Consider the following 288358-nt stretch of genomic DNA (forward strand, 5'->3'; position numbering starts at 1 on the left):
ACCTCTTTAAGAAAGGTGAGTCAAAAAGCACGTATTAGTCACCTACGATGTGCTAGGCTTTGTGCAAAGAGCTGGAGGGACAAAGAAACAAAACAAAGTGTGATATTTTAACTCTAAGACCATAAGTGAAAAAGAGTTGCCAATCTGCATTGATTCAGGGAGTTCCTACATGTGTAGTTCACATCACCAAAGAAATCACAGGAATGTAATGTATGCGTTACTGACAAATTTCAGCTAGGATTGGGCGGCAGAAGATGAAAAGTATTGTAACACAGTCATATAATCGGCTTAGAAATACCCAGGCACAATGGAGGAGAGCAAACGGGGTGTGTGTGTGTGTGTGTGTGTGTGTGTTGTGTGTGTGTGTGTGTGTGTGTGTTGGTTGACGGAGTCCGTTATTGAGATTTCCGAGGTTGGAGTGGGAGGGGAGGAGGAGGAGGAGGAGGAGGAGGAGAAAACATCTGGGAGGATAATCCAATCTTGTGTGGCTGGGATTTCAAGCAAGTAAGGGTCCCCAGCACCGGTGGATGTGCCCTAGCTGAGCGCGGGAGATCTCCAGCCTGACTCAGCCAGAGGTGGGTGGGAGAGGCTGTCCTCAAGCAGCCTAGGTGAACCCAAAGAGAGAGGGTGGGGCTTGGGGAGGATTCAGGCGAAGGAGGCTGCCGCAGGGGTTGCCCTGCTCTTTTATCTGGGCTCCTGCGCTAGCCGCATAGAAGGCACAGTAGCGGAGGGAGGTCCAGCCGGGAAGATCTGACCTCGCTGTGCTGGGAGTAGGAAGAGCTGCGGCTGGACTCCTCGACTCGAGGTAGCTGGTGTTCTTCATCCCTTTCCCTGCCTGCCGCTGTCTCTGCATCTGCAGCCGCTGCCTCTCCCCAGCGTGCCCTTCTGCCGCTCCAGCAGGTACGGTGCCCAGGTGAGCGCAGTGAGCCGCGCGCAGATAGAGCAGAGGTTGGGAGCATTGGCAGAAGTCCTGGGCATCCTATAGGGCTGGAAGGGAACTTAAAGGTCATCGAATCCAACTCCCTCATTTCCAGATGAAGAAACTGAGGCATCAAGAGATTAAATGACTTGTCCAGTTTCATACAGGTAGTAAGTAATAGAATGAAAATTCGAACACAGATCAGTTGCTTCCAAATCCACCGGGCTGTTATGAATATAATTTTTAATTGTATAATACCACCTTGGGGACGTATAGTGTTATAGAAGGATTCTGGTTCACGTTATAAGCTAGATCTGGGATTCTTAACTTGGAGTCTATTAACTTTTTTTTTCTTAATATTTTGATAATTGCATTTCAATATCTTTGGTTTCCTTTGTAATCCTATGTATATTAGTTTGTGTATTTAAAAATATTATTCTGAACCGGGTCCATAGGCTTCTCTAGACTGCCGGAGGAGTCCATGACACAAAAAAAGGCTAAGATCTCCTGGGAACAACGGTTCTGAGGTGCCTTCCAATGGTGATCACAGGAGAAGAGACACTTTAGCCCCAACTAAACTGGATTCTGCTTTTTCCTTTCCAGAGCATGGAATTTCTCTGCTTGGGTCCTGAGATTTTCTTGAGAGAACAGGGGGGAAATTGCTTTCAGTAGCATTATCTCCACCCTGGTAATACCAGAATTGGAACCTGGCAGCATACATACCAATTTGAGTATTCTGCAAAATTCTGGACAGTGTGAGATCCTAAACTGAAATTTATTTGAGGAGGAATGAGATCTGTAGCCTTTTCTCTCCAGAGGTAGATGTGGGTGTGTGTTCTATGCTTTTGTTCCAGAATTCCTTCTCTTTACACAGGCTTTGAAGATTTCAGTCACTCTGCCATCCAATTTATCTTGGGACATCATGAACATTTCCGGTTTTCTAAGCTGATATTGGGAGCATGTATAGGCTAGTGGTTTTACTGATTTTTTAATCTTTAGAGTCTGACTGGGATTTCTCTGTGCTTCAGACTGATTTAGAGATATTCTGAAATAGATCAATTGTCAAAGAAAAGAGGGCAAAGAAACATTTTTAAGTTTTAAAGTCATGGGGTATTGGTGATGTGTCCAACACTATAATGTATTTCTTTATAGATCACCTTAGAATTGTTCTCATTTCATTTATATGTGCCCCAACTAGAATGAAAATTCCTCCAAGTCAAAGACTATGTTTTCTACTCAGGTAGCAGATACTTTCCAAGTTCTTATTGAATGAATAAGGGAAGGAAAGAGCTTAGAAAGTTTGGAAACTAGAGCTTAAAAATGATTTAGGGATCCTATTCCTTTCCATGTTACTGAGTTTGTGACATCTTACCCTTTCCTTCTGAAATTTATGACACTATTTTATCCTATAAGAATATTGCTCCAATTGAAATGAATGCTTCCTAAAGGAAAAACACAACAAAGAACCTTAATCTGTTGGACTTCAATGAGTCTATAATAGTATTTATAAATTTAATAGTTGGAATAAAGTTCCAATAAAGTTGGAATTCTATTTCCATTTCCATAGAAATTTTGAGACTAGACAATTTCGCAGAGGCAACTGCAAGAAATTATGTAGGATGTAAATTTGGTCCAATTTTTAAAGAAATCAACCTGTGTGATATATTGATAATAAATTTTGCAACAATATTCTTAATTAGACCATGCATACAATTGTACATTAGAATTAGGCACAGCATTCATATTTTAAAAATCATAAATCTTAGAATGGGGGAATAATTTTCATGTCATACTTCATTATAAAAGTAATAAATTATGTTTCTCTGTAGGTACCTTGCTTTTGCAACATGGGCTGTGTCTATAGAAGATGGTGGTACCTACAGCTGAGCTGCATACTAATGATGAACCTGGTTACTGCCAATTTTGAAATCCAAAAGCAAGCTCTTGCAAGTATCAGTTCAGGGAACCTGGAAGAAATTGATCATGAGTGTTGGGAGCTTTGCTCCATGATGTTGATAGAAATGAAGAAACTGAAGGTAGCAAATACCGTTCCTGGATTCTGGAACTTTATGATGCTCTTGAAGAAATCCAAAAGGCCCCGCCATTATAATATCTTCATCAACTTAGCCCAGGATTTCTGGAGTATGTATGTAGACTGTGCACTGTCAAGGGCTCATGGAATGGGAAGAAGACAACTCACAACTCCGCAGGTTTATTTCGACATTTCCATGGAAGATAGCAGGAAGTAATTTCGATGTGTTGAATAGTATTCATTTTCAGTAAAAATATTTTCTCCATTTGATGCCCCCCCAGTTTATCCATCGAATTAAAAAATGTTTCCATATATAGTAATTTGCCATGGCTTTGTTCTTTACATGTTTAAATTTATATCCTTGAGATGTAAGTATAAGTATATAAGATATATTGATATATTATTATACTTATAGGATTTGGTTTTAACTGATATTGGTATGTATCTTGATAGCTTATTCCAATGGTTCACTTATTTTCTCTAACAAGCACTGTATGAGAAAATTCTGTTACACTGTTAGCATTTTTTATCCCATTACATCTTTACAAATGAATCTTTTTTTTTTTAATCCAAAAGGAAATATGTTTAGGTTTGGGGGATTAACTCAGGAATCTAATGAGGGGTGGTCTAACATCCTTCACATTGGCAAGGATCACTGAACTTTTCCCTCTTTCCTTTCACAGGGTTGGATTGTACAAAGCATTGGTGCTAGAAGCGTGGGGAAGAAGACTATTAAAACATCAAACAGGGTGATAGCCACAGCGAGATGAAAGCCTGCTTCCTAACAGACAACTCTGAGCTATGTTCCTCAGCATCTTTTCATGAGGCCCATGTTTTCTGACAGTACTGATATGTGAAAAAGTATCCCAGAAACCATGAATTCCCCCCACTCCTGCCCTTTTTTCAAATACAGGCCACGGGCACTTCCCCCCCCCAAAAAAAAACCTCTCTGTGTTGATTTAGCTCTTTGAATTTATTATTTGTGTTGTGTCAGGTAACTCCTTAGTGTTAAGTATCTTTATTTTTGTCATGGCCTTCTTTTAAATGGCACCCTTTTGTTGCATAGAGAACCTTATCTGCAATGGAAATTTGATGTATTTTTATATATTCACCAATGAGGCAAAATGGCAATGGTTCCTTTATAAAATATTGTGTTTGAACATTTGTTTTAAAAGGAAGGCCAGTATTAAATTTAAAAAAGAGTTGTTTAAGCTTAGTGTAATTTAAGTTTCATGGGCCATGTGGTTACTGAAGCTTGTATTGTATCAACTGTTTAGTCTCATGTATTAAAGTACTTTTCTATGCAATGAATACCATGACTCTTTATGTTCTTCTTTAGGGCTGTGGTTCAACTCTTTATTGAGGAAGTGTGTGTGGGAGGGGGAGAAGGCATATGAAGGAAGGGAAGGGGGAAGGCGGTAGAACTCTATTTTACTGGCACGATAACATTCATGAACCATTCACAAGCTGGCCCCAAGCTGCCTTTCCAACTTTCTCTCTCTCTCTCTCTCTGTCTCTCTCTCTCTCTCTGTCTCTCTCTCTCTGTCTGTCTGTCTGTCTGTCTCTCTCTCTCTCTCTCTCTCTCCCTCTGTCTCTCCCCCTCCCCCTGTCTATCTCTCTTCCTCCCTCCCTCCTTTTCTTTCTCCCACACAGCTCTTCACACAGCTAGTAAGTGTCTAAAGATAGATTTGAACTCAGGTCCTCACAACTCCAGGGCCAGTGCTCTATCCACTGTACTACCTAACTGTCCTTTTAGTTTTTTTCCTCCCACTACGCACACTTCAGCCTGGCCAAACTGGCTTTCTTATTGTTTCTCATATGTGGTACCCTATCTCCCCCATTTGTATCTTTGCACCAGCTGTCTCCCATGTCTGGATCAGTTTCCCTCACCTGATCTCTGAGAATCCTGAGATTCATTCAAGGTTCTATGCCTTACCACCTTCTACAAGATGTTTGTCCCACCAGGTGCTAACACTTTCTTCCCAAAACCAACCTGCAAGTTTCTTGAGCACAGAGATAGTTTTCAATTTTGTCTTCATATACCCAGAACAGTGACTACCACCTGGTAAGTGCTTGAGTAAATGCTCATTGATTGGTTAGCTATATCAGTTAAGCTTCCTTCTTGTTTTTATGCACAAAAGACAAGAAATAATTGGTATTTGTATTCTTCTAGGTGGCAAAGATTTTACACTTTTTTATTGCAAGAAGGGGAAGCCATCACATTATACCCATTCACGTCCTTTGCAGGTTACCTAATGAGGCATTTTGGCCTTGGGACAAATTCATGGTGGGGAAAATGGTGGGGGTGAGTGAGGAAGGGTGGGACTAGCAAAGGGTTGACATATGTGGTGGTGAGTTGAAAAGATTGGGGAACTAAAATCCAAGGAGGTAGAAAAGGGTCCTGATATGGTATTGGGATGAAGAACACTGAGTCAGGTAGTGAATTTAATGGGTAGGTGGGAGCATAATGACAACAACCAGGATTTAGACAGGATGGAGTGAACTTTGAAAGTGGTGGTGAGGATTAAGGAGCATTCTTCTTCTGGTCTTGTGTGTCTGGTGTATAAGAGAAGGAGCAGCCAGCACTGGAGAGAATACCAAGAGATATGATGTTTTGAGGAAGAAGCTAGGTTTCAGAGAGCACTCAAATATGTAAGGAATTTTATAAGAGAGAACTCTAGGGTCATAGAGTTAACAGGAATCTCAGAATTCATCAAGTCTCCATTTTCCATAAAAGGAAACTGAGGCCCAGGGAAATGAAGTTATTTGCCTAAGGTCATGCAACTAGTAAGTGTCAGAGCTGGGATTCAAACCCAGCTCTTCTGACTCTTCCCACCTACTATAATAGAGGAAAGATCCACAAAATAAAATGGAAATGAAGCAAGAAGGAGGAGAGGGCCTAGAAACTACAAGAGTTGAGTTTAGGTAAAGGGATTGTGGGAGAAGGGCAGGAGAGGACTAAAGGACCCAGAGCCTTTGGTGCTGACTTCTCCCCTCAAGGATCTGTGCTATTCCTGGGTGTCCCAAGTGATTTAAGTTCTTAGGGCAGATGGGGACCGAAAGACCAATCTTCCCTACCTCCAAAACAAATCTAGATTGGCAGAGGGGTGCGATGGCTATAGGACCATTGGAGTAGTGGCCTCTAAAATGGGAACCCCTTTGTCACATTAGCCAATGTAACCACTAATCATGATAACTTACATTTTATAGGCTTTAAGGTTTACAAAGCATTGCATTATCATATTCGACAGGTAGAATGAAGTCCCTGTGACAGATGAGGAAATTGAAGTTCAGAGACGTAACTGCTTTTCTCAAAGCTAAGTGTCAGGGGTAGCACTAAGGACAAGGTCTCTCTTCTGACTCCTGCTCTTTGCATTAACCTACCTCTCATGAAGGTAGAAGAGATACTGTCTTGGCATATTAAAAATATATATATATATATATATATATTTTATGTTTCTTTTTTTCCTGGAAATTGGAGTTGCTTTCTTATTCTATTAGCTGATGTACAAAGCTATGTCCTGTTCCGAGAAAAACATTTCCTCCTAAATTGGGCCAAAGGCACAGAGTAGGGGTTGAGTTGAAGCGTAGAATATGGAATCATTTTTGTTTTTTTAATACTGTGTGGTTGTGACTTCAGTGGCTGTTAGGGGATGCATAAAGTACATCTCGTGCTTTGCTACATCCTACCAAAAGGCAGGTTATTTTTAGACTGAATAACTCTGGTTGCTTTTTTCCAATTATCAGAGATGAGATTGATTAATAGTAGTCCATCAATTGAAAGGTTATGATGAAATCAGATTTGGAACTTCTGGGTAATAGAAATTCAATATAGGGTATTTCATTAGGCGATTGGAGTTTAGATTTTGTCCCTGACACTGTTTTGACCACCCTGCCCTTTAATGCTCATTGAAGGCAGTTAGAAGTCCAACTGTTTGGCTCCAATATAAAAATCTTTCTTTTCGTCTGGACCTATGGTTCTATTTTACTGGTGTAGGAACACTTTCTATCAATAAGAGACTAAGTGAATTGCTCAGGGTCACACAGGTGCTATGTCTACAAGACTGGACTTGAACCCAGCTCTTCCTGACTGTGAGGCTAGCTTGCTATCTACTATACCACATTGTCCCGCATAATGTGCTATATTCAAATGTATCTGTAATTCCAATAACTTGGATGTTCCCTCCAATGTTTCAGGCTATGACCTATTCATGCCCACTCATCTTGTGAAACTCACTCATTTCCTTCCATGAGTCTACCATAGTCTGTAATGTGCAGAAAGCCTTTTTTTTGCATGATTTATAGTTCTTGCTGAGGGTGGAAGTGAAAAGGGAATATATGGTGTCTACTATGCGCCAGGTACTGTGCTAAGCACTGCTTACAAATGTTATCTCATTTGCTTCATAAATAGCTGTAGGATAACTGCTGACATTCATATAGAACTTTAACATTTGCCAAACCTTTTGCATACATTTTTTTCACTTGAGTCTCATGACAAACCTGTAAAGTAGTATCATTGCTATTTTGCACATGAAGAAACTGGGGCCCAGAGAAATTGAATGACTGGCACGGGTTTACACTGGCTAACACTGTCATTACTATGCTTGTAGGAGAGGCAGCATCTACTATAAGAGGAAATGTGGTATAGTGGGGTAGAATGCTAGGCTTGGAATCTGGAGAGACCTGGGGTTGAATCCTACTTCTGACACTTGAACGTCTCTATATGACCTCCCTGACGTTCACTTTCCTCATTTCTAAAAAGGGGACGATAATATCTGTCCTCCCAGAGTCATTGTGAGGTTCCAATAGGATAATGTATTTTGAGTGCTTTGTAAGTTTCAGGGTGCTATGTAACCCTAAGATATTCTTATGCCGTGAAATGTCTTCCCTAGAGAACTCAATTTATTTAAATGCATACGCAGAATACAGAAATTCGAAACATTGTAGAGGAAGCCCAGGTGTATGAGGGAGGACTGTAAGGTGAGGAAATGAGTCGTAGCTCTGACTGAGTGCTGAGGCTGTACAGAACCAGGCTGATCTCTTTTTTACAGGATGGTTCTTCAAAGGCATGAAGGCAGCTAGCACTTCTAAGTTTCTGTCTGTTAGGCTAAAGCTCAAAGATGACCAAAATGGTACCAGGATCACACCTGCAAAGTCTTCTCTGTGCCTTCAGATGGAATGCAAAAGAATGTTATGCATCCTCTTCTGAGTACCATCTGGGACACTGATGGGAGTGTTAAGAGCAAGACACTGATTGTTGCTTCATTGCTTACTCAATATGACATAGTTTCTGGACCTTCCATCCTAGACACCCTCTTTTGTTCATGGCTTCCAGGGGCAGCTAGATAGTGTGGTGTTTAGAGCACCAGCCCTGGAATCAAGCAGACTTGAGTTCAAATCTGGCCTCAGATACTTGACACTTACTAGCTGTGTGACCCTAGGCAAGTCACTTAACTCCATTGCCTAGCAAAAAACCAAACAAAAACCAAACATGGCTTCCAGGACTAAGCTTAATCAATCAGTCTAACCAACAAGTGTTTCTCTAGTGCCTCCTCTATAATAAGATCTGCTTTAGGGGCTGGGGATACAGATACATAGGATGAAACAATCTCTTTTCTTTTTAGACAGAATGTGAGAGCTGGAAGGCACGGGAGAGACTTTTGAGACCAAATTCTCCATTTTTCTAATAAAAAACTGAGGCCCAGAGAAAGAGGTGACTTGCCAAAATCACACAAGTAGAGGAGATGAGATTCGAACCCATGTTTCCTGACTCCGAAGAACAGAGCACATTCCAATGTATCAGCTGGCCTCTGAATTTCCAATGTTCATGCTTACTGGCTGTAGAAAGCTGGGCAAATCACTTCAGCTCTCAGGTGTCTGTTTCTTTTGTAAAATAGAGTTATTGCTGACATAGAGATTTTTATACTTATACTCTCTACCTCACAGGGTCAATTGTGTGGAAACTCCTATAAGAATGTGAGTTACTACTAGTGAACAAGGTCTCAAAGCTACTCAGAGGGCTTATCAAAACAAAATTTAAATTCCTTATCCTGAAATTCAAGACCTTGTATGGTTGGGCCATGACCTCCACTACTAGTTGAGAAATGAAGGCCCTTCTCTACTATAGAGACCTTCAGAACATTTGGTGGGCCCCCAAACTACTCCTATCTTGTAGCACACTTAGAAGTATGTGGATAAGAGCTATGAAAGATGGGTACAGATGGGGTATAATTTGATGTATTAGAGAGAAGTTCTAAATACATGAGACCATAGATTCATTTGAGTATAGATCATTAGGAAAGCAGCATAGTATTAGAGGGGTGAAGGTCCTAAGGTTGAAGACTGGGATGTGATGGGTGGTTCAAGAAGGTTTGTAGGCTTTCAAGCTAAAAGAAATTAGAGTGAAGGTAAGGAAAAGGGAAGGTGGTGGTTATGTTACACCTATTTAAGGATGTTTAAAGTAACTGATCTGAAACAGACAAGCTCTAGGGAAGATGGTTCCTACTGTTGAGGTCCTGAGGCATCGTAAGATTAGGTCAAGATGCTGCTCAGGACAAGAAGCCCAGTTTCACCAAAGCTTTAGAATTGGACCCACCTGGAAAATGTGCTTTCAGAAAAACAGATGGTATAGACTAGAGAAAAGTAAATCAAGGGCAAAGGAAAGACTTCCAGAGATTGATTCTTTAATATGACCAGGAAAGAAACCAAGGAGACGATTTCCATGGTCAATGTAGGATGGATGGTCAGAAACCAGAGAATAAATCTTTGGGGTTGAAGGAGGAAAATGCTTCCTCATCCATGAGGCCAAAGACCAGAGAAGGAATCATAGGTAACCTGTGTGGATGTGGAATGGAAGTGTGCTGTAGCCAAGGTCATATCTAGAGAAGAGGAGCAGATAAGCTCTGGGAGAATTTTGCCAGACCTGGCAATATTGACAGCCCAAATCTACCTCAGGTCAGCAATCTGAGTAACTGTAAAACCAAATATTTTGTAGTTTGTATCCTGACCCTTTCAATTATAGTGTATCTGTACCCTCTCAATTCTAATGTTTTCCCTCTATTGATTATTTCCTATTTATGCTTATTTGTACATAGTTATTTGCATATTGTCTACCACCATTACACTGTAAGATCTTCAAGGGCAAATATTGTCTTTTGCCTCTCTCTGTGTCTCCAGAGATTAGCACGGTGCCTGGCACTTAATAAATTGTTGTTGATATGGGTCAATATAGTAAACAAGGAACATGGATGCCCCGTGGACAAATTTCTCAACTTCTCCAATGCTCAACTTTCTTACCTGTGAAATATGAATATCTGTAGTACCTATGTTGCATGGTTGTTATAAAGATCAAAAGAGGTATATAAATGTCAATTCACTACATAAATTATTATTATTATTACTATTATTTTTGTTGATGCTGTTGTTGTGAATGACCAAGCACGGTAGTGGCAAAAACCACTCAACCAGGGCTTCAGACACCATGCCTAGAGCCAGAAAGACCAGTACCTTAGAAAAAGGACTAATGCTAGCATTATCAGGCTAGGCCAGGAGAGGCCACATGTGGCCATCTAGATCCTCAAGTGTAGCCTTTTAACTGACTCCAAACTTCATTGAACACATCCCCTTAATAAAAGGATTTGTTCTGTAAAACTTGGACTCAATCAAAGGGCCGCACCCAAGGACCTAGAAGGCTACATGTGGCCTCGAGGCCACAGGTTCCCCACCCCTGGGCTAGGCTCAAATACCAGACTCAAAAGAATGAGACTTTAGGCAAAGGCCTCAGGGCCTTCAGTGTCAGACTGAATGTCAAAAGGACCAGGTCAAAAAGACCAGTGTCAAAAGACACCAGGCCTCCTAGTGGCTCAGAATCACTATACCTCTGAGAAAATTCTCATTTCTTTACTATATCTCCCTATACTTTTGTCCCCATGTTGCTCAATGCTGCTGTTCTTCAATATCTTTCCTCCTTTGCCCCACCATTCAATTGGGCTCTCTGGAACTTCTGCTCAACCCTGAACAAACTTCTTTTCATTCTTAATCTCACCTTTTCGGAATCCCCTGCACCCATGACCACTTATTCCTGTACCTGACTGCTTATTCTTTGATGTCACCTGACATATGGGATCAGGATGAGCACTTAGCACACCCCTTGCTTTCCATTGTCATCTCCAGGCCCTTTACAACTTTCACGATGGCTCAGCAGCTTCTCCTCCTCTGAATTTCACTCTATCCATCTGTTTCATCCATTCACTTCTTTACCGCTGTGATTTCCCTTCCTCTAGGTAATTCTCTTTCCTGTCTTGAGGAGTTGGGCACCTGGTTTATGGTCTTTCCATTAAAGATGAAGAAATTGGGGACCAAAGTGTTGACTTCGTTTACACAGTATTATACAGACAGTTAGGGCACTAGACTAGATTCAGGACAGTTCCAGAACTGGCATCTGGCATTCCCCAAATGGAATTCCTCATCAGATCCCCATCTCAGACTGCCTTCTCCTTGGGTGGTTTCTATGCCAGCTGTTTCCTTTGCTGAATTGTAAGGAGCAGAGCATGTTCTAGATAACCTAGAAATATTTGTTGGATGAATGAAAATGGACAAATGATCACCTACTGTGCAGATTATTCCTTATTTCTTACAGTGTTTGTAAAGGATGTCAAGTAAAGAATCTAATCCCATCATTATCAGCAGAGAAGCTAAAGTTGACAAGTTCATAGACAAGTGACTAGTCCTAAACATCCATTGTAATACAGCAAAGAATGGACCTGATGACTCCTTACTGAGTTTCTTGGGCAGATAATCCAAAAACACTGTCATTTAGAAGGGGGCTGCAATCTCAGTTTTAGAGAGGCTGAGAGCCTCCTTTAATCTAACTCTGTTTCTTGCGTTGTCATCATTTCAGCATGCTTAAAATTGAGTTAATCATTGAGGCACTAAGAGACATGGGAGCAGAAAATTACATCTATACCAATGAATAATAGGAAATGGTGATGGGTTTATTAGAAAGAATTATTTACTTCAATACTCCAAGAGTCTGTAATTTTTCCCAATGAGGGAGCTCTCTCGGTTGACTTATCAAAACCTCTCTGCAACTGATTGTATGCTCTTTGAGAGTTATTGTGGCCAAAATAATTTATCATCCTGTCATCTTGTATGTAGGCTGGTGATGAGTCTCTCTGTACTTAGTGAAGGGTGGTTCTAGACAACAGATACATAGACCCTCAGTGAGTGGCTACAGGAAAGTTCTTCTCCAATACTTCATCATAGGGTCAAAGAGAGCCTGGGCTCTTAGAGGCTTTGCCAGCAGAGAGTTAATCAATCAACAGGTAATTGTTAAGTTTGTCGTTTGTCGGACTGTGACATTAAGGCCTTCCCCATGCCATGAATTGAGAGTGAATTGGATTTAAGTGAGGGAGAATTGTACAAAGTCACCAGCCTCACTCTCCCCTCTGGAGCCATCTAGGTCTGGTGGCAAGATATAGATCAGGACAACTGGAGATGACCCCAGAGCAGTGGGAGACCTTGGCCTTTTAAAGTTAACGTCTTTCTCAGGTCTCAGTTTGACTGAGGCAATGCCCATTCAGTGACTAAGACTAGGTAAGAAATGAGGTCAAGAATGGCCTCTTTTAGCCAGTCAAAAAAAAAATCAATCTGGGAGGGGAAGACCCTCAGCATTTCCCCACCAAAAAAGAAACAATTACTATTTATACTTACTTTGAGCCATCGGAATCTAAACAATGACAAACTGAGGCTTGGGCTGGGACCTATTCTTGGCCAATCAATGACAGCCAGAATGATTTGGGTCTAAGGCATGGTCCTTAAGAAAGAAATCTAGCCCGTAAACACATAAAAGATATCTTGCTAAGTTTCAGCAATCAAAATGGGTATTCCTTTAGCATCCATCTCCTGTCCCCTTAATATGGTGCTAGCTTAGGGCTCTGTCCTTAATGCCCTTCTCTTTTCTCCCCAGACCAGAAGTGCTTCACATGGTTTTATGTAATGAACTCCTTTGGCAATCTGATGAAGCCCAATACTGCTGTGGTTTGTTGCCTATATTCATAATTAAGGAAATGCCAAATTTAAGTCTTGTCAGTGCTGTTCAGTTATGTCCAATTCTTTGCGACCCAATGGACCAGACAGTTCTATGGGGTTTTCTGGGCAAAGATTCTGGAATGGTTTGCCTTTTTCTTCTCCAGTGGATTAAGGCAAACAGGAATTTACAGGCTCATACACCTAGTAATTGTCTGAGGCCAGATTTGAATTCAAGTCATCCTGACTCCAGGCCCAGAGCTCTACCCACTGAGCCACCTAGGTTAGTAAAAATAAAGATGTAATATTTTTCCCCATTCAGATTCATGGAGCCCCTAAAATGTATCCACATACCTTTTGTGTATCCTAGGTTAAGACTCTGTGCTCTAAGGGGAATCTATATTTTATAATTTGGTTTGTAGACTCCAGCTTATGAACTCTTCTTTTTGATTTTCTTCCTTTGTGATCTTACCTGTTTTCATGAGTTTAAATATCATCTCTATGTAGATGACTCCTAAATTCAACTATAGTGGCTCTTTTGAACTCTAGTCCCAAATCTTCAGCTAGCTCTCCTGGATGTCGCATAGATAGCTCCAACTGAACATGTCCAAAATTCTTGGACTCTACTCTAACCTTCTACACTTCTGTTGAGGGTCTTAACCATCTTCTCATTCAGGTTCATAACCCTGGAGCTATCCTGGACTCTTCCTTTCTCCTCAACCCCTTACAGCCAATCAGTTGCCAAATTTTGTTGATTCTACCTCCAGAAAAAGGCAGGCAAGTCAATCTAGTTGAAGCAGCAAAATGACCTGAGGGAGAGGCAGGAAGCAGCAGGAGAATCAACTCTCCCCTTCCCTCCCATACTCCTGACCACCATCTCTCCTCATACCCTGAAGGGAACAGCTGAGAAACCTGAACCCAAGAGCCCTGAGGATAGTGACATTAAATGAAGACATTAAGAAAGAGGCTTCAACATCTACTTTGCTGCTGCACCATGAGACTTTTCCAGCTTCCTTGCAATTGAAACCTTACGTACATGTTGTCTTCCCTGTTAGAACATGAGCTCCTTGAGAGCAGAGACTTTCTTACTTTTCTTTTTGTATTCCCAGCACTTAGCACAGAGTTTTGCACACAGTAAGCACTTAATAAATGCTCTGTTTAAAGTGACTAATATGGAAATGTTTTACTTGATTGCATATAGATAACCTATATTGCATTGCATACTGTCTCAGGAAGGGGGAAGGGGACAGTGGAAAGGAGGATTATAATTTGGAACTCAAAACTTGAAACATGTAAAAAAATTGTTTTAACATGTAATCGGGGGATAAAAAACCAAAATGTTAAATTAAAAATGCTCTGTTTATTCATTCACAACATCTCTTGTGTATATACCTTTCTCTCCAATAACATGGCCCTCACCCTGACTCCAAGTTCAGGCCTACAACCCCTCTTACCTAGCATACTATAATTGTTTTTCTTTTTTTTAATTGATATTTTCTGTTTCTTACATTACCATGGCATCCCCTAACTCCTCCCTGAGGGCCATCCCATATCACAAATAGTATTTTTCTTTTAGACAGTTGGGGTTAAGTGATTTGCCCAGGGTCACACAGCTAGTAAGTGTCAAGTGTTTGGTCTGAGGCCGGTTTTGAACTCAGGTCCTCCTGACTTCAGAGCCGGTGCTCTATCCACTGCGCCACCTAGCTATCCCAATATTTTTTTAAAAAAGAGGAAAAAAATGTCAGCGCAACTTAAGTTGAGAAAGTCCAAAAATGTGTGCGATGCGTAACCAGTGGACCACCCCCCTCCACCACAGAGTGGATAGGGAGAGGGTTCTCATGCATATTTACTTCAGTCTCACTTGATCTTTATACGTTCTGTGACACTGATTTGATTTTTTTGGTGTGTGATTGTTCTTTCCATTTAAATTGTAGCTACTGTGTGTACTGTTTTCTTGGTTCTGCTTATTGTAATTGTCTCCTAATAGTTTTCCTGCTTCCAATATCTTTTCTTCCAGTTCAACTTACACATTATCTGTCAAAATAATTTTTCTAAGGCACAGCTTTTACCACAATACATCCTCGTTCATAAACTTGCAACGGCTTCCTATTAGCTATAGGCACTATATACTCCTAAACTTGGCATTTAAAACCCTCCTCAATATAGATTAAGGGAAGCTAGGTGGTACAGTGGAGAGAGTGTTGGGCCTGGACTCATGAAGACCCAAGTTCAAATCTGACCCCAGAAACTTACTAGCTGTGTGATCCTGGACAAGTCACTTAACTCTGTTTGCCTCAGTTTCCTCAAGTGAGGCAAATAATCTGGAGAAGGAAATGGCAAACCACTCCAGTATCTTTGCCATGAAAATCCCAAATGGGGTCAAGAAGAGTCAGACATGACTGAACAATATAGATCCAATTTACCTTTCCAGCCTCATTCATATGAATCCTATTCATAAACTCAATGTTCCAGCTAAACTGGACGACTAGCTATTTCCCTTTCCCACTGTTATACACTAGTCATTCTCCACGTTTGGGTTATGCTCTCTTTTCATGTTTTTCTTTTTTAAGTCTCAACTCAGACATCGCTTTCTTCATGAAACCTCTCCCCTATCCTCTCTTTAGTGAATAGTCTCTCTTTTCTCAATTCTTCTTATATTATACTTTTACTACCTGTGTTGCATTCCCCTGGTAGAACATGAGCTCTTCAGGGGCAGGGGCAGGGGCCGTTTTGGTTTTGTCTTTGCACCTTGCTCAGTTAGTGAAATTCTTTGCACATGGTAGGTATATAGAGGCAGCTAGACGATGCAATAGATAGAGCGCTGGGTCTGGCGTCAGGAAAACCTGAGTAGAAATCCAACCTCAGACACTAGCTCTGTGACTCTTGGTAGGTCACTTAACCTCTGTGTGCCTCAGTTTCCTTATCTGTAAAATGAAAATAATAATAGCACCTATCTCCCCGAGTTGCCGTAAGATCAAATGAGGTAATATTGGTAAAATGTTTATCACAGTGCCTGGCACATAAGAGGTGCTTAATAAATGTTCCCTTCCTCTCTCCCTCTTTCTTTCCATCCTTCTTCTTCAGTGTGTTATGAATTGAATGATTGAATCCCAGCTTGGACTCAGTGGAGCTGAGGCCAAGAAAAAAAGGTGAATCCTAGAATATGAGGGTCTCAGAGTTGGAAGTGACTTCAGAATTCATCTGGTCCAACTTGTTGTTCATCTTTCATTTTCGAAGCAGACCAATGACATCATGGATGTCTTGACTTGCTTGTGAATTGGATTTAAGTGAGGCAGGGTTGTGAGGTCAGCTTCACTATCTCTTCCTGAGTCACTGAAGGCTAGTGGCAGGACAAAAGTCAAGACAACTGGCAATGGTCCAGGATGCAGTGGATGACTCTGATGTCTCCGATGTCTGACCGAGCCCAACTGGTACCTGGATAGGTCTTTCCTCGACAACACACCTAATAAGTGGTCATACAGCTTTTACTTTATTTGAAAGTAAGCCTTTACTTACTTACCTCCACATCCTCCTCAGACAACCCATTCCAATTTTGGGACAACTCTAATTTTTAGAAAATTTTCTTTTATGTTTAATTGAAATCAGCCTCTTTGCAATTTCTGCTTATTGACTCAAATTCTACCCTGTGGAGCCAAACAGAACAAGTCAAATATCTCTTCAATATGACAATCTTTCACATTCTTGAAGACAGTAATCATGAGTACCTCTGCACTTCCTTGCCCAAATCTTTTCTCCTCCATGCTAAACAACTTTCATTCCTTCCACTGAGCCTCACGTGGCCCTACTTCCAGTCTCCGCATCATCCTGGCCATTCTTAGGTCGTTTCCCATTGTCTTTAGAATGCAGATCCCAGAACTAAACACAGTACCCCAGATGTGGTTGGAAGAGGGTATTCTCAATTTGGGTTCCTTGTCATTCCCCAGTTATCCCTAGAATGCAGATCCCAGAACTAAACACAGTACTCCAGATGCAGTTGGAAGAGAGTATTCTTAATTTGGGGTTCCTGCTCCCAGGAGGAGCAGGCCTGATAATATCACAAGTAACCAAGATGTGGATATGTCATGTCCTTGAATATTCCCTTACTATGGCTAAAGTAAGCATTCATTTTTATAAAATACTGACAGTTCCCAATTTGTGTCATTCTTTCACTGGAATTCTATTGACCCAATCGGTTATTAATAAAGCATTAGCTTCATATACCTTTAGTACTCAGAATTTTCACCGGCTAAATCAGACTGTCCTCCCCACTCAGTTTGTTTCAGAGAAGTTGGCCCCCCAGATCCGCAGTGACTCAGATAGTTTCTGAGGTCATTAGATCAGCGTAAAATAAATGCTAAAAGAAAACCACCACCACCCTGGGAGGCATCCACTCCCTCAAACAATACTGAGTGACTCAGAGGCTTTCTCTCTGTCAATCAAGAGGATTTTGTACCTCTCAAGGTCTAGGTCAAAAAGGACACAGAACTAGGCTTTTTTCACTGAGGCTGAGTCTCAAATTGTGGCCATATAGAACTGAGCTCATGACCCAGCATTAGGGGCATTATCATTGTTTCAAGATGAAGTTCTTCCTATCTGACTTTAAACAAAGGCTATAGATAGGGTTTGAAATTTAATTTGAATAGAAAACTCTCAGGTGAGGAAACTCCTTCTGTCAATGCATTTCTCTAATTATTAGTGATTTAAAAAACTTGTTTTTTTAGGTGAGGCAATTGGGGTTAAGTGACTTGCTTAAGTTAAGTGACAGCTAGTAAGTGTTATGTGTCTGAGGTTAAATTTGAACTCAGGTTCTCCTGACTCCAAGGCTGGAGCTCTATCCACTGTGCCACCTAGCTGCCCCTAGGGCACTTTTTTCATAAGGCTATTGATAGCTTGGATTTCTTCCTTTGAAAACTGCCCATCAAATGCTTGACACTTGCTAGCCGTGTGACCCTGGGCAAGTCACTTAACCCCAATTGCCTAAAAAAAAAAAACACGAAAAAAACCCCCCTGCCCATTCACATCCTTTGCTGGTTATAAATTTCTAATGACATCCTTTAAGCTACTTTTTTTCCTGGACAATTCTTCATCAATACTTCTTCATCATCATCCCCCCTCCCTATCAGCCTCTTAACTCTTTTTAAAAATTGTATTTTATTTTTAATATTCTCTTTTTTTTAAATTTTAGGATACAAATTCTGTTCCTCCCTCCCACCTCCTTCTCTACTCACTGAGAAGGCAAGCAATATGATATCAATTATACATGTGAAATCATACAAATATATTTCCAGAATTAAAAAAAAGCATGAAAAATAAAGTCAGAAAAGCATTCTTCAATCTGTACAGAGAGTTCATCAATTCTCTATCTGGAGATGGATAGCATTTTTTTTCATCACGAGTCCTTTGGAATTGTCTTGGATCATTGTATTGATCAGAGTAACCAAGTCTGTCATAGCTGATCATCATTATAACATTGCTGTTACTGTGCACAATGATGCCCAGGTTCTTTTCACTTCATTTGCATCAGTTCATATAGGTCTTGCCATGTTTTTTCTGAGACTACCCCTCCCTTGTCATTTCCCACAGCACAATAGTATTTTTCCCCTTGTCTGAACTCTGGTCTTTACCAAGAAAAGGTCCCTGGTCCCCTGCAGCCACAAGTGTTAGTGTTCATCTTTGCCTTGGAACTGCACCTTGTGACTGATCCCTAGTGCTTCTCTCCAGCCTGGAACTGTGATCCAGAACTACCTATGGGCAATAGAATTGTCAATCAGTGCCCACTGTACCCAGTACCGGCAAAGGGCCCCCTATAACCCGTTTATGACCAGACCAGTTGTCTGACCTCCTTACCATCTGTGGGCTGAGAGCTCTAGAGGCTGCTTCTGCTGTGCGGGTGGGCTCCACCCTGGTATCATAGACACAGACCTCTTAAGTTTTCTTAGGCTGAAAAAAATACCTCAACCTGACATTTTATTGGTTCCACTGCTCCAAAATTCGATTTGAGGCATTGTTTCAAAGGTTTTTTTGGAGGGAGATGATGAGACTCTTCAGATGGGTTGTCTTTAATCTCCCATCTTGGCTCCTTCTGTTAACGCTTTCAAGATGAAAGGTACAACACTAGAAGGGACCTTAAGGCTTATCTAATCCAACCTTCCCACCTCCATTTTACAGGTCAGAAAACTGAGGCACAGTGATATTGCTCAAAGTCACATAGTTACAAGTAACAGAGCTCAGTTCCTGGGATTTAAAATCAAATTCTCTTACTGCCTTTGATGCTCACTTTAAACATTTTGTGATACCTCCTTTCTTTCTTGTCTTCAGGCCATCTACTCTCAATGTTCATTTTTACCCGATTTCCCATATACCAGTATCTGGGTAGCACAAGGCACCCCATTGTGAATTGTCCTGGCTCTTACATCCTTTGGGCAGGCCAGCCCTAGATGCTGTTAAAAGATTCTTTGCACCTACTGCTTCATTTTCTAGTTGAGATGCAAAGCTCAATACCTTTTATATATTCTTAAAAGAACTAAATGACATTTGAAGTAAAAATAATATAAGACAGGCAGTCTGCTTATTGATTTGCCTTCAGTATAGTACTAGATCAACATCGCCTTTCCTTCCTCCAAACTGCAAGTGAATAATGCAGTAAAGAATAAAAAGACCCCTCTAAATTCCTTGTCCTTTTAATCTGTGGTCTTTTCTGCTTAACTGCCTCTGCTTCTCCGCTCAAGCCTTTACAATATGGCTTCCATACACACCATTCTGTTGAAATAGCTATTTCCATGGTCACTAATAGCCTCTTTATTAGAAAATCCACTGGTCTTTTTTTTCCTATCCTCATCCTCCTAGATTTCTCCATAGTGTTTGAGAACATGGAATATTACTGCCTTATGAATACTCTCTCCTTTGACTTTCATGACACTGCAATCTCACAGTCTCCTACTTTTCTGATTTTTCTTTGTCTTCTTTGCTGAGTCCTATCATTCTTCCAGTCCCTTAAACTTAGGTGTCCCCCAAGGTTCTGTCCTAAATCATCATATGAGGATTATTTGGAGGTGCTGGAGATGTGTAGCCTGGAGAAAATGCAAGGGGACACGATAATTTTCTTTTGGTATTGGATGGGCTGACATGGGGAAGAGGGATGTGGTCTGTTCTGTCTGGCTCCAGAAGGCAAAAAAAAATCGATGGTTGCTAGGAGGCCGATTTCATCTTAATGTGAGGAAAAAAAACTTCCTGAAAATTGGAGCTGCCCCAAAGGGGGAAGGAACCCTCTCCAGGGTTGCCTGGAGAGATGGTGGGGGTCCCCCTCCTTAGAGGTTGTCAAGCACGGGATAGATGACATTTGCCATGTTGGTAAGGGGAATTAAGGATGTGAGCGCTAGAGATCATAAGATGCAGAAGCTGTCCTGGTGGCAGAGGGAGGAAGCCTGGGGACTCTGAAGCCCTAGGGTACCAGGCCAGGGGTCAGTGCATTGTGAGGGAAGGGCACTGCTTCCTTGAACTGAACACAGTAATGAGCTGTTAGAGCCTTGTTTGGCCTTGTTTGGCTCACTAACCAGCCTAATGATCTGGTCAGAATTTGCTTCTGCATTAAGATCTGGTAATTTACCCCTCCTCCACTCACCTCCCACCTCCACCACCCATTCCCCATCATGCCCCTGGCTTCTGCCTCATCAATGCCTGGCAAACTGGCCTCACTTACCTTTGGGAGTTTCCTGCTCTTTAAATCTTGCTTATTTACTGTTTGAACTTTTATAATAGCGTTTGTTTCCAGATAAAGATAAGATGATTTTTACTGCACTCTGAGTGTTTGTTATAAATGAATGGACCACACTGTGTAGATATGTGGATTCTCTGAGCCTGTCTCTGTCTCTGAAATATATGTAAAGGTATGGTGTGTGCTTATATATACACATATATATGCACACATATAGGCTATACACGCATATATGTGTATGCATATATATGCATATTATATATATACAGACACACATATATGCATACACACAAATATACATGCATATGTAGTATGTGTATGCATGTTTATATATATTGTCCATACACATATGTGTACACACATACACACATGCATATTATAATACTCACAGACACACACACATATGCACAAAAATGCATATGTAGTTGTATGTATGTGTATGTAGTCTGTTCAATACAAAATCATGAAATAGGGAAAGTGTCTTTGGAGGCTTCCACCTCTGTTTCTTCCATTCCTTCTCCCTGCCCCACCCATGTTTTTCATGTTGGCAAGATGTAAATCTATGAATCTCTACCTCACTGGATAACTTTTATCTCTTTCAAATCTCAACATTGTGATTCTATGTACCTTTACAAATGTGTACCAAATGAAGGTAGTAATATTCCCTCTGTATTTTGACCTGTTTTGACCATATCAGGAGTATTATATTCATTTTTTGGGTAGCATATTTTAGGGAGGATGTTGACAAGCCAGTGCATGTTCAAAACAGCTAAATTAAAGGGACTTGGGATGTTAAGTCTGAAGTTTATTTAAAGAAGCAGGGGCATACTAATTTTCTTCACATATTTGAAAGGCTATCATGGAAGAGAGATTAGATTTTAGATGCATTAGATTAATTTTTCTTCAGAGGGAAGAACTAATAGCATTATGGAAGTTACTGAAAGCAGATTTTTGGCTTGGTATAAGGAAAACTTTCTAATAGAGATGTCCAGAAGTAGAGTGGGCCTTCTCATAAGGTAGTTAAATCACCATCATTGGAGGCCATAAAACCATTGGGTAACCATTTTGGTGGGATGTTGTAAAAGGGTTCTGCTTGGTCATAGGTTGGACAATATTGTCTTATTTTCTTAACTTTTCCATATCATCAGAAAGCAAAAGTCTTCAGGAAAAGGATGTCAAGTCTTCTTGCTCCAAAGGAATTCTACAGTTCACATGATGGCTATGACCTCCCATGGTGTGGTCTGAACCACCCTCTGAGAAACTCCACCTTAGTTTTAGCATATTAAAAGAAGGTGGGTAGAGACATAGCTTGAATGTGTTGTGGCATTAGAAATACATTTTTCTTGTAGTAGTTCTCATTAAACTCAATATCAACGTGGATGAACTGCTGACCTTATTCCCTGCTACACAGACCCACAGGTGCAGCTCAAGGAGATTGCTAGGATCCATACGGGATATCATCACCTTGCTTGCACCAAGAAAGGGGAGAGGAGGAAGAGGAAAGATGTCAGATGTATCTCACTCTGATTCTTTTTTTTTAAGGCAATTAAGGTTAAGTGACTTGCCCAAGGTCACACAGCTAGTAAGTGTCAAGTGTTTGATCTGAGGCCAGATTTGAACTCAGGTCCTCCTGACTTCAGGGCCAGTGCTCTTTCCACTGTGCCACTTAGCTGCCCCTTCTCACTCTGATTCTAAGGGTGAATGCCCTGGATGTAGTTGGCAGAAAACTTGTGTTACTATGTAGCTGGCAACCTCATCTGGTCACAGCCCTATCATATCCCTTCTTTTGACCATTTGATTCATGGCTGCATGAATGTTGCGTTTGGTGCTTTCCATAGAAGGGGAAATGTGAGTCTACGAGCCCTACCCCAGGAAAATCAGGCTTATATGTAGTTTAAGACGACAAACAAATCATTTTTAAAATAATTTCTTTATTTTAAATTGTTTAGCTAATGACAAATATTTCTTTGTTATGGCAAGAATAATTAACTACCATATTTCTGTCATTTAGTTTTAGAGAACATAAAAATTTATTCAGCTAGAACTTTTAAAAGACTGCCAATAAATTCCTTATGTTTTCTGATGCTACATGTTACTGAAACGTTCAATCACAAAATACACTCATGGAACATGGTTAATTACACATTTTCCCCCAAGCCCCATACAGTACTTTGTCAAAGACATAATAATATATTCTAAATGTCTGCCATTAACATTTTGCATAAAAATATATTTCTTCACTAGAAAACTAGAAGCAGTATTTTTTTTAAGTGAGTATGATGCTAGAGACAGTGATAATTTTTTGTCTTATCTTCTATTTTAATTTCTTTGACTCTTTGTAAAGCTCCTCCTTGAATAGGCAGTCTTTTCAGGGCAATGTCTGTGTCTGCTAGTGGTCCCCCTATTAAGTATACAGGAGTACTTTCCACAGTTATCACTTGACCAGTGGGAACCTAGAAAAAGGAAATTCATTTTAATCTTTCAAAATTATAGGATAAAGCCCAGCATCCTTCAGTCCAATTCTGAAGATTATCCCCAAAATATATGTATTCAGACTTTCTTCAAGATTCCCCAGTTAGCTACCTGATGTCATAGTGTATAATGGAAGGTCCAATGGGGACATACCAATTAAATGTTTAATGTGTGAGGCATCTCATCATGGGAGGTCTGGCAGGCTGGATGTGTGAGTGGGATGGGAAGGAGTTTTGGTGTCTAGAAAGATATGGTAGATGAAGAGACAATGCAAGTATCAATGAGGACAGCACTGCTCGAGCTCCAGGCCCCACGAAAAGTGGGGCCCAGCACTAGTTTATATTCAATGAAGTTAGAGTTTTGTTAGTCAGAGGTAAAGAAAGAGGATCAACTTCAGTCGGAAGCAACTCTCAGTTCAGATGGGTCATAATTCTTTTAATCTAATAACAGATTTTGGAGTTGGAGAAGAATTTAGTATTTCTTAAAAGTATGCAATATAGGCTACTAACATTGTTTTGAATGTCGTATTTCTTTGTGGACCTAAGGTGGTTCCCCATTCTTACTGTTTTCAGCATTGTTCACATTGGGGGTTGCTAGTATTAGCCCTAATTTACAGATGAAGTATATGAAGTGACTTGTACAGAGTCATTGTGTAAATAGGTCAACAGGCACCAGAAACCCTTCTCACTATGTTTAGTGCACACTGATGGGATAGGAGAAGAAATACCTCTATGTTCCACAGGGTATTGTAAACACAACAGAAAAATGGTTATGGAAAAGAAAGGAAGTAAAAGAAAATAATATGAGAAAAATAAAGAGACTAGTAAAAGGAAAGGAAAAGAAAGAAAGATGTATACATATGGTAGGGAGTCATAGTGGATGGCAACCACTGTCCATAGATTTTTTTTTTAATATTTTAAAAAATATTTTCCTCAGGGAACAATTTCTACCCAGTTTCCTTTGAAGAAGCACAGGTGACTCAGCTAGAGATGAGAGATAGGTTAACATTTTTTATCTGTAGACCTCAGCCAATAATCCTTGTGTATTCATTAATCCACTAAACATTTATTGGGTTTTTATTGTGTCTGTGGGCAACCAATAAATAAAACACACATAAAGGGTGATTAAAAAGTAGAACACTCAGTGAATGCCTCCAGGAATGATTTCTTATTTTGCCCATGTTCCCTTGAATCACTTGGTTTCCATCTGATGATTGTCTGTGTGAGGGGGTGGTTTTGTTTTTTCTTCAATGTATTTACTTCAAATGTATTTATTACTTCCATGTAAGAACTACCGCCTTATTATGAATGAATATGTTAGAGTGCTTTCCTTCCTCAAAGATGGAAAGGGGCGGCATGGGAGCACTGGCCAGAGTAGAGGCAGGGTTTGAGGAACCAGAAGCTAGAGGCTTCTCCCGTTTACCACTTTGTGTGGAGTCTCTTGCTGACTGCCTTGGCCTCTTGAATACGGGCTGACCCTCACTTCTGACAAGCTGGACATAAGTTGGCCTTGGTGCTCCATGGTGAGGTGCTTACATGACTAACTATAAATTGATGCATCGTTTCATGGTTTACAAAGCACTTTTCTCACAATAACCCAGCCAGGCCTGGAGAACAGTGCATCTGGTGTTTAGGGAGGGTGTTATTGGCCACAGTCACTCTATCAGCCAGCATTTACTGAGCATGCAGTTCCTGCATAGTACTTTCCTGGCTACCATTTCAGGATGGATGCCTTTGCCCTTGTGTTTTATGATTTCATAATCCTGAGGCTGTTTCTTTTACTATTTTGTGTGGGGCAGATTCTACTCATAGACTTTTTTTTTTTAAAAGGACTGAGTTTCCCCATCTTGCCCAGGCTAGAAGTACAGGGGTTATTCTGGGCCTGGTCCCACTACTAATCTACAGGGGAGTTTTGATTCCCTCCATTTTTAACCTGGGCCAGTTTCTTTCCTCCCTAGGTACCCTGGTGGTCCCCTGTTCCTAGCAGCTCACCAAATTGATGCCAGAGTTCCTGAAACACCTGACTGGTCAGAACTCCTGAGATGGAAAGATTCACCTGCTTTGGCTTCTCTGGCACTTGGGGCTACAGGTGTGCACCACTACACCCCCACCATCTGGGCCTCTTTTTCCTGGCAAGGCACTGTGTGAGGAGTTGGGCATATGAAGATGAATAAGGATAATCCTTGTCCTCAAGGAACTTAGAATCTAATAGTAAAGTGGTGACAATATGATTAAGTGGGACCCAGAGTAGATAAAGGCAAAGAAAATATTCAGATAGAACATTCTATGAAAAGTCTGAGGAATGAGGGAATGATGTCAGCTGAGGTTGAGTGGACCCTCAGCTGGGCCTTGGGGGAAGAAGAACATTTCAACACACAGAGCCAGCACTTGAACCTGGCTTCCCTGACTCTGGACGGGGCACCTCATCTACTTTACCAGCCACAGCACTTTCCTAGCACTCTGCCCGCAGTCACTCTGTTCACTCAATTCATCATGGAAGAGAAGGCTGTGTCTTCCCACAAAACATGAGGTATCCTAACTTCTGCATCACTCTGGGGCTGTCATTCAGGACTTAATTTATTTAGTGGGTTTTTGATGCTAAATATATATGGCTCAGGAATTTCATTTGTGAAACTGGTCAAAAATTAAATATGATAGCCCCAGAGAACACAAGGCTTGTAGCCATAAGATTATGGCCATCTTGTGACTTAGTTTAGGTTTTTGTTTCCAGCCATTCTACAGCCTAAAACTCTTCTGTGTGTTCTAAGTCAACTCCGTTAACAGAAGAAGGCGATAGAGCAAAGTTCTGAGAAGGATGGGTCTTGGAAATGGTGTGTTCATAATAAAGGGATTCAGAGAACCCGGGCAAGATCCATACTAATGAAGAATGAGGTGAGCAGAACCACAATTTACATATTGACCACAAGAGTGCAAAGGAAAAACATCTAAAAGACCTCAGTACTTAGATCAATGCAGTGGCCAGTCATGACTTCAGAAGACCGAGGAGAAGCATGCTTCTCATTTCTCTGCAGAGGACAGACAAAAGGTGAGGAATGAGGCATACGTTTTTTAGATCGAGCCAAAGTGTGATTTGTTTTGTTGGCTTCTAGTTCTTTGTTACGAGGGTGGGATTCTTTTTGAGGTGAAGGATTGGTGAGTAGTAAGAGGAGTACAAGAAAGAAAACAGTATCAATCAAACATTACAAAAACACACAGGAAAGAAAAAACGTAAATGAAATTCAGAAGGGGTAAGACATCAAAAAACCCCCCAAATTTATGTAACTTAAGTTCCCAGGTCCATATATAATCCTCTTTTCTGTTCTTTGTTTAAATATTGTTTGTTAAGTTCATAATGAGAAGGGAAATTAAAATAAAGGGAATATTGATTGAAAAGATAAAAAGAAACAGGGTGACCATAGGGGAAAATGGGGGAGAAAGATAATGAATTCAGTTTTGAATACAGTGAATTTGAAGTGCAGGTGAGATATCTAGAGATGCTCTCTGGGTGGTTGGAGATGACCACAGACATGAGGTCAAGACAGAAATAATGAGTTGGGATCATTTATATATGTGATAGCTGGGACTGTGGGAATGGATGAAGTTGACAAGGGATAGAATGAAGTCTACACTGGACTGGGAACTCCATAAGGGCAGGGATTGGGGTCATTTTTATTTATACCTCCCCCAAGGTCTAGTACAATCTTTAAATATAGTAGGTGATCAATTAAGGTATACTGAATTTCTAAATCTGAAATCAGGACACATGGTGTCATAAGGGATCTTTGTTAAAAGAACATTTTGTTTTGTTTTTAGGCAATTGGGGTTAAGTGAGTTGCCCAGGTCACACAGCTAATAGGTGTCAAGTGTTTGGTCTGAGGCTGGATTTGAACTCAGGTCCTCCTGATTTCAAGGCTGGTGCTCTATCCACTGCACCACCTAACTGCCCCAAAAGAACATTTTCTTAAGATAGGAACTATTCTGTATAAACAATGCCCATATTGTTCTTCTTACCTCTCTGAAATATCATTTTCCTCTGGGTCTGGGGTGAGGTTTTGGGGAGAGAGAGAGACTGGCAAAATGGTGTTGGTTGATCCAAGCATACACAAGAGGCTGACTGCCCTTCTTCCCTCATCATAGGCATTAGGGCCATACTTGCTATGGGTAGGAGGCCACAATACAGTAAAGAGAGGAATGAGATCTCTTTGCCGGGAGGGTGACCAGGAATGAACCGCCACTGGATTGGGATTGAAACCACTGGGCCTCCATGATGTAGACAAGAGGAGCTGGGATGTTGTAGAGGCCACTGCTGCTGTGTCTAGAATGACCATTGACTGAGATTGCCGGGGACTGGTGGTGAGAAGGAGATTCTGGTCCTGGTGCAGTGGTCAGAACCACAACAAAAGGAGATCCAAAGTGCTGAGACTGCCAGCTATTGTGAACAGAGTCGGGCTGGTGAGCTGAGAAGGGAAGGCTGATTTCCAAAGATGTTTTCCCTGTTAGATGCAGAGAGAGGGTCCTGAATTCACACACCTCCTTCACATCTTTCCATGAGCTAAGAACACAGGTGTTTCAGAGCTTCCTCCCATTGCCCTAGAAGACTTAAGAGGGCAAGCAGGGGCAGGGTTTCGAGAAGGCCAGAGGCAGATGGATCCACAGAAGTGCTTGACTTCTTTTCATTTTTTCACAATGTCCAATCACAGTGCATCAAGCCTCCGGGATATGGGTGAGTCCTGATGACAGGAGATCCCCAAGAGATGGCCTGGGAGTACACAGTCACAGTACACAGAAGCTGGGGGCACAGAGCTGTTTTGTATTTTGAGTAATGTTCTATTTCATCTTTTAGTTGAATTCCAAACCTGACCAGATCCACCACTTGAAGACACAGACTATTGAGGAAAGCAGCCTAGATGTCTATGTGCTAATTGCTCCCTGGAAGCCAGTGGGAATACTGCTTTCCTGAAAGTCTGCCTCACCCTTGTGACAGAGAGTTTCTGAACAGACCACTGGGCTAGTGACTGAAACAGAGTACTTCTTGGTGGGCAGCTCCGATGAAGTACTCCTGTATTACATAAAACACTGACTTTCTGTAGGCTTAACAAAGGCAGTGCTTGAACCACACGATCAAGGGGCACCAGGGAAGGCAGTATAATGATACAGACATCACACCTAGAGGGTCCAGAAGGTTTGGTGGCACACACATTGGTATTAGTGAATCCTGGACTTTCTCAGGACTGTTTGCCTAGGTTTTTATGCTTCACTGACATATGTGTGGAAAGAAATCAAGTTCCTGTCTCAATGGAGGTGCTATGAAACATTCTGTTCTTTTGGAGGCCTTTAATTTGGTTTAGAGCTGAATGGTATGTTGACTCCACATTTTGTCTGTTAGTATCCCAGGGCCTCAGTGGGCCTTTAAACAATTCCCTACTAGATATCTAGAGCAGTCACTGAAAAATCAGTATTGTCAAGTATCTGACCACCTGCTTGTTACTATTTATGATGTTTGATTACTTGTCTATGTAAAATACATGCAGGGGAAGAAATTTTGTCTTTCCTCATCTGACACCAATGGTCACCTTAGTTCTCTCTCCCCAGGAAACCCCTTATTACATTCCCACTGTTCACATACACAGTCCTTGTCTGGGTGTAGTACTGGTACTTTAAGCTCTATCCTCTCACTTCCTAATTGGTCTTCTAATTAGTTCGCTTTCCCGATCTACCAAAAAGACAAGATCAAGGGACTGATTCTCTCTATCTGAGCCTCATTCTACCTGCCTGATTACCTTTACTACGCAATGCCTACTCCTCAAGATGCTCTTCGTTTTCTAGATTTATGATGCTCTGGGCTCTTCTATGCTTGTATCTTTTGGCAGCCCCTTGGGGTGGCCCTTCCACTTTACTTCCCCCTTCATTGCAGGGCTGGCCACTTTTCCCACTCCTCTTCTGCATCAACTATTACTTCCATATAGGTGATCCTCAAATCTCCTCTAGTTTTTTCTTTTCCAAGGCTGCCTCAGGCTGGCATTGTTTTGGGATGCTTCACCGCATCATAACTCATGAGGAGAAAAGACAGAAATCCTGATGTTTCCCTAACTTCTCTGTTATTATTGATGCAATTGTGTTTCTGGCTGCTGAAAGTAATATTTTAAGCTCCTTTTAGACTCACTGACCAAGTCAAATGACTTCTCTGTTTTAAATCAAGCTCATCAATTTGCCTGTATGTTTGTCCCATAATAACTTCTGAAGGAATGAAGTGATTTTGACAAAAATTGTTTCATTATTAAGGATATAAATGTATACCTTTGGTTCAATGTGTGCTATCCTGAAATAAAAGGACGGTAGATGAGATTTTCACATAAACATAGCTTTCATAATTTTTCATGGATTTCAGTTGAAAATTGGCGAGTACTGGTTATAAAGACATGTGACTATACTCAATGATTTTTTTCCAGACAATTGCCAAACTCTGCTTCTTCTGTGTGGCTCAGTTTCTGCTAAGTACAGCAATGCTCTCTTTTAGTGTTCACATTCAATCAACACCATTCTTCCTTGTGGATAATAATAGCTGGCACTCATAAAGCGCTTTACAAATATTGTCTCATTTTATCTTTACAACAAACCTGGGAGTGAGATGCTATTATTAATTCTATTTTATACATAAGGAAACTTGAGGCAAACAGAGGTTAAGTGACTTGTCCAGGGTCACACAACCAGTGAGTATCTGGAGCTGGATTTGAATTTGGGTCTTCCTGACTCCAAGCTCAGTGAACCATCCACTGTGACAACTAGCCATTATACTGGTTCTGATACTGACTGTTGCTGAGCATCACTTTTCAGTGACATACCCAGAGATGAGTCTTTGATGCCAATGGCCTGGGTACTGCTTCCACTGCTGCACAACCTAATCGCTCCACGGCTTGTGCTTCTTGCCTGTGCTCTTCATGTACATGCTCCATACAGGAGGTAGCTGGTGTTTTGGATCTTTTAATATAGCAAACGTACAAATGCAGCACACTTTGATTGCTGATCTATTGTTTCATATTCTTACTCTTTGGTTCGCCCTTCCTCTTCGCATATGTGAACTTGATGGCGCCTATTCTGTCGCTCCCTGGGTGCGAGTCAGAAGCACCCCTTTCAACCTTTCCTGCTGTTTTGTTTGTCACAGTCATAAAGAGTCACTGGAAGAATACTGTTAAACAGCCAGGCTTTTTTGGGAAGTAAGCATCTTAGGGTCACTGAAAAGCATTTTGCAATTTTCCAAACATGATGTAACTCAAAGGTGCGCATATGTGTGCGCGCGCGTGTGTGTGTGTGTGTGTGTGTGTGTGTGTGTGTAGGGGAAGTTTCATGGCAGTGTCCTTAATTAGCATATGAAACTATAAAAGGAAATGAGATTAACATCTGCATTCTTTTCTTTTCTAACTTTGATTCAAAACGAAGAAGGTGAAAGCTATATTGAAGAGGCAAGTCTTTTTACTTTAAAAAAATGTTGTGAAGTGCTGGGGAGTACAATGAAAGAAGTGGAATGAATTGTTTGACTCCTCGAAGAAGGAAAATCCTTTGTTAGCACAAGAGACAGAATGGGATCCATCATGCTACGATGTTGTATAATGGTCCTGAAATATCTGGAATGATTTGGACACAGTCTCATTTAGTGGTAGGGGAATAAACTGATCACTGATGGAGGGCTCTTCTACTTTTATTAATCTATAATAAATATCTTTATGCCAAATATTATTGCTACTAGTAACTTTTTGGATGAGTGTTTTCTCAAATATTATTAAGAAAACAATATCTACTGATGCCTATCCCTATTTTTCATTTCTTCAATATCTTTGAAAGGATTGTTCTACAAATACTGAGCTATCCTTGATAAAAAATATGAGATGATAGAATTTTGCAAATAATTTTCTATAACAGACTATCCCGTCATAAATTTCCAGAAAAGTGTAGGTAATATTGTTTTTTGAATATTAAAAATTATTTGATATATTAGATACATTGACACATTTGATACATTAGAGCAAAATGTAGCTAGCCACATGTAGTCTTCCTACAACACCCATGCATAGGTTAAGAGGAGACCAGATTCCTTGATAGACACATGGATACAAATATGATCCACAATTCTCTAATTATTAACATGAAGCAATGCACAAAAAAGTGAGTTACATGCTTGCCAATGTGTTTGCTTCTATCATGGAGGATGTTTGGTTCTGAATCCAAACAAGGAGTCCATATGCGTATGTGTCTGCAAATGCTACTGCACATAAATGAGATTTATTACCATTCAAATGAGTTTGAGCTAAAAAATCTATGTAGAAAACACCAAGTAGATGACGAACGCTTATTTGTCCAGACAACAGTTGGATGGACAGTTCATGGAGCTGGTTCATCAGCACAAGTATTTGAACAGGGCCCCATACTGAACAGAGGAAAGAAAGCAAATGAACTTCACTTGGGAAAAACTGCACTGTGTTTTAATAAGCCCAAGCTTTTTCCTAAAACAAAAACCCAAATTCTTCTAGTTAAGGTAATTTTGCAAGACTAAGTTTGAGAAAAGTTGCTGATCTGTGTTGGTAAGTGGGATTTACTTCCTGTGAGCTCCCTATAATGATTCAATCATAGCACTAGACAAAAAAAAATCTCCTGGGGTCCCTGCTCTCTGGCTATCAGTCACAGAATGCTGCAATCTCCAAAGAATCCAAATTTCAGGTCAAACAAAAGGCAATAGAGAGATATATGTCAGTATAAACACGCTGCATAATATTACCAAGGAGGAATTATCTGCAAATATTATAAAAGATATTATTTGAGATATATGATCAGAAAATGAGGTGAACCACTCATGTAATGAGTCAAAGATAAAATAAGGAGGGCTGGTGGGCTGCATTTGTACCCAGGTAATATTAAAGGACCAAGAAAAAGTTTCTTGGCACACTGGGTTATATTATTCTCCCTATGAAGGAAGGATATGGATAAGAGTCAGACAAGATAAGAAATCAAGAATGGGTTGAAATCTGAACTCCTCGCAATAAAATGCCTATAGATCCATTTAAATACCAAGCAAAAACAACTTCCCTTATAGTGATTCTGATCACAGGCTTGGAGAGAAGCCTTTGTGTACTTAACAATCGGGAGAAGAGGGATGTTGGGAAATGTAGCTTGGAAGACTTACATATTATCATAGTAATGGCAAACAGCTAGGAATCCCTTAATGGGATCCTGAGAAGTACAGGCCAAAGCTGGAGAGGCAGGAAGTACACTGGGGGAAGTCAAAGTCTTGAAGAAAACTTGAATCACTTTATGCCAGAGGAAATGGGAGACAGGGGTCTGGGTCTGGATGAGATCAAAGAATTGGCATTTGTAGGATAAATTGGGAAGAGAAGTCATGCCAAAAATGATACCTCGTTGAGGCCAATGGCAGGTAGGGTTAAAGTATGTGTGGAGTGAAGGGGAAGGTAGGTTGTGCAGACTGATAAAATCTAGCATCCACCCACACTAGATCAGCTGAGTAGTCTTCCCAAATAGGTATGTTTTGCTCTGTGCACAATATACATACATACATACATATATACATACATACACACACACACACACACACACACATATGTATATGCAGGCCCCATTTCTGATGGCAAGTATTCAGCTGTACTTCAGCAACAGAATGCTTTTCCAACTTGGATTCAATATGAAGAAGGTGTGAATATGAAGATGAATCTCTGGATATGACCCATTCTACTGATAGCTTAAAGCTGGGATTTAAAAAACTGAAAGTTGCATATTTTATGCTTTTAAAAAATTTCAAATGCTTTTAAAGAGTCCTTGATGGTAGTGGGGATGTCTGCTAACCTACATATTCTTCTGTGGGGACCTAGGCAATGACCCAGGTTCTTAAAGACCATGCCAGCATTATATGCTTTGGTAGGGCCTATCAAGCTAGAAAGGCTTTGAGGAAGGGCCTGGTGATGGACTACATGTCTGCTGGCAGAGGATTCACCTAGTTTGGGTTTATCAGGCTGGCTGTAAGATGATGAAATTTTTTTGACCACAGCAATTCTTGAAGACTTGTTTCGAATTACAAAGCGTTTAAATTGATGTTGGTGGAAGAAGAACCCATAATAAGGAAACCACAGATCTTTGAAGTGTTGGGGGTAACTGCTGATGTGTGAAAGCCTGGAAGACAAAAGCTTTACTGGGACTAAATCCAGAGTACTATTCCTAAAGTTTTGTATCTGTTAAACCTTGTCTTGTCATGTGATAATTAGACTACACAAGATTCTTCTTGCATTGATTATATGATTCTTCTTATACTGAACTCTTTCCCTGTAGATATGAATGTATGTATATACACACACACATATATACTAATATGTACACATGCATTGCTCTGGGTATTACTTTGTAGATCCATGCATCAGTAGTAGCTTTTGTTTCTACCTATGACAGAATTGTTCAATTTTAAGTGGTTGTGGTTTTAAGTGCTCTTAGCATTTTTTGTTGTGATTTGATTATCTTTGGTGTCTTTTTTTTTAGTTTTTTGGTCTGAGCTTCTGATGTATCTGGGAGAGAATTCTGTGTCAAGTTTTCCTGGTTGACATGTTTCACAGAAATATCCTGCTGAGGAGGTGGGTCTTTCAAGGCCTTCTTTAGAGTGCTTCGCCCATTTGGTTTTTGTTCTATCTTTGTTGCAAAGAGTTTCCCATCACTGTTTTCCTGTTTTAAAATGTGTACACAAGGTTTTAGGCATAAAGTTTTTGGTTTTGCAACTTTCTACTGTCCTACAAGCATGGGTATTTTTCTAAATGCTTTCCTGCTTATACTTCTAAATTTTTAAAAAAAATGTATTTAGTTCAGTACTTTAAACAGTCACAAGTATTTTAAATACTCTAGCACAGTTTGAGGTAGAAAGGATAAAAAATGCAATGAAAAAGAAAACATCAAGCACTAAATAAATACTTTGCTGAATCTTGAGTTGCAAAGATCAGCTGACATTTTAAGTATCTCACAATTACTAATAGGAAACACTGGATGAAGGCAGGAACCCCAGGAAAGGGTGCTAGAGTGGAGATTGGGGCTCTAGCTCTGAGAAACACTTTAAAGGCCAAACAGTGGAGCATGTTTTTCGTGTGAGAGGCAAGAAGGAAGGCCTGGAGCTGATGGGTGGTCATACCTGGGCTTTAGGAATCTCAATTTGGCAGCAGTGAGACTGATGCATCGGATAGGATTGAGATGGGGATAAAATCAGCTAGTGAACGCAAAGCATCACATAAGTACAAGCTATCGAGGTTATTATTATTACAGCACATGACAGTTGTGTTTTCAAAAGAAAATGTCACGGCCTAAGAAGGGATTATTTGGGGGAATAGTATTGCTAACATCATTGTTAGGATGATGTGCTGATTGAAACTTTTGCTTCTGTATCATCAAGAAGGATTCATGTTTTCATGTGCCTACGTATGATATTAACAGATGTGTGATAATAGAAGAAAAAAAGAGTCATACAGACGGATTCCACTTCACTTCTGTGAGACCACTACTAGCTACTCTTGTAATCTGAATTTGGGGTGGTGCTCCAGAGATGAACAAATCTGACCCTTTCTAAGATTAAAAGAGAAACATTGGCAAAGTTTGAAGCTGTTCGGAAGTAACTGCTAACTTGTTTGCCTATGTAAGAAGAGAGTTTCTTTGCATTAAGGGAGAAAAACCTTACTGTTATATTCAGGCCTTTGATGTCTGTTGAATGAATTATGGCATTCTGTAGGTATTCGTTGGGTCTGGAAGACTCAATAGCCTTTTCCTGAAGCTTCTTTGCTTTCTGAAGATATGGAAAAGTTAAAAAAGAAAGTAAGACAACTTACTACGACAGCAATCACTTTAGCATGTGTTCAGAATAACAAACTATATTTTATATATGTCAAATTTATGCTCTGGCTATTCATTAGGCACATCTGGAAGTTTTATTTACTTTCTAAAGGCATTAGGATTTTATTAGAAAGTTTTATCTTCAGTGCATCAAATAAAGATGCAGCAACGTGGAAAAGTTAATGCTATTTGTAAAGATAATCGACTTAAAAATCAAGGAGTAAGCTAGGCCAAGGGTAATCTGGCTTGATTCATGAAATATGGCTGTGGGAGGTTTTGGATTAAATCTTTTAGTGTAGATTTTTATGCTATTTTGCATAAATTTAGCTAATTTGCCTAAAGTTAACTAAACAGTAAAAAGTCACTATAATTTGCTGAGGTCATATTAGAACTCAACATTCACTGGAGGAAGTGGGGGAGGGGGAAATTAAAGACTGACCTGCAGAGCTGAGGACCAGCTCCTCTAGATTGTTTGTCAAAACTGAAAGAACAGCTGGGGATGATTTGCAGCTAAGGCTGGAAGGGCTGCTCCCCAAAACAGGTACACCTGGTAGCTCTGTGTTACCTTATTACCTTCTTATAAAATGCCAGAATCTGGGCTAGGCCTGTTGCTTTGAGGCAGGGATTTGATGCTTGCAATCTCATATGAGCTTGCAATGCTTAATAAAATTAAATAAAAATAAAATAAAAAATAAAATTAAATAAAAATTGAATGGAAAAGGTGTAAAAGAAAAGAAAGAATTCACATTTCTGAAATTGGGATTTCTGCCTCCCTAACTGAAAAAACATAAGCCATTTGTCTGAGTTGTCCCGCTTGGGCTTAGTTTTCAAATAGCAGAAGGGAAGCAAAGCTTTGCCAGTCTTATACAGCATATGCATCAGCTTTTCTCCTAGCTCTCTTTACTATGTTTCACTGAACACCTTCTTTTTTTGATCACAGAAGTCACCAACAGTTGAAGAGGCAGGGTAAGATGGAAGAACTACTCCCTAATCTCTATCCCTCACCTCAATGTTTTTTGCAGAAAAACCAGCCCACTGATGATCGATGCAGGAGCATGACAAGGCTGAAACAGAAATACACTCTTTCTATCCCTCACACCCTCTCACTTAATGCTTTTACCATGTCCTGCCTTCTGGGTCTCTCGGGGCCACTCAGGCCATCTGTATTTCCCTCTGATAAATACATTCCATGAAACTCATGGAACTTTCTGGTTAAAGAGGAAAATTACATTTTGTAAGCCATTGCTATAAACCTGTTATGTTCTGGCTATACTGTTATTGTATACAAATACTAACCGCAATATGAACAAAAACTGCTTTTGAAGTCTAATTAGTCTTCAAATGAACATAATTGCATGTTAGCCTCGCATAATTCTTTCAAAACCTTACCTTTAAAGCTTTAGCATTTGATGTTCTACTCAAGAATTTTGCCCAAGATTTATTAGCCATGTCCTTTTGCTTATTACTGGCATGTATCTGTAATGAGAAATATTTTTAAAAGATTAAAAATGTATGCATACTTTTTTATTTTAAAAGATTTCTGTATGTGGTAAAGGAATATGGTTCTTGGTATCTAAATGGTGATGTGGTATTTATTTAGAAAGCCCTAGATTTTGAAGCATGCAATTCTTTTTCACCAAAGTGAATTTTCAGGCAGTTCATAAACTGGCTAAAGAACTATAAAGCTCAACATAAAAGATAGAATTAAGTTTGCCATGAAAAAATTCCTTTGTTTTCTGTATGGCCAAGCTTTGAGCAGTTCACTATCTGAATCACCAATTAAAGGAATAGTGATATAAAATGACATTATTATTTTCATAACAACTACGATCTTCTAAAGCAAGTCTGATTACTCAGGATGGAATTTTTTTTTTCCTTCCACTTTTGTCTTTGTACTCCCAGGGCCTGTCACATTGTCTATGTGCTCAACAAATTCTTATTGAATGAAGATAATAATAACATCACTTTTATGTGACACTTTCAGGCTTTCAAGCACTTTCCTCATAACAACATTGTGAGCCACGTAGTACAATTATTATCCCCACTGCATAGAAGAAACTCAAAGGGAAAAATGGCTTTCCTAGGGCCACCAAGTGTTGGGGTCAGGATTTGAACCTAGTTCTCCTGATTCCAAATCATGTGCTCTTTCTAGTGTGCCACATCACCACCTTTTGAATTTCTCACAGCACTCTGGACATACACTTTAATTTGTATTATAACTGTTTATACATATACAACTGATTCCCTTCTTATAACTCCACTCCTTAAAGACAGTTCTGGATACCCACTATTCAGGGGCATGGAAATTCATTCATTCATGCAATATTTATTAAACTAAAGGACATCCAAGCAAAACCAATGAGCATAGCTAAAGACTCGCCAGTTGGACAATTCATAAAACTAGTGGTAGTATAATTACAGAAGACCCATTTGACTAGTTTCATCTTAGAATGAAAGTGTTCCTTAACTACTCAGTTAAAGTGTTTTACATATTTCTCTGATTCTTATATCTCTGGGACTGTTGGTACATGACAAACATTGTTATCCTCATTGTACAAAAGAATCAAAGTGTATGAAGTTAAAGGGATTTTCAGGTCATGCAGTAACACATTTTATAAAAGAACCCAAAGCATATGAATCTTAGGCAAATCCAGTGAAATCCGGAATGTCAGTATATGTGGCCTTGTTGCCAATGTGGCCCGTCATTCATTTATAGTAGGTCCTGACACATGTATATTCTCCAATCTTGTCTCTTTAGTTTATGAAAAACAGAAGCTCCTTTGAGTTCTGAGCTAATACGGCACTCATTAATTCTACTTCTTTTTATAAATAAAGAAGATGGAAAGTTGAAGAGCTTAATATAGGTTATGGTTTCATCAGAAAATGAAATTGATTTGAAACATTGAAACTAGAGTTTTAAACTCCAAATCTTTACCTTAAAACCTAAGAGATGACTTAGAAAAAAGTAAGAAAAGAGAATCTTCTTATACATCTTAAATAAAGCAGCTCTATATTACCCACATCCTTTCTAGCTCACCTTTATATATGCTTTCTGTTCACTGTGCATGTCTTGGTTCCGCTGGCTTTCAACCATCTCGTTCTGTAGTGCAGCCACCATTTTCCCAATGTTTTCTGATGCTACCATAACAGCTTCCAGTATTTCTTTATCGGCACTGATGGGTCTGAATCGTTCAGCTTTTACTTCTTCATTTATTTCATTCCAAATTTCTCCAGTCTTTTATAAGAAATTAAACCTTATGATGAGTACAAATAAATGTTGGATTTTATCCCATTTGATTCCAGTCTTTGTTAGGGAATCGACTCCTCAGCAGTACTACGTTCTTAGTCAGATTTTCTTCTATTACCTCTTGGGAACGTTAAGTACTTTTTATGGCAGTTATGGGTTAAGAGGAATATATTTGCAACAGAAGGGGATGCTACATATTAAACAGTTTGCATAAGGTCAAGTGAATAAGCCAATTTAACCACAGCCACATAACTCTTACTCCAATGTTTCTGCCATTGTCTTCTGGTTCGTGACCCCACTGTTTTCCAGTCATAGTAGCAACGAAACATTGACTTGGCTTCTGTTACCTTGCTTCTACTTCCCAAGTCACAGGTGAGACCAGGACCTTAAAATGACCATTAGAGGGTGCTCAGCACTTGCTTCCTTCTGTGCTATGGAGAAATGTGCTTGTGCTGGGTGGGAGAGTAAATGGTTCATAAAAAGGTTTAAATCCCTTACATTGCACTTGTTGAGTATTAGGAAATTTCCTTAAATTAAGATAAAGTCACATTAATTCAGGAAAGAAATCTAATTTTAATTTTTCTAAAATTGATGGGGAATGGATAGGGAAGAAGCTGCTTAGATTTGCCTAGGAAAGAAATAGAATATTTACAGGAACTAAACAACTTTCTAGTACCTTAGGGGTACTTACTTTACAAAAACTACATAGTAAGAAAGGGGAAAAAATAAGGAAGAGAAGGCAAAGTTTCTAGTTGGTGCTCTGAAGTGATAGTAAAATAACGAAATATATTATTTTTATCTATTCATAAAATAATGAATGCATAATTGTAGAAAACTTTTTAGAGCTTAATTCCAACTACTGACTGATTAAAAGCATTAAAAAGAAAAAAAAACACCCAAGTACAGGGATATATGACCAAAAGCCACTTTTCAACATATATGTTAAAAGATTAGAACAAACAGTTCCCAAAAGAAAAACTGTGAACTAATAACAGTCACTTGAAAGAATGCTCTAAATCACTACCTGTCACTAAACAAAATCATGCCCCATTTCTCCTCCTCCTTTTTTTCCCCCTCCTGCTCCAAATCCAAATAGGTGTGGTGGATAGAGTGCCAAACCTGGAGTCAGGAAGACCCGAGTTCAAATTTGGTCTCAGACACTTGCTGTGTGACCCTGGGCAAGTCACTCAATCCTGTTTGCCTCAGTTTCCTCATCTGCAAAATGAGCTGGAGAAGGAAATGGCAAACCACTCCAATATTCTGCCAAGAAAATCCCAAATGGGGTCATGAAGAGTTAGACATGACTGAAAATGACTGAATAACAAACAACACTGAGGATGCACCTCACACCCTGCAGATTGGCAAAGATGACAAAAGATGGGAATAATCAATGTTGGAGGGGTTGAGGGAAGACAAGAACCACATACAGTATTTTATTATTAGAGCTGTCAATCAGGACAACCATGTCAGAAATAAACCTGGGAATTATTTGAAATTGGAATCAAATAAAGTGACTAAAAGATATATACTCTTTGACCTAACTATTCCATATTTTGGTTGTTGTTCGGTCATTTCAATTGTGTCCAATTCTTCATGACCCCATTTAGGGTCTTCTTGGCAGAGATACTAGAGTGCTTTGTCATTTCCTGCTCCAGCTCATTTTACAGATGAGGAACTGAGGCTAACTGGGAGAAGTGATTTGCCCGGGGTCACGTGGCTAGTAAGCAACTGAGGCCAGATTTGAACTCAGGAAGATGAGTCTTTCTAACTCCAGGCCTGGCACTCTATCCACTGTGCCATATACCTGCCTCTAAATATTCCATCACTAGTCTTATACCCCAGGGTGGCCACTGACAACAGCAAAGTCCCCATGGATATACCAAAATATTTGGAGCCACATTTTTTTGTGATAGCAAAGAATTGGAAACAGATGCCCAGCAATTAGGGAATGGCTAAACAAACTGCGGTATATGAATGTAAGGAGATATCACTATGCTGTAAGAAATAATGACAGTGATGAACACAGAAAAGCATAGAAAGATCTCTATGAACGGACCCAGTGTAATGTAAGCAGAACCAAGAAAACAATATATTCAAGGACTACAACAACAGAAACAGTAAGAACCACCAGAAAAAAAAAAGCCCAAAGTGAACATTGCAAAATTACTCATAACAAGCCAGCCTGGCTTGGAAGAAGGGGTAGCAAGTCCGTAAGTGCTACAAACTGCAAACATTCAGACTTCTCTGACGTACTGATCAGACAGGCTGACTTGTTCCCTCTTTGTTCTCTTTTATTTTCATCATTAAAAACATTACTTGTTTTATGAGATGGCTCTCTGGGAGGGGTGGGGAGGGATATTTTAGGAAATTATGGTGATATAAAAAACCCAGCATATCAATAAAAAACTAATTAAAAAAACTTAACTAAGCCCAGTCTATAATTGTTATTTGACTTTTTATATGTTAATTCTCTACATCCTTACGTAAACCATTAATCTGAATGAAAAAGAACTAAGGTTGTCCTGTGAAGAGGATGTAAATAAGTATAGATGTACTTCTATAACAATATCAAATATTTTATGGAAGCTAATAATTATGTGGTGCACCCACATTGCCAGCACCTAGCACTCACAGCTACCAGTAGGTTTCTTATAGTGTTGGTTTTTATGCAGCATATCAATTGAGGATCATTTAAGAGGATACTCACTTTAAAATCAAGATATCTATGTATGATACAGAGTGTGACAAAATCTTCAGCGGACAAGCCTGGTAGATTTTCAAAATCTAAATGAAGTGTATAAAACAAGAATTACTTTAATAGCATGAGAGACATTAGAAAATACATACTTTTCACTGAAATTAATGCTAGTAGCTAGCCACTTTTGGCCTCAACTCAATATAACACCTCACTTCTGTGACTGATTGCTTTCTGCCCATGAATCTATGCTGATTAACTACCCATAATTCCTTATTATACAGTGGCTGTGGAGAGAAGTGTTCCTTCTGCTCAGTGGTTCAATTTTGAAAATAAGAGAATATTTCTGGGCTATTTTAGAAAAGGAAGAGGGTATAATGGCTTTGCTGCAGCCTCCCAGTACAAAAAAGACTTTGTTGACCCATATATTAGTTAGTTCAAGACTCTAGGAGTGCTGACTTTGGGATCAGAAAAGCTGGATTGGAATAGCTGTTCTGTAACTTAATACCTGTGTGACCCTAGGGCTCTTACTTAGCCACTCTGGGTCTCAGCTTCTTCATAGAAAAAATGAAGGAGTTGGATCAGATGACCTCTCATGTTCCTTCCATCTCTAAGTTCATACACTTAGTCCATGACTGTGATTCCAAACAGGACTAACAAGCTCCGTAGGAATCTTCAGTGGCATGGTACTACTATTCCCTATTATTATGACTGCTAAGTTGATCCTCACTATTATTTTTTCAGGATTGAAAAATTCTCCCTAATAGAATGGGAGATCCTTGAGCCTATTCTGGGGAATTCCCCCACAGAAGAAGGCTGCCCCAGTTTGGCTTCTGTAACTCAATACAATGAATTAAATGTGCATCATTGATTTATTCACATATTCACAATGGATTAGAATATCGAGGTTAGAGAAACAATGGTGAAGGTAAAGAGCCTATTTCATAGATATTGTAGAATGGGAGTAAAGATAAGAAGAGGATGTGAGAAATAAACTTGACATCTAGGAGAGAGAGTAACATTGTAAGCAGCAGGTGTACCCAGGCAGGCTCAGGGAAGAGTCCTTTCTCCCTTATCCTGTTCCCTGAAAAAAAAAGATGAATCAGAAATCCTACCATAAGGAGACAGATTTGATCTCCTATATATCACTGAGACTCGGGATGAGACTCATGCTTCTCACAAGACTTGGAAAACATCCTGTTTATTTAAAAAAAGCAAAACCGTTCCCAGTTGTGATAGGATAAAGTATTCTAGATTAAGAAGAAACCTTGGTGTAGTTTCTCCTCCACTGTTTGCTAAGGGCATGTGTGACTAGCTGGTCCCTTGGTTCTCATGTATGGGGGGCTGTGCAAAGAGGATGGCCCCCGAGCCAGGAGTTGCCCACTCAGAGGAATGTTAGGAACCAGAGGGGACAAGCATGGTAAAAATCAGTGGGAGGAAAACAAGAAACAGTACTGTGTGGAGAGTAAAACACAGATCACCTGCACAAAAAAGAGGAGCTAAATGAAGAGTTTGGGAAGGAGACCACAGTCCTGGCACAGAGATTTATAGAGTTGTGAGGTGGCCTTCAAGTGTCTGGACATCTGCTGAAGCTTCCTTGCTGCCAAAGGCAAAACAGCTAACAATTTTCTGAACTAGCCTTACTGTTAGTTTCTTTCCTTTTTCTTTTTTAATATGACCCCCCCACCCCCGGTCATTGACATACCCTAGTTTGGGCCCTCATTTTTATTTATTTATTTTTATTTTTGGTGAGGCCATTGGGGTTAAGTGACTTGCCCAGGGTCACACAGCTGGTAAGTGTTATGTGTCTGAGGCTGTATTTGAACTCAGGTCCTCCTGACTCTGAGGCCAGAGCTCTATTCACTGCACCACCTAGCCGCCCCCTTACTGTCAGTTTCAAAAGGTGCAGGAACCAAGAAGGAGAAATTCTATTCTGGATCTGGTTTTCCAACAAGGAGGAACTATTGCTGGGATGAGAACAGTGGTTAACTTTGGGGGGCAGAGACCACTGTACATTACAATTTGCTATAGAGATGAAAAAGAAACTCAAGAAGAGTTTGGCAGGCATTTTAGATTTTGGGAGAGCAAATTTCAAAGGGTTCAGAGAAAAGACAGGTAGAATTCCACAGATAAAAAGTCTATAGAGAAAGTTAGCCCAGGAAGCTCTCATAACTGAAAATCCCAAGAAGCAAGGAGAAACAATTCTGATGAGAAGGAAAAGGGAGAGTTGTCTAAAGAGACCATTACGGATGGTCCACACAAGTGGGCCACTCACTCAGAAATTTAGATCTAAAAAAATGTACAGAAGATGGAAACAATGATAAGCATGGCATGGTCCTGTAAGCATAGTGACAAAAGTGTTAAAGCTCATAATTATCTGAAGCTGGTGAAGAAAAGGAGGGGAGAACAAAAAAGTGGTTGTGGTGGTGGTGGTGCAATTTTCTCATAGGAATGGAAGAAGATAATGAATAACCCTGCTGATCTGGGTAGATGGAATAGTTACACAAACTGACGTTAGAAAGAAGGCAGAGCTGTTCCACTCTAACTTTACTTCTGTTTTCTCTACCAAGGAGGATGATGTTTGAACTGGCAAGGTCCAAAACGGCTAAAATAGAGTTGATATCCAAGATAAGCGAGAAAAAAGTAAAAGGGAACCTAGATGCTCTTGACAAATTCAAGTCACCTCGCACAGATGTATCCTAGACTACTGAAAGAAGTGGCAGGTGTTTGCTGATCTATTATTAGTAATCTTTGAAGGGGGGGGGAGAGAGAGAGAGAGAAAGACAGACAGACAGACAGACAGACTCCAGGAATGGAGAAGGGCAAATATGCTGAATTTCATAAAAGGGAAGAGAAAATGGAGTTACAAACTATATGTTAGTGAGCCTGATTTTGGTTCCTGGCAAAATTTTAACGGGTATCACTAAACGAATGGTTAACAAACATCTAGAAAAGGAAGCAATGATCACAAAACAAACCTGTAAAACTTTGAAGAAAAGCAGATCTACAGAATAATCTCATTTTTCTTTATTTTAACCATATTTGGCAGATTGACACAGTGAAGAATGTTGCAGACAGTATTATCAAAGCATGTGACAATATCTCAAAAGCTGCTCACTGGAAAAGAGGCAGAGATGTGGGCTAGATGACAGTATGATTAGATAGAAGGGGATGGGATGGAAAAGCACTTAACAAAAACTTACAATTTTCCAAGCACTGTGCTAAGGGTAAAGTGAAACAGTCCTTGCTTTCAAAGAGTTTGCATTCTAATTGGGGGAGATAAATCAGAATAGATGGAAATTAGTTGGGAGGGCCACATTCACCCCAACAGGAACTTAAAGGGGCCTAGGCTTATAACTGTTGGGTGAGATCTTGGTGGGATGTGAGTAGGAGGTAGGAGAATGGAGAGAGGGAAAGGAGGAAGAAAGAGAAAAGGGAGAAAGAAAGAGACAGAAAGAGAGAGACAGACAGACAGAAACAGAGACATATAGAAGCAAAAGTAAGTGATTACACAAATGTGAGGAACCATGTAGCTGTGCGGATGGCAGTAGACAGAGGCAAAGGTAGAACAGTAACAAGTTACTGGGCCAAGATATGAGTTCCAAGGATTGTGATCTTATGCAATGTCTTTCATCACTTGGTCATTTCAATAAGTCTGGCTAACTTCTTACCTAGTTTGCCTAATACAGCATAAATTTTTGCTCTGATATTCTCAGAGACCTCCATGATTGAAGTAGTAGGACAGCTGGCAGGCATTGGAATGACTTTTTGGTCTTCTTGAAACTTAGTAATTAGAGGTTTCTTTGCATCTAATTGTTGAAATAATGGAAAATAAAACAAGAGAAAGAGTTATAGTTATTAGAGTAATTATCTTCTTTTTTATGAAATGTATTAACAGATTAATAATATACACCATGAAGAAAAGAAAATTTTAAATCTATATTCTTGGTTTTTTTTCATTCAGGAGAAAATCTGAGAATTTTCATTTTCATTCTTTAAAACATGAAATTGATTTCAAAATCATTTTATTTAAAAGGCCTCTTCTATAGAACTATCCATTCTAATTTTGATACTTATTAAATAATGTCAGGTTAAGAATGATATCTCTTCCTTTGTTTATTGTGTGCTATAATAATAAATGAAAATTATTTTATGATTCAATAATGAGCACTAATAAAGTTAACTAACTTGCTATTTTTAAAATTTATTTTGATTTATCAACAATCACTTCCATATGCTTTTGAGTTGAAAATTTTTCTCCCCCTTCCTCCCCCCCACCCTCCCCAAGACGGCTCACAATCTGATATAGGCTTTACATTTACATACCCATTAAACATATTTTCACATTAGTGAAGTTGTAAGTAAAAATTAAAACCTATAGGAGGAACCATCAGAAAGATGAAACAAAACTCAACAGAAGGTAAAAATAAGTGATAGCGATTCGACTTCCATAGTTCTTTCTTTGGATGTGGACAGCATTTTCCATCCCGAGGCCTCTGGAGATGTCTTAGATCCTCGTAATGCTGAGAAGGATTCAGTTTAACAATCTTAGTCATTGCATAACGTGGCTGTTGTTGTGTACAAAGTCCTCTTGGTTCTGCTCACTTCACTCAGCATCAGACCATATAAGTCTTTCCAGGTTTTTCTGAAGTCAGCCTGTTCATCATTTCTTATAGCACAATAGTATTCCATTACATTCATATACCACAACTTGCTCAGCCATTCCCCAATTGATGGGCATCCTCTCAATTTCCAATTCTTTGCCACCACAAAAAGAGCTGCTATGAATATTTTTGTACATGTGGGTCCTTTTCCCATTTGTTTGATCTCTTTGGGATATAGCCCTAGAAGTGCTATTGCTGGATCAAAGGGTATGCACATTTTTGTAGCCCTTTGGGCATAGTTCCAAATTGTTCTCCAAAATGGTTGGATCATTTCACAACTCCACCAACAATGTATTAGTGTTCCAATTTTCCCACATCTTCTCCAACATTTATCATTTTCCTGTTTTGTCATGTTGGCCAATCTGATAGGTGTGATGTGGTACCTCAGAGTTGTTTTGATTTGCATTTCTCTAATCAATAACGATTTAGAGCATTTTTTCATATGACTATAGATGGCTTTAATTTCTTCATCTGAGAACTGTCTGTTCATATCCTTTGACCATTTATCAATTGGGGAATGGCTTGTGTTCTTATAAATTTGTCTTAATTCTCTACATATTTTAGAAATGAGGCCTTTATCAGAAGACTGGTTGTAAAAATTCTTTCCCAATTTTCTACCTTCCTTCTAATCTTAGTTGCATTGGCTTTGTTTGTGCAAAAACTTTTCAATTTAATGTAATCAAAATGATCCATTTTGCTTTTCATAATGTTCTCTATCTCCTGTTTGGTCATGAATTCTTCTGTTCTCCATAGATCTGATAGGTAAACTATTCCTTGTTCTCCCAGTTTACTTATGGTATCAGCCTTTATATCTAAGTCATGAACCATTTTGACTTTATTTTGGTATATGGTGTGAGATTTGGGTCTATGCCTAGTTTCTGCCATATTCTTTTCCAGTTTTCCCAGCAGTTTTTTTCAAAGAGTGGGTTCTTATCCCAGAAGCTGGGGTCTTTGGGTTTATCAAATAATAGATTACTATAGTCATTGACTACTGTGTCTTGTATATTTAACCTATTCCACTGATCCACCTCCCTATTTCTTAGCCAGTACCAAGCAGTTTTGATGACTGCTGCTTTATAATACAATTTAAGATCTGGAATTGCTAGGCCACCTTCCCCTGCATTTCTTTTCATTAGTTCCTTTGATATTCTGGACCTTTTTTTTTTCCAAATTAATCTTGTTATTATTTTTTCTAACTCTATAAAATAGTTTTTTGGTAGTTTGATTGGTATGGCACTGAATAAGTAAATTAGCTTAGGTAGGATTGTCATTTTATTATATTAGCTCGGCCTACCCATGAGCAACTGATGTTTTTCCAAGTATTTAAATCTGATTTTATTTGTGCGAAAAATGTTTTGTAATTGTGTTCATAGAGTTCCTGGGTTTGTTTCGGGAGGTAGACTCCTAAATATTTTATAATGTCTACAGTAAGTTTAAATGGGATTTCTCTTTCTATCTCTTGCTGTTGGGCTTTGGACTAACTTGCTATTTTAAGAGGAGGAACTCAAAAGTTTGTTAAAGGGAAATAATTTCCACTTAAAAATGAATAAGCAGAGTAATTAGGGTTTAAACAAAAGTACAATAAGAATAATCCTCCAATTGTTAGAAAGTGTTTCTTCCATTAGGTTGGAATTTACTGCTGTGTAGCTTTCACTCAGTGCTCCCAAATCTCTTCTCCAATTCCAGGCCAAGAAAGTTTACTCTCTTTCCCCATTGGCAGCCCTTCATACTTTGAAGATGGCTGTCATCTCCTTCCCATGTTTTTTTTTTCTCTCTCTAAACATCCCCAGTTCCTTCCACAGATCCCTAAAAACAGCCCCTAGTCCTGTATTACCTCAGGACCCCTGGTCCTTACCACCTACCCAACACTGAACCCGCTGGGTTTCTGGGCCTTTCCATCTGCCCTGTAGCTGAACTCTCTGTTTTGTGTTGTCCACCCCATTCAAATGTGAGCTTCTTGAGAACAAGGGATTCTCCAGATTTTTATTTTTGTATTTCCAGTACTTAGCACAGCCAGCAGGGAACACAGTAAGCAGTTGATGGGTACCTTCTCACCCATCTGTCCATTAATTCCTGTCACTATCTACGCTGTCCCTCCTTGGGTGAATTCACACTTTGCAAAGCAAACTATACTTTGCCCCCATATCTCAAATCCCACAAATCCCACATTAATAAAGTACAGATTAGTGACATGTAATATTGATAAAATTCATTAATGATATCTCACTATATATGTAAATTTTTGCTACAGCTGTATCCCAAAGACATAAAAAAAGGAAAATAACCTATTTGTGCAAAAATGTTTATAGCAGCTCTTTTTGTGGTAGCTAAGAATTGGAAATTGAGGGGATGCCCATCAATTGGGTAACGGCTGAACAAGCTGTGGTATTCAATTGTAATGGAATATGATTGTGCTATAAGAAAAGACAAGCAGGCTAATTTCTGAAAAACCTGGAAAGACTTACATGAACTGATGCATGGTGAAGTGAACAAAATCAGAAGAACACTGTACAGAGTAACAGTAATACTGTAGGATGAAGAACTATGAATGACTTAGCTATTCTTAGCAATACAATGATCTAAGACAATCCCAAAGGACTAATGATGAAGCATACTATCTGCCTCCAGAGAAGGAAATGATGTTATTTGAATACAGACTGAAGCATGCTGTTTTTCACTTTATTTCATTCTTTTTCTTTTGAGTCTTCTTGTACAAAATGACTAATTTGACTAAAACTAAATGTTTTACTTGATTGTACATACACAACCTATATCTGATTACTTACTGTCTCAGGGAGGGAGCATGGTGGGAAGGGACAGTACTTGGAACTCAAAACTTTTTAAAAATGTTAACAATTGTTTTAACACGTAATTGGGGAAAAATAAAATATGAATATTTTAAAAATGTGCTTATATTTACCAATTATCTTCCCATCTGTATCACGTTTTACTCCTAAGTCTTTTTCTTCTTCTCTCCACAACTTAATTAAGAGATTGGCAGCTGTCTGGTCTTTCTTCCCTCGCCAAGTGTTGACATGAACAGAGGTTTTGGGATTGTCACAGAATTCAACCATTATTCCAAGAATTAGATTACAGAAGTTTTTTTGGTTTAACTTTATAAAGAAAAAGAGAGAAGGAAAAAGTTGAAAGAAATTCAAAGAAATACTATCTTTAGAACCAAAGTGAAATGTTTCTGCATGTTTTTTCTAAATGATTTTCTTACAGATAGAAGAATCCAATTAAATAATATTTGGGAAAATCTGTTTAAATGGAAAGAAATCACGTATGTAGTGCAATGGGAAATATCTCTGAACATGTAAAAATTGGAGAGAACAAATCATAATTCAAATAAAGCTTTTGGACTGTCTCGCGTGGTTCTGGGCAAGGCATTTCACTTCTGGGATTTCAATTTTCTCGTCTCTAAAGTAAAAAAGGGTTGCATTAGGTGATCTCTAAGGTCCCTTCTACTTTTAAATCCTATGATCCTATGATAAATGTCACAGGAGCAAAAATTAGGTACTTTGACTATTGTTGGAATATACCTACCTACTGAAACTCTGTTCATTAGAAAACTTAAGACTATTAATTTGGTTTCTAAGTAGATTTTCTTACTGAGAAGAGATGACTAGCCAATGTGAAAATTCAATTGCCTTTGATGTATCTATAGATATATGTATGTACATATATGCATACCCCATGAATTATACTTTTTGAGAACATCTAGACACATTTTTCTGTTTTGTCTTTCTCACAGTTGGGAGGTACAATAGGTAGAGCCAGGTGTGCAGTCAGGAAGATCAGAGTACAAATCTGACCTCACACACTTACTATCTGGGATCCTGGGCAAATCACTTACCCTCCGTTTGCCGGATGGGGATAATAACAGTAACTACCTCCCAGGGCTGCTGTGAGGATCCAATGAGATAATTAGAAAGCCCTTAGCACAGTGCCTGACACACAGTAAGGACCATACGAATGTTAGTTATTGTTACTGGAATTATTATTGTTGTAATACTCACAGCTAGCAGATCCAAAAGCAGAAAAACACCTTCTTTCTCAAGAAAGTAGTCTTCTAAGGAATAACATCCCAAAATACAGCACCTAAAAAGACATGAGCATGATTTACGGCATATTTTGTTCATTTAATAGGCATTCCAAAAGAAATGTAAGTCATTCCCTTAAGCCAAAGAATTGTTGCTCTCAAGATACAAAAATAAAATTTGGATGCAGGTGATGCAAAGGGTGTTTTTAATTTATTAAAAATGACAAGTATATTTATCTTTTTAAAAATCAATATTTACCTTCTCAAGATATGTTAACCACAATGAATGTAGGCACATAAAGGGTGAACCCAGGCTCACTGTCACAGCTTATTGGAAAGAGAACATAATTATGTACCTATTAGTTTTTAAGAAAATGCTTGTCCTTGTTTCAAAAGGTTTTAAAAGAGATATTTTAGAGTGAATCCGTGGGCTAAGTACTTAGTCTGATAGAGTCAGGGACTTTTACATGCCACCAGGGAGTCAACTGGCAGGGAAGGGCACCCCACCTTTGTCAGCGGAGCTAACCTTTACCCCTAAGAGAGGACTGTAGAATCTATGCATTCTATATTAACAGGCCATAAGACATACTGTCCTTCATACAGAGGATGAAAACACTGTGTAAGCCACAAAGATGTGGTTTGTACTCTCTTCTAAATCTAATGGGAATCCTATGGAGACTCATTTCACCAACACGATATAACACTCACAAAGCCCAGTCCTGCTCAGAGCACTATGACAGGCACTAGGTTACAGCCAAAATTTAGGGGAACAAGAGTCTGCTGTCAAGGAACTCGTGCTCTCTCTTCTCTACAATGGAGGGACTGCTGGCAGGCCTGCCCCTTGCTCCTGGATGTTTGTGAATGAGTTCGGCACTCCTACAAACCACTGCTTACAGTGTATTTGAAAGGGTATGACGAGAACCAGTTTGCCACGTGCAGTTTACTGCCATGTAGCTCGTGTGAATTTACTACGCCGAAGAAAGAATCAAAAAGGAGAGGTGAAATCTTACATAATAAGTGTTAAGTCATTTTCTCCATCTAGAAAATGACTGTTTAGAGAAGTGATGGGTGAGGTTGTTTAAGAACAAAAATATCATCAAAATGTTTGAGAAACAGCACTTATGAAGAGAGGTTAAAGGAATTATTTTAGTCTGCTGAAGAGAAGATTGGTAATGGACTTAACAGACATCGAGTACATGAAGTATGAGTAATGCTAAATAGCTTGGTTTCTCTTGGGATGTGAGGGGGAGTTAGGCTAGATATGGAAAGAATTTTCTGAAACTAAGATCAAGAGAGACTAAAGTGCTTTACCACAGACATGAGGAAGAAGCTCTCGGTTCTTTGGGATTTAAAAAAAAAAAGCGGTAGAGTCATCTTTCTGGCATGGTTTAAATAGTGAAGAACTGACCAGGGATCATTTCCACCTCCATTATTCTACAGGACCAAGCCATAGTTACTGCAAAATACTTACCACAAGCAATCCAATGTACTGAAAAGAAGTCGGTTATGCCCTAATCCACTCTGAAACTTTTTAGGGTCCACTCTCATTAGATGAAGAATTATATCCACTCCTTCAGTTCCAAACATTTCCTATTTATGAAAGGTTTATTAAAATCACTTCTTGAAATTAACATATATTTTGTTCATTATTTTTCCTCATCCTGCTTTCCTACCCTCAACAAAATGTGGTTGAGAAAATAACACATTTTTAATGTTGATTTTTTTTTATTTGTACCTATTCCATCTTAGATATTATACTTAGTTCATTCAAATGAACAGCTTAAAGGGATGGGATTAAACTCCATGACAGTGTTTCTGGAATAAAACATTTAATTCCTGTTTGTCCCTGTTTCTTTCCCTCTCTTCCCATTACAGACAAAAGGCCTTATGACTATTCCTTGGCTGGGTACAACTGACTTCTAAGATTACAATTCTACAATCTCGGGAGGCTTTTTTGTTTTTATTTTTTAATAACTGTTAAATACAAATCTGATGACAGAAACAATCTTTGATCACTGAAACAGGGATTTTCTGTGGCACGGATTATCTGCTTGCCACAGGGCTGCTTCTCCCTGTACCACTCATTTTACAACCTGTCACCTTCTACTATTTTGTGCTTCCATGGTTTCTACTATTGTTGCTAACTGATTAAAACCGTATTTTTTATCTGAGAAAAAGACTTTCTGTCAGAGTTCTCTGCCCCTTTCATACACCAGACTTTGGGATTCAAACTTCTTCAGAAGCAAGAGTGAGCAAACTCCTGAATGACCTGTACTAATACTGACCTCCGTTATTTTAGATAATTAAGAGTCATATAACATAGTTTATTAATTCAGGTGAATACATACCTTCCTTTGATTATGATTTTCACAAATACAAGACAAGATAAGTAATATATCTGACTTAATTTCCAAAACAATGGCCTCTTCTTTAAGCTTGCTTACTGTGATTTTTAAGATTCCTAGTAGGATAAAATGTAAAAGGTTGAAACTTTTAGATGTTACTTGAATTAGCACAGAATTAACAACACTGTTACTTGATTAACACATTTCCTGAGACTGAAGCTCTTTTATATGATGCTATCCAAAGCAAAGAACAAAATGAACAATCCATCCTTTCTAAATCCTTTGAAGCAGAGCTGCTGACTTTGGGAGCTATGAAGCAACAGTACCTCAGTGCATAGTTTCTTTTTGTCTCTTCCAGTTGAAAGTTCTCCATAAAATGATTCCAACTCTTATCTCTGACTATTCCCTTACCCTGCTGGGGTCCAAGTAGTCCATTCATGGAATTATACAAATGAAAGGGACTTTGGGCTTCAGCTAGTACCACTTCTTCCTGAACAGGAATGCTTTCTATAAACTTCCAGGTAAGTAGTGATAGAGCATCTCTATGAAATTTTCCTGATGTAGCCCATTTAGATCAGGGCTCCTTAGTCAGATGAGACAAGACAGCTAGTGTGACTGAAAAGCAAGCAAGAGTTCAATCCCTTACTCCAAAGGAGTTCTAACCATCTCGTGTGGTTAGCTTCATCTGACCTTATTGTTGGCGTATTCAAAAGTGGCTGGAACTTGCTTCCCTTAGAGGGAAGGAGCCAGTTCCCTTTGTTTGCCTCAGGATAAAACTGCACAGTTTAATCTGAAACTAACTCACATAAGGAGGAAGACATTCCCCTCCTAAGTCATCCCATTACACTTCTGGATAGTCCTAATTGTTGGGGAATTCTTTCTTCTGTCCAATCCACATCAGCAGCTTTTGCCCTCCACCCCTAGCTCTGTCCTCTGGAATGAGCAAAATGATTCTGACTCTGTCTCCAGCACATGTGAATGCAGCTTTCTCTCTTCCAGGCTAAACATTTCCAGTAGTTACTTAATAAAAAGTTGGTGACTGAGTTACTAATTGAACTGATCCTCACGCAGCAGGGGTTCAGCCTCACCAGTCAATACCTGTTGTTCTCTTTGCTCTAACTCAGGGATTCTTCAATCTTTTTGTGTTTGTATGGACCCCTTCTGGCAGGCTGGTCAAGCCTGTGGACCTCTTTTCAGAATAATGTTTTTAAATGCATAAAATAAATTATAGGAACACAAGTGAGACCAATTATATTAAGAAAGTTAGCAAAATATTTTAAAAAATAGTTCATGAATCCCAGATTAAAAACACTTGCTCTAGCTTATCAACAATATCCTTCCTACAATGTGCTCCTCAGAAGTGAAAACAGTACTTTAAATATAATCGGACATGGTCAAGGTAGAATTGGACTTCGATCTCCCATATTTTGAACTCTCTGTTTAAAAAAATGAGCATTTTGGGGGCTGCCACATCACAGGATTGACTCACATTGAAGTTAACATTTATTAAGTTAGTTTTTTCTCCCAACTTGAATTGTGAGGCAATGTGAGTCAGCAGAATGAGAGAAATATTTAACAACCAATGATTTGCGGAGATCCAGAGTTCTCCCCCTTTTTCTAAAGTCCTCTTTTTTTTTTTGCTTTTGTTTTTTCAATGGTTACCAAAATGAGATTTATTTAGTTATAACAGGAGAAAGATATTAAACAAGGATAAGCAATGAGAATACTCCAACTTGATTCAGCTGAGCAATGCTACCTTGCCTGAGTTTCCAGTCATGGTCTGCCAAACATCAGAGAGAGTAGATGGAGTGCCTGCCTTGGGGTTGTTTTATACTCAGGTGATATGCAGATGTTGTTAACAGCCTCTGCCTGTAGTCTCTGGAGCCAGTGAAGGCTGGAGGACAGTCTCAGTAACCTTTTTTTTTTTTTAATGGCTCTTCTCAAGTTTATTACATAGATGAGTTACCCTAGTCCAAATTAAACAGCAGATCCTAGTAGTTACATTATACAAGCTGAGGTTTTTAAACTTGTGACTTAAAGTACTCATTTCATGGCTCAGCCTCTGAAAGACAGGACTGATGATAGCGGATAGGATTAACATTCTCCTTAATCTAGGTATAGCTACCCCACTCAGTCCTACAAGGAATTTAATCTAAGGCCCATTGTGTTCTACTCAGGCCTGGGTGGGGGATATAGAGTCTTTGTCTAGATTTCCCCAAGGCTGATTTGGAAGTAAATGACATGATCACAGTTACAAATCTTAAGTCAGAACATGGTGTCCAAAACAGAACAAGTAATAGGTTAAACAAACAATCCAGGGACACTCTAATAGAGACGTTGACTCATACTGACATTAATCCATTAATTGTCATTCTTGGGTACATTTAATCTGTTCTGGATTCACCTAATGCTAACAGTCTAACTATCTGGGATGCCCTATGTCTCAAGAAAACATACATTTTTTCAATTAGTAAAAAAAAAAATCTAAATAGCATAGTTAGAGGTGGCAGTCATATTGTTAGAAAAATGGGACTTAACTAGAGTAGACACTAAAAATATCAACAAACAAATGAGATAAAGGAACCTAAATTTATATATATATATATATATATATATATATATATACACATATACATAGATATATAAATATATTATGACTTGAAATAATTTAGAAGACTGAGAGTTATCAGCTTCTATAACCTAGTATAGTCAATAGTTACCTATTATTCCTGAAGAAATACCAAATATTGCAAAAACTGTACAAGTTTTCTAGCTATCAAAGCAAAAATATCAGATGGATATATATGTGTGTAGGAAAAAAATATGTTTGTGTGTGTATGGGTGTATGTATACATATACATATATAGCAGTATGCATGGTACTACATTTTAAAAAATAATCTTCACTATTATACCTTACCTATCAGTTGCTTAATTGCTCCATGACTGCAGAGATCCTGGTTTACGGTATCGTTACCAAGGGAGACCATGGCTCTCAAAAGCCTCACAGTATAGCGCATCTGTGCAAATTTGTTGCCACGGCCACCTGTGCCATGGAAACTGTTACCTTGACTAAAGAAGGTCTCTGAGAAGACATAAAAAACAGAAATTTTATTTTGTTATATATCATGCGTTCTCTGAAAAGCTGTTATTGGAAAGAAGCTGTGTGTTTAAAAATTAAAAAAAATTAAATTAAATTAAAAAAAAACCCTAAAAATCAATACTTTAAGCATAGAGAATTTTATAATGCCAGTGATTTCCAAATTGAAGAGTGCACGGAATTTTAATGAGATTTCGTTAGGCAGCCTAGCAGCATAGTAACCAGCAGCCTATAAATGGAAACAGACTGTGATTTGACTGCTTTCAATTTCAATGCTTATGGCCTGTCATTTCATCACTGGGAGGCACCCACGCAGAGGACAATGGCTTAACCATAGGATCATAGATTTGGTGCTAGAATGAACTAGGACATTAACCCCCACCTCCCCCACTTTACAGAAAAGGAAACTGAGGCCCAGAGGGATTGAGTGATTTGCCCAAGAAAGGCAGTAAGTGGCAGAGCTAGGATTTGAACCCAGGTCCTTTGATTCCAGATCCCACATTCCATCTACTTGCAGCTTATCACCATGGTGGATAAAAAAGTATTAACTTCTCTAGGAAGGGCCTTGAACGGCTGACACATTACCTGGTCTATGCTTAAAGCCTTTCTGGCTGGCTGGCGTCTGGGAGGACATATGCTCTACTAACATGAGCACTAGAGATGCAAAGGTCACCTCCCTTCACGTCAATATGAAGAATCAAGGTAAGCCCTGAGTCCTCAATGAGAAGAATCTCACTTGTAAAACCACACTGGCCCAAAGAAAAAGGTCAGTACAAGTCTAGAATACATGTAGATGTCTTCAGTTCACCAGGCCATAATTTAGAACAATAGCCAGTACCTAGTATTGTTTCTGGATAAGGTGTGATACGATAATTAAATTAGATGATATGTTTAATATTTAAAAATGATTGAGCTATTATTGCAAACTTTAATTCACTTGTACCACCTGCAGTTATGGCCCAATATTTGTCAATCTCTGGTCCAATCTGAATCATTTAAAAAGATTTTTAAAAAGATAAAGCCAAAGGAAAACAAACTGGTTGTTTGCCCACTAAAGAGATAGTGTGGTAGTATGGGAAAAGCACTGACCTGCCCATTAAGGGCCCTGGATTCTAGTTCCAGATGGGTCACTAACTTGCTATGTGACACAGAGTAACTGACTTCATCTGTCTCTGGGTCTCAGGATCCTCATCTTTAAAGGTGGGAAGCTTGCACTAGAGACCTGGAAACTATTCCCAGCTCTAAGCTGATATATTATCTATAGTCAACAATGCATTCGTTTGATCAAACCTCTTCCATTTTCTATCTTGCACGTGAGAAGGTCAGTCCTATGCTCTCTATTAGAACATCAAACCACAGTAGGCTTTTCAAAGTCCACTCACCTTCATTTACACACCATTCTAAAAACATCAGAATCCGAGCATTTCCATTGCAAGCCAGGTAATCATCTATCAACAAAGGGGCCACCGATGCTAAGGTCGCAATTGCGTGGAGCTGTAATTCTTCATGCTGAGCTGCAGACCATTCAATCACTTTGTGTCTTTCAGTTTTTTTAACATAGGTAAACAAAGCTTCCACTGTTTTGCCTTCAATTAATATCTACAATTAAAAAAAAGTGAGGTACATGTAAGTTTAAAGGCATTATCTTTGGAGAAAGATTAACCTTTTTTCTTTCATCTTCCCATTAATTTTTATTTGTGTTTTTTGAGAAGACTGTTTACAAAAACCTCCAGGTATAGCTATGCAAAGTAAATTGACTACAAACCATTTAGTTTGTCCTGAAATGAAAACAGTACCTAATAAACAAATATCAAAGAGATTTTGGTACAGTCTGTCCCCATACATTAGGTCTATCCTTTAATAACAAATCAATAGGAAGAAGAAATTCCAGGGAATCAAATAAATATTTATCAAAATGAATAACCAACCTAAGAACTTTTCTGGTACTGTGTGCTCTGAACAAATTATGAAAATCATAGCACTCTATGAAGTGTAACTATAAAGTAATGTGATATTTGAGATAAACAGACCAGAGTGGCTATACTCATTTCAATGCCACTGCCTTCAGAGGCAGTTTCTGTGCCACGAAACCCAGTCTTATTACTTTATGGAACTTTTTCAAGGGAAATTTAAGGGAGATAAGAATGTCCAGATAAGCTGCAAAACTTGATACTGGGGAAGAGAACAGGCATGACATAGAAAAAAAGAATAATAATAGAGCAGGTTTGATGTCCTCATCAGGGATGAAACTAGTAACGGATAAGAAAAAAAAGAACTTGCAACAGAGATGGGAACATTATATAGATGCAGTATCATTTTATATATATATATATATATATATATGTATATATATATATATATATATATAAATGTGTAAATATATATATATACACACATATACACACACTTTATATACTCATTACTATATATAGTAATGACTATATAAAATCTATACACACACCACACACACATATACACATATATGTACTTTATATATTTACTTGTTGACCCTAGAGTTTAATTATGAATATAACAGACTGCTCTGAATGTCTTTTGGCTACTTTAGAAATTCAAATCTACCTTTAGGGGATAATCATTTACCATTTCTCAGGATATTTAAGATTATATGATGCAGTTTCAAATAGGAACTCTAAAAACATTTCAAGTAATTGTTGGAATTGTTGGCATATTTACATTGCCTCCCACGGTAACCGTTTTGGAGGAGATGCTCATTTAAATATGTAAATTTTGATGCATCAGTTAAAAATATTATTCTAAACATGACCATACATATATAATTCAAATTTACATATGGAGACCATATTTTCTTAATCAAAATTGGGACAAATTGTCTGATAAAAAATATTCATTTTGCAAAGTCTTCTTAAAAGTATACTTCCCCCCCTTGAAATGGAAGTGTCCTAGAAAATTATAGTTGCTTATTTGTTATACCTCATATACAATAAAGAAGTTTAGTATATAAAGGATGGCCAAAATTTGTTTTAATATGTTGTATTTCACTGTTATTAACTCTGTATGTGTGTGTAAAGGGTGTACTGGGTACTGGGGGATGTCTTAGATGTGGAGCACGTACGATTCACAGTTTACATGATTTAGGTACCATCATGAAAATTTGTAGACAAGTTTTAAAAATTTTTTATCCTAGTATTTTCATATAAGAATTTGAAAATATGCAGGGGAAAAGCTGCTGTCTTGCCAAATGATTATTAGTCTGCCATTAAGAATAATATCTGAAACAAAACAGAAAACATGGTCCAAGGTTTGTAAGAAAAATAGGAAGCATTTTTCACTTGAAATACCATGGGTATTCATAGGAAATAGCTGAGATAGATTCTTCAGTGTGGAAATATGGAGCCCAAGAGGTAGCTTGATGGAAGTTTACAAGAGTCATTAAGAATGTGGATAGGGTAAACACAGACTTACAGTTCCTGAGTATTAGAACTAGGAAGTAGCTCATAAAACTTGAAAGAGGAGCCTTTAGGACAAATAAAAAGAATAAAGAAGTTGTAAAAATAAATTTGTTGGCCCATGAGGTTGCAAATTCATAATGGCTTTCAAGACAGTGGTCATGTCATATAACCAAGCCTTCCTACAAAGCACTGTCTGTTCCCAGTGTCAGAGGATGAGTAAGCTGAATTGACCACTCGTCTAAACGGAACACCTAGAATTATTATCAACCCATCAGGGTCTTGGTTTTCCCTTTTCTTTGGTCTATGCTACTTAACATTTCTTATTCAGCAGTTACACTGAGAAAATTTTAAAAAGGAGAAGTTTACATCAGTTAATTTTTCTACTTACTATGGTAAAAACCAATCCATCAAGAAGCATTTATTAAGCACCTACTACTACTCCAGGATAGAAAGACAGAAAATTGAGAATGGGACAAAGTCTATAGCTCTAGACTTCAAAGAAAGTTCAACAATTTTCGTGAATATTTTACTTATTTGCTTGCTCACTCCTCACCTGTACAGTTGGCAAATCTCTACACAAAACCACAATGATATTAAACAGCAATTTCTTCAGCTCAAAATCTTCATAGCTATTAGAAAGTTTAAGTCCTTTTACCAAAGGATCTTGACTTTTAACTGAAAACAAAATTATAACAACATTACAACCAAATCTTATCAAAATAATCATGATCAGGTTAAAGAACTAGGCACAGATACAAAGCACTGACATTACAATAAATAACTGAAAATAATTCAAGGTCTTACCTTCATTAAATGTTGCAAATAGTATCAAATCTCGGGTAAATCCACTTTCCTAACAAATCGATAAGACATATAGAATATTAAATCATAAATATGGAGATAAATACCTGAGAAATAAACCCCTGGCATACTCTCTTAAATGTACCTATAGTTTGTCCATTTACAAGCAGGAAATATACGGCAAGTGGTCAAATATGCTTGTGATTTTTTTCTGAAACTATGACTTTTGATCATTTTCAAAATTTCACTTCTTACTTTTCAGAGGATATGAGTGTTTTATGAGCTATTTTTCAAAATTTACCGACTATCCAAAATGTGTTTGACTTAGAGGGTACTGACTTATCTTCTACTTTATCATATCTGTATTATCAAAGGGGAACAAGAAGGAAGAAAAGCATCTTAGTTTCAAGCTGGTTCTATTCTTGCTGGTTATTATTATTATCATTATTATTATCATCATCATCATCATCATCATCATCATCATCATCATCATTATTATTATTATTGTTTTTTGCCATTGAAAGAACTATTCCCATTACTGGTGCTTTTTCCACTACCAAATTCTTCAATAAGAAAGCCCCAGAAATTGACTACTAACATGCAAATACTTGACGAATGGAAGAAGATATGAAATAGTACTTTAGTCCTGGGGTAACGAACACTTGCCTAGTTTTTTCTAGTAGCACTTTGTGAGTTCTCTCAACTCTAATTTGAATGAGGGCTGTGGAAGCATGACAAAGCCAGAATCAGTCCATGCTCACCCTGGAGCCTCTATAAGTCTATGGAGTATGAACCACTTTAGGAGACTGTCGTTCCAAGTATTAAGATTGTCTTTCCTTATCTCAAACACCTATGGAAAACCACTGAGGCCCTGGCTAAAAGACGCAACCAATCAATCAAGAAGCATTTATTAAACACCTATTGGGTATGCAGTAGGCACTCTGCCAGGCACTAGGGACACAAATATAAAAATGAATAGTCCCTGACCTCAACGCTGGGGGCTAGAGATTCCTCAGTTGGCTCAGGGCTTCCAGTCACATAAAGAATTTACATAGAATACTGTTGTTGTTTTTGAGTCTTTACAGTAGCATCCAATTCTTCATGACCCCATTTTGAGGTTTTCTCGGAAAAGACACTGGAGTAGTTTGTCATTTCCTTCTCCAGCTCATTTTACAGATGATAAATCTAAGGCAAATAGGATTAAGTGACTTGCTCAGGGTCACACAGCTAGGATTTGAACTCACAAAGATGAGTCTTCCTGATTCTAAGCCCAATGCTTGATCCACTGGACCACTCAGCCCCCCAGAAGTGTAAGCCTGAGGCAGGATAGATAGAATGCTAGACCTGGTAGTTAGAAAAACGAGTTCAAATGCTGTGCCAGATACTTACTGGTTATGTGACTCTGGGCCAGTCATTTCATTTTTATCAGTCTCAGTTTCCTCAGTGGGAATAAGACTAGAACCTACCTCCCCAGAGGATTCTTGTAAGTTTAAAATCAGATAAGTACTTTGTACAGTGAAGTACTTTGCAAACCTTAAAAGCACTATGAAAATGCTAGGCTATTATACTCTTTTTTTGAAGTAATTATTAAACTCATGGATTAAATTTAATTCAACAACTATGTGTTGAAATGACTACAGCTGCACATCTAAGAAACTTCTCCCAGGGCTGCAAGTAATATAAAGATGCATAAAGGGATAGTTCCTACTCTCAAGGAGCTTACAGTCTAAAAGGGAGATATCCCAATCAAACAAATAATCACATTAGATTGTGGAGTGTGTTGATTGACAAAAAGAGGTAGAAACTAAGAGCTATGTGGATTTCTGAAGGAGGAGATCACATGCTATCACAAGCAGTCTTTGAAGAAGGACCATCTGAAGGATGGATAGAATGTCACAGAAGACATTCAGGAGAGGAGGAAACAAGAGAGCAAAGAGAGAGAGGCTGGAAAGCTGTCAGAATCTTGGTTCTAGGACATAACTGCTAAACACTGTGTCACCTACGGTAAATCTAACAAGATGATTTCATTGTACAATCTATGGAAGAGTGCAAAAACGTTAGGTGGAAGACAAAAAAGTGGACTGACCGGCATACTGACAACTCTACCACAAGCTCTATGGAAGCAAAACAAAGGGCATTAGACTCATTAATACTTACAATCATTGGTGCTCCAGGGTTTTGTGCTATAATTGTAGTGATTACTAAGATGTCATTCCTAAGCTGACGATCATAATGACGATAGCCTTTAGTAAACAGATTCTTAAATACTTCCTTCAAAGCCCTAGGGGGAAAAAAGTATTTTTATATTCTACAAAAGTATCACTTTTGTGGTATGAACTGATTCAAAGTGAAGTGAGCAGAACCAGGAGAACACTGTACACAGTAACAGCACTACTGTACGATGATCAACCATGAGTGATTTAGCTATTCTCAGCAATACAAAGATCCCGGACAATTCTGAAGGACTCATGATGAAAAATGCTACCCATCTCCTGAGAAAGAACTGGAGTCTAAATGCAGGTGGCAACATACTGTTTTTCACTTTATGTATTTTTTGTGTGTGTGTGTGTTTTTCCCTTTGGGTCTATGTCTTCTTTCATAACACGACTAATATAGTAATATGTTTTACATGATTGAAAGTGTATAACCTATATCAGATTGCTTACCATCTCAGGGAGGGAGGAGTGGAGGGAGGGAGGTATAGAATTTGGAATTAAAACTTAAAAAGAGCATTAAAATTGTTTTTACATGTAATTAGGAAAAATAAAATATTATTTAAATTAATGTTAAATATTATATTTACATATACCTGGGAAAATAAAATGTTATTTAATTTAAAAATATCATTTTAGTAACAATTTCCTTTTCAATAGCATATTTTTCAACTCCAAAGTCTAATTAATCACCAGGGTTGAACTTATAATGGATGAAGAGCTGGCCTTGGTAGGAAGACCTGGGTGCAAGTCCTGCCTCTGTGAGGCCTCAGGCAAGACCCTTAACCCTTTGTGCACCAGTCTCTTTTAGCTCCAATTCTATGATCTTATGAAATCAGAGCTAAGAGCTGAGGAGGCAGATATGGGTTGGGTAAGTTAGATTTTGGAGCAAAAGGACTTCACAGGTCTTGTTCTTCAAAGTTCCAACCGGGAAACAAGGATTAGTTTTGATAAGGTCAAATGGCTAAAGTAGGCCTGGGAGGGATCCTCATGAATTTTCAGGGGCTGTGGGATTATTTTTCAAAGTCTGAATATTCCAGAAGGAATTCTAATTTGGCCAGAAAGGACAATAAAATTAAATAATAACAAAAACTAGTGTTAAGTTATCAGGTTATCAAGGCTAAGCAATCCTTTGTCTTTAAGTACTATTTTATCAGGGTAACTATTTAAATTCAAGAACTTAAGTGTTTCATAAATATTCACGCTGTTACATAACAACAGATTTTTTTAATATACAAAGGTAGATGGAGAGACTGATAGGTGGCTGGTAGACTGAGCTCCTCTAGTCAGGCCAGGAGAGACTCTTTGTGAGCCTTACACTACCCGTGCTTCTACCGCCACCTGTTGACATCAAATAGCAAATAAAAATCTCACGGAATAACCAGCGTTTAAAATGCACACCAAGAAAAGTCCAACCTATTTTAGTGACCTCACCACGAAGTTCATTTACCTCTCTTCAAAGTTAAAATAATGTACCCGATTTTTTTAAAATGGCAAAGAATGAAAATCCCTCCATTACCATTTGGGTTATTTTCTTTCATTCTAAGCAGTCTGTTTGGAGATGGGTTGATGACCAGAACAGGCCATCAGGAGTAGCTGGTATCTCTGCCAAGGCAATGGCTCTGCCTCCCAGATTGCGGTAACAATAGCAAAGTAACACAGGAAATCTAATAATTTTGGGGTCATTTTATGACTCTTTCATTTATATTTTGAACAATATCAATTTTTACTTCAATAGATACTTTTCTTAAGTAGCTCTTGCCCTTATGACATAGAATCATTAAATTCTACTACTACTACTACTACTACTACTACTACTACTACTACTACTACTATATATGTTCATAGGGTGATGTATTTAGAACTGAAAAGTACACTAGAAGTCATCTTATAGATGAGGAAACTGAGGCCCCTTATGGCATTTTAATTTATGTGTTAACCATTTAATTCTACTTTCAGCCAACCTCCTCATCCTACATGTCCCCTTTTCCAAATAGCTCAGCATGACTTAGATGTTTATTCCAAATTTAGTCTCTTTTACCCCCTACAGGCACCTTTTTCATGTTACCTTGGGCCCACTGCATATTTCTCTTTTTCACTGTCAGTTATGTGGTTGGATGCCATCCTTACAGAGAGATGGTGAAAGCAGAGGGAAGGCACAACAAGGATGGGGGGCAGCCATTGAAAAGCCAAGGGTTAAAGCCACACAAATCATCAGCATTTCTGTATATTTCACACACAAAAAAGCAGGAAGAGGTAGGAAAAGCCACTCCATTCTATATAACGTACAAAATACTTGAGTCTAACTACCTATACACATACATATATACATATGAACTATATGAATAAATAACATTACCCAAATTAATTTGCTTATTTAGTGTCACAACACCTCCATTTTGAAGAATTCCCAAACCACCTTCTCTGACCATAACCTGTTGGCTTTACACCTCTCCCTCTGTCTCCCCTTACCAAGCTCTCTTCTTTGTCTGCACTGTGACCTCCAATTCCTTAACCTCTCAATCTCTCCAAGGCCATCTCCGCTAGACTAGCCAGTCTCTCCTCTTTTCTTCATCTTGACCCCTGAGTAAACCAATTCAACTCCACACTGTCCTCCTCTCTTGAATTCCTAGTCCTCCTACGATATCATCACTTCCACCCTGCATTCTAGCTCTTTTTGCAGTGACAAAGAACTGGAAACGAAGGGGAAGCCATCAATTATGGAATGGTTGAACAAACTGTGATACATGAATGTAACAACATTATTGAGCTGCAAGAAAGGATGAAAGAGATTATTTCAGAGAAACCTGGGAAGAACTGTATGAACTAATGCAGGGTGAAGTAAGTAGAGCCAGGAGAACAACTTATACTATAACAACACTGTAAAAATGCATAATTTTTAGGGACTTAAGAACTCTGATCAATACAATGATCAACCATGATTCCAGAGGTCTGATGATGAAGAATGCTGCCCACCTACTGACAGAGAGGTGGTGGATTAGATATGCAGAATGAGATGCATGTTTTCAGATATGAGAATTTGTTTTGCCTGGTTATGTAAATTTGTTACAAATTCCTTTTTATTTTTATTTTTTTCTGGGTGGGAGGAGGTGGGTAGGAAAGGAAAAAAAGAGTTTGTTAGTTGAAAGAAAGGAGAAGTCAAAGAGATGAGTGATGGAGTTCTCATATGTGAGGAATTGCAAGTAAGCTGGTATTGCCAGATCACAGAGTACATAAAGGTGTGAGAAGATGTTTGTGAAAAATCTTAAATGCCAAGCAGAGGACTTTCTGTTTGATCCTGGAGATAAAACGGAGTTTACTGAGTAAGGTAAGGGAGTGAACTACATTTTAGGAAAATCATTTTGGCAACTGAAAGGATGCTGGATTGGAGTAGGGAGATGAGGTAAGGAGACCCCTTAGAAGGTTACTGCATTAGTCCAGGCAAGGGATGATAAGGGTCTGAACTAGATTGGTAGCAGTGTGAGTAGTGAGGAGAGAAATGTTGTGAAAGTAGGACCAGACTCCCTTATTCGGCCAAATAAATCTCATAAACTAAAGCAAGATCTGATAACAGATGAGAGAATGTGGAGAAAAGTGCCTGCAAGAGTTGTGTTGCCTTTAACAGTAATAGGGAAGTTTGGAAGAGGGGAGGGTTGGGGAGAGAGACCAGGAGTTGTTTTGTACATGGTAAGTCTCAGATACCTACTGGACAGCTGGGGATAGCTGGAAATGGAAGACTGGAGGTCCAGAGGGAGGTTAAGGCTAGATATAGAGATCTGGAAGTCACTTGCATGGAATTGATACCTGAAACCATGGGCAAGGATGAGGTCGCCGAGAGACAGGCCAGAGAAAAGAAATGAGAGCAAAGTACAGAGCCTTGGGGGCCACTTACCAGAGGATGACAGGGATGGAGATCTAGCAAAGGACACAGAGAAAGAGTGGTCAGATAGGTAGAAGGAGAAGCAGGAGTGAGCAGTGTGTGAAGATTCAGAGAGGAGAGAAAATCAAAAAAGAGAGAGATTAGGGCTAGAAATGGAGACAAGAATTACCTGCGTTAAAGATGGGAACAGATGAAATACACTGAAACCAAGTGCAGAGAGAAAAGAGAAGAGGGCCCACCTCTTGGGGTATATGTGTGGTTTGGTGGAGGAACATGGATGATGGTCTAGCAGAATTAGAGAGATTTTTAACTCTCTAACTGCACTCTAGGCATTCTGGGCCTCAGTGACCTTATCTGTAAAATGAGGACATTCAATGACCTCTAAGGTTATTTCTAGCTCTAAAATCAATGGGCCTATCAAATATATATAAAAATGGTAACTGGCATATATAGATACATACATATAGAATATAGATAGCTAGATGGATAGACAATGCTTTAAGGTTGACAGTGTTTTCCTCATATTTCTTCCAGTTTTATAGCTGAGGAAGGTGAGGCTGAGAAAGGTCATCTGGCCTCACTGAGTGGTAGAGCCTTGACTACAACTTTGGTCTTCTTACTCTAAGTCCAGCGGTCTTCCCACTATGCTGTACTACCTCTGAGATCTCTAGGCCTTCTTATGTTATCACAAAAGACTTACAATAAACATTCCAAGTTACTAAGCTGTTTGATGATTTCCTCTTTTGAAGACTTTTCTAATAAGTTCCATAGGATTTCTGATGAACGGAACAGAAGCTGTCCAGAAGGATCTGGGTTATTTAGGCAGGAGCAGATTTTGTTGGCTGCTTGTGCTTTTATCATTAAATTACAATTAACTTCTGAAAACATACGAAACACACACACAAAAACTGCATGAATTATTTATATTGTAAAATCTTCGCTTGTTAGTTAGAAACACTGAAAGTGATGCATGAAAGTTGGTTATTTTTAATGATAAATACAAACCAGAAGTAGAGAGATGCTGCAAAGTTTTAAGTAACCATAACTTTTCAAGAAGTTCAGCTTGAAGGAGGTCCCACGAAAGAACTAAAGTTTCTGCCAAAGCCCCTGATTCAATCATCTGGATCTTGTAAGCTGAAGTGACTTGCTGATAACCTATAAAAGTGAGGAAATGGGCAGTTACTGTATTTAACAGCAGCAGTGTGTGTATATACACACACACACACACACACACACACACACACACACACACACACATATATGTATACAGACACACACACAGACACACATATATACATATACATATGGGTATGTACACAGAAACACACACATATGTGCACATACATACGCATATATGTACGCGCACACACATATGCATACATACATACACATACACACATATACATACACACATACATACATACACACAGAATTGCAGGCAGTTGGTCAATAAATAAAGCCTTTTTTTAAAAAGGGAAAATAATAAAATTTAAAAATCAGCAAATCTTATTCTAACAGGTAATTTCCAAATTTCCTAAAACTTTAGGAATAAAAAGAAAAAAAATCCTTTTGCTGATCCTCAGTTTGCACTTCAAATAGAGCTTAGCAGTTTTCCTACGGAGCTAGATGTGTGACTGGAAAGCATCCAAGGTCCGACACTTGTGTGGAGGCGGCAGGGTATCATCTAGAATGCATGATCCTACATCGAGACAAATCCAATGCAGAGACTCTTCCTGGTTTGGGTGTCAGACATCTTCAGCACAGCACCCCCCTCATGGAAACTGATGAGGAATTACTGCATCGTCCCAAAGTGCAAGTCCACAGGAACCAATGAGGGAGGGTTTCATCTGGCTTGTGGAAGATGCCCCATTCTAGTGAATCGAGGGGACTCTTCTGATCCCCTGCTTACACAAGAACAATCATTCAATTTGTCTCAAAGTAGGATCTTGGAGATGATGACCTGGAGGCATGAATGGCTGGCTCACCAGACAATATGGAGCTTGAGTCATTGATGAGACAGTACAGGTCTGGGGTGAATATAAAATGTGTTCAGCAGGTGCCTAAATTCCTAGGAGTCTTTCTTACCTCACAGGAGATACCTTATGTTGTGACCATGTGTTAATGCATGCCAATGAGCTTTTGTGTTTTAAACATTTACTGTATGTTGGAGGAAATAAAATAGCTCTCCTACATGTTTTCACTTTGTGCTCTGAGAACACTTTTAGAAGAGACCCTCTTTTCCTTTTTGGGGAGGCCCTGGGAATGAGCCATAAGTAAGTATTTGTAAGAGATGTTCCCTGGGATACCAGGGTGAGGCCATAATAAGAAAGAGAGTATGGGTGAGGGGAGGAAAAGGGCGGGTAGTAAATCCAGATCCTTTCTCTTTGAGGTTAGATTCTCCCATGCCTGAACCCAGGTCAATTTGAACCCAGAACAGGGATATTTTTCTGGGAAAGCCCCATCCCAGGCTGCAGACGACAATGCTAAGCAGATTTTTAAATGGAAATTTAATCTAGATTTCAAATTTATACTTTTATAAGGGCCTCTAGAGAATTTTGTCTACTCTTACTTTGAGCCAGAATCAGAGAGTACCTGAAAGACTCAATCTCTGATGGTCACTGCCTCTTGTGAACACTAGTAGGTCTAAAACTCATGATGCTCAGCAGGAAGCACTCAGGGTCCAGAGAGAAATCCCTACCACTCCCCTATTGTCTTCTTTCTCTAATCTTTAACCTTACCTTAACTCCTTACTCCTTCCCTAATACTCACAAACATGCCCATCTCTACTCCCTTACTTCATCCATCCCCACTAGCCATGGTCCTAAATCTCTTCTTCCTTTCATGGTTTAACTCTTTGAGGAAGTTATCTCTTGTAGCTGCCTCTACTTCCTCTCCACTACTCTCTCCTAAGCCCTTTGCTATCTGGCTTCCAACCTCACCACTCAACTGAAACTGCCTTCTTCAAAGCTACCAGTAATCTCTTAAATGCCTCATCAAACAGCTTTTTCTTGGTCTTCACCTTTCCTGACCTCTGCAGCATCAGATAATTCTTATTTTCTTTCACTAGATTTCCACACCCCTTAACTGTGGGCATTCTATAAGCCTGTCCTGAGCCATGTTCTCTTTTCCACCTATCCTTTCTCACTTTCCCATGGATTAATGATCATATTGATGACAATCATTCTCAGATCTACCATCCTAATTCCTCTCCTGAGGTCAGTCCTATTTTGGCAATTGTCTTTTGGTCACCTCAAACTGGATTTCCTACAGACTGCATAGACGACATGTACAAAACTCATCTTTCCCCAGTAGAACCCTTCTCTTTTCTAATCTTCTCTATTACTGTTGAACTATCCTTTTAGTCATCTAGAACTTTTGCACTCTTGATGTCATTTTCCACACCTCACGCTCACTTACCTCACATATCCAAACAGCCGCCAAATCTTGACAGTATCTACCTTCGCAACCTCTCCTCTGTACTTAGAAAGATGCTCTCTTGGCCCAGGACTTGATCATTTTCCACTTAGACTATCATAACAGCCTTCTACTTGGTCTCTGGGCCTCAAGGCTCTCCCCACTCCAATCTATCTTCCATTAAGCCCCTACAGGATTCTCCTAAGGGGTGTTTCTGACCATATCATTTCCTTACTCAATAAATCCCAGTGGCTGTACGCCAAGATCAAATACACGTTCCTGTCTGGCATTTAAAGCCCTGGACTAACTGGCCCCTTCCCACCCTTCTGGTCTTCTCAAATGCCCTCTATGCTCCAGCAACATGGCCCTACCGACAATTCTCCTTGCCTTTTCACTGGCTCTCGTTCCCATACTTGGAATCTTTTCCTTCCCGACTTCTCCCCCTTCCTTCAAGACTCAGCTCAAATCTCATTTTCTGTAGGAGTCCCTTCCTAGTGCTTCTACTGCTAGTACTTTCCTCTCTGGGATAACCTTCTATCTACTTGGGGTCTGTCTTGTGTATGTATCCTGTTATTTGTATATGTGTCTCACATTAGGATATGGGGTCCTTAAGGGTAGGGATGGTTTTTTCCTTTGTTTTATTTTAGTCCCTCCCAGTGCTTAGTACAGCCTGGCATACAGAAAGTGCTCAATAAATGCTTGTTGATTGACCTACTGACTTTGAGGCCTGCCAGATCCCACAAGGTTTTACCAGGTTTTAAGCTTTGCCTAGGTTACCAGTCCTGCTTTTACATAATGATCCCTGTTCTGCTTGCCACACATAACCTGGTGTAACCCATCCCATCTTCTTCTATTCATCTCCTCCCAAAAGAGCATAAAGAATTATTTCTATTCTAAAAATACCTGAGAATAAGGCTTGAATTAGATAATGTGAACACATTACCCAAAAAAGTGATAAAAATATTATGGATGATTGTAAAGTGCCTTATATGATAAAAAACCAAACCAAACAAAACATACCCCACATACTCGGATACTATCAATTGTAAGGAGATGTACAAATGGCAGACCATTTTGTGTTAAGCACCTAAAATATTTTAAAATAAAAGGCACATAGAAAATCAGTTTTTGTTTAGAATCAGAAAAGATCTCAAGGCTCTAGAAAATGACCTGATTTGTATATACCATAATGATAAGCCTTCCTCCACTCAAATGGACTGCAGTGGATAGAGAGTGCCATATGGTAAATATAAATGACATACTTCACCTGCAATTTGCTTTTTCAGTGGTTCTGCGTGGTAAAAGTCAACAATACACTTACAAAGTTGTATCCTCAACTCAGAATTTGGTACCTTTATTAAGTCACCTGTCAGAAAGTAGCATTTAAAAATGTAATCGTTACAAATCTTAAATAATATTTAGCCTCCAGTGATACGATCAACCATCCCAGTTACCATTTTTGTGATCATCACAAGTGCAAATTCAATCACTTTCAATAATCAAGCATTTCTTAAGTGTCTACTATGTGTCAGGCATTGGGGATAGAAATACCCAAGTGAGATAGCCTCTGTCCTCAGGGAGCTTACATTCTACTGGGGGTGGGGGTGATGGTGGGGTAGGATCCAGCATATTCTTAGAGCAGCAGATTCAGACTATATACAGGGTGCCCCAACAGTCTCTGTGCAATTTTAAAGTTTAGTTAACTTAAAACTGAACTAAGGCTTTTAGAATACTATGTGTGTATATGTGTGTGAGTGCCCATATGCATGTTTATCTAGATGCACACACATACATATGTATACTATATACATATGTGTCTTTATATGTATTTTTTATGTGTAAATTAACACATGCAAATATATACACATATGTAAATACATGCATACATAAATATAAAGTATTTGGTGGGGTACTGGCCACTGGAAGACTTGTGAAGGAGGTAGTGTTTGACCTTCACCTTGGAGGTGGATAAACCAAAGGTTTTAAGAAATAGAGGTAAGGAGGGATAACATTCCAGGCAAGAGGGTCAGCCTGTGCAAAGATCTGATGGCAGGAAACAGACTGGTCATATATGGGGAAGAGCAAGTGGGCCAGTTTGCTTGGAAGGTAGAATGCATGACAAGAAGGAGTGTGAAACCAGCCTGGAAAGCTAATTTGGACTTAGACTTTTACACTGCGAAGGGCTTTCAATGACCAAAGAGGAGCTTCTGCTTTATCTTAGCAACAAAGAAAAGCTACTGAAGCTTTGTGAGCAGGAGAGTAACTTACTCAAGGCTGGCTGGACAAAGAGGAGGTAATTGCAACATTCCAGGTGAAAGGCAAGTAGGAGGAGGAGGATGGTTGTGGGAGTAGAGCAAAGGGGATAGATCTGAGAGAGGCTGTAGAGGCAGAATGAAGCAGACCAGGCCGGTGACTGGCTATGGAGCTATAAGTGAGTGTGAAGATTTATGAAACAGGTGTCTGAAAAAATGATGGTGCTCTGCACAGAAACAGGGACGTTAGGAAGTACACCTGGTAGGAAAGGAGGTGCTGTTTGATTTTGGACACGTTGAGTTTTGCATGCCTGTGGGACATCTATTTGGAAGGATCCAGCAGATGTGAGACTGAAGGCCCAGAGAGAAATGAGGGCTGGTCATGTGGGTTTGGGGGCCATCAATATACAGATGAGGATTGGATCCTTGGGAGCTAATGAAATTACCAAGAGAGTATATAGAGAGAAGAAGAGCCTAGATCAGAGACCTTGGGAACAAAGAGAAATTATGAAAAGGTATTTTGTGTTCTCCAGGGCCTCAGCATGCACTGGTCTATCCTAATGGATATCCTAATGGGCTAAAACAAGAAGGCCTCAGTATCATTTCAGTCTTTTAATTCTAAGAGTCTTCATGCTAGGTCTGATGGAATCTGTCTCTGAGGCCTGTCTCAAATCTGCTCCCTTCCACCCACTTCTCTTAACCACCTTCCCCTTCTCTCTCCTCCTCCTCACTTCTCACTTGAGTTACTGCAATAACCTACTTGTCCTTTCTGCCTCTAACGTTTCCCCTTTCCAACATATCTTCCACACAGCTGCCAAATGGTTATTCCTAAAGCCCTGGTTGGACTAGGCCTCTTCCCTGCTTGAGAAGCTTTAGCAGCATTTCCTTGACCCCAGGATCAATAGGAATTCCTCTATTTGGCATTTAAAGCCCTTCACAAAGTAAGTCCATGTTATCCCTTCTGTCTTAAATCATCTGAAGTAGCCTAATGTCGGGGCCAGAACAAAGGGTTGGGGGTCAGAGGAATCTGTCGAACCTTGAGCAAGTACCTTCACTCCCTATGAATCAGAGCTTCCTCATCTGAACAATCAGAGTGTTGGACTATAGCCTCAAAGCTCTCGCTGAGCTCTAAATCCTATAAAAACTTCATCTCTGGAGTCAGGTCTCATCTTGATAATGTCCAATATTTGCAAATTTGTTTGCATTTTGGCAAATGAAAAGTATCAGGAACGTTTTCAATAAAATAAACAAATATGGAAGTTGAAGGAAACTCTTATTTTCCTTTTAGTTCCCCTAAAGTTTAAGCTATTCTTATCACAGATGAGACACTCTGTAGGCCCACCATTTATTGCATTTAATACCCACTATATGCAATATGAGGAGTTGGCTCCACAATTAGAAGTATCCTTTCTTGATCTTGAGGAAGTCTATTTAATTAATTCTTTAGGCTAAGACCAATTCACACTGAAGAACTGGAAATTATTAGTCAGCAAAGAATTAGTATCACCTCTACATCTCACACTGTGATTGTTTTAGTTTGATTGTACATCTCTGGCACTTGAAATCAATAAGGCATGGCCACTGACTACTTGGGAGCAAGGAAAGAAATATTCAGTCTTCAGTGAGGTTAGTCTGAGCAAGGAGGCTCCTGTCACCCATGACAGAAGACTGTAACATGTATCACAGCTGCTAACCACAGCTCTTAACTGAAGAATAAGCTGGCTATATGCTCAACAGATCAAGGCATTTAATGTTCCTAATAAATGACCAGCTATACCATCACAAGCAATATTTCTAGAAAGGGGCAATGAGCATTTCCAGAATTTTACTGAAAAAGAAAATCTATGCTCCTTAGATTGTTCAAGACCCTTTCTGGCTTCCCTTCGTAAGCTCATACACGTGACAGAGCCAGTTCCGTTGAACCACATCAAAAACAAGGTCCAAATCATTCCTAGATTCTGCCCTTCAAGCTACCTCATCCTTCCTCTACCACTGAGTGTTAATTAAGAGGTTTGGAGAATGTTTTCTTTCTGACCAAAGGACTACTTTTCTTCTAATCCTAACATTTTCTCCCCTATAAGTCCTGCAATTTCTTCTTTTGAATGTCTGCAGGGTTTGTACCATAATGACAGGATCATAGCTTTCAATGCGGATAGGTCACCACACTCATTTTGAAGATGAAAAAACTGAGGCCAAGAGGGGTTTAGTGACAACACATGTCATCCAGGGAGTAAGGGGCATTCCCCTAGCTCCCACTTGAGATGCACTTCCTATTAGAGACAGGAAGGAGGTGCTCCAGAGTCACACTTTCCTTTCAGAGCCTAATAATTAGCCTACTTTAAAAGGCAGTTCTCACCCACTGGCACTCCGATGCCAATGGCCCGCCCAGAGACACAGACTATTTCCTGCAGTCTTAGAGGACACAAGAACAAGACCTTCTTTCCCTATTTTCTCTCCTTTATCCTCTCTTCTCCAAAAGGGGACATGGAAGATAGGACAAGAACAGAAACACAAACATTCCCCCCCAACACCTGGGGGCATAGTTCTCCTCTACCCCTGTGGCCCCTGGGAAGAGTGGGCTCAAACTGTAAGCAGTTGCCAGCCACGAAGCATTCTCCCCTCCCTACCAAGTTCACCTCTGAAACTGGCCACACAGATAGGCCTTAGCTCCATTTGGTCCGCTGAGGTTAAGCAAGAGACTCGAGGCTTGGCCCCCCACTAGCTCAGCGGCACACACACTCTAGAATGGACACCCATCAACGGATCTTTGGCAGTCTACTCTTCCAACCTTTCCAAGCTCACCAAGTCTCAGCCTAGTCCATTCCACAAGACAGAGCTCAAGCTACTGCCTGAGTCTCTGAATCAGAAGGAGTCAATTACACTCTTGCACCCTGGTCAGTGGAAGGAGTCTCAGGCCCTGGGGGGACAGAGCTTCTGAGAGGACAAGGACTTTGTCAAATGTCCTTGTTGGGAAGCCAGAGAATTCCCTTACTGTGGCTCTAGCCAGTTTCAGGAGAGGGAATGCAATCCTCCTGTACACTGCACATAACAGCTGCAACTAGCCTCTCATATATACCTGTATCCTGGCTTCCTCGAGGGAGTCTTAGCTGAGGTAATAAAGCCTAGCGACAGCTGCTGACATTTTTGTCTTTCTTTGTATCCTCCAGAGCTCAGCACACAGTAAACACTTGATAAATACTGACTGGTAACACAGATAAAATCTCAGATCCATCAGAGTTCTGCTGGATTTATCCATTCACTCATCAAATATTTCTTAAGCATCTGTTATAATTAATTATAACAGATACTGGTGAAGATATAAAGTGCTTGCCCTCAGGGAGTTTATAGTCTAGAAGGAAACTGTTCACTCACTTAAGTATTTTAAGGACTGGTAATCTGTTAGGTATGGGCTGTCCCTCTCTATGGCTCTGTAGACAGTCTTTGAGAATTTTTATGGCTGAAAAATTCCTTACCATGTGGGCAACCTGGCAATGAGCCTCTCTGAACTTAGCTAGCTTAGGCCTGAGAAAATGGACAGAGTCCATCACCGGGATCACACTCAAAGCCTTCCCAATTTGGTAGGAACTGCTTTCATTCTGCTGACGCTGCAGAATCCTAGCCTCATCTCTATGCCACAATGAGGCACTGGAGTAGGACGTTAGTGGAGGAAGCCATGCACACAAATAATTATAATACGAATTAGAGAATGACAAGTTAAGCAGAAAGGCATGAAATGTCATCATAAGTCCAGATGAGAAACAGATTATTACAGACTAGCAGAGGGGCAGAGATCAAAGAACTCTTTATGGAAGGGTTTGGCATTCCACTGACCTCCTAGGCTAATCCAAAAAGGAAATGAAACTATTCTGGCATGATGTTTTTAGTAAACATATACTTGTCATCACTTTTTCCTTTTCTAACGGTTCATAAATTAATTTTCTTAATAACATGTCCTGGACTTACATCGGAGATACTGACATCAAACTCACCAGCTTTATAGTTTTTGGACCTCTCTCTCTCTCTCTCTCTCTCTCTTCTCTAGATTTCAAAATGGCTCTCCTTTCATGTGCCCCCTTGGCTCTGGCATGTCTCTATCCTCATTTTCTACTTTTCACACATGACTGCAGCAGCAAGCCACTAACCTGTCATTCTCTTACTGTATGTCAGAATGAGTTTAAGGGCTGAAGTTCTTTATCAATAATTATCTTCCTTTTCTGTGATTTATATCGAGAACTCATCATCCATGTCCTCCATGGGGGTCATGTTGTCTAGTTACATAATGATCTCATTTCCCCTTGCCTTTTCTTTTATTCTCACCCAAAGTTTCTCTACCATGATTTCTTAGGTTCTTAGATTTTCACAAAGGTGCAGAGCTTCTTGATACAAAGTGCTATGACTAGACCTCTTCCAAGAGCTCAATGTCTGTTTCCTCAGTTAGACTTCTGGCTCTGAGAGCACAGGCCATATTGCTTTATTAGTATGTCTGGTAAGAATGAATGTCCTATGAATAATAAGGCTGATTGTACAAAATATATGTGAACTTTTATATTCAAATTATCCCTTAGAGTAGTCACTTCAGAAGGCTTTGAATACATTTATTTTAGTGATGCTGTCATTATTTAACTATTATTGGAATTATCAGCAAAGAGAGTTGAGGAGCACAAAAAAAGTAAGTTTCAGTACTGTATAATTACACTGAAAACCAAACCAAACCAAATACAAACAACGCCAATACTACTCTTCTGCTAGCATCTGCCTATTTCATCATATTTGGTTCGAAAAACTTTTGGCTGTTTGAAAAAACCAAATCTCTCCTCAGAATACAAAACTGTGAGGATACTGTAATGTTGGGGATCTCAAATATGCTCCTGATTGGGAAAGGTTCAAGTCTCAGCTCCCTTTATCATCCAAGCAGGCAAGGCTACATCATAATGACCATCTCTTCACAGACTGGTTAGTACATCTGGCATGGGAGGTGGCACCCAGATACCTCATCATTGTTGGCCCCTACCCCAGTGGGTCTGCATGCCAGCTGTGTTTTTCCCCATACAGCAAAGATTTACTAGGGTCACTTTCTCTCTTGCTACTAGGCTAATCTTGACTAAAGGCAAAAAGGTTATACATCTGGTGTTATGGTTGCCTGCGATGGTAATTGTCCTCTCTTCCTTTTTTTTATTTATTTTTAATTTTTTAAATTTTTTTTCCTCTCTTCTTAAATAACTTAGTTAAACGTTACATAAAAAAAACCAAGCATGATTTATCAGTGTTTTTTGTTCGTATAACACAGATCTATCAGGGTATATGCACCTCCGCCTTATAACAAAGAAAACTAGCTAACAAAAACAATTACTATAATGACTGCACTTGACAATGTATGAAACCAAATGTTCTGTCCCTTTGGCCCCCTTCTCTCTGCTAGGATAATCTCTAAGAGTTCTGAATGAGGAATTTGTGCCTTGGAATGGTAGCACAATTACCACTACTGTTGCTTTAACAGATATTCAAAAGAATTGTGACTTATTTTCAGAAGGCCTCCAAAAGAGAAGTTCAAAATATATTTTTAGCAACAGCACCATTGTTGGACCAACCAAAAGTCCCAGGTGGCTAGTTTAAAAAGGATAAAGCACTTTTGCACATATAAATTCTGTATGTTTATTGTTATTATTATTATTATTATTATTTTAAAGAACAGTCACATTACTTATTTGTTATAGTCTATATAGCATTCATAGGGCAGCTAGGTGGCACAATGCACAGAGTGCTGGGCCTGGATTCAGGAAAACCTGAGTTCAAATATTACCTCAGACACTAGCCATCCCTGTTGGCCTCAAATTCCCCATCTGTAAAATGAGCTGGAAAAGGAAATGGCAAACCACTCCAGTATCTTTACCAAGAAAACCCCCAAATGGGGTCATGGAGAGTCAGACACAACTGAAAACTGCTAAACAATAAATATAGCATTCATATGTACAATGCTAAGGAGAAAGGCACTTAGCCTTATTGATTCACCACTTTTCTGTTTAGTGGGGCAGATGCTTCTTAATTTCTCTATTATAGGTAAAATTCTTGGAAGAAATATATTTTATGGAAGGCTCCAGTCCCAGGGATTGGGTCACTGCTTCAAAAACCCTGCCAATCAGATGAGCTGACAAGTTTCCTGTCCACAATCACTCTACTTAGCAAACATTTTATTGATTTAGTTCAGTGTGTGTTTTCTGTTGTAGCTATATTTATGTCAGCATCCCTGTAGAACACAGAGTGAAGGAGATTAGGCAGTATTATTAGAGCTGCGTAGGGACAATGAGAAGCAGAAAGCAGCTAAGGGTCATCTGAGGGCCTGGGCTGGGAGTGGAGGGCAGATTAGAAAAGATGAGGAGAAAGAAGGCCTTCTCTAGTCTTCCTTTGCCCACACCAACCCACACTGAGTAAGAGCCACTAGCAAAGTAATCTTAAACATCACCTCCACCCCCCCTCCCACCCCCCGGATTATTCACTATCTTGCCCAAATTTTTTTGGTTTTTTGCTAGGCAATGGGCTTAAGTGACTTGCCCAGGGTCACACAGCTAGTAAGTGTTATGTGTCTGAGGCCACATTTGAACTCAAGTCCTCCTGACTCCAGGGCCGGTGTTCTATCCACTGCACCATTTAGCTGCCGCCCAGACTTCTTAAATGGCTTCCTAATACCTATTAAACAACTCAACACCAATGTGGGTCAGAACCTTGTAAACAACTTATAGTCTTAGAATTGCTCAGCGTACTAAGCTATTAAGTGACTTGCCCAGGGACACAGAGCCAGTATATGTCAGACGCAGAATCTGAACCCAGGTCTGCTGGACTTTGAGGCTGGCTCTCTATCCTCTCCTCAACATTGCCCCTTAACAAAATATACACAGAATCAGCATAGGAGGATTTCGGGAGGAAGGCACTAGCAGCTAGGGGTTTGGGTAAAGGCTTCATGTAGATTGTGGGGCTTGTGCTGAGATTCAAAGGAAGCAAAGGATTTTAAGAGTCAGAAGTGAGGAGACAGTGGATCCTAGACATGGAGGAGGGCCAGGACGAAGGCAAGGAGGTGGGAGGTGGAGGGTTGTGTGTAAGGAACAGCAAGGCCAGGTTGACGGGACTGTGGGGTGGGGGAAAGGAAATAACCTACATTGAGGTTGAGACCAGGTTGTGAAGGGCTTTTCAGATGCTAACCAGAGGAGTTTATATTTGATCCTAGAGGGAATGGGGAAGTCTGAAGCTTGTTGGGAAGAGGAGTGACATGGTCAGACCAGGGCTGGCTGAAGGTAGTGGGAACGGTTAGCCTGGAGAAGAGAAGATGTGGGGTGCCGGGAGGAAGACACTCTGGTCAAATTCCAGTATTTGAAGGGATGTCACAGGTAGGAGAGATTCAATTTGTTCTGTCTGGCCCTAGAGGAAAGAACTAGCAACAAGGCTTGGATCATGCAAACAAGCAATTTAGGACCGAAATAAGGAAAATCTCTTTAACAAACAGAGAGGAATGGGCTGCTCGCTGCAAGGGGGCGTGGATTCCCCATCACTGGAGCCCTCCAGAGAATGCTGGATGACCACTTCTTGGAGACGTTGCAAACGGAATTCCTCAGGTGTTCTTTGGTTCAGAGAATTTGGATACCTGAGGCCAACCCTTCCGGCTCTGAAACTCTACACTTCTACGATGGCACAGCGTCAGTTAATAAGAGGCGTGATTAAGTGCAGACATGAGATTTCCCCCCACCATAACTGTGCCTGGCCATACTAGCTTAGCTTCCTGCTTCATCATTTTTAGTGTGTGACTATTCTCCTAATACCATTCTCAATCTTTCCAATGTTTGACAAACTCTACACTTACATTCTTGAGTCTATAGTCTAATAGGTCATTGATAATGTTTTTGAATTTAAAAAGGTCCCTTAACCCATGCCTTTAGTAAACTGTTATCAAAGCTTTTGCTCATTACTTTAAAAGTTCAACCTTCCAGCATGTTATTTGCCCAGCTACTTGCATGTGTTCTCCTAAACTGCCAAAGAGGGCATCTTGTGAGGCTGCATCAAAAGCCAGAGGAAAATCAAGCTACGTTATATTTATTATTTCCTTTTTGTGCGGCCTATTCCATGGATTACACATCACAGCCTCAAGGAAACTTAAGACTTACCTAGAAGTGCAACTGCCTCTGAGATTTCTTTAGCGTAGATGTTTTCATCTGATGTTTTTTTTTTCAGAAATGGTAAACTGAAATACAAAATGAAGAACATAAGAGCAAGTTTTTAATCTATATCTTGATCTTAGGAATATTTGTAAAGTAGGAAAAAAAATCTTTCCTTTTCAATAAGTAGGAAATGAGCTCTGTATACTATTCTTTGGCACCAGAATTTTGAAAACAATTATATAATCCCATAAACTGGGGTTATGCCAACTTTACTGTAGGGATGTTAACTAGGTTTATTTAAAAGAATTAAGATATATAAATGGAAGGCACAGGCTGGGAAAAAAAGCATTTTACTTAACACATTATGGAATATGCTTAGGCAGATGAATGTTAAAAAGGCTATAACTGTAATTCTACCAAGGTCAGGGAGACCTTGGGTTATCTGATATGAAACAGATTCTGGATTATTTATAACTTAAAAGCTCATCAAAAGCTTTTTCCTCAAAGTATTGCATACTTTGGTGAATGGATCAATGCCTTGTTTGTTCTTGAAAGGTCAGTATCCTTTCCTTCATGATTTGGACAAGTCATACATCCCTACATTGGATGGATGAATGAATGTCTTTTGCAACTCCAAGTTAACAAACAAATATCAAAGTCACATGGCATAGCCTGTCTACCTAAAGTTCTTAGTACATGGGTCTTTGAAAACAGTCCAGTTTCAAGTCTTAGAAGAAAAAAAAACATTTTAGGCTGTGGTTAAAAAAAGGGATTACTAAATAGCACTTAACAAATAAATCTATTAGAGAAAAACAAAAAATATATATAACTTAATATGCCATATGAGCTAGCTAAAATGAATACTTATTAATCAAGAAAAGGAAAATCCTGCAAATTTTATGATATATTTACTAGCATTTATTATTTGAGAAGTTTATAATATTTATATCCAGTTCAACTCATAAAAAGCACAAGGAACACTTTCTTGTCCCAACTTTTCATCTTTTTTTTTTTTTACTGGAAGACAAAGTTGCAAAACAGACTTGGTATGAAATAGTTTGCAACTAAACAGGAAAATAGAAAAAAAGTCAGTATTATAGTGTGGACAAAGTGGGACAAGCTCACTGCTCCAGAGTCATAATTAAAATTTTTAAAAATAGTTTATCTGTGACCAAAATGACCTGGAAGAAGAGACTCTTATGGGGCAAATGCCACACATCAGCAGAAATTAAGAAAAAGAAATAAAAGGGATAAAAGTGATTACTGTGATGGAATACTACTATGCTGTAAGGAATGATGAGCTGATTGCTTTTAGAAAAGCATGAAACAATGAGGAGTGAAATGAGCAGAACCAAGAGAATGTCATACACAGTAACAGCAATATTGTTCAAAGAACAACTGTGAATGGCTAAGTTATTCTGTGTATTAAAAATATTCAAATCTCTTCTAAAGGACTTTATGAAGGAAGGTGTTATACACCTCCAGAGAAAGAACTGGTAAACAGAAGTACGCATGGTATAGTTTTACAAATGTATGAATATATATATGTATTTATCTATCTGTTGGTCTATCTATGTATCCATCTGTGTCAAATGATGGCCTTTTGTATGTAGTGCACGGTAGAGGGAGGGAGGATGGAGGGAGAAAAGGACAAAAAAAAATAAATATTAAAAAAATAAATTGATGTAACATCTGAAAAAAATAAAAGTGCCTAGAAGATTTATATGTAAGAATGAGGAAAATGAAAACCAAAAGCATCAGTTAGATCAATGTATTAGGTTGGTAGGATGTTATACCAACATCAGTGTGGAAAAAATACCCCATTTTCATGGTCTTCCTAAAACTTGGACAACCTCACAAATACAAAGGATTTTAGAATGGAGGGGATTCTACTAAATAAACTGTAAATTATTTTGTCGAACAATCCTCAACCAGATTGTAAAGTCCTTGAGGGGGCCATGTCATATATTTCTTCATTTCTCAAATGTGGTGCTCAGTCAATCATTGTTGCTTTCTTAACTATATCAAAGAAAGTATTAAATGTATAGATTGCATAAAGTTTTAGAGTAAGCATCAAATAGTGAAATGAATCTATACTTCTGATTCTAAATGAATATTTAAAGATTTATTCTAACTTCAAGAATATTATTTTATACTGTATTATGGAACAAAGGAGAATGAACTTTGAAACATAGGCTTTCATTTGCCACTATGTGGCAGCAAGGAAGCACAATCGGTTCCCAGCTATCTATTGAGAAATCAGTGAAGAAACTCATTCTTTTGGCTAAAGAGTCTTGTTAACAAGAAAAAATATGCATGTCAAGTTCAACTGGTAATTCAACTTGAATTTTTCAAGATATATGCCAACTTAATTTTACTCTGAAAAAAAGCAAACAAAATTACATGAATTATTTTTATTGTAATAAGAATGATAAGAATTATAAATTTAAACAAAATTTAAGATAACAAAAAACCTTATTAAATTCCTGAATTAATTTTTCTTTTTCTAAATGAAGAGAAAAAAAGCCATCCTTCAAAAATACTATCCTTAAAATTACATACTAAATTTTGCCAATCAATTTGCCCACATATGTTGTCCCACAAAAATTCTCCAAGGATATCGTGCTTCCTTGGCTTCATCCAAAGTTTATGCCTCACCTGAGAGCCATTGGTAACGAGAAAACACACCTTAACAATACTTATTGTTTAATCCCTTGGTGCTGGAAGTCTCAGACCAATCCACCTCAGGTAACTGCCTGCCCCTGAGAATCCCAGCTGCTGGAATCAAGGGATCAATTAGAGTTTTCTCAGTGTTGTAGCAAGCTGCTCCTTACTTCGTCAAAGCACCAGGATGCACAGTCTGTTTGCCACAGCAAAAAATCAGATGTGATCAAATACCTGCTAACGTGAAATAAAACTCAGGAAAAAGAACTTACCGGCACAGTTTCAGAATTTCACATACAGTATCCAAAAAACTGGGCTGTTCTTCAATCTTTTCTGTACACAGACTCATGATCTTAAATATTTGCACCAAATCCCTGAGAGGCTTTTATTATTTTTCATTAAGAAAATACACATTCTTAGAATGACAATGACAGCGATTCCTGTTCTAACAGCACTTTCGTTGAAGGAAGAAGATAAGAAATCCTTAAACATGCTACACATTTATAACGTGATTCTTTTTACCTTTACCTTGGTTACTGCTCTGAAAATATCAATCAATGTAGCTACTGCTAAAGTAACATTTTTACAACACCAGTGACTGTTTCACTCCCCTGTCCAGGAAGCTCCCTACCTAGTCTCTGTTGGGAACTCAGAGCTCTTCACTCCCTCACTCCTGGCTCCCCTTCCCAGCCTTTGTTCTCCCACCTCCATGCCTCTGCCCAGACTGTACCTCGTGCCTGGGAAGCTCTCTCTCTCCTCATGTCCATTTCTGAGTATTCAAAGATCAGTTCACTAACACCTCCAACCATAAGGCCTTTCTTTATCCCCCTGGGTTGCCTCTCCTTGATTTTCAAATTAGATCAAATTAGATGCAATAATTTCATTGGAGGAATAACTATAAAAACCTTGCATTTGCTTGGTCTATATTTGATAATTATTTATGCACATGTTGCTTCCCTCAATAGTATACAAGCTCTTTGAGGGCAGGGACTGTTTCAGGTTATCTCTGCATCCCCAGTGCCTAGCACAGTGCTCTGCACACAGTAGGTGCTTAAATATGCTTGCAGATTTGACCGAATGAAGACAGACGAAAAGTATATTTCCAAATAACTACTGTGATTCTTACATTTACTGTGTAGCCATTATAGGAGAAAGAATACACACTTCTGGAGAGTAGGGCTGTTTTCATTTTTGTCTTTGCATCCTCAATGCCTAGCATAGTACCGGGAACACAGTAGATGCTTAATGAATGCTTGTTGAATTGAATAGGAGAAATTGAAAATATATACCTATATTTGCATGATACGTAATTTTTTTTCAAATTTCTTATTCAAATTGAGAATTGTTCATATCTGCTCCAGAGCACCTATACTCTGCAGCTAGATTATTTACTGCTTTACTAATTTAATTTTTCATAGAACCATAGCTGTAAAGGGACCTCAGAGGCCATTGGTTCAATCCTTAATAGATGTATGAACCTCTTCTGTTTTTTTTTTTTTTTTAGGCAATTGGAGTTAAGTGACTTGCCCAAGATCACACAGCTAGTAGGTATCGAGTGTTTAGTCTGAGACTGGATTTGAACTCAGGTCCTCCTGACTTCAGGGCTGGTGCTCTATCCACTGCTCCACCTAGCTGCCCCTGTATGAACCTCTTCTCCAATATCCCCAAGAAATGAGTCTCTGGCATCCACTGAACACCTACAGTGACAGAACACCCTGGGAGTCACCTGTGATGTTCATGGGTCTAATTGTTAGAAAGGCCACCCTCCCAGATGCCTAGTATGATATCAGGCCTTTGGCATGAATGAAGTAAGGTAAGTTCTAAACTGTCTTATTAAAATATATTTGGTGTATTAAAATTAATTTTAGATGACTTTACCTTACAGTCAAGGCTTAAACTAATTGTGATATTACACCTTTTTTTCATTCATTCACCTAACAAGCACTTATTATGCACCTATGTGCTAGGCATGAGAGACAGGAAGATAAAACAAAAGCCAGTTCCTGCTGTCAAGGAGTTGATATTTTTGCAGATAAAATAGAGAGACGTGTAACTATGTACAAGATAACAAGGAAGGAGAGAGTACATCTAGGGGGATGAGGAAAGGCTTCTCCTGCAGTGGCACCAGAGCTGAGCTCTGAGGTATAAGCTAAGGTGAGGAGGGAGTGCACTCCAGCCATGAGGGCTGGCCACAGAGTGAGAAAAGGAATGCCATGACTGAAAACCAGCAAGGAGGCCCTTAACCTACAACGCATGAAAGCGAAGGATGCGAAATCAGTCTGTGAAGGCAGGCTGGAAACAGAAGGAAAATCTTATACCTTATAAAAGTATTTGGGAAATGCAGCTTTAAGTGGCCTTGAATAAAAAAAGAACCCTGTCATTTTGTTGTAAAAGCTGTGCTTGTATATAAACTAATATCCTTAAATTTTATTCCCTTTTAAGAGGTGAAGAGAGTTTAAAAATGACTTAGGTCGATGTCCCCATTTCACAAACAAGAAAACTGAGGCCCCCTGAGGATTGACCTATCAACCATGACTGAACTAGTTGACAGAGAACGGGCTAGAACCGAGGTCTTCTGATTTCCACTTTTCGTTACAAAGAGGACGTGTCTGGTCACTTTGACCGTCCCCTCATCTGCTGCCAAGTCTGGTCAATTTTACCTTCATGACAGGTCTCTTACGTATGCCCTTCCTTTCTCTCCACTGACACTGCCGCCACTGTGTGCATACCCTCAGCCCCTAGTGCTTGGATTACTGCAACAGCTGGCTGGTTGGCCACCCTGCCTCCAGTCTCTCCTCTCTCAGATTCACTTTCCAATCAGCTATTAAATGATCTTCCTAAACTGCAGGTCTGACCACATCACTCCTCTACTGGATAAATTCCAGTGACTTCCTATACACCTCCAGCATCAAACATAAAATATTGCTTTGGAACTCAGAGCCCCTCCTGGTCTGGCCCCCTCCCACCTGTCCAGTTATCTCACACCTCACTCCCCTACACAAAATCTGTAATCCAGAAGGGACACTTGCCTCCTTGCTGTTCCTCCATCACCCAGTTCTGGGCCCTCTCACTGGCTGTCTGCCATAAATGTGATGCTCTTCCTCCCCATCTCTATCTCCTGGCACCCCAGCTTCCCTTAAGTCCCAGCTAAAGCCTGAACTCATGCAAGCCGTCTTTCCTGACCCTGCTTAATACTAGTCCTTTCCCTGCGATGATGATCTCCAATTTATCTTGCATACATCTTGTTCATGCAGTTGTTTGCAGGCTGTCTCTCAAGTTAAACCATGAGCTCCTTGAGAATAGGGACTACTTTTTGCCCATTTCCAGTTCTTATAGCAGAGTGCTTAGCACACAGTAAGTGCTTAATAAATGCCTGTTGGACCAACCGACTGACTCTAGACTAAGGAAGATACCTTAGATCCTTTTGATTACATGGAAATTGGTAGGACTTGTTTTTAAATGTATCACAGTTTAACTTAGGCTCTTTATTTGGAGAACAAAAATATAAACATTGTGTAAAAGTACATAATGTAAATTATTTTATGATTATCATTGATCCATCTTAGGATAAGGAAATTAACAATTAATTTGTAAAGGATACAAATCCATTCTGATAACACTGCACCATCCTCTGAATAGACTGTAGTTGCTTTTCTTCTAAGCCATCCTACAACAAATAATAAGGGGTAATTCTTTTGTGCTGATAAGATATTGGAAATGTTCTTTTGTTACTTAAGGTTAAAAAAACTACAATCATTTATAAATCATGGCGTCAAATATACCGTGCTGCTAAACAAAACGCTTTTCACAACTTTTGAAATAGTCTATTCATGTTGTTTTATGAAATCAGTGACAGAAACCATGCTAAAAAGAAATGCAACTTAATGTAACATATTAAAACCATATTACATTAAAAATATAATCCTCCTTACATAAAGCAAACTCAGCATTTCTATACACTAAAACTTGATTGAGACAGTCTGCAGTACAGTTTTAATGACCAAATTATCTTTTCCTAACACTGCCTGAAAAGTGATTCTCTTCCCCTCACATGTACCATTTTACTAGTATAACTATAATCTCTGAAAGAGGGGCCCACAATGAGGCCATCATTTAAAAAAGCAATTAGAATCTTCTTCTGGAAGGGAACCTGGAGTCAGGCTGTCACTGTCCACACTCATCCAGCCTTTGTTTTAATTTTTTTCCTGTAGGCATATTTCTTTAAATTTGAAAATGCAACACAATTTGATCACTAAAATTAGGGCTAGTAATAATAAAGCTCACTTATGTAATGCTTTAAAGTTTGTAGAGCTTAAGGTCAACAGCTAAGTAAATAGTCCCTAAATGGCATTTTAAAAAATGACTTTATTTTAAAGATTTTTTCACATTAAATTCTATGATAAATTAGTTGCTAAAATTATTATGATAAAGCATAGCCAAAAGAGAGTAAAAGACTGTTGGTCTGGACTATAGACTATGCTGATAATATAGTTAATTTTTTTAAAAGAAGAAATTATTTAACACATATAAATTTTACTTTTTATTTAATTTAGATATAAAATATATACTTCAATTTATATATAATTTAATTTTAATATCATACTAATATGTGAACCATTTCATTGGAAATAAGAGTTATGTGTTCATCTCAAACAATTTCCTCTGTTAAGTGTAATTGCTTCCTTATTAAGCAAACCATTTTGGTCCCATGAGACCTCCAGAGCTTTAAGGGTCTTCCTTCCCCTAATACAAATGTCTGATGCTATCTTAGTAAGTGATTGTAAGTCTCTCTTTTGAAATTTATACACTAAGGAATTTTAGTACCCTGATTATATTCTCTACTTACACATTTCTAAAAGATATTCCAGGTTATTCATGAGTTTTGGCAAAAACGCCCCAGTTATATCTAAATTATTTTTTCACTGAGAGACTGATCACTGTTTTACAATACACTATGCCCAGTGTATAAGATGATACTGACCAATGGCCACAATATGTATTGTATATTGTTGCCATGAAACTTTATGTAAAGGGTTATCTAAAAGAATTCTTCTGTTAACATAGTTTGCATCTTGCTTCTGAAGCAGGAAAATCTAAAAGGAATCATTTGTCTAATATTTGCTCTTTATCTGGGGGCAGCAAACTCATCCAGCGAGTAGGTTTTCCTTTTAGAAGCTGATTCTTTCCAATTATGTTACTTTACTTACTTTCTCCCTCCAGCCCTTTCCCACTTTAATCTGATTCCCAACCCTATACCACCCCTCTTTCATTTAGCATTTGGCTGCATATATGCTTATATTATATTTAATGTGTCCTTGGATTTAGAATAAAATTCTTGCCCTTTAAATAAAAAGGGAAAAATCTGACTTATATTTGGTAAAATACAACATAACCCTCCAGGACTACACAATTTTATGATGTGATGGAATATTTTTTTTTCTCAGGGAATACTTACTTCGGGTTGGTCCTGAAGTAGTTGGATTATGCTGTTAAGATCCATGGTCTTGAACTGCACACCCTACAAAAATACCAACTTTAGTTTCCCACAATTCTAAAATTTATTAAATGCCATGTTTCAGTAGATCACATTAGATGCATTAATTTCACTAGAAAAGTTTATGTTTGGTTTATGAAAATCTGTAATAGAAAGTTACTTAAGGACAGTTGCCATATTTTCTTTATCTTTGATGAGACATTTAGCATAATCCTTCACATATGGATGTTCAATAAATATTTGTTGTTCAGGGTAATTTTTAAAAAATGTGTTTATAACTAAGTGATATCATGAGAGGATGGAAAGCAGATGTGATACAAACTGTAGGTTCAATGTATGATGGAGTTAGAAACTCCTTAATTGTTCAAAGTAGCTGTTTTTTTTTTAAAGTCTTAAAAACGTCATTAGCTCTGTCCTCCCTCTCTGGGTACGGTACAAAGATGCAGTTTTTGAAATTAATGTGCTGATTGAACCCTTCCTCCCCAGTCTGATGAAGAGAGGAAGGAAGAACTAAGCAGTTCAAATGAAGGCAGGAGTCAGGAGTCAGGAGTGCAGAGCAAACACGTAAACACGAATGAGGTAAAGCACCTGAACAGGTAGAATAGCCAGAAATGGGAAGTGGTATCTGAATTGAAATAGGATGAGAACCAGGAATTCCAGGAGGCCCAAGATAGGGTTAGTGGGGTGGACAATGTCCGTGGCCGAGATTTAGGTTTGGTCAGGTGAGGGAGGATGGTTATATTTCCTACTGATACTCTTATGTGTCTTGACACATGTCACTCTTATGTAACACTGACACATCCTCAGTCAGTTTCACATTCATCTCTTTACCTTTGTTCTAATTCCTAAGTTTTTAGATTTAAAAAATTTTTGTTAAGTACTTAGATGTGGAAATATAATTTAAGCTCCTTAAAATTTTTGTAACTTTGAAAATAAACACTTAATTTGGCCTTATTATTGAGTTAACTTTAGTCTCCAGTTAGGTTTAGGCTGCAATGGTTCAGTGTCAGGCATGGCAAAGAACTGGTGATCTCAGTTTGTCCCAAGGGCCCAGTTCAATGAGCATATCTTAGGCTGGACTCACAAATTTCCGTCAGGTGGAGAGTTTCCGTGGCCATTACCTGCTTGCATGAAATCTCTGTGGTGAAGGACAAGAACCTTATATTTAGCACTTCCTTTAGGATAGGAAGCTGAACTATCCTACATTTATGGTAACCCACCATGAAAATGTGCATCTGTATGTTTATAATAGCCTAAAGGTTGAAAAAGATGACATCATATAGATATCTGGGCTCAAGCTAGGTGGAAGCAAAACAGACTCTCCTTTAGAGCGTAAGGACATGATGGCGATTCAGAAGCTCCAAAATTCTGTGTCTAATTTTTATTTTATTTGGTCAGTAGTCACAGTACTAACTGGTGCTCCAGAATGTGACATGATAGGGTTAACACAGCCAATCCATTCAATTTTCAGGCACCTGTATATCAAAATGCTCATTTGAGGGGAGGGGTGATGTTTGGTAAATTTAGAATTTTTTAAAAATTTCAATTTAAAAAAATGGAAAGAAAATATTCAGGTACTTGGACAAAAGCAATCTGTCAGTGCCCTAGGGTCACTGAGATGAGCAGCTCTGAAGAGTCAGCAAGTGTTATTATTTCACTAGTTTAACCTTTGGAGAAGAAGATGCTGGGTGAGCAGGTTAAGGGTATGTTTTTGTAGAATCTGACTCATGGAGGCATCTTGTTCTTGTAGCAACTGGTTCTCTGCTGTTTCATTTCTGGAGTGAGCTGTGAGTGTCTTGGCCTTAGCAATGGTCTTGGGGAGGCAAGTGAGCAGGGTGAAGCCTGCTGGTTAATGTGCCTAGGACATAGTAAGCATTTAAAGATAAATGCTTATTGATGAAGTGGTTGTGTCTGGGGCCAGGTGCTGGGTAAGCTGAGCTACTCCCGTCTGGCAAGAGAACTGTCTTCTAGGTGTCACCTTTCCTGTTTCACTCCTTTTACTACTGGGTCTCAGAGTACTGTGTATCAGACAGGAACCTACAAACGGTATGGCCTAGGAGCAAACTCTCAGCCCAGCACCTTGATTGTTCTGCTAGCCCAGATGAAGCTTCAATTTCCTCAAGCCCCCAATAGAACACACAGACAAAGAGGGTGCCATACACGGATCTATGGAAATTACGATATGCTTACCCTAGACCAGAGCTTCTTAAACTTTTTCCACTTGCGACCCCTTCAGCACGTCTGAAACTGTGGTTCATGATCTAGATCAGCAGTTCTCAAACCTTTTGGTGTCAGGACCCAATTACACACTTAAAAAGTACTAAGAACCCTTCTTCCCCAAAGAGCTTTTGTTTATATGGATTATACCTATTGATATTTACCACATCAGAAATTACAATGCCTTAGTATGAAAACAGTTTTGACCCGGCAGACTCTCTGAAAGGGTTTCAAGCACCTTCACAGGCTCCCGGACTACACTTCTGAGAACCACTGCCCTAAACCCTTCCTAGGGCTCAGACACACACACCTCTCACACTAGAAATGAGGACCTGTGAACCAGACGCTGCAGAAGGGACGCTCCTTGGTAAACTGCATTCTCCACTCGGCTTCCACAACACTGGCATCTAAAATCCACGCTCTCCGTAAAGTCAAGCACTTGCTTCCGTTTAAAGGTGTACACACCTCTTCTTGTCTCTTTCTAAACTGTGCCAGTGGTTCCCGTCACACTGCCTGAGCTGTCTTTCGCACAATAAAATCTCTTTGACTTTCTGTGTATGAAGGGTATCAGCAGCCACCTGGTCCTACACACACTTGAAAAAGACATTCTCTTCGGTATTCCTGATTGTCTCTTTGGCTCTTCTCACTACTCTCAGTCTGACTCCCTAATCTATTAGGATGGAAATTTTTCTTATTTCTTATCTATCAAGTGACATTCTTAACATCTGTCAACATCCTGATATAAGTATCACGTAAAAGAATTTTGTTTAAAAATAGCCATCAAGACAAGAGGCATCAGTGTACCAAGATTTGGTTACTTTTACAGATACCAGCCATCCAAAAGCCATATAAAAAGGAAAAATGTTCTTTGAGAAACCTTAACTTATAAATCATCACACCACCTATATAACTGAGTAAGACTGTAGGCATAATAATCATTTAATAGGTGGAAAAGGAAGCTCAAGCAGACTTTCTTTCCATGAATCATTAGTTGTGATATAACAAGAGATGGAACAAAAGACTTCAGATTCCCAGGATACTGCTTTTTGAAAAATACTTTTTTGGGAGGCTATTCTTAGATACATGCCAGTAACCATTCCATAAGCATAAACCCTATAAATAATGCTTGCATTTTTTATAATTCCATATAAAAACACAATTATAAAGTCTACAGCTATAAAAAAATTTCTGAAACTTGATTACTCAATATGTTAGAAAAGTCTTACAGTATTTATTTCCCTTATCAGTTCTATTTTTAAAAGATAATAGAACCTTTATTTGAAAACTCACAAAATGAACAGCACCAGCTATCGTGGGAGAAGAGGAGCGGCAAAACAGAAGAAAATGGCACTACTTGTTTACTTACTGCTTCACACTCGCATCCGGTCACATTCACCAGCCTTGGAGTTTCTCTTCAAATCTCCTAACTCAAGGCAGGCTCCTGATGGCACAGGTTTTAACACAGATAACAACAACAACAACAATAATAGTATTCTTATGGTGCTTACTATGTGCCAGGAACCATGCTACACATTTTACAATTACCATCTCATTTGATCCTTAAAACAACCCTTTGAGAAAGGTGCTATTATTAAACCCATTTTACAGATGAAGAAACTGAAGCAAACTAGCTCTCTCAACTGCAGATCTGAGATATATATATATATATATATATGTATATATATATATATATGTATATGTATATATATGCATATATAACCAAATAAGGACAGCAATAACAGAAACAACATTGGAGGACCATGTAAAACGCCATCCAGCCAGAGATCACACTCCCAGTAACTGGGCTGAGTGCCGGCCCAGCTCAAGGACCTCTGCTGACTCCAGAGGCTTTGGGTGTGCTAATTCAAACCGTAATCCAAGGATTGTTCTGTCAAATGCACCCACACTTTGGAGTGATACAGGGATGCTTTCAGGAATCTTATAAATTGCCCTAATTTTAGGACCCAATTTATGTCAGGAAGCTGTACAGAATTTCCAATAACTCCCTAGAATCAGGACTGGCCAGCAGCAGAGGCTGAGCAGGCTCAGGAGTCTGTGATTGGATATGCCCCAAGGTAAAAAATGTCCCCCTCTCTGGCTTCTCATCAGATTCTCTCACTTGAGAAACAACACCCCAGAGCGACTCCTCTCTGTGTCACTATCACCTCCTTCCTGCAGTCATTCTCCACTTCCACTTAGGCAGACCCCACCCGGTAGTATGAGGAGGAAGCACATTGGGAATGGAAAATTCTGGGCCATTAAAGGTTCTGTCCCCATTGGGTTGGAATATCTCTACAATCTAGGCCAAATTCCCACGATGCTTACTCCTCCACACTTAAAAAAAGTACAAGCTACTGGGTAAATTCCTGATTGCTCTATGGCATACAGTAAACTCCTCTCCGAAACACAAGGATGTCCCTCATCTACCTTCAGACCTCCCTGGGGCTTTATGATGCGGACACAGAATACCGAGCTCCTGACGCATCTTGAGACTGAAGAAGCCTCAGAGGGAATTCTCCCAGTAGCTCCAGGGCGCTAGGGTAAGCGTGCAGGGCATGGATCCCCCAAAGAATTCTGGGTTTGGGGATACGTGACAAGGATCATTTGAGAAGCTGAGACGCCTGCACTTTCAGGGAAAAAAAAAGTTCAAACCAGGGATAGTGGAAGGTTCTAAAGTGAAATGACTCTCACATATCAGTTTGAAGCAATTAGCTGAATTTATAGATGAAGAAAAAAAACTGCTTTATGCTCCATGCTTCATGCTTCATGCTCGGTTAAGAATCAATGTAAAAGTATTAAGAAATATTAAGATGCGAACTCTCCAAGGTTTTAATGCTATTTCTCAGCTCCCTAACTCCTAGCAGTCAAAAGTTTAGTCACAGGGAGATCAAAGGATAAAAAACACAATTTCAAAACAGAGATCTGTATGTAAATGTCCAACATAACCAAAGCATCTCACTGATCAGTTCAACCTAATCATGTCAGCTTTTCCTCTGAAAAGATTTCTCCTGGATCAACTTAGTGGCTGGCCTCCTACCTTTATCTCTTTCTTTCATCCTCTTCTTCGTCTTAGAGCCCTTTTCAAGTTCAAGACTTAGGATGAATGCAATATTCCTCCTTCTTGATGTGTTTGCTTTTTATCTCTTTTGCAAACCAGGGACAAAAACAAGGAAGCAAATGAACAGCAGCACCCAGGTAAAGATTTTAACCCTACTGAATAATCATTAAAGATCAGAAGAGGGGGCAGCTAGGTGGCAAAATGGATACAGCACCGACCCTGAAGTCAGAAAGACCTGAGTACACTTACTAGCTGTGTGACCCGGGCAAGTCACTTAACTTCAACTGCCTTAAAAAAAAAAAGACCAGAAGGGCATTATCCCAGGTCTAGTTGGATGGAAGCTATTCTCTCTTTGCCCTCCCTACACCAAAGCAGTAAGTATTGAATTTGGCTGCATTTTCCTAAGATCTTGGTAGTGGGCTGTGATTTTATCAGTGAAGGGTAACTCCTGGTAAGGAAAATCCCTCCTCCAAAGCTTATCAGGTTCTCTCCCTTGTATTTTAGAGTCTTAGGTGAAATGGACAGTAATGCTAGGAGCAACTAGTATTTGTATAGCACTTTGCAATGTGTTTTACATGTATTATTTCATGAAGTAGGTGCTACTATTATCCTCATTTTCAAATACGGAAACTGAGGCTGAGTGAGGTTTTTCCTTGCCCCTCACTCCCAAAGCATATAGGCTCCAATGCTGATCCTCTCCCCCAAGCATTTTTAACCTGGGGTCCACAGAACCCTTGTGGGGATCGGGCTCCTTGGACAGATTTCAAGGAGTCTATGACCTTGAAGAGGAAAAAAAACCCCTACATCCTTAATTTTAACTTAACTTTAAATGAAATGCTGCATTTCCTTTAATTATGAATATAGACAATGAAACTTTATTCTGATAAGGGGGTACTAAACTGTCAAGGTGTGTGTGTGTGCGTACGCCTACGACACACAAAAAACTTAAGAACTTAACAGTTATTCCCCTCTGAAACATGATTGTGAGAAAGGTGCCAAAGGGTCCCCAGCCGGCCAGAAGGGTCTATGAAGCACTTATAATTAAGAACACTGGCTCTACTCACAACCACATGCTGACCGAAAAGGATGAAGACTTGGGTTCAAATCCACCACAAGCCCTTACTACCCGTATGCAGATAATCTTTTCATCTATTTTAAAAGTTTTTTCTTTTGGGGGGGGTGGCGAGGCAATTGGGGTTAAGTGACTTGCCCAGGGCCACAGAGCTAGTAAGTGTCTGAGGCTGAATTTTGAACTCAGGTCCTTCTGACTCCAGGGCTGGTGCTCTATCCACTGCGCCACCTAGCTGCCCCTGTCTATTTTTTTAAATCTGTAAAATGGGGGTGAAAATAGCTCCGAGTTCCCTGGGTTAAGGTTCAAAGTGGAAGTTAAAATAATAATAAAAAAAATAATAATAATAATAGTTGTTGTTGTTGTTGTGCCGCACAGCCTCTCACTGCAGACCCCCGCACGCTCCACACTGGCCGGGACCCCGGCCTCCCCTGCCCCCCGGTCCCGGCCCGGCCGAGCCTCGGCCTCACCTGGGCTAACCCCAAGTCGGTGTCGGTGACCACCTTGAGCCTGACCACGGGGATGTGGGAGGGGCCGGCGTCGGACTTGGGCCTGCCGCTGGCCTCGGGGCTCAGGACGGGAAGGGTGCCCTCCGACGAGGACATGCCCAGGCTGGATCTCAGCCGGGCTCGGCTGTGGCTGCCGCTGCTGCTCGGGGTCTTCGACTCCCTCCTGCGCTGGGCAGCACCGAATGTGAACGCGTTGGGATGCATCGTGGCCGAGCTCACGGGGCCCCCGGGGGGCGGGGACCGGGCCGCGGCCATCGGGGCAGCAGGGGCTCCTCCATAGGGTGGCCGCCTCCACCTCCGCCTCCGCCGCAGCCGTCCACAGCCAAGCCGCGGCTGCCGGGGAGCCCCGCGTTGCCAACACAAGCCGCCGCGTTGCTAGGGGGCGGGACGGGAAGGGGCGGGGCCAGAGGGAAGCGAGGCTCCTACGGAAGTCCGAGAGACCCCCGCAATCAAACGGGCGCGTGTCTGGGCTGCGCGCGCAGCAAGGACGGGCCCCCCCCCCCGGCGGGGGTGACGCACGCGCAGCTGTCCCTGCGCATGCCCGGCCCGCGCCGAGGGGTGGGGGCTGCCCTGGCGGGGAGGGGGACGTCTCCTTCTGGCACATAGTAGGCACTTCATAAATGTCTCTTGATTGATAGAGAGGCCCCAAATTTTAAATCCTCTCCTAATAATCAGAAGGAATATGATAGGGCACCAAGCCTAAATTGAAATCCAGCCTCACCCACTTTTTATTCAAATCTGGGCAAGTCACTTAACCTGTTTGCCTCAGTTTCCCCTCTGTAAAATGAGGATAATTACAGCACCTACCCCCAAGGGTTGTTGTGAGGATCAAATAATTGTACACTACTTAGCACAGTACCTGGCACTGTTATATATATAGTAACCACTATGTAAATGTTACCTATTATTGTTATCTGAGGGAGGGCTGTCTTGATTACCCAGGAAGATTACAAGTCTTGCTTTTGACACATCCTAGCAGTGAAATCACGGGCAAGTCACTTAAATTGCCCCAGACAGCTCTCTAAAATAAGTGAAGGACAACTTTTTTTTTTTTGGTGAGGCAATTGGGTTTAAGTGACTTGCCCAGGGTCACACAGCTAGTATATGTGAAGTGTCTGGAGACTGGATTTGAACTCAGACCCTCCTGACTCCAGGAAGGGTGCTGTATCCAACTGCACCACCTAGCTACCCTGACAACTCTCTAAAATGATATTATAGATGAGTTTCTGCAGTACACTGGTGGAAGGAATTTCACACCAAGAGGTCTTCCCTGAAAACATTTTGTCTGGACCCCTCACAATCCTAGGTCTCATCCCCCTGGGGACCTTCTTTGTGGCAGAGAGACAGGAAAGAAACATAGAAAGACTTCATGATACTGAGGGCTGGAAGGTGCCTCATCTACCATCTTGTTTATTTGTTCCTTTTCAGATGATGTAACTGAGGACGACAGATGAAGGGACTAAGGTCACCTCAACAGGGGCAGAACCAGGATTCAAATGTAAGGGCTCTTTCCACTATATTTGCTGCATCCTTGTCCTATCCATTCCAACTCTTAAGGTTTCTCGTGCCTCCTTTCTCCCTTTTCAATGGCAGTATTGATGTCCTGGTTCCCACTGTCTTTACCACTTCCTGGGACTACTGCAGTAAGATTTTTAACTAGTCTCTTTGTAACCAAATTTCCTCCCTTCAATCTGTTGTTCCTACTACTGCCTGATTAATCTTTGTAAAGCAAATCTCTCATCACGGAACTCCCTGTTCCCAGAATCTTCAGGGACTCCACAAGGTCTTACAGAATAAAGACAAATTCCCTAAGCCCAGTTGTGAAGGAGGGATTCTTAGCTCCCTCTAAGAATGTTGGATTTGGCATCATGTACAAGTCACAACTTGAACATTACTTCTGGAAGGAATAAGGAAGTCCTGTGTCTGACCCAGCCTGGCCCTTTGACCTATACAAGTCACTTATAATCTCTCCGTGCCTTGGGTAAATCAGGTTGCAGAGAAGTTGGCAGAGAGGGTTACTTACTGGGAACTTCTTACACTAATGAACCGAAGGTACAATCCAAAAAAAAGGTGCTGCAGATAATATTTACTAAACAACCAAAAAAGTGAAATTGGCTTTTATCACATCAGATAGGAAATGACTGGTTACTGATGAAGTCCTGCCTGCTGTTGAACTGTTGACTAGTTAAAGCAAAGGCCAAAATCAACAGTGAACTTTTAAAAAAGAACAGAAGTGAGAAGATGTTCACTGTATAATGATGACTTCAGTCTATTTAAATAAACTATTGATACTGAAAAGTAGGAAATGGATAAAGGAAAAGAGTTTGACTCTGTTTCATCCCTTGTTTCCATTTCTACCAAGTAGGAGTTAGTGGAAGCATTCCCTATCCCTGGGAACATCTTCCCCATAAACCTGTTTGAGGAGCACATTGTGCTGATTGCATTCAGACCCAAAATACTCAGTTGAGATTCACGATAACACAAAAAAATAGACAAAATAACCTATCCAGGAACAATCAATAACTATAGAATTCCTATTGCCTATACGATGATTTACCCTTGGCTGAGCAGCCCACGAGTGGGGAACCCATGGCCTCAAGGCCTCATGTGGCCCTCTAGGTCCTCAAGTGCAGTACTTTGACTGAATCCAAAGTTCATAGAACAAATCCACCTAATAAAAGGATTTGTTTTGTAAAACTTGGACTTAGTCAAAAGGCCGCACCCAAGGACCTAGAAGGCCACAGGTGGCCTCAAGGCTACAAGTTCCCCACCCCTAATAGCCCATTAGAACATATTATATCTAGGTACTGATAGGCCGAGAATTGAACAGGAGTATAAGAGAGTAAGCTGCGTGGTGTGCGGTACTTTCAGTAATTTCCAAGCTGCTCTAAACACAAAGAAAACCCTTTAATTCTCTTGTTGATGCTTCTTGGCTGGCAATTATGGAGTATCACTGTCTCCAAAGAATCAAAATTACAGGAAGGCCAAAGAGCAGTGGAAGTACACAGTGGGGGTAGATAGGTTATAGCTTGTTACCAATGATGACAGGCACTCGAGACATAGTGTACAAGATACCATGCAACAAATGTATGGTTAGAAAAAGATGGGCCAGGAGAGCAAGGGATAACATGCTATTTCAGTGTTGCATTAGAACCCACAGTGTTTAAAACATCGAGGCTTCCAACACGTTGAGTAAATCATCTTTGGAGGACTTGATTTGAGGAAGAATTGAATAGAATGGGAAAGCATGGATGTGTTGTGATCTGTACCTACATCAGTGAGATAACAAATCCACTGAAATAGGAAGGACATAATGGCCTCACAGAGAAGGAAGAATGTAAAGGATGGTCTGGATTAAACCTCTTTCTAAAGAAGCAGAGGTGGATATGAGAAGGAGATAGTATAACTTTAAAAAAGTATTACTTTCTAATATCTAAGATTTGGTTAGAAATTTTAAGGGATCTTTAATAAATTAGACAAGACTTTAAGAACAAAACATAGAATTGTCTCAAAAGCCAAAGTTGGGTGTTTGGTTCAAACATATTACTTTGTCAGGGTATCCGCAGCACCATATCATTTAGCCAAGGGTGAGGCCCAGAGAGCACAAATGATTTTACTACAATGGCACATGAAGAGTAAGTGCAGGTTCTAGGATTTGAACCTAGATTCCTGAGCTTTTTCTACTGGACCACCCTGGCTCGTTACTTAAATTCTTGTCTTCAAGTCACATTTAGGTAGTGCATAAGTGAGCTGGAGTTCGTGACGGGATTCAATTTTTAAGTGGTATGTGGGTGTATGCTTTGAAGTTTTGACAACCCTATAAACCTAGTTTACTACTACTGAGGATTACTCTTCCCATTTATGGATTTTCTGTCCCTCTTGATTTGTTACAGGGGTTGGTTTTTTGGCATATCCATTCAAAGAGGTGGGAAGAGAATGAAAATGTTTCATGTTCCCTGTTTGCAGTATCTATTGCTGTGGATACCTGAAAGTTCACTTTTGGATATCATCATTATGCATTTTTTTCTAAGAGTTTAAATATTACCCATTTTATGCAAAATGCTGCTAGCACAATTTAATAAGTACACAGTTACCAGTTACTTTCAAAGTGTGGCAGTCAGGTGTTTATAATTTCAAAAAAAATTTTAGGGAGTTTTATGTTTGAGATATAAATATATAAACCATACAGGTCCAAGTATACTAAAGAACACAGGAAATGTTTTATAAGGGGGTGGAACAAAATGGAATATAATTTTTGTTGGTGTGATAAAGGAACAGCTATTAGGAAAAAAAGTATTAACAATAAATGAATAAATGAATCCCACTTACCACACTGAAATGTTTCTGACAGTACTGCATAATTTATCATCATCGTCAATTCATCAACTTTACATGTCAAAAGTATTTGCATTTTAATTTTAACAAATAAATGACAGTTTTAGTGAAATTTTTGTTAACGACCACCCTGTTGTAGAAAATACCTATATTAGTATGTAGTGTAGTGCAGTGGAAGCTTTTAGATCCAAAGAAATCAGAAAAAAATATGTGAAATCTTTCAAATTGGTTAGAATTATTGTAAAGAGAAAAAGGAATAGGGAAGTACTTCAAATGAAAAGTCAAAATATTTGGTTTGTTACTTTTTATTTAGTTTCATGTAAGGCAGATCTATGGAAATGACATAAAAGCACTACTTTTAATTTGATATCCCTATTTAGAGAGATGACAAGAGGAACGGGCTAATGTCATGTACATAGTTACATACAGAAGAAATAAGTAATACATCCATGGTAGACAAACTGCCCAGCGTCAGACTACATGAGGCAAGGAAACAGTATATAATTAACTAAAAAGTCAATTCTTTTGCAAATCACCCCTTACCTCTTCAAAGTATTGGCTTTTAAAGGTAAGAATTATCCTAGTCCAGTTCATTCTTGCAGCGTCATGTTATGACACAGTACTGCTGGTTGTCTGCAGCGTTAACTCATCACAGTTAAAGAGAATTTTACAAAAGGAACAGACTTCTTTGAAGATAACATCTTTGAGAAAATATTTTATAAAACAACACAACTTGTCTGCTTCTGCAGCGCACAGCTATGAAAATTCCCTTTGGAGGATTTATAGATGGGGCATTCATTTTGGCTTTGTGTAAACAATGCATACACATAGAGCTGGAAAGTGAAAAAATAAATGTCAGCCTTTTTGTTCATAGGACTCTTAAACAAACTGGTCTGACTCTTTATATTATATAGTAGGTGCTCAACAAATAAAATTTGATTAACTCGACTGGTGGTTTTTACTGTTATATAGACGTAGCCTTTGTTTAAGATGTCTATTTTCATTTTCTTATTAATATATATTCAAAAGTACTCTTATTTTTAAGAAGAGATCTCAGTACTTAGTTACTTGTCCTATGTATATCACTATTCCAGCATGCAGACAAAATATCTCCATCGAAAATTATTGTTCTATTTATAACCATTAAGCTTATATCAGGTTTCTTTTTGAACAGATGAAACTGGCTTTAAAATTTCATGTTGCAACAGCATGTCACAAATACAAATGTTAAACTGAATTTTGTAACATTATACTGTATACTGATGAACACTGTTACAAACTACGACATTTACAAGTTTTAAAATTCACATTTCAAAAGTAGAGATTTTAGTCTGGATACAGATGTAATGAACTCAATGTTTATTCTTAAACATGTATGGATTACATTTATGGCACTTTAGTTAAAATGCCATAAGAAAAACAATACTTTCAGTGCCTTAACAAAAAACAAAAACATATTTTTCTACTTAGTTGGGAGAGGAGAGAAGTTGTGTGTTTGTGGGGAATCCAGACTGTGATTTCATCAGTATGAGGCACACTCTCTCCCAACGCCCATCTACAACTGTTCCTGAGCTCACAGCCTTAAAGAGCTAGGTTTCTGAGGCCTTGAGAGGTGATCACTTCTCAGGGTTCCACAGCCAGTATGTGTGAGAGGTCAGGCTTGAATCCAAGTCTTTTACACTCTGAGTTTGGCCCTGTCTTTCCACTAGGCCACACAGCCTCTTTTTAAATGGACAAATGCATAGAAATATGTATTGTCTGATATGATGTTTGCAGTATTGCGTTATACAGGCAATTCATTATTTTCATGGAAAAATGCAATATAAAGGGGAAGGCAGTCTTTGTATTACATAAAATATAACTGATAAAAAGCATGACTATGATGCATAAAACAATATATGGCCCACATTCCTGCAGCCCTTGTGTACAAAGAATTTCAGTAACTTGATTATAGTGAAAGTAATATTTTACTTTAGGCATTAAGTGAATATTATTAAATATAATCTTTAACATAAAAAATTTAAGTTGATATGTTAATTTGTAAGAAGTTAATCATGTATTTTAACAATGGAACTCATTACAAAATCCCATATGTAGCACAAAATAATTATATCTGATAAATACCTACAAATATAATCTATTCCTATTTTAAATAAAAATTTTACATTTAATCAAAGGACTTAATTTACACACATACTCTGAAAAATATATGATAGCATATTAATATATTCCTATTCAGCATGGTTCTAAATATTGAAAGAATTAAGAAATCTTCATATATAGAGGTTAAAGCAGCATGATATATCATGGTTATTTTCCTTTTAGAATAAAATTACTTATTGCATAGGAATAAGAATTGATAGATTTCTCAGTGTTCTATTTTGGTTCAGGTTTAGGGACATACTACAAAGTACAGATTCACAGACAAAGTCTCCAATGCTCACTTTTCATTACCATATATCCTCTTAGTCCAAACACAGGCTACCCCCAAATATGGACTACATGCATGCCTGAAATGATAGCTTTTTGAACAGAAAACAAGTATTGATGTTCACTGAAAAAATACTTAGGCAAAATTATTATTATAGGTCTGAAAAAATTTTAAACTTTCAAAAACTGAAATAAAGATGTCTTATTTTTATTATCAGTACTTTCGTCTTCATCACTTGCACTGCCATCCTTTTGTTGATAGAGCATTTTCATGCTTAGGGACTTTGCTCAAGTCTTATGTCAGCCAGATCAGGAAAAAAAAAAGTATCACCCATATTCAATCCAACATCATAATTTTGTCATAACAAATAGCTGTATTTCTTTTACATGTGGCAAGATGGTAATGAAAGAATTTAGTATAATTTTTGAGAGCAGTGCAAATCATGACATCAATCTAGTTAGTAAGAAATATTAAAGCATTCTATAAAATTAGTTTTAGATATAATTCATAATATTGTATTGTGAATAATACACTTACATTGTAATATCAAACTATTTTTGCTTTGTGATACTCAACAATATATTAACAGATGTACTGTGCAAACTCAGATTTATTAGCATCTGAAACACTATTTCAACATTCATTCTTTTGTATTTTTCCCCCTGAATAGCTTAAAAAACCCTCAAAGACTTCATTAGTATATTTTAGTGATGAGTCTATCTGTTCTATTAGCCACTTGGTATTTTAACATTCCATTAAGAACCGCAGGATTTGGGTTCTGAGGGAGGGAAAGTTCCTCATATTAGGATTCTAATGATAAAGACCAAAGGGGTCTAGTGCATGGAATGAACAAGTATAATTATTTAAAATTTTTGTTATTCTAAAGTAATTCTTAAGGTTTTATCTTCAGGATTTTTCACACAACTACCAAGTAATACATAACTACCAAGAGGGGAGAATAAAATAACTTAAAAATAAAATGAAGATCTATTAGAAAACACTGAAAGTCATCAAGGATAGATGGATGGACGTGATAGATGGATATGATAAATGAATGAAAAGGCATTGATAATAAGCCATTTATCACTTGCAAAGTACTACATTAAGCAGTCCAGCCCTTGCTCTGTAGGAGCTCACATTATAACAGGGTGGGACAAAGCTGAAGGAGGAAGAAAAGGTAATATAGTGATAATTTACCCAATATGCATACAAGCAGTAGTTGGGAAAGTGGCATGAGGAAAAGTTATCCCAAAGGGGGGGAAAACCTCTTTTTGTATGAAGCCTACACTAAGCAAGAATTCCTCAGTGAGCAATTATAGGACCTTATTTTGAAAATCCACAAAGGGTCTACTAGCAGTAACCTTAACCTACCTTTTCAACAGGAATAGAGGAAATGTACAAATAAGACATTAATCAAGTTTTGAAATAAGTAAGTGTAATGGAAAGTCAAAACTGCAAAAAAATCTGGAAACAATTTACAGAACATAAATAATTGTTTATATACATCTTTTACATGCAGGTAAACTTCATGGATGAATGCCTGGGAAGGAAATAGATGGCCCAGCCTTGTAATGATTTTCAAAGGCTTGAAAAAAGAGAGAAAAAATACATCTTGGGCTATCTTCTTAACATAGAGCCTTCTGGAAGAGACTGTTAATGGGCAGGCCCTGTCCTTGGTCCACAGGCTTATGACCTTGATTAAACTGGGGGGAGTTACCATGAGTTGTTCAACTTCCTGGTCTAATGTCATCCCTTGTCAGGCAGACTTTCTCCACAAATTAATATAAAAAAACCCTCCCATGATGGCAGGCTACCAAGCAGAGTACAATAGGATTCTGCTGCTTCTTCCTCACTCAAAAATGTAAAAAACAGATGGGCTACTGCCAAAGCTATTGTAGAGCTGGCCTCTAGGATTTAGGCCTGTAACTACTATACCTCTTAGAGTTAAGGTGAGAAGAAAAAGGGGGTTTGTGTTGATGTTGATGGTGGGATAGAGGTAATGGTTTTATGACAAGACTTTCTGTGGAATACTATTATTTATTTTATGTTAGGTCAAGCCCATATGTTAGAGTGAACAAAGGGGACATGATGTTCAAACCTTGCCTACAGCCTCATCCTGGCTTTGTTAGAGATGTTCAGTTGTGGAGGTAGAATATTGCTGAGACATCTGTCTAGTCTATTAATGTGCCAAAGTAATTGTTATATTTTGAACTGAATATAATTATGAAGTGAACATTTTAGTTTATTACATGACTGTAGTACTTAAATCCATATATAAATATTTTATTAATCCACATCCTTAATATGTTTTAATGTAATTACTTGTTTAATTTTTCTTTTAGAAGGAATTATTATATCCATATATGTATGTTTCCTAAATGTTCTAGTCTGGTGTTGTGAGCATTGGAGGGTAATGACCACTCAACTGTGTCCAGTTTCCCATGCAATGTTTCTTTTTTAAGCCAATTAAGTTTTGTTACTCTATGTAATTTGAAATTATCACAGAAGTTTTATAATGAACAATTTTTGTTAAGTGTTGCAAATGTAATGTCCATATATGATGAGTTATGTTAAAAATTTAATATGCCAGTTGCTTGAAAAAAGATTTTTTTAAACACTGATAAATATGTTGGCATTACTAAATGTAAATAGCACATACCTTGGATCGATTACAAAATAGAGCTTTGACAAAATAACAGTAATAGTGATTACAGCTGTGCAAAAGAGAACTTAAAATTCCAACAAATATAGTTGGCTCTCTAAAAAATTCCAAATTGCCTAACATGACTTTATGAAAATTAATTAAAAAAAAAAAAGAATACCAATTGGGCTTTGACCTTCTTGATTAGATCTCAACCTTAACAAGTTTTATAGCCCAGTTAGATAAACTTCTGAAAACAGAGGTTATAATAGAAATGATAACTCAAGTATAATTCCTTATGACACTATTTTGTACCATTTAACATCACATTACTGTAACCCTTTCTGGTGAAAGGTGTGGAATGATTCCACTGGCTACTTCGATAAACTGACTCTTTTCCCAGCCTTTTTTAATTCTTTTCAGTTTCCTGCTTACACATGGAAAGAGTAAAATGATTTTTCCCAGAATGACAACAGAGGGTAAAACAAGGGCAAGAACAAAATTTGGTGGCGTATAAAACCGGTAGTACTCTTCTTCAAAAGCTCTTTTCCACCCGTAAATTAGAACATGGAAAGTACTTATGAGCAGGGCCACATATCCGAGTGTAGACTTTGGGAGGGAAAAAAAGACAAAGAAATTAACCTTCTTGATTCTCTTATAGGGACTATCAGTTGTGCTGCCTCTAACTTCTTGTTTAATTCAACTATATTGAAATTGTACTTTATTTAAAACTTCATTTTGAAAGCCTTGCATCATTTAAGATTATAAAGTATACAAATAAATCTACATTGTGATGATTGCTTTGGCTGTTTACAATTTCAAAATCTACAAGTAAGACTTCTTAAGTCTCTATGATTAGGATTACTATACTAAGTCGTTACATTTATCATCTAAAAAGTAGTATTACATCAAGATGTTGATGTAACGACTAACTCTGACTGACAAAAGCTATGCTAGCCCCTTAAGCAGAACAGACTCTCTTGTTTTCAATTATTTATCTAAATTTAAAATATTTTGCACCTGTCTGCCACCTTTTATTCAAAGGCCTCCAACACTTTCCAGGTGTGATGAAAATCTCAGCTGAGAAAATATTTCTGTTTCCCTACCCTCAGCTAGAAAATTAATTTGGACAAGGACCATGCCTCCAATTTGGCTAGAATTACAAGAGGGTATGCAGACACAAATGAATTTGGTGCTATGCAAAAGGATTAGTCACAACTTTTTACACCCTCTTGTAAAAATACATTTGGCCTCATCTAATTCAGAATTTGTGCAAATTTAAATAGGATACAAGCTAATGTCTACTTTTCACTCTCCATACTAAATCCAAAGATGCCCTACCATATTAATCTATTTCTAAGATTCTAATTGGTGGCAGCAGTATTGTAGAGTGGAATGAACACTGGATTTAAAGTCAGATGAACCAGGTTTGAGTCTTAGCTCTGATGCTCATTACGTATTTGATTCTTAACCTTCTTGAGACTCAGCTTCCTCATTTGTAAAACGAAGGGTTAAGTGGATTGGCCTCTGAGGTCCTGTTCAGCTCAAAATCTAAGATTCCATGTATATAACTGATAAGTGAATTACATATGCTAATAATCCAGATTCTTAAGGATAGCTACTTGTGAACACTTTAGAGAATATTCGAGTTGGAAGTAATTTTAGATCACATTTTTACAGAAGAGGTGGCAGGCCTAAGGAAATGAAATTACAGAGCTAGTAAGAAAGTAAGAAAAAGGAGGTTTATGTTGATAAGTGGTGATCAATTTTTGTTGTTGTTCAGTTATTTTTCAGTCATGTCAGATTCTCCATGACCTCATTTTGGGGGTTTTCTTGGAGTGGTTTGCCATTTCCTTCTCCTGCTCATTTTACAGATGAAGAATGGAGGCAGAGTTAAGTGACTTGTTCAGGGTCACACAGCTAGCAAGTGTCTGAGGCCAGATTTGAACTCACAAAGGTAAGTGTCTTCCTGACTCCAGGCCGAGCACTCTATCCACTGTGCACCCACCTGCCCAAAATCAACCAATTACTAGGTATTAAATGCTAGTTATGTGCCAGGGTCAATGCTAGCTGGAGATATAAACACAAAAGCAAAATAGTTTCCTACCCTCAAAGTACTTATATTGTAACAGGGAAGACAACATATATATGTACAAAGACAGACATAATAACATAAATGTAAGGTGGCTACAGGAAGGAAGGGGGGGATGTTCACAAAAAGTGTTATGTACAAGTGGCCCTTGAGTTGTCTTGGAGGAAACCCAGGGATTCCCAGAGGTCGAGGTGAGGAGGGAAAGCACAGGGGATCATCAGTGTAATGTCACCGAGCTGGGAGATGGAGTTTTGTAAGTGAGGTGCATCTAGTAAGGCTAGGAAGGTAGGAAGGGAGCATGTCGTAAAGAGCTTCCGTGCCAAGGGAGAGTTTCTGTTTGATCCTAGCAGCAACAGGGAGCACTGCAGTTGGTCGGGGACAAGGGACACTGATCAGACCTGGGCTGTGTAGAGAGCAGATCGGAGCTGGGAGAGAGTTGAGGCAGGGAGACCAATCCAGATGGCAGATGGCAGTGAAGGCCTAAACAAGGAAGTTGGCTTTGTGAGTGGAGACCAATTGGATACGTGTGGACGCGAAGAGCCAAGGACAACACTGAGGGTTGTGAGTAGGGGGTGCTGATTGTGTAGTGGCTCCCTTGACAGGAATGGGAAGCTTGAAAAAGGAACGGGTTTGAGGGAAAAGATAATGGAATTCTGTTCTGGCATGTTGAGTTGGGACAGAGAGTGCTCAAACTTTTGACTCCAAATCCAGGATTCTTTCCACTATATTATGCTTACTCCTTTTAAAGCACTATATAGATGTCAGCTAGTAGTATAATTGTCACCAGAAGCTCAATATTCTGATCCCCTCTCTTCATTTCATTTCACTTAAGGTGGTGTTGAGCTGATCTAGATTTAACAACTCACGAAACAGAAAGAAGCTGTGTATCATAGCTCAAGAGGAACTTATTTTTAACAAAGAGTATCCTTTAAAAAGTGGAAATACAATGAGGGGCAGCTAGGTGGTGCAATGGATAGAGCACCAGCCCTGGATTCAGGAGGACCTGAGTTCAAATCCAGTTTCAGACCAGACACTTGACACTTACTAGCTATGTGACCTTGGGCAAGTCACTTAACCCTAACTGCCTCACCAAAAAAATAAAAAAAAGTAAACACAGTGATTGATGAATTAAATTTTTTTCTCCTTTCCCCACAACATACCTGGATAAAGCTGAACTCTCTCCAGTTTAAGGAATTGCTCACTGAAGGGATAGAAGTTATTGCTAATAAGGAAAGCAAGCCAAGGCTCATTATTCCAAAAGAGATATACATTTCAATTCTCCACACTTCTTCTTCATTCCAGGAGTTTTCAATATTTGCATGAACCTGACAAGAAAGTAAATTTGAATCTCCTTTATTTGGTAGAACATTTACTGAATCAGCAATGCATTCTCTGTATAATAAGAGGCAGTATATATAAGAACATAATTTTAGAAAAAATGTCTAACTTGCATCTGATATTTATTGTAAAATAACTCACTGGATGACTGTTTTAGTGTATTATTTTGTAAGTACTATAGTTCAAGAGACAGGATCCATGATCAATCCTTCATTGCTTCCCAATTTTTTTAACAACCAGAACATTAATTCTGTAATGACAGTCTCCTTTTGATCTGCTCTTTGATGTAGGTTTTTTTTTTGTCAAAGAATATGGTATATTAAAGGCTTTCATCATGTAGGGAGCTTTAGCTCTGGAGACTCCCTTCACCAATTAATATTGGCAATTCATGTGTATTTTATAGTTTTAGAGAGTACCCTGGGATTCTAAGCCATTAAGTAACCTGCCCACGGTCATACTGAAAGTTTGCATTAAGGGCAAGCCTTGTCGCCCAGTACCCCCAATTCCAATGCTGGCCCCTTTATCCACTATTCTCATGTTGCTTCTCTTAATGCTTATAAATGACTAAATTAATTGAAATTAATTAATTAAATTAAATTAATCATTACTGTGACATATATTTATTAGCTTCAGGCTATTTATATATTAACATAGTAAAGATATCCCCTACAAAAGTAATGGTAAAAAAAAGTCTCTTATTGATAAAGAGTATTATTTTCACACAACACTGATGATATTTGGGAGGTTTCTTGGGGGGGGTGCTGACTAACTGTAATCAATTGCTCCATTGCTTGTGGTTACTGCTAAAGTAGTGATACTCAAACTTTGGATGTTGAGTAATGTTTGCTTTTCTTGTTTAATAATGTTGCTCATTAATTAAATGTATTAAGATATTAGGCCAGAATTTAAAAACAGATGACCTTGAGATCATTTGAGATCTGCTTTTACATAAGTAACCGGGACACAGCATTTCGCTTAAATCAGACGAAAATAAAAAGCACGTTCCTTACCTGCTGATAAGCCATGTTGAGAAGCAAGTAACGCTCCGATCTTCTCATTGGTAAGCAAAGGCTGTAAGCAACATGGACTGTAGCAAAGAAAAAGCTTAGTAATCCGAGCTGTTTTCTACACTGTAACCAAGTCTCTAGCCATGGAGGAAATCGTCTATACTTGGTGCCGTAATATAACTGATAAGCAGCAGCCAGAGTCCTGCGAGGTAAACCAGAGAGAGCAGCGTGATGGCGACAACGGGTAATGTCTTGTTCACCATTTCAATGGGAATCTTGTAAAAGTCACTCTGTTGGTTTCTCGCATACGGATGTATCACATCTCTGACAAAGGAATAGAGGAAGAAAAAAGTGGCCAGGCTTACTGCTACCACAACTGGCCCTCTCCACAGGGTGAACAGTCGCAAGGGTAAGTTCTCAATCTCCCTGGCTGACGATAATGATCCCAAGTCAACAGGAATGAAGTTCAGTTGACGAGCAAGTTCAATAACTTGATGTCGAGCTTGAATATTGTTGCTACATATATAGACCTGTTTTTTTTTTGTAAAAAAAGACAATACAAAATTCTGTAAAGATAATTTGTCCCAGAGTATTCACACTACAGAGCAGCACTGCTAGTTTTAGAAGATGTGAATTACAAAAGAAGCTAATGCTGGAGAGTGATGGGCAAAGGCATTTATTATATGTGTCATACAGGAAGGAAGGAAGGAAAGAAAGAAAAGAAAGAGTGCCTCCTCTGCTTATGCAGATCACACCTTCACATCCCGTGTGATTCATATCCATTTCCTTCCATAAATCCTACAAAGAATCTATCCAATATTCTTTCCTCTGATTCTTCTAATACTTTGCGCCTTCTTGCTACATGACTGACCCATCCTGTTTTCCAGGTACTTCTGTTTTTGGTCAAGTCTTTTATGCCACTTTTTGCACACAAGTCATCACTGGCAGTATGTATCCCCCCATGCACCTCTCCATTGCCTTTTGGGTCACCTGCCATTTTTATTCAGTGTATTCCATAATTCAGGCGGCTAGGTGGCGCCAAAGGGCACAAAGCCCCTGTTCTGGAGTCAGGAAGCCTCATCTTATTGAGTTTAAATCTGGCCACAGATGCTTACTAGGTGTGTGACCCTGGGCAAGTTCCTTAACCAGTTTGCCTCAGTTTCTCATATATAAAATGAGCTGGAGAAGGAAATGGCAAACCACTCCAGCATCTCTGCCAAGACAACCCCAAATGGGTCATGAGGAGTTGGAACCGACTGAAATGAATTAATAAAACAACAAAATCCATAATTCACTGCCATATAGCTTTACTGGAGAAATACTGATATCAAAAAAACCAAGGTCTGCAGTTGGAGGCAAGTTGGTAATCAATGAGAAAGTCACTTTACAATTTGTGGAAAATGTGAATCTGCCTGTTCTCCTGCTAGTCCCTTGTGGCCCAGCTCATTGTCTATAGGCAATGCCTATTCACGAGAGCAGACTGATGGATTCACTCAGTGAATTGCCCATCTAACCACACAGAAAAGTCTAAAGATTGAAGAATAAGAATTGAAGGGACCTTAGGGGCCATCTAGTATGCCCCCCCTTTCTGCCCCGCCCCCATTCCCTCCTTCATTTTAGAAGGAAATGAGGCTAAGTTAAATGACTTGTCTAGGTTCACACAGCTAGGACTTATTGAAAGTTGGATTTGAATCCAGGGCTTCCTCACTCATCTGCTACTCTGTGCTGCCTTTATAACCTCTCCAACTACTTGTTTTTTTCTTGTGTGGATTATAAGGTCATTTTCTGTTAAGTAGTTGAAAATTTCATTGGAAATGCCCTGTGATAGTAGTTAAGAGTGTATGCCCTCCTCAAACAGGAACATTTGGAGAACCTAGACCTGGTAGGGAAATCCCTCCTCTCTTTGGATTTGCATAAGACATTGTCCAGGACAGAATGTAAAACATGTCTCAATATTTTATTCCTTGATGCTGATAATCAGAATCACCAAGTCAACAGCATGTCTACTTTTATGATTGTACCTATCAAGAAATTCTGTGTGATTGTAACCTACTGAAAGAGAACTCTTTAGAGTGTGTGTTGCTCTACCAAGTCAAATGCTTCTTTGTACTTAATGAACAGTTACCACAACAAAACCTTGTATTCTCTACATCTCTTAATCAACTGTGTGACTAACCTATGAAAGCCAATGTTTTTGCTTTATCCATTCCCTAGTCACCAGCTTACTTATGGTCAGGTTGGAACTGTTGTAATCACCTAGTCTCCTCTCATTTGGCCAGGGATTATTTCATATTTTCTTTGTATGGCATGATGCCTGGTACATAGTAGGCACTTTTTTTTATAGTTTGCTCAACATATCCAGTGACATTAATCTATATTAGCCTGAGTTTTTCAAATATTCTATGCAGCTTTATCCTGTTTAATTTCTAATTATATTTTCCAAACCATCTTTTTTTCCCCCAGTCTGCCTATGCTTATCTTTGCATCCAAGTCACCAAATATTAGTATAGATTTTTACTTGGTTTGAGGATCTTGTTAGCTGTTCTGTAAAATTTCTCCATTTCTTCATATTCTTCAACAGGTGTTGGAGTATATGTTAGAGCAACCTTCATGATGGTCCTCTTTCCTTATATTCACTGTGAACACTGGGAGGTTCCATAAAACTGTTTTATCTTTGGGCACATGAAACCAGTTCCACAAACTCCTGAAGGCATTTCTCCAAGGAGTTACTGTAAGTCATTCTGCCATTTAATGCCAATATGGATGTGATCCAAGAACATATCAAATCATTAGAGGCTGAGACAGTGGTCTCACACATTATACCGAGAGTTAAATTAATGTTTATGGACTGTTTGAAATCCTTAATACCCTCTTCCCCCTTTTCTATTAAGTCATCATGGTCACTGAAAGGTGAAGAATGCACAGAACTGAGGGTCATTTTTAATTTTTAAAGTATCTTCATGACCAGTGAGTTAATTAACTGATGACCACCTTGCTTTCAGAAGGCTATCTTTAAATTTGTTGGGCTGGTCCTTGGACAGTAGGCATAGCTTGGAAGAGCCTGGTAGTGGACCTTGTACTCTGTTGGCATAGCTTTGACGAACCCAAGGCCACCTATCTACTAGAAAGAGGCACTAGTGTGAGACTTTTATGGAAGTTAAAATATCATACAAACAACAAAGACAAAGTCAGTGATAATATATGTAGATTAGTCAGAGGGAAGAGGATTACAGGGAGAAATCTGTGCTGCCCCCTAAGAATGAAGTGGCAAAGGAAAATCTCCTTAAATCTAGTGCATGTTGAATCTGAACTGGTGAGAGAAGATAAGGAAGGGGTTACCTTTCTTGTATCCCCAGCACTTCCCACAGTGTCTGGCACATAGCAGGCACTTATTAATGTTTCTTGACTTCTACTTTTTATATCAGTGTTGCTGAAGACTGATTGATCAAAATGAGTGTTTCTGAAATTCTTTGGATGGCCTTTGGCATGATCATTCAGTGTCTTCATTTCTCTTATCTCTTAACGGTGATATCTCACATGATATTTTAAATTTAGCTAATAAAGACAGTAGAGCCATTTTTATGTTCAGTACTGTGCAAGTGCTTAGTAGTAGAATTAATCTAATGTGAAAAAAGAAAAGTAACTGCAAGTCAACAAAAAGATATTAAAGATCCTAGACTCCTCAAATCTAGGAGATTAAAAACACAACATGCTCCCTAAACATCCCTTGCAGATACTATTGATACTAATGAAATAAGTGCTCTGAAATAGTATGCCTTTCAAAATTCTTATCTAATTAACAGTATATAAAGTGAGGTTCCTAGAACGCTTCTCTTTCTACAATTTGTAGTACTTTTTATACCAAAGAAGCCAGGAAAATATCTTTGATGATTTAATCTATTACAGTCTAATTGTGACAGGAGTAGAATCTTGATTTATTTGAAGAAAGGAAAATGCTTTTCCTGGTTGATGACCACTGAGATCTATCACATCAGTGGCAATACCTTTGCCAGTTACTCAGAAGTTCTCTCATAATCCCTGTTTTGTAATAGTTAATTGTGTGTATTTAATAATGATTTCAAAGGAACAGACCAACTCAGATAGTCATCTAGAATAACTATCATAAAATCATTACAGGTGAGACCATTTCTGTAGTTCACAGTAAATGACTATAATCATTGGTTTTACCGCTTTATTTTCCACTTTAAAAAATTATGAGCAATGGCAAAATGTTAAATGAGGACTTAATTTAGGTAGATTCTCACAGGTTCCCAGATCTGGTACCTTCAGTTCTCAGCTACTACTTAATCTCTTTTGCAGTCACACACCGAGAATAAGAAATGAGAGGCAATGGAATGGGAAGAACGGTTGTACACATGGGGTGGGGATGAGAGGGAGAGAATGAATGCGCATTTATATAATGCCCGCTGTATGCCAGACACTGTGCCCTTCTTACAGATATTTTCTTCTTTGATTCTCACAATCATCCTGGGAGGTAGATGCTATTATTATCCCCATTTTTACATAGAGGGAAATTTAGGCAAACAGAATTTAAGTGACTTGCCCAAGGTCACACAGCTAGGAAGTGTCTGAGGCCACAGAACTTTGTAGTGGTACCTGATGCCTGAGTGTGTCTCTGAAGAGCTATTTTCTTAGTAACTGGTTTCCTCATCAGATATTTGGTATACATTTGCATATAGTGGTCAAACAGATAGATACTGTTATGAGTAGTAAAAAAATTTATCTATGAATAGAACTAAATTCATAACTTTATCATTAATATTTTTATAAACATACTGTCTTAACTTCTAGACAAATGAAAACCTATACTTTAAAAAATTGTGTATACACAATCCTATTGCAAATGAAAAGGTACTTGCTAAGTAAACTGTGTGGATTTTGAAAAATTTTATTAAGCACCCTATCACCTAAAGGTAAAATGCTAGTATTAAATGTCTGCCTGCCAAATGCTTATTCAGGAGACACATTTCTTACCAAATGAATTTATTAATAGCCAAAGATTGTTGTTTTTGAAAAAAACAAAGAGAAGCTATTTTCTGCCCACTTTTGTTATTTATTTTTATTATATCTAGAATAAGCATAGAAATTCTTTTTCTAGTAAATTTAGAAAAATAAATATACTGTATGATAATAGTGTCTAAGATAGTTTTCAAGTAAGTTAATTTTTTTTCTCGTTTTTTGGCTAGGCAACAGGGTTAAGTGACTTGCTTACGGTCACACAGGTAGGCTAGTAAGTGCTATATGTCTGAGGCTGGATTTGAACTCAGGTCCTTCTCACTCCAGGGTCGGTACTCTCTCCACTGCACCACCTAGCTGCCCCTCAAGTAAGTTAATTTTGAAATGAAGTATGGGAAAACACTATGTTAAACATACATTAAAGACCTATTATGCACGATATTGTGCCAGATACTTTGCGACTGTATTCAAATATGGTCTTAAGTGTTTTGTTCTATGGAAAGGAATGTGGTCTCTTTAAAAGAGGTCACTGACAGCAGCCAGACTATACTACCACAGGGCTGAGAGAAATATTTAACGAGTGAATTTAAACAATACACATAAATTTATAGCAGATACCCATGGGGAAACAATTACTGTCAAACAGTCCACAGGGAGACTCAAACAAACCTAACATCATACAATTCTTTCTTCTGTCAGCCCCATGATGAAGGAAGATGCAAAGCAACCAAACAAAAGCTAATAAATAACTGATCAGGAATGCTAGGAGTAATAAAGCTGCCCCTCCCATTAGTTAATGGCCTAAAATGAGTGAATGGAGGTTGGAGAGGTCAGAGGCTAAAGAAATATTACTTTAACAGCTTTTGACACCAAGTTTCCCTGAAGCATGGACTCACTCAAATAATATGACTCAAAAAGGCTTTGACTTGACCAAGGATTAGCTAAAAAAAAAAATGCTTTGTTTAAACACTGGAGAGGAAAAGCTTGCTCAAGTTAACAGTGACTGATAACCAGTTAAGGACCCTGTGACACCTATTCATACTTAAGTATCTGAAGTCCATTAGATCTTTTATTATATCGTAGAACATCTTTTTAAATATGGAATTCTTTAAAGTTTATTCTTAGCTAATTTTAATTTTTAAAAAATTATATATTATCTGAATAAAAAAGCCCTGAATAAAAACGCATGCTATTCCTTTCACTCAATTAACCATTCCTATGGTGCCTGGCTGTCCTGACGACAAACCTATAATTAATGCATCACTGTCTAGTTTGTGGCAACTTCACCTAATTGTAGGCCAAGAATCTACAAGGAAATTTATAGCTACGTGTCTAGCATATGGTAAGTGCTTAATAAATGCTTAAAGAAACTTACAAATACAAACCTACAAAGCACTTGCAACTCCTCATATAATGAGTGGTCTGACCCTAGATTTGGACTAAGATGGCTTTGGATTTAAATTCTAAGGACTTTTGTGGCTGAGCAAATCAATTATTCTCTTTGCTTCAATTTCCTCATCTGTAAAATTAGGTGTTCCACTAGTGGGTCTCAACCCCACATGGAGTCGCAAACCCACAGTTTAAGAAGTACTGAAGGGGTCATGAGTAGAAAAAGTTTAGGAAGCCCTAGACTAGATGATTGAAAAGGGTCCCTAAAGCTCTAAATCTTATGAACTCCTAAATAGCAATATTAAAACTTTATTTTAATCCTTCGAAAGATCCTTGATTTTATAGTTGTGAATACCTCTGCCCCTTATGTAGATCACAATTCCTGCAATCCTTATCCTTTGCAACTCATGCTTAATGGACGCCCCCCTCCCCACCGCTGGGTGGGGTTGAGGTCAGGCCCTGTCTTGGGCTGCTGCTGAACTGGTTCCGTATATCTAACAAAGCCTTCTCAGTTTGGGGAATGTTGATTGATATGTGGCAGTATGGCTGGCAGCACAGGATGGATGGGGGCCGTGTTATTGTGTGACTGAGACAAGGTCAGTAACGAGGAATAGAGGTTGTAGACGTGGGGGACCAGAAGCAGTAAAGAGATTGCCTGTGCAGCAGAAGCAGGCTTGGGAAGGTACCCATACTGGGTCTTAGTGGTTATGTACCCCGGGAAGCAAGCGATGAGCTGCTGAACCTGACAGAGTTCTCGTCATTCGTTCAGGGGCGTGTGCATGTTTTTTATTCCTGGCCCTGCCCTTCATGTTCTTCTGAATTCTCTTCAGTTGAAGAGCCCCTGCAACTGTTACCCTCATGCTTTGACATGTCAACAGCTGACTCTTAAGTGACATCAGAAAATATTCCCCTCTCAGTCCATCCCCTCCTCCCCTCAGGGGCCAATGGTGGAACACCACAAAGGGCAGGAACTGATGGTACTTCTGGACTACATCCATTCCAAACCCACCAATGCTACATGAAATGGAATGGCTTGGACAGTGAAGGACAGAATTCTTTATTTAATCTTATAATTCAAGAATAATTTTTCCTGCTTCTCTCCGAAAGCCAGGAAAGGGGAGAAGTATGATTCTGGCCTATGCTGATCCAGGTCTGTGTGTGCTGGGCCCAACAAAAAGTCTGGCACACTGATGTGGGTTAGTTGCGGGACAAAGTGCTCACTGGCTTCCTGTCTGGATAGTAGACAAGGTGCTGAAGCCGAATCTTCTCGCTTTGATGACTTGCCCACAAGATCCCAGCTATTCAGCCAAACTTAGACTCCTGTTTGTGAGGCCTATCCTGAGATCTGGTGATTGATTATTTCACCTTTTTATATACTTTTCTTGCTATTTTTTTTTAATAAGGCAATTGGGGTTAAGTGACTTGCCCAGAGTCACACAGCTAGGAAGTATTATGTATCTGAGGCCAGATTTGAACTCAGGTCCTCCTGACTCCAGGGCCGGCGCTCTATCCACTGCGCCATCTAGCTGCCCCCCTTTTCTTGTTATTTTTAATATATCTTGTGGCTTGTCCTCACTGTCTTCAGCTCCCCTCAGGTGATATCTACAGTTGGTATTATGGTGTGGGGAGACAGCTTAGGAAAAATGAAAAGTGGAAACCAAAATTTGAGTGCAAGACATTGTTCATCACTGTAAAAGAGTCTGATGAACTGACTATTTAGGAGACAGAAGTCTAAGAGTAGAAGTACTGTTGTAGTGGTCATCTGATTCTTTCTGCCAGGCAACTAGATTTTGAATGAAGGGCAGTGGAGAGACAAGCCTCAACCCAAGGAACAGTAAACAAAGCAGGCTTAAAAGGCATAAATCTGGGGTTCTCACATGACGTGATGTGGTAGAGGAGACCATGTAGCCAGAATAGCTTAGTGAGGAATAGTCGTGCTGCTTCAGGTGCTAGCAAAGTTGGAACAGAGGCTGAAGTAAGCCAGTTCTGTGAGCTCATCTACCGCTATCATATTACAATTAATTAAACCCTTGGGATGATAGTGGCTGTGTGATGAAGGGTAGTCCAACTGCAATCCAGGATTGCTGAGCATAGTTTTAAGAGTTGGGAGGGGGGAGGGTATTTTCTACGGGGTCCTCCATTGGTCTTAGGCCTTTCAAGCCTGAACATACTAGATGATATCATGCTAGAGGTTAGACCACCAGAATTATCATGCTATGGTACAAAGAAACTGTGTACTCCAGTACTGACCTGTTATGGTATAACTGATGCAGAACCGTCCGTAAAGCCCCTCAACATGGGATGTCAATCCTTGTCCAAAGACGGAGGGTCCCTCTGACACAGATGGTAGGTATACTGGCCCAGAATTACACATATTCTTTTCTGCATTACACTATATTATGAGAGCCAATAGATGAAGCACATAGAGAGCTGGTCCAACGTCTGGAAGGCCTATGTTTAAAGCCTGCCTCCTACATATTCTCGTGTGTGACCCTGCGCAAATCACTTACCTTCTCAGTACCCCCTAGACAGCTAACTGCACTGGTAAAAGGAATTTCCTCTCTGGGAACTGTCTACACCAGTGGCATCAAATTCAAACAGAAGATCCCTGCACATGTACTGACTCAGAAAACTACAAGTTAACATTATCTATGCTGTATTTTTATTTATTTTGTTAAACATCTGCCAATTACATTTTAATCTGGGTCAGAGTACTGTGGAATTTTGGTAGCACATGGGCAGGGGCTGAGAGTTTGACACTTCCGGTCTATACTAATGAAATCATGGGTTCAGACAAAACCAAATCATTGCATTATGTGTTGATTCTTTTCTCCTTATTTGTCTGTGCTCCACAGTATGCCCTGCATCCAGAACATCACATTTACTAAACAGATCTACTGACTACATCTAGAACTGGGAATAAAAACTCCCTGAAGTGTATGGAGCTGGGGCATAGGCACAGGCTCCTCAATGATAACAATAATAATAATAATACCAATAGCCTCAAAGGAGCATAGGAGGCTTAATTGGCTTTAGGCAGGTTCCTATCATCTGCAGTTTCCAGTTTGGGCACTTTAAAATATGTAAAGTGGGTTGTACACACTTATGTTTTATAGGCCCACTGAACTCTCATAAACAATGTAATGAGTGATGCACTGTGAAACTAATTTATCTCTATCAAAGTGAAATGGAGAACTCAAGCAACTGGTTGAGGAACTGAGACCCCAAAACTTGCCTTTTCTTGAATTGCCTGGACGCCTCAAGCAAAAGGCAAGTAATTACCTCAGCTCTTTGCTTGCAGAGTTTGTCTTTATACAGTCAAGAAGCTGATAGTTAAAAGCTTATGGTAGCCATTTTGGGTTCAGCAGAGTCTCAGCACTTGGTAGGAATCTGTCTGAAAATTAGTACACCTATGTCCACACACCCACATGTTACATCTCTCCTCCAAAAAGACAAACCAAAAAAACCATACCTGCCTGCTGGCATCCTTGGGTCCTAACTGGAGTGCCCACGCTGAGACCACGTTAAATCCTTTCACAATGAAGGAATCCGGGAACAATGAAGCCAAATATTCTGCATTGGACTCTGGGTACTGGTTTACTCTCATGTTATTGCTAACATCAATCAGGATTTTACCAACAAGAAGATGTCGGAGATCCCACAAAGAGGTATAATGTTCTCTATGTATTGCGACAAAAATTATATTTGTTTTTGTGAGGGCATCTTCATGATGGGTGACATCAACAACATGCGGAAAGAATTCTGAAGCAAATTTGGGGTTTCTGCTTCCTATAACCACGTGATACCCACATCTGATAAGTCTAATAGTCAGAGATTTGGCAAAATCTCCACTTCCAATTATGCCTATGGTAACCTTACTTGCGTCTTTGATACCATTTATCCCATTAGGTAAAAATGTTTCATTAAGACTCTTAGGGCTTCCCATCATCGATATGGATTCCATGATTTGAAGACTTGCACAGTGCTAACCTAGAAAAGAAAAGGAAACATTTTAAAGTCACTCAAAGCCAAACCTTAAAGCAGTGCCACACAGAGTAAGATTAGATGTAGGCCACGCTAAATCAGCTGGGAACAAAGTCAAGATCCTAGAAATAAAATAGGCCTTTGGATATCTGAAATAGCTGTCACAACGCTGATGCACTGAAACCCACAGACTTTGTGACTGCAGGAGATGCCATGAGCCTACTGACTTATTTTTATACGGTTGTGACAAGCACAATCATCTGATTTCCCAGACAACAAAAGATCCTATCAGTGTATGAGAAGGCCTAGGAGAAACAGGCAAACTAACAGAAAGAAGAATTAGCAGCTGACATCAAGAAAGGAGCCGGTGGAAAAATAACCACTATAAAATGCAGATACAAGAGTCATGAGAAGTGTGCAGACTAGAGCTATTTATAATATGATCTGATATACTTTGGTAGCTACTATATGTACTCCACTGGCCGTGTCAAGCTCAAATGGAAGCAGGGGTCACTAAACTATACTTAAAGATCCCTCCAAGCTGCATATTGATTGACTGAACATTTATCTATGTCATATTTTCATTTTGTTAAATATTTCCCAATTACATTTTAATGTGGTTTGAGCCATACTGGGGAATGTTGTGGGCCACATGTGGTCCATGGGCAGTGTGACACCTCTCTATTACAATATGTATTATAGAGCACTGCAATAATTGGTTGTAACAAGAATCACTCTGCATCATCAAGGAAATATTAAATTATGGCCTGTATACTCTGTTTAAGATGGCAGAGAAAAAGGAAATAAATTTCAGAAAGATTTCCTTTAAAATGATTATGGATGAAAGGTTTTACTCTTGAATGGGTAAACTTAATATCTATGTCAAATTCACTTCTATTGAACATCTGTTGGTATGGAATAAATCGCTATTTTAACAGAAAGTTATCTGCTTCAAGCTCTTTTAAAAATATGGTTTCATTATAGACTACATCACACAATAATTGGGTTTTTCCCCCTTTTCTTGATCATCCCATTCTTCCAACATTTACCAGTAGTGTACTATATACAAAATGCCATTCTAGAAACTGGAGATAAACAGAAACAATAAAAGTCTCTGCTCTCGAGAGGTGTATAAACACATACTGGGTATGAGATACTGACAGAAAAGTATAATACAAGACAGGGTGTTATGAGGGCAAAGAAGAGGTGAGAAAGTGCTATGGCAAGTTTTAGGATGGAGAGATCACTTCCACCTGGGGGAGGAGATCCTGTGAAACTTCTTGGAGAAGGTAGCACCTGAGCTAGAAGAGAAAGATTTCAGCATGGGAAACTGAGGGAGGAGGGGAAAGCATGAGAAATGGCATGCACTGAGGGGAGGATGAGAGAGGAAAGGAGGGCTGGGAGAGGGGAACTTTGGAGAAGGTCCATGTTCAGACATATAAAATTCAAGAGAGCTTTCCCACCTTTCTTTATATAGCATGTTCACATTTTACCCATCTGCCTGTTTAGCTTCTAAACATATGGGGATAGTGGTATGACAAATCCTGGTTCTTGGATGGTGACTAGGGTTAAAAATTGTAACTAAATAACTGGCTTTGTAGATAGGCTAATAAACCTCACAAGTGTCAAAAATGTTTTACTTGCATGCATAATATTCACTAATCTCCACATTTTTGCCAGTGTAATGTTCATCTGTGTCACTCAATAACAAGCATTTATTAAGCACCTACTATATACCAAATACTGTGCTAAGCACCAGGGAAACATACAAAGAATGAAAATTCCAATTCACAGGGAAATTATATTCTATCAGGGAAGACATGTACATTTTAAAATAGATGCAAAATATGTCTAAAGAGAATAAATTAAAAAATAACGCAAGGTAATTAGAGAGAGAGGGGGGACTAGCAGTTGGGATCAGGAAAGACTTGTTAGGCAGTGTGATAAAATGGAGCAGTTGGAACTGAGCTATAGTACTGGCTTTGCTGGTAAGTGGCCAACTTCAACTATACAGTCTCCCCTACTTTTTTGCCCCCTAGTCCTGTTACTATTGGTGCCTTACAAAACCCCAACCTCAGATTATCTTAACCACCCATCACCTCTGCTTCTCTTCCCTTGATGCTACACAGTAGTGGAGAGTTACAAAACTTTCTTGATTCTACTGCAAACATGCTATTTACTCTCAAATGGACTCTCCTAGCAATAAGACTACCATTATTTTCTTCTTTCCTACCTATATTTCATTCCCCACAGGGTTTGTTCCAAACCTTGTCTGTCTTCAAATATCCCAGACCACTCTTACTGAAGCTTAAGATTACATTAGCTTTTTAGGGGTGCTAAATCATACAGGTGCCTCATTGAATTGTGTGACTCCGGGCAAGTCACTTCACCATTTGTCTCAGTTTCCTCATGTGTAAAATAAGGTGGAGAAGGAAATGGCAAATCACTCCAGTATACTCTGCCAAGAAAACCCCAAATGGAGTCATAAAGCATTGGACACAACTAAAAACAACAAAATCTAATACAAATCCCTGACTTTACTCATTTCTTTCTAAAATATCCCCATCTAAGATTTTGAATGAAATGCTGCTAGCTACAATTTGGACCTTTCTTATTTTCTGGCTTTAGTGACAGATCTCTAATAATCACCAACAGCAAGGAACATCGTAGAATCTCAAAATGTGAAAGGAACTCAGAGACTATATAGTTGTTCATAAGAATCTCTTCTACATCATCTACAAATCATCAACCAACCTATGCCTAATGACCTCCAGTGAGAAGGAACCTACCTGTAAAGTCCTAATTCTTAGGAAGGTTTTCTTTGTATCAATTCCAAATCTGCCTCTCTGTAAATTCCAAATGTTAACTCTAGTTTAATATAACAAATATTTATTAAGGGCCTATTGTGTGTGTGAAGCTAACCATAAACTGCTGGAGATAAAGGCAAAAGTGAAAATACACCCTGTCCTCAAGGAGCTTACATTCTACTAGGGGCAGGAGTGGGGCATTCATTACACAGAGAAATAAGTATAATGTAGGCAAAATGAATACGAAGGTCTTTTTTGGAAGGGGAGTGCTAATAACTGGAAGGAGTCAGGAAAGGTTCTGGGTAGAAAGTAGCACTTGAGATGAGCCTGAAATGGAACCAGGTGTATGTAAGGAAGGGGATGTTCCCAAATCAGGGACAGTATGTCTAAAAGAACAGAGATGATAGTACCAACACTGAAGAGGAGGCTATGTATGGATGATGTCAAATAGGAATGGGTGAGGAAGAAGATGGAAAGACAGTTTCAACTAGACTGTGGAGAGCTTTAAATACTACTAATAGAAGAGTTTGTATTTTATACCTGAGGCAGTAGGGAGCTACTGAGACTTCTTGAGGAGGGGGGTGACACGGCCAGCCACAGGATTTCTGGGGACAAGTAGAACAAATCTAATTTCTCTTTTCCCAATTCCACATGAGAGTCTCCCAAATAACATGGTTTCCCTTTGAGCTAAATGTACCTAATTCTTTGAAATGATCCTTATAAGGCACGAATGAAGTCCTCTCACCATCACAGGACTCTTTTCACTCAATATAACTACCCTAGACACATGTACACATATAAACACACAACAAAATAGTTTTTTTAAAACTGTATTAACATTTATCATCAGTCTCATATCACTCTGGGCTTTAGAGCTCCTGAAAATATTTTCCCCTATTTTACACATATCTTTAAAAAAGAAATCTGAGTTTCATTGATGAGTTCCCTATGTATCCACATTAGTCTTTAGGCAGCAACTCCCCCTTTTCCTTCTCATTAGGGGAAAGGAAAAAATATTTACATAGTGCCTACCATGTGCCAGGTACTGTGCTGAATGCTTTATAAATATTACATTCGTTTGTTTGCATCTTCAGAATTTCATTCTTGAGAACTTCCCATTCCTTTTCGGCCAACTTCTCTGAAGACTCTCAGGCCAGTCGATCCTACCTATCACTTCTTTGAATGCTCTCAAATCTGTTCTTGGATAATCAAGGGCATATACCAGACTTTTAGTTCTCATTTTCTTTTTTTTCACAAATCAATCAATAAACATTTATTAAGCACTTACTATGTGTCAGGCATTTGTGTTAACATAAAGGTACAATCATTTACCCTAAAGCTTCCATCACCTCCTTGTTTGTCAGAATCAGGTCTTTGAAAAAAGAAAAAATACATCTTTAAGTATCACAAATGTCCTATTTGGCAGAGAGCTTCAGCAGATGTCCAGATAGCGGAAATCACTCATCACTTCAATATTATCCCTCCACGACAGTTTTGTGATGTTTCCTTAGTTCCTTGTCAATTTCCTTCCTTTGCACAGGTGGTGACCAATATCACTTCTGTTTTCTCCTCCAATGATCCTTACGTAACATGTTCTGGCAAGAACGTGGGTTCAGGGACTTTATCATATTAGCCTATCTTGACAAAGGAATTCAGAGAACATGAACCCCCACTCAATGCATGACTCTGAATCTTAACATATGATGCTACTCCACCACCTATATTTTGTTCCTTCTGAATATTCCTTTCTCCTGAGTCTCAGTGACAGTATGATATTTGCCTCCTTGCTTTAGGATCTCTGGTTCACCCTGTTAATTCAGCATACTTTATGCACTTGTAAAAGATACCTACTGCCATGCTCTCTTCTATGAAATTACCCACCATAAATTGCCAGGCCTTTTCTCCTGTTCATTGTTATTCTTCACATGTTGTACTTGCTACTTGCTTATGTTACCAAACTTGGCAGACCTACACAGGTATTTTTCAGCCTCTCTCTTCCTTTCCCTTTTTGGTTTAAACTCTTTTTGACTTACTAGATTCTGGGAAAATTATATATGCTTATATGTACAGATGTGTATATGTATATACTCATATGTATGCATGTATGTACATAGGTTTTTTTTAACGAGCCCTACCAAGACATTATCTCTGGCTGGGAGCCCAACATCTATATTCTAGGCCATGGTCCAGAAATCCAATCCCCTTGTCTGACAATTTCTTCTTAACCAGCTGACTTCCAAAATCAGCTTTATGCTTCTGAATCCCCTATCTATCGTCAGTAGTGATGAAAATGCCACCTGTTCCATTAAGGTCCTCATTTTTTTTGCCCATGGCCTAGCAATATTTTCTGAGTTCTTTTTCATGGTATTATTTGTCCCCACCTGAATAAACAGGGGTGGGTAGTAGTAATCGGGTTTGATAAGTCTTGGGAAGACACCTGTGGTTTGGGTCAGGGCAATGAATAGCTATCACGGTGTTCCTCAGTATCAGTGCTCCCAATGAGCTGTCTATTATAAGCGTATTTTCCCTGATGAGACCTATGAATTCACATCATCATTCGTTTTAACACAAGAAGTTTCTTCTTGAGACAGCCCTTCTCCCGTATACATAGAGAGGGTCTTATACGTAACTATTACTTAGTTCCAAACGTTCGGTTGTAAGGCCTTCCCTCTCTGTCACATTCTTCTCTCCTTCTGATAACAAGTTACAATTCCCCCACCTCTCTGCTTTTCCTTTGTTTTTCCCTGCTTTGGAACACCTCTTACATTCTTTCTTGGAATACTTCATTCTCTGGGATAAGCTGAGAAGCAGAAATGCATCTCCCCAGCTTGGGCTTTTGTCATACACTTGCTACTTCCAGAAACATCAGACTACAATCTCTGCCATTTCTTCCTTGTCCTCCCCAGTTGCTTGGAGTGAGTTCCTCAGGCCTGTCTTCTTTCTGGTAGCTCTCTGACCTAACCCTTGCGATTATCACTGTGGCAAATGGCCAGTTCAATACGTGCACAGAGGAGCTCTGGAGTGAGGCTTTATTTATGGCACTGTTTTCTGACAGTAGGGCTATAATATTGGCAATATTGCCAACTGCAATAAAATTGGCAATTAACACATTCCTTTCATGCCCTAAGACAGAACCAGAGGTGGAAGCCTCTGGGAGGAGCTAAGGTCACTGGGCTCTGCACTCCTGAGACTGTTCTCATCCCCACCATTTTCTGCTTTCATGCTAAGCTGATGCTCTTACTCATTAAGCCTCTTGGTCTGAGAACTGTAATCATCACTACCACAGCCTCTGGAAATGGTATGCTAATGGACTACTTTGTTGTTCCACTCACCATCTTTGTGATTTCCCACACCGTAATTCCCTTCCCTGACCACCACTCCTCATTAGAATGTATGCTTCTTTTTTATTAATTTATTTTGATTTATCAACAATCACTTCCATAAGCTTTTGAGTTTTAAATTTTTCTCCCTCTCCTTCCACTCCTCCCTTCCCAAGACGGCTTGCAATCTGATATAGGCTACACATATATGTTCCTATTAAACATATTTTCACATTAGTGATGTTGTAAGGAAGAATTAGAACCAATAAGAGGAACCATCAGAAAGATGAAACAAAACAAAATAGAAGAAAAAAATAGCAAATAGTATGCTTCGATCTGCATTCAAACTCCATACTTCTTTCTTTGGATGTGGATAGCATTTTCCGTCATGAGACCTTTGTTGATGTCTTAGATCCTTGCATTGCTGAGAAGGGCTAAGTCTATCAAAATCAGTCATTGCACAACATGGCTGTTACCATGTACAACGTTCTCCTGGTTCTGCTAACTTCACTCAGCATCAGTCCATATAAGTCTTTTCAGGTTTTTCTGAAGTCTGCCTGCTCATCATTTCTTATAGCACAATAGTATTCCATTACATTCATACACCACAACTTGTTCAGCCATTCCCTAGTTGATGGGCATCCTCTCAATTTCCAATTCTTTGCCACCATAAAAAGAACTGCTATAAATATTTTTGGCCAGGTGGGCCATTTCCATTTTTCCATTTGCATGATCTCTTTGGGATACAGCCCTAGAAATGCTATTGTTGGGTCAAAGGGTATGCACATTTTTATAGCCCTTTGGGCATAGTTTCAAATTGTTCTCCAAAATGGTTGGATCATTTCACAACTCCACCAACAATGCATTAGTGTTCCAATTTTCCCATATCTTCTCCAACATTTATCATTTTCCTGTTTTGTCATGTTGGCCAATGTGATAGGTTTGATGTGGTACCTCAGAGTTGTTTTGATTTGCATTTCTCTAATCAATAATGATTTAGAGCATTTTTCATATGACTATAGATGGCTTTAATTTCATCATCTGAGAACTGCCTGTTCATATCTTTTGACCATTTCTCAATTGGGGAATGACTTGCATTCTTATAAATTTGACTTAATTCTCTATATATTTTAGAAATGGAGCCTTGATCAGAGATACTGGTTGTAAAAATCCTTTCCCAATTTTCTACTTTCCTTCTAATCTTGGTTGCATTGGGTTGCATTGGCTTTGTCTGTGCAAAAACTTTTCAATTTAATATAATCAAAATTATCCATTTTGCATTTTGTAATGTTCTCTATCTCTTGTTTGGTCATGAATTCTTCTGTTTTCCATAAATCTGATAGGTAAACTATTCCTTGCTCTCCCAGTTTGCTTACAGTATCAGCCTTTAAACTTAAATTATGGACCCATTTTTACTTTATTTTGGTGTATGTAATATACCAAATGTAATGTAAGAATGTAAGCTTCTTGAGAGAAAGGCTTGGCTTTTTCATTTGTATCCCTAGTGCTTAGCAAAATGCTAGGCACAAAGTAAGCAGTTAATAAATTCTATTCACTCATTTCTTCATTTAATTACCTAAAGTAATTGTTGTTGTTATTATGATAATTTCTTTTTGCAGTTGAGAAACACCTATCTCCTTGTATCTCTCTAATTGCTTAGCTTCTAAGGGCCCTAAGAATTGGAATATGAAGGATGGGGAGATATATGTTTTCATAGCTGAAAAATTCTAGAGAAAGCCAAGGCTTCCAGAACACATCACTAAATAATTTAGTTAATAAATTAACCTATTTTCTTAAAAAATAAAGAGGCATCTATACTGCAGCATTCTTCAGATGTCTACTTGGTGTCCTGTCGCTGCTAAGAAGACATCTCACAGTTCTATCAGGGAAGGTAATTGCAATGATACATTAAAATATACCCAAAGAATTTTTTCTTTCTGAGTGATGATCTGAATGCGCAAGTTTGCTCTTTTTAATCATTCAACTTAAGAAAATAAGCCAGGCTGCCCAGAAGGAACACCTGTGTTTTCAAATGAAAATCCCCATTGCCTTCCTTGTTACATAATTTCTTGTAATGCTAACAGCTGATGTATTCCACTCCAAAGGATGCAACACAGTAATGGATTATGCGGCCAGAGTTTGAGTATTGTGAATCATTAGGAAATGTGTCCTTCTTTTGGCTTTGAGAAACCAAACCCAGGAATTGTCTATTTCTGTATGCTTGAAATTGACCTTCTAGAATTAATCTAGTACATTGGTAAATGCACCTTTAAGAAGTAATTTTTTCCCTAATGTCAAAGTTACTCTTTGATATTAAGTGCGAGGCTTGAGAAGGCAACCTGTTCTAATGATAAGGATACCTATAGTCTTGTTATTAAGACTAGTTAAAATTAAGCTGTAAAGTCTTTAAAGTCATCTATTTCCTCACAACACCACTGTGAGGTAAATTATCATTATCCCCATTTTAAAGGTGAGGAAACAGCCTGAAAAAAGTTAAGGAAGTGACTTGCTCCGGGACACAAAGTGAATAAGGGTCTGAGGCAGGCTTACTGTTGGCTCTGCCCCTTTCAAATTTCCACAGGTTCAGTTAGCACCTTGTGAGCTGAATGAAACAAACCAAGATCCTACTTTAGGGATATAACTCACTGCAAGCTGAGTTGTGAAGGAGAGAGGGGAAGGGCTTGGATATTACACAGGATAAAGCCTATGACTACTGTCTTATCTCCTGGCATAAATTTCATTTTACAAAGCAATTTTCATAGTATCTATGCCAAGAGGATTGGCAATGATCAGATTTACAGGTACCATCAGAAGCCTAAGCTGAGGAACACAGGCACCATTCAGGTTAGGAAAATCCTTCTTCATCCCCTTGGCCACCCCTCAGGGCTTCAAAAACTGGTTATTCCTTTTTTTTTTTTCTGAGGACAGATTTTAGGACACAGGACAAACTGTTTCTGGCAGAGTGAGACTGAAGGACTCACACTGAGAACCCCAGGCCCAGTCCTGAGTGTTCTTTTGATGAATTCATGCAGCGTCCTTTATGTTAGAGGAGTTTAAAAAATGGAAAAATAATAATGATGACAATGATAATAACAGCTAGCATTTATATAGCATTTCCTATGTTCCAGGCACTGTGCTAAGTGCTTTACAAATATTTCATCTGATCCCCACAACAACCCTAGGAGGTAGGTGCCATTATTATCACCATTTTACATTTGAGGAAACTGAGGCAAACAGAGGGTAAGTGACTTGCCAGAGTTACACAGCTAGTGAGTGTTTGAGGCCAAATTTTAACTCAGGTCTTCTTGACTCCAAGCTCAGCACTCTATCCACTGTATTGCCCAGCTGCCTCAGAAAAATGCTTTTCTGTGTTATATAATAGTCGTGTGAGGAGTCTGAATATTTCACAAAGCAAGTTCAAATGCAAGTGGAATAGTGAATCAGAAAGACATGAGTTCAGATTTCACCATACTTATTTATTTAGCAATGTGTCCCTGGGCAAGTTACCTTATTTCTTTCCGCTTCAATTCCTCATCTATAAAATGGGGCTAATGATAGCACCTTCCTCAAAGGGCTATTATTTCTAAAAATTCATTTATTTAGTTTTAGTTTTCAACATTCACTTCCATAACCTTTTGATCCTCATAGGGTTTTTATAAAGATCAAATAATAAAAAATATATAAAGCACTTTGTAAACCTTAAAGTATTATACGTACAAATGCTAGCAATTATTACATAAGCAGACTACATTATATTAGGACCAACTAATAGTCATCCACTGGCATATTATAGTATATGTTATACTATAATATGCATAAGTATTAATGAGTGACTATGGTCTAACTTGTTTGGGCTCTGTTTACATTGTTTCTTATAGCAAATTCTAATTGAATCTTTTAACCATGTTAATAACTATGTGGTTGTAGCTAATGACAGAAAGTAAATCCCTTTCTTTGTTAAAGTTATCAAAAAGGTGCTCTATCTATGCTAGGAGGAGAGAACCACCATATATCTGGGAGACACAGTATTCGTGCAGAACTTAACTGCCCTCCTCTCCGACTACCGACCTCCCGGGCTTCCTTTAAGTCCCAACTAAAATCCCACCTTCTACAGGAAGCTTTCTGCAACCTCTCTTAATTCCAGTGCTTTCCCTCTGTTAACTTTTTCCTATTTATTATAAGTATACAGCTTGCTTTGTAACTAATTTTTTGTATGTTGTTTCCCCATTAGACCATAAGCTTCTTGAGGGCAGGGACTCTCTTTTGTTTCTTTTTGTATTCCCAAGGCATGGAACAGTGCCTGGAACATAGCAGGCTTTTAATAAATGCTTACTGATTGATTGATTGATTGAAGGCAGCCTTAATGTAATTCATCTTTAAATGTTAATCATTATCATGTTTTAAAAAATGATATTAACCTCATGTATCTAAAATTTCAATCTTGACTCAGGATATTTTAGTTCAATCCAAAAAAAGATTAGCTTAGAAACTACAGCTACAATATAAGTAAATTAATTTTCAATTTTAAAACCGACATATATACTAAATTGAGTAATACTACAAGAGGAAAGCACAATTAATTGCCTTGTTTATCTCCAACAACTGTCTGGAGATATCTGAAGAAGCCTTTAAAAACTTTTCATATTTCTAAAAAAACCTGTATATACTATCCAGTTATTCTTGGTTTTGTCTGGGATTGGGGTTTGAAGTGAAGGGGCAGAGAAATGGATTATAGGCATCTACTTCCTTGACTTTTCCAAACACATCTAATGGGGACCTTGTCTTTGATAAGATAAGGGAGACTCAGGTATGTGCAGTGTGTGATCCTTCCTGCCCTATAGCAGTAGACACCTGCTTTCTCCTGCACCTGCCTCATGAGACTGGTCTCTTGGTTTTCCTCCTACCTTTTCACTTTTTCTCTATCACCTTCAGTGGCTCCTCTTCTTCCTCTCTGCCTCCAGCTCTGACCTCTCCCCTTAGCCCTGGTGTTCCATCTCTATCTGCTGACCTTTCAAAATCATCGCCTTCTCCCTGGAAACCAGCCCTCCTCCTAATTGTCTTCTATGGTGTTTCCAGATTATGGCATTACACCACTCTTCCAGTCAGTTAAACCTGTAACCTGAGTCATCTTTCATCTTTCCCTGTTACTTATTACCAATAAACCAGTTGCCAAATCCTAGTAACCGACTTCTGGAATACAGCTTACTGCCAATCCCTTCCCTTCTCACTTCCTGCCCTTCTAGCTCCGGTCTTCATTACCTCTCACCTAGATTTTTTTAACAGCCTCCTAACTGAGCTCCCTAACTCTGCATTTCCCCTCCACAATCTCTCCTTCACCTACTGCCATTACAGCCACTGTAGTGTATGTTTTATTATAGGTGATTTCTCCTCATCAAAAATCCTCAGTGGCTCTCCACTGCCTACAATATAAAATATAAAAGTCCTTCATTTGGCACTTAAGGCCCTCTAAAACCTTGTTCTGACCCACCTTTTCATTCTTATTTCATACTACTCCCTTCTTTGTTTTAGCCAAACTGGATTACTCACCATCCCTGATCTTGTTTTCTCCTGATAATGCATAAGGCCAAATGGAGGTAATTGAGAACATCTGACTTCTAGTTAGGAGACCTGGCTTCAAATCTGGTCTCACGGACTTAATAGCTGTGTGCTTTTGGGCAAGCCATCCAATCTCCCAAGACCTTTAGTAACATGAGGATAATCATGTCACACTTCTTCCTTCACAATTCTCATGACGAGAGCGTTTTATAAATTGTGCCACAGAAATATGTATTGTCCTGCCACTCTTGCCTTTGGGCATTTCTACATGTCATTTCCCAAGCCTGGGGTGGGCTCTCAATCATACCACTCACTATTCATTAAAATCTTATTTCAAGATCCAACTCAGGAGAGTGAGTTTTAGCTATTGTTAGCCTCAGCTAAATATGCCTTAGACCTTGGAAAAGGCTTTCAATGTGCTCCAATGTTTTCCTACACTTGCTCTAACGAAAGCCTCTAATTAAGAAGGAAGAATAACCTTTTGACTCAGGGTTCTGAACGCTCTCCCTCAAGTAATTAGGGGAGATTGAGGGGGCATGTTACTCTGGGATTTTCTAGTGAAGGTTGATGCATCCCAAACTGACAGAATCATTTTCTGATACAGTTCCCTATGGGTAGATGGTGATTTGGGGCACTGTAATTTTGGGGCTATGCTGGAGCTGAATGCCTTTTTATACCCATCACATGAAGTGAGTTTTTACACCTGTGACATTAAACTAATTTAAAATTAACTTAATGTCTTAGTAAAGGATTTGCAGACCTTTGAGAATAAGTCTGTTAACAAATAAGACACTTTCCATAAAACAAGAACAACAGTGAATTTCATTTGGGGAAATAAGAAATGAGATATGCTGAAGCAAGATTCTATTTCTTGGCTTTTTATTTACAGTTTCAAGTCTATGAAAGTCCTATTATGAAATGCTCTCTGTTTTTGTTTTTTTGCTGAGGCATTTGGGGTTAAGTGACTTGCCCAGAATCACAGGGCTAGGGAGTGTTACTAGCTGTGGTAATTTACAACACATATCCTCACTTTAAGTATTTTCCCTTAAATTTAAGTTTTAAAATTCCTCTACTCAAGTCCTACTCTGATGTCTTCCCACAGCTTCTCTGTGACTGGAGTACAAACTTTGGTGGGTCCTACACCATGTGGAAAGGTTTCTTTCTAGTCAGTTAATAAGCATTTATTAAACACTTACCAAGGGCTGGGTGCTGGGTTAAGCAATAGAGACACCAAAAAAAAAAAAGGGCAAAAAACAGTCCCTGACCTCAGGGATCTCACAGTCTAATGAGGGAGACAACATGAAAACAAATACGTACAAACAAGCTATATGTGGGATAAATTGGAGATAATTATCAAAGGAAGGCACTAGAATTACAGGGGATCTGCAGAAGGCAGGATTTTAGCCGGATATGAAGAAGCCAGGAAGGCTAAGTGGTGGAGATGGAGAGGGAGCATTCAATTTCAATGAAGGTTCAGTGATTATTGGCAGTATGTTTGTCACGTGAGGTTCAGAAAAGGGTTGTGATCTGCACCACAGACACGGATACCCAGCCACACAGACAAAATCATTAATAATCTGAACTAGTGAAGCATTTATAAATTATAAGAATAACATTAAAATACATTATCATAAGAATATCAATTTCTAAAATTTTATAATTGCAAACTATTATAAGAATTTTTCTTTGGTGCAAGATGAAAGGGTTGGACTAGATTGGACTAGAGGACCTCTAAGATCCCTTCTAGCTATAAATCTGTGGTTCTACGAAAATTTCTTAATGGTTCATATACACATACCTAAACTCCTTTTAAAAATTACTTTGGCTCGTTCTATACATAATCTCAAGGGAAGAATAAAATTATACTATAGTTATACTCCACTTAACTGAACCTGACTGGAGGGCTCAATTATCAAATATTCTTTTTTTTTTTTAAAGCAGTCATCTTTTAGGAGAAAAAAAGTCAAATGACCGGAAAACAATATTAGATCTGTCCAAGAGAAGCCACTTTTAGTGTATTTCCTGGGGTTGGTATACATACATTCAGACCAATTTGTTTGTGGAAAGTTCCCCTTCCCCTCCAGGTTAACTGACTTGTCAAAAGTTACAGATATAATAAATAGCAAAGCTGGGATCTGAAATCTTTTCATTCTAAATCTAGTGCTGTGAAAGCATTCCAATACAGGTATAGCTTGCCTAATGTCATTAGTTGATGCTACAAAAGCATGATATTAGGTGAAACAATGTTATGTGGGCCAGTAGGTTTCATAAGAACTGAGAACTTTGGAGATGAGAATGGGGGTGGGAGAATTAGGGACAAAGAAAATAAGAGCTACCTTTTCCATTTTCCAGTAGAGATTAAAGTTGGGAGGAAATAAGGGTGTCAGATGTCAGATGGAGACAGTTCTGAGCTGGCAGGGATAGCTGAATAGGAAAGAGTAGAGAGAAAACTAGGAACCATCCTGTCTGTACTGGCTGAGCAACTAGGGATGCGTGAGGGAAGCCGGCAGGGCTTAATCCATCTTAGATGGAGGCTACATCTGGCAGTGTATAGCAGGTAAGCGGCACGGAGAAGCAGAAAGTAGGTCCCCAAGTTGAGCCTAGGGGGTGACTGGCACCTCTCACACTGGTGAGTATCTCAGATTCCTCACCTGTAAAATGAGGTCCAGCTCTAAACCTTCCAATCCATGATCCTAACCTTGTCTGACGGGGCTGGGATGGGATGAGGCAGGAAGCACGTTAGGATAGAATGTGGTTATTATGACAAAGCTGAAAGACATTGCAAGATCTAATGGAAAGCAAGCTGGACTTGGGTTCTACTGGAGACCTGAGTTTAAATCGTGCCTCCTATGCTTACTAGTTTTATAAGCTTCATGCAAGTCATACTACCTCCACAATATTCTGTTTTCTTATCTGCAAAATGGGGATAATAATCCTTATACTATCCATCTCCCAGGATTATTGTGGAGGAAGTTCTATGTAGATCTGCGTTATTATTATGACACCGATTGGAATAACACTCTAATAATAATGATGATAGTTAACATTTATATAGTACTTCAAGGTTTTCAAAGTGCTTTATGTGTAATAATTCCTTGGATCTTCACAACAACCCAGTAAAGGGAGGTATTATTATTTTCTCTACCTTCCAGTTGTAGAAATTGAGGCTGAGGTTAAGTGACTCAACCAAACTCCTCCCCCCCCCGCCCCGCCCCAGCTACTGTTTGAATCAGGATTCTAACTCAGCTTTTTCTGACTGCAAGTCTAATGCTCTATTCACTCTGGCACCTGACACTTTATGCACAGTACATCTGTATATTTTAAAGAGACTCTCGTTATGAAGCAGAGTTACACAGAAAGCTCTCTGGCTAAGCTAGACTTAACCAGAAAAGTTAACACTGTTCCCCAAGAGCTCCAGTTAAAGGCTTTATTGTACTTTCAACAGATTAAAAAAATCAAAACCAAAACAACTCATTCTCCTTTCGTGTGTATGCAAGATTACCCAGAATTGCTTTTTGCCCCTCATGAAGCGGGGAGAAGCAGAGGATCATTCCCTCTCCTATTCCACAGGGTCTGAGATAAAGCAATGGGTGCTGGATCCCCACATAGACAGAAGTGCTGCAGACAGCTTCTCTGAAGAGGAGAAACTGGCATCGGCAGCTAGGGAAGCATGAGTTTTTCCTCTGTGGCAGAAGCCTGCCTTCTCCTAGGCCATTCTTCCCAGGCCTCGCCTGTTAGCTGCTCAGCGTCTGGGCGACTCTCTGAGTCTATAGGGTGCAGAGAGAAGTCCAACTGCACTGGTAAAGGGAGCTTCCCCATATGGGAATTCCCAATACCAATTAAACCAGAGGTCCAGTCTCTCCCCCTTATTTATATAACACTTTATTGGTTAACACACAGCATCCTATTTGATCCTCACAGGGCTGCTGTGAGTTGAGTATTTCAAGTATTACTGGCTCCATTTCATGGATGAGTAAATGAAGCTTGGAGGGGATAAGTGACTTGCCCAGGTGACACATATAAATAATGAATTGGCAAGATTCACATTAAGGTACTGACTGCAGTTCCAATACTTTTTACGACTGCACAGCCTACTTAGATCTCTGCACCTATCATGTTTTACAAGCGCCCACTAAGTGAGCCAGATTAAGCTTGTAATGAGCTTTAGAATAAGCCTTTGTCTCACCAGCTAAGTCCTGCCTCTGTCTAGACTTTGCTGCTTTACATTCCAACATGGCATTACTGAATACTCTTGGACACAGAGATGGTGTACTAGCATCAGTGTTTTCAGAAACTACAGTCAGACTTCAGAACTTACACTACCTAGGACATTACTTAGTAGGTGACATTCCACCTCCACTGCTATATAGACAATTTTATCTTCTTTTGCTATTTTACAAAGGTCAGCATTCAAACAGGTCCTTATGGAATTTCTTCAATCAATGTCTTTTGGTCTCCAATTAACCACGCGCAAGTGTCAGCTTATGCAGAGTTGGCTTGCATGAAACATAACCTCAATGCTCCAGGGAATACTAAAAATATAATTCCTAGGTAATGCTGATGGTTATTACCTTCACATCCCATCTACAGTAAATCTCAAATCCCATACCATATGTTAGATGTGACCACTGATCTATAGAGATGAGCTCTCTCTAAAAAGAAAATACAAAGTTGATGTCACATGATCTGATGGCTACTCCAGTGTCTTCTAGGTTTTCTAAAATTGGTGTTTGACTCATTATCTATCTAGATAACTGAGAATGAATTAAGAAGATTAAATAATTCAATTAAGTTTCAACTCTATGTCATTTATTTTGAATTTAATTATCTATAGTCATGTGTTATCTCCCCGCTCCAGAAGAATGTAAGTTCTTTGAGGATAGGAACTGCCATTTTTAGTTTTGCTCCCCTAGTGCCTAGCACAATGCCTTACTCGTAGCAGAAGCTGAATGTATGCTTGTTAAATGGAAATGATTGCCCCATAAAGGTCTATGGTTTCTTGAAGAGTTCCATATCTGTTGGTTCCTGTCCATGGTTGGGTTTCCTCCATTTGTACACCCCCCTCATTGCATCCTCCCAACTCTCAATTTATTAGACTATGTTTTTTTCCTTTTACAGCTAAACACCCAGGAAAAAAATAACTACTCTTATTGCCTCTACTTTCACACTTTCCACTCAATTCTCAACCCCTAGTGATCTGACTTCACTCCTTACCATCCAATTGAAACTACTTCAGCCAAGGTTACTAGTGATCTCTTAACTGCTAAACCAAAGGGCCTTTCGGCTCAACTGATCACTGTCTTGTCTCAGACACTTCCTCTTTCCTCCACTTTTGAGACACTTACTTTTTGGTTCTCTTTCAGTATGATTACTCCCTGGTCTCCTTTGCTGGGCAGCTAGGTGGGGCAGTGGATGGAGCGCGGGTCTGGAGTCAGGAAGACTTGAGTTCAAATCCAACCCAGGGTTGTCATCAGAATCAAATGAGATAATATTTGTAAAGCACTTAGCAAAGTACTTGGCACACTGTTGTTATTCAGTCATGTCCGACTCTTCATGACCCCATGTACCATACTGTCTATGGGGTTTTCTTGGCAAAGACACTGGAATAGTTTGCCTTCATCTTCTCCAGGGGGTTAAGGCAAATGGAGGTTAAATGGTTTGCCCAAGATCACACAGCTAGCTCTAAGGCAGGATTTGAACTCAGGTCTTCCTCCAAACCCAGCATTCTCTCCACTAAGTCATCTAGCTGCCCCTCCTAGCACACAGCAGGTGCTTAATAAATGCTCATTCCCTTTCTCCTTCTTCTTCATGATACATGTCTCACCATCCAAGCAGGGGAGTGTCCTGGGCTCTTTTTCCTCTTTATATTCTTTCTCTTGGTGATCTTATCAGTTTCTACACATTCAGTTATCACCTCTATGGAAACAACTCCTACCTCAATATATCCAGCACCAATCCCTCTTGAGTTCCAGCCCACTTCACCAGCTGTCTGCTGGATATCTCCACGTGGATGTCTTAGACCTGTCTTAAACAAAACATATTTGACATTAACTCATCTTCTCTACTTCTCCCTCCAAAGCTTTCCCTCCTCCAAATTCCTCTATTTATGTCGACTAAGTTTGCAATCTCATTGTCATCCTTAACTTTTCATTCCACATCCAATCAGTTGTCATGTTTTGTTAATTCACCTTTTATGACATATCTCCCATTCAACGTCTTCCTCACGCTCACGTAGTTCCTACTTTAGTCCCCATCCTCATTACCTCTAACATGAATAACTGTGGTAGTCTCCTGTCCAGACTCTAGACTTATAGTCTCTCCCCTCTCCAAATATATCTTCTCCAGAGCTAGCAAAATAATCTTGCTAAAGTGCTGGTCTGACAACATCATTCCCCTGCTCAAGAATAATTAGGGATTCCTTACTGCATTAGATACAGACTCCTCCATTTGGCATTTGAAGTTCCTCACAGTTTGTCTTCAGCCTACCTTTCTATACTTAGTCCATACTCTTCCCTCTCCCAGTCTCCTCTCTAGCCAAAGAGCTTGTTATCCTTCTCCTAACTCAGCATTTCATCTGAGGCAGTATGGTACAGTGGCTGGAGAACTGGGCACATAGTTAGGAAGACCTGGCCTCAAATACCATCTCTACTTCTTTCTGCCTCTGTGACCTCGGGCAAGTCACTTTCCTCCACTGTTAAATGAAAGGGTTGTACTAGATGCCTTAAGCACCTGGCTCGAATATATGATCCTGAGTGATTTCCTACCTCTGCACCTTTTACAAGCTCAAATGTTACTTCCTCTTTACCTCTATTATAGCTGCTATTTCAAGTCTTTTCTGATGCCCCTCATTGTTAGTGTGCTATACCTCCTCAAATGATACTTTATTTACCTATCTGTTTAAATGTTATATTCCCCAAGTAGAATGTAAGCTCCGTGAGGGCAGGACCCAGGGACCACTGTTTTGGTTTTGTATCCCCAGGGCCCAGCATGGTGCCTTATACATAGAGGTACCTTAGTGAGTGCTTGCCAAATTGAACTGAATTCTGTTTGGGGGTTCTTTTTCACTTTCTAAGGGTAGCTTGTCAGTTTGTAGCGTTTCAAAAGGTGATCTATAATTTTTCCCTTGCATGTGAGCTTCTAGGACAGCAAATAATTGGCTCTTTTTGGACCAGACCTTGTGGTTTTTTTCTGTATAAGGAATGCCTGGTCAGGAAATTCCTCAACCAATACAGACAGGCCTCTTCTCTGCACCTTGTAGAGTGGCCAAGGAATTGGCTAGTCTGAAGAGGTGAGTGATTGAAGAGCTTTTATGCATGTGAGAATTTTAGATTTGTAAATAATCCTGGAGATTATCCAGCAGAATCCTTTCATTTTACAGATGACATGTGAAGGCCTCAGCAGGTACTGAAGAGTACACAACTAATGGCTGAGTCGGGTCTTGAACCCAGGACTCCTGACTCCCAGGCTAGGCCTCTTTCCACTCTTTCCACACCAAGTTACCTCCCAGGACACACAGAAAATGTGTCAGAGCTCACTCTTCCATGTTCTTTGTCTTATCCCACCCCCCATCTCTCCAGCTTCTCCCGAGTTCTCCTATTACTTACTTTTATTTTATCTGAGCCAAAGGACTTTCAGTATTAACAAACAAGGCAACTCAGTCAATCATTTGCCACAAGGGCATTTCCTATGCTATAAGACCCTCCTGTGCCATTATCCATCCATTCCCAAGATTATAACATTGTTCCTACAGTGCTAACTGCCCTATGTAATATTATTTTGCCTAACCATGAGTTTTCAAAGAACAAATTGACATCCTAAGTGAGGGTATGTCTGTGGCATGTTGAAATCCTCATTTCTGAGTTGAAACGACTTTTTAAAAACTGGACCTGTGACATCATCACTGTGGGGAGCTGCTTCTACCAATGGAGAATGGCATGAGCTCTTCCATTTAGAGCCTGAGAATTCCCCAGGGCAACCCAAGTCTTCATCACTCTAAGGCTAGCTCTCCACCCACTACCCCAGTGATCTATACAGATAAAAAGCAAAGAGCAAATAAACTTTCCCATTTATTTCCATCCAGCCCACCTGTAACATTTACATTGCATAAACTTATCATGGCTCGATTATAATTCTCTCTCCTTCCTCCCTTTTAGGAATTAGATATCGCCTTTGGCTAAAAGGTGGGAGAAACATGTAGAAACACAAATAGTGTCTGATTTGGAACATCTTAAATTGCTAAAGAGTCTGCAAAATAATAACAATAGCTAACATTTATAAAGGTTTGCAAAACATTTTAAATATATTATTTCATTTAATGCTCATAACCACCCTGTGAGGTGGGTGGTATTATTATCCCCATTTCGCAAACGAGAAAACGTAGTTACTTGCCCAGGGTCACACAAACCAGCAAGCCCTCTGAGGGATGATTCTGATTCAAGTCCTTTACTAGACTTCAAGTCTACAGCTTCTAGCCACGAGGTCACAAAGCAGCAAAAGACTTATGCTGGTTACTCCTCTTTGGATTATAGGGCCTAGGACTGGAAGGGACCTCAAAGACCGTTTAGTCCAACCCCCTCATCTGAAAGATGAAGACGCTGATGATAAGAGAACTGAAGTGACTTGCCTAAAATCACATAGCTAACCGGTGCCTCCGGTAGGCTTTGAATGCAGGGCCTCTGACTGACTCCAGGTGCAGTGTTCTTTCCACAGTTATGGTCAGAGACCACAAATAGAGGTTTGGGGGAAGTATACACATAACCAATGGAGGAAGAAAAAATGAAGGAAGATGAAGGTCAATAGAATGAAATGGAAAGAAGGGTGGGGAAAAAACCTCACAAAGTTGACTTGTTCCTAAAAGTTGAATTCAACCATTTATTCAGTTTTTTTCACATAGAGGGATATTAAAGAATTATTCTCTAGCACATTTTCCCCATTCTTCAGAGTTCTTTAGCATCGTTCTTAACCATGTCCTAGAAGTTTTCCAAACAGGAACTAAGGAGCCAAGGGAGTAAAAACTGCCCCCAATTTCTATTTCCCCATGGAATCCGAAGAGATAATAAGGAGCGGCCTCCAGAAAAGACTTTCTTTTTCTGCTCTATTTTAAGGGCATAATTTGCAAGAAGCCCAGGATTAGCCTGAATACAGAGCTCAAAGATAATTTAGGGCAGTCAGGGCAGAGGCTGGCCATTGATTTCATAACACAAGACGGCATAAAGGCCATTCTCACATTACCGGATAAACAGACAAAATATTTACTAGAATACTTACTTGTTTTCAAAGCACTTCCAGTGATCTCCCGAAGAACGGAGCTTTACCCAAAAAGTAGTACAGTATTTATCATGCAGGCGAATGAAACCTGTACGTCCGGGACGGTGGGGGTGCACTTCACTGGGTGATTTCTCTCCGGGGGTCCTCTAGGTCGGAGAGGAGTAGGATGGGAACTCCCTCCTCCCCTCCCGCAAATGAACCAGGAAATCAGTGTCCCCGCTCCTTCCCCAGGAGTGGAAGCAAGGACAGGGTAGGTGTACTCTCTTCCCCCAGGCGCAGTGGCAGCGGCGGAGGCGGGAGGTCGTGCTGCATCTCACTCCTCCTCCTCTTCCTCCTCCTCCTCCTCTTCTTCCTCCTCCCCCTCTGCTGCTGCTGCTGCTACTGCAGCTCAGGCTCCTCCCCCGGGTGCTCTGCCTCCCGGTGGGTGCACCTGGCCGGCTGGGGCCTACCGCCCGCTTGTAGCCAGGTGGCTGCCCGGCCTGGCTCTTGCAGTGTCTTGGCTCCTTCCCCTTCCTCCGGCCAGATCGCAGTGCGCGGAGCGGAGGAGGGTCAGAGGCGGAACAGGGCGAGCTGGAGCTGGAGGGAGGTCGGGGATGGAGACGGAGATGGAGGTGGGCAGGGGAGGGGGGCCGCGCTCCTCCACGCAGCGGCGGGGCTGCGCAGCCCACGGGGACGGCGGCCGCTGCGCTGGACGAGGCTGTGCGTGGCAGGGGGAGGGAGACGGGGACCTTTCGTCCGTCAGTCCATCCGTCGGTCAGTCCGTCCTCAGGAGGCGAGGCGCGGGGAAGCGCGCTGGCTGGGGCAGATGCCTGTGCAGAGCAGCTCGGAGCTGCCATCTAAAGCCCGCGTCGCCGGAGAGACTCCCGGGCCCAAGGAGGGTGTACCCCGGGTCCCTTGGAAAGCTGCGCTTTCCTCTGCCCTGCCTGGCTCTCAGACGTGCGGTTTCTCCTTGCAGCCTTCCTCGATTGTTTTGTTATAATTCGCACCTTCTCACTTCATTCTTATCCTCCATCCTCCCGCTTCCCCTGTCACCATGCCCCTCCAGGCTTGCGCCCTCCCATCCTCCCAGCCCAGCCCCGGCCTGCTCTTTGCCCTATTGCGTCTTCCTAGCTAATGGTCAAGAACTCCTGCTCGGCCAGGGGGTTCCCCAAGCTGGCAGCACAGCACAGCTCAAGAGTAGCATCCCTGCGATATGACCTTGACTCCAGCTCTTGTGTGAGCGCTTTGATCTTGAGATTGTCGGGTGGTTTGCTGATTGCCCCTTCCTTCCCTTAGTGTTGCCTCGCCATCTACCTACTAGGAAGTCTCCATACAGAACCGAGATCAATCCTCTAACAAGAATCTATCAGTACTCCTTGGATTTAGCTCTTTTCTTTGTATTGATCAGTCCCATCCTGTTAAAAGGATCAGTCTTTTAAAATCACCTCTCCAGGTCGTTTATTAGGCCAGGAATATGAAAAGGAGTCTTCTTCCATCATCTCAGGCATTGCACTTTTCACCCGGGTGACCACGTTCGGATTAACGGTTATAAATGGCCCATTATCCCCTCTTTGGAAGCTGGTGGTCAGACGACGAGGTTGAAAAGACCTTTCTTTAAACCCTGCCACTTAGAAATTCTAAGAAATGGCTACCACCTTTGTTAGCTCTCTTAAAGATTCATTGAAAGCCACTTTAATTTGTGTTAAATTTAGTGTATTTTGGATGCTGAGGCAGTCATAAGCATGAAAATAAAACCAAAACTGTATGATTTTTAAAATTATTTTCATTCCAGCCACCAAATACACTGATGTTACAGACTAAAAATGTAATTTTTAGGAAACCAATATATTTGTAATCATATTATGTATGGGTATGTATGTATATCTATAGCTATATCTTAATGTGTTGGAATATCCAGAGAAATTCCATGAATATATGAATCAATTTACCTTGAAAGAGAAATCAGTAATTTTTCAGCCGGATAATCTCTTGTTTTTTTTTTTTTATATGAGAAATCTTAAAATACTTACATTGTAAGAGGAAATCCCACTTAGCCAAAGTGTGTCCAAAAACATTGGGATGTTGATGAATATTTTGGAGAAAATGGGGCAGGCTCAAGAATTATTTAGTTACACTTCCATTTATTTTAATCCAAAAGATTGGGAGAATGTTTGCAAGACTTAATTCTTTCTGTTCTTTCCATAGTAACCACTCTTTTTAATACCATTTCAAATGTTTAGTGTTTTATATCATAAAAGGGAAGAATGTTGCAAGATCCTTCCAGGTCATGTCTAAGGTATTTTCTTAGAAGAGGCCTTAACATTTTCAAGGTATGGAATGGTAATTGATTGTGCTAAAGCCTATCATGTTCATTTACTCTATGGTGCCTACAGGACCTGGGCATACTAACTTGAAAGGATCCCTGATGTCAGCAGGGTGGTTACCATCTCCACTGTTACAGATCAAAACCCAGAGATGCCTTTTAATCCTGTGTGATTCTTTTTTGTGTTTTCCCCTAGATCTTCAAGTAGGCTCCATATCTAGCACACTGGAAGCCTTTCTCTTCTAAGATTTCAGTCAGTCACATTCAGTCAATAAGCCTTCTTAAATGCTTCCGTGTGTCCAGATACAAAGTAAGGCCAAAAACAGTGGCCAGTCTCAAGGAACTCCCAGTCTAGTGGGGAGATGACATGTAATCTCTAGGGATTTACAAGATACGACAGAGTCCATGAAGGTAATCTGACCAAGAAAAACTTTAGTAACTGGAGGGGGAAAGAAGAAACAAGCAACAGCTTCCTGTTGAATTTGGATTTTGTGCTGAATCTTTAAGATAGCCAGGGAAATTAAGAAGCAGAGGTAGAGGGCAGAGAATTCTGGATTTGGGGAACAGCCAGAGCAAAGGCACAGTTATGGAAGATAAAAAATTGTGTTGGAGGAACTGAAAAGAGTTGATCTCAAATCACCAGTGCCTTGCTTGGGTTGTCTATCTTCAGTCTCAGTTTTGATAGCTCATCTCCCCTTCCCCCCTCCCTTTTTTGGTCACATATATCTTCCTTAAGGTTTCTAATGCCAAATCTGTTAATACCTTCTTTGGTAGAAAATTTACACCCAGGAGAATTGTAATGGTGACGTCTGAGTCTATATTTTTTGCCACCAAACCACATTTTATACCAGTATTCTCCCAGTGATGTTATATGATGACCTAAATATTAGAAGAATACAAACTCAGAAGAATTCACATTACCAGTGACCCAATGAGCAATGAAAAGATGTGTGGAAGGTGACAGTGGCTGCAGTATGTAAGCAGTGATGACTTGTATGCAAAAATATGACACAAATGTCTTTTTAATGAGGAGTAATCTTTAGGAAGGGACAGCTAGTGGTGAAGTGGAAAGAGCATGGAGCCTGGAGTCAGTAAGACCTGAGTTCAAATTTGACCTCAAACACTTAGTAGCTGTGTGACCCTGGGCAAGTCGCTCCACCCTGTTTGTCTCAGTTTCCTTATCTGTAAAATGAGCTGGAGAAGGAAATGACAAACAATGTCAATATCTTTGCCAAGAAGATCCCAAATGTGGTCACAAAGAGTCAAACAAGACTGAAAACAACTTACCAACAAAACAACAAAAATCTTTAGGAAACCAATCTATCTGTCATCATCGGCTATCCATCGGTTATCTCTTGGTCTTATAATGAGACCAGCCTAACTTTTTTGACCACACACTTCTTTTATGACATATATTTCACTGATTCTCTTACATAATTAATTGTTGACAATGTGTCACTGCTTGCTAACATCCACCCAAAGGGGCCATATTCCCTGTTGAGTGATCCTCGACCTGAATTCTTTGGAGGCCTGAGTGTACCTTGCCTCATAGCCACGCACCGTCCCTTGGACTGCCCCTGTACTTGTTACACTGGTGTCTACAGAATGCTGAAAGAACCAGAGGAAGATTCCTAACAAGGACCACATAGGCAGGAATCTCATGTGATGAGAAGGCATGGAAGAATTCACATCTACACCAGTGTAGGGGGTACTCACATTGGCAAAATTACAGATTCACCGAGGTGTTGAGATGTCTTTTATCAATATTTCAGAAAAGTCCCTAAATTTATTTAATGCCATCTGGGCCACTTTGTAATGAGTGAGTTAAGGTCCTGAACTGATATCTGTCTCCCTGATGAGTTCTTTTAACTCAATTTCATTGGAATCAAAAGAATCAGTATTTATAGTTTCATGATCTGAGATTTAAGCATATGATAAACATTTTCTTAAGTTAGGGATGTCTAGAGGCATACAGATGCTAGAGAACCAGCATTTTGGGAAGAATACTACCATAAGGTGGAACGGTTTTGTTTTACTGGTTAGTCTTCAGAATGACTGCAACTAGGAAGAATGTTTGTGGGGCCTTTGAGCAAGGGCACATCCACTTTCTACTATCTCCCACATAAGTGAAGGCAGGCTTTGTGGTTGTCTATCTTTACTTGTCCTCAGCAGCTTTGACCCATGTTCCCAAATGCCAGCTGACAGGCAAAATGTACCATGTGCCAGCAGATGTTAACCAGCTATTTTGCACGAGCCTCCTTCTGAACCAACCAGTACGGTTTACTGAGTCTGTGGATCTTCACAGAAACCCTGTGAAGATAAATATGATATAACCCATTTTACAGATGTGGAAACTGAGGCTCAGAGAGTGACTTACTTGAGGTCATCTAGCTATCAAGGGTCAGAAGTGAGAGTTGAACACCTTTTCTCTCCACTTTCTTCTATATTCCACTGCTTCTTTAGTCCCGTGAGGTTCTAGGGAATCAGAGGACGTGAGTTTGAATTATCGCTCCTCTGCTTACTACCTCTATGAGCTTGGGGGAAGTCATTTAATCTTGGTCAGTCTACTTCCCTCTCTACCAAACAAGAGAATTAGACCAGATGACCTGGGAGGCACCTTCCAGTTTTAGTCCCAGGAGCTGCCTTCATTGTGGATGGGAGACAAAGGAAAAGCTTTCCTCTCTGTGCTGTGCTCCCACCCTACCCTACAGCTCTCAGTCTAACTTAGGCAGAATAACAAAAACCGACTGTGCCATCTATACTTTAGGTCATTTAGCCACATCCTTTGGCCTGGCAGCTGGTTAGGGGCCAAGGGAGGTCTGTTCATACAGGCGAAAGGCATCTAGGAGAAGTAGACAGCCCTGAGAGAGGACTAAGGAGACTGTTGGCCTCTGGATCTGAGCAGGCAGGTACTTTCAACAAGGCCCTTAACTTCTATTTTCTTTCATTTCTTCATATGGAAAATAAAAGATGATTCCCCAAGATCCCCTCTAGCTGTAAGCTTTTAAGAATGATAGCAATGATGCAATAAATGAGAAGAATTCACTGACTAAAAGGGAGTTTGATGTCTCTTGAAGTTTTAACGTTTTTCTTAAGTGACTTTAGGCACTGAGGAGAGAGACTCTGGCTTCAAGTGCTTATCTTTTCCCACCCTCTGGTGTCAGTTTGAAACTGCAATAAAGATGCTTAAAATAGTAGGAGGGGGGAAGAATAGAAATAGGGACAGATGGATAATTGGCAGAAGGAATAATCAGCTCCTGAAATGATTGAGAATTGGCTCTACAGACTCAGAGAAAGAATTCCTGTTTTCTTTACAACTTCTTTTTTATTTTCAGGGAATTGGAAACCCTAAAGAAGCATTAATGAGCCAGCCGTACCATCTTATGAACGAAAAGGTGAAAAGAGTTCAAGAGATCCTGAGTTTTGTTCCAAACAACTTTGTACCTGCAGTGAAAAAGTACTTAGGGGATTATTTTAAAATGTCAACAAAGCCCTCATGCATGTCATCTAATTTTCAGTCTAGTACTTATCTTTTATTTTGTTTTCTATAGGGGGTCCTAAAAGACTTAAGCAATTTTAAACTGCATTATTAGTGCTCAAATACATTCTTTAAAATGAAGTTTTCCTTTAAGATGACAAAAAGTTAATTTCACTTCTTTTTTTGGTAAAGTTTTCTTTTTTTTAAAAACACATATTTCTAACATGTGTGCTGATTTCTGGAATAATTGAGTCAGCAGAATAGCACAAGGTCTGTTGTCAATAACTGACAAAAAACAGTGGCTTCAGATGGCCTGACTCAACAGCTGGAACAGCTCTGAACATAAACCTTTAACCTCCAGTTCTGCTGAAAGATTCAAAGAGACTTTTGGAATGGAGTCTTACTTGGAGAGAAAAAATTATGGGCCAAAGCAAGAATCCTGGACAATGGTAAAGTAGATGGTTCTTTTCTTGATCCAGTTCTGCTTAGAACATACATCTGAAAATATGTTTAAGTCAAGTAGAAATAGTTGTTGGGTGTGAACATGCACTGGATCCAATCAACAGGGATTTATTAAGTGCCTGCCATACGCCTGGTGCTGTGTTACATGATACAAAGATAAAAATGAAACAGCCCCTTCCCTCCAGGAGGATCTTGCATTCTAATGGGGGACCTGCATGCTCTTGTATAGGTATATGCAAATCATATAAGGAGAAGATACAAGGTGACCTTGGAGGGAAGGCACTGATAGCTAGAGGGACTGGGAAAGGCCTGCTGCTGAAGGTAGTGCTTGAGTTCAGGACTGCGTTTGATATTTGATCCTGGAGGGAACATCCTTTGGCCCAGAGGCTAGTGCAGGGAAACATTGATCTGCAAGTCATTTGCATAAAGAGCACAATTAAACCATGGGCCTGACCAGGTTGCCAAGTGACAGAGTATAGGGAGAAAAGAAAAGAGGGCCCAGGCCAGAGTCTTGGGGTATGTGGAGAGCTAGGGATCTTCTCCAAAGATGTTATCAGAATTAATTATTCCATTTATCCATATTTATAAAGGGCATTGAAATTCACATAAGAGAATAGTAGGAGTCCACAATGGTATGGTGGAGAGCACGGAATTTGGTGCTGACGTCCTGTCTTTGGCATTTTATTACCTGTGTGACCTAAGCAAGTCACATCTCTGGGTCTCAGTTTCTCCATCTGTAGAATGAATAGGTTGAACTAAATGACCTGTAAGGTCTCTTTCAGATCTAAATCCATGATTCTAAGCTGAAAAAAACAGAAGCAATTCACAAAAAGTCCGTAACTCCTTCAGTAGCTCTTGAAGTAGAGGCTCTCATGTAACACACAGGGTACAATTTGGGAGATTTCTCACATCTTTGATTTGTTGCCTCCACCCAGAAAATGTGGGAGCTTAAACTACATGAAACCACCTAATACAGTACTTCCAACTCCCCTTGCAAGCATGCAGTTAAAAAAACTCAAGGAAAAAAAAATTTCAAGTTACAAACACAATGCCTGGCACATAGTAGGTGCTTAATAAATGTTTTTTTTTTATGATTGATTGAAAATAAACAGTTTTTTTCATCTCATGGAAAGTATGGACAAGTACTAGTGGGCAACCCTTTTCTATATACTTAAATAGCCTAGCTTGTTTATAGTCATGCCTTATGTAGGGCTCCCAGAAAGTATTGTTCTGTTCTGTCGTTTCAGTCCTGTTTGACTCTGTGACCCCATTTGGGGAATTTTCTTGGCAAAGATACTGGAGTGGTTTGTCATTTCCTCTGCCAGCTCATTTTTCAAATGAAAAAACTGAAGCAAACAAGGAGAAATGACTTGCCCAGGGTCATACAGCTAGTAAGTGTTTGAGGCTGGACTGGAACTTGAGTCTTCCTGAGTTCAGGTCCTGTACTCTATCCACTGTGCCCCTCAGCTGCTGCCCAGGAAATATTACTTCTCAGTCTTAGTGATTGGCTCCTATTGGCTTCTCCATAGTTACCAGCAGTGGTTCTTGTCCTTCCTTCACAGTTCTTAACGTCTTCCAGAAGGTAGTGGCTATCTCTCATTCCTCCCATAGTGCTCTATTTCTTGACCACATTAACACTTCAGATGGTTCTAAAAACTGGACAGAACCCCCTTTTCCCCTATAGCTGTCCTAATTCCTTGTGCATTCATTAGATAATTTCATCCATTTATCAATGAGCATTTATTAAGCCTCTACTATGTGTAAGGACCTTTGTTAGGCACTGGGAATACAAGAAGAAAAATGAAATAATCTAGGTGTATAACCCAAAGACATCCAAAAAAAGGGAAAAGGACCTATTCGTACGGAAATATTTATAGCAGCTCTTTTTGTGGTGACAAAGAATTGGAAATTGAGAGGATGCCTATCAATTGGGGAATAGCTAAACAAGCTATGGTATATAATTGTAATGGAATATTATTGTGCTGTAAAAAATGACAATCAAGATGATTTCAGAAAAACCTGGAAAGATTGCATCATCTGATGCATAGTGAAGTAAACAGAACCAGGAGAACATTGTACATAGTAACAGCAATATCGTTTGATGAAGAAATATGAATGACTTAGTTATTCTTAGCCATACAATGATCCAGTCCAAGACAATCCCAAAGGACTAATGATGAAGCATACTATCCGCCTCCAGAGAAAGAACTGATATTGATTGAATACAGACTATAGCATGCTATTTTTCACTTTCTTTCATTTTTTCTTGTGTTCTAGTTTTCTTATACAAAATGACTAATATAGAAATGTTTTACATAATTGCATATGTATAACCTATATCTGATTGCTCACCATCTCGAGGAGTGGGGAGGGGAGGGGTAGTATTTGGAAGCCAAAAGTTTAAATAAAAATGTTTTAAAAAAGGAAATAATCCCTGTCCTGAGGGAGAACACCTACACGAGTATATACTAATATGTGTATTACATATATATGTATATGTGTATATATGTATATATATGTATATATGTATGTATGTATATGTATATGTAGTAAGAGAGTAATTTTTTTTGAGGGATGGGAAGTACTAGCAGCTAGGATCAGGAAAGGCCTCATGTAGGAGGAGGCATGTGAGCTGAGCATTAAAGGAAACTAGAGTTTAAGAGGCAAAGGCAAGGAGAGAGTGCATTCCAGGCTCATAAGCTAGATGACGGCCTCTTCAAAGGCATAGAGAAGACAGATGGCATGTTATGGGTGAGGAACTGTAAGAAGGCCAATTTGGCCAGACTATAGAGTGTGTAAAAGGATGTGAAGTGTAATTATCCTGGAAAGGCAGGATAGAACCGGAGTGTGAAGGGATTCAAATGCCAAGCAGAGGAGTTTTATTCCACCATTCTATCTAGCAAAAGGGAGCAACATTGTTAGACTTGTGATGTAGAGTTTTCAGTTTGGTGGCTCTGTGGAAGATGGATTAGTGTAAGGAGAGTCTTGAGACATGGGGACCAGAGAAGGTTATAGCAATATTCCAAGTGAAAGAGGATTAGGGCCTGAACGAGGGCGATGGCTGATGAGTGAATAAAAGAGGATGTTTGTAAACATGATTGTGAAGGTAGAATTGCTAAGACTTGGCAGTTGGCTGGATATATGAAGAAAGGGAAAGTGAAGAGTCAAAGATGGCTGAGACTGTGACTCTGGGTACCTCAAAGCATGGTGGTGTCTTTGATAGAATCAGGAAAATTAGGAAGAGGATTGTGTTTTGGGAGAAAGAATATGAGCTTATTCTAGGTGGACATGAAGAATTTAGTTTACATGTTGTTTTCCATCATCAGACTGTGAGTTCCTTGAGATTGGCGATTTTTCACCTTTCTTTGTATCTACAGTGCTTAACACAATGCTTGGCACGTTGTGGGCACTTACATACTTGCTAACTTGTTGATTATGGGACATCCAGGTGGAAATGTACCATAATTCACTTCATTTTAGTGCAGTTTATTTCGAATTAATACAATTCAGATCACTGAATTGCATTACTGAATCCTAGCTATATTCTAGTGCTGAGGATACAAAAATAAAAATGAGGACTTCCCTGCCCTTGAGGATATTACATTCCACCAGGGAGGATACATGGGACAGTTAGGTGGCAAAGTGTATAGAGTACTGGGCCTAGAGTCAGGGAGACTCATCTTCCTGAGTTCTAATCTGGCCTCAGACACTTACTTGCTGTGTGATCCTAGACAAGTCACTTAACCCTGTTTGCCTCAGTTTCCTCATCTGTAAAATGAGCTGGAGAAGGAAATGGCTAGTATCTTTGCCAAGAAAACCCCAAATGGGGTCATGAAGAGTTGGACATGACTGAACAAGACAAGTACCATTCCTACTTCCTTGAGTACCACATTTAGGACCATTCTATTAAGATCCACCTGTAATAAATGATGAAAATAATTTGTTATAAAAATCTTTACAGATCATTTGAGGTTTTTTTTTTTTCTGTTTGTGCTTAAATGCCCTTAGGGTGACTTTTCTACTTTGGGTCTTTCACCAAACTTTCCATTTGTATGTATATGCTGCTGAAGTGAGCATTACCAAGGTTTCCATAAATTTCTTTTTTCCCTCCACTGCTTCTTGCTGTTTCATGAGGTGATGCTATTCACAATCTGCCACCATCTTCTTCCCTAAGATCTTACAAATGATTGATAATCAACCAATTAATCAACAAACATTTATTAATTATCTACTGCGTGCCAGACGCTGTTCTAGTCACTGGGGATACAAAGACAAAATGAAACAGTTCCTAGCCTCAAAGAACTTACTTTCTCTTATGAAAAACAATAAGTACATATGACTAATAAACAGCAAAGACCTTATGTGGAAGATGATGTTTGATCTGAGCTTTGAAAGAAAAACTAGGGATTCTAAGAGGGAGGAATGAGGGGAGGAAAGAAGAAAGAAAGGGAAAAAATAACATCGTATGAAAGAAGGAAGGAAGAAAGGAAAGAAGGAAGGAAGGAAAGAATGGAAAGATATAGAGACTGGAGAAGGAATTTTGTATATGGGGAACAACAAGAAGACCAGTTTGACTGGAGTATAGAGTGTTTGATTAATGTATGATATACCTGGAAAAGGAGTTTGGGAAAAGGTTGTGAAACACTTTAAATGCCAAACAGAGAAGTTTATATTTTATCTCGTAAGTATTAAAGAGTGACTGAAGTGTACTGATTCTGGAAATAACTTGATTACATTTCTTTAGAAACACCACTTTGGCAACTCTGTGAAGGATGGATTGGAAGGTGAGAGACATGCACTTAGTATTGGTCACAACAGAATGTGAGTTCTGTGAAGTGTAGAGACTAATTAGGAGGCTATTGCAATAGTTTAGGTGAGAGCTTATGAAGGTCTGACCTAGAGTGGAGGCTATGTGAGTATAGAGAAGGAGATAAATGAAAGAGATAAGATTTATCTCTTGTATTTTGCTAGCATATCTTACCATTATCAAGCATATCAAATATGTATAGGCTAAAGAATGTCCTAGGCTCTTTGGATCTCCTTGATGTGGTGATTCATTTAAACCATCTTAGAAATAGGTAATGTTGTTATTCAGTTGTTTCAGTCATATCCAACTCTTTGTGACCCCATTTGGGGTTTTCATGGCAAATGTCCTGGAATGGTTTGCCGTTTCCTTTCCCAGTTCATTTTACACATGAGGAAACTGACAAGCCATTGTCATAATCAGTTCTTTTATCCATTTCCCATTTGGGGGCATAGTATGTTATTTCAACAGGTCAAACTAAAACGGCTTAAATTGGATGCCTCATTTAGCAATGTCTCATACAATTGTATGTCAATTGTATTCTTATTTTTTATTCTTTCTTCAAATATGATTTTTTTTTTATCTTTGCACTAATAAGTCTGGTCTGACTGAACACAGGTAATTGATTTGAGAATGTTTCACATCTAGAGCCATTTCCTTTCCATTCAAATCTATTTATTTCACACAGAAGTTAATCTGTCTTTCAGAGGAGTAGTGGACCAAAGGTGTAGAATGAGGAATATGTGGTTGAATATGACCAATGTATCAATTTGTTGTGGATAGTTGTATTTTTTTGTTCAAGGAAGGATTCTGTGTATGGAAGTGGAGGGAGGCAGTCATTAGGAAGTGAGAGTGACAAAAAAGAGGATCAAGAAAACACTAAAATATGCAAATTTGTACACTCCATGTCACTTTTATTATATTATTTGCTGTTTGTTATATCAAGAGTCTCTTGGCTTTCTTTTTGAAGAAAACATTCATGGTGTATAGGTAGATTTCTTTTTAGCCTGAAGGTTCTAACTTCTCTTATTTTTTTTTCCCCCACAAACCATATTTTCCTACATTTTTTGTGTAATTCTCCTCTGGGCTACCTTTGTATTGAAATGGCTGAGTATTATGTCATGTTAAGTACATGTTGATTTAATTCGAGTGTTTTTATCAACTTTACTGAATTTCTCTAACCTTTGCTGTCTGACAGATGTTATTGCAAAAGCTGCCATTATTTTCATGGTCTTCTTGCAAATGCATATCATAATGACAGCATTACAAGATGACCAAATTTCCCATGAAATGATATGTCACGGTATCCTTGGAGACCTCACAAAACCAACTCTACCAACTCCTTTTTTGCCTTTCCTGGAGAAACTGTGAGTTATCCTTAACTGCAATCTTTTTGTTTTTGTCTCTTGGTTTTATTTCCAGTAAGAACATCTAAGTTTATGTGATTTAGTTCTTCTCATGTAGGAATTCTTAGCCTTTTTTGTGTCATGGACCCTTTTGGCCATTTTGCAAAGCCTATTAATCCCTTCTTAGGATTTTAAATGCACAAAATAAAATATACAGGATCATAAAGGAAGCCAATTATATTAGAAATAAGCGAAATGGTTATTTCTCTCATATTAATAACCAATTATTAATTGAGATTAAGATTTTCCCTTTTCTATTTCCTCATTCAGAAATCAACCCCTTGTAGTTTATTCAGCCAGCATCTGAAGAGCATTGCTGATAGATGTACCCACATCCTCTGGGTACATGCTTCTGGATCTCTGATGGGACTTACCCAACTAAGAGACCTTAGAAACAGAATCCAGTTTAAGTGAGATCTTGCCCTTAGGAAATGAGCCCCTGTCTATCCTTGGAACTTTCCATTAGAATTTAGGGTGACCTAGCTTATGAAGGGAAAAGCCAATCAATGAGGTCTGGGTGGAGATGGATCCTTTTACCCAGATTGCTGAAGGCCACTGAGTCTCATGATTAGGTCACAATCTCTGCAGGAGGAGCTGGAGACTTTTTACCCATCTCCTCATTAACATGTATACCCCCTTATTGATTGTTAACCAATCAAAACTGATTTCCACCCTCAGGTACATCCCTTTTTCTAAAGGTTTTTCAAGCATTCAGAGGTTTCCAAGACTCATTTTTGGTTCATGAGAGAAAGCCAAATGACCATCCAGTTATTAATTATTTGCTAGCCATAATTAATAAAATGATTAATTCTCCAGAAATCATGTCTTTTGGACTTTTCGTTTGTCACAGAACATAGATATCAAAATATGTTTTAAAAAAATTTTCCAGGCCCCAGCTTAAGGGCCCGTTCCCTATTGGTATATCAACTCACTGGTCATGGAACAAGGATCCTATTTGGAGTAACCATAACTAAGTTTACATTCATAGATAGTCAAAAAACTATAGGATTCTCAGCATCCTGTGACCCCTTTTGCACTACTTCTCTGCCATCACTGCAGAAGAAGACCACATGAGACCAAGAGCCATTTGGTATCTTTCTTTGTTTCCTGGTTGCCATGGCCAAAGAATTCACCTTCAAGTAACTAGTCAAGCCAGTGATGAATTTTTCTATACTTAGCTAGGCTGGTGCTCAAAACACAGTCATAGCTCACACTTGAAGCTTTTCCATCACGAGAGAGCCTGCCAGAGCTTTTGCCTGGGAAAACCCCATGATGGATCACCAGAATAGGACTTTGCGGTCCTTTCCACGAATTTAATAAGAAATTCATTTGGATTCATAAGTGATGCTTTAAAAATGCAGCTCTGAAAGTAGATGGATGAACAGTTCAGCCTAATGGCCATGAATCAAGTAATTAACATGAATCAAGAGATAATAATCAATCAGATGGTCAGAATACTTTCCTCTTAGCTGATCCCATTCTATAAGAATAGGAACTTTAAAGAAGGGTTGGAGTGGTGGTAGTGGTGGAGGGGTGAGTAATAGGGTGAGTAAGAGTTACATTTGAGTATTGGTGGTGATGGTGGGGAGGAGAATAGGCCTGAGTGGAATGCTGAAGGGAGGGTTCTGGGAGTCATCACAGGGGAGCATGACAGAGGGGAGTAAGGAGATCAGGAAGAGAGAGGAGGAAGAAAGAGCTCAGGGAGATGCAAGAGAGGGTGGGGAAGAAAGGGCCATGAGAATGTGCCAAAGACATTCCTCATGCGACTGAAAAGAATCTCTCACCTGCTCCTCCATGGCATAGACTGCTGATGCCTGTTTTAGCGTTTAACATCACTGGGACTTGGATGAAAGTCTTTCCATCACATTTTGTTTATAGGCTCTTCTGGAATTTCCTGGGCCAGATGTTCAGTGACTAACTTTTTCTCCAGAAGTGAAGAATGAATTTTGGGAAACTTTATTGATCAAAAATAATCTTTTTTGGTTAAGGAGGTACAATAGAAAAATCCATTTAAAACATTAGCCAAAGAATAAGGATACAATTTTGTTTCATCTGTGAACTGAATTAAGGTCCTAATTACAAGCTCATAAGAGCAGGGAAGGTGGTCGCTGCCATAACAGTGTCAGTACTCTTCTCATAATAGGCTTGAGTTTCACAATATCGAGGCTCTTCTGGTATTATAGCCTTTGCTAATCAAAGGTGAAGAGACAACATGGGTACAGTGGATAGATTCCCGGAATTAGATTCAGGAAGACCTGAGTTCAAATCCTGTCTCAGAAATTTACTAGCTCTATGTTCCTCAGTTTCCTCATCTATGAAGTGAAGGGGACGGACTCAAGGGCCACTAAGGTCCCTTCTGACTCTAATTCTATGTTCCTCTGGTTAATAGTAGTAATGAAACCTAACAAATGGTCTAATAGAAGCACTATGAGAGACGAATGGACTTTTTTTGGGCCAAGGAAGCTGTTCATTAGGTGAGGAATTGAACCCGATGACCTCTTGGATCCTTTCTGGATCTAAGGTTTTATGATTCTATGATTTTATGGTATTAAAAAGAATAATATGTTTATCTACTTAACATTTACAGCCATCCTAAATTGGAATGGGCTGCCCTGGGAGGAGGTGGGTTTCCCCCGTATTTAAGGACATCGAGCAATGGCTGGTCGGCCACTGGTCCAGGATGTTGCAAAGTGACTTCCTGGTCAGACACAACTTTGAAAAGAAGGCTCTGATGATATGTGCCACAGAGCATCCTAAGTACTTTACAAATATTATCTCATTTGATCCTCACACCCCTGTGAGGTAGGTGCTGTTATTATCTCCATTTTACAGATGGGGAAACTGAGCAAATAGAGGATAAGTGATTTGCTCAGGGTCACACAGCTAGTAAGTGTCCAAGGCTGGATTAGAACTCAGGATGATGAGTCTTCCTGACTTCAGACCCTGAGCTCTATGCACAATGGCACCCCCTGGCAGTCCCTAAAGCTCAATCTAGAAGGTGGCTTGAACTGGGCTTTGAAAGACCCTAGGGGTCCTATAAGGCAGAGGTGAGGAAGGGGTGCATTGCAGTTGGGAAGTAGATAGCTGGTACAAAGGCGTAAGAAGTAGGAAATGGAATGTGAGGTAAGTATAGAGAATCGCAAGGAGGCCAATGTGTCTGGAACATAGAGTTCACCAAGGCGAGTATTGTGTAATAATTCTGGGAAGGGATTTAAATACCAGAAGAGCAGTTTGTATTTTATCTTGGAAGCAACAGGCAAATAATGGGTGAGCAAGGGAATGAGAAGGTCAGACCTTTGGCAGTCTGTGAGGATGGGTCATAGAAGAGAGAAACCTGGGGCAGAGGGACCGATGTAACAGGTGAAAAGGAATGAGAGACTGAAGGAGGCCCTAGCCAGATGAGTAGAGAGAAGCTGATGAAGGTGAGAGATATCATTGAGGCGGACTCCACAAGACTCGACATCTCATTGGATATGGACTGTGAGTGAGGGAAGAATCAAAGCTAACTCTGAGGTGGTGAGCCTTGGTGAGCCGTGTCGGCACCTAGAGTCCATCACCCCTCTGACAAGAGGGAGGAGGCATGCCTTATTCACTGTGAGTCCTGTGAAGTCGCTGATCATTGCAGTGATCACTGTGAGATCTATTCTGTTTTAGTAGAAAGGAAATGACTGGATATCTATATCTATATCTATATCTATATCTATATCTATATCTATATCTGTATCTGTATCTGTATCTGTATCTGTATCTGTATCTGTATCTGTATCTGTATCTGTATCTGTATCTATATCTATATCTGTATCTGTATCTGTATCTGTATCTATATCTATATCTATATATCTGTATATATACACACATACATATACATGCACATATATGTTATATATCTGTATATATACACACATATACATACATACATACATGCATATATATGTGTATGTATATATATGTGTGTGTGTGTGTATATATATACATATATGCACGTCTTCCCCAATCACTTGTTTGTATAAGTCAAACCACTGACATTATTATTATTATTTTAGGTTATACATGTACGATCCTATTAAACATATTTCCGCATTAGTCATGTTGTGAAAGAAGAATCAGAACAAAAGGGAAAAAGCATGAGAAAGGAAAAACACAAAAAGGGTGAAAATAGTATGCTTCAATCTGCATTCAGACTCCATAGTTCCATTGACTTATTATTGGTACAAACACTGCACTCAATATCAAACCATCCAACTATTCACCTCGGCCATCTTCCCTACTACACCCGTAAGCTCTCACACATTTCTGCCTTCTCCTCACCAAAGGTCCCCTGGATGTCCCTCCATTAGAAATTCAATTCTTTGAGGGTTGCCATAGTCTCATGTTAGGTGTTTGTATCCCCAATTCTTTTTATTGTGGTTTCTCTGAGCTCATAATATATAAAAGACCATTGTAAACTAGAATTGGAAAGAATATTAGGAATTTTCTAGTCTGTTACATCTCCGCTCTGACTTTCTCTCTCTCCTCTTCCTCACCAACCTCCTTCCCTAATTAGAGAAACCTTTACCCAGGCCTGTTTCCGTTTGGTGACGACCTTCCAGAGCACTATTTCATAAGGAGTTCCAGCCAGACTTCTTTTTGCTCACACCTTGATGTCTTGGACTCCTCCTCCTTGCCAGTCCTCTTTGAGGACCTTTTCCTCCTTCCCACCTCTCTTTTTTATGTTATCTTCCCCCGTAGAATAGTAGCTCCTTGAGGATAGGGACTAGCTTGTTTGCTGTGTTTGTATCCTCAGTGCTCAGCATGATGCCCGGCACATACTAAGTGATTACTGAATGCTCTATCTACTTATCTGCCCATATATCTATGTCTCTATCCGTCTGTCTACCAATCTGTCATCTTCATTTTATAGATGATGAAATTGCAAGAAGTTAAATGTCTTGCCCAAGATCATGCAAGTAATTAAGTGGCAGAGCTGAAATTTGAGCCCAGGGTTCCTGACTCCTCAATCGATAGAGCACTGGACTTGTAATGAGGAAGACCAAAATGAACTGGAGAAGGAAATGGCGAGCCACTCCAGTATTTTTGCCAAGAAAACCCCAAAATGGGGTCACCAAGAGTCAGACACAACTGAATCGACTGAACGATTCCTGACTCCTGGTCCAGTGCTCTTTTCACTACCCTACACCTTCTTAGCTAGCTCTTCCTTTTTTTACATAATCCTTTCTTCATTTTTGAGAAAACATGGCTTCCTTCTCCATTCCTAGTGTTAAAAAACAAACAAAAAAAGCAATGTATTTGACTTTGTTAATTTTGCCTGAATAAAAACAAACAAGGAAATGTACTTTTACCTAGCATGACATAAAAGATTTTTGAATAAGAATTCCTTTGCTGATGTAATTTTTGATGACAGCCATCTAAACAGCTTTCTTTAGTGATTTATCATTAAATTAGTACAACTGTGAATGTGCTTCTTTATTATGTTTATAGAGTTTAGGAGCTATAATGTTATTTCTTCATTAGGAATCTTCTTGGCAAAAGGCAAAATTTCTATAATTAAGCTTGTGTAATCCAGCCAATAAGGAAGTAGGAAAGTGCTAAGGAAACAGGTTCATCAGACTTTATTTGTTCTGGTTTGATGAGCCAGCTCTATTTTTTTTTCTTGAAAATTCTAGAGGAAAGTGTTCTGCTTGCATGATTTAGCACAAGGCCTTAGGGATTTGCTTTTTACCCAGGGTTCACCCAAATGGACGTTGAACTTCAAAACAAAGACTTCCTCAGGAAAGTTTGTTTTAGAGATGAGAAAGGAACCAAGCAAATACACCAAACAGATAAGAATTTCTTTTAGCGAGTATTTAAAACCACATGGATGCATTTTATCATTATTCTAGGATTTGCTTTTGCCACTTAGCAAAGCCAAATATAAAATCAAGCTGATTCAATATTTATTCATTGGCTAATAGAGGTGGTTTTCGTAGAGATGATTGAGAAAAAAACAAATATCTGCTCTATATGCAAATCCCTTTCCTTGCTATATTCTCCTGGTACAACAGAGAAGAACAAGATAAAAGAGCAATCAATCAATTGTCCAACAAATATTTATTAAGCATATTTTATGTTCAAGGGGATGGCGGTGCAAAGGTAAAGAGACGAACAAAAAGCCCGTGCCCTCATGAAGCTTATGCTCTGTTGGGTATAAGCACTATGTACATAAATGAGTACATATAAAACAATGCATACATACAATACATAATATATGTTTTTTTGGGGAGGAGGGGGCTGATACTAACTTTGGCCCTGCAACCTCTCACTCTAATTGGCTGGTTCCTCCCAGAATCTCCATTTTAAGGAGCTATGTTTTCATTCCTCTTCAGGTTGCACTCCTGACTCTGGATTTTCTCTATCATGCCCAGTTCTGGGTACCTTTATCCCCCATCCCCTCTCCCTCTCAATTTCTTTCCCATTTCCATTTCTTTTCCTTTCTTTTTAGCCTTTTTTTTTTTTTTTGGGTGAGAAGCAATTGGGGTCAAGTGACTTGCCCAGGGTCACATAGCTAGTAAGTGTCATGTGCCTGAGGTCACATTTGAACTCCTGATTCCAAGTATGGAGCTCTATCCACTGTGCTACCTAGCTGCCCCTCTTTTCCTTTCTATTTAATAAATGCTTGTTTTGGCTTGATGTGAGTACAGACTAGATTGAAAAGTTAGGGCATTTCTGGGCTCTTATTTTGTACTGTGTACTCTGTTAATGCGTTGAATTGTAATGAAGTAGATCTGGTCATGTCACCCAGGTACTGAAAACTCAGCAGGGGAGTTCTCAGCAAAACATTTCTAGCCACCACGTACCTGATTAAAGGGTCTGCCTGTTTCACTGTCTAACATAATCTACCCAAATACAGACAAATAAACCAAGGACGGAGGGTGGGGCAGCCAGTCACCTCTGCAGGTGTCCTTTCTTCCCACTCTCTCGGTTTTAACTCCTCAGACTGGTATCCTGAGGGTACATCTGGTGATACTCTGTTTGGGCAGGGGACTATCGTTCTACAGACAATGCCTTAGTGGTAGGTTGCCAAAGTGGGAGGCAAAGCTGCCAGGATTTATTCCGAACCCAAATACTTCATGCTCTTATTGATCCTCTTAGAAAGAAGACACAAATCCAGCTAGTGTCTATGGTACTGATTTCATCCTAAGTCTCCTCTTATCCAGTATTTCTTTATCTTGAATTACTTGAGCACTAAGTAGACATGTCACTTTTTTTTAGCAAGGTCAGCCAGAGAACCCTCCCCAGCCCTTGATTAAGAGTTTATATTTCAGTGAATTTACCTTGATAAATGCCAAGAAATCACTTTTTTTTCCTATTTAGCAAATCTGATTAAACTAGATCAAGAATTCTTTACTTGTTTTATGTCATAGGTTTTTTTAGATTCTGCTAAAACCTAGGGACCCCTTTTCAGAACTACGTTTTAAAATGTATAAAATAAATTACACATGATTGCAAAGGATGCCCAAAGTATTGAAATATAGATATCAAACTATTTTTAAAAAATCCACAGACCCCGTTTTGCAGGGGTCTGTGGATCCCAAGCAAAGAATCTCTCACCTAGATTAAATATGTATGTTGAATTATAAATATAGGATAGTTCAAAGCCTGGGACATACATATACAGAAAGTTAATGCCTTGTCATAGCTTCATTTATATTATTGTTGTTGTTGTTGTTAATTCTCACTTTCTCTCCTCTGTTTCATTAACTCAGGAAACCCAATGAGTCTTTCAGTGTTCAGAATAATCATGGGGTCTCTGATCTAGACAAGTCTTTGTATTTGCTGGTAACTGATTTCTTCCCCAGTGGCTTTTGAATAAGGAAGACTCCTATGAGCTACTGGGCAGGGGAGGGGCAGAGATGCTTTATTTATGCATCTGGCTGCCCCTGTGTTCATAAACACATACACACACACACACACAACTGTGATATCTTCCTAATGCTTACTAGGTGAAGTTTAGAGTCTTCTGACTGGAAGTCAAAGCCCTCTTGAATCCCTATTTCGTATTAACCTATCCATGCCCACTGTGTTCCAATCAGAGTAGACTACTCTGCCATTTGAACATGTCCTGACCTCTGTGTCTATGTTTACAAAGTTACCTGTGCCTGGAATGTCTTCATTCCCCTTCTTTATTCCCTGAATTCCTCCTCATTCATGTCCCACCTTCTCTATGACGTCTTCCTTTGTCCCCTCAGCTGACGTTTCCCCCTTCACGTCCTTCAAAGCACCTTCTTTTGAAACCCTCTGTGTGTTTATGCACTGTTGTGTGCTGTCTAATAGTTATTTATCGATCTGTGGTCATTGAGTCATTTTCAGTTGTGTCTGACTCTTTGTGACCCCATTTCTCAATCTATCAGCAAGCATTGTCTGTGTGCTGGGTGCCAGGCTAGGTTCTGGGGTTACAATGACAAAAAAGGAAAACCCTCAAGAGCTTACATTCTACTGAAGGAGAGAACATGTTCTCGATAAGTAAATTGTGGGTAGATAGGAAATAAATGCAAAATAATTGTGGGGCACTGAAATTGGACAGTGGCATCTTGAAGGAAGAAGAACTTGAATTGGCCCTTGAAGGCAGTGAGGGGTTCTGAGAAGTGGAGGTTAGAAGAGAGAGAGCATTCTAGGCATGGGGGGACAGCCTATGGAAAGGAATGGAAGGGGTTAATGGGGTGCTATCAGCAGAGAAGAGTTAATAAGCCAGTTGAACAGGCTCAAATACAGAGTGAGAGGCATAATCTGTAATCTGCCTGGAAACGTAATCTAGAGCCAGATTGTAAAGGGCTTCAAATGCCAAACAGAGTGTTAGCCTATCTTATAGGCAGTAGAGAACTGTGGAAAAAGTAAAGTAATACCAGAAGTAATATCTGTAGAAAGGGCCACTGGGCTTGATAACTCCTTTGTCTATATCCCTCTGTCCTTAGTTCTTGGTATTGTTATGTTTTTTCCATGGACCTGCTACTGTCGCAGGGCTAAGGTATCACTCTACAATCAGTAGCAATGTTGACCAAGGTGGTGCATTTCTTCCCCTACTTTGGATTGTGCTGTGCTACTGAGGTGGCTCTTTTCTTTTCTCCCACTATCCTTCATTTCCACAACCCCTCCTTCCACCTTATTTCTGATAAAGCTCTTCAGTTCACTGTCTGTTTCTGGACTGGTCTCTTCACTGCTCTACAGATATCAGCTTGCTCACTCAGCTCATCAGTCTCTGAGATGGCAGATGGAATGCACTGGCCAAACCTAGGATAATACTTATGGTTTGCTATTTTATACCATCAAGACAACTGGATCACACACTTCCCCACTGCCCAACTTTTAAAAAAAATAATGCTTCATTTTATTTCCCTACTTAGAATACCTATTCAAGGATCAGAGACCTAGAGCTGGAAGTGACGTCAGAGACCATCTCATCAGGTCCTTACAGTTTATAGATGATGGCTGAGCTATTTGTCCGAGTGACTTGTCGCATGGGTAGTAGATGTCAGACAGGGTCTGGTCCTCTGACTCTGGATCTAGCACTCATTCGTTCTGTGTAAATGTTGTCTCTGCCCACGAGCAACCATCTGGCGTTTTCCTAGTTCTTATGCCATGCGTATAATCTGCCCTGGTAGACAATTGCTGTAGGGAATTAAAAGACAGAGAGGTATCTGACCAACCCTGCATCTCCTTGGAGACTCTTCTTGGAACCTCCACTTGGACTGGTTGCTCAGAAGTTGAAAAATTGCACCATGGGACACAAGTTTCTTTCCAGTCATTTAGTAAACATCATAGACATATCTGCAGTTATCAGCTTCATTTTGCATCTATCCCATGTCTTCTCTCTCCTTGTCTTGGTCCTGCTGTGTTGATTAAATCTAGGTTCAAGCCTTTGCCCATCACCTCCAAATATCTCTAATCGTAAGTGGGAAAGAAGAATTAGTTGTGAAAGAATTTTGAATGCTTGACGTTGCACCTCATTGATTGAGAGGATTATGGACCTTTCAATCTGGGAAGCTGCTAGGAAGCTTGCAACCAACAGTGCAGGAGTGTAACCGTTTTTAACCCTAGTAATCAGCTTCCTGCTAGATGTCTCTTAAGGTACCATAAACTCAACAACAAAACTCAATATAGGTGGCTTGGGGGCAGTGGTGGAGAGAGTGCCAGGCCTGGTGTCAGGAAGACTCATCTTCCCGAGTTCAAATCTGCCTCAGACGCTTCCTGGCTGTGTGACCCTGGGCAAGTCACTTGACCCTGTTTGCCTCAGTTTCTTCATCTGTAAAATCAGCTGGAGAAGGAAATGGCAAGCCATTCCAGTGTCTTTACCAAGAAAACCCCAAATGGGGTCATGAAGTCTTGGGCATGACAGAAACGACTGAACAGCAACAGCTAACCCGTCACCCGCTGGGCATTTTGGTCTGGGGAAACAACCTAGGAAGAAGGATGTCATGTGGATCCCACAGAGTCTGACAGGGTTGCCCTTTTAAGAGGCAGAAGGGAAAGAGGGAGCAGAGCAGGGCGGCTAGAGAGCTGAGCTCAGAGTCAGGAACATCTGGGATAAAGTCCCAGGCTCTGACACAGACTAGCTGAGTGATGCCGTCTACCCTCAGTGCCCCAGGCAGCTCCCTGTAGTAGTAAAAATCACAGGTACAGACCATTCCCTGCATCCCTCTCCCTCCCCGAAAGAAGAGAATAAGGACATGAACAGTACATGAAGCCTTGCCACAAAAAGGATTCTCCATCAGGGCACATGCTGAACGGGGCAAACTGTCGTTTAGGTGAAGCTCAGAGCCATCGTCTGGTATTTTTTTCTGGTCTCTTTAGACTTATCTCAATTCTGCTGTATTCTTCTCTTCATTTTCCTCCTTCTCCTCACCTGTCCCAGGTCCTAGTCTTTTATTGTTCCACGAACAAGACACTCCATCTCATAGCTCTGGGTATTTCCTCTGGCTGTCCCCCATACCTCAACTCTACCTGCCTCGACCGACTTCCCCGGCTTCCTTTAAGTCCCAACTAAAATCCTACCTTCTTCAGGAAGTCTTCTCCACCCCCTCAATTCTAGTGCCTTTCCTCTCTTCATTATTCCCATTTATCCCGTATGTAGTTGGTACAAATTTGTTTGCTTCTTGTTTCTCCCGTTAGACTGTGATCTCCTTGAGGGCAGGGACTACCTTTGGCCTTTTTTTTTTTGTATCACCCGAGCTTAGCACAGTGTTTGATACATACATTTGATGAATGTTTATTGTCAGACTCTTTGGCTTCCCTTTACTGGACCTGCCCACCACCTCATGACTCCCCACGTCGCTGTCTTCTAACTCCTATTTGTTGGACCCATCCATAACCTCTTGACTCTTCACCTTGCTGCCCTAGATGCAGCAATTCCATTTCTGCTGACTCTCTAGTTTGTACTTTAGACATGACTTTGCTCTCCTCCAATGCTTATTCTGATGCCCTAACATCCCAATTGGTATAATACAAAGCTAACTCTTATCTGTCAGTAAGTCCTTGGTATTTATTGCTGGTTAGATCAGTTTAATTGGGGCTAATATTATGGCTTTGCTGCCTGTGAAGGATAATTAGATTTTCTTTGTTCTATTACTCTAGACCACAATTTAACCTCAGGCCTACTCAGAGCTGCAACTAATGCAGTGCAAATGGGGCTTTGCCCAGGAGCGCTGACATTCTATTTTTCTAGTTAATCAGTTAGTCAACAAACATTTATTCTGTGTCTTCTAAGTGCCAGACACTAAGCACTGGGGAAACAGAGGCAGAAAAAGAGTCAAAAGACAAGCCCTACCCTCAGGGAGCTCACAGTCTAATGGGGAGACTGCAACAAAGAGATATGTACGAACGAGCTACATATACAGGATAAATAGAAGATAATTAATGGCAGGAAGGCACTAGGATTGAGAGGTTGGGAAAGGTTTCATGTTAGAAGGTATGATTTTATTTGGGACTTGAAAGAAGCCTGGGAGGCCGGGAGACAGGGATGAAAAAGGAGAGAATTCTAGGGATGGGGGATAGCCAGAGAAAATGCCCAGAGGGACTAGCAAGGCTAACATTGCTGGATTGAAGACTGTATAGCTGGGAATAAGGCATAAGAAGACTGGAAAGGTATGTACGTGTGTGTGGTGGTGATGGGGTAGGTTATGAAAGACTTTAAATGTCAAACAGATGATTTGTATTTGATCTTGGAGATCATAGGAAACCATTGGGATTTATTGAATAGGGGTGTGACGTGGTTGGTCCTGGGCTTTAAGAAAATCATTTGGGCAATTGAATGAAGGAAGGATTGGAGTAGAGAGAAACTGGCCACAGGGAGACCTAATAGGAAGCTAGTGGAAGTGCTTTCTCTTCACAGCCTTCCTGGCCTTTTACCTCGTGGTGTAATGTACCCTTCTTGTCCTTGAACAGAGCTGATGCTAGCATGGTCTTGTCTCTATGGATCCCTACATTCAGAGCTGCCTTTCTCCTCATTCCCACTCTGGACAATGGACCACTTCATCTCCTGACTTAGCTGCACTATTGCTTTATAGGTTGTTGTTGAGTCATTTTAGTTGTGGCTGACACTTCGTGACCCCATTGGGGGTTTTCTTGGCAGAAATACTGGAGTGGCTTGCCATTTCCTTCTTCAACTCATCTTACAGGTGAGGAAACTGAGGCAAACAGGGTGAAGTGACTTACTTGAGGTCACACAGCTAGTAAGTGTCTGAGGCCATATTTAAACTCTGGAAGATGAGTCTTCCTGACTCCCGGCCTGGCGCTCTGTCCACTGCACTACTTAATTGCCCTTTTAGAGCAACTGAATTGGCCTAAGGGACAAGAATTCCTAGTTATGGCTTTGGGCCCACCATGTTGCAAATGCTACACACAGAGGAGAGTGTGCCTGGTGTAGTGCAAATCTGTCAACGCAATGTGAGAGCTTAAATTTCATGCCCTACAAATGCAGGGTCTGAAATATCTTTTTATACCGAAAAATTAGTCATTATTTTCACTATTACCCTTCCGCACTCACTCCTGACCTGACAGGATATTTGCAAATTAAAAACCACGCTACTAATTGAAATTCTTGGAAGTCATTGTAGATGCAGTTTGTGCAGATTACTAAGCTTTTCAGCTCAGTTTCTTATTAAAACTGAATTTGGGACAGTTAATTTTATACTAGTATCCTCAGTCCTAGGAGAGAGCACACTGACGGTTTGGCACCAATCCAACTAAAACAAAAGCCAACATTATTCTTCTTCTAAGAATTTGTGACTTTCAAATTTAATATCAATGAATTCAACTGCAAGAAGCCCTTATTAAGCCCCTATTGTGTACAAAATACTGGGTTAGACTTTATGAAAGAGTAAAAATTTTAGTACCTATAGTGCTAAATAATTAACTGCCACCCTATTTCTTTTCTATTTTTGATAATCAAAGCTGCTGAATGAGCTGTTTCCCCCTCTACTTCCACATGCCTGCTGCCACTTCCTCTCTATTTCCTCTCTCCTCAGTTTGAGCAATCTGGCTTCTTTGCTCATGCTCTACTAGGCCAGTAGGTGGTCCAATAGATTGGAACACAGGACCTAGAGTCAAGAAGACCTGAATTCAAATCAAGCCTCAGATACTTACTAGCTGTGTGACCTTGGCTAAATAAATCATCTGTTTGCCTCAATTTCTTTACTTGTAAAATGGGGATCGAATGACTTAGTATTTGTAAAATCCTTTGTAAACTTTAAAGTGCTGTATGAATGCTAGCTATTTTTGTTATTATTTGAATAAGTCGTTTGTTATTATTCAGTCTGACTCTTTGTGACCCCATTTGGCGTTTTCTTGGCAAAGATACTGGAATGGTTTGCCATTTCCTTCTTCAGCTCACTTAACAGGTGAGGAAACTGAGGCAACCAGGGTGAAGTGACTTGCCCAGGGTCACACAGCTAGTAAATATCTGAGGCCAGATTTGAACTCAAATCTTCTTGACTCCTGGCCCATACTCCATCCACTACGTCATCTAGCTGCCTGGAACTGGTTTAGGGAGAAGGATAATGAACTCTCTTTTTTGCACAGAAATATTTATAGCAGCTCTTTCTGTGCTGGTTAAGAATTGGAAATTGAGGGGCAGCTAGGTGGTACAGTGGAAAGAGCACCGGCGTTGGAGTCAGGAGGATCTGAGTTTAAATCCGGCCTCAGACACATCATACTCACTAGCTGTGTGATTCTGGGCAAGTCACTTTACCCCAATTGCCTCAAAAATAAGAATTGGAAATTGAGGGAATGGCCATCAATTGGGGAAAGGCTGAAAAAGTTTGGTATTTGATTGTAATGGAAGACTACTGTGCTGTAAGAAATGATGAGCAGGCTGATTTCAGAAAAAAAAAACTTATATAAACTGATGCAAAGTGAAGTGAACAGAATCAGAACATAGTATTAGCAATATTGAACACTGTGAGTGACTGAGCTGTTCTCAGCAATACAATGATCTAAGACAATTCCAAAGGACTCATGATGAAAGAATGCTATTCACCTCCAGAAAAGGGACTGAAGGAGCCTAAATGCAGATCGAAGCATACTAATTTTTCACTTTCTTCATTTTTGTGTGTGTGTTTTTCTTTTGGTTCTGTGTCTGCTTTCACAACATGACTAATATAGGAAGATGTTTTGCATGATTGAACAAGGATAAGCCTATATCAAATTACTTACCATCTCAGGGAGGGGAAAGGTGAGGGAAGGAGGGAGAAAATTTGGAACTCAAAATTTTAAAAAAAGAATGTTAAAAATTGTTTTTACATGTAATTGGAGGAAAACAAAATATTATTTAAGAAAGATACCAAGTTCTGTTTTAGACATGTTGAGGTGGAGATATCCCAGGAGGTGGGAGATTGCAGCTCAGAAGGGAAGTAAAAGCTGGACAGGTAGGTTTCTAAGTCATCTCCATAAAGATGATATTGAATGCGGAAGCCAAATGCACCAGGAGCACTGCAGAGCCCTGAAGTAACTTGTAGCTTTCTGAGGAAAGCTGGCGTTTTCTGTTCTCACCAACTCCATCCAGCCCTCACGCAGGACAGGGCATTCATCTCTATCAATAAGGAGAGAGCCCCATACCAATGGGGCTTTAGGACAGGGGTGACAAACAGGAGCTAATGAGATCACTGAGACTAAGTACAGGGATGGGGAGGAGACAGCTTCAGACGGAGCCCTGGGGAAGTGCCATGCATTGATGATGAACCTGCAAAGGGGACCGAGAAGCATCAGTCTGATGGATGGAAAGAGAACCACAGTGGAGAAGTCATAGAAACCCAGAGAAAAGAGAGTATCCAAAAGGAGGTCATGGTCAACTGTTATCTCCTGAACTTTAGGCTTTAGAAAAATGGGTTTGCGCACTATTCCTGAACCTGTCTCCTTTGCTCCTTTGTGCCTTTTCTCCCACTGTTTACTTTGGCAGGATTTCTCTCCCAACTCCAAATTCCCAACTCTCACATCTCAGCCATCCATTAAGGACCACCCACTATCAAGACTCCCCTAGTCACCTCATGGTCTCTGCCACTCTGAACTTCTGGGGAAGCTCTCATACTACCTTTTGTTTAGGCACGTTGCTTGACTCAGAGGCAGGAGATTTGGGTTCCATTCCTAGCTCTGACACATAACAGCTATGTGAACTCTGAGCAAGTCACTTCACTTCTCTCTGTCTTTCCTCATGGGAATGGAACCCAAATCCCAAGCCCATTGGTGTGGGGTTCTCTCCTCATTGGTGCAGGCCAATGCCCCATGCCTGAATGAGAGGCAGGGTGGGATTGGCAAGAGCAGAGAGAGGAGAGTTCTGTTCTCTTTGGACTTTTCTCCTTTGGTGAGATCTGGGACTCTCTTGGTTGAGCTGAGCTACTCTGTTCCCAATAGGGAGCTCCTTTACTCTGTATCATCTGGTATACATTGTCTCATTTGTGTGTGTGTGTGTGTGTGTGTATATACTCTCTCTGTTTTGTTTTGCTCTTGACTTTGATAAATGGGTTTCTTTGCTCCTTACTATGTGTGCTCATTGTGGAGCTGGTATTTGGTGGAAAAGGAGTTAAGCCTTGGGTATAAAGCTTGGCTCCTGCTTTCCCCATTAAGACAAAAGCTATCAGAAGTTTAATTTGAACCTGAAAACCATAGACTAACAATATCTAAGGGAACAGAGAAGTAAAATTCTAGCCTGGCGCCCCCTTTTCTTTAAGGAGAGCAGCCCTTCACCTCCTGCTTCCCTTCCTGGCAGGAAACGGTCTTCCTTGGAGAAGGGCAGGGGCAGAAGAGGCCAGCGTTGTCTATCCTGCCTCCTTTGAGCCATACAACATCATCGCTATACTGCATGTGGGGGAAGGTTTTGCTGCATGTAAAACAGGGATATTAATTACAAGGCTCGCCTTGCAGAGTTATTGTGAAGAAGGTGCTTTAAAGAATGTAAAGCATTATGTAAATGCCAGCTATTATTGCCTTGTAGTCTTTTAATCACAAATCCATTTCTTCTAAAAAGGGTGGAGGGGACTCTTTTGAAGCCTCCTATCTTCCTATCGCTCAGCACTTTGAACACACTCACAAAATATTTGTTGAATACATGAATGAATGAGTGTAGTTGTCTGTTTCTGCAGAAATGTAGGTTGTGTTTACCAAATCTGTGCTCGGGCCAGGGCTGGATGTACAAAGTCCTCCTTCACTCCTGGATCCCTACTGTCTAGAAGAGGCTCCATGGGACCGAGAGAGAGAGAGAGCTTTGGAAATGTGATATAAAGTAAGAAGCTTTGAATTTCCTCTTAGCCTCAGACATTACAGGTAAATAATTGTGATCACTTAATCTATAATAGTAGGGTGTGAAGTTAAGCTACAGAAAAGAAGGGATTATTGAAGGCTACTCAAAGCTGATTTGTTAAAATCAGCCAGCTTCACATTCCTGCATTCAACCTGCTCTTATGACCTTTTAGCAAGCTCGTTTACCCAAGGTTTCTTCTTCCGTAAAAGAAGCAGTTGGATGTGCTTCAGTTCAATTCCATTCAATCTTTGCTTTTCCTCATATCCCTAGCACTTAACAAAGTCCTTGGCACATAGAGAGTACTTAAAAATGCTTCTTGATTGACTGAATTAGTGAATCGTTTCGTTTAAGCTTTTTTTAGTAGTGTTTTTACATCACCATTGTTTTCCTCAGTATTGCCTCCCCTCTCCCTTCCAGAGAGCCATCCCATATAACAAAAACTACTTTTTCAAAGTCAAAAGAAAAGAAAAAAGAAAAAGAAGCAAAAAAATTGGTATAGTTGATCAATACATCAAAGAAGTATTTCATCAAAGGCCAGCTATGAGCGGGCCACTGGTTGTTTTATCCTGTAAGTTTTCCAAAGCAGTTTCTATACATTATCTCTTTTGATTTTCACTGTACTTCTATGAAGAAGACACTTTGGTTGTGTCATTGTTACCTCCATTTTACAGGCCTAGAATGGGGGGGTGTCATCGGTCCAAGGTCCCCTCTGGTAGGGAGCAAAAGAAAGGGAATTCAAGCCCAGGTTTCTGAGTCCATGTCTCACACTCGTTCTTCTGAGGAGTGACCCAAGATAAGCTTTGCTGCTTATAATTCTGTCAGGGATAGCATAGAGTGGCCAGGACCTTGGTGTGTCTCCTTTACGTGTCTGTGTCTTAAGAAGCTGGTGTTTCTGGAGGTTCTGAGGCAATCACTCAGCTCCAGGGTTGTCCTGGTGACCCAGCTGCCTCCCCTTCCCTCTGAGGGACCCAGAGTCCTGGATTCGCCTTCACTGAAGGCCTTTGGCCAAAGCCATGATGACCCCTTATCGGGTTTGTTGTAGAAGGCATCCTTTTCCTTACAGGTATGAGTTGGATTAGGTGGCTTCTCATTCCCTTATAATTTTGAAATTCTGTGAGAACATACAACTTAATCATCACAGAGAGTTGCTTAGAACACTGGGAGGTTAAGTTATTTGATAGTATCGTTTGTACAGCTGGTATGCATCAGAGGCAAGACGTACACCCAGATCTTCTTGGCTTTGAGGCCAATTCTGCATCTATCAAATGACGTATAATTTGTAAAGTACTGAGCATAGTGCCTGGCACAGAAGAGGTGCATCAGAAATGCTCATTCCCTTCTTTCTCCCCATCTCCTTCTCCTCCTCCTTTTTTATTGGTGAGGAAATGAAGGTTTGCAGAGATGATATATGACTGGCTGAAGATGAGCCAGCATGTGACCGAACACAGACTCCAGCCCAGGTATTCTGACTCCAGTCCAGCGTTTTCCCCATACTACGGCTTCCTCTATTGTTGTTCTTCCCATTCAGTCCTTATTTATTGCTGTTCAGTCATTTTTCAGTCATGTCCAACTCTTTGTGATCCAGTTGGAGTTTTCTTGGCAGAGATGTGGTTTTCCATTTCCTTCTCCAGCTAATTTTGCAGATGAGGAAACTGAGGCAAATGGGGTTAAATGACTTGTCCCAGGTCACACAGCTAGTAAGTGTCTGAGGCCAGATTTGAACTCAAGTCTTCCTGACTACAGGCTCAGCACTCTATCCACTGCACCCCTAGCTGTTGGATCCTTACTGCTCATCCTTTATACAATTTCTCTGATTTTTGTAATCTCTTAAGCCCCCTCTGATTAAAGTTCTGAAGGGCTGGTGAGAACACAAGGCACTTAAAATCATTCTTTAGAGAAGTTTCACTAACCCATGCCTCCTATTCTTTTTCCCTTCTGGATTCTCCAACTCCACCATGGAACAAAAATGGGGAAAAAAGCTGCTGCTGGTCAGTTTAGGGGGAGGCATAACTCTGGCAAGGGATTAGACATGCTTACTTCATTGGGTCTTTTCCAGTTCTATAATTTCACGGCTGCATGAACAGGCATCTAGGTTTTGGCTCAGCTAAACTGAGCATTCCTTAAAAACCTAGGCTTGTCACCCTACTGTTAAAGGAGGGAGGAACTAAGAGATGCTATAGAATTGGCCATGGAGGATTGTTCTGTGCATTGCATGGAATACGGTTTGCAGGCAAAATGATTACAGCCGCATCTGTGCCTCATCCAATTTCATCTGATTCCATGACAGCAGCACAACCATGAACTCCCATATGAAGGAGGATTTAATCCCTTATGTTATGTAGTTCTGCATGGATTTGAGATCTAGAGTTGGAAGGCACCTCAGAGGATATCCCCTTCTTTCTGTGACCCTCCTTTCTTTTTTTTTTTTATCAGATTAGAAAATGAGGATGAGGAGCTGATGTGACTTGCCCAAGGTCAGAAGGGGCAGTAAATTGATCCCACAAATCTAAATCTAGAAGGGACCTCAAGGGTATCACACTCCACTGCTGCCATCATGCCACCTTCTTCTACTCCTCCTCCTTCTTCTTCTCCTCCTCCTCCTCTTCCTCCTCTTCCTTTTTTACAGGTGAGGAAACTGAGAACTGAGTCATTGCTATGACTTGCCCAGGTCACACAAGTAGTAAATGTCAGAGGAAGGATTTCAATGCTGATTTTCTTGCTGCGGAGCTGATGCTTTTTCAATTGTATCACGCTGCTTCAAAACACTCATTATTGATGCTAAGGTTTCTCTTTGTTTTGAATGTGTTTTTTTGCCTTTTACTAAAAAAAAATCATTGCAATAATCCAAACTTAGTGATTTCTTAATTAAGCTAAAGCATGTGATTAATTTCATCAAGTAAGAGGTTATATAGTTGAATTGGCCTGTAAATTGGTCATCTGATAGCATCTAGCAAAAAATAGTCTGAAGGAAAAAAAGAATTTCATTCTACAAAAGAATAACTTACTAGCTTAGTTCAGATCCAGCTTTGGTTAATTATAACCTTGTAATTGTCTTTAAAGACAGTTCTCAAGAGAAGGATTTCATGCATCTGGTTAATTTTCATGTAAAAAAGACCTCCACAGATTTACTTTCTTTGTGCTTAGATCTAACCGTGCTACTCCTAAACTCAAAACTGAATAGTGGCTCCCTATTCCTGGCAAACAGAGTTCATACTTTTTTACTCTGGCCTTCAAGGCCCTTTTGTGATCTGGCGCTGCCTTCATTTTCCAGGGTTCTCTAAACTTCTCTCCAAGCTCACAAGGCTCCAAGCAGACTGGAAGATTTTCAAGCCCTTCTATGCAGCCATGTGAAAAAGTGGCCCTCCAATGGAAACATGTTAGCAAGACACATTTTTAAGTTTAATTGGCATTATTTAATTGGCATTTTAAACATCACTTTCTCAAGTCTCAGCAATCAGCCAAACAATCCATCCCTGATTCGTAGCATTTGCTGATTTCTGAGGTATCAATGTTCACACTGAGAATTTAACACTGTACTGTCCCAAACTGAACTGGCACACTCCTGTGTACATGTGTATCATGCTTTCTTGCTTGAATTCATTTCATTCTCTACTTTTGGAATGTCCTCTCTCCTCCATCTCCACCTGGGGAAATGCTTTCTATCAATCCTTCAGGACCCAGCTTAAATGCTACCTCTTCCATAAAGCCTTCTTTAATCCCAACAAAGGAAATGTCTTTCCTTTCTTAAGACTCCTGATAGCACTTTGTAGCACTCTTATTGTAGTCTGTTTTTTATTAAACTTATTTGGGTAAATTGTATTTTCTGTATGGCAACAATAGATAGAGTGTCCGGTCTGGAGTCAGGAAGACCTGAGTTCAAATCCAGCCTCAGAAACTTACTAGCAAGTCACTTAACCTCTATTTGCCACAGTTTCCTCATCTGTAAAATGGGGATAATAATGGACCCTACCTTCCAGGTTTGTTGTGATAATCCAATAAAATAATAATTGTAAAATGCTTAGCATAGTGCCTGGCACATTTGTTATTGTCCAGTCATGTCCGATTCTGTGACCTCATGGACCATAGCGCATGAGTACTATCCATGGGGTTTCTTGGCAAAAATACTGAAGTGGTTCACCATTTCCTTCTCCAGTGGTTTAAGGCAAATAGAAGCTAAATGACTTACCCAGGGTCATACAGCTAGTAAGTGTCTGCAGCTGGATTTGAACTTTACTTTTCTTGACTCCAGGTCTAGGGCTCTATTCACTGAACCACCTAGCTGCTTCCATATGCTTCCTGACACATAGTAAGTACTGTATAAATCAATCAATCAACATTTATTGAGCACCTACTGTGTGCTGCTATATAAATATTGCCTATGTTATTACAAGATTGTAAGCCCTATAGTCGAAGAGCAATGTCTTATTTTTCTGTGTAACTCCTCTTGCACCAAGACAAGCACTTTGTCTTCATAGGACTTAGAGTGGGAAGTGACTTGAGAGGTCAACCAGCACAATCCTCTCAGTTTTTATAGGTGATAAAATAAAAGTAGGCTCATAGAATTTAAATTACTTGATTAAGGTTAGAGGTGCCAATTTTGACTATAATTCCTGGGACTTCAAATACTTAGCTTTGTTCTCTATACTGTTACTTTTTTTTTTTTCAAAGAATGATTCTTCCTGTCTTGCCCAAGCTGAGAGTTCAGGGGCTGTTCTTGGCCTGGATCCAATCCAACTGGTGCTACAGCTTTGTTCTGCCTCGTTTTCTGCCTGGGCTGGTCAGACCCTTCTTAGGTAACCTAGTGTTCCTAGGGGCTCGTTGTATTAGCGCCAAACTTACTGTGGACACTCAATCAGCTTAGTGAATTATGGCTCAGAACTCCTGGGCTCAGGAAATCAGCCGGTCTCAGTTTCCCTGGTAGCAAGGATTACCACCTATTTATAGCCTTGATTTAATAAACATTGCTGAATCAAATTGGGAATTAAAATTGTTGTTGGCAACTGTGTTGTATTGTTTTGTATGCCTGCAGAGTCTGAGACTCTTTATTATTACCTCTGGGGTGCTTTTCCTGTAATTAGTTAGGGTAAATTCCCATCTGGTGTTGGTGAGGTTTCAATCATATGATTCATAGTCAGAAAAAGGCACGTGTTTTCATCATATATATGTATACACACATATATACATATGTTACACACACATATTTTAAAACAATGTTTAGGATATATATTGTTATGTATGTATGTGTATGTATAGGAGATACATACATCTTTTAAACATTATGCACACACACACTTTATCTACCTATCTATCCACCCTAACATTGTTTTAAAATACCTCAATATAATTGACAAACAGTAAAGATGATAGAGTAAAACATAAGAAACTCATATGTAGTAAAGTGTATTCATATTGGGTAAAAAAAAAGCAAAATACCTACATACAATTAGCTTGCAAATGCAGTTAAAAGCAGGCATTTTTCTTCCTAATCTTTACCTTTTAGGATTCCTAATCATCTTTTTCTTTCAGAAGATTCAGCAACTGAATCTCAGGTCTCAGTTCATAACTTTCTCAACATCAGGGAGATCAGGAAAGGATGTGGAAATGAGGGGAAGGGAATGAAGAAGAGCCATTTCCCTTTAGCACCCCTCTCTTTCCCTTTTCCCTGAAGATTTCCCTTTAGCACCCCTCTCTAAAAGCTGGCCATTTTTCTCTTCAAAAAGAAAGAAAGAAGGAAGGAAAGAAGGAAAGAAAAAAAGGGAAGGAAGGAAGAAAGAAAAATAAAGAAAAGAAAAACAAAATTCCATATGATCCTTTACTACTATTTCTCCAACCATAAGTTCCCTTCGTACCTGACCTTTTTGGAAGAGGTGTGTATGTATGGAATTTCTTCCCTTACCCACCCCTATTTTTTGCCTTCTGTAGCTGGAGTTTTGAAAACTGAAATTTGAATACAATGGAATTCTCCTAGATAGCTGTGGCTGCTCAGAGCTTCTACAACTTGCTTCAGGTACAGGCTGCCTCCCTCTTGCTTCTGCAGGGCTCTCAACTACTAATTCAAACTTGTGGCAGAACATAGTGTTTCTGAACTGCATTTAAGCCACACTTAACAAGCAGAGATTTTATATGGTTTGATGCCAGCAAACAGGACCAGAACCGAATGGCAGCAACCATCAAGTGTCTTCCCATTACACCTTTTGAATTGGGGAAGGGGACGACTTCTTGACACAGCAAAAAGAAGCTTCCACCTGTTTTTATCTGCTCTGTGTTTTCTTCTGGATAAAACAAAGATGACTGTTGTCCCTGGCTCTGTCAACCAACTGTCCCTAACACGTAGTAAAATCAATTAGCAAAGACCACATAGCTCATTAACCTAACAGGAACCCTGCTAAAATCTATTTTTAAGACATGCTGTTTCAATCTACGTGTCTGAGTAGCTGGTCTCCAGGACACTTTACTATCTGTAGGAGCAGCAGGGCAGGGATGAGGTAAGCGAATGATAACACTAAAGGTCAGTTCTGCCAGACACTCCACGGTGAAAGGGCTAGGAGGGAGGAGAGGGGAAGGGCGGTGTGGGATAGCACCATCTCCTTTCATTCCAAATATGAAGCTATTGATCACGGTAAATGTGAAACAACACTATTTAAAATAAATTTAAAAAAATTTATTATTGGGCTGTTGTTAGAAAAGTTGTTTTAAATCAGTACCTACATTTACTAATCACAGCCATTTTTGCTGAGGCAAATGGCTCCATTGGCTTCAGCATTAAAGTATTTGGTTTTTTTCAATGGGAATCATGCACACTAAACTGGAATTTACCATCCTAACTGTAGAGCACATACATACACATTAAGTATGCTCACATATGAACACGTGAGGAAGTATACGTGGATAAGATGCAGTGGGTGATTGAACAAGGAACCTGGCGCCAAGAAAACCTGAGCTTACATGCTTCCTCAGATGCTCACTGACCGTGGGACACTGGGCCAGCGTCATTGTTTCCTGTCTCAGTTAACTCATCTATATGATGAGGAGGTTGAACTCCACGTCTTCTAGGGTCCCTTCCAGCTCTGCATCTGATATCCTATATGGGCACAGATTTGACTGGACCTATGATTTTATTAGCACATAGAACTTTCTAGTGAGGAAATTATAGTTTTAGAGAGTCTCTAAGTTTCAGGGTCTAGGGTCATGAAACCTATGTGTGGGAGAAGTAGGACCTGAACCCATACTTTCTGCCTCTGAGTCCAGGCCGCTTTCTACTATGTCATCTACCTCTTAGCTGTAAAAGATACTTGAAAATAATTTTTTAAGGGAGAAGACAGTATATTGCTTAAATACACTTTATTCTTAAGATGGCCACATCATGGTACAATTGAAAGAGATCTCTATTTAGAGTCAAAAGACTTTGATTAAAATCCTGGTGCCACTAACAATGTGTAGTACTTTGAAAAAGCTGATTAATTTATGAGTGCCTTAGTTTCCTTATCTGTAAAATTAAGGAGTTGGATTCAATGATTTCTGATATCCCTTCTAGCTCTAGATTTCTTACAAGCCTGTGAACCTTGGAGATCATTTAGAGTAAGGGTGCTTAACCTGGGACATGAAATTTTAAAAAATTGCTAATGGTATTTCAACATAATTTGTTTCATTTGTAATCCTACTTATTTTATTTTATATATTTAAAAATGTTACTCTGAGAAGGGTTCCCTAGACTGCCAAAGGGGTCCCTGACACACAAAAGGTTAGAAACCCTTGACCTAGACCAGAGTGATAGAGCTAGAGGGGACTTTAGAGGTCATCTAGAGCTCTTCCCAGACCCCAGTGTATAGATGAGGAAACATGCCCAGATGGTCAAACAGCAATTTTGTGGCATCTCCAGGACACGAAGTCCGGCCTCTTGATTCCCAAGGCAGAAACTAAAATGCATATAGGCAGCTGGCTTTCTAGGGCAGACTGTGAAGTAGGCTGTTTGGCACCCCCAATCTTTCTGTTCTCTCTTGTTCCCCATGGGAATGGCATATATCTTCCTTCATATATTCAAAACCCTTGAGTTCTCATTCCCCTCTCTTCTGACAAACCTGTTCTTAGGAATTCTCAGCAGTTTCCTTGTTAGTATGGACTTAAATCAATGTATTACTTCTGGAGACAATTTTCTTTTAAGTCTTATATTTGTTGAATAACAAATAGCAAGTAGAGTTTTAGGTATTTCAAGGGAGCAGAAGGTGATGGTGGCGAATAAATGGGGAACGTTGGCTAAACTCTTCCTGTGTGATAAGCACTGTGCTAAGCAATGGTGATTCCAATATAAGAACAAGGCAGTGTCTGATCTCAAGCAGCTTATGTTTGAATATAGTAACATTGGCCTTTTGGCTGTTCCTTGCACAGGATACTTATTTCATTCTCTTGAGTTTTCCTTGGGGCTCCCCTCATGCTTGGAAGGCTGTCCCATCTGCACACCTGCTCCTGGCTTTCCTGGCTTCCTTCAAATCTGCTCACATCCCATCTTTTGCCATAGATCTTTCCCAATCCCTCCCTCTCCAGTCTTCTACCGCTAATGCCCACTTTCTGAGATTGCTTCCTATTTATACTGCTTATATCTCGCATGTACATAATTGTTAGTATGTGTCTTCCCCTTTAGAATGTGAGCTCTTTGGACTGTGTTTTTTCCTTTATTTGTATCTTTGAGGCTTAGCTCAGTGCCTGACACATAGTAGGTGCTTAATAAATGCCAATTAGTGAGCATGACATGGATGAAGATCCAACAAAGGAGACAGAAGAAGCCATCAGACAAGTAGGAGGAGGGGCAAGAGAGAGTTGAGTCATGGAAATCCTTAATGGAGAAAATGGGATGCAAGATGCTTGTGGGGAGGTTTATATTGGCAAGAAAGGCCACCTTGGAATTACAGAGTGGAGTAAAGGGCAAAAGAATGGTAGGTGATGATAGATATGGAGAAGAGGGAGCTCTCAGTGAATGGATGATGTAGATTTCACATGAGCAAAAAGTCTTCAATGATTGGAGCCATCCAAAAAAGGAACAAGATATAGCTTGGATGGTAGGAGCAGCTAGGTGGCGCCATAGTGCCTAGAGCCCTGCATCTGGAGTCACAAAGACTCAAGTTCCTGAGTTTGAATCTGGACTCCCACACTTATTAGCTCTGTGACCTATAAAATGAGCTGGAGAAGGAAGTAGCAAACCACTTCAGTATCTTTGCCAAGAAAACTCCAAATGGGGTCACAAAGAGTTGGACATGAGCGAAACAACTCGACAACAGCTTCAATGGAACTTCAGTGGGGTTCTTCAAGCAAAACCCAGAAGGCTACTTGTTGGCTACAAGAAAGCCTTCTTATTCAGGTGGGCGTTGGACTAAAAAGTATCTGAAGTCTCTTGTAACGAACTCTGAGTTTTTGTGATCCCAAAGGGGTACAGTAAATCCAGATATGACTAGAAGATTCATCAAGTCCCCTTTTCCAGAACTGATAAAAACTGCTTCTGAATGTAAAGGACAGAGAATAAACTATAGGTCAATCTTTTTGTTCTGCCTTATTCTGCTATACATGCATAAACATTGTTCTGGGTCTAATATGTATATACGTATATATGAGTGTGTGTATATATAAATAAATATATATGTATATATATATATACATATTTTATATATATATACACATATACACATACAGTGTATATACCTATATACATACTCATATATACATACATACACACATATGTTTGGTCTGAATCCAGTTGGTGAAGAAACCCAAAAGCTTCAACTGTGCCTCCAATAAAGAGACAGTATACTAATTAAGAAATTGAAAGAAAGTTCCCTTATACAACATAAATACAAATGGAAATGCTTTGTAATAGGAGAATTTAATATTTGGCAAAAATCCATGTGTTCTACAGATGGAAAGCCATCTCAGCTTTGTTGATTTTAGTGGGATCTTCCCAGCCGTGCCTTATCTTCTGTATCCTCTTCCTATAGCACGGAAGGAGCAATATGACTTTACCCATCAGGACAACAACAGGAAGTAAAATCGCTATCATAAAAGTAGGAGGGGTGTACCACACGAACTGTTTTACATCCACCCATTTGTTCCAAGCAAAAATCAATGCGTGAATCGTGCCCAGTAAAAGGCAAAAGATTCCCAACTTGCTCTGTGAGGGAAGAGGGAAAAAAAAATTAGTCCAGCAACAATAGGTACAATGATGGTTAATTGCCAATGGCCAATCATTCAATTTGAGAGGAATCGAACTTACCACTTGTTATCGCCATAAATCAAGGCATAGAATAAAAACCCATCTTTGGTAACAGGATTGATAGCCCTAGAACAGTTTTTAATGGCTTGTGTCTATGTCTGATCATCTGCTGGATTATGAGCTCCATTAATTCAGAGACCTTGTCATGTTTGCATCTCTTCCCGAGTGCTTAGCAATGGTGCTCTCCAAATATTGGCCCCTTCATTGATGTCTGTTGAAGCTACTCCAATTTTAATAGAATTTTATTAAAGAATGGTGAATTCTATTAACTTTTACTTTTTAAGCCATTTTGGTTGAGAAATTTTATAATACTAGAAATAATGTGTTTAATATCAATAAAGCACTTACAGGCGTTTCAAATAAAGGGAATCATAATATGGTAGGGAGGAATTGCAAAATTATTGGCTTGGGAAAAAACTTTGTATTTCTTAAAAGGCCCTTTTATTCAAGAAGAATACAACACAATTTGCCGCAAATGTCCACAATTTGCTACTTCCAAAGAACATTCTATTTCCAATATAGGTGTAACTGATCATGCTCTTCTAGAGATATTTTCATTTTAAAAGAGGCCTCCTGAGGACTGAAAAGCTCTTTAAGGATCACCAGTGTTGAAACCTCAGGTACTATAACAGGTAGGGGGAAGACTGAGGGTTTGGATGGAAAAGGATCCAGTTTGGTTTTAAATCACCCCATGTAGGCAACTATTTCCTGCTTCCAGCTGCTCAGATGGAAAATTAATAAATCAAGATCATTTGGGCTATCACAATTCACATCAATCATGGAGACAGTCCCAATGATCAAGTTTGTTGTGTTCTGGTCATGTTGCTGATGGAAGAGAGATGTCAGCATAGCAGGCATTTCCATAGCCTCCAGTATCCACCATGACAGAGCAGAAAGAGCTCTCTTTTTGGAGTTGGGAGACTGGTTTTCGAATCCTGGCTCTACTATCAATCAACTGGGTGATCTCGGACAAATTGGTTCAGTAGGCCTTAGTTTCCCCCCCTAAGCAAAGGGGGTTGGACTAGGTTATGACTAAAGTTCCTTTTAGCTCTGAAATCCTATATCAATTTAGGATCCAGATGAAAACTAAAAAATGCCATCCAACAGTGAAGATACACAGCTGAACCTTTGAAAGGATTTTCTAGTTTTTATCTGGATTATATAATCATATAATGTTACTGGGATAAAAGGGACTTTAGACATAAGCTAGTCTATTAGTTCATTCCTCTGTCTCTCCCTGACATTTTTTTAATTGTTTCCTGACCACTAAAACTTTGTGGGATCCTGACAGTGGAATATTCCATTACTTTGGATGACTTAGTCTTTTTAATCACTTATTTACCAGGCACGATCATTGGCTCACTGGAATGAGTTCAGGGGATGTTTATACAGGGCTATAAAAGTCTCTCATTTTACAGATGAAGAAACCAAGACCCAGAGAAATGATTCATCCAAGACCATGAAATTCAGAAAAGTTTTTCTATGGGCCTCTTACAAAAAGGCTAAGCTAGGTTGTTTGGCTCTATGTTGACATATTTAAAGACTTCCTTCCTTTCATAGATCACGTGAGATTGTAGAAGTAGAGCAGGAAGATATCTTAGAAGCTAAGTGGTCCAGTCCCCTTATTTTGCAGATGAGGAAACTGAAGCTAAGGAATATTAAGGGACTTTCTCAATCTCATAATAGTGGAAATTGATACAATCAGGATTTGAACTAGGTTCTTTAGCTCAGCGCTTCTTAAACTGTGGGTCCTGACCAGTTAAAGAAGTGCGAAACGGGTTATGAGTGGAAAATTTTTAAGAAGCCCTGCTCTAGCTCTTGAGTCATTCCTCTTTCTGATGTACCATACTCTCATTTTTTCCTATTTTCCTTCCTTTTTTCAATCTTTCCCTCATCCCTCCTTTCTTTTGCACACTTCTTGACCTCTGCAACTATGTGGCATCCTGACAATAGAATCTTCAGTTACTCTGGATGCCTGTATTTCTGATTAACTCTTACAGGAATGGATCCAGTTGGCATTTATTCAGCACTATAAATGCATAACAAACAACTCAATCATTAGTTATTACTCTTTTTCAGAAGCAAATCTTCAGAACAAATTATGTCACAATCATTTTTCAAGTACTTAATAAAATTCCAAGTTGGCAGAAGAGATCATGCATCATTGCTATCTGGTGATGAGGTTTGGCGGGGGAGAGATGAATAGATGAATTCATGAACAAAGCATTTATTAAGCACTTATGTTTTGCAAAGCTCTGTGCTAAATCCTGATGATGCAAATAGAAAAGTAAGTTAACAGGCCCTGCTCTCACAGGACTCACATTCAAATGAGGAAATAACAGCTGCTAGTGAGATGGAAAAGTCCCATGGTCCTTATGGCGAAGCGGCAAAGCTGATGTCAATGTCTCTCCTAAGAGACATTTATCATTTCCACTGTTAGAGTAATATCAGTTTCTGGACCCTGGGGGAAGTAGGGCATTGTAGTCCTAAAGTTTCCTTATCCCAGTTCTTCAGTGTCAAGTGTAGGCTCAGCTGACATAAGGTGCTCTTTGTGGTTATAGCTTAAGCCTGGAAAGCACTGGATGCATTCTTGGAGTTTGACAAAGCAGGAGATTAAAAAAATTCTGACAAGAGTTAAAGAATTTCGAAAGACCTGAATGAAGAGTTGAGCAAGAATGTGGAGAATTTAGGACCACTGGCAGAAAGCAGAGACTTCCAGCCTAATCCTGTTAGGGGAAGTGTGGGTGTGTGGAAGGGGATACTGGGATATATCTTTCTGTGAGGTCATCCCTCAAGGTCATCCCAAGTCAACACATCAGAATCATTTGAAAAAAAAAATCCATCAGTGCCTCTGTCTGAACTAGATGAGGTGAATCTTATCTAAAATTCAGTTCAATTCAATAAACATTTGTTAAGCACTGACTTCACTAGGTGCTGGGGAATGTGAAGTTCTTGACCTCAAGGAATTTGCTATATTGAGATTTGAGGGGTTGAAGACGAGATATAGTATATATAAAGTAGAAAGTATACACAAAAACATTTCAAGGGAGCAGATTACAAATCAGGAAAGGCCTCGTGTAAAAGTTGGCACCCAAGATGTGTTCTGAAGGAAGCTATAGATTTTAAGAGGCAGAGATGAAGAAAAAAGGCTAATTCTAGACTTGGGTGGAACCATGCGTGCAAAGGCATTGAGGTAGGAGATGTCCTATATGGGAAATAGAGGATAGGCCAATTGGATTACTATGGAGAGGGCATAAAAGGGAGTAATGTGAAATGAGTCCAGAAGCAACTTGATGTCGGTGGCTGTTTCATTTTTTGTGTTTCTATCTCCAGTGCCTAATAAAGCCTGGCACATAGCAGATGCCTAATAAATGCTTGTTCATTTGTTGGCCCTGATAACACTAGAAACTTCAAGGAAGCCATTTCCTTATCTATAAAATAAGGTAATTGAACAATTGAACAAGGTAATCTGAGCTAAATAACCAGCGAGTTTCAGGTCCTTCCATGTAGGGAGAGATTTCTTATAAAGTTCTGTGTAAGGAGAGCCTTATTTGTATTGGGTTAAGCCTTGTCTTTTTGTATCTGGTGAGGTTTTTTTGTTTGTTTATTTGTTTTTGGTTTTGCTTCTAGGAACAAAAGGGCAAAGACATAAATGTAAATTTTAATTACACCTACTAATACAGCAAGAGGGAGGAGCATTTGCTTTCAACTAACCCATTTATTTACTACCCTGTTATGTACCAGGTACTGTGTTAGGGAAATGATTCTGTGGGTTAAGAAGTCCATGTATTGGCTCTCTTAGGAATGCATAGAGAAGATGTCCCCTTGAGAATCTTACTGCTTTCTTTACTCTATACCTGAATATAGTGAAATTCTCTCCAGGTCAGGGAGTTGCTGACGGATGGAATGGAGGTCACTGCCAGCAGGGCCAACAAAGCAAGTCCCACAATTCCTAGAGAGACATAAATTTCCATTCTCCAAACATCATGCTCAACCCAGGCATCTTCTTTATTTTGTTGGACCTACCAGAGAGGCAAAGAGGAAAGGAAGAATCTGTTTGGTGTTCAGTCATTTCAGTCATTTCTGTCGTGTCTGACTCTTGGTGACACCAGTTGGGGTTTTCTCGGCAAAGATGCTGGAGTGGTTTGCCATCTCCTTCTCCAGCTCATTTTACAGAAGAGAAAACTGAGGCAAACAGGGTTAAGTGACTAGCCCAAGGTCACACAGCTAGGAAGTATCTGAGGCTGGATTTGAACTTACGAAGATGAGTCCTTCTGACTCCAAGCCTGGCACTCTGTCCATCTGACTAGGAAGGCAGCATGGTTCCGTGGATAAGATACTGGATTTGGAGTCAGAAGAACTGGGTTCAAATTATGGCTTTGCTACTTACTCCCTATGGGACACTGAACAATTTACTCAGTCTCTCTGCCTCAGTTTCCTCTTCAGTAAGATGAAAGATGGGGTTGGATTAGATGGCCTCAAAGGTTCCTTTCAGCTCTAAATCTACAATCCTATGACTTGTAGTCTCTGGCTCTGAAAGCATAGATGCTTCTTCAGTCTTCCCTATAGCAGTTAGCCCTGACAGCCGGTGACCCACACAGCCTTCCCCACCCAGGTGGTTCAGCATGCCCGAGGGGAGCAGCTTAGGAACTACAGGCTAGGCAGGGACAGGCCACTGCTGTGGTGTGTGTCTATGAGTATGGCAAGATGCGTCAATGCAGGGTGATTAACGGTGGAGACACAGCCCAAGGACAATACTTAATGGACAATGTTGTGGCATTGGCGGAAGATAATGGGAGGCCCCAGTTATAAAATGAATATGTGACTTATTGGCTGGAACAGCTTTACTTTCCTGCTTTTTGCTTTGAAGGAGGCATTATGGTACAGACTGAAGAATTCTAGCTCAGGAGTCACAAAGACCTGGGTTCAAACTCCATGTCTGACAATTACTGCAACTTGGGAAAATAGCTTAACTTCCCTGGACCTCAGAGGTTTCCTGATCTGCAAAATGAATGTGGTTGGACTGAATGGTTTCAGAGGGCCTTTCCCACAGATCTAGATCTATGATCTTATTTAACAAACAAATGGAACTTATAATAAAAGCAAACATTTGTAAAGCTCTTTAAAGTTTGCCAAGCACTTTATATACATAATCCACAAACCTTCCCTATAAGGCAGGTACTTTGGGGGAGGGGGGAGGGAGAGGGTGGAAAGTGGTCCAGGTCTGTGATTTCTTTGGTTTAGGAATCTCCTAATGAGGAGACTGCTTCTGTGAATGAAGATGGTAGTACCCAATAAAGAAGTAACTTTTCTGCAACTTTTCCGCTTAAAGAGTTGCTTTGGGCAGCCAAGCATTAAGGGATTTATCCAGGGCTACACCACCAGTGTGTCTCAGAGGCAGGATGTGAACCCAATCTTCCTGACTCCAAATTCAGAAATCTTTCTCTTCTATACCACACTATATAAGCCATCCTTAAAAGTTTCAAACGATGAGCAGCTAGGTGATGCAGTCCATAGAGCACTGGCCTTGGAGTTAGGAGGACCTGAGTTTAAATCAAATACTTACTAGCTGTGTGACCCTGGGCAAGTCACTTAACCCCCAATTGCCAAACAAAAGTTTCAAATGAAAGCAGAAAGGCAAGACACTTTGTTGATATAGATTTTCAGGGGGGTTCTGGAGTAGAAATAGGAGAGAGGAATCATTAGGTGATAGAGAACTTTTGGGGTATTAGTATCACAGTGAGAACCGTACCTGTTCATACGCCCAGTTTAGCAGTTTATATCTGTAAGACCTCCTCATTGGATAGGACAAACTGTAAATTGCGTGTAGTGAGGCAAAAAAGAAACTGAGGAGGCCGAATTGCTTCCTTGCCAGCATCCACTTTTCCAACCAACCCGGAAATCTCTTATACTTGGTTCCATGATGAAGTTGGAAAGCAGCTGCGATTATGCCTGGCAAATAAACCAGTGCCAAGAGAGTAATGGAAACTACTGGCAAAACTTTGTTGATGACCAGGATTGGAATCTTATAGAAAAAGTGTGCTCGAGTCATTACAAAAGGGTGGATGACATCCCTTAGGCAAGTATAAAGGAAGGTTATGAGGGCTATGGTGGCCGCCATCTTAATGGGCAAACGCCATTGTGGAAAGAGCTCCTGTTTGTGCCTTAGATCGGGGGGTACTCAAACCCATCGAAGCCAGTCATTTGATGTAAATGGAAGAGGTCAGGTGCCTTTGGGGTGCTGCTATCTCTTGAGCTGTTTGTCTAAAAGAAAGAAAAGGAAACATCTTAAGGAAAATTAGAGAAGACAGTGACGTGCCCATATCATCAACTGTTTACAATTCATATATACTCACTCACATGTAGTTTATAACTTCTGGTATCCAGAATCTCACTGGTGGGTCCCTCCACCAACATAGATCATGACCCCTCTACTGTGACTCAGCACATGGTCTTTGAGAACTGCTATTGTCAAAGTCTTTGTTACTCTATAGACCAGTGGTGTCAAACTCAAGTAGAAACAGATCCCTGTGTCCCCCCCCCACCCAATACTGACTTAGAAAAGCACAAGTTAACATTGTCTAGGTTGCATTTTATTTTTTATTTATTTTGGATCATTTCCCAATTATGTTTTAAACAGGTTCAAGCCTCACTTAAGAGTTTTATGGGCCACAAGCAGAGGGCAGGGCATAAATCTGACACGTCTGCTATAGATAAACTCGTGAGGAGTCTCTGCTTCTGAGACAGCCAGACCCTCACAAAACAGACTGATGATATCTTGTCATTAGGCCTATACTCACAGTTCCAGCCTGGTCAGGGCCGCTAGAATTTGTGTTCTGCTGGGATAGCCTTCAAAAACAGGGGCTGATCTCCACGCCACAGAGAGCCATTGAAGGAGGACTTCAGTGGAGGCACTGGTGGATATATGCTAACTGCTACATGTCATAGCCAAGGCTGCAATTGTGGGACCCAACATCTCTTTTTGGATTCTGGTTAGCTAATGCTGCTATAGTTTAGACTTCACTGTCATCTTACCGTTTATTCCTTTCAAAGGGAAGGGAAGAGAAGAGAATAAACATTTATATAGTGCTTGCTGTATACCAGGTACTGTGCTAAGTGGTTTGCAAATATCTCATTTGATTTTTACTAAGCAGTATATGTGGGCAGCCTAGGTGGTACAACAGATAGTATGCCAGGCCTGGAGTCAGGAAGACTCATCTTCCTGAGTTCAGCTCTCACCTCAGATACTTATTAGCTATATGACCCCGGGCAAGTCACTTAACCCTCTTTGCCTCAGTTTCTTCATCTGTAAAACAAGGTGGAGAGGGAAATGGCAAAACACACCACTATCTTTGTCAAGAAAACCCCAAATGGGGTCATGAAGGGTTAGACAAGACTGAAAAAACCACTGAACAAAGCAGTATATGTACATATATGTGTACTGTATGTAAAGATATATACTTATACACACAAAACCACAAATGAAACATACACTACATGCATATATGTATATATGCAGCATATACATATGTATATCTGTATGTAAAATACATGCATATATATATTTGTGCTTGATGCATACACATACATATACACACACAGATTTAGATCCCACCTCTGCCATGTACTGGCTGTGTGACCATGTGCAAGTCATTTACCTTCTCAGCGTCCCAGGAAAATTTCTAAGACTATAAACTGAGAGAAAATGCTGACTTGCCTCAGTAAAGGGAGTTTTCTCACTTGGAGGGGGTTTCCTATACCAATGAAATCATAGAGAAAGTTCCTATTTATATAGGATATCCCAAAAGTCTTAGTGCAGTTAAAAAAGTTTAGAGCTCAAAATGGCACTAAGATTTTTGGACTCCATATGTGTCTGTATGTAAATATACACACACACACATATGTACGTGTGCATGTGGGTATGTTTGTACCCAGATACATATGTATACATGTGTATATACAAATGTCTATACACATGCATACACACATAGAATGTGGGAAACAGCAAGACAAAATATGCTTGTATGCATATATACATGCATGCATACATATATAGATACACGCATTTTTGTTATTCAGCTGTTTTTCAGTAGTGTGACCCCATTTGGGGTTTTCTTGGCAAATATGCCGGAGTGGTTTGCCATTTCCCTTTCCAGCTCATTTTAAAGATGAGGAAACTGAGGCAAACAAGGTTAAGTGACCTGCCCAGGGTCACACAGCTAGTAAGTGTCAGAGGCCATGTTTGAACACAGGAAGATGAGTCTTCCTGACTCCAGGCCCAGCACTTTATCCACAGTACCACCTGGCTGATCCCAGACTATGATTTCACTGACAGTGAAAACTCCCAGTGCTGAAACTCCCTTTACCAATCCAGATTAGTAACTCATATAAACCTAGTTTTAGAGAGGTATCTAGAGAAGTGAGCTGATAAGTAACTCTCTCATGGTCCCAGAGCAAGCATGTGTCAGATACAGAACCTGAAGCCAGGTCTTGTGACTCCAAGATAGGCCTGCTATCCATTACGGCATACTTCCTACCCCTACTCATAAAATACACACACACACACACACACACACACACACACATGCACATAAACACACGAGATAAAGGATGACTATGCTTCTGTACATATAAGAAGATAACAGGGTGGGGAGAAATGCAACTGTAAAGCAAAAAAAAATTCATAAATCAGGGAGTGAACAATGTTTATAAAATTTGCTTTGAGAAACAATATCTTATTTATAATCTTTTCATTCCATAAGTTTTGAGGAGTTAGTACTTCATCAATTCACAGAAAAAAAGAAAGTTATAGAATCACAGAATTTTAGAACTGCAATGGATCTCAGCAACAATTCCTTTCTATTCTGAAAGGAATCCCCACTACACCAGGTGATGGTATCCTGCCTGTACAGGGAGAGCTCAATGTATATTATTTATGTCATTTATATAAGGCAATAGTATTGAGTCCGTGGGAAGCTAGGTGGTACACTGGATAGAGTGGTGGCCCTGGAGTCAGGAGGACCTGAGTTCAAATGTGACCTCAGACCCTTACTAGCTGCGTGATCCTGGGCAAGTCACTTAACCTTGTTTGACTCAATTTCCTCATCTGTAACATGAACTGGAGAAGGAAATGGCAAAGCATTCCAGCATCTCTGCCAAGAAAACCCCAAATGGGGTCATGAAGTTAGATATGAATTTGTCTAGCAATCCTGGAAAATAAATTGAAAAATTTCAAGCAAAATAACTAAAGAGATCCAGTGATCCACTTAGTGGGAATATACCTCAAACAGAATAAAGACAGAAAGAACGGTTCTATATATACCAACATATTCATGATGGCACTTCCTGTGGCAGAAAAAAAAACTAGAGACAACATCCATACCCATTGAAGGGACAATGTCTAAACAAATTGTGGTGTGCGAAGGTAATGGGATTTATTGCATGCTAAGAAATGAGGAATTTGAGGAATTCAGAGAAACATTGTATGAAATAATGAAGAGTGAAGAAATAAGACCCCAGAGAATAATATACAAAAAGATCATAATGATATAAATGAATAGAACACTAAAAGGCAGATGAACTTGGATAATGCAGTGACCAATCTTGGTTCCAGAGGACAGATGATGCTAACAAGGGGTAGGACAATGGATACAGAATATTATCTGTGGCTACCTTATGTAACTGCTATGCCAACTTTTTTTCTCTGTTGCCATTTGTCAGCTCTATGACCTTGGAAAAGTCATTTAATAAGAGTTTCAATTTTCATCCATAACAATGAAGTTGCTAATAATTTTATTCACGTTATGGAGGTCTTGTGAGAAACAAATGAAATAATGTACGTAAAGTGATTATGAACCATAAAATACTACATGTGCTATTGTTATTATTATTATTATTGTTGCTTGGATTATTATTATTTTTTTACCAAGTGATCATGTTCTTCCATCTTCTCCCTAATCTTCATTTCACAAAGTTCCTCTTGGTTTGTGATATCTTTTCTGTTTTCCATCCTAGAGAGAACCTGCAAAACAACACATAGTGAAATAAAAATGTTTCTTAATGAAAGTAATTCTTTTCATTATAATGTAGTTTGATGGATCATTTTATGAACTCAAGGTAGAAACTGTGGTAAAAAATTGCAATTCAACAGGCAAGTGAGGCCTATGGACTACAATATGGGTAGCCCTAAGGAGAGCCTTTGGGGCAATGGAGAGTTGGCTTCCAAGGAAGGAAGACTCAGATTTAAGTCCTGCCTCTGGCACCTACTGACTGTATGACCCTGGGCAAGTCACTGACATCTCCAGTGTCCCCGGGAACCTCTCTGATACTGTAAGTTGCACAGCATTTGCCAATTTGCATTATTGAAGCGAATTTCTCCATCAAGAGTTCCTTGTTACTGTTGTTGAGTTGTTATAGTTTTGTCCAACTTTCCGTGACCCCATTTTGGGGTTTTCTTGGCAAAGATATTGGAGTGGTTTGCCATTTTCTTGTCCAGCTCATTTTATAGATGAGGAAACAGAAGCAATGGGATTAAGTGATTTGCTCAGGGTCACACAGCTAGTAAGTATCTAAGACTGGATTTGAACTCAGGTCTTCCTGACTCTAGGCCTGACACTCTATCCACTGCACCACCTAGCTGCCCATCAAGAGTTCCCTACATTAATTCAATCACACATTTATGTGTATATGTGGTTGTGTGTAATTATGCAAGTTGTATAACGTAGTGGCTAGAGAGCCAGGCTTGAGGTCAGGAAGATTTGAGTTCCAGTCCTTCTTCTGACTCATACTAGTTGTGTGTGACTCTGAATAAGACATTTAATCCTTCTCTAGATGCTTTATCCCAAAATGCCTGAGTGCGGGCTGAACCAGATTAAAATGTAATTGGGAAAAATTTAACAAAATAAATAAAAATACAGCACAACCCAGATAACATTACATTTTAAAACTAAGTCAATACTTAGCCATGGGGATCCTTACACAATTACTCTAGGCAACTAACTCTCTAGAAGCCTTAACTGTAGGGGAGGTAGAGACCCACATTGGTGAAGGGCAATTCCTCACCTGGGAACTGAAATAAATATACAAATTGAAATAAGGATACATATATATTAGTGAAATCACTGGTTCAGTCCCTTTCTCCATTATGTATATGAGAAATTTATGCACATGTACGTATATAGGCATTTCTGACTTGCAGATAATTGTTTAACTTGGATAAACTATTTTTCCACATGGACAGATAGTAAAAGATTAGGAGCTAAAGCCCACCTTCCCCATTCCCTTGCAAACTGGCCATTATTTTCCAATTTGAAATATCCAGAGGAAAAAAAATGATGCAGAGAAGTACCTGCTCTTTTGTCGTTACAGAAATGTCAGGAGGTGTCTTCTCCACAGATGCAGAGGAGTGGAGATTTAACTAATTACGTTCATCCAGGAGGAGCAGGAGTTACCTAGGAGAAGGGCAAGACGTGATTTTACCATAGAAATGATATCATAAAATGTAATAAGTATGCTTAAAATAGCCCTATTAGTTACTCAAATTCAGGTTTGGTGGGTTCAATATGCTTCTGTGGGCTGGCCCGGAAAGTTAACCAAGAAACAGGCTCATATTAATTTTTAGAGGACAGCCTGTTCTTACGTTCAGTATTTTCTATATATTGAAACTTATTTGACATATCACCTACCCCCTTACTTTCAATTTCCCGCTGAAGTTATGCATTTTTTGTATGTGAACATGATTGTATGGCTGCAGTAATATTCCATGTTGGTTTTCCAGGCAGGAAGATGAGTTGCTGGCTCTCACCAGGTACCCGTAGGGCCCAGAATACCAGAATCTGAGTATGGAGGGACCTTAGAGTTCATTTAGTCCAACTTGTCATTGAATGTAGGAATCTTCCTTACAATATCCCCAACACCTGATTATACAGCTTCTGCTATAAATGTTTCCAGTGACAGCAAGCTCATTACCTCACAGGTTAGCCTATTCCATTTATGGACAGCCCTAATTGTTAGAAGGTTCTTAACTTAATTTTGGATGGATTCCTAGATAGAATGGGGTCAAAGCCCATGAAGAAACACAACAGTTTTCTTTGCAAAGTAGCATGACACAAAGCATGGAAATAAAGCATGGTGCAAGGGAAAGGTCACTGGATGTGGAGTAGGAGGCAGGTGAACTTGTAACTTTCAATCCAAATTAATATAACTAGCGAGATGCTCTATGTCCAGATACCTCTGTTAGGTGAGACTAGCTTTTTATTGGGTTATAGAATCAATCATGAATCAAAGGTGTAAACCAGTAACAACTGAATGAAAGCAGATGGTTACACAGGGATAGAACCAACTTATAGTTGGTTGAAGACACAAAGCCATACTTTGTAGGGTTTGGATGAAAGAAGATTTAGACTCTAGGATTCTAAAGCTGGGTAGCAAAGTTGGGGAACAATTCCACTCAAGCCCCCGAGAAACAATTGCTTAGAAGGAGGAGCACAGTCTCCATCTCCTCCCCTCTCTTGAGGAGAGAATGACTATGAAATTTGACAGGTCAGAAGACTTTCCAATGGATTTTCCATTGGAAACTTGACACACTTAGGAGAGGTGGCATCAGGACTCTACGAAGTCCTACTCTACCCTGAGAGTCCAGAAGAGAACTGCATTCACTAAAAGATGGAAAGGACTTCCAGAAACCCAGGAGTTGTGAATGACCTTTTTGATATGTGTGTTTTTAAGTTTGAGTCTACCTTCCCTTGAAGTTCTGTCAGTACACATGAGAGAGTGTGTCCCCAGCCTTTTGGGACAAATATTTTGTACCAAACATGCTTGCTATATACTACCTTAGTAAATAACATTTCTAAAAGCTACCAGCTTAATGGCTAGTAATCAATGAGGAGAACACCGCTGGGGGCTCGTGAGTGATAGTACTACTCAAGAAACACCCCAGACTTTCAGGGTTACTTCTAGAACTATTCATAGGGAGAAGTAGCCGACCTCAGGGGACTCAGCCTGCCAATGTTAGTAGGAGTTGGGAAAATGAACCCAGAGGTGCTGCTACATAGAGGACCTAGTTTTCAATGCTGGCTGTGTTGCTTCAAATCAGCATGCGTTTATTATTCATTATCTTTCTATTTAATTAATATTTTAATAATTATAAGATATTATTATAATTATATATGTATACATATATACACACATGCAAATACATATATATGTATATGTAAATATATAATTAGTAATTACTAATAACAAATAATTAATTAAGTTCTTATTATGTGCCAGGAATTGTTAGCATTATAAATTTAGAGTTAGAATGGACCTCTGTGGCCTTCTGTATAAAAATCATTTTGTATAGATGAGGAAACTGAGGTACACAGGGTTAAGTGACTTACCAGAGTCACACAGCTTATAAATGTCTGAGGCCAGAATTTATAGGTGAGAGAATTCAAGGGTCAAGAACACTAAGTGACTTGTCCAAAGTCATACAGGTAGCAAACAGCAGGAGTAGGATTTGAACTCAGGTCCTCTGTTTCCAGAGCCAGTGCTCTTTCCATTGTGCTAAGCATTGGGGATACAAAGACAACGCAAAAGGTATTCTTTGTCCTCAAGGACAAAGCTGCATGACCTTGGGCAAGTCATTTCACCATTTTGAAACTCAGTTTCCTCACCTGTAAAGTTTGGCTTAAATGATCTATAAAGTTCTTTCTGTTTCTAAGTCTATGATTTATTCAATTTAGTTGAAAACTTCAGCAAATACCAACAGTCTGGGACCGTGTGGCTATTAAAGCTGTGCACAACCTTGGCTTTCTTGGCAGCAGCCTATAACACATTCTGAACTTCCATCAGGCTATCACTTCAATGGATCTGGACAGGAAGTCTTGATTAAAAATAACGAATATAGTTGACATCTAAAAGTGTCTTATGTTTTGCAGTGTTGCATACATTATCTCGTCTAATCCTCTAATGACCTGACCCTGGGAGGTAGGTTGTGCACAATAAGGAAAGTCAACCTTTAAGAAATGAGAAAGTATAATAATTCTGAATTTGAAGGCTATTTGTCAAAAACATCTCTTTCTTCTGAAATGGAAGGTGGTCTCCACGAGTAAGTTTCACCTTATAATGTGTGGGATTTTTTTAAAATTTGAAAATCACTCTTCTTCACCAAAATGTTTTAAGAAATCAAGAAAAGTCTAGTTCATCCCCATTTCTCAAAATGCTTCAAGGACTCCTCAGTGCAGATGTCTCCCCAGCACTGCACCCAAATTTATATTCACCCCCAAACTTGCTCATGCCTCTGACTTAATCATTCTCTGGCAGTAACATCTTCATTCATGGAACACTCAATGACTTTTCCTGTTCCTTCACTTCCCATATCAATGCTCCAGTCTTCCAAAATTCCTCTGGGATTCATCCCCTTTTCTCTAATCCAATTGCCATCTTCATAGTAAAGCTTCTCATCACCCTGTGTCCTGACAATTGCAACTGTTTCTTTTTTTTCAACAGTGACACATCTCTTGAATCCTTCATGCTCTACTTACTCTATCATGATTTATATGCGTGCCAGATTCATCTTCCTAACAGAAGAAACTGGGCATGGCCATTCTTTGTTCAAAAGGTCATATCCTTCATCCTGTCATTCAAGGCTCTCCACAGTCTGGCGTAATCTTACTTTTCAATCATTATCTGCATACAATTCTATGTAACATTCCTCACGTCGATCTCTATGTCTGGAATGCCCTCCCCTCCATCTTGTCTGTTGAAATCTTAACCAACTTAAATGCTACCATTTTCATGAAGCCATCCCTGATAGCCTCGGTCAGTAATGCTGTTTTCCCTTCAACATTTCCCTCAAAGACTTGGTTTATATCTGTAGCATTATACATCATCTACATATATACTATTTGCTTCTCCTTGTTGGAGAGGCAGCATGCTATAGGAGCAGCTAGGTGGTGCGGTGGGTAGAGCCTTGGGCCTGGAGTCAGGAAGACTCATCTTCCTGGCTTGAAATCTGGCCTCAGACATTTACTAGCTGTGTGACTCTGGGAAAGTCATTTAACCTCATTTGCCTCAGTTTCCGCATCTGTAAAATGAACTGGAAAAGGAAATGGCAAACTATGCCACTCTTTTTGCTCAGAAGACCCCAGATGGGGTTATGAAGAGTCAGATATGGCTGCAAAATGAATGAATAACAGTGGTGAATGGTGTAGAATGTTGGATTTGGAGACAGAGAAGCTGGGTGAGAATCTCAACTCTGCCACTTGTTTCCTGGGTGATCTTGGACAAATCACTTAACCTCGATAGGCCCCATTTTTCTCCTGCTTGAAAAATGAGGGGTTTAACTAGATGACTTCTGAGGTTCTTTCCAGCTTTAAACTGATGAATTGATGATCCTAAGGATAGTAGCACTTGATTTTTACTACTGCTTATACCTTTAGAACATGTGTTTGAAACAGAGGAAAAATCAAGCAGACAAGCAAATATTTATTCAGTGGTTCCCATACCCTAAGTCCCGTGTTGGGAATTAAGTTGGAGATGAGAAAAATTAAGACACAACTCCTGCCCCCGAGGATATTACAATCTATTTATTTATGAGATGCTGTACCATGGAAGAGTACATATTGTCCTGTGTTACATTAAGAGCAGATGACTGGGCTAGGAATAAAAAAAATCATTTCTATTAAAACAGACATTGAATTCTTTGATGTTTTAAAGGTAACATTAATGCGGAAAACTAAATGGAACAAAGGCCATATTAACACAGAGAAATTGACATTACTTTCATGTTTCATGATATTCTTGCCTCATCAAACCCTATACAATATATCTGAATTTACATCCCTTTGGGGGAAGCCAAGCTTATGAAGTTTGTTAGGAAATAGCTGCCATCCATTATTGCATACTTTCTGTCTTAACATTTGCCAGGTGAGCAGTGATTGAGATGTGATTTTCATTTGAGTAATGCCTTGTTGCATTCCAAATGAGTTTCAATAGCAAAGGATTTTTCTGTCTTCTATAAAATTGTCACAGTGTGTATGAATTCTGAATCCCTTAAATTTGTTCATTTCCAACATGTTTTGGCTGCTGTGCTAGGTTCTAAGCGTGCTTAGATTGTTCTGCCGTGTAGGAGCATCTACCCGTGAAGCTCTCCAAAAGACTGAAATGACTTCCATTTTCTGCAATGGATTACTTCAAGTCATGACATCAGAGCCACAAGCATGGTGGGGGCAACTGGGACTTTGACCTGGTTCACCAAATTTTGAGGGGCCTGATAGCACTTGCAGTCTTGCTGTTCAGTCGTTTTTTGGTCATGTCTGACTCTTCACGACCCTTTTGGGGTTTTCTTGGCAATGGTGCTGGAATAGTTTGTCATTTCCTTTTCCAGCTCATTTTACAGATGAGGAAATTAAGGCAAACAGTGTTTAGTGACTTGCCCAGGGTCACACAGCTAGTAAATGTCTGAGGCCATATTTAAACTCAAGAAGATGAGTCTTTCTGACTCCAGGACCAGCACTCTATCCACTATGCCATCTTTAGCAACATAGAAACAGCAGAGCTTAGCACTTTATAAGAAGAGTAATGAGCGAAAATAGGAAGGGATCAGATGGGTAAGCTTTTGCCTTCCGTACTTACTCTGCAACTAAGCGTACACTTTATGCCATTTGCCATGGCCCTAGTTTGTGGTACGCTCTCCTCTCTCCCATCTCCACACAAAAATTCCTAGCCATCACTGCACAAGACTAAACCGTGTACTAATACATAGCTAGACTTCTGTCTCTCTTATGAAACTCCATCAGATGTTTGTGGGGTCTCACTCAACAAAGAGCTGGAACTTAGTGGAGTGAAAATCAATTGACATTATGAGGAGGAAATGGTAGAGAGGAAAAGGGAAGGCAGATAGGATGAGAAGGTTGGGGAAAATCCTTCTCTTAATTTGTGGTCTAGAGCCTGTCTCATCTAAGAGTCAGTACAAAGTTGCTTTGGCCATGGCACTGAGGGGGTGAATAAAGGTCAGGGGGCTCTTCTCTGAGGCACCCACCAGATTGGCAGTGCTAGGGGACTTAGGGCCATTATTTACATACAATACAAAGGTAGCTTTACAAACTGGGCAAATGGACAGTTTTCATCTAACCATTAGTTTCAGAGAGCTGGGAGGCCATTTTGGAAAGCATTGCCAAGGAAAAACCCAGGGCAACAAGTTAAGTGTGGGGGTCGAGGGCAAGGCTGCCATCGATGAAGGAGCAGACAGGATGTATCCAGTCACTAAGTAAAGTAAATTTTACAGACTGTCATCAGATAAGTCTCTGCTTGTACCCAGACATTGATAATCACAACACATAGCAGTCTTCATATGTTTTATTTATTCCTGCTTAATTTCCTCATTTTAAGCAGAGGAAGCTTGGATTGGGCAACTCAGCAGAAGGCATTACAGTATCTAGGTGTCAGGAGCTCCAGGGATTGACTCCTGCTGTTCTTAGAATGTTTTCCATTTCATTTGGCTGCTCCAGGATCATTGGGCTGCAGTTTATGCTAAATATTGACTCAGTCATAACTGGCTCCTGCTTATGTTGAAGGCATCCGGATATGAAGAAACTGAATGACTAGAAGACACTGTGGACTGCATTACATTTCCAAGCCTTCTTATAATTACTTGTGTACACTTGTTTTACCACATTCAGCTGGGAAAGGCAGATGTTTTCCTTTGCTGTTTTTTTAAGCATTTGCCTTTTTTTCCTCTCCTACTTAAAATTCATCTACCAAAATCCTCACAGGGTGTGGAGACTCCTAGAGTCTGAGCCTGCAGAGCTCAATCTTTGGGTAAGTCACAGAATTTTAGAGCTGGAAGCCTCCCCACCCACCCAATAAATGAAAAAGAATGTCTACCACAAGCTGTCCGACAAGGGGTTATATAGCCTTGGCTTGAAGACTTCCCAAAGTAGTCTAGTCTACTTTTGAACAATTCCAATAGGCATTTCCCAGCTAGATCTCTCTCTCTCTCTCTCTCTTCTCTCTCTCTCTCTCTCTCTCTCTCTCTCTCTCTCTCTCTCTCTCTCTCTCTCTCTCTTCTCCTTCCCCCCCCCACAAGGTTCTCTCCCGTTTACACTATATATCTATATCTATATATCTATACATACACAGACATGTCTTACGTGGACATAGTTGTTTATATGTTATCTTCCCCATCAGAATGTTAGATTTAAGGTTCTTTACCATCCTGCCTCAGGGTGTTATCTAGCTTATCAATGCCCTCCCTAAATTGTGCCCCTCAGACCTGATCACTGAACACTTCTTATGTGATCTGACCAGGGCAGAATACAGTGGGGCATCACCTCCTTATTACTCTCAATGCAGCCCAATACCGCATTAGTTTTTTTTCCCCTCCTCTGCCGTTACCATTGACTCATATTGAACTTTTGGTCCAACAGGTTGTGCCAAACTAGAAAGGCCTGGAATATGGGCTTACAGATAGATTGCATGCCAGTTGCCTGAAGAACAGCTTGGCTAGGCCTGGGCAGCCTCCTTACTAGGTTGGCTGAAGATTAATAAACCTTGGGATCATAGCAACTTCCAAGGATCATCTATTAAGTAATATAGAAAGGGTGAAATCAGCTTTGGCAGAGGATGTACTCATACAAAAGCATGGCTCTTTGAAGTAAAATTTATATATGGCTAATGTCTTTTAAAAATGTAATTCGATATATGCACAAAGTACATATTTATTATTGTGCTATGAGAAATTGGAAATATAGAAAATCCAAATGTAGCCCTAGGCCAAAGGCCAATTATATGTGACTCTGTTCATTGGTGGAAACTGATTGTTGTATGAAGGGCAGGCAGAGTTGGTGCTATGGTACATCTTCATTATTATCCTATAAGAAATCGGGAATGTAGAAAATCTGGATGTGGCCCTTGGCTCAAAGGGCCAATTATATGGGACTCTCTTTTCATTGGGGGAAACTGATTATTGTGTGAAGGGCAGGCAGAGTTGGTGAGAGCTGGAGAGAAGAGAGATTCTGACTTTCTGTCTACTAGCTTTAGGAAAGAAGATGTAACATTCCAACTTCTCTTCAGTTCTCTGAAGGGAGAGGGAGACTCTGGGAAGAAGCTGACATGAGAGGAGTTGGTAATCTCTGTTATAACTCTGTCCTCAGCTTGCTATACCAGAGACTTCAAGGAATTTCCCTGAGAGATGGGATAGCATGAGGTCTGAGACTGTCATGGTTGAGCTGAGTTACCTTGCTCCCAATCAAAAAGCTCATTCATTCTGTATTGCTTGGTAAGTATTCTATGCATACGTTTTCTGACTTCTGTCTTGCTATAACTTAGATAAATGGGTTTGTATCTTATTTGCTTTGTATGTTCATTGTGGAACTGGCATTTTGTGGAAGGGGGTCAAGCTTTGTTTATATTGCTCGTGTCTCTCTTTTCCCATTAAGGCATAGAGATCAGGAGTGTAGCTTGAACCTAAAATTTTACTTTCCCTAGACTTTTTTTTTTTTACTTCCCATAGACTTTTATATTTAAGGGACTAGATAGATATACTTCTAGCCCCAAAGCCCCTTTCTCTGGGGAGAGCAGAAGGGTCAGCCTCTGGCCCCAACCTCTGACTTCCCCTCCTGGTAGGAATCAAAGTCTTCACTGGAGAAGGATGGGAGAGATGCTAGAGATATGTATTCTTGCCTCCTCATGAGCCACATCGAGATAAATCTAGGTGGGCACACATAACCTACATGGGTAAAAACAACAATGTAGCACCCACCATGTCACCATAGGAAGACACAAGTGATTCAGAGTAAGGAAAGCAGAACCATTAGGATGACATAAACGGTGACTACAATACTGTAGTGAATAATGAAAACAAAAAAACCCTCAGAATTCTAATGAATGGCCATGAACATTTTCAGTGCTGGAGGGCTCTGAGTAGAGGAGGAGGGACTACAGATGTGGAGCACTTTACATACACACTCAGATCCAGTAGTTTTGTCCTTTGCTTTTGCTTGAATGTCTTTCTTTGTTATAAGAGTTACAATAGGAGTTAGGGGTAGGATTGGGTAGAAGGAAATGACTGTGGTAAAAGGGAAAGGAAGGGAATACTCATTTATTTAGTGTCAACTATGTGCCAGGAGCTTTACAAATATCATCTGATCCTCACAAGAATCCTGCAAGGTAGGTGCTGTTATTATCCCCATTTTACAGTTGAGGAAACTGAGGCAGACAGTGGGTCACACAGGAAGTGTCTGAGGCCAAGTTTGAGTTCATATCTTCCTGATTGCAGACGTTTGCTCTGTCCACTGTACCACCTAGTTAATTAACCCTTGCATGTAAACACAAGGCAACAGACTTTAAAAAAAGATGTAATTCATTAGAGAGTGTATTTTTTTTTAAATAAGAAAAAAAAAACCAGGGATGGATTGCCATAGTTTAGGCCATTTCTAGTGCTTGGTCTTTTCAACCTGCCCGGTTAGTGAAACATTTATATTTATAACCAACCCATTGGGAGTGTTATTCCTGAGTGGGAAGATATGAAAGAATTTTTTTTTCTTTGTTCAGTTGTCTTTGCTGACCCCATTTGGGGTTTTCTTGGTAGAGATACTGGAGTGGTTTGCCACTTCCTTCTCCAGCTCATTTTACAGATGAGGAAACTGAGGCAAACGGGGTTAAGTGACTTGCCCAGGGTCACACAGTTCAGAGGTGTTTGAGGGCAGATTTGAGCTCAGGAAGATATCTTCCTGTTTCCCACTGCACTATTGAGAGAACAGGCTGAAAACATGAGGATTATTCCCTTGGAAAACAGGAGTGAGGGAGAGGTACCAGTGAAATCACTTGTCTAAGGGCTGTCCTCCACAGCCAAGCACAGGGCCTGGCATGCCTGCTAAACGTTTGTTGATGGATTCATTGACTAATCTAAGCAAAATGCATGTAGCGCTGGCAAACGTGCAGTACGCAAGAGGAAGCTGGAGAACACGTGGGGCGACTTTTCATCAGAACTCAGCCCGAGGCTTTCTCTCTTTGGCCATTCATTCATTTCCCTGAGAGTCACTGGTTTTTAGTAGAGAAGCGGGCTGCCCTTCCTCCGCACAAGGGAGCGGTGTGATCTGAGGTTAGCTGGGCTGTTCCTCGCCAGGGCAGCCAGGCATAAAGGATGCATTGAGCTCCAGCCCAGGCAAATTTGGTCAGCGCCTTCCTCCAACAGGACAGCTCTGAGCTAGGGGCTCCCAGGGCTCAGGGAGAGGGAATGCAAGGCAGCAGGGAGAAAACTGCAATTGAGCAAGGTAAGACTCACCAGCTGCCAGTCCCGGAGGAGCTTCTGCTGCAACAGCGCTTGGTCCAGAAGTGTCCTGCCCCGCTCCCGCTGCCCCCCACCTCGACTTTCCACCCACAAAGCACAGCCAGCCTCATCAATTTCAGCAATACCCACCTTCTCCCGGTTCTACACTGGCTCTCCTTTCCTCCTTCCCTCGGGTCAAATATCCTTTCCCTATCCACCCCTTTCCCTCCCCTCCCCTCCACTCCACCAGTAACTCCTCGGGAACCCCCGCCTACGGGCCCAAGCTCCTCCCCCAGTCGCGATTCCCTGCCCCTGCCCCTCTCCGGGGAAATAATGCTCACTTCTTCAGTTTGCTTTCTCTGCCGCCTGAGTTCTTCAAGCCCTTTCCTGTGCTCTCCCCCGCCCCCTCACCCATGGCCAGGAGCCCCGGACCAAAGTGCAAGATCCCCCTAAGCCCTACTGCCCCAGCCCCGGCCCAAGAGCGCTGGGCTCCGAGGGTGGACCTCCATGACCTGAGACTCCGATTGCTAGGTCCCCTCTATTCCCGCCCGTCCTTCAAAGTCTCCATCGGTCTCCTCGCCTCGACTTTCCAATTCCAGAAACAAGGGACCCTATTTAACAACTGCTCGTAGTGGAAAAAGAGCTTCTAGTCTGCGCAGTTCCCATCTGGGAGGCTCTTGCACGTCCGGGATGGAATTCGTTTAGGGTTTGCTTTCTACAGAGCGCACCTCAGAAGCATGGCTTGGGGTGTTAGCTCCCGAAAGTGAAGGGCGGGCTTTTCCTGCATTTCTGGGGATGAGGCCAAGCTCCCTTTGCGCAAGTCTTCCTGGAGGTACCTGATGGACGCAAAATCGGGGGTTTCCTTTGTATCCAGAACCAAACAAATTGTTCAAGGTCTAACAGTGTTTTCTGTGTTTCATCCACAACTTAACCCAGCCCGTTTATTACTGCTTTTGAAATCTTGGCATTTATCCTCAGTTATGGCCTGTCCTTTCAGTAGCTTCATAAGATCGCCACAGATTGACACCTGGTGGTGAAAATGGGAGATCCTATGAAAAAGGCTACCCATCTCCTGACACTACAGAGCAAGTTATCTGTCTGCTTTCTTCCCTCTTTCTTTTCTCTCTTTTCTTCTCCACACACAAAATAAACACACACGTATATGTGTATATATCTCACTGTTCCTAATACACGTATATGCACATACCCACATATATGTATATGTTGTATGTGTATACACACACATATTTGGACATGACCAAGTAGGAATTTGTTTTCTGTGACCATACATATTTGTTACATCGGTTTTCCAATAGGGGTGAAGTAGGAGGGAGAGAAGGCAGATTTTGGTTCATTTTTAAAAATCAATTTGAATTAAAAAGAAAATTTTAAAAAGAAAAAGAAAATGGGAGTCCTCTAAGGTTAAGTGGTAGGAAGCAGAAACAGTTTTGCACCCAGATTGGCCAAAGAGAAACACCGCAAACTAATGAAAGTTAAACAGAAGCAAAAGCATTTGGAGAAAACTGAACACTTGTTTGTTTCCAAACCCATCTTTTTTATAGCCAGGCAAACCACTACAGTGTGTTTAAGTCTTGTTGAATTTGGAAATTTAAAGTTTATAGGGTCTTAGAGCTGGAAGGAATCTTATAGGTCAGTGAGTCTAATCCCCTCACTTTAACTGAGTGGACACCTTAGGTGACTAGGGTCTGAAGCCAGGTCTCCTGATTCCAAATCCAGTATTCCTTCCAGGGCACCAAGATCTGGAGATGTGTACACTATAACACTATAAAGTTAGCAAACCAGCAGTGGGCCTACTGTTGGATCCCAAATCTAGCCCTGTGATTTGGGGCAAATCTCTATTACCCCTCCCCCACCCAGGGCCTCAGTTTCCAATCTGTAAACATGAGGGGGCCTGACTCAATGTTCTCTAAGGTATCTTTCAGCTCAAATTCCCATAACTACATAAATGAAAGGTAAATATAATGTCAGTGACTCATTCTACAGGTTGTACTTGAGTAAAGCACCCTTTCAATTTCATAATCTCTATTCTAGATGTAGGATTAGTATAGTAGGATAAAATGACTCATTACAATGGTTCCCTTACTCTGCCCTAAGTTAAAACTTCATATCACTTCTTGATATACTTATTAAAATAAAGTTATGCATTTTGGGGAAGCTAGGTGGTACAGTGGATAATGTGCCAGCCCTGGAGTCAGGAAGACCTGAGTTCAAATCCAGCCTCAGACGCTATCTATGTGATGCTGGGCACGTCACTTAACCCTATTTGCCTCAGTTTCCTCATCTGCAAAAAGAGGTGGAGAAGAAAATTGCAAACCACTTCAGTATCTTTGTCAAGAAAACCCCAAATGGGGTCATGAAGAGTTAGACATGACTGGATTTAGTTTAATTTTTTGAAATATTTTGTTTGTTTTTTGAATAGATTCTAGACATATGATTGGTGTTGGAAACTCCTGGAGTGAAAATTTTCTACTGATAGAGAGCACTAAGAGGTGAGCACCTTGTCTATGGCCTCTTGGCTAATCTGTATCAGGCTGAGTTGAACCTCTGTTTATCTAACTCCAAGGCTGTCCCCAAATCTACCATATTGTACTGGCTCTCTGAACTTCTTAGAAAGTAGATAAGTGGGTTTGGTTTTTTGTTTGTTTTAAGCTCAGTAGGCTTCTGAGACAATTAAATCTAATTAAGACAACCAGTTTATAGACATTACATAACTCTAATGAGAATTTTGGGCAGGAAGCCTGTGTTATTCATTGGCGTTTCTGCCATGAGGCATTGGGGTAGGACCTTAGTAGAGGAGACTCTGGGTTCTCAAAGGCTAACAAAAGCTCTAGCTGACTCTACGAAACTTGAAAAATTTCCAGCATAGTCAGAGACAGATTGGCTACTGTGCAGACCCTACCCACATCCCTATAAGTTGGCCATTTAGTAACTAATTTTTTGAATGTGATGACCTATGGGGTAGTCAAGAGATTGGATGGTCAAGCCATTTAATCTCGGTTTCTTGTAAAATGGGAATATTTATAAAAAACAGATAAGGGTAATTACGAGTAGCAAATGAGATAATATGTGTAAAACACTTTGCAAACCTTAAAGGGCTATGTGTCAGTTATTATCAGTGTAAAACAAAACCGATAATTTAAAAATATTAATTATATTAGTTACAAATATTATAATTGTAAAACAGAATTGATAAAAATACAAAATGGCTCTCAGTCTTTTGTGTCCCAGAATGACGGCAGAATGGAAAAGGAGGCAGAGGATGCTAAGAATCACACAGTTCTTAGAGTTTCCGTAGACATTAACTGTTGGTGTCCAAAATTCCTGCCTTATTTGGTACAGATGGTATGGAAAGCCCTTCTCTAATTGATACAAGTTTCAGTGAAGAACAAGTGGAAAGTATTCATTGTTGGTCTGGATCAGTATCAATAGCACATACTTTTCAAAACCAGTATGGCTTTCAATGGATAGTGTTCTGTATGGTGAGACAAACATCAAAAACAGGGTTATAGCTAGCAATTCCAGCCCCTGATGCAAGCACAATTCATCTTCAAATACACTTCAGCTGCTGGAAACTTTTTCTGCTGAAGTATATGTATTGCCAGTACCCTCAACATTTGAGTACCCCCTGGGGCAAAAACCACATTCTCCCAGACTAGTTAAGGCTCTGATTGAAAAGATTATACACACACACACACACACACATACACACACACACACACACATCTATATAATGACCATTTATATATGTGTAATATATGTAGGTATCTATAAACCTTTAGCAGCAAAGGATTTTTAAAACATTCAACTTTATCACTTACATGAAGAGAAGTGGATAGTTGTGTAATTTTTTGTTATCAATAAATCACAGCGGCAGAACCACATTGGCCTGGGGCCAGTAATCCCTCTGCTGCGCCTCTCATTTTATGCTGCAAACCCACCTTTCCATCATCACCCAGCTGTAGTGTTACTTCAAGAAATGGATTCCATGGTGACGAGAGTCCAAGCTTTGGATGCTGAGCGATTGACTGGCTTTGTACCCTTAGAAAAGTCATTTCCCTTCTCTTGGACTCAATTTCCTCATCCGTAAGACGAGAGATCAGAGAATTAGAACTGCAGTAGAATCTAGAAGCCATCAAGTCCAACTTTCTCCTTTTCCAGATGAAAAAAATGGAAGCACAGAGTGTTGCAAAGACTGCTGTTGCCCAGAATGGTATAACCCCAAAGTATCTGATGTGAGATTTCCTCCTTGATCTAGGTTTGTCCTAGTTCTAACCTTCTATGTAGTTGGTTTTTTTTTTTTTTACCATGGCTAAGAATGAAAATCTAACTATTTAGATTTTTAAAAATTGTTCACAAAGCGGGGCTCAGTGTTTAGATGGTCAGACTGTCGTGTTTAACATTATTTGAATATGATGGGAAATGGACTCTCCCTATGAACTGCTGGCCTCTCGAAAATAGCACTGGATTTCCAGCGGGAGGACACTAAGTAATATACAAAGCTCTGTCACCCATTTATCACTTGTTGCCTTTTGTTCATTCTCATTTTCATTCCCTTTAATAGTCTAGATTTTGAATTTTGTCCCTCTCAAGGCTCTCTGTAAATTCTTTCAAGAGGGGCAGTTTTCTTAGCTTCCTAGACATCAAGTTGTTTTCATCAGACACAAGTACTCCTAAGCACTGCATAATTATGCTTTTCTCCAGGAAGTGTTGGTCTCCAGAATCATCAGTTAAGTATTTGGAATCATCAGCATAACTGAATCCAGGCTTTTTGACCAGGCTGTTGTTTGAACATGCTTACAATAAAGAGGGGGTGAAGAGATGGTATCTATCTCTGATTTATTATGGATGAGGCTAAATGTGCCAGATTTTTGAGACAGAGGATGAAAAAAGATTCACTGGATATCTAGAAAAAAAAGTGTTGGTGTTTCACAATTTTGCATAGGTCTTTGCTTTTGACCTGTGTGTAAAGAATTGTTTCTTTGTGGCCCTTTTCAGATAGGACATTTTAATGCTGAAAAAATATTAAAGTATTTAAATCAACTATTAAAACTATTAAAAGATATAAAGAGCAAGATAGGTGACGCAGTGGATAGAGTATCAGGCTTGGAGTCAGGAAGACTCATTTTCCTGAGTTCAAATCTGGCCTCAGACTAGCTGTGTGACCCTGGGCAAGTCACTTAAATCTGTTGACCTTGGTTTCCTCATCTGTAAAATGAGCTGGAGAAGGAAGGAAAACTACTCCAGTATCTTTGCCAAGAAAACCCCAAATGGGGTCACCAAGAGCCAGTCACGACTGAAAATGACTGAGCAACAACAAATTAAAAGATGTAAGATATTGCAGTTATTATAGAAGGGTACTTTGACACCTCAAAGAAATCAGAACGCATGTTTGAAGAAACAGCTTTCAGATGGGATTTTAGCAGTGTGGTATATAAAATTAATCACAGTGTAAATATGAAGACTTGAAACACCTCGTGAAAGATGTAGGATCACACCCTGTTGGTTTATAAATGGTGTGAGAGTTTAAAGGGGTGAAGAAAGAACTTTCATTTATTAAAAACTGGGTATAAACTATAAAAACTATGAGTGTAAAGAAACAGCATCCAGGACACCAAGTGAGATGTCGAACTGAGGTAATACTTTCTCATTGTCCTTCTGAGGGTGATTGTAAGTTGAAAAGGCTTGTAAATACTACATTAGTTCCAATATAGAAGGGAAGAGGACTTGCCCAGTGGGAGAGCAGTGAGGATCGGCAGACAAGCACGTAGTAGAGAAGCGTGCCAATGTTCCTGAATGGACCAATGACATCCAAGCCTTTTTTAATCCAAAATAGTGAGTTACCCCAAGCACATGAGTTTTCTTCCTTCATAGGTTTCCTTAACAGGTTCTTGTGTGGGTGTGTTCACTCTCAATCAAACAGCAAACATTTTTTCACTCTGTACTGTGCTCCCAGCATTGTGCTAAGCTCTGGGGATATAATAAGAGGCAAAAGAGTTCCTGCCCTCAAGGAGCCTAGGATTTAGAGCTGGAAAGAAACCTTAGAAGCCATTTAGTCAAACTTCCTTATTTTACAGGTGAGGAAACTGAGACTCAGAGAGGTTAAGTGAATGGTTCAGGGTCACACAGCAAGTAAATGTCAGTGGCAGGATTTGAACCCAGGTATTCCAGACTAAGAGTCCAGCACTTCCATACTAACCCTTTCTTCAGTTTGTTTTTGATTTATTGACTAAAGAGAGACTATAGGATCTTAAGGAGTTAGCACTACCACCCCTTTGCTCTGGAGAACAAGTCTTAGTTTATGTGGGCTAAGTAAGGGTGAGTTCACAAGAGTAGCCTAGGCTGAGAGGGCAGGGAAGGAGAGGCCTCAGCTCCTTCCTTGATCAAGTCTCCTTTGTTTTCCCCTCCCACTCTGCCTGTAGGAGGACCTTCCAGCATCAAAGGGTGCAGAGGATGTGGACTTTCCACCTTCCCATTGATGTCCCAAGTGACATCCCTAGGTCAGTTGGTGGCAGTGTCTTCAACGGGATCCGAGGACTAAATGGATGTATGTTCACCTTCTTCACGGTAACTTTTCAACCACCCTTGAATAAGGAAAAAAGGACTTTCAGCAACCAGGAGGTGAGCTTTTCCAGATGTGTTCTTCAGCCTTGAGTCTATTTCCCTGTGGCCTCTGTATGTACTTGAGGGAGAATGCATCGTAGATGTTTAGGGGGATGTTTTGTTCCAATTATACAACCTTAGTAAATATCTTTTTCTTTTTCTTTTTTTGTGGGGGAGGCAATTGGGGTTAAATGACTTGCCCAGGGTTTACACAGCTAGTAAGTGTGTGAAGCCAGATTTAAACTTAGATCCTCCTGAATTCAGGGCCAGTGCTCTATCTACTGTACCACCTAGCTGCCACTGTAAATACCCCTTTCTTAAAAAAAACAAACCAACTACTTAAGGCTGACTAATTTGATTCTCAACTGGTTCTTGAGAACCAGCTGATTCTCAAGAAGCAAATCAGTGGAGGCTTGAGCTGATGGCTTTAGAGAATCACCTCTGACTCCTCAGGGGGACCCCAAGAACCCTAAGGGGAAGATGTGGCCAGTCTAGCTGAAGTGGGAATGAAGCTGGGCTAAGGATTTTCAGAGCTTACATGGGCTATATACAGAAAGTAAATGCAGAGTAGTCATGGGGTGGGGAGATTAGAGCTTGGATATCACATACTCAAGAACTAGGAGGGTGTGCAGTTTTTCCTATCTACCCTCTCCATCTTAGACATGGCTGGTAATTAGCTTATGAGAGAGGTTCCGTAGAAAGATTCTTAAGGGAGAGAATTTGGGAGGAATCAACATGCCTTTTCATTTCCCAAACAATTGAGGGGTGGCCCCCTCCCAGTGCATGAGGGAGAACAATTTTGTGGCCCTTATAGCTGATCTATGATGTTGGTGACTGGGACTGTCTTGGAGATGGAGAAGGGTGGACTCCTCTTTCTTGCTGAAGGTTTAGTGATGCTAAAGGCTGGCAGGAATAGTAACCAAGGTCAATAGCTTTAGTGAAGAGTGGTCTCCAGTCTCCAGGAGAGAAAAAGGGACATCTGTGTCTTTGGGCTAATAGGGTAACTGGAGGTTTTCCCTTCTACAGAGGTGAAACTGAGGCCAACAAAAGATTTGTTCTCAAGACTTAGTGCTGGTGCCATCTGCTGGGAACCATAACAACTACAGAAGCATCCTCTTGTGGAACTGAAGATCTTTTCAGAGAATGTTGCTCGTTGGACCATGTCTTTATTTTCTAAGAGACCTCATGTGAGCTCAATTTTTTCCCCCTTTCATGTTTCAGGAAAACTTTCCTTCTTTAATTTTATGAACTATGTGCCTGCAAGAGTGTTAAGGGGCAAGGAGAATTGTTGACGATATAACTTAGTGGTGTTAGGGATTTTCCCAAATTTTGAGTGAGGGCTACTAGCTGGAGAATGAAGAAATTCCTCCCAATGTGAACCTTTATCTCTTTGTATTGTGATAGCGTATTATGTGAGTTATAGTAATTTTAAGGGCAATAGAAAAATAAATCTTACTATCTGTTTCTTTCTTTTTTTTGAATCTTTTTTTCCTGAAATTAGACAACTCTGACTCACTTTTACTTTTTTTAGGTTCTTATCTTTAAAAAAAGATATTTTATTTACAATTCAGAGAACAAAACAAGCATTTCCATAACAGTACAATAAAAAAGATGATTGTATGTGAAACTACAAATTTACCATGTACAACTTGCTAATCCCTCCAAATGTACAACAAAGTTATAATGTAAATTTCTTTTTTCCCTTTTTTCTTCCCTCACTCCGCCTTAGAGATGGCTACCATTAGACACAAATAGGTATATATTTGTAAAATTACTGTATACATACTCCTATTTATCAGTTATTTCTCCGGATGCAGGTAGTGCCTCTTTTCATATGTCCTTTATTTTTAATTTGTGTATTTGTAATAGCCAGAATGACTTAGTTGCTTAAAGTCATTCTTAAAACAATATTGCTGTTACTTTGACTCACCTTTCCTATACAATATGCCCTTGCTCACTTCAGTTTACCCCTCTTGGGATTAGGAGCCTCCCAAAAGAGGCTCCAAAGTACCCACAGATTTATTTCCCAACAATGATGATAAGGTTTTCTGTAATCTAGAAGCTTATTTTATCTTCATTAAGATGCATGTAAAATCATTATTTACAGAGAGGCCATACTGCTTCCATAAATCAATCAAAAATATTAGTAAGTACTCCGTGTGTGTTGAGCACCACAGTGTTAGACACTGTGGAAGATACATGAGAATGTTAAAAAAATTTTTTTTCCTGTCCCCAAGGAACTGCTTATCTAATTGGGGAGATAAAAAAGGAATTAAGTAGGACAGTTAAAAACAATTAAAATTATATAGGTAGGTGCTAGATCATGATATCTGTAGGACTGCAGGCTGCTCTGAGGGGATACAAGTAAGCCATGTAATCCCAAGGGCATTTATAAATGATGAAATTTGTAGAAGGACAAATAAAAAACAAAATACCTTTGACTGCGTTCCTATTACAGTGGAAAGAGTCAGAGAACTTGTGTTCAAATCCTATCTCTCTAGTACTTTGTCACCTTAGCTGTTACTCTTCCTTTCTGTATCTCAGTTTCCTCATCTGAAAAATGAAAAGGTTAGAATAGATGGCCTCTGCAGTCCCTTGCCTATCTTTTTAAAAACTGGTATTTTTATTGATATCTTTTTATTTTACCTTCGTTTCTGAATATATTCTTTCCCTCTCCTCTGCTCAAAAGCAAAAAAAAAAAAAAAGGGGGGGGAGGGAGCAATTTAGCAAAATCAACCAACAGTGACTCCTGCCTGATTATACATTGCAACACCCTCACCCATAGTGGGCAGCTAGGTTACTCAGTGGATACAGCACTGGACCTGGAGTTGGGAAGACTCATCTTTCTGAGTTCAAATCTGGCCTCTCAGACACTTACTCTCTGTGTTACCATGGGCAAGTCACTTAGCCTTGTTTATCTCCATTTCTTATCTGTAAAATGAGCTGCAGAAGGAAATGGCAAACCATGCCAAAGACCAAAAGTATGGGAAAAAAATCCCTCGTCAACCCGCTACTGCTGTGTGTGAGTGCCCTAGAAAGTTATCTGAGATTCAAGATACTGTGATGGTTCCCAGCTACTCAAACCCAAAGCTCATGGGCTCTGAAGCTAATGTTTCCTTCTACTATTCAGCCACAGAATAAATTCAAGGCAAAGACATTTCACAAAATAGTGGAGAAAGAGAAGTAGCAACAGAATATTTTCCCCCATATGGGGCATATTTTTCCACAAAAGTGGAATATGCATACCATCAGTGGGAAAGTGGACACACATAGGGAGTGTGCATAAGGGTAGAAACACATGTGGCCAGATGTAGTTCGTGTCTCCAATGCTGCAGGGCTGCTGCTGTTTTCTGCTGCTCCATCTCTGTCTGTCTCTGTCTCTGTGTTTCTGTTTTATCTCTGTCTTTCTCCTTCTCTCCTCCCTACTGGACACTGTACTCTGAACCTGGCTGTTACCTCACGTAGTTTCTGTGCTGTGCCTCCTCACCTCCTGTATGCTTCCTGCCTTCTTGGGTTACTCCGTTTCCTCAGCTGCAGCCCTCAGCTGAAGTGCTGCTTCTTCCCAATAAGAGAAATATTTTTCACCATCTTACTTTCATCTTAGCGCCCAGAGCCTGCCCTTCTGTCCTTGCACACCCAGGCACTGGGCTAAGAATGAAAACTTTGGCTGCTTTCTTTCCAAGAGATGTGGGAATCTTTTAGTTGCCAGCATCTTTGCATCCATTGGCCAAACTCTTTTGGAATACTGAACATCAACCTAGCTGATTAGAACTGACAGCCTAAAACGAACAATATCTCTCTACCTGATCAGCCCCTGTCTAAGTTGTGACTAGCAAGTCCCTTGGTCTCCTGTCATTTCCCCATTGCCAACTGTTCTGTTCCCCATCAGCCAACTAGGCTGACTCAGGCTCATTCCTTGGTAGTTTATGTTCAATATCGGAGCAAAATGAGACACTTAGAAATCATTCATCAATTCACAAAAGGATTCATTTAGCCATATCGGGAGAAGGCTAGTCAACCAGGAAGTGATGTCAACAGCCCTAGCCTTTACTCTCCATAGGCAAATGAGACTTGAGGATTGTCAATACCTTTTAAAGAAAAATTAGCCCAAGTTGCATGTAGGAGGGGGTTAAGCTACTGTCTCTACTACACAAAACTTCTCCCCCACTTAAGTAATTTCATAGACTGCTTTATTACAGACTTCAAAAGGTTATTTGGCTCTGGAGAATGATGGTTTTGCTCAAGTCTTTAAATCCCTTCGGTTTGCCAAGCAATAGAGTCTGGCAAATCACCAAAAACACTATGCTAAGGAGGCCAGGTCATTGTCTTTCTGTTGGCCCATTGTCTTTTTTTTTTTAATCATGTGTATCTATCTATCTACATATGCAAACATACATACATATGCATACATGGATATGTGTGTGTCTCTCTCTATATGTTGTATGTGTGTATACTATACACACACGTATATATGTCTCAACAAATCTTCCAGGCTTAAGGACATCCTCCATCCGAAAAGTATTGAAGAGAAAAATAACAGCTATTGATTCACATGCCAACTTTTTTATCTTGAAAAAAATCTTTGAGAGTGATCTACATACATATTGAGAACATCCTTAATGAAAATAGGAGAGGGCAATGAGCAGGCTTTACAAATGATAGTCTACAGTAGATTGCATCTTTATCATAACACAATTTACTGAAAGGCGTTTATTAATTACCAATGAATGGAAGATGCAAAGGGACACATTTGAGACTGATGTCAGTAAAAATTTCCCGACAATGAGAAATGTTCCAAAATGGAACGGGCTTCCCAGAGAGGTACTTGGTTCCTTCTCCTTGGAGGTCTTCCTACAGGCTAGATGACCCCTTGTCAGATATGTCAGAGTGGAGAATTTTTTTCCTGGCATAGATTGGACTAGATGCATTAAGGTCCCCTTCAACTATGAAACTGTATGATTGTGTGATGATTACAATCTCGAATGGCCTGGGGAAGGAGTATGAGCTTCACAGAGAATGGGGTTGGTTTGTAACCATCAAGCACCTGGGCAGGGGCATTGATTGAAAGACATCTGCAGCCAGAAGCAGTGGAGTGAGCTTGGCAGGCCTTCTCCAGCCCAACCAGATCAGACCTCATTGAGAAGGTAAGTAAGCGCTTTGTGAATAGGGATTGTTCCATTTTTTTTTTGCACCTAGCAACAACAAATGCTTGTTGATGAGTTGTTCCATTTGCTTATATAAAAAATATTGACCCTCTGTGAAGTAGATTGTATTTGCTTCACCTGTAGTAGCAGGAGACTAAAAAACATCTCCGAATAATACCCGTCTTTGACTTGAAAGCTGTGGTTGGGCTGGAGAGCTATTGCCACACGATGGCCCCAGAGCCATTTGTAATCCAGTGGGACGCTCCAGAAAGGCTGAAATACACTTGTCTTCTTGCAAACCGGACTTGGCCACCATCCCTCTCTGCTAGGATGCTTCCGCAGCTGCCTCTTTGCAAACCCAAGCTGGAAAAGTAAGAGAAAAACTTGAAGGTAACCTGTTATCTGTCCAAGACGACTTCAATGACAGTTGATCTCCAAGCATGTTTATTGCAATAAAGAGAGTACTATTCCAGCTGGTTTGTTAGAGGTGGGAGATAATGAATGGACAAAAAAATTTCTGTGCCTAGCAGGGGGATGAGACACAAACACAAATAACTATAAATCATGACATTATATAATAAATGCATAGTAGAGTTGTAATACAACATACAGGGCACCCCAAAAGTGTTATTGTTAAGGTTTAAAATTTCCCTAAGATATGGTATACATGAGGTCTGAGAGGATATAGAGTCTACTTGGCCATCCTTGGCAATGTTACAATTACCACTGAATAGCCAGTTGCCTTTCAGGTGTATGAAATGATGAGAGAGAAAGAGGTGGGGGAAGAAGGGGGAGAGGGGGAGAGAGAGAGAGAGTGGAGTGCAAAATGCACTATTTTGTCTCTAAACTGAGAGAGAGAGAGAGAGAGAGAGAGAGAGAGAGAGAGAGAGAGAGAGAGAGAGAGAGAGAGAGAGAGAGAGAGAGAGAGATTGGAGCTAAGCTGACCAAGATCTCACGTGTCTAGGAGCCTGTGACCTGACGGAACCAGAGGCATTAAATGGGGCTTAAGCAGCCAAGTCTTCTGAAATCTCTTCCTCTTGTCTTGCCTTTTTCTCGGAGAATGCAGGAGAAGGGTGTGATCTTCTGCCCTCTTGCCGTCTTCCCTGTTGGGCAGAGGAACAGCATTCTCCTCTCCCTTTTCTCCTGGTGGGCAGATTGTAGCATGCTTCACTCTAGGTTTCCTGCCTTTTTTTCATGGCTACATGGGGAGCCAGCCCAATAACCTTTGGCCAAGGGACTGATGATCCACTTCCATCTTTCTTTCAGGACTGTTTGGGGTCTTGCACCTTTAGTGTTAGAGAGGAAGTGTGGTGGACGGGACAGAGAGCAGGCTGTGGAAGCACAAAGACTCGAGTTCAAGCCCTTCTGACACCCACTGGCTGCACAAGTCCCACCCTCCCACCTCACTGATCTAGGCAACTCTTCCAGACTCTAAGTGACACAGAAAGCAGTCACCTGGCTTTACTCACTAGGAGTGCCTTATTCGGGAGCTCTCCCCATCTTTACACCACACAGTCCTGTACCCTCTCCCCACCTTTACACCACACAGTCCTGTACCCTCTCCCCACCTTTACACCACACAGTCCTGTACACTCTCCCTATCTTTAGGGCCATAGTTTGGTGACTTGCCTGCAACTTAAATCCTTAGAAAATTGCCTTGGGCATTGAAAGGTTAAGTTATGTATCCAAGGTCATACAGCTAGATCGGACAGGGGAAGGATTCAGAACGAAGTCTACCTGAATCCAAGGCCAGCTTTATATTCATTATGTTACACTTTCACATGAGCTGAAACCTCAGGTTTGCTTCCATTTCCCATTCCCCTTTCCCCAAATTAATAAGGATATTTAAAATATATTAAACTTTCAATATATCTTTAGTTCACGTATTTGTTATTACGCTAAAAATTTCTCCTGTAGTCATAAGCATTGTAGTTCTCATTAAATATGCCTCTTTCTCTGCTTGTCCTCTCTGACCCCCTCTGCAAACCCCCACTCCAAATTCTCAATTTATTCAGTGACAAATGGCCTGCCCAGCATTCTAATGGTCACTGCTACCAAAGATCCCTAGGCAGACAGAGCACAGTCCTTTAGAGAAAATTCAGGCATGTTTATGAACATATTATGGTGGAGAATGCAGGCATAGAGTTTAGGAAATCTCTCCCCTTCTCTACAGTCTTATTAACAGTGAGCGATCATTCTTACCTATGAGTGGGGGTGATAAAGCTTGATGGAAGATTGGGAACCTTTGAGTTGGGATTTAAAGGATGGACAGGAATTCATTAGAGGGGGAGGGAGAGCATTTCAGGTAGTGGGAGCAAAGGCAAGGAGTAGGGAGGACATAGGACACATTCTGGGAACAGGGAGTAGACCAGTTTTCCTGGAACATCGCATGTACGCAGTGTGGTCATGTAAGATGAGGCTGGAACGGAAATGGGGGATGGAAGTGGGATAAAAAGAGATTGTAGAGGGACATGAATGTCAGCAAAGGAATTTGATCTCTCCTTAGGAGACAATGGGTAGCCACTGAAAGTTGCTGAACTAGTGTTGAGTACTGGAACTAGATTTATACCCAAGAATTCATCGAATAGTCCTGTTGTTTATATTGTAGCATAGAAAGAGCCACCATAGAGAATTTCTGTGCTTGATAGGATCTTCTAGATAATCTAGGTCAAACCCTTTTCTTTTACAGATGAGGAAAGTGAGGCCAGTGACTTACCCTGGGGCACATGACTAGCAAGCTGTAAACTGGGGAGACAGCACAGTGCAATGGAAAGAGTGCTGGATTTGGAGACAGATGTCCTGGGTTTGAATCCAGCCCCTGTGCTCTTACCTGTATAACCCTGAATGAGTCGCTTGGAACTTCAGTTTCCTCATTTGCACAATGTTGAGTTTGACTTAATGACCTCAAAGGTACCTTGCAGCTTCTTTGCTCTGTTATTAGAACCCAGGTCTCCTAACTCCCATCCCAGTGTTCTTTGCACTCCATCCACATTACCTATTAGAGAGTTAGCATTCTCATTCTTCCTAAACATGATTGGAGGTGGTGCATTCTGAGTGGAGGAAAAAATGAGAAGTGAGGTTTGATGTGGGATGAAAACAGTAGCAACCCACAGTCATTGAAGGGAGCTTAGAGTTTAAAGATTTTAGGGAAGGGAGTAAGGAAAGTGGAGGGTGAAGGCAAGTAGTGGTAGAAGGGGAAAGTGGATGTTAATGAGGAGAGAGGAAAAGAGAATCAGGTGAAAGTGAGAAGAACAGGGCACAGAAGACAGTGCCTCAAGGTTGCCTGGGAGCATCCTGGGACCAATAACAACAGCATTTGGATCAATGACCTGCTGTCAGCTCTGATGACTGTCAATCAATATTTTTGCTGTTGTAAGAATAAGGTCATTATCTATATCGGAGCTTATTCTGGAGTTCTGAGGTGCTGAGATAGGATGAAATCCACACAAAGAGGGTTAGTACAGCTTTTGATGAGAAAGACGACACAGTGTGGGGACCCAGCTCTCCTTGGCACCATATCTTCAAATTTCCGGGGTATTCGATACGTCTCTGGCTAGAAAGGTCATATGTGATGGGGAATTTTTTTTTTCATTATGACTTCTTTTGTTCATGCCCCATTCAAGCTGTTTTCTATTATCTGTATTTATGATACAGCAAGAGACAGACATTTCTTGGTAAATTCCCTAATAAAAATGGCAGCTACTTCATTTTGTGGCTTGGTGTATTTTCACTGAAAGCTATGATTGCTGAACTTTCCTTGAAACAAACCCGATTTGTATATTAGCTTATGTATGAGAAGCAGGATGGGGGTGGTGGATAAAGAGCCAGGCCTGGATTCAGGAAGATCCAGACTCAGTCCAGCCTCTCACAGTCCTTAATTTCACACTGCCCAGACCAATCTTAACAGATAAGAAATTGTCTAGGAGTTGCAGATCTGAGCTGGTAGAGGGGATTTGTTCCCTAGGAGTTTCTTATGCCAATGAAATCACAGGCATGGATAAAAAGCCAACAACTCAATTAACTTATATAGGCCTTGTTCATTCAGAGCCATTCAAAAACTTTGATGAAACTGGCATCAAGAGATCTTGGTTCAGATCTTGTCCTTTAAGCTGGGTGTCCATGGTTTGCACTTTGTCTTCTTTGGTTGTAAAACCTACCTTGCAAGGTCTTTGTGAAGCTTAAATGAGATTATGTCTATAAAGTGGTTTGCAAAACTTGGAAGTACCAAGCCAGTTATTTTTATTGATTCCTAGCAAGTAAAATATGTTCAGTTGCACTGTTTCTCATGTTGTAGAAGTATTAAAGTGGATGGTCCTTATTTGTAGAAATTTAAAATATAGATCTATTGTGAATATTAGTAGGTTGGCCAAGCTCCTCTCCTGTCTTCTGCCTCTCCATGGAAAGCCCTCTTTCCACTCTTCTCCTCCTCCTCTCACTACCCATTTAATTGGGTAGCCTAGATTTTAGCAGGCCAGTATCTTCCATGTATAATATTTTCCCAAAAGAATTAATAACCTCCTGTATCATTGTTTCACCAAAAGATGTTTTTGCAGAGCCAATTAATGTTATCCAGGTATGATTATATTAACATGAATTATATACTTATCATTTTTATATACCAGAGTTGGCTTAGCCATTCCTCTGTTGTTAGGATTGGAATTGTTTCATTTCCTCACCCCTTCCCCACCAAATATATACAGGAACATGGCAGGTAACCGGATGTAATAGTGAGCTGGCTTTAGGGGTCAAGAAGACTTGGGTTCAAATCCCACCTCTGACATTACTGTCTGTCTGTTGTAGCCCTGGGTGAGTCACTTCATTTCTTAGTGTTTTAGAGTTCCCTGCTCCTCTCAGAATTCTCTGTAAGTTAAAGAGAAGGTGCTTATATGTACTGGCATAGGAAGTTCCTCCTCAGAAACTTCCTACACTGATGAAATCATAGATCTGGTAGAAAAGAAAAAGGTAAAAATTTAAACACACAGACATACAGAGATGGGTGCAGTGTTGGATTTCAGTTCAGACCCTCTTTCTGCTGCCTTTGTGATCTTGGGCTAATCTCTTCATCTTGCTGAGAGTCTGTCTTCTTATTTATAAATTGGACTAGCTGTTCTCTGAGGTCATTTCCTGCTCTAAATCTTTTATCCTTTGATTTATAGATCTGGAAACTTGCATGGGTGGTCATTTTACCTCTGTTTAATTCATAGTCTCAAAGGTTCTCAGAGCCCACCTGCTCCAACCCATTTCTGCACAAGAATCCTGCCTAAGAATTGTCAACTAGTGGCCATTCAGCCTTTGTTCTAAGACTTTCAGAGATGGAGAACTTACTGCCTCCTGAAGTAGCCTATTCAAATTTTGATGGCGCTAATTCTTAAGAAATGTTTCCTTATGTTAAGTCTAAATTTGCTGTTTTGTAACTTCCTGCCACTATGCCTTGTTTTGCCTTTTGGGACCAAGAAGGATCTGGGGCCAGATTGATCTCCGTTGTAGAGAAGAGTCCTTTGAATAAGTCATCCCTTCTCCAGACTAAACATCAGCAATTTTTTTAATTAATTTTTTTTTTTTTGGCTAGGCAATGGGGTTAAGTGACTTGCCCAGAGTCACACAGCTAGTGAGTGTTATGTGTCTGAGGCTGGATTTGAACTCAGGTCCTCCTGACTCCAAGGTCGGTGCTCTATCCACTGCACCACCTAGCTGCCCCTCTTTCAATTAATCTTCATGTGGCATAGAGACTTTTTAGTCTTTACTATGCTGACTACTCTTCTCTCTGGAAAATCTCTAGCTTCTCAGTGTCTCTCCTAAAATGTGACATTAAGCACTGAACATAACATTCTAGATATGATTTGACTAGTGCAGAATATGGTGGGACAATCCCCTTTCTAGTCCTAGACAGTACGTCTGTCTCTTCTGTTTCTGGTCAAATTTAGCTCATTCCAAACTTTCATAAAGCATGCATAAATAATATGCTAGGTCCTAGAGATATGAAGTGGATCTGTCAGGATGCTGGCAAAGATTGATATTGTAGCTTAATTCTAATATATATGGAAAATATTCGGAGCAAAAGAAAAGGAAGGAGATAATAATCTAATAGTTTTAAGTATAAAATCAGGTGCCTCAAGGATAGGGTAAGCTCCTATGGTTTAGGAAGAGATGGCATGACTAATAAAGGAAACGATACTTCAGAATTTGGAAACTGGGTTATAAACAGCTAGCTAGGGACTACAATTCCCAGCAAGCATATGTTAGTTGCAGTACCACATGTAGTTCCCATCAGGCAGTGCTGCTGGCTACCATCTTAACTCTTTCCTCACCCAACATTTTCAACTCAGAATATTATGCAATCTTTGTAATGGCAATAAATTGGAGAATAAGATTTGTTTCCCTGTTTTATTTGCTGCGATGCACCTTTTTGTTGTTGTTATTGTAAAGTAACATCTGTATTTAAGTAGATATATTTGATGTATTTTTCTGCTTTCCCCCTCCTTTCCTTAAGAAGCAAAAGCTTCTTGTATATGTGTACTGTATACATTTGTGGTACAATGGAACAAACATTGGATTTGGGACCTGAAGACCTAAATTTGACCCTTGATTCCATTGTGTGACCTTAGGGAAAATCACTTGACTCCTCTAAGATTCACTTGTCTCATCTGAATATAACATCGTTTGGGGTTGCCAAGGAGATATGGATGCTAGAGATGGATGCCTTCTGATGTGCATGGAAATCTCTCTGTTCATTTTCTTGACCTTGGTGAGTTACTCCTGACTCAAATTAACCTGGCCAGAGAGTGACAATCTAGCCTTTCTCATTTGTAAAGGAGTAGCTGATACCACATGAGAAGAGGACAGTGTGCACCTCAGGGTGAGCATGACAGATAGGAGAATAGGCATGACTATTTATTTCTTTATTCAGGATCAGAAGAATAGAAATTGTGTGGTCAAGCTAGTTATCAAAATTATGGCACTGATGCTGGGTTTGCTGAGACTGTTTGAAGTACTGAGACTGAGGCTGGAGATTTCTTATGATCTTCCTCTTTCTCCTTCCCACTCTTTCTGGGAGAGGTGTGCCTATTACCCGAATATCCATTTCTTGAGAATATTTTTTTTTCTCTTTCCTTTTGATTTTAGACCAGTTTTCTAAGACACATGTGGTTAACCATTGCATCACTGATCTATATTTCATTACTCAAATGCAGCAAAAGCCAAAAGAGAGATAGGGGAAGGGGAGAGACGAAGAGACTTCACAGTTGCAATATTTTTAACCAGGGCAATTTTCCTGACTGAGGCCTCTAACTGAACAGAAGAGAAATATTGATTCAATTTTGAGTCAATCAATTCAATTGATTCAACTTCTCAGGCCAGGGAGAGAAAACTACCTCCAATGAATCAGTGTGATGAGTATGAGGGAGAGCACTTCAGTTATTTTTCCTTTCACCATTGTTTTCCTGGGATAGTTTGAAAGGAAAACCAAATCATCCAGTGGGGAGGGGTTATGGAAATGGCTGTAGACAAAGCCATGCTGAAGGGAAGGACCAAAGGAATGGTTAGGATGTAGTGACCACATGAAAGTGGAAGCCATGGAGAGGGAGTGAGAGACCCCTCTCACCATCATAGCACTCTGTGCTTCCCTCCCCCCCCCAAATAAAGTTAATCATTTTTTTTACTTCTATATTTATTTGAAAAGCTTTTAATATTTCCCCATTTCGCATAATGCTGGCTTGTAGTCTTAGGTAGATAACTCTTTCTGTCTGTCTGTCTGTCTCTCTCTATCTCTCTTTAACATCTATTTTTAAACAATTTTGAGTTCTGAATCTCTCCCTCCTTTCCCACTCATTGTGAAGGCAAGAAATGTGAAATCGTTTATACATGTGAAATCATACAAAACATATTTCCATGTTAACCATGTTGCAGGGAAAGAAAAACAAACCCAAGAAAAATAAAAGAAGTGAAAAAATTATGCTTTGATCTGCATCCAGACTCCATTAGTTCTTTTTTCTTTTGTCTTTCCTTCCTTCTTTCCTTCCTTCTTTCCTTCCTTCCTTCCTTCTTTCCTTCTTTCTTTCTTTCTTTCTTTCTTTCTTTCTTTCTTTCTTTCTTTCTTTCTTTCTTTCTTTCTTTCTTCTTTCTTTCTTTCTTTCTTTCTTTCTTTCTTTCTTTCTTTCTTTCTTTCTTTCTTTCTTTCTTTCTTTCTTCCTTTCTTCCTTGGCAATTGGGGTTAAGTGGCTTGCCCAGAGTAGCACAGCTAGTGAGTGTTATATGTCTGAGGCTGGATTTGAACTCACGTCCTTCTGATTCCAGGGCTGGTGCTGTATCCTCCATTACTTCTTTTTCTGGAGGTGGATAACATTTTCCATCATGAGTCCTTTGAAATTGTCTTGAATCATCGTTTTGCTGAGAATAGCTAAGTCATTCACAGTTGATCATTGTACAATATTCCTGCTACTGTGTACAATGTTCTGCTTTCTGGATAATAAGTGCTGACTATATACCTTACTTACTGAGCTATTGTGGGGATTGAATGAGATAATGTATATAGAGCACTTTATAAATGCAATAAACATGTATTAAGTGCCTACTATGTGCCAGGCACTGTGATAAACACTGGCATTTTACAAAAGAGGGATCAGTCGATCAGGGGAACCCCTCCTTTGACAGATTAGGGTATTTCACAAGAAACCAACTCCATGGTAGGTACCCTGGTTGGGCAATCAGTGGTTCCTGGTGATGACTCTTATTCCATAAATCTGAACTATTATTATGTCCCTTGAGGGCAGGAACTATCTGTCTTTTTTATTTGTATCACCAGCACTTAACACTGTACTTGGCAAATACTTAAATAAATCGTCCTCTCTTCTCTCCTATTTCTCTAGGGCTGTATATATGTAGGTAAAGTGAGATGGAAATAACATGAACAGGATAATTCAGCCCAGCAAAATCTATTCCTAGGTAGTGGGGTCTGGATTATCCAAATCGATTTAGTTCATTAATTTTTTGCATTTATTTAGTATTTAATTTTTCTCCAATTATATGTAAAACCAATTTTTTTTAACATTTGTTTTTCAAAACTTTGAGTTCCAAATTCTCTCCCTTCCTCCCTCCCCCCTCCATTAAGAAGACAAGCAATTCCATGTAGGTTATATATGTGTAGTTGTTTGTCCATTAATTTTAAAATTATTTGATAATTACTCTGCTTTGTCAGTTATCTTACCAATGTAGAAATAGTGTAAAATGCCATCCCGAATCTTGTGCAGCTCTTATCCCAAGCTCGGGACACAGCAGAATGAGCTTGCTTGGATGTTCTTTGGAAGAGACAGTAGTGTTAAATGCCAGGTATACTCATCCTTCAATCCCCTCCCATCCCAAGAGCTTCAGTTAATCTGGACAAACTTTGTGATGGTGGGTCTGAGTGGGTGTGCACCATGGAAAGTTGGCCCCTGTCCCAGAGCAGTAACAAACGGTCCACATCTACCCAGGGTCATCCCAAGCCTGGGAGATCTCTGGGAGGCTGAATTGGTTTTGTGGCTGCCCCTGGGAGTTCAGCCTTGCTCCTCAGTGGATTTGTGTGGGTCATGACTAACTGCTTCCACAGAGATTCAGTGAGCACCTACTTGGTATGTAGCTCTGTGAGGCATAGAAGGAGCGTAAAAGGTAAAATTAAACAAATTGTCCTAATGGCTTATTCCAGAAACATGAACGAAAACTTTGCTAAGATTCCATTATGGAAGTGCTGAATATCATGTATTCAGACTTTGCAATGATGCTATGTAGTCTCTAATGTCTATGAAAAATGGAAATTGACTTTAATTATTGACTATGTATCATAAGACACAGTCCCTCCCCTCAAAATAATGGGGAAGGTAAATACATGCAAAAATATCAATTACAATGTAAGAATGAAGTAAAAATATGAAACATATTGAGAGACAATCTGGGAGTCAGGAACACCTGAATTCAAGTCTAATCTCTAACACCCATACTAGTGGCATGATGTTGGGCAAATCATTTCATTTCTCAGTTCTTGAGGGAAGCTCTAAGACAAAATGCTTCTGAGAAAGTACTGATCTTCATTCATACAGGAGATGTCCTCATCTAGGGGGTTCTCTGTCAATAGAATCAGTTTAATCCCCATCTCAAGCCCTACAGTATGAAAGATGTCATAGGGACATGATTAAATTCTTGGTCCAGACAATAGATAAAATTAATCCAAAGACAGGCAAGGCCTCTAGACTGGAGTGGTCAGGGAAGGCTTGATTGAGAATTTGGGTATTGAATTAATCAAAAACAAGCATTTATGAAGCACCTCTTATGTGTCAGCTACAGAGGTAATTGCTGGGGGTGCAAAGACAATGGAAATATGGCTCCTGCCCTCAAGGAGCTTATATTCTAAAGGGGAAACAAACATGTATATATATATAGGTAGATATAAAACATACAGAATATAATTGGGAAGGGTAGGAATGAGTAGCTGGGAGATACTAGTAAAGGCTTAATGCAGAAGGCGACCATTGAGGCCTCAGGAATTTTAAGAGATGGAGTTGAAATGGGCCTAAATTCCAGCCATGGGATAGGCTTTGGATGGCCTTTGATTAACCTTAGTGTTCATTTTTTCCCTTCACATACTTTTCAGGCCAGCCAGATTGTCTTTCTTGCTGTTTTTCACATATAAACCTCCCATCTACCATCTCCATGCTTTTACACCAACTGTCTCCCAGCCGCTACCTCCACTCACCTCTTAGAATCCTTAATTTCCTTCAAGGCTCAACTCATAGGCCATGTCCTATATGAGGCCTTTCCTGTTCCCTCAGAGCCCCAGGTGTTATTGCCTCTCCACCAAAATCACCTTACATTTATTTTGTTTACATATTGTACATATTTAGGTGCATATGTTGTCTCCCTCAGTAGAATGAGGACGGGGACTATTTCATTTTTTTTTGTCCTTGTAACTCCAGTGTCGTATACTGTGCTTAACACATATTTAGTTATTTCAGTCATGTTCAACTCTTCATGACCCCATTTAGGGTTTTCTTGGTAAAGATACTGGAGTGGTTTACCATTTCCTTCTCCAGCTCATTTTACAATTGCGGAAACTGAGGCAAACAGGGTTAAGTGACCTGCCCAGGGTCACACAACCAGTAAGTGTCTAAGGACAGATTTGAACTCAGGAAGATGAATGAGTCTTCCTGATTCCAAGACAGTGCTCCACCTAGCTGCCTGCTTGGCACATAATAAATAGATGCCTATCAATTGATAGGCAGAGAAGGGTATTCAGGCACAGCATAAGCAAAGGTGTAGTGAAAGAAATGCACATAGGGTACCATAGTTAGTAGACATTGACAGATGAGTCTGGCTCAAGCCGAGGATCTGAATGGGAGCGTAATGACAGACATTTGGAAAGTCAGAATAGCATATAAGCTGATAAGGAGCGCTGGGTCAGTAGTAAGGAGATTAGGGTTCAAATCCTGGCTCAATCTGTGTGACCTTTGTGTGACACTTAATGTCTCTGGGTCTTAGTTTCATCATCTATGAAATATGGGGGGCTGGTCAAGATTACTTGTAGAGTATCTTCCATCTCTAAATCCTCTAAGCCTAGTTTGGAGTAGGATTCCCAGGCTAACCTACTCAGTCTTTTGGTTAATATCAATAGTATATCTCATTTGAGCTAAGTGTCTGTGGAATCTGTATGCAGAACAATTTTTGTGTTGTACCAGCAGATGTCTATGTTGGCTTAGAAACTGGAGCAGTCTTCGGTGAGCCTTTCTCAAAACAGTCAATTTTGAACATGATTGCTAAGTGAAAAGGATTCTCCATTATTGAACTAAGATGATCTCTGATAATTACAGTATTGTCCTACTATGCAAGGATATAATTCCATCTAAAAGAAGGTGAAAATGCTTTTCTCTAATAAAGCCCAACTATTTTCCTAAAAGAGAACAGATATCAAAGTATATTTCTTTTGGGACCCATCAATCGGAAAGTGTTCCTCTGAGAATGACTGAAAGGAATATTACCCTCAGAGGTTTATTTCAAGACTCCTCTGCTGGTGAAGTTCAGGCTTTGAAGGTGGGGACCCAAATTCCTACCCTTACTCTGGTAGTTCAGTGCTCTGCGGTATTAATCCAGTCAATTGATGAGTTCACTAAGATAGAAGGAAGGTTTATCAGTGAATAGAATCGATGTATATAGCAGCTACCCAATTCAACAAACATTTATTAGGCTCCCCACTACACATAAGGTGAAAGGCAGAGTAGAAGGTGGCCTTGAAATCAGAAAGTGAAGCCAACAAGCATTTTATTAGTTAGCTGCAATTACACAGGCTGTTGTCTGCTGATGCAAATGAAATAGCCTCTGCTTTCAAGAAGCTTATACCCTACTGGAAGAATACAACATATAAACAGAGAAGCAAATACAAGGTACTTTGAGGAGTTAGGAAAAAACAAGCATTTATTAAGCACCCGCTGTATGACAGGCCCTGTGCTAGGTGCTTTACAACCATCTCCTGTGATCCTCAGAGCAAACCTGGGTGCTATTATTGCCCTCATTTTGCCTTTGAAGAAACTGAGGTAGAGATTAAATGACTTGCCCAGAATCACATAGCTTGTAAATGTCTGAGACAGGGTTTAAACTCAGATCTTCTTGACTCCAGGCTCAATGCTCTATCTACTGTGCTACCTAGTTGCCTCTAATTATTGAGTGCTTTATTATTTTATGATGCTTATTTTAAGTATTATTATTTTTATATATAGAAATATATTAAGTAATATAAATATTAATAATGTAAACTATATGAGATGCAGCACAAAGTACTATGTAGTAAATCAGTAATAAAATAATAATAATAATTAAGGTATAATTTTATATTTATTTTATTTATTTATTTTATTCTTATCTTGGATTTTACCTTAGTAGCACCTACTATGTGTCAGAATTGTGCTAATTGCTACAAATAAAAGGCAAAAGAGGGTCCTTACTCTTAAGGAGCTCACAGTTGAGTACTGCTTCTGATACATACTGGCTGAATGACCCTGGGCAAGTGGTATAACTTCTCAGTACTCTAGGTAGCTCTCTACAACTATGGTGTAGAGAAGGTACTGACCTGCATAGGTAAAAGGGGGAGTTCTCTCTACAAATGAAATCATCCAATCCTTATCCTCATTCTGCTGGGGCTCTCCAGTTAAAGACTCCCTGTCCTAAAAAAGCCTTCGTTCTGTTGGAGGATACAACATGTGGACTGATAATCCTCAAGTCAAGGAATGTGGTGAGTATGGGTGACTGTTCACTCAAAACCTTAGTTTACAAGCCCCCATCAATGTGTTTCTTTTCTTAGCCAATCAGAGGACCCATTTATTCAAAGTAAAAGACATTTAATTAAGCAGCATAGTGAGATAAGTAACAAGAATATACCCCTTCTCTTTACCCAGGGACACATTCTCCTAAAGGCTACTATACCAATAGTGGAGAAGGAGACACATATGTTGTAAAGGAACACTTGGAAGAAGCATGCACAAAGGACCCATATAGTGGAGACAACTCATACTCTCTTGAAGCTGCAGAGCTGCAGATGTCCTCTACTCACTCCTTAGGTGACATGCTTTCTCTGTTGAGCTTCTGGCTTATGTTACCCTGTGTTTTTCACCTCATTGCTCTCACTGGATGTTTTCCAAGCTACTATTATATCGTATTTTGCCATATCATTCTTTGCTATGACTTCAGGATCTAGGTGATCTCTTGCCCCATAGAGGGACGGATGTGCCAGTTCTTTAGGGTCATCTTTGGCTCTTTTGTGATGTGATCCCCAGTCATCTGAAATCAGTCAAGAAGCTAGCAAAACCCTTGACATTTTTAAGGCTGGATTTTGACCTGCGTTTCATTTTTTTTTTTTTGGTGGTGGTAGTGGGGGGGGGCAGGGAAGAGTTAGGCTCACTGAGTCCAGTATACTATCTGATTTGAGCTAAACTGTTCTTTTCAATACCCTTTGTATTCTTTGTCTCCTCAAAACATCCTAGTTATTCTACTTAGAAAAACTGCAAAGGAACTGTGGAAAGCTGGGATGGCAAAGTTCTTTTCAACTCCCATAATGACCCTGGTTGCCATGAAAATCATCTTGGAGCTAACAAAGCTTCTGTAACCTCAGCCCTATTTGTTTTGTTCTACATTTCTCGTCTTTGTTATGCCTTCCTTCCAGGAATAAAATCACTGGTCTCCTTACATGAGAAAATAAGAAAAGAGATGGTGTTTGGTACCAGGCAGCAAATGCCGCCTCCATCAAATAATGGAAATATCTAAGCCTCAGTTCTTGTTTCCTTTAAAGCACCAGCTGATGGTACTGTTTTCTTGATATTCTTCAACTCTCTCTCTCTTTATGTCTCTGTCTCTCCCTCCCCACCTTGATTATGATGGTGTCTGGGTGGGGGTGAAATTGTGGCACTGCCTCAATTTTCAACCCTCTAATTATGGCTATCCTTTTTGCATCTTTTAATAGTTTCACATAGAAGTAATCATTGATTAAAGATATCACTAAAGATGCTGAGAAAATGTAGGAGGGGCAAGATCATCTTCATATATAGAGAGAGTAGGCCTACTTGGCATGATTTGAGGAGTAATGATGCCCAAGGAAGCCCGTGTCCCATAAGTGAGGAAAGTGGTCTGAAAAATGGGGTACTGTGCAGAGTGCTAAATTTTGAATAAGATACCCTGGGTTTGAATCCTGAATCTGCTCCTTTGTTGTTGTTTTGAGTTGATTCAGTCATGTCTGACTCTTCATGACCCCATTTGAGATTTTCATGGCAAAGCTGTTGGAGTGGTTTGCCATTTTCTTCTCCAGATCATTTTTACAGATGAGGAAACTGAGGCAAACAGGGTTAAGTGAATTGCCCAGGGTTACACAGCTAGTAAATGTTTGAGGTCAGATATGAACTCAGGATGATGAGTCTTCTGACTCCAACCCCAGCACCCCATCCACTGCCCTCACTACCTGTGTGAAATTGGAAATAATTTCATTTTTCTAGATCTCAGTATCCTCATTTATAAAATGAAGAGACTGAACTAAATCATCTTTGATGTTCCTTCTGACTCTAGATCTGTAACATTATAATCCATTCTGCCTCTGAATATGTGATGTTATTAGAGGCTTATTTTGTCACTTCCAAGAGTAAGTGACCCTTTAAAAGAGAAGGCTATGTTTAATCTAAAACTAAGAATCGCTAATGGGATTTCAGGCATTCAGGGATTTGGTGAGGAGGAGAGATTTTTGGGGGTCGTGTAGAGGTATTTTTTCTGATACTTATACTGAATGAAGATTTATATGTTTTCTGTGGGTTAAGATAAAAGCTGTCCTATTTCTTATTTTCATGGCTACTGTGTGTGCTTGTATAGGAGCTGGAGGTCTATTTTAGTTACAATCTGAGTTGTAGGTTAGAGGATAAAATAGAGATGTGAGTATGGGATACAAAATCTGGTGGTGGGCATGAGACCTTCCTGTGTTCTTACTCTTCTGGTACCATTTTCCATACTGGCTTCATTTAAGTCTACTGTGAAGATTTACATCCAGCATATACAGATTGACTTTTGGATGAAATGTTTATTAAAGAGAAAATAAAGGTAGCATATATGTAATGGTAAAAATTCTGGCCTGAAATAATGCTATATCCTTGTGACACACTCAAAGTATAAAATAGAAAAAAAAAAGAACATCAGCTGTCAAAGAAATGAGTTATTTTATAAATTAAAAAAAAGTAATGGCAAAATTTAGATAGAAAAATTAGATATTGCAGCCATTTAAAAGATAAATCTGAAATGACATTTAACAATATTTATATCTTTCACAAATGACTCATGTTGAAAACTAAATGAACATAAAATTATAAATTTCAAGCAGCAGAAATGGAACTCTATTCATTTGTAAGAGGAAGCTCACACCAAAGGCTCACAGTACATTTTAAAAGAATAAAGGTTTTATTTTTTTTTTTTGAATCACAGGAAAATGTCAAGTTATTCTGTGATGCAGGTTTAGCAGAGGCAAGCAGTCTCTCGGTATATGTTCTCTTGGGCCAAACTGGAACACAGAATGTGAATAAAGAACTGTCACTTAGAATTATTATTATTATTTTTAAAAAGTGAAGGATTTGTAATGCAAGAGGTTAGCATCTGTCAAGTCATTCTGCTAAATTTGTAGACATAGTAATAAATATGCAAGATCCTAAACTGTGAAAGGGTACATCAATCTTTCTTTGAAAATTTGTTGAGATTCTATAGTGACTCTCACTCCTAAGTGGCAAACCTCTCATTGAAGTGGTTCCTAACTGGTTAAAAGACAACGTGATTGTATTCTACGATGTCTATTCTTATCCTTTTACCTTTTAATAGAATTGATACTTTCATCTAAAGAACAATTCCTTTTCTCATTTGCTACTTAATACACTGTATGGTTTCATTTGATCATATATCTGGATTTAATTATTAAATATGAAATAAATCCCTCTTTTCTCCATTACACTACTTAACTTTAATTTCCATGGTGTGATGGAGTAGCCAAGGTCAAGGGCTTTCCTGATAAAACCTGAGTAGGATAGTACCATTCATTGTCAATTTATGGCCAGGGCTATCATAAGAACAAACCACAGAGCTATTCTTGGTGGTGGATTGGAAGGGAAGCAAGACAAGGACTCTTGGAGAGGCCCTGCGAGTAGAATGTAAACCCCTTGAAGGGAGGGACCATTTTCCTTTGTGTTCATGTCTTTAGTACCATTCTGAGTGTCTGGTTTGTAATAGGTGCTTGAGAAATTCTTGCATGCTAGTTATAGCAATATAAGAAGAAAAAAAATTGAAGGAATTAGAATAGGCAATGAAAAAACCAAACTATCACTCATTGTAGATGATATGATGGTATACTTGGAGAATCCTAGAGAATCAACTAAAAAACTAGTTGAAATAATTAACAACTTTAGCAAAGTTGCAGGATATAAAATAAACTCACATAAATCATCAGCATTTCTAGATATTACCCACAAAGTCCAGCAGCAAGAGATAGAAAGAGAAATTCAGTTTAAAATAATGGTAAACAATATAAAATACTTTGGAGTTTACCTTCCAAGACAAACCCAGGAACTATATGAATACAATTACAAAACATTTTTCACACACTAAATTCAGATCTAAACAATTTGAACAATATTAATTGCTCATGGGTAGGCCAAGCAAATATAATAAAAATGACAATTCTCCTTAAATTAATTTGCTTGCTCAGTACCATACCAATCAAACTATCAAAAATTGATTTATAGAGCTAGAAACAATAATAACATTAATCTAGAAGAACAAAAGGTCAAGGATATCAAGAGAATCAATAAAATAAATGTGAAGGAAAGTGGCTTAGCTGTACCAGCTTTCAAACTGTATTGTAAAGTGGTAATCATCAAACAATCTGGTACTGGCTAAGAAATAGAATGGTGAATCAGTGGAATAGATTAGTACACAATACACAGTAGTAAATGACTATAATAACCTAGTGTTTGATAGACCCAGAGATACAAACTTTTGTGACAAGAACTCACTATTTGACAAAAACTGCTGGGAAAATTGGAAAGCAATTTGGCAGAAACTAGATATAGACCAATGTATCACACTGTGTATGTACCAAGATAGGGTCAGAATGGGTACATGTTTTAGACATAAAGGGTAATACCATAAGCAAATTGGAGGAGCATGGAATAATTTACCTGTTAGATCTTTGCCCAAGAGAAAAATTTATGAACAAACAAGAGGTAGAGAGCATTACATGATATAAAATGGATAATTTTTAATTACATTAAATTGAGAAATTTTTCGCACAAATAAAACCAATGCAGCCAAGATTAAAAGGAGTGCAGAAAACTAGGGAAAATTTTTACGACAAGTTTCTCTGATAAAGGCCTTATGTCTCACATATAATAAACTGGGTCAAATTTGTTAGAAGACAAACCATTCCCCAACTGATAAATGGTGAAAAGATATGAACAGGCAGTTTTCAGACAAAAAGATCAAAGGTATCTATCATCATATGAAAAAATGCTCCAAGTCACTATTCATTAGAGAAATGTGAATTAAAATAACTCTGAGGTACTGCCACACACTTATCAAATTGGTTAATATGACTGGAAAGGAAAATGACAAATGTTAGAGGGGATGTGGGAAAATTGGGACACTAATGCATTGTTGGTAGACTTGTAAACTGATCCAACCATTCTGGAGAGGAATTTGAAACTATGCCCAAAGGGCAATCAAACTGTGTATACCCTTTGATGTAGTAATACCACTGCTAGGTCTGTATCCTGAAGAGATTTTTTTTTTAGAAAGGAAAAGGACCCAAATGGACAAAATATTTAGAGCAGCTTTTTTTTTTTTTGTAGTGGCAAAGGTTTGGAAATTGGAGGGATGCCCATCAATTGGGGAATGGCTGAACAAATTGTGGTATATGATTGTGATGGAATACTATTGTGGTATAGGAAATGATGAGCAAGATGATTTTAGAAAAACCTGGGAATTCATATATGAACTGTTGCAAAGTGAAGTGAGCAGAACCAGGAGAATGTTGTATACAGTAACAGTAATATTGCATGATAATCAACTGTAAATGACTTAGTAATTCTCAGTAATATAACTATCTAAGACAATTCTAAAGGACTCGTGATAAAAATGCTATCCACTTCCAGAGAAAGAACTGATGGCGATTGAAGCATAATTTTAAAAATTTCTTTGTTTTTCTTTTTTTGGTCTGATATTTCTTTCACAACATGACTAATATGGACACATGTTTTGCATGATTGCAGGAAGTTATATCAAATTGCTTGTCTTCTCAAGGTGGGGAGAGGAGAGGGAGGTAGGGAATTTGGAACTCAAACTTTTAAAAAATGAATGTTAAAATTTTTTATATGTAAGTGGAGAACAAAGAAAAATAAAGCAGTGCTTGCTGATTGATTTGAAATATGTTTTAAGATGTAAATCTGTTCCTCTATTTTTCCACTCTCCCCTGGAGGACATTGCCTCTACAGGCTCCGAGGGCCAGTGCTCATAGTAGCCACTGAGTAAATCAGTACTTTTTGTTTAGAATTGGATTGTTAGCACTACAGAAGATGACATGCTCCCGTAATTCTACATGGAAATGTATTGTGGTGGTGGTGAATTACTACAAAACCTTTGTAGTAGTAATTCTTTGTCACCCAAACTGTAGGACTGACTTTTTGTAGAGGGGAAAGGATGTTCTATTTATAGACCAGGGAGAGTGCTTTGTTATTCAATGCCTCCAGGGATGAACTCAGCCTTCAGGAGGTGCCAAGGGACTGATCTTCCTGAGAAGCTGCAGTGGCTACAATGAAAGACTCTCTTTGGGACTCTTGCCTTTTTGAGGCAACACAAGGGGACCCTTTCCAAAACAGCCAGATCTTGCAAGGCAAAAACAAAAGCCTTCCTTCCTCATGCCAGCTGGAACTGGAAACTCTTCAAGGAGAGAGAAGTTAAGCTTCTATGTCTTTACAATGCCAAGGGAAGAGGAGATCCAGTAAGTGTCTGTTTTATTGGCTCAACATAGATAATCAGCACAGATACTTCAGGCTCCAAATGAAGTTGTTTTCTCTAAAGTACCCAGTTTGACTTTCCACAGAGATGAAGCATAAACAACATAATTAATTGCCAACCCTCCTCTTTCCTTTGTATAGTGTTTTCTTTTCAAATGGCCAACTGTCGGTTACCTTCAATTCAATCTCAATTCAATTCAGCAAACATTTAGTAAATGCCTGCTGTATGCAAGGCATGCTGCTAGGCACTGGGAATGCAAAGAGAAAAATAAGACTACCAGCCTTTAAGTAAATTCTCTTCTACTGGGAGAATACCACATGGACACAGCCAAGTGTAAGCCATGGACCAGCTACCAAGGCTTATAAGGATCAGGTTGAATAACAGTGCCTCTTTCTGACTTATTTTGATCCCATTCAGCTTCTCTTAGGAAGTTTTTATGGTTGTGTTTTGAATATAACCAGAGGTGTCTTAAAGTCACCTCAAAGGCCAGTCGTTAAATTTTCAGTGAGCATTCACGCCTCAGAAATAAACACATTCTACAAATAAAGGCCTGATTTACTGTTTTGTTGATTGTCTAGACTTATGAAAATGAAGGGGAGAGTGACAATAATGTAGATGAAACTTAAGAGTTTTGTGTGTTTTCAGAGAGCCAGTGTTAAACATTTGCTAGCACCCTTATGAATCTAACTCAGACCCAAGTATTCACAACTGTGGCTCAGAGGTCATCAGCTCCCATTGAAACACTTAAAGTAACAACATATAGAGGATATGTTTTTGTTCAGTTGTGTCTGACTCTTTGTGACCCCATTTGGGTTTTTTTTGGCAAAGATACTGGAGTGATTTGTCCTTTCCTTCTTCAGCTCATTTTTACAGATGAGGAAATGGGGCAAATGGTGTGACTTGCCCAGGGTCACACAGCTAATGTCTGAGGTCAGATTTGAACTCAGGAAGATGAGTCTTCCTGATTCCAGGCCTGGTGCTCTATCCACTGCATTACCTAGCTGCCCCATAAAGGGTATGGGGCATACTTTATATAACCCCACAGAAAAAAGCAGAGTTCATAAATAATCAATAAGATTTTCCCATTCCACTGGTTTCCACATTCACCCCAGCATGAGGGTGCCTGCCTCTCTCTCCCTTTCCCTCCTCCCTCTTCTCTCCCCACACATATGTGTATACACACATATCTCAACATATCTACATGTTTCTACATATCTCTAGGTATATGTATGTATGTGTATATATGCATATATATGTATGTGTGTATATGTGTATACCTTTCACCCTCATGCTACTACCTCAAGGGCTTGGATTCCCATTGAAAGGAAAATGAATTTGTAATTGCTAGGGAAATAACCTTTTCTTATGGAACTTTCACTGTCTGAATAATTCAAAGAAAGGAGGGCAATATCTAGGCTTTTACTCTTCCCTATCATGGCTTAGTCCTTGCTGTCTTTTCAGCTCCAAGGATCATGTGTCTAATAGACATGCGCTGCCTCCCCTTCTCTCTTTAGAAAGCAAGGTTTTAGAACTCTCAAATTTGCAGTTGTTAAATAGGCAGCCCCAAATCTAGTACTACCAGCAAATGACCTTCTCTATCTAGCATGCTGGAGTTTAGGAATTCCCATCAGCTGGCCCCATGGTTCCCCCCTCCATGATTCCATCTCTTGGGCTGAGAGTATCTGTTACCATTGCTCCAAGGCTAGGGAGCCAGGAACTCTCCATGTGAGTAAAAGCACATGCAATTTCCACATGTCTCTGCTCCAATGCATCCAATACCTCCCACTGGGGTAGGGAGGGGAAGGTTGTAATGCATGCATAGGAACCCCCCTTCTACCCACCCTATTCAGCTCAAATCTTAGCTGTGATGCTTTCTCAAGATCTCTCAGGAAGAGAGCAAAAGGGCTTCTTTTCCCCCTTCATTTTTATAGCTTAGCAACAAGAGAGAGTCTCTCCTACAATATTTTGAACCAACCAATTCATCATCAGTAGGTCCACACTGAGTTGGGAATGGGTATGATTGCACCCTTAATCCCAAACAAAGGTTCACCATACTGTGAGCTCATCAAGCTAATAGTGGATTGTCTACCTACACTAGAAGAGACAATAATTTCAATAGGCAAGAAATTTCAATAGGGAGAGAGCATTAGAAGCTGCGAGGCTCAAGAAAGCCTTCATCTTGGGAGCAGGCACCTGGACAATGAAAGAAGCTAGGGATTCTAGGGCATGTATAAGAGGAGGGAGTACGTGCCTGGCATGCATCTGGGCAAAAACACAGGATATGGAACGTCATCTCAGGAGAATAGACAGCTAGTTGACAGGTTTGATTGGAATGGAAGGTGAATGAAGAGAAATAATATATAATAAGGCCGGGAAGGTAAATAGAAGCCAAATTGGAGAGGATCTCGATGCTGGGCTGAAGATGATGTATTTTATTATAGAGGCAATAGGAAGCCATTGAAGAATTTTGAATAGAGTAGTTATAGGGTCAATTCTGTGGCTTAGAAATATTAGTTTGGCAGCTATGTGTGTTGGAGAGGGGAAAGAATGGAGGTTGAAAGAATAAACAGATTATTGTAATAGCCCAGGCAGAGGTAATGAGGTTCTGAATGAAGGGTTGTAGATTTAGAGTTGAAAGGACCTTTATAGCTCACTGAGTCCAACTTTTTTTTTTTTATAGATGAGGAAACAAAGGCCCAGAGAAGGTAAGTGATTTGTCCAGGGTCACACAGTTAGTGTGTAAGGTGGAATCTGAACTTGGTTCTTACTATTTCAAGTCTAGTTCTCTACCCACTATGGCAGAGGCTGTGTAATGGGAGGGAAGGGGATGGAAGCGAGGGATGTTGTTACAGTAGAATTAAAAAGATTTGGCAGCTGATTAGATATTGGTGATGAAGGAGAATTAACAATCAAGGATGGTTTCAACGTGGGTTATTGGAAGAAAGATGATGGTGTCCTCAACAAAAATAGGGAAGTAGGAAGAAGGACAGATTTGGCTGGGGGTGAGCTCTGTAATGTTTAGGATGCTTAGATAACATTCAGGCACAAAATTCAGGACAATGCCCATTTTTTAAACAGCTACCATATGTAAAAGAGGTGGCATGATAAAGTGGGTACATAGATGGCCTTACGCCAGGCATGGTGGTACATGCCTGTTATCCCTGCTCTAACAAGGCTGAGTGAGGCTGGTGGATTGCTTGAGCCGGGGAGTTCTGAGCTGCAGTGGGCTAAACTGATTGGGCTTCCACACTGAAGTCTGACACCAGTATATTGAGCTTCTGCAAATAGGAAGCCACCAGGCTGCCAAAGTTAGAGTGAAATGGCCTAAGTCAGAAATGGAGCAGGTCAAAACTCCTTTGTTGGTTAGTAGCAGGGTGGGGCCCATGAATCGCCTATGAGTGATCACTATGCTTCTGGACTGGATGAAATCAGAGACCCCACCTTTTAAAAAAAAATCAAAATGTACTTTAACCTAAGCCGTCATGGGCTAGAGATCCTGAGATCTTAAAACATGACAATTGGTAATTAATACAAGAGAGAAATATTCATTTCTCTCAACACATACAGGTTGTATGACTCTGGGTAAGTCACTTAGGTGTAAAAAACTGGGGGCCCCCAACACTCCTGAATGTGGTCAGAACCAGTGTTAATCTTAGGAAGTTTGGGGAGGAAGCAATCAATTTTATCTAGGAAGAATAGAGGATGTTTCATGTGGCACTTAGTGTTGGGTTATGATGTAAGAGAGGGATTTTAACTGGCATAGATGGTGGTGATAGGGATCCCTGGAAGTCTGTTGTGGGTGCCAGAGGTAGCAGGATGAGAACAGGGTAGTAGAGTGAGTCAGGATGGAGGGAAGAGTAGATGAAGGGAAGTAGTGGGAGATAAGGATGGAAGCCAGTTTGTGGGGGATCTTGGATGCCAAGAAAAGTAGTTTAAATCTTATTCAGCCAGAAATGGTGACCTATTGAAGGTTTTTGAGGAGAGGAGTGACGTGATCGGGGGTAATTAGGAAGCTTGTGTGGTGGCAAACAGTGTGAAGCAATTATTGGGGAGGATTTAGACTGGAGGTAGGAAGATCAGTTGAGAGTTGGTTATAATAGTCTAGGGCAGAGATAATTGGGGGCCTGAAACCTTGATTCTCTCACAATGTCAGATTGTACTTAAGTTGACAAAGTGAGATAAAGATTTCAGTACTTGTCTGATGATAATTGGATTTCTTTAATAGCAAGTTTTGCTGCCAAACTCTCAATTTTTCATAACACTTGGTTAGAATAAAAATATTCAAGGGAAGATGGTAAACTACAACTCTGTAACATCTTCACTGGATCTAAACCTTCCATTATTCAGTTCTAGTCTGCAGCTGTTGCTTGGCCATTTTTTTAGTCATGTCTGACTCTTCACACCCCTTTCAGGGTTTTCTTGGCAGAGATACTAGAGTGGTTTGCCATTTCCCTTGCCATTTTCCAAAGAGGAAACTGAGGTAAATAGGGCAAAGTGACTTGCCCAGGATCACACAGCTAGTAAATTTCTGAGGCTGGATTTGAATGCAGATCTTCCTGCCTCAGGCCTGGAGCTCTATCCACTGTCAATGTCCTCCTTTCTCTAACTCAAATCCTCTTTGAAGTTCTAAAAAGGAAAATTAATTTGTGTTTCATCTCATCCCCTGAAAATGTAAAAGGCGCAATAATCTCTTTTTATTGCTATCCTTCCCCTATTGCATCTTTATTTCAGATTTGTTCATAGCCATCACCAACCATGCCACTTCTACCATACTTACCTCCTCCCCATTAGAATCTTGGACTCTGCCCCTGAAGCCACGTTGGGCTCTGATAGATGAGCTTCTCCTTTGTTGGGCCTAGATTCAAGTGTTCACCTCTATTCCTAGCCTCCAAATCCTGCTTTTCTTTCTTCTCTGACCCCCACTCACCTTGCAACGTCCCTTTATGGTGCCTTCCCTCATTGGAAGGCAGACTCCTTGAGGGCAAGGACTATTTTTTTTGTGTATCTGTACCCCAAGAGCACTTAATGATGAATGTATGTATGTATGTATGTTTGCATGTATCTATCTACCTATCTATGAGATCTTTTTTATCTCTATGTCCAATTATAATGAGGTGTCTATGTAAGTGTTTTAAAATCATGTTTTGTTAATTGCTTCTGCTGGGTCTTGATTGTTTTCATGTTATATTGTTCTAAATTTGTGCCTGCCTACTATAAATTGAGTTTTTTGTATGTATATATTTGTGAAACTATGTAGAAAGACATTTCCTTGAATAAACTGAGATGTGCACCTGGGAAGTATGTGCAAAGAATACTAGATCTGGAATCAAAGTACTTGGATTCAAATCCTGTATCTACCACTTTACACCTGGGTGGTATTTAACAAATCAGTTCCCCTCTCTGGGCCTCTGTTTCTCATACACAGTAGAAAGGTGTTGGACTGGATAACCCCAACCATTGATTCCACTCCAAATCTATGGTGGCATGATATTATGAATTACAATTAATCTACAATTGGTTTTAACATTGTCTTATAGAAAAAATAAGCCCGTTTACATGATTTTTTGCCCCCAACCTTTTTGCTTTCTAAAGCAAAAACAAAACAAAACAAGAGCTATGGGTATATGGCCTATGGAATAATCATATGTTTAATATGTCTTCTCCAAAGTCTGATTTTCACAGGACTGGCTCTGTATATTTGGGCAATCTCCTTCCCTAATTGACATGTAGGTAGTTGGCCTCTGTTGTTTTAATGATCCTGTTTTACCTTGAGTTTGGAGCAATTATTTCAGTGCTTTCTGACATTCTATGTGGGACTGAATCCCACCGGGTTACCATTTTCTTGGGACTAATAAGATGCATTGAGTGGGTGCTCATACACCTTTGTCTGTATATGAGGAAGGTGGGGCATTGATGGTGCCCCTTGGCGTGAAGTTTCTACCATCAGTGGGACTAACACAGAGTCTGCAATGATCAAGAAATAATTGCTTGATCATAGCTTTCCACTGTGCTATTATATGTGACTATTGGGATGTCAAAGAGAAACTGAGTGTGTAGGAAACAGACCACTTCACAACTGTGTTTATTTTTGGAAGATAATTAGCACGTTAAATCTTAAGACAAGTGCAAAGTCTTCACAAAGGAATGAGCTAGAATGAGAATTTTTTTGTAGTCTCATCTTCTCATCATATTTCATAATTAGATTTGATTTGTCAAATTAGCTTTTTGGGATGTAAATACTTTAATCTTTCACCATAATAAATCTGGTGAATGTTTTAATGTTAAAAGATTTTGTCACAAGGAGACCATAGAGAGGATTTACTTTGTTGTAAGATGTACCTAAAACATAATTATATCACTTTATACTTCAGATAAATTGTTCATAAAATGCCTTAAAACTGCTTTTAGTGATAAGTGCTTTGTATCTGATGATGCAAGGAAAATGGAAAGCCATAAGTGGAATGGTAAATGATTTCATAGAAAGTCTTTAGGATAGTTTTTCATTATGTCTGTCATATTATGATGTGGTTTTCATCTTTAAATGTTGCTTATAAAACATATGTATCACGATTTTGCTAAAATGCTTTTTAAAAAGCAATTAGATTTCTACACTCATCCTAGACAGAACACCTTAAAAAATCTAACTGCACCTATTATGTTAAACGTTTTGTTGAATCTTTTCTCTTCACTATTTTATTTCATAAGATGGAAATCCAGTTTAAACAATACCTGTGTGGGGTATACTGGAAAAATATTTTTATGGTAAAAATGATGCTCCTCTAGGGAATATTTTAGGTGAAACATCTCTCTGGTGACAAGGGGATGGATTAGTAGTACTTCTCAGCTATGTGGTCTATCCAAGACATACTGCATGGTCACTTGTTGAGGATTTTAAATCCATCTCCCTCAGCTGCCAACTAGTAATTCCATTCACCAAATACTCTGCCGTCTCATCGATGTGCTCTCTCCAATGATTCTGAGAGTGATCCATTCATGCCTATCCATCTTATACGACTCTTGTCCATGTTTTCCCAAAAGTTTTCCACAGGAGGTCCACTCAGTGCAGGAGGTGAGGGGAAGGGCCTTCATCAGGCTTTCTGGATAGCATGGGGCTACCAGTGGAGCAAGTGAGTCATTATCTAGGATTCTTTCCCTCCTCCTCTCCATTGCCCGACCTCTCTGACTTCCTTAAGTCCTGTCTAAAAATCTCACCTTATATAAGGATTCTGTCACAATTCCTCAGTTGATTATCTCCAATTTATCTAGTATATGTCCTATTTTTACATAGCTGTTTGCACATTGTCTCTCCCATTAGACTGTGAGCTCCTCAAGAACAGGGACTTTTTTTCTTGCCTTTCTTTTTGTCTTCGGCATTTAGCACTTTGGCTGGCTCATACGTTTTTGTTGTTGTTCAATCATTTCAGTCAAGTCCAACTCTTCATGACCTTGTTTGGGGTTTTCTTGGCAAAGATATTGCAATGGGTTGCCATTTCCTTCTCTAGCTCCTTTTACAGAGGAGGAAACTGGGGCAAACAGGATGAAGTGACTCGCCCAGGGTCATGCAGCTAGTGTGTCAGGCCACATAGCTGCCCATTGGCACATAGTAGGTATTTGATAATTGCTTATTGATTGACTGATTCCCCTTTGTATTGGCATGTTGATTTCCATTGTAGTGCTCAGCTTTCAAACTTACGTTTTGTTTTCCACTCAGGCCTGTGCTTGGATCTCATTGATGAATTTTATTTGTAGTTTTTAGTTTGAATGAAGTCTGGAACTTCATCAAACATTAGAGAATGGCTTTACTTTAAACTGTTTCCTTATCAAAACAGAATATCCTTTTAAGGCAAATTAAAAACCCTCTGATTTTGAAATGCCTGGCTCTGCAAATTCTGCTGGAGAGATAGATTCAGGGCACTGGAGGACTATAATTTGGATTTGCCAAGATGGCCTCTTGTCACATTAGAATTCATGGGAAGTCTACCCTTTAAAAAGAAACATTTAGGCACTAATTACAGATAAATAGCTATCTCTGAAAGGTACTTTGGTGTAATGGAAAGAGGTTTAGATTTAGAGTCAGAAAACTTGGGTAACACTGGACGCTGTAGAGAGGAGAGTTGACCTGCCCATATTTAATCCTTCCTGTACCCTTATCTCCTTTGGAATGGAGTGCAAATAACAAGAACATTAATTAATAATAAGAATAACTAACATTGTTTAGTAAGTACTATGTGCCTGGCACTGTGCTAAGCACTTTGCAATTGTTATCTCATTTGACCCTTTCAACAACCTTGGGAGGTAGGTGCTATTACAATCTCCATTTTATAGTTGAAGAAACTGAGGCAAATAGAGGTTAAGTGACTTGCCCAAGGTCACACAGCTAGTAAATATCTAAGGTTGAATCTGAACTCCAGTCTTCCTGACTTCTAGTCTAGTGGTCTACGTATTGCACCATCTAGCAGCCTCAGGTCTTCCTTCTGTCATCCCTGAGAGGCGTGATCATCTCTACAGATTTAATCAGCCATACCCTGTTATGACAATTAGTTCTCTTTTAAGCCTAGGAGGAAGACTTTGGCCTTTAGGTCCATGTGGTCCTTTTTTTTTTTTTTGCTATTTTTGCTATATACATATATATATGTATAGGTATATATATGTATATATGTATATGTATATATATATATATATATATATAATATAGCTATTTGCTATTTGCCACCTTATGCTATTTTTTGCTATGTTATATCAGATAAATAGTTATTAAGAGACTCATAATAGCTCAGAGTCCCCCAGTTGGGAAAATTCCCACCATCCAGACAGAAGTTTAGCTTTGTGCCCTAACAGAACTTTTGGGTATTTCTAAGCCCAAACTCATTTCTATCTGCTAGCCATTGGTCTCTTCTGCCCTGTTCCCCTTGTCTTAGCCCAGAGGAAGTTTATAATTCAAGAACTTTTGTCCAACCCCTAGTTTCTTTATGTAGGAAACAAAATCAGACGATGAAAGATGCTTAGATAACAGCAGCCAGAAGGTAGGTGGGTTACTGTATAGGACTGAGGAGAGCAAGTTTGGGAAAGGATAAATATTTTGGAACTTCTCCCAGTTCTTGAAGAATGATTACAGCAGGCACCTCCAGGTTAAGTTCTTTGTTCCAAAGTCGCTTGCAGAGACTCAGCTGCCCACCTTGATCTCAAACCTTCTCTGTCCCAGTTTAGCTCTGTTCTCATGGCCCACCTCTGCTGCTGCTGCATACGAAGTCCCAGCTCCTTCCTCTCTGGCAAACTGCCAGCATCCTTTCCAAAACTTCCAGGTAAAGCTCCAGTCTGCCATAGGGCTCAACAGTCACGCTGTAGTCTGAATTGCTCTCAAGGCTAAGAGAGAATGCTTATCTCACTGAACTACAAATCCCAGAAAGCCAGTCAGTTCTTGAACCCCTTGGATGGAGTCTTGCCTCCAATACTTAATAGTTATGCCACCTTGGCCAAGTCATCGAACACTCTGCACCTCAACCTTCCCATCTACAGAATGGGGATAATAATTCTTCTATCACCTTCCCCACATGACAATTGTAAGGAAGGCTCTTCGCAGACTATAAAACCCTCCATAAATAGAACTCAGTATGATTATTCCTCCTCCTAACCAACTATTTACTTTACAAAGCAAAATGAGCATTTTTTTCCTAAGCAAATGTGACATGCTCTCTAAATGATAGTTCTTGTTACTACTGCTATTATTTACTCTGGAGGATAATTAACAAGGTCTGTTTTCTAAATATGTATTATACAGCTCAAACCTTATAATAACAATAACACGTCTGGAAAACTTTCAAGTTTATAAAGTACTTATGTTTCCTTATTTGAGCTTCATAGAAACCCTGCAAGATAAACATTGGTATTGTTACCCTTATCTTACAGATGAGGAAACTGAGGCCCAAAGAAATTAAACAGTTTGCTCATAGTAGCAAGTATCAGAGGTGAGATTGGAACCCTGGTCCTTGCCAATTCCAAACGCAGCCTTTGTTCCACTGGGCCATCCCAAATGGATGACTCAACTAACATATGTGTGTGTGTGTGTGTGTGTGTGTGTATACACACATATATATACACACACACATATACACATTATATATATGTATACACACATATACACATGTGTTATATATATATACACACACACACACACACACACACACACACACACATATATACATATACACGTTGAAATATGTGCTCATGTAGGTCTGTGATCTTGACTTCAGAAGTCCCATCCAGTGGTGCAGTTCTCACTCTGTTCACACCTGTCCCTGTCTGATTTGTCCATAGTCTCCCAAAAGTCCTCCATAGGAAGTCTGTCCAGAAAAAAAATCCCAGAACTTCTTGATACTGAAATCAGATATCTAGAGAATATAAGTAACTACTGCCCTGTATGGGCATATATATGAATTGAAGGCATTTTCATGAGGGAAAAGCAAGCTTTTACAAGTGATTTTCAACAATGGATCACATCTTTGCCATCTCACAAGAGAAATATGTACTACAAGGGTATACCCATGTTGCTAAGCTACAAAGTATCACTGTTGATGATCCTTCCGCCATCTTGGAGCTTTTACACTCTTCTTGACTCCAGTGACTTCCATTTCCATTTTTAGCATAGATGTGGCTGATGACAACTGCACCCAATACCAGTTATTACAAGGCACCTGTGGTACTTGAATTTCTTCTCTTTCTGATGCTAAGTTCCTTCACTGCCATCTTTCTCCCATCATGCCCCTTAAACCTTGATTTTGAATCCTCTGGTCCCTCCTGGGCTTTTAATTCCTTCTTAGTTTATTGGGCTTTTTATTTAACTTGTACTCAGTGGTCAGCTATAAATTCTTCACTACCCTGACCTTTCAACTGGCCAAACCCACTCCCACTGCCTACTTTTTTTGGCCCTTTCCCACAGGATGCTGAGTGGTCCTGGAAGTTACAGAATATTGCAGATATGGCCAGTTACAAATTCATGCTCTCAAACTTCAGCTGGGCCCTCACTGCTCTTTAATCCTTTTATTTATTCATAGCTCATTGACTCCCTAGTTGAATCCACACAGATGTTATAGCAGACCTTTTATCTCCTTATGCTCCCAACCCTTTCTAATCCCTCATTCAAATGACTTTGCCTCCCATTTTGGAGGGAAGATTTATGCCACAAGGCATAAACTTTCTCAATCACAGTTATCTTCGCCTCAATATTTTACTGTTTCTACATCTATTCTCTTCACCTTCCCTCTATACTCACAGGAAAGGCTAACTATTCTCCCATATCCTTCCTTTTCCTCCATCTGTATTCTGCACCCTGTTTCTTCCTATCTCTTGAAGAAGTTGCTCTCACAACTATTTCCCCCACCCCCATTCTCCTTTATCATCTTTAACCTCCGCATAGAGAAGCTCTTTTTTTTTTCCACCTTCAAACCTGGGAAGTCTCATTTATCCTAAAGAAAGTGCTCACTTGCTAGTGGAAACTCTCAGCCCATGTTTTTCTTCCCTTTAGCTGAACACTTGGAATATGCAATCTTTGCCAGCAGCATCTACTTTCTCTTCTCCTATGGCCTTGGTTTAACCCTTGGCACACTAGATTACCTGAACTGTACTCTTGAAGATTATTAATAAACCTTTTAATAAAATAAATTTATTGTTTATTTTAAACATTCCTTTCTTTTACAATTTTGAGTTCCAGATTCTCTGGAGGTAGATAGCATTTGTTCATCATGAAGCCTTTGGAATTCTCTGGGATCATTGTGTTGATCAGAGTAGCCAAATCTCTCACAGTTGATCATCATTACAATCTTGCTGTTACTGTGCACAATGATCTGTGGGTTCTTTTCACTTCACTTTGTATTGGTTCATATGGGTCTTCCCACATTTTTTTCCAAAACTGCCCCTGTCACTATTTCTTATAGTACAATAGTACTCTATCACAATCACCTGCTATGACTTGTTTGGCCATCCCCCAATAGATGAGCATCCTCTCAATTTTCAATTCTTTACTATCACAAAAAGAACCTGTATAAATATTTTCGTACATATAGTTCATTTTTCTTTTCTTTGATCTCTTTGAAATATAGACCTAGCAGTAGTATTGCTGGGTCAAAGGGTATGCACAGTTTTATAACCCTTTAGGCATAGTTCCAAATTGTTCTCCAGAATGATTAGACTAATTCATAACTCCAACAGTTTATTAGTGTACCTATTTCCCCTCAAACCTTTTAGCATTAGTCATTTCTGATAGGTATGAGGTGGCACTCTATACTTGTTTTAATTTGCATTTCTCTAATCGATAGTGATTTGGAACATTTTTTTTCATATAACTATAGATAGCTTTGATTTCTTCTTCTGGAAACTTTTTGTTCATATCCTTTGATCATTTATCAGTTGGGGAATGGTTTTTACTTTTTGTAAATGTGATTCAATTCCCGATATATTTAAGAAATGAGGCCTTTATCAGAGAAACTTGCTGTAAAAGTTTTGGATATTACTTCATTGTATATGGTACCTTTGAGCAAAATGTAGTTTCCCTGACTCTCTCTCAATTAAGTCTATTTTTGTTTTTGCTTTGTCTGAGATCATGATTGCTATCCCTGCCATTTTTTTTTAGTTCAGCAGAAGCATATTAAATTCTGCTATGCACTTTATTTTAACTCTCTGTGTGGCCTTCTGTTTCAAGTGTGTCTCTTGTAAACAATATATTATTGGATTCTGGTTTCTAATACATTCTGCTATCCACTTCCATTTTATGGGTGAACTCATTCCATTCACATTCTTAGTTATGATTACTAACTGGATATTCCCTTTCATCCTATTTTCTTATGTTTATCCTTTTCTCTCTCCTTCTATCTTATCTCTCCCCAAAAGTCTGTTTTGCTTCTGACTAGTACCTCCCTTAATCTGCCCTCCTTTTATCAGCTCCCCATCTTTTCTCTCCTTCCCCTCCTATTTCCCTAGTGAGTCAGATAGATTTCTATACCCAGTTCTGTGTGTCTATGTACACACACACACACACAACACACACATTCTTCCTTTTTTGAACCAATTTTGATGAGAGTGAGGTTCAAGTATTGCCCACCATCCTATCCCCCCATTTCTCTTCTAATATAAAAGCCCTTCCTTGCATGCCTCTTTCATGTGAGAAATATTTCCCTATTTTACCTCTCCCAGTGCATCCCTCTTTCTCACCTTTTCATTTTTTTAGGTCATCCCAGTAAAATTGACTCACATTCATGTCCCTGTCTACCTAGACTCCTTCTAATTGCCCTAATAATGTGAAAGTTCTTAGGAGTTACATATATCATCTTCCTATATAAGAAAGTAAACTGTTTAACTTTATTGAATCCCTTATGATTACTCTTTCATGTTTAGTTTTTAATGTTTCTCTTGAGTCTTGTGTTTGAATGTCAAATTTAATATTCAGCTGTAGTCTTTTCATCAGGAATGCTTGAAAGTCTCCTATTTCATTGAATATCCATTTTTCTCCCTGAAGGATTATACTCAGTTTTGCTTGATAGATTATTCCTGGTTCTAATCTTAGCTCCTTTGCCTTCTGGAATATCATATTTCAAGCCCTCCATTCCTTTAATGTGGAAACTGCTATATCTCATGTGATCTTGATTGTGGCTCCATGATATTTAAACTGTTTCTTTCTGGCTGCTTGGAATACATTTTTTCTTGACCTGGGAGCTCTGGAATTTGGTTATACTATTCCTGGGAGTTTTCATTTTGGGATCTCTGTCAGGAGGTAATCAGTGGATTCTTACATTTTCTATTTTACCCTCTGTATCTAAGATGTGGGGGAACGTTTCCTTGGTAATTTCTTGAAATATGATGTGTAGACTTTTTTTTATTATGGCTTTTAGATAGTCAAATAATTCTTAAATTATCTGCCCTTGCTTTATTTTACAAGTCAGTTGTTTTTCTGATGAGATAGTTCACATTTTCTTTTATATTTTCATTTTTTTGACTTTTATTTCTTCTTGATGTCTCATGGAGTCACTAGCTTCTATGTGACCAATTCTAATTTTTAAGGAATTACTCTCTTTAGTGAACTTCTGTGCCTCCTTTTCAATTTGACCAATTCTGATTTTTAAAGAGTTTTTTTCTTCAGTGAATTTTTGTGTCTCTTTTACCATTAGGCCAATTCTATCTTTTTAAGGTCTTATTTCTTCAGTAATTTTTATGCCTCTCTCTCTCTCTCTCTCTCTCTCTCTCTCTCTCTCTCTCTCTCTCTCTCTCTCTCTCTCTCTCTCTCTCTCTCTCTCTCCCCAAGCTGTTAATTCCCTTTTCATAATTTTTATTGCATCACTCTCATGTCTTTCCCCCATTTTTTCCTCTACTACTTTTATCTCTTCCTCTAATTCTTCCAGGAATTTTTATTGAGCTTTTGTCCAATTAGCATTTCTCTTTGAGGGTTTGCTTATAGCTGTTTTCATATTGTTATCTTCTTCTGAGTTTGTTTTGGTCTTCCCTGCCACAGTGTAGTAGCTTTTTATGGTCAAGCTTTTTTGTTGTTTGCTCATTTTTTTCTAGCCTTTTTCTTGACTTTGAACTTTATGTTAAAGTTGGGCTTTGCTCACACACGGACTAGGAGGCACTGTCCCAAGTTTCCAGCTGTTTTTGTGCTGCTGTTTTCAGAGTTAGTTCTGGGGGTCTGCAAGTTTTTGGTGCTTACAAGGTGATGTGATCTGGGAAGAGGTGTGGTCATTGGTCTCCTGGTCTGAACTCCATTTTTCACCCAGGAAGGGCCCCTGATCACCTGCAGCCGTAAGTGCCAAACTCCCTTGGTCTTCTGCAGCCACAGGCACTAACATTCCTTTTGGTCATGGAACTGTGACCCAGATCTGGGTATGGGCAATAGAGTTGCCAATCAGCTCCAGCTGTACTCAGTGCCAGCTCCAGCTGTACTCTTGCTGACCAGTTTCTGATCCCCTTACCTTTTCTGGGCTGAGAGCTCAGGAACTTGCTGTTGCCACCACCATTGCTATCACAGCTGCCTCCAAGGCACATCACTGCTGCCACCACTTGGGTTTTGCGTCAGCTCCCATGCTGATGTCACAAACCACTCCTGCCAACCTCTAAAATTGTCTTAGGCTGGGAAAATGTCTCACTCTGACCTTTTGTTGGCTTTGCTGCTCCAAGACTTGATTTGAGGCATTATTTTAAAGTTGTTTGGTAGGGAATGTTGGGAGAGTTCATCTGGGTTGCTGGCCTTTACTCTGCCATTTTGGCTCAGCCCCTCTATAAATAACCTTTTGAAAGGTTTGAAAACTTTACAATGCTCTATAAATATGAATGCATGTATATACGTATATATGAAATTTATTAAAAAAATACTCATTTAATCATGTTTTAGTCCTGATTTTTCTTGATCTTGTGGATACTTTTGGTTACCTGCTACTTCTTAGAATATGTTTCTCTTTCAGTTTCTAAGGCATAATGCTAAGGTTCTCCTCACCTTTCTGACTGTTGCATCTCTTCCATCTCTATTAAATTGACTGATGACCTTCATTTGCTTTGCATACCTAAAATAATGACATATTTTGCATTTATATCAGTTTCATTTTCCAATATTACCCCCTCCCCTGCCTCACCCAGAAAGTCAGTTTTCAGAACAGTGAATAATAAAAAGAAAAGTCCTTGAGAGCAGGGACTATTTTTTTGGCCTTTCTTTGCACCCCTTGCACTTAGCACAGTTCTTGACACATAGTAGGTACTTGATGAATGCTTATAGACTTGCCTTTGACAGTTTTGTACCTGGTGGAAAATCAAAACCTGACTGAGAAATTGCTTTGATGAATTTCTTTTCAGAAGTTTAGGAAGATCTATCTATCTATCTGAAAGTTAAATGCCTTCCCACCTGGAATAACAGAGAGGGAAAAGGGGGAATACAATTAATAAACAAAACAAATTAGGTTGAGCCATAAAATGGCTTAGATTTCTATAATGCATAAAAAGGCAAGCTTCCTTCAGTGGAGACTGGGGTCAATGAGGTCAAGCAGAGTGAACACTGGGGAGGAAGTCTGGAAATAGGAGGTAGGGCTCTGTTTCAGGCTGACTGGTTAGGAGACTTCAGGCAAGTGAATTACATTTTCTGTATTTTACCTTCTTCACCAGTAAAGTGAATAAAGTGATATTTTCTTTCTACTTATCTCAAGGGATATAGTGAAAATTACCATAGTAATATCTGTAAAATGTTGTGAGTTCTAAGGAAGCAAAGAAATGTGAGCCCTTATTATTCCTTCTTCCCCTATCCCCACATTGGAATTTATCATAAAGAGTCAGGTTACCCTAAAAATGCCTCTGATTATGCTAACGTTGTCTGAAGAGAACCGAGAATCCAAAATTTTGAGGAGTTATCTGATCAGTACTGACCGGGGGTATCCAAAAAAGAGGCTAGGGTGTCCTGGAAGAATGCCTTGCCTGACTCCAAGGGATATGTGATCGATCAATTGACAGTTAATCATGGGTCTTGTATCCTACAAAACCACATTCCCTTTTGTCACCTCAATACTTCACCATCTTCTGTGATGCATACTGTCTGCCTTTCTGAGGCAGGTGCCAACCCCTCAAGGCAGTTAAAACCTAAACCAAGGGTTCTTAACCTTTTTTTGGGATCATAATTGACCACTTGGGCAGCTTGGTAAAGCTCAAGGAGTTCTTCTCAGAATAATGATTTCAAATGCATAAAATAAAATACGTGGGAATAAAAGGAAACCAATTATATTGAAGTACACTTAAAAAAAAAGCTAATGGACCCCAGGTTAAGAGTTTGTGACCTAAACTAATCAACATTCACAGCAGCTACACAGGTACCACTTGGAAAATTTTATCCTCTGCCCCTGACCCTGGATCACTTCATAGCTGCTGCAATTGCCCCTCAAAAGGAGGACTCTTTGCTGTGAGGTGATGACTGATTGTTAATGGCCCTAACTCTTTTCTTTGGTTTTGGATGGTAAAGATGTCATTACATTATCTTTCTCCCCAAACCCAGACATCTTCCAAATTTCCCTATTGCTGTTGAAAGCACCACCATCCTTCTAGCCATCTAGGTTTCCCCAAGTTCGGTGCCATTTTTGATTCTTCACTCCCCCCACCCCATTCACATATCCCTTTGGTTGCTCAATTACATTGGGTCTCACGTCTGTCCCCTTCTCTTCATTCTCACAGCCAATCTTAGGCCCCATCACCTTCTTCATAGACTTCATATGTCTCCCTGCTCCAGGTTTCTCCCCACTCCAATCAGTCTTCTACACAGCTGTCAAAGTGATTTTCTTGATGCATAGCTTCAGAAATTTCTGTAATTCTAGGAAGGGAAGGGAATAAACATTTATATAGCACCTACTTATGTGCCACGCACTTTTTACAGAAAATATCTCATTTGATCCTCAAAACAACCTGTGAAATAAGTGTTATTATCACCCCCATTTTACTATTAAGGAACCCAAGGCAAATAGAGATTAAGTGATTTGCTTAGGGTCGCAAAGTAAGTGTGTAGGGCTGGATTTGAACTCAGGTCTTCCTAAATACAGGCCCAGAACTCTATCCACTATACCACCAGCTGCCTCTAGGTACCCAATATTATCATTATCTCATCCCTTCTAAATGTCTATTTTTTTTGGTGTAATTTGCTCAATGTATGTCATTATTACTACAGAAGTGCATGAACATAATTTATGAACAAGTAAATATATATATTTAGGGGGTACATGCCTATTTTTCTTTTACTAATGGGTACATGATCAAAAGAGTTTGGAGAATGTTAATTTAGACAGTTAATAGGTAAAACTAAGGCCATCCCAAACCCCTCTATTCTTCAGTAGATTGAAAACAAGACAAAACAGATCCATGATTTTACTGGTCCTGGTGAATTAGATAGAAATCTGACCTCATGGTCAGAAAGATCTAGGCTGAAGTCAGGTGTCAGGAACATAACGGTTACGTGATGGTGGCCAAGTCACTTAAATTCTCCTTGTCCTAAGGGACCTTCTGAGTTTAGGTGTTGTGGTGGATAGAGCGATGGATGTGGAGTGAGGAAGAATGGAATTTAAATCCAGCCTCAGGCACTTACTTGTGTGATCCTGGGAAAGTCATGTAACTTCTGTCTGCCTCCGTTTTCTCAACTGTAAAATGAAGATAATGATTGTACCTACCTCCCAGACTGTGAAGCTAAAATAAGAAAATATTTGTAAAGGACCTAGTGTAGTGCCTGGCATGTAGTAGGTGGTTAATACATGCTTTCTTTCTATTCTGAGTTGCAGAACAGGTACAAATTTGCATTGGTAGACAGAGTTTCTTCATTAGGAATTGTAAGAAATCATAGTATCATCACGTCATCATCTCTCCATTTAACTTGGCTTGTATAAACATGGAAATATCCAAAAGTTTTTGAGAATTTTTTTTATTTGAAAAAAAATCTATCTTTCTCTAACACATTGAAGCACTGAGTACCCTGTACCTTTTTTCTCTATTTCTATTAAAAAGTACAGAAATGTGCATAAGCCACATAACTCATGCTTGAGACACAAAATCAAGAAACACTCAAAATCTGTGACAAAACCTAAAAAAGAAATTAACTGTGTTTGAATGAGTTTTCCCTTTTTCATAGATTCTTCAGAAAGACTTTTGCCGTGGTCGTTAACTTTTTTTTTTCTCTGTAGGAGTTTAAAACATTAACTTTCAGCTTGTTTCATTTCCATTCACTTCCAAGATATCTATCTGGTGTGGATTTCAACTGGAATCAATTTATGAAATAGATTAATTTTTAAAAATGATTGCTTACACACTAAGCCTTGTGATGTTTTCCAATCTCAATTATCTGGCATGCTAAAAATGGGTGCTAGAAGAAGTTGCTTTATGATATTATGAACCTTTGAAGGGAAAGTAATTATCAAACAACAGGATCCGACAGTCTTCCCTCTATGAGAGTCTTTTTCCAATTATGAAGGTCACAAAGGAGAGTGATGATTCTATGTGGAGTCTTCTATTTGTCAATTACATTGTCGCTGATAAGCATTCAGCTGAATTTTTCCTGTTTTGGTTCGGAAGGGCTCAGTATGTACTGTCTTGAAAGTAGTGGAGGGATGGGCTTCCCAGTGTCTTTCTTCCATTCCTGTCTGCCCACTGCTCCCCAATCCCCTTAGAAGATTTAGAAGTAATAGAGTATATGGAAGTGGTTCTTAGTATTGCATTTATTCAGTCTGGGAAATTTATTGCCAGAGGAGGTCATCAAGTCAGTTATAGTGTCTGAATTTAAAATAACGTCAGAAGAATTTTATAACCAATAACGTTTATATAGTGAAGCAACTGACTTAAAAGCTTTATGCTTCAGGTCATGAGATCATGCTTCAGGTTACAAACTACTAAACTTTAGAATCAGAAAGGAATTTTCCCCGACCAAGCATCTTTTGAAATAATAGATAAAAATCACTACCGGAGACAGGAGACAGACTACAGTTGACCTGGATTTAGTTGATGTTAAATACACTTATAACCCACATACATCATCGATCAGTGTCCATTTATTAATGCCATTGTTAAGCATTTACTATGTACCAGAGCCTGTGCTAGATGCTGGGGATGCAGAGAAAAATGAAACAGTGCCTGCCTTCAGTGAGCTTACGTTCTGCTGGAGAAGGTAGATTCTCCTCTACAAAGGACTGTAACTAGTACAGTATGAACAAGGCTTTTGTCCCCCCCAAGGTGCCAATAGCTAGGGAGACTGGCTTTCTGCTCACTGCAAACATCTTCCCCATACCTCAGCGTCCTCTGGTGGTGAGTGGCACAACTGCCTCTGTTCCTAGCAAGGTGGTCCACAGAAAGGTTTTGAGTTACTGACTCTGCCCTCCCTTCCCATTCTCCATCCCCATCCTCTCCCTCTGCTCTGGAATTAGAGCAACTTTTCAATATTTTATTCAATTCTGGATTTCACTCTAACCTGAAAGTACAAATGAAATGCACCAATGAATCTAAGCATGAATGAAAGAGAAAAGACAAGAAGAAGACACAGATACTCTCCTGGCAGGTGTGCATAGGTGTTAAATCTACACTTTGCAGGTCCGGTACCCTCTTTCTTGTATTATTCATCCCTGACCCTATTGCTGATTTTGCAATGCAAAATGAACCGAGAGAGATACAAGAATGGATTTGACACGGTGGTGTTTACCTTTGAAGAGCTGACAGTTTAGAAGGAAAGACAGAGTTCAGTCATTTCAGGCATGTCTGACTCTTCATGACCCCATTTGGATCACAAAAGACAGATACACAATTATAACATAAGACATAAATTGATACATTCATGAGAAATACAGATGAAACTCTGAAAGCTCCAAGGAGGCAAATATAATTTCTGGCAAAGGATGTCAAGGAAGGCAGAAGGGCCTCAAGTGAAGGAAGTGGTCTTGAGGTGGGCCTTGAAGCACGAGTGTAATTTCAAAAAATGAAGATTGTAAATGGGGAGAGAACATTTTAGGCACAACAAAAGCACAGGGGGTAGGAAAGAATAAGGCATATTTGTGAAACCACAAGTACTCCAGTTCTGCTGGAATAAGAGTAGTATAAGATAAGACTGTAAAAACTGGTTGGAGCCATAAAGTGAATGGTCTAGAACACCAGGTTGAAGAATTTTAACTTTAGCTGAGAAATATCTCTGAAAATTTTTGATCAAGGGAATGACATGACCACACATTACTTTGGCAGCCATGTGAAGAGAGTATTGGTAAGAGCAGAGACTAGAAATTGGGAGGCTAGTTTGGAGGCCATTCCAAATAGTTTCAGTAAAGGAAAATGAAGAACAGAAAGTAAAAGGTTAATCTGGCCTATAATTAGGGAAGTAGAGAAATAATAGGAATAATGGAGAACCAACCACAACTCAGTAGTGAACCAAAAGAGTTCTGTAAACTTTCAAGCTCCGTTCATATATTATTATGATGGTGACAATGTTTATTATTATTATTTTTGGTATTTATGTAGTTATTGATATTATATACTTATATATCATATGTATGTGTTTATTGTTATTAAGTAGGACTGATCAACATAAAGGGATCTGATAAATTTATTGTCATTGTTATTTATTAGCATGTATCAGTACTAAGGAATCTGGATAGATGCAGGGAAGACCTGAGACCTAAGGTGTTTAATCCAAGGAAGTTTTGAAACACTGAGTGAAGTTGATCATTGAGTTTCAGTTGTTAGAATCATAAATATGAAGCTGAGAAGAAATAAATGAGCAAGACAGATGAAAAGGGAAAGTGTGAGCCAAAGGTAATCCATGATATGAATTATCACGACATTAGTTGGGAATTTCAAGAATAGGTCACTGCTGAAATTAATTGTTGAATGACAGAGTCATTTAAATTTGCACAGGGTTTTGGATGGACCATTTACAGTGCCATGGTCCTATTAAATTCATGTACTATTTCATTTATTCTTCATAATAATGAGTTTTTGTATAATAGTTGTGTACTGTCTCTTCCATTGGACTTTAAGTACCATTGGACTGATCTTCTATTTCTTTCAGTGCCTCCCTATTATATTGCTTTGAATATAGGTGGTACCTAGTGATGCGTGAGTACATGTTGAACAAAAGCTGAGTGAATGAAGGAATTTTGAATTTTTACATTTGTGTCTTGGGCTGCTTTCATTGTTTGTCTTCTCAGATTTGGTTATTGCTGTGGGAGACATGTCAATTAGTCAGCTGATGTTTATTAAGCACCTTCTGTGGTTAGGCTGAGTGCTAAGGGCCGGGGATACAAAGTACAAAAATACCCAAACCAGCAGACCAACCTGTCCATGCTGTCTAGGTGCTTGCATTTTAATGGAGGAGACAGCATGCTAACTACTGTGGACAAACGATCCATCCAGGACAAATTGGAGATAATCTCAGAAGACACTAAGATTAAGGAGGACCCGGAAAGATTTCTTGCAGAAGGTCGTATATAAACTCGATTTGATATTTGGCAATTAAAGAGTTAACAATCCTTTGTAAATGATTAAATCGAAGAAAAGATAATTGCTCAAGGACAGCTAATCCAATTTTGCTTGGAGCAAATAGCAGGACCTGTAGTAAATGTAGGCAGGTCCTGAGCCTGGACCTGAGATTAGTTCTCAGGCAGAGAGGTGACACAGTGGATAGAATGCTGGACCTGGATTGGAACCTCTAACAATGCTCTTACTTATTTTTGTAAAAAAAAATTTTTTTTAAAGAACTTAATCCATTCTATTAGTTGGGTTGGAAAATTCTTTGTGATCAGACAAATTAACCAATTCAGTTGATTACTTACCAACTGAATTTGTAGATTTATTGATCTGTTCTCTTGACGGAGACTCTGTCTACACAAGTTCTTTTTTTACTCTGTCTGTTGGACCTTCATACGTATTACACTGGCTAAATTGATCTGAGCTGATATGTTTTTATAAGCTAGAAAGGAACCCACAAGCTGGTGCCCCATACTGTCTTAGGATCATAGATTAAAGTTGTGAGGGAATTCAGAAGCCAACAAGTACAGTCCGCTTTTTTTTTTTTTTTCGGAAAAGAAAAGTGAGGCACAGAGAGGGAAGGCTCCTTATCCAGAGAGAGATAACTGGAAATGTTGGAGGCAGGTTTTGAACTGAGGTCTTTGTGACTCTACATGCAGCAGCCTAGCTACTGCAAAAAATCATGGAACTTTTGTATCAAACAATCAGCAAGCTAGGAGCCTGCCATGTGCCTGGTACCGTGCTAAGTACTGGAGATTTGAGTACAAAGAATGAAACAATCCCTACTACATCCCTCCTTTTCAAGGAGCTTATGTCCTAGTGAGGGAGACATCAAGTACATATGAAATATGTAAAGCATAAATACAAAAGAATCAATGCAAACATATACAAAAGAATTAAAACAAGGTATTTTGAGGGAGAAGGACTAGCAGCTGGGAGAAGCTTTTTTTTTTTTTAAGACGATTGGTGTTAAGTGACTTGCCCAGGGTCATACAGCTAGTGTTACGTGTTTGGTCTGAGGCCAGATTTGAACTCAGGTCCTCCTGACTTCAGGACCAGTGCTCTATCCACTGTACCACCTAGCTGCCCCAGGAAGCTTCTTAATGTAGAAAATGGTACCTGAGCTGCATCTTAGGAAGGAGAGATAGGTAAGGGAAGGAAAAAACATTTATATATATATATATTATTATTATTATTATTATTTTACAAATATAATCTTTGATCCTCACAACAACCATGTGAGGCAGATACTGTTATCACCATTTTATGGTTGAGGCAACTGAGACAAACAGGATTAAGTGACTTGCCCAGGGTCACACAGCTAGTAAGTATCTGAGGTCACATTTGAATTCAGGTCCTCCTGACTCCAGGCCCAGCACTCTGTGATTTCCACTGCCTAGCTACCTCTAGACAATGCAAAATCTATCCAGAAAGAGAGAATCTCTCAGCCAGTCAGAGAGGCAACAAGGGAGAACATTCCAGACATGAATATACACAAAAGGGAGGAGGTAAAGTTAAAAATCCAAATCCTCCCCTTCTCCTACCAAAATTGCTTGGTAATAGTGGGATAAATGTTCTTTGGTCCAAGTTTTTTGGACAATACACTCAATTCCTCATTTCCTTTGTATATATAGAAGGAAATTTGCCTTTATATCTTATTTTGTATCTATTTTATGTGCTATTCTCAGTGCCTGATAAAGAAAAGAGTAAACCACCTTTAATAAAGAAAACCAAAGTTGATTTAGAAGATATATCCAGCTCACGCACTTAGATTCACCTGGGAATATAAAAATAAGGGCTTCCCGAATCTGATTTATGGCAAACGTAATGCCAGTTAGGATCATTGCAGAATAGAAATCTACATTTTTAGTGGAAACATAAAAAAGGGGGTTTGGACGGTAAAGAAAGGATGAAAGGAGGGAGAAATTTCTTTTAATCACTAGGTGGCAGTATAGATGCTCTTTAGGAAGCAGGACCTTAAACTAGCCTTGGAAAATGAATTTAGACACTTTCTGAAAATGTTGTTGGAAAGATACTCTCTAAGGTGATGTTTGATAATGCAGTAATGCTCACAGGCGTGGTTTGATTTTGTGTTTTTTAAATTTATCTAAGTTACTTGATTTTGGTCTCCAAAATCAGGTAGCTCAGAGACCCCTAGGTCATTCTGTGCATAGAGCACCGAAGTCAGGAAGTTCTGGAGTCCTGGAAGTCGGGAGTCGGGAAGACCTAGGCTCAAAACCAGCCTCAGACACTTTCTGGCTATTTGATTTTGGGCATGTCACTTAACCTCTGTTTGCCTTGGTTTCCTTAACTGTGAAATGGGGATAATAATAGCACTTTCCTTCCCTTCCTTCCCTCTTTCTCTCTTCTCTACCTTTCTTTCTCCTTCCCCTTTCCCTCCTTTCCTTTTTCTTCCTTCCCCACTTCTCCATCCCTTCTTTCCCACTTCCCTCTTTTCCTTCATCCCTCTTTCTTCACCCCTTTCCTTTCTTTCTCCTTTCCTCCCTTCCTCTTTTTCCTCTCCCCTCCTTCCTTTCCTTCCTTTCCTTCCTTCCTTCCTTCCTTCCTTCCTTCCTTCCTTCCTTCCTTCCTTCCTTCCTTCCTTCCTTCCTTCCTTCCTTCCTTCTTCCCTCTATAAAACAAAAGAAAACTGCCTGATAGCCTTTAAGCAAAGGGTTCTTAACTTTTTTATATCATGGAACCCTTGGGTACTCTGGTGAAGCTTATGGACTCCTTAGAATGATGTTTTAAATATTTGAAGGAAATGCTGAATTTCAGATAGAAGTTATTGAAAATAAAGTTGTAATTTTTTCCCATTTAAGTTCATAGAGCCTCTGAAATTAGTCCATGGACCTCAAATTAAGAACCTTGCTTTAAATTGATTATTTATTTAATTCTGAACTTAAGAAATAAAACAAATATTTCTATAATGTTGGAGAAGAGAAAAAATTATGATTGCATATGAAATTGCAAATCTGTGATGTACAACTTGCTATTCCTTTAAAATATATTAAAGTTATCATGTAACTTTCCCTTTTCCCCTTTTTTCCTCCCCCCTCCTGCCACCTATATGTTCTAAAATATTTATAGCAGCTCCTCTGCTTCAAATTGTAAGTGTAAGCAATTGGTAATGAGTATTTGTTAATGTCCCACTAAGTTCTAGGCACTGAGTCAGCTATTGAGGTGGTATGATAGTAATGTTTACTTAATGACTTCAATTCAACTTTTATTAAGCACCTACTGTGTGTAAAGGCACTGTGCTAGGTGATAGAGATATGAAGGAAAAATGTTCTGCAATGATGATGGTTGACCAAAATGGTATTCCTTTGACACATCTGCTGCTTCCTCTCACCGTTAGAATGGCTAGCACAAGTTTAACATTTTAATTTTTACCCCAGGAGACAAATTCTAGTTGCATTGACTATCCTTCTCAGAGCCATGACTAGTGGTGAGTGACTAGGGCTTTGCTCCAGATAACCAAAATCCAGGGACTGTACTTTCTTCCCATAGTGGTTCTTTTTCCTAATATCTCCACACTTACTGATCAATCCTTCATCAGTGCTACAAGGTCTATTGTCTCCCAGGGCTTACCTTCCTCTCACTATGAGGGTCCCACTCTACTCTTTTCCTTTTCTATTCCATCTTTTCCTCTCCTACTGGAGGATTGCTCGGCATCTTGGTGTTTGACTAGGGCAGACTGTTTTCTGCATGTTTCCTCTCCTTGTGCCTTGTCCCCTACTCAACTGAATTTCCCCTGGGTATCAGGATCTCTAATTATATCTCTGATCCTTTCTTCGTACTTGACATTTCCATCTTTGCTATTTTCCCCTTTAATTCTAGTTTTGAAGAGAGCTATCAAAGAAGCCACATGTTGAAACTTTTATCTGTTTACCAATCTTTTGTTCTTTGTAAAACTACATAACAGTTTTCAAGTAGGAGAGTTATCACTTTCTCTTTGTCCTGTTTATTTTGGTAAGGAAGCCAACTAGGTCAGACTGTCCATCAGATAGATAGATGGCTTGGTTGGTGACCCATCAATAGATGATCAGATAGCATGTATAAACATTGCATAAGTTTACAGAAGGTAGGGTGATGCACAGTTGAAGCAATTATTATAAAATCATAGAACCTTCTTTCCTCTAATCTATCCAGATAAGTGAAACAAAAATAGAGGGGAGAGGAGGAAGGTAAAGCTGAGTGAAATATGAGGGGAGCTTGAAATGTCCAGTTAATCTTTTAAAACATACTTGTGAAATGTAAACAATTTCCTTTATTCATGGTCATTAAAGGCCTATAATCGGTTGTGTTAGGTAAAATAAAGTCTACTTGTAAGTGAAAACAGAAAGTTGCTAGTAAATTTGCTAATTGTCCTTTGCTAGCAATATAGCTGGTAGTCCATTTTTATGCATTGTAAGTGTATTTGTGTTTGTATTATAATATGCATGCAAATAAATTGCATATATGGGGACTATCTTAAATTCCTTTCCCTGTTTGTAGAGACCTTGAATACTGAAAAAAATGCTATTTTACCAGACAGATTTCTTAGTAGCCATTTAGGGAAGAGAAGAGGGGAGAAATTCCGGCTGGCTCTTTTATCAAAATGCTCCTAGCTCTCACTATTGGAAGGATGCCTGTATGCCAAACAATTCTGAGAATGGAAATTGGCTAATGTGCCTGTAGACCCCAGAGCCAGAGAGTGACACCTGGGCAGTTCAGTGCCTGGCCCTTATCCAGGTGCTCCCCTGTTGGGCACTGAGGAGGTGTACTTGTACTTAGGTTCAGATTCTGCTGGATGGCTAGGCATCATCATGTGGCTGCCAGGGGTAAGTTGGCGACCATATATATTTTGCTCTGGGTATATGGTACAACGATAGTGTGAATGCCAGCCAATGTCTGCAATGGGGAAGTAGGATTAGTGAAATCATTAATCATTCCTATTGTTAACAATCTGATTCCAAAAGGCAAATTCAAGTCAATCTTTGTGTCTTAATCAGAGGTATTCGAGTGTGAATGTATTGACTAAGCTTAGCTTCATGCTGGGTAAAAGTGAGATTGTGAAATTCAAACATCCTTGTGAAATGCAAATAATTTCCTTTATTCATGGTCATTAAAGGTGTATAATCAGATGTATTAGGTAAAATAATGTCTACTTGTAAGTAATAATAGAAACTTGATAGCAGATTTGCTAATTGTTCTCTGCTAGTGGATATAGCTGGCATTCCATTTTATGTGTTATAAGTATACTTATTGTTTATATTATAATATGTGTGTGTGTATATATATATATATATATATATATATATGCAAATACATTCAGAATTTTCAACAGTTACATACACCATAGAATGTAAACAAGACAAGATTTTCACCACACTGTCAGGATTCAGGGCCATTAGGTTATTTTGGAATCAAATTTCAAGAAAGTGTTACTCCTTCCTGAGGGACAGTGGAAAGGGAGGAGAAGGATTGTTTTAACCAGATAGGAACTTGGGTCGAGGTTATCAGGAAAAGGAAACAAGAGGAAATGAGACTTGGAATCAGAAGCACAGCCATCATACACAGTTAACCACATGATTAACAAAACAAGACCCATTAACTGTAAGTCAGATATAGTCCCGAATCAAGAAGCAATCACAGGAGAGTATAAATGAAATTGGCTATTAATTTCACATTTTACCTTCTCAGGAACTAACTTTTGAGCAATCAAAAGAGGACATGGTGGGGGTCAGTGGGAGAGATAGGTTCAGTCTGTCAAAGACTGCACCTGGACCATGGAAACACAGCTGGGAGACCGGGAAGACCCTGAGAAATATTTTTTATTGGGAGAGTCAGGTCAATAAACATTTAATAAATGTATTACACGAAGTGCTGGATATATAAAGAGAGTTCCTTCTGCTAATGAAATAATAAATCCTTTACATATTGTGTTTGACTCTACATATATATATATATATTATACACACACACACACACACACACACACACACACACATATATATGTGCTATTTGAAGTAATGGTTTCAAGGTAGTTCCTTTTAATTTTCAACTGAGTGCCTGGTTTGTTCTGTTTTACATAATCTTGACTAGGTTAAGGTCTACAGACTTTCTAGAGAAAAGTCTTTTCTCCATCTAATATCTGGAAATAATCTCCTATGGGGGTACACACAATAAGTAACATTTTCACAGCTCTTATTATTTAAAAAAAATCAAATTTCACTAAATGAGATTCATAGTCTTATATACACCTCTGTTGGATGGAATGTTTACCTGGCTGGGGTACCAGTCTTGTTTATTCATCATCTACAGTCAGCACAGATGTTCCTCTGTGCAAAGGGGTCATTGTTAGATGAAAATGTCCAATTGGAGTGTTGTTATTTTTATCCAGTAGTCATCAGGTGCACAACTACATGGTTTGTTAATGTATCGGAGAACAAATGTCCAAGATTATTATAAGGTATAACACTTGAACTTGGAAATTACATGGGGAACCAAGAAAATGAGTTGGGTTTTATTGTATTTTTTCCATTCTAAAATTCAAACCTTTTACTGCTGCTGGTGGAAATGGTGAACATAGTGTAGAGGGAAATTACAATAACAAAAAATAGAAGTCACAGGATAGGTCCCATAACAGTCATCCCCTGAGCTCCCATTTTATGTGAAGAACATTGGTAAATTTTGGGCATCTTTCATTTATCAGGTTTTTTTTTTTTTGTCCATGCTCAGATGGAACCTTAGAACTTTAGAATATGGTGCCCTTGAATGATTATACCAGCTCCCCTAAGGACTACTAGGGCTTGCAAAGCCTTAAATGGAGAACATATTTTACTTGTATAGTAAAGGGCACAGAAAGGACTTACATCTGAATTCAAAGAGAGTTGAGATGTCCTTTTACCTCTCCAGTGGTAAACCCATCCCAGAGACCTGTATAATCCATGGGATGCACAGTAAAACTGCGTGGAAGAAAAGAGGGCAACAAACAGTTGTTAAGCACCTACTACGTGCCAAGTGCTTTACAAAAATTATCTCATTTTTAACCTCACAACAACCTTGGGAGGTGGGTGTTACCAATCAATTCCATTTTATAGTTGAAGAAACCGAGGCAGACAAAGGTTAAGGGACTTGCCCAGGGTCACCTAGCTAGTAAGTGTCTGAGGCTGAATTTGAACTCAGATCTTGCTGACTCCAGACCTAATGCTCTATCCACTTTGTCACTTGGCCAGCAAGGCAGGGAGGAGCCTGTGGCTAGATCCTCCATGTTGGTGTGCTGCCACCGCATTAATTCCTTACCATATTGCCTTTTCTGCTGCTCTGGCTCCCTGCCTCATTTCTACTTCCTTCAGTTCCAGGATCTGAATCTTTTGCCCACCTGCTCCCTGGCTCTTTGTTCTGGGGCAAAAGAGTCTGACCTGTTTCTTAGCCTGGCTCATACTTACAAAAGGATGTGTGGTGGATCACCAGACTTAATCAGGAGAGGCCTAGATTAAATCCCACCTCTGACACTTATTAGTTGTCTATGGGCAAGGCATTCAAGCTCTCTGTGCTCCATTGACTCATCTCTAAACTGGAACTTACAGGACTACTTCTTAGTGTTATCTGTGAGTCTCAAATGAGATATAGAGGTTTTTGTTTTTTCTGATCCTTGCCATGCTAGGTAACTGTATATTATTATTTTGTCTTGGCATAGTGTAGAAGATAAGAAGCTGGCTCTGAATCTAGTACAGCTTGGGTTCAAGTTCGAAACATACTGGCTGTGAGACCCTGGACAATTAACTTAACCTCTTTGACCTCTAGGTGACTCTAAGACAAAGTTGTAGAGAAAGTGCTGACCTGCACTGGTAAAGGGAATTTCTTCTCCTGGGAGTTCTCTATAGCAATGAAGTCACAGGTCCAGTGCCTCTAGATATGTATCCCAGTGTGGCTATTCTAAGTTTTTACTATATGGATTAATTTACTAGTACTGTAATAGACATTTTGCAAATTCTGCTGTGTGCTAAGGAGATAAGGATTTGAAATCACTAGCAGTTAAAACTGCCACTGAAGTTTTTACCCATATGGCTGCACCATGGTCGAGAATTTCAATTCATTCATCATGAGACGGTTGCAGTTAAGATGCAGTATAGAGAGTGAGCCGGGCTGTCTGGCTGCCTAGTAAGGCTGCAGGGGGTCACCGGTGGTCCAGCATCTGTTCTTCAGCTTTGTAGTTTCAAGATCTCAATTTTCAGTTCACCCAGGGGAAGTCAAGCTATGAAGAAGTGGTTTACACTCACTTGACTCACAAGAGATTGATTCCTAAATAAGAATGCTGATTTATTAATTTACAATCGTGCCAGCCACTTCCATGAGTGTCTTCCTCCTGGTGGGTGGGTCCATTCAGGAGACCAAATTATAGGCCAGAAAATTACTTGGTGAGATTGGGATTAAAATACAAATTACTGGATATTTGTAAGGGAAGTGCCATTTTACTTGATAAGATGCCTTTCTCTGTTCTAGGGATATTTTTTCAAATCCATATGATTGATCGTGGTCATTAGAATCAGACCTGTTTCCTGAGTGGTATGGCATAACACCTAGCTGGCTAGGTCATTTATTAAATGCTTACTGTGTGCCAAGCACTGTGCTAAAACTCACTGACCCATTCTTACTCATTGGTTCTTGTTTGCTGTTGCTAGACATCCTCCTCTTTACATTTGTCCTTCATATTCCCAAATATGCAAAATCCCGGTGTATATTACGTTAATTACATTTATCCTGTATATAACCTATTTGTATATTATTAATTAAAAGGCACATAAATGGTGCAGTAGACAGTGTTGGGTTTGGAGTTAGGAAGTCGTGCAGTCATGTCTTACTCTTTGTGACCCCATCTGGGGTTTTCTTGGGAAAGATACTAGAGTGGTTTGCCATTTCCTTCTCTAACACATTTTTACAGATGAGGAAATGGAGGCAAACAGGGTGAAGTGGCTTGCCCAGGGTCACACAGCTAGTGTCTGAAGCCAGATTTGAACTCAGGAAATGAGTCTTCCTGACTTTAGGCCTGGTACTCTATGCATTATGGCCCCACCTAGTGGCCGTGGAGTCAGGAAGACTGAAGTTCAAGTCTGCTTGACAGCAGGTTCTTTTTACCTTTCTTTTTATCCCAAGTATCTATCACAGTGCCTGGCACATAGTAAGTGCTTAATAAACATTTATTGACTGGATGGTGGAGCCAAGATGGTGGAGTAAAAGCAGTGACTTGTTTGAACTCTCCCCCAAACCTCTCCAAATGCCTGTAAAAAATGGCTCTAAACAAATTCTAGAACAGCAGAATCCACAAAAGGACAGACTGAAACAAATTTGCAGCCCAAGACAACCTTGATGGTTGATTGGAAAGGTCTATTGTGCCGGGCTGAAGGAGACCGTGGGTTGTGCAGGCAAAGACTGGACCTCAGCAAACCTGGAGCAGGCCTCAGGGGACTGAATCATGGGCAGTTGTAGTGGTTTCCAGACTTCTCAACCCACAAACGCCAAAGACAACTTAGAAGGTCAGTAGGAAAGGTCTGTTGGACCTGGGTGAGAGAGGAGCGTGGTCCAGCCCCCAGTCTTGGTGCAGCCTCAGGGTGGTGGCTGCTTCCAGAGCTCTCAGACTACAGATGGAGGGGAGATTGCAGGGATCCCTTTGCTGGCACTGAAACAAAATTCTCTTGTTTTGCCTATGCTTAGATCTGGGTCACAGTTCTGGGTGGTGCTCCTGGAGTGAGGAGGAATGCTGGCATGGTAGAGCTTGTGGTGGGTGTGGAAATTCCTCACAATTCCAAGGCAGAAAAGAGTGCTTGTGGTCACTCATAGACTAGAGCACAGGCCAGAAAAGGAGTAAGCAACTCGCTTTTGATCATACAACCTTGGAAGAACTGAAAATTTACAGGTCTCTAGAAGTATCTTTAAAAACAGCTGCCCAAAACCCCTAAAACTTGGGACAGTACAGTCTCACACTGGAAGCAGACCCCTACCTTAACAAAGAGTTTAATAGTCAAGTAATTGGCTGGGGAAATGAGCAAACAGTGTAAAAAAGTCAGGCGATAGAATCTTACTTTGGTGACAAAGAAGATCAAAACATACAACCTGAAGAAAACAACAAAGTCAAAGTTTCTACATTCAAAGCCTGCAAGAAAAACATGAATCAGTCCCAGGCCATGGAAGAGCTCAAAAGGATTTTGACAAATAGGTAAGAGAAGTAGAGGAAAAACTGGGAAGAGAAATGAGAGTGATGTAGGAAAATCATGAAAAATGAGTCAATAGCTTGCTAAAGGAGACCCCAAAAAATACTGAAGAAAATAACACCTTAAAAAATAGCCTAGACCAAATGGCAAAAGAGTTTCAAAAAGCCAATGAGGAGAAGATTGCCTTAAAAAGCAGAATTGGCCAAATGGAAAAGGAAATGCAAAAGCTCACTTAAAAAAAAATTCCTTAAAAATTAAAATGGAGCAAATGGAAGCTAATGATTTTATGAGAAATCAAGAAATTGTAAAACAAAACCAAAAGAATCAAAAAATAGGAGACAGTGTGAAATATCTCACTGGTAAAACAACTGACCTGAAAAATTGATCCAGGAGAGATAATTAAAAAATTATTAGACTACCTGAAAGCCATGATCAAAAAAAGACCCTAGACATCATGTTTCAAGAAATTATCAAGGAAAACTGCCCTGATATTCTAGAACCAGAGAGTAAAATAGAAATTTAAAAAAACCACTGATCATCTCCTGAAAGAGATCCCCAAAGCAAAACTCCTAGGAATATTATAGCCAAATTCCAGAGTTCCCAGGTCAAGGAGAAAATATTGCAAGCAGCCAGAAATAAACAATTCAAGTGTCATGAAGCCACAATCAGGATATTGCAAGATCTAGCAGCTTCTACATTAAGGGGTTAGAGGGCTTAGAATTTGATATTCTGGAGGTCAAAGGAACTAGGATTACAAACAAAAATCACCTACCCAACAAAACTGAGTAAAATCCATGAAGGGAAAAAATGGATATTCAGCGAGATAGAGGACTTTCAAGCATTCTTGATGAAAAGAAAATTTGACTTTCAAATACAAGACTCAAGAGAAGCATTAAAAGGTAAATAGGAAAGAGAAATCATAAGGGGCTTATAAAAGTTAAACTGTTTATATTCCTACATGGAAAGATGATATTTGTAACTCTTGAGACTTTTCTCAGTGTTAGGGTAGTTAGAGGAAATATATATATATATATATATATATGTATATATATATATATATATTATATATATATATATATATATATATATATATATATATATATGGATATAGACAGAGAACACAGGGTGAGTTGAATATGAAGGGATGACATCTAAAAAAATAAAACTAAGCAGGGAGAGAGAATTGTATTGGGAGACAGAGAAAGGGAGAGGTAGAATGGGGTAAATTATCTCACATAAAAGAGGGAAGACAAAGCTTTTACAGTGGAGGGAAAGAGTGGGGAGGTGAGAGGGAATGAATGAATCTTACTCTCATTGGATTTGGCTCAAGGAGGGAATAACATACACACTCAATTGGGTATGGAAATGTCTCTTACCCTACAGGGAAATAGGGTAAAAGGGGATAAGAGAGGGGGATGACAGAAGGAGGGCAGATTGAGGGAGGGGGTTGTCGGAAGAAAACACTTTTGAGGAGGGATAGGGTCAAAGGAGAGAATAGAATAAATGGGGGGTGGGATAGGATGAAGGGAAATATAGTTATTTATTTATTTATTTTTTTACAACATGGCTATTATGGAAGTGTTTTGCATGACTACACGTGTAACCTGTATGAAGTTGCTTGCCTCTTCAATGAGGGTGGGTGGGCAGGGAGGAAGGGAGAGAATTTGGAACCCAAAGTTTTAAAAACAAATATTAAAAATTGCTTTTACATGCAACTGGGATATAAGATATACAGGCAATGGGGTACAGAAATCTACTCTGTCCTACAGGAAAATAGAAGGGGGAGGGAATAAGAGAAGGGAAGGGTGATAGAAGGGACGGCAGATCAGGGAAAGGGGTATTCAGAATGCACGCTGTCTTGGGGTTGAGGGAGGTGAGAGAGGGGAGGAAAATTTGAACCTCAAAATCTTGTAGGAGTGAATGTTGAAAACTAAAAATAAATTAATTAAAAAAGAAAAAAAATATTTATTGACTGACTGACTAGATATTTCCCTGACAAAGGTAGAAGATTCCCTAGCCAGTCTTGGGTACTACAAATTTGTTTTTAAAAACAATTGCATTTCAATATACTTGGCTTCCTTTATAATCTTATGTATTTTTTTATACACTTATTTTCAAAAAAAAATTATTTAGTATTTTATTTTTTCCCCAGTTACATGTAAAAAACAATTTTAACATTCATTTTTAAAACTTTGAGTTCCAAATTCTCTCCTCCCTCCCTTCCCAACCCCTTCATTGAGAAGGCAAGCAATTCAATGTAAGTTATGCATGTGTAGTCGTGCAAAACACTTCCATAGTAGTCATGTTGTGAAAGACTAACTATATTTCCAGCCATCCTATCCCATCCTCCCCACACCGTTTATTCTATTCTCTCTCTCCCTCTCTCACCCTATCCCATCTCAAAAGCATTTTGTTTCTGACTACCCCCTCACTTAATCTGCCCTCCCTTCTATCACCCCCCTTCTCCTATCCCTTTCCCCCCTACTTTCCTGTAGGGTAAAATAAATTTCTATACCCAATCGTGTGTGTATGTGATTCCCTCTTCGAGCCAATGCTGATGAGAATAAGGTTCATTCACTCCCTTTCACCTTCCCTCTCTTCTGTTCCACTGTAAAAGCCTTTTCTTGCCTCTTTTGTGTGAGATAATTTATCCCATTCAACCTTTCCCTTTCTCTTTGTCCCAGTACAATCTTCTCTCAAACCTTAATTTAATTTTTTAGATATTATCCCTTCATATTCAAGTCACATCTATGATCTCTGTCCTTCTAACTACCCTAATAATGAGAAAGGTTTTATGACTTACAAATATCATCTTTCCATGTAGGAATATAAGTAGTTTAACTTTTATAAGCCCCTTATGATTTCTTTTTCCTGTTTACCTTCTAATGCTTCTCTTGAGTCTTGTATTTGAAAGTCAAATTTTCTATTTAGCTCTGGTCTTTTCTTTTTTTTTTCTTTTTTCTTTCTTTTTCTTTTTTTTTTTTGGTGAGGCAATGGGGGTTAAGTGACTTACCCAGGGTCACACAGCTAGTAAGTGTCAAGTGTCTGAGGACACATTTGAACTCAGGTCCTCCTGATTCCAAGGCCAGAGCTTTATCCACTGCACCACCTAGCTGCCCCCAGCTCTGGTCTTTTCGTAAGAATACATGAACTTCTTCTATCTCACTGAATATCCATTTTTTTCCCTTCATGGATTTTACTCAGTTTCTCTGGGTAGGTGATTTTTGGTTGTAATCCTAGTTCCTTTGACCTCCAGAATATCATATTCTAAGCCCTCTGATCATTTAATGTAGAAACTGCTAGATCTTGTTTTATCCTGATTGTAGCTCCATGATACCTGAATTGTTTCTTTCTGGCTGCTTGCAATATTTTCCCCTTGACCTGGGAATTCTGGAATTTGGCTATAATATTCCTGGCAGTTTTCCTTTTGGCATCTCTTTGAGGAGGCGATTGGTGGATTCTTTCAATTTCTATTTTACCCTCTGGTTCTAGAATATCAGAACAGTTTTCCTCGATAATTTGTTGAAAGATGATGTCAAGATGATGATCATCTTGGAAGATAATCTTTTTTTTTCTTTTTTTTTATCATGGCTTTCAGTAGTCCAGTAATTTTAAAATTCTCCCTCTTGGGTCTATTTTCCAGGCCAGCTGTTTTTACCAATGAGATATTTCACATTGTCTTCTATTTTTTCATTCTTTTGGTTTTGCTTTATAATTTCTTGATTTCTCATAAAGTCATTAGCATCCATTTGCTTCATTATAATTTTTAAGGAATTATTTTCTTCAGTGAGCTTTTGGACCTCCTCTTCTATTTGGCCAATTCTCCTTTTTAAGGCATTCTTCTCCTCATTGGCTTTTTGAACCTCTTTTGCCATTTGGTCTAGCTTGTTTTTAAGGTATTAGATTCTTCAGTATTTGAGTCTCCTTTAGCAAGTTGTTGACTCGTTTTTCATGATTTTCTTTTATCACTTTCATTTCTCCTCTCAATTTTTCCTCTACTTCTCTTACTTGATTTTCAAAATCGTTTTTGAGCTCTTCCATGGCCTGAGACCAATTTATATTTTTCTTTGACTTTGTTGTCTTCTTCTGAATGTGTGTTTTGATCTTCATTGTCACCATAATAACTTTCTATAGTTAGGGTTTTTTTTTTGCAATATTTGCCCATTTTTCCAGCCAATTACTTGACTTTTTAACTCTTTGTTAAGGTAGGGCTCTGCTTCCAGGGTGGAGGACACACTATCCCAAGCTTCAGGCATTTTATGTAGCTGTTTTCAGACATACTTCTAGGGACCTATAAGTTTTCAGTTCTTCCAAGTTGGTATGATCTAAGGAGAGGTATTTACTACTCTCCTGGCCTGTGCTCTGGTCTGTGAGTGACCACAAGCACTCTTTTCTGTAAGGAAAATTCACTCTCCACTGCTGCCCCAACCTCTGCTATGCTAGTACTCCTTCTTGCCCCAGGATTTCCCCCCAGGACTATGACCTAGATCCAAGTATGGGCAAAGCAACAGGGTCTTGCTTCAGTGCTAGCAAAGAGACCCCTATAATCTCCTGACCAGTTGTTTGATCCCCTTATAATCTGTGGTCTTGTTAGCCCTGGAAGCAGCTGCTGCTGATTTAGTCACTCCCAAGGCCTGCTCCTGGTTTGCTGGGGCTGCAGCTATGCCTGTGATGGACTGTGCTCCTCTCTCACCCAGGTCCAACAGACCTTTCCTGCTGACCTTCTAAGTTGTCCTTGGCATCTGTGGGCTGAGAAGTCTGGAAACTGCCACTGCTGCCAATGATTCAGTCATCCCGAGGTCTGCTCTGAGTTTGCTGGGGCCAGGTCTGTGCTGGCATGGCCTGTGGTGGACTGCACTCCTCTCTCAGCCTGGTCCAAAACAGACCTTTCCTATTGACCTTCCAGATTGTCTTAGTCTGGAAATTTGTTTCACTCTGTCTTTTTGTGGGTTTTGCTGCTCTAGAATGTTTAAAGGTATTTGGAGGGCTTTGAGGGGGGGAGAGCTCAGGCTAGCCTCTGACTTTACTCTGCTATCTTGACTCTGCCCATATTTTATACATTTAAAAACATTATTCTGAGAATGAGTCCGTATGCTTCCCCAGGCTGCCAAAGGGATCCGTCAGTCAACAAGCCTTTATCTAGGGCTTATTATAATAAGATGAAGAGCCCCTGCCCCCTAGACCCTTGATGAATTTTGTGAAAGATGTTTGTTGTTAAGCAGCTTTTCAGGTGTTACATACAGGTCATTAAAGGGCTGGTCATCAGGTGATACATTTTCTAGGGTATGTGGCTGACGAAATACAGAGGGTGGTGCCCTGGAAATGTAGCATCCCAGGGAGCTTACCAGCTGTGTTTGCTGGAAGTTTTGCCCCTTGGGTTTGGGGTTGCCTGCAGGTTACATAATTGGGATTGGGAGCAGGCCACTATTGATAGCAAAAGCAGAGTACAGATCTGAAGGATGTGAGCATGAGAGAGACAAATGGGCTCCCACAGGTCATGGGTGACTGGGCAGATGATGTCTTGAGAAGTGCCTCTTAGGAGGGTTTTGTGTGAATCCTGTATTCCTTGGGTTATTTGAGGGGAGTCTCTTTGTGTTCCCCATGGAGAACAGCAGCCGGGGTGCCCTTGGTCTCGCCTACCTGGGGCTTTAGAAGCAGTCCACACAGGTATACCAGGTGTTTATCAAATGAGAGACAAAAGTATCCACAGGCTGCTGTTTTCTGATTGTGAGCAGTCCCCTGTTGGAGGCTTTCTCTTCCCCTTATGCCAGCAAGAAGCCCCAGAATCCATTAGTCTCCTAGTGGTACTTCTATGGCTCCTCTTTTATGCTGTTACTTATGAAAGTGTTTAGTTTCATGTTGTATGAATTTTATCCTTGATTCAAGAGAATGTACCTATTTATAGTGCCCCTAATCCTCACCACCCAGGCACTGACTCCATTTTGATGCTATGATAGCAGAAAATGTTATATCTTGGTTTTATTCAGTTGTCTCTGACTCTTTGTGACCCTGTATGGGGTTTTCTTGACAACCTTATTGGAATGGTCTGTCATTTCCTTTGCCAGTGGATTAAGGCAAACAGGGGTTAAATGACTTGCCCAGGGTCACACAGCTAGTGTCTTGGGTTGGCTTTGAATTCAGGTCTTCCTGACTCCAGGCCTGGTCCTCTATTCACTCAGCCACTTCACTGTCTCAAAACTGTTATTGATGCTTTTATATTGGTAAAATATAGTCCACATTGACAGGTGGTATATGAGATAAGTTTCTACATGGAAAAATACTGTTCAGACTTCTAAAATTATTATTTTAGAGAATACAGTACAAAGATTTTAAAACATTGCCAGCATCTATGTAAGTTATAACAGAATTTTACTCTAGTCAGCTAGAAGTTATTAGAAATTCAGGTGCGCTCTCATCTTACACAGAGATTACATCGCTGAAATGTTATCTTTAAAGTGAATTTCTGCATGTTGAACATTTTCCACTGACTACATTATAAATTAGATCATAGTTTTGTCTTAATTTCTGATTGAATTTTTTCCACTGGGTAGCAGCTCCTAAAATTTTCTTTTTCTATCTCACCTCTTTGGCAAGTAGTAATTATTTGTAAACCAAAATTTAGATGTACAGGGGAGCTGTCTAATTCTCAGAATCCTGATAGCAATACTTTTCTAAAGCAAAGAATTTAATGGTAGTACCCATAGGCACCCTGTAAGAGATGTTAGATTGTTCCTGAATTTAGAATTTTGAAATATCACAATTAGGGTGCATTTATTTGCTACTGCCTCAGAACATTATGGGAGTCATATCAACTCAGAAACTAAGGTTCTGCCTTTACATTAGGGAAGAGTTCTCTCTAATTCAGAGTTTTGCGCCATAGTAACTATTTCATTTACCCCTAATTCCCATGATCTCAAATGAAGGGAAATACTATTTGAGATTTGAATGCTTGTCTATGGGAAAATAGTATATTTACAAAGAGAAAAGGAGTAGCCAGGCTTTGAAGAAGGTCCCTGAAAAGTGTTCAAGCCCTTTCATATCATTCGAATGTATTTGTCTTTCCTGTTGTAAACAACTTATTGTCCTTGACTGAAGTCTATTTGACATTTTTATCAATGACTTGAATGAAAATTTAGAAGACACCCTTTTCAAATTTATGGATGATTCACATTTGGGAAGGGTTGCAAAGATATCACATACCAGAATCTTGATCTTGACAGAAAACATGGGCTCAATCTAAGAAGATGAAATTTCCCAAGGAAAAATCTGAGGTCCAAAACTTGGACTCAAAAATCAATCAATAAGCATTTATAATATGTCAGGCATTGTGCTAAATTATGGGAATACAAAGACAAAACATTATGTGAGTACAGGATGGGGGAGATGTAGCAGTCTTTGTAAAAAGACTTGGCCTTCTATTGAATTGCAAATGAAATATTAATAGCCATGTGACATGGTGGCCAGAGAAACAGAATATTTTAGGCTAGATAGAGAAAAGGATATGGACCTAGTGAGGCGATAGTGATAGTGAGGTGATAATCTGTTTTGGTCAGACTACATCCAAAGTCACATGCTCAGTTTGGGGAATGGCACTTTAGGAAAGACACTGGCAAGAAGGCTTGTGTCTAGGGAAGGGTGATCACTGATGTTGAGGGGATTGGTAACTATGCTATATGAGGAAATGTTACAGGGTGCTTATGGACACTACCATTAAATCCTTTGCTTTAGAAAAATGTTGCTATCAGGATTCTGAGAATTAGACAGCTCCCCTGTATGTCTAAATGATGTTTGGTGTTTGGTCTGGGGAAGAGATGATGGGGGTTGGGAAGCGGCTGTAAAATCATGATCATCTTTAATTACTTGAAGGGGTATCATATGGAAGAGGGAATCAGACTTAGTCATGGCTTTCAAGAACTGGAAGGGTTCTCAGAGATTAAAGTCAACCCCTCTTAATTTATAGATGAGAAAACTGAAGCCAGTGAGATTAATGACTTATCCAAAGTCACCCAGGTAGCTAGGAACGGAACCCATGTCCTTGGGATCCAGACCCTTTACTCTTTTTTTACTGCACTGGATGGTCAATAGCATTTATCAAGTGTCAGGCACTGGGGATACAAAGAAAGGCAAAACACAGTCCCTGCCCTCAAGGAGCTCACAGTCTAATGGGGAGACAACATGCAAACAACCATGTACAAACAAGATATATACAGGATAAATTGGAGTTAGTCAAGAGGGGACAGTCACTAGCACTAAGGAACATTGGGAAAGGCTTCTTGTAGGGCGTAAGATTTTAGCTGGAAGGAGGCCAGGGAAGGCAGGAGATAAGAAGAGGAAGGAGAGACAGTCTTCTAGGCGTGGGGCACAGGCCATGGAAATACCTGAAGTCTGGAGATGGATTGTCTAGCGCAGGGAGCAGTAAGAAGAGCCATGTCACTGGATCGCAGGATGTGTTTAGATATAAGAAGATTGTAAAGGTGGGAAGGGGCCAAGTTAGGAAGGGCTTTGAATGTCAAACAGAGGATTTTATATTTGATCCTGAAGGCAATCGGGAACCTGTGGAATTGATTAGTTGGGGGAAGGACGGTAACATGGTCAGACTCGTGCTTTGGGAAGATCAACTTGACAGCTGAGTGGAGGATGGACTGGAGTGGGGAACGACTTGAGACAGCAATACAAACCAGGAGGCTATTGCAATGGGTGATGATATTGTCACCACTAGATGGCGGCAGTATCAGAGGAGAGAACGGGATGTATATGAGAGATGTTGTGAGGTTAAAATTGGTAGGCTTTGGCAACAGATTGGATATGAGCGTGAGAGACAATGAGGAAGGAAGGATGACAACTAGTGTATATAAACTTTCCGAGGATGGTGGTACCCTCCATAGTAATGAGAAAGATGTTGTTGACTCTTCATGACTCCATTTGGGGTTTTCTTGGCAAAGGTACTGGAAGGGTCTGCCATTTCTTTCTTCAGCTCATTTTACAGATGAGGAAACTGAGGCAAACTGGGTTAAAGACTTGCCCACGGTCATACAGCTATTAATGTCTGAGGCCAGACTTGAACTCAGGTCTTCCTGACTCCAGGCCTGGTGCTCTTGCTCTATTCACTGTGCCACCTACCTGCCCCTAATGAGAAAGATGGGAAAGGGAAAGAGGTAGCCACATAGACTGCTTGCCTCCAGTGGACAAGTAGGAGCAGTAGGTAGATATGGGCAAAATTGGACTCAAAATAAGGGGGTAAAATAATCCTTCCTAGTAACTAGAGCAGTCTAGTAGCAGAATGGGCTATCTCCAAAGGAAGTGCTTTTACCGTTACTCAACATTATCAAGTGAAAGTTGGATAAGAGCTAGGAATAAGTAAGAAAGGTTAAAAGAAGTCCTTGTTCTCTAGGAGCTCACAATTTAATGGGGGTGGGGACAACATGCAAACAACTATATACCGTATAGATGTATAAACATACATATATACACATATATACACACACAGGATGATTAGAAATAATCTCAGAAGGAAGGCACTAAGATTGAGGAATACTAGGAAAGCTTCTCATAGAAAGTGAGATTTGCTGGGGACCTTGTTCACAGGATCCCTGTTCAGGTGCAGGTTGGACTAGATCATGAGAGAGGTTTCTTCCTACTCTGAAATTTTGTGATTCTAAAATTCTATAACTCCACACTAGTATCTTAGTCACTTTTAAGATCTTCCCAGTAGTCTACTAGTTCAGAAGCACTAAACTAATGAAATCAGGATCATGAGAGTAAGAGAAACATTTTAGAGGCTAGTAATGTTACAACAGGAATAGCTATGTGGCACACTGGGTAGAGTGCCAGGCCTGGAGTCAGGAAGACTCATCTTCCTGGGTTCAAATCCAGCCTCAGACACCTACTAGCTGTGTAACTCTGGGAAAGTCATTTAACCCTGTTGGCCTCAGTTTCCTCATCAGCAAAAATGACCTGGAGAAGGAAAGGGCAAACCACTCCAGTATCTTTGTCGAGAAAACACCAAATGGGGTCATGAAGAGTCATGACTAAACATGTGTCAAGCATGGCATAAGACATTGGAGTTACAAAGACAATAAAGTTACAACCAGCCAAATTACAAAGAAGGCACTCAGCTGAGAATGATCATGATTTAAGGATGAAAAGGCACTTTACCAAATAGTTTATCATAGCCAAGTGTCTCCTTTTCCCCCATAGCATCTTCCATCCATTTGGTGAATTTCATTCAAGTGTCCTGCTTCTTTAACACCTACTTGAGCTAATTTGGTACTTAACCCTTTAGTCTGGTACAATGGTTATGCCAATGACAGAGGGCACACTTTACTTTTCTGTGTCTTTGAAAAATACTATTATACCTAAGACTCCTTAATATGCAAGTAGTATGGCTAAATCCAGGGATAGAGAAGAAAAAATGATAGAGTTTGAAGACATAGAGAATTTTAAATTCAGAGTGAAGCTTTGCCCCAATGTTAGTTTTCATCCAGATAAAAGCTTATTTGGTTGCTACTTTTCCAGGAGTCTTTATACAGCTTGGGACTAATCTTGTGAGAGATTGCTGACCAAACTCCTTTCCTTAGTTTGAAAATCACTAATTATTCAATATAGTAAAAGTCCTTTTATGTAAAGTTTCCATTTCTGAAGAGAAACTAATTTAGAATTAAACTCTATCTGCAGACATATGTGTAGCTATAATTCTATCCAAAAGGAAATTGAATTAGGACCAAAAGGATTAGAGTTGTTAACAGCCTCATTACTGAGTGACTTTGGAGGAGTTTTGATTTCTGTAATGAACTTTGCTATTTGAAGAATATCACTTAGTGAAAGATCTAAGTTTTCTTCATTACTGAATTTAGTAGCATTATTTGACTGTTGTTCCTATGGATTTGACATTGGCTTTTATGTATTCCAGTATTATCTCTCTGTAGATGAATCTCAGATCTACTTGTCCAGCCTAACTCTCTCTCCTGATCTGAACCTCTTGCTGCCTATTTGGACATCTTGAACTGGGTGTTCCCTAGATGTCTTAAATTCAATATATCCAAAAGTGAATCATTATCTTCCCCCTTCCCCAAAACCCTGCCCTCTTTAAAAACAAAACAAAGCAAAACATTTATTTATTTTTAGTTTTCAACATTCACTTCCATGAGATTTTGAGTTTTAAATTTTCTCCCTCTCCCTCTCCTCTTCCTTCCCAAAGATGGCATGAAATATGATATAGGTTTTACTTATATATTCATGTTGAGCATATTTTCACATTAGTCACGATGTAAAGAACAATTAGAACCAATGGGAGGAACCATGAGAAAGAAGAAACGAACAAAACAACAAAAGAAAAGGAGAGCAAATAGTATGCTTCCATCTGCATTCAGGCTCCATAGTTCCTCCTCTGCATGTGGATAGCTTTTTCCATCATGAGTCTTTTGGAGTTGTCTTAGATCCTTGCATTGCTGAGAAGAGCTAAGTCTATCAAAGTCAGTCATCACACAGTGTGGTTGTTACTGTGTACAATGTTCTCCTGGCTCTGTTCACTTCACTCACCATCAGGTTTTTTCCAGGTTTTTCTGAAATCTACCTGCTCATTATTTCTTGTAGCACAATAGTATTCAATCACATTGATATACCACAACTTGTTCAACCATTCCCCAATTGATGGTCATCCCCTCAATTTCCAATTCTTTGCCACCACAAAAAGAGCTACTATAAATATTTTTGTACATGTGGGTCCTTTTCCCATTTTTATTATCTCTTTGGGATATAGACCTAGATATTGCTGGGTCAAAGGGTGTGTGAAATGTTATAGCCCTTTGGTCATGGTTTCAGATTGCTCTCCAGAATGGTGGATTAGTTCACAACTCCATCAACAATGCATTAGTGCTCCAATTTCCCCCACATCTTCTCTGACATTTATCATTTTCCTGTTCTGTCATGTTGGCCAATCTGATCGGTGTGATGTGGTACCTCAGAGTTATTTTGATTTGCATTTCTCCAATCAATAGTAATTTAGAGCACTTTTTTCATATGATTATAGGTAGCTTTAAATTCTTTCTCTGAAAACAGCCGGTTCATATCCTTTGACCATTTATCAATTGGGGAATGACTTGTATTCTTATAAATTTGACTTCATTCTCTATATATTTTAGAAATGAGGCCTTTATCAGAGACACTGGCTATAAAAATTGTTTCCCAGCTTTCTGCTTCCTTTCTAATCTTGGTTACATTGTGTTTGTTTGTGAAAAACTTTTCAATTTAATGTAATCGAAGTCATTCATTTTACATTTCATAATGTTTCCTATCTCTTGTTTGGTCATAAATTCTTTCCTTCTCCATAGATCTGAAAGGTAAACTATTCCTTGCTCTCCTATTTGCTTATAGTATCAGTCTTTTTATCTAAATCATGAACTCATTTTGATATTATTTTGGTGTAGGGTGTAAGATGTTGGTCTATGCCTAGTTTCTGCCATACTATTTTCCAGTTTTCCCAGCAGTTTTTGTTAAATAGTGATTTCTTATCCCAGGAGCTGAAGTCTTTGGACTTGTCAGATAGCAGATTATTATACTCATTGACTGTTGTGGCTTGCCTACCTAACCTGTTCCACTGATCCACCACTCTATTTCCTAGCCAGTACCAAGCAGTTTTGATGATTTATAATATAATTTAAGATTTGATACGGCTAGGCCACCTTCTCTTGTTTTTCTTTTCATTAGTTCCCTTGATATTCTGGACCTTTTGTTCTTCCAGAGTTTTTTCTAGCTCTATAAAATAATTTTTGGTAGTTTGATTGGTATGGCACTGAATAAGTAAATTAACTTAGGCAGAGTTGTCATTTTTATTACATTAGCTTGGCCTACACATGAGCAACTGATATTTTTCCAATTATTTCGATCTGACTTTATTTGTGCAAAAAGTGTTTTGTAATTGTATTCATATAGTTCCTGAGTTTGTTTTGGTAGGTAGACTTCCATATATTTTGTAATATTCACAGTAGCTTTAAATGGAATTTCTCTTTCTATCTCTTGCTGTTGGGCTTTGTTAGTAATATATAGAAATGCTGATGATTTATGTAGGTTTATTTTATGTCTTGCAACTTTGCTAAATTGGTTTATTATTTCTAGTAATTTTTTACTTGATTCTCTAGGATTCTTTAAATATACCATCATAACAACTACAGAGGGTGATAGCTTTGTTTCTTCTTTGCCTATTCTAATGCCTTCAATGTCTTTTTCTTCTCTTATCACTAAAGTTAACATTAACTCTGCCCTCTTTTGAATTTCCCTATTACTATTGAGGGCACCATTATACTAGTTGTCACCCAGGCTCACAACCTACGTGTCATCTTCCACTTTTGATGCTGATTTTGATTTTGATGACAGGAACACTAAGACAAAAACTCAGAAGAGAATGACTCCAAAACATCTATAAAGCAAAGGCTCAAAGAAAATGACCCTGCTCCCCCTATCTAGTCTATTGCCAAATCATGTCAATTCTATCTTTCAGCATTTCTTGTATAGCACTCTTCTCTCCTCTGATCCTGCACCATTCTTGGCCCAGGCCCTCTTTGCTTCATGCTTGGATGATTATAGTAGCCTTCTGGTTGGTCTCCCTGCCTCAGGTCTCTTTCCATCTTATTCCATCTTCCACTGAGCTGCCAAATTGATTTTCCTAAAGTACAAGTCTGACCATGTCATCTTCCCTCTCTTCCCGTCAAATTCAATCAGGTCTGGTAGTTACCTTGAGAGCAGAAACTGGTATTTTTTGTCCCTCTTTGTGTCCCTGATGCTTAGCATAGTGCCTGGCACATAGTAGGCACTTAAAAATTACTAGTTGCCTTCCCTTGATTATAGACAAGATGACTGCTGAATTGGTTAGCAGACCAAATAGAGCCTGAAGCTATTCTGGGAAACCCTGTAAGGACTGAGTCAGTGAAGGGACCCAGTAACAGAAAGAGAAATTGAATTAGTGTGTTAAAAGTCAGGGGATCTGGGTTTAAATCCCTCTTATGATGTTTACTCCCTTTGTGACTTTGGGCTTCCTAGGCCTGTTTCCTCGTTTGTAAAATTAAGGGGATGAATTAGATCCCTTCTATGATTCCTTCTAGCTCAAAATGTCCAAACCTATGATCTTGCAACAGAACAATGGAAGAGGTGACAGGTAGAAAGAGAGACATAGTAGGCTAGAACAACCGGGGCTAGACCAGAAAAACAAAAACAAAACAAAACTCAAACCTGTGGTGGGGACGTCATGCTCTTTGGGTGGGGGGCCTGCTTCTTCACTGGCACCTTACGGGTTTAACTTAGTGCCTTATCCCCCTGTGCTGACCTTTAAAGGGAAGATGCAAGCTCTGCACCAAACCTTTGAGCCACAGAATACTGGAGTAGGTAGAAAACCAAGAAGCTGGGGGATTCACAGTTGTCAAATGGACCCTACTGAACTGTTTCATCTTATCTCATTCACACCATTAACCTGGAGCAATAGGACCTATCCTTTTCACTAGTACTACTAATGAAAATGTTCACACCATCTTAATGAGATTATTCCTCAGGTAATAGAATCCTGGCTGTACCTTTTAACCAAGAGCCTGGGAGTAAGAAGTGAAATCTCTGTGAGAGATGAAACTTTCATGTTTCTAATTTAGAATCCTACATCTCAGAGTTAAGGCAGTTCTAATCATCATCCTGGTGAAGAGACCAAGCTTTTAAAAAGTTACTGGTCAAACTTTTTAGATGATTTTTATACCTTGAAAAACAGGGCCTTTTCTTTTCACTTAATTCATTTATTTACTGGATTAGAAACTATGTCAGGTTTTAAGTAAGATGTCTGTCAGTTTCCATGATGTAGAAATGTGAAGGAGGATGTGAAATCACCAGAACTGATTATTTCTAAGCAGAATAATTCCAAGTATTTCTGAGCTGAGTTAAAAATGTATATAAAGAACTTTCCCAAATGTTTATTTAATATTTGTTTAGTGACTCATGCCCAAGCCGTTAGGTTTATAGCAGGTTATAGTGACCCAGTGTTTCTAGAGTGCCTTTGTAGTTACTTCTTCAATTTCTATTGCAGAATTACTTAAAAAGCACTTGCAAATAAATAAAATGCATTTAAGTGAAATGACAAAAACTCACCAACTAGGTTGGGAAGTATGGAGCCTGGTGACCACTGTTGAAGTAAGAGCCAGAGCAGGCATTTACTGGGACTAACCAGGAGCAAAAAGCATACTCCACATTTTGGGTATCTTCTGAGTGTGCAGTCTTGAAATGGGACCATGCAACAAGGGTCATGTGTGGCTTCATTATAGACCCTGAGGTCCTAGCCTAGTCATTCATTCAGTGAGCTAATAAACCTTTATTATGGGCCTACTATGTGCTAGGCATTATGCTAAGCACCACGGATACAAATATGAAGAAGTTAAAGAAATGATAAAGACATAAATAAAGAATATAAAAGAAATACAGAAATAAAGACAATCCCTGCCCTCAAGGAGCTTACATCTAATAGGGAAAGACAATGCCATGCAAGGAAGCTGAAAGAGGAGGTGGATGGTCAATAGATGGCTGGCCTGCGTACTTTCCTTAAATGGAGGTGTTGAGAGATGCTCATGTTCCACCCTCCAATTAGAGGGGCAGAGGTGTGAGTACCAAGGCTGATATTATCTTCCAGGATAATGAGGTTCCTGGTAATGAGATGCCTAGAGGCACAATAGAGAAGTCCACAGGAGGGTATCTAGATGGGAAATGAGAGAGTGTTGGATTTGGACCAGAGAATCTGGGTTCAAATTCTTCTTATGCCGCTTACTTTTGACATGATGATGGCAAGTCACTTAGCTTTTCTGTGCCTCAGTTTTCTCATCTGTAAAATCAGAAGGTTGAACAAGATGACCTATCTCTGAGTTCCTTCCAGCTTCAAATCTGTGATCTTATTTCCTGACCCAGATGAATGGCCCAAACTCCTTGCTGCCTTCATACTCAGGTCTCTAAGTTTTAGAGAGGGAAAATCCTAAACTAATTTATCTCATAGTGAAACCAAATCACTATTTGTTCAATGAATTTGGTATATACCATCTTCTGCCTCCATACCTGTATATGGGTCACCTTGCCCCCTTCCCCACTTGTAAAGTATGACCTCCTTATCTTTGCCTGTCAGAGGCAGATATCTTCTTTCAAGGTTCAGCTCATATTCTCTGCCAACTGAACTTTCCAGTCAATTGTGCAATTATAAAGATATGGTGTCCTACAGAAATCAATTTACAAATGACTGTTCCCTTTTCGTGTCTTCATCAAGGATGTATGTAGATTATTCTCGTAAAAAATTTTTAGTGATGGGAGGTTGGCACGTGGGTCAGTAGTTATTGATATTTCTGAATGTCTTCTTTTTTTTTTGCTGGTAAAAATGTCCGTGATTTTTTCCCAAGTGTTTGGTATCCTATTACTTCTCCAGCTCATTTTACAGATGAGGAAACTGGGCAAATGTGGACAAGTGACACCTAGGGTCACCTAGGTAATGAATGTATGAGGCCGGATTTGAACTCAGGAAGATGAGTCTTCCTGACTCCAGGCCTGGTGCTCTATCCACTGTACCACCTAGCTGCCTTCAAGGCAAGATAGAGTCCAAATATTGTGGCTACGTGATCACTGATGGTAAGTTTGTTTCTTATAGTAATCTTAAATGATCATTTCTATTTTCTATCTTTTATCCCATTTTGATCCTTAAAATATTCTTAAGATGATCCAGCTTAATTAGGCTTTTTACCGAGGTTCTTATGAAACTATTTTTTGCTCCATCATCTCTCACTGTTCCATGAAACAGCATTGCTCATAATGTTTCACCACCCTCATCTGTAAGATGTGACATATGATTTTATATTCTAAACCAATGCTGTCTTTGGCTTCCATCTCTCTGTTTGGCAAGGAGAACAGGTGTTGCCAAACTAAGGTGCTTTATAGACTCTTTTATCTCCTTGTGGTGATTTATTTCCATCAGTTAAATGTCTTTAGCAAATAGTAACAATCTGTTTTGATGTCTATTCCTATCCATCTCCCATTTGAAGGGCTTATTTAATAACTCCATTATATAGTTCAAGTTGCATTCATTTTAATTGTATGCCATAGCTTCTGGCTTTTAGCTTGTTACCTAATTTTGATTTCATTTTGATCTTCGTTCTAACTAGCCAACGGTCCACCCGTACACAGATAACCAATTGGGAAATGACTACCATGTCAGTAACTAGTCTTTTCCTATTGATATATAACCCATTTAATTTTTGGGGAGAAGCAATGGTATTCACTGCCTGCTATTTTCAGTCCCTCTTAGGTCGTTTCTTGAATATACTGTAAGTGTAAGGCCTCTGTGTAACCTTTGGCTACTTTTATTTCTTAATTGTGAACTCTATTTTTCAACGTTTTTATTTGCTCTCCTCTATGCCTAGCTTTTTACTTGAAGCCTGCCTAGGATTAAAGTACATGGTAATTTAATTAGAGGGCATTATCAAGTTCTCAGAATTTCTCTACTTGATTCTCTTGGGTGCTGACACATACATTGCAACTGTCTTGTAGTAGTCTTTTTACAAGTACTCATCATGAATGCTGCAACACCAGATGCCCGAATTTTCCCGTGAAAAATTTCTCGCTGTTCTTGAACACGTGATAAAACTAACTCCACCAACACAATCATTTGTCTCTTCAAGAAGGACTTGTGAGCTGCCGTTCCATTTCGATGTAACTTCCTCTCCAGCCTGTGATTTTGGTCCTCTGGACTTTCTCTATGAGGCCATAAAAACTTCTTCACACTGAAAGTTCCCTCTGCTCTTGGACTTAACATCAGTGGAAGAACCCTCTCCTTTTGTGGCTTCTCCTTTTGATTGGCTGGTTCCTTCTGGAACTGCCATTTTAAGGAGGACACCAAGGCCAATCATGTCTCATTTTTCTCCAGCCTGTACTCCTAACTCTGGATTTTTTCTACCATGCACCTGTGCCAGATACCTTCTCTCCCCATCCTCTGATCTCCTTCCAGCTTCCTTTTACGTGTTATTTTCCCCAGTTAGAAGCTCCTTGAAGGAAGGGGCTGTCTTTTTGCTTGCACCATATTTGTATCTCTAGAACTTAGCATAGTGTCCAGCACACAGTAAGTGCTTAATAAATGTTTGTTGATTTGACTTTTTTTGGGTGTATTTTTCATTTATAGCAAAAAAGGTCAATATTGATTGACTCACTTCTTTCAGTAGAAGTCCACTTGTTGGTCATTGGACAAGAGTTCACATTTAGAGAACTGAAGTTAAGTTATTCTTTAGAGGTGTGAGATACTTAAGTACTCTTTGCCCCTCCCCCCCTCCACATCCCTTTTGGGCATACTTCCAGGGGAACTGTAGCAGTGGGATGACTGAGGATCATTATATATTTTTCTTTATTTTCTGGGTTGCCATGGCCAAATAATTCTTCAGTTAGTGATAATGAGTCTCTTCATGCTTAGCTAGGGGTGGGTCCTTGGAAAGCAGACATGTTCTGTCAATCCAGTTGTATAATTAAAACCTTTTCAGCATGGGAGGAAGTGGCAGAGAAGACTGCACAGAGCAATCAGTGAACTTAATACGTGTAAGGGACCTTAGTGTATATACATCTAGTCCAACCCATACCTGAAAAATGATCTACTCTGCAATGAACCTGACAAATGGTCATCTAGCTTTTGCCTGGAGACCTCAAATGAAAGAGAACTCTACTTCCAGAGGCAGCCCAATGTACTTTTAGGTATCGATTTTTTAAGGATGTTTTTCCCCTACAACAAATCTGTTGTTTCCTCATCCTGGAAGTTACCATTCTCTCAATGTAGTTCCAGATCCCATTAGCTTTGTGGGGTGTCATATCACACTATTAATTCATATAGAGCTTGTAGTCCACCAGACCACCTGTACTGCAGACAGATGGCACAGTGATAGAGTGTTAGACTTGGAGTCAGGGAGACTTAAGTTCAAATCTGGCTTCAGACACTTATTAGCTGCATGATCCTGGGTATATCACTTAATGGGCAGGTGACTTAATCTCTTCATCTCAATTACCTCCTTTGTAAAATAGAGATAATAATAGCCTCTACTTCACAAAGTTGTTGTGAGGACCAAACAAGAACAAATATAAAGTGCATAGCAAATCTTAAAGTGCTATATAAATACTGGCTATTATTATTATATCTGTTTCAGAGAAATTGCTGTCTAATCATGTCTCCTCATCTTGTTTTTCTTATTGTTCAGTTGTTTTTCAGTTCTGCCTGACTCTTTGTGACCCATTTGGGGTTTTCTTGGCAGAAGTACTGAAGTGGTTTGCCATTTCCTTCTCTAGCTTATTTTTCAGATGAGGAAACTGAGGCAAACAGGATGATATGAATTACTCAGGGTCACATAGCTTTTAAGTATAGGAGGGCAGATTTGAACTTAGGTCCTCCTGACTCTAGGCCCAGCACTCTATTCACTGTGCCACTTAGCTGCCCATCTTGTACTCATGAAAAAAATCTTTTAACTTCAAGTATAAGACTAAGATTTTTACAGTTATCCCTATTAGATTTCATTTATATTCTATTTGGCCCAATGTTCTAACCTGCCAAGACTTGTCTGGATCCTGTGTTGAAATGTGTTGAAAGTCCTTTCTAGCTTTTGTCATTTTCAGTTTTGATGAAGACGTCATATATACATTTATCTAAGTCACTCTTAAAAATGTTAAATAGCACAGGACCAAGTATAGATCCCTGAGGCACTCTACTGAAGATCTCCTTTCAAGCTGACATCAAACCACTAATGACTACTGTGTGGGTATGGCCATTCAATAGGTACTGAATCTAAATTTGCTAAATCATCTCTCCACATCTCTCCATCTTTGCTATAAGAATAGAATGAGAGGTTACCAAATGCTTTGCTGAAATGTGGATAAGCCATATCTATGGCATTTCCCTAATCTACAACTTTAGTAAGTTGGCAAAAAGGAAAAAAAGTCAGGTTGACATGACTTGTTTTTGAGGAAGCATTATTGGCTCTTTGTGATCATGACTTCCATTTCCAGATGTTCACTAATCATCTCTTTAATGACCTATTCTCAATATCTGGCAGGAATTTAAGTCAAGACTCTTAATGTATAGTCTATAGATTTGATTATCTTTTAAAAAAAACTGAGACAGCATTTGCTCTTCTAGAACTGAATGGAACCTCTCCCATCCTCCATGATCTTTCAAAGATTATTTACAGTGGCTTGACAACTGAATCTACAAGTTCTTTCAGTACCCTAGAGTATAATTCATCTGGACCAGGTGACAATATGGTCTCTTACTATAGTCTTAATTATTTGGTTTATTAACTTCCTATTAGCCATATTTGTCTTTCCTTTTCCAGTCCAACAATCATTCTACTTGGTAGAGAAAATAGAAGCAAAAAACATGCAGTAGTTCTGCCTTTTTTCATGCCATCAGTTATTGTCTTATCCTTCTTGAGCAGCAGTCTTCTCCCTTCTTTGCTCTTTCTCTTTCCCCCAACATAGCAGAAAACACCTCTTTTTGTTCTCCTTAGCTTCCTTCCTTAATCTTAGCTAATTTGGAACTTTGGCACTCTTGCCAATATTCTTTGCCTTTGAACTCATCTTCTGTTAGTGGCCCTTTCTTTGTCTTTTTTTTTAATGTGTGTTTTGAAAATCTAAGTTAGATGAGTGCTGGTATATTCACATGAAAGTCTTGAAAACTCCCCTTTTTCTTTCTTATTGGAATTGCTTCTCTTTGTAGCTCCAGAATGTCGTTCTTGAGAGCTTCCCAGTCCTCCTAATGGGAAAAAAAAGTAGATTGTCTATTGTCCAGACTATGGCCAGCTGGAGAGAAAGCCCATAGGGCTTCTCAGTTATGGTAAGGGGTCACTTATTTTAAAATAGCATTTGGTAATCATTGTGATGTCTTCAGTTTAGTTTTAATAAAGTGCTATTTTCCTTAAAAAAAAGCATAAGTGAGTGGAAAAGAAGGTAAAATTCTCATTCTCTCACTTAACTTGGAAAAGGAATTGGGAAATTCAGACCATTAAGCTATAACCAAAGCATAGCTCTAGTTTGGGTCCACATGGTGGCATCAAATCCTAATCATAGACAAAGTGTCAAGAAGAAACCAAATTGACTCGTAACAGTGGGAGTAACTGTATATGTACTTATGGGACCTTGGGTGTTCAGAATAGGAGATCATAACCAAATATACATTTCTATGTACTTTTCATTACTTGATAATAATTAGCATTTATGTAGTACTTTAGGGTGAGCAAAGCACTTTATACATATTACCTCCATTTAATATCTCTGTGAAAACCCTAAATAGTAGGTGATACAGCACCCCTTTTTACAAATGAGGAAACTGAGGCAGACAGTGGTTAAAGTGACATGTCCAGGTTCATGCAGAGTTTCTGAGGCAGGAACTGAAGCCAGATTCTCCCAACTCCACGCCCAGTGCTCTATCTACTGTGCCACCTAGCAACTTCTATATTATCCAAATCATTAATATTTTTTCCAAGTAATCTTTAAGTAATTCTTATAATAGAAATGAAGGATCCAATGGATAAAAGGTCCACATAAAGGCATTCTGGAGCCCCATGGTAATCACACCTGTACAGAGATATTCTGATTCCTATGTTAAAACCAAGTTTGTGTGTGTGTGTGTGTGTGTGTGTGTGTGTGTGTGTGAATATAATATTACATATAACACACATATATGTATATTAGTATTTATTATTTTCTATGTCATAGCTACCACTACTACAATTATGTTTCTATATTACTTCTCACTCCATCAATACTTGCTTTTTTATCAATAGCATTTTTCAGCCTCTCTTTTCAACATGCTGATATGGAATGCATGGAAATATTAAAAAACACTAATTCCATGTTCAATATGTAAAAAAAATACTGTGCTAAGCACTGGGGAATGCACATAGAAAGTAAGATAGTCCCTTCTTTCAAGGAGCTCATTTTTTAATGGAAGAGATAGCCCAAATAGAGTTTCAACTGCAAGTTAAATGGAAAGGCCCAGTAGCCCTTAGGGTTCAACAGCAAAGCAGATGATTATATATGTTCTTTAATGTCATTTCAGCTGATAAAACAATATCAATCTCTCATATTAAACTATTTGATGATTGGGACTTGGGTGACAAGAACTCCCATTTCTGGGTCTTCAGGAGCATTGGCTACAGCACACACAGGAAGCAACTCAAAGGGAGCTGTCCTAAATGGGTACAGTGACCTGGAAGAATTCATTGTCATTGTTCAGTTGTTCCGCATGGACCATCGCAAGCTATCCTTTTATCCTCCATTATTGTTCAAGCTCATGTCATTACTTTTATGACACAATCCATCTCATCCTCTGCAATTCCTTCTCCTTTTGCTTTCAATCTTTCCCAATATTGGGGTCTTTTCCAATGAGATCTGTTTTCTCATTACATGGCCAAAATATTTAAGCTGCAGCTTCAGTATTTGACCTTCCAGTGAGTAGTCTGAATTACTTCTTTTTTTTTTTTACAATGTGTAATATATGTTTATTATATAGGCTTTCTTGAAATGGAAATTTATTGCTATATATTTTGTTATTTTTATTTTTTTTATTAGTTTATTTTGATTTATCAACAATCACTTCCATAAGCTTTTGAGTTTAAAATTTTCCTTCCCCTTCCTTACCCCCTCCCTCCCCAAGATGGCACACAAGCTGATATAGGCTTTACATATACATTCTTATTAAACATGTTTTCACATTAGTTATATTGCAAGAAAGAATAGAACCAATAAGAAGAAGCACAAGAAAGAGGAAACAAAGCAAAACAGAAGAAAAAAATGGCAAATAGTATGCTTTGATCTGCATTCAAACTCCATAGTTCTTTCTTTGGATGTGGAAAGCATTTTCCACCATGAGACTTTTGGAGATGTCTTAGAACCTGAATTAATTTCTTTAGTATTGATTGATTTTATGTCCTTGCTGGCCAAGGGACCCTCAAAAGTCTTCTCCAGCACCACAATTCAAAATATCAATTTTGCGGCACTCAGCTTTTCTTACAATCCAACTATCACAGCCATACATTACTACGGAAAAAAAACATAGCTTTGACCATACTGACATTTGTTGGCAAGGTGGTGTCTCTGCTTTTTAAAATGCTCTCCAGGTTTGCCATATTTTTTTCCAAGAAGCAGTCATCTTTTAATTTCATGGCTACAGTCACTGTCTGCAGTGATCTTTGAGCCCAAGAATATAAAATCTGACACTGCTTCCATTTCTTCTCCCTCTATTTGCCAGGAAGTGATGGGATCAGTTGCCATGATCTTAGGTTTTTAATGTCAAGCTTCAAGCCAGCTTTTACACTCTCCTTTTTTACCCTCATCTAGAAGCTTCTTAATTCTTCACTTTCTGCCATCAGTGTGGTATGATCTGCATATCTGAGATTGTTGACATTTCTCCTGTCAATCTTAATTCCAGCTTTTGATTCATCCAGCCTGACACTTCTCATAATGTAGTCTGCATATAAGTTAAATAAATAAAGTGACAACATACAGCCTTGTCATACTCCTTTCTGATTCTTAAATCACTCGATTGTTCCATGCTCTGTTCTAACTATTGCTCCTTGACTTGTATACAGGTTCCTTTAGGGGACAAGTAAGATGATCTTGTACTCTCATCTCTTTGAAAACTTAGAGAGGTCCAAAATGAAAAAAAAAGTGAGCAGGAATCAATAAGATGGTGGTAGAGTTTTTATTGGGTTATTGGGATTGGGATACAGGCAAGAAAGATTTGACTAAAGATCTGTATCATATTGGGGAGCTTCTAGACCAAACAAATGAAACAAGTCCAGTAACTGGAAGACCAAGAGAGTTTGTATTTATGCACTTCAAAGGTATTGCCAATGTTTGAGGAACCCAGACAAAAAGAACACAAGTTGGATGGCTGGTTGATAGATCTCCAAATGGACAAAAACTTTAAAAGGGAAAGATCTTCCTTTGTGAGCAGGAACAAATCAAACTTTAGAACAAACCAACTTTAGAGTGTTTGGAAGGCTTGAGGATATTAACCTTCCTGTGGACCCCAAAATGGCACTAGGTTGTGCAGTGGATAGAGTACCAGGCCTGGAATCAGGAAGACCTGAGTTCAAATCTGACATCAGACACTTACTAGCTGTCTGACCCTGGGCAAATCACTTCACTCTGTTTGACTCAGTTTCCTCATCTATAAATTGAGCTGGAGAAGGAAATAGGAAACCACTACAGTGTCTTTGCCAAGAAAACCCCAAATGAGGCCATGAACAAGAACAAGAACAATAACAACAACAACAACATCATCATCGTCATGATGGATCCCAAAACAAAGGAAATAAGAACATTGTGTTTAAGTACATACACTGATGAAGAACCAGTCAATAAATGATTGGAAAGGAGATACCATCAAATCAGTTCTAAGAAGTTTGAAACCAAAGTTTTAGAGCCCAAATAGGTATTCAGGAAGCATTTCTTTAACTGGTTGACAAAACAGTGCTAGGAATCAAGGCCAAGGTCAAGACCCAAACTGAAACCCAGTATTTGAAAACTGTTTTGATAAAGAACATGGCAATTACAACCATCCTTTTGGTTGTTATCCAAACCATAATAACTGTTGAAAATGTGATTTTGCTAGCTTTAGCTAAGTGCTTGGCACAAGGAAAATAGTACTAGATTTAGAATTATGTCACCTAGTTTCTGATTCCAGCTCTGTGACC

General features: G+C 39.5%; 5 protein-coding genes across 9 annotated transcripts; 2 read left to right on the forward strand and 3 right to left on the reverse strand.

The window, feature by feature from the left end:
• The first annotated feature begins 483 nt into the window (after positions 1-483).
• On the forward strand, positions 484-4237 carry FAM237B (family with sequence similarity 237 member B). 3 transcript variants are annotated; one of them, XM_078155665.1, is made up of 3 exons: positions 484-913; positions 2749-3164; positions 3635-4237. In XM_078155665.1, the coding sequence occupies exons 2-3, from the start codon at positions 2767-2769 to the stop codon at positions 3702-3704; spliced, it is 468 nt and encodes a 155-aa protein (XP_078011791.1). In that variant the 5' UTR covers positions 484-913; positions 2749-2766; the 3' UTR covers positions 3705-4237. The 3 variants fall into 3 exon arrangements, with proteins under 3 accessions (XP_078011791.1, XP_078011823.1, XP_078011812.1); XM_078155697.1 differs by having other exon boundaries at positions 2749-3129; XM_078155686.1 differs by having other exon boundaries at positions 484-900.
• Positions 4238-22602: 18365 nt separating this feature from the next.
• CFAP69 (cilia and flagella associated protein 69) lies at positions 22603-94735 on the reverse strand. 2 transcript variants are annotated; one of them, XM_020987446.2, is made up of 23 exons: positions 94224-94732; positions 87371-87433; positions 85517-85582; positions 82188-82297; positions 79258-79334; positions 70123-70221; positions 66447-66596; positions 66142-66319; positions 61506-61629; positions 59352-59400; positions 59101-59222; positions 56499-56715; positions 54937-55101; positions 52021-52133; positions 51144-51262; positions 49650-49731; positions 48551-48743; positions 44638-44775; positions 40979-41055; positions 38062-38259; positions 36414-36500; positions 34873-34977; positions 22603-23144 (listed from the first exon to the last, which is right to left on the reverse strand). In XM_020987446.2, exons 1-23 carry the CDS (start codon positions 94515-94517, stop codon positions 22974-22976), a joined length of 2997 nt encoding a protein of 998 aa, XP_020843105.1. In that variant the 5' UTR covers positions 94518-94732; the 3' UTR covers positions 22603-22973. The 2 variants fall into 2 exon arrangements, with proteins under 2 accessions (XP_020843105.1, XP_020843108.1); XM_020987449.2 differs by lacking the exons at positions 22603-23144; positions 34873-34977; positions 36414-36500; positions 38062-38259 and adding an exon at positions 38266-38723 and having other exon boundaries at positions 94224-94735.
• A 4151-nt stretch (positions 94736-98886) lies between these two features.
• STEAP2 (STEAP2 metalloreductase) lies at positions 98887-140405 on the reverse strand. Its single transcript, XM_078151811.1, is given in 7 exon segments — positions 98887-99430; positions 106922-107086; positions 108110-108306; positions 108309-108636; positions 117945-118462; positions 136075-136164; positions 139407-140405. Coding segments are annotated over 5 exon segments (1299 nt in total). The 5' UTR covers positions 118437-118462; positions 136075-136164; positions 139407-140405; the 3' UTR covers positions 98887-99313.
• A 38074-nt stretch (positions 140406-178479) lies between these two features.
• Positions 178480-200311, reverse strand: STEAP1 (STEAP family member 1). Its single transcript, XM_078151815.1, is given in 7 exon segments — positions 178480-178776; positions 182736-182900; positions 184631-185058; positions 185061-185142; positions 188804-188899; positions 190226-190328; positions 200150-200311. Coding segments are annotated over 5 exon segments (1017 nt in total). The 5' UTR covers positions 188888-188899; positions 190226-190328; positions 200150-200311; the 3' UTR covers positions 178480-178518.
• On the forward strand, positions 197997-209133 carry LOC144456592 (uncharacterized). 2 transcript variants are annotated; one of them, XR_013485598.1, is made up of 4 exons: positions 197997-198142; positions 202575-202644; positions 206575-206773; positions 207782-209133. XR_013485598.1 is itself a non-coding variant. In XM_078151817.1 (4 exons), the coding sequence occupies exons 1-4, from the start codon at positions 200102-200104 to the stop codon at positions 207785-207787; spliced, it is 312 nt and encodes a 103-aa protein (XP_078007943.1). In that variant the 5' UTR covers positions 199632-200101; the 3' UTR covers positions 207788-209133. The 2 variants fall into 2 exon arrangements, 1 of the variants encoding a protein (XP_078007943.1); XM_078151817.1 differs by lacking the exon at positions 197997-198142 and adding an exon at positions 199632-200138.
• The last annotated feature ends 79225 nt before the right edge of the window (positions 209134-288358 follow it).

The sequence above is a fragment of the Phascolarctos cinereus genome, unplaced genomic scaffold, assembly GCF_003287225.1.
Source record: "Phascolarctos cinereus isolate Bilbo 61053 unplaced genomic scaffold, phaCin_HiC Scaffold_1;HRSCAF=81, whole genome shotgun sequence".
Classification (NCBI taxonomy): Eukaryota; Metazoa; Chordata; class Mammalia; order Diprotodontia; family Phascolarctidae; genus Phascolarctos; species Phascolarctos cinereus.

Excerpts from the sequence above, each read along its gene's own strand:
- FAM237B (XM_078155665.1), top strand. The coding sequence starts at position 2,767 with ATGGGCTGTGTCTATAGAAGATGGTGGTACCTACAGCTGAGCTGCATA. Across the intron at positions 3,165-3,634 it reads TCCATGGAAGATAGCAGGAA|GGTTGGATTGTACAAAGCAT; the intron begins GTAATTTCGATG and ends TTCCTTTCACAG.
- LOC144456592 (XM_078151817.1), top strand. The coding sequence starts at position 200,102 with ATGCAAGGCAGCAGGGAGAAAACTGCAATTGAGCAAG. Across the intron at positions 200,139-202,574 it reads GAAAACTGCAATTGAGCAAG|ATTCTAGACATATGATTGGT; the intron begins GTAAGACTCACC and ends TTTTTTGAATAG. Across the intron at positions 202,645-206,574 it reads CTGATAGAGAGCACTAAGAG|GAGGACCTTCCAGCATCAAA; the intron begins GTGAGCACCTTG and ends CTCTGCCTGTAG.
- CFAP69 (XM_020987446.2), bottom strand. The coding sequence starts at position 94,517 with ATGGCCGCGGCCCGGTCCCCGCCCCCCGGGGGCCCCGTGAGCTCGGCC. Across the intron at positions 41,056-44,637 it reads TGCTGTATTAGGCAAACTAG|ATTTTGAAAATCTACCAGGC; the intron begins GTAAGAAGTTAG and ends CACTTCATTTAG. Across the intron at positions 36,501-38,061 it reads AACAGAAAGCATATATAAAG|ATACATGCCAGTAATAAGCA; the intron begins GTGAGCTAGAAA and ends TTCTCATTACAG.